The sequence below is a fragment of the Homalodisca vitripennis genome, chromosome 3 (genome assembly GCF_021130785.1).
Source record: "Homalodisca vitripennis isolate AUS2020 chromosome 3, UT_GWSS_2.1, whole genome shotgun sequence".
Taxonomy (NCBI): domain Eukaryota; kingdom Metazoa; phylum Arthropoda; class Insecta; order Hemiptera; family Cicadellidae; genus Homalodisca; species Homalodisca vitripennis.
This window is the reverse complement of record NC_060209.1, coordinates 196,014,199-196,302,556: the sequence shown is the minus strand read 5'-3', so window position 1 is coordinate 196,302,556 and position 288,358 is coordinate 196,014,199. Positions and strand designations below refer to the sequence as shown.

General features: G+C 34.9%; 6 protein-coding genes across 15 annotated transcripts in view; 3 read left to right on the top strand and 3 right to left on the bottom strand.

Moving 5' to 3' along the window:
* Positions 1-96,620, top strand: part of LOC124357984 (nose resistant to fluoxetine protein 6-like) — a 99,706-nt gene extending 3,086 nt beyond the window's left edge. Inside the window, exons 2-14 of one of the 4 annotated variants that reach the window (XM_046810163.1) lie at positions 65,439-65,632; positions 69,778-69,983; positions 70,443-70,528; positions 75,256-75,458; positions 76,528-76,688; positions 76,802-76,970; positions 78,734-78,927; positions 79,629-79,755; positions 81,559-81,748; positions 88,258-88,400; positions 89,205-89,313; positions 94,743-94,891; positions 94,924-96,619. In XM_046810163.1, coding sequence (XP_046666119.1) covers positions 65,612-65,632; positions 69,778-69,983; positions 70,443-70,528; positions 75,256-75,458; positions 76,528-76,688; positions 76,802-76,970; positions 78,734-78,927; positions 79,629-79,755; positions 81,559-81,748; positions 88,258-88,400; positions 89,205-89,313; positions 94,743-94,843 — 1,710 coding nt within the window. In that variant the 5' untranslated portion in view covers positions 65,439-65,611 and the 3' untranslated portion in view covers positions 94,844-94,891; positions 94,924-96,619. The other 3 variants (XM_046810162.1, XM_046810161.1, XM_046810160.1) reach the window with 3 other exon arrangements.
* An 885-nt stretch (positions 96,621-97,505) lies between these two features.
* Positions 97,506-115,199, bottom strand: LOC124357983 (dehydrogenase/reductase SDR family member 11-like). The gene is made up of 6 exons (XM_046810159.1): positions 115,030-115,199; positions 113,962-114,136; positions 106,909-107,038; positions 101,954-102,077; positions 100,327-100,458; positions 97,506-97,673 (listed from the first exon to the last, which is right to left on the bottom strand). Exons 1-6 carry the CDS (start codon positions 115,159-115,161, stop codon positions 97,623-97,625), a joined length of 744 nt encoding a protein of 247 aa, XP_046666115.1. The 5' UTR covers positions 115,162-115,199; the 3' UTR covers positions 97,506-97,622.
* Positions 115,200-127,409: 12,210 nt separating this feature from the next.
* LOC124357982 (transaldolase) lies at positions 127,410-190,236 on the bottom strand. Its single transcript, XM_046810158.1, has 8 exons — positions 189,977-190,236; positions 178,511-178,634; positions 155,540-155,647; positions 152,671-152,802; positions 151,480-151,605; positions 140,390-140,526; positions 132,508-132,618; positions 127,410-127,682 (listed from the first exon to the last, which is right to left on the bottom strand). Exons 1-8 carry the CDS (start codon positions 190,068-190,070, stop codon positions 127,516-127,518), a joined length of 999 nt encoding a protein of 332 aa, XP_046666114.1. The 5' UTR covers positions 190,071-190,236; the 3' UTR covers positions 127,410-127,515.
* Positions 157,893-209,581, top strand: LOC124357981 (thymidine phosphorylase-like). Of its 3 annotated transcripts, none has more exons than XM_046810155.1 (10): positions 157,893-158,012; positions 193,804-193,926; positions 195,806-195,886; positions 198,994-199,115; positions 203,726-203,795; positions 204,036-204,194; positions 205,022-205,140; positions 206,250-206,412; positions 208,509-208,715; positions 209,134-209,581. In XM_046810155.1, exons 1-10 carry the CDS (start codon positions 158,000-158,002, stop codon positions 209,406-209,408), a joined length of 1,332 nt encoding a protein of 443 aa, XP_046666111.1. In that variant the 5' UTR covers positions 157,893-157,999; the 3' UTR covers positions 209,409-209,581. The 3 variants fall into 3 exon arrangements, with proteins under 3 accessions (XP_046666111.1, XP_046666113.1, XP_046666112.1); XM_046810157.1 differs by lacking the exon at positions 157,893-158,012 and adding an exon at positions 173,034-173,056; XM_046810156.1 differs by lacking the exon at positions 157,893-158,012 and adding an exon at positions 175,475-175,541.
* A 1,879-nt stretch (positions 209,582-211,460) lies between these two features.
* LOC124357980 (THO complex subunit 2) lies at positions 211,461-263,090 on the top strand. Of its 5 annotated transcripts, XM_046810150.1 has the most exons (30): positions 211,461-211,583; positions 212,865-212,980; positions 213,846-213,979; positions 215,134-215,381; positions 216,235-216,384; positions 216,866-216,934; positions 219,771-219,874; positions 222,787-222,985; positions 224,042-224,208; positions 225,187-225,373; positions 225,503-225,774; positions 225,907-226,024; positions 226,468-226,647; positions 228,312-228,476; positions 232,491-232,775; positions 233,883-233,999; positions 234,607-234,798; positions 237,100-237,228; positions 238,208-238,336; positions 238,531-238,788; positions 240,744-240,846; positions 241,641-241,782; positions 244,204-244,381; positions 245,218-245,383; positions 247,608-247,648; positions 254,254-254,451; positions 255,273-255,336; positions 258,010-258,089; positions 259,706-259,767; positions 262,931-263,090. In XM_046810150.1, the coding sequence occupies exons 1-30, from the start codon at positions 211,470-211,472 to the stop codon at positions 262,959-262,961; spliced, it is 4,398 nt and encodes a 1,465-aa protein (XP_046666106.1). In that variant the 5' UTR covers positions 211,461-211,469; the 3' UTR covers positions 262,962-263,090. The 5 variants fall into 5 exon arrangements, with proteins under 5 accessions (XP_046666106.1, XP_046666110.1, XP_046666108.1 ...); XM_046810154.1 differs by lacking the exon at positions 216,866-216,934 and having other exon boundaries at positions 219,702-219,874; positions 254,299-254,451; XM_046810152.1 differs by lacking the exon at positions 216,866-216,934 and having other exon boundaries at positions 219,702-219,874; positions 254,296-254,451.
* A 3,098-nt stretch (positions 263,091-266,188) lies between these two features.
* LOC124358539 lies at positions 266,189-275,280 on the bottom strand. Its single transcript, XM_046810838.1, has 2 exons — positions 275,152-275,280; positions 266,189-266,932 (listed from the first exon to the last, which is right to left on the bottom strand). The coding sequence occupies exons 1-2, from the start codon at positions 275,278-275,280 to the stop codon at positions 266,189-266,191; spliced, it is 873 nt and encodes a 290-aa protein (XP_046666794.1).
* Between the last annotated feature and the right edge of the window lie 13,078 nt (positions 275,281-288,358).

The window sequence follows — 288,358 nt, the reverse complement described above, 5'->3', positions numbered from 1 at the left end:
TCTTTATGTTGCGTGGAAGATCTTGAACAAGGGTTTTGCATAACATTCCAATTAAGATAGAGTTTTTATTTTGGCCAGCTGCACCATCTGCATAGAGTTCTATTTCTTTAATATTTTCTAAGTTTGTATTAGTCAACCGATGATACAAAGCAGACGCAATTTGATTTGAGCCACGATTATCTTCGGATTCATCCCAAGTATACACAAAAGTGTTTTGCTTGTTTTGAGAATCTGTTGAGGAACCTTCGCAAATCGTGAAGGTATACTGATACAGTTGTTTCGAGTAATAGTTACTCTGATCTGGCAGTTTTGGCAAGGGTAGTTTCTTCTGACAGTCGAAGGAAAGTTTTTTCACTCCATCCTTAGTGGTTCTAAGGTTTTCATAAAAATTACTTGCTCTCAGCTTATGCACCCTAAGCTCAGTCATCAAGTTAATTTTATCGTTACCTTGTGCACTTTTTATCTGATCCTTCAACTGCAAACAAGTGGAACAGACGTCTGTAGCAGGAGTCTTAAAACTTATATTGTACTCTCCGTTAAAAATTTTCCTGAAATATTTATATTTAACCTTACGATCATCAGGTGCACTAGCATTGTAGGCTAACCATAACTTCTTCACGGTCAGGTCACTTGATAGGTAATTTCTATTACAACCTTTTTCCCTGCAGTAATGAGATTCAAGGGGTTCTAAGGACTCAATGAATGTTTTAACCGAGCCATGTCTGTCAGAATACTTAGTTGTAAATCGATCCCCACCTCGCCTTTCCCTAGGGCTTTCAGAAGTTAACAGATTGCGCCTGCTAATAAGCTGCACTCGATGTTTCGATATTCCTAGTATGTCTAAAAACTGTTTTTGGCAAACCTGCACGTCATGGTGTCCACTTTCCACTCTAAATCTAGGGACAAAATATCTGTTTGTACATACCCGTTTGACAAAATGTTCGGCAGGATCAGGATTATTGTTACCTTTACGATGACTAGGCCCAGGCCTGGTTGGCGTTTCATTGCTAATGTATTTCAACAGGAATGCATCCTGTGTTATTTTATCACAAGAAGCATAGAAGGCCTGATGAAACTTTCGTACGTCTTGCATGGTCAAAGTGTCACATTTAAACACAGATTTCTTCTTTTCATCATTATTGCACCTTTTAAGAGTAGGCAGTTTCTTAGAGACATGTCTTTGTCTCTTCTTAACATTTTTCTTCCACTTAGTATGATCTCTTACCTTTTTACGGCTTTCCTTCCCACACACACTTTTAATCACTCCATCCCTTCTTACTTCATCTTCCAAAATTATATTTGTACTCATTTTCACAAATTAAAATTAAATCAAAACTGTTACCAAGCAAGGAATAACCTACAAACCAAACTGCACACTTTTCAATGATCTCAAGCCAAGATAAATAATACAGGCACAGAGTGAAAATCAGTGTAGCCAACTGAAGAAATTAATAAACTTTTGAAAAAACATTGGTGTTACTATAAAAAGTGTAATAGATATTGTTGTATTAAGAATTTTTGAAAAGCTTACCAGATGAGTCAGTGCACATTTTCTGCTACAACTAGCTAGTTTTGTAACTGACCCTTATAAAGGTGCCATATTGAAAGCCAGGAACTAGCCAGTTTTGAAACTGCTTATGGCATTTGCTACTGGGCAGTTTTGGAAAAGTTTTCAAATGCAATTAGACCGGTTTGAATCTGTATCCAGTTTTCACATTGAATTTTAAAAGGGAATTACCTACTTTTGCCACTTGAAAACTATTTGGACATGCGCAATTTAGTCTAATGAACATGTTTCAATAACAATCAAATCTTTTTAAATTTTGTCAATTAGCCGGTTTTGGAATTGGAATCCTCATATATACATTTTACTCCAGATTGGGCTAGTGACGAATGAAAATCATCTATTGCATTAAATACTGTTATAAAACTAACCTTAATGAGCCAAGTTATGAGTATTTTCACATAAGTTACTTTAAACTGGTGGGCTTTCTTGACATTATGATATTACATTTTAACAATGGCTTATGGAAAAACAGAGAAACGAATACTAACATGCCACAACGATTCATTCTATCCCTATGATTTACAACGTAGAAAGGTCTGTCTTCTAGCCATGTTACCACTTGACTACGAAATCGCTGCCCATTTCATTCTTGCAGTTACGTGGTTTATGTTGTTAAACAAAATCCTTTATAGCTGGTGTTTTTTTTTTACAATAACTTAAATGAGAAGTTTTCAGTACAAATTTGGTTGCTTTTCTCGTATTGGAATGGTGATCCTCGTCTAGTGTCCTTATACCATATTCCTGCAAGAAACCTAAGCGCTCATTTCTGTGGGATAAGAATACTTTTTATTTTGAGCTTGGATTCCCCCCCCCATATTGCTAACCGTTATCTCAGGTGAGATTCAAATAGTTCAAAATAAGCAGTTGTTGTTTGTTTAGTTCGTCTGATGACGTAAATTTCCGAGCTGAGCATTTTACACAGCTAGTGCATATGAGGTCTTCTTGTAAGTTTCCCACCTATCACAACTCCAAAGTACTTAGTCTTGTCTTCTCTCTTCAGATGAGGTAGTCCAGCATCAATTCCTTTTTTAGGGTGCTGTTATCCACATGGAAAATTGTCTACCTCATTAAGCGCAAATGCATTTGAGTATTTCTTAGCTATATTACAGATAATATAGGCTTTGTTGTTAATAGAAGACATATTAAACTGTTGTAACTTCTAGAATTGTCCATACGTCTAAGACATTATATTTATATAAATCGGAAATAACTTATTAAATTATCATATCTTTCAGTTATAGTGAAAATGAAAATCAAGTTTAATATGATTATTATACTTCAGTAATGATATAATATCTATACCAAAACTTAGAAATAAAGAAAGCAGAAGATATACTGTTGATATACAGTGCTATCATAAAAGAATCATGCGGTTTCGAACTTGACTTAAAAAAAACCCAAATTACCTAACGTTAATATTTTTTATTCATCTAATTTGTCGTCTCAAACAGTTTTATTACATAATTGATACATTTCAATATTTGAGTCCTTAGTCGCTCGACAAATGCCCAAACGACACTCATCTACTCTACAAACTTACGGTTGTCATTGCTTTATTAATCGTGTGTTTTAAGTGGTCCAGTTCGCGACTTTTTGTAAATAAACAACGCTTTTGATGTCCCCTCCACAAGAAAAAAATGACAGGTGTCAGGTCTGAACTGCTTGGAAGCCACAGCACAGGTTCTTGCCAGCCTATCCATCGATCTCCATATCTTTCGTTCAAAGCGTCCTTGAACGAATGTGAGAAAGGACTATCTTGTTGGAAAGGAAGATGATTGTTTTCGAGTTCATTTAGCTTAGGGAAGCAATAATGGGTTAATATGTCAAAATGCACAATTACATTAATTGGTTTTTCAGTAAAGAAGAAAGGCTCTTTTGCGCAATTTTTCATCACAGGACACCAAATATTACCTTTAAGCGAGTCGCGTTGTTTCCTAACAATTAAGTGTGGGTTTGCGGAGCCCCCATATTCGTGAATTGTAACAATTACATCGTCTAAAAACTTTTTTTGTGTATATTGTTAAACACAGTCCTTTATAGCTGAGGTTTTTTTACAGAAACTTAAATAAAGAATTTTCACCACAAAATTGGTTGCTTTTCTCCTGGTGTCGTGATGGTGATCCTCGTCAAGTGTCCTGATACCACAGTCCTCCAAGGAACCTAAGCTCTTATTGTTGGGGGATAAGAACACTTCAGTTTGACCTTGGAATTTCACCCCATATTGAACAACTTTGTTCATGTCTTCTTTCTGGTGTTGTGCGGGTGTTAATCTTTGTGCCTGCCGAATTACTACGAACGCAGAATTACTTCTCTTATGAATAGTGCCACTGGTACCGTTAGCTGTTTAAGATCCTTGTCAACTGTCATGATAGTTCAGTCATCCAAGGCAACTTATTGCTCTTTTCTGTTGAATGAGAACTCTTTCCAGTGTGAGCTGGAATTTCCACCCCATATTATCACCCCTTATATCAGGTGGGATTCAAAGAGTTTGAAGTACACAGTTGTTGTTATTGTCTCCATCATTAGTCCTCGTAAGGACAAGTTTGTTCTGCTCAAATTTGAGTTTCCCAAATTTTTCAATATAAATTTCTTTATTTCCATAGTTACTACATAAAATGTTTTTGTTAATATACACACATGTTTAAACTCTTTCAAATAAAAAGCAGAATGCTATAATTTAATTAATTTACACTAAGGAATGTATATACTTACCTAATGTACTTAGAACAATCAATATCGTTGTTGTTCATTATTTGTAAATGAAAATTCATAAATGGCGTTAATACATACATATACACAGTTGCGATACATTCTAACTTAGTATACAGTTCATAAACAAAAATGTATACATACTTACCTAATGTACTTAGAACAATTTTAATATCGTTGTTGTTCATTATTTGTAAACGAAAACTCATAAATGGCGTTAATACATACATATACACAGTTGCGATACATTCTAACTTAGTATACAGTTCATAAACAAAAATGTATACATACTTACCTAATGTACTTAGAACAATTTTAATATCGTTGTTGTTCATTATTTGTAAACGAAAATTCATAAATGGCGTTAATACATACATATACACAGTTGCGATACATTCTAACTTTTATACAGTTCATAAACAAAAATGTATACATACTTACCTAATGTACTTAGAACAATTTTAATATCGTTGTTGTTCATTATTTGTAAACGAAAATTCATAAATGGCGTTAATACATACATATACACAGTTGCGATACATTCTAACTTAGTATACAGTTCATAAACAAAAATGTATACATACTTACCTAATGTACTTAGAACAATTTTAATATCGTTGTTGTTCATTATTTGTAAACGAAAATTCATAAATGGCGTTAATACATACACATACACAGTTGCGATACATTCTAACTTAGTATACAGTTCATAAACAAAAATGTATACATACTTACCTAATGTACTTAGAACAATTTTAATATCGTTGTTGTTCATTATTTGTAAACGAAAATTCATAAATGGCGTTAATACATACATATACACAGTTGCGATACATTCTAACTTAGTATACAGTTCATAAACAAAAATGTATACATACTTACCTAATGTACTTAGAACAATTTTAATATCGTTGTTGTTCATTATTATGTAAACGAAAATTCATAAATGGCGTTAATACATACATATACACAGTTGCGATACATTCTAACTTAGTATACAGTTCATAAACAAAAATGTGTTAATATAATAATAGAAATATAATAATATAAAAATAATAATTCAGATTCTTTATTATAAATATTCACTCAGAACAAAATAAAAGTCAAAATGCGTGTTTGTTACAGGAAGATCATGTATTAGTCAGTTTTTGTGAATTTTTGTTAACTTTTGTAAGTTTTGAAAGTGTTATTTCCAAAAGTTCTTTTACAATGTAGAAGGGTCTGTCTTATAGAATTGTTGCCACTTTACTACGAAAGCGCTGTCCATTTCTTTCTTGAGGCTGTTTGGTTTATTGTTGTTAAACACAATCCTTCACAGCTGGGGTTTTTTACAAAAACTTAAATTATGAGTTGGCAATAAAGAATTGTAAATTTTTCTGTTGTTATGCTGGTGTAAATCTCTGGGCCTGTTTTGTTCTTATGTATCTTGTCACTGGTACATCTATTTTTTTTTTTTTAAGATACTCGTCTACTTCTGTTAGTTCAGTTCTTAAAGTACCTAATCGCTCATTTCTCTTGGATAAGAACTTATTCCAGTTTGACCTAGAAACTCCACCACATATTGTTAACCCTTATCTCTGGTGGGATTCAAAAAGTGTAAAATACGCAGTTGTTGCTTTTTATAACAGGGTTTTTCTCAAAAACTTAAATGATGAGTTTTCAGTACAAAATTTGTAGCTTTTCTGGTGTCGTGATGGTGATCCTCGGCAAGTGTCCTGATACCACAGTCCTCCAAGGAACCTAATCGCTCATTTCTGAGCGTAAGGTAACCTATCAATTGTCAATATATTTGGTGATGTTAATGATGGTATTTTCGCATTCAAGCTTAAAGTTTCTAATGTAGTGGCAATCTTAAAAAGTGATAAGGATGGGGTCAGTAACTATAGACTTATCTCTCTGGTACCTATTTTTGCAAAAAGTCTATGAAACAGTAAATGAAATTATAGTCGAACACTTGTTTGAGCACAATAAGTTGTTTACCAATAGTCAATATGGTTTTAGATCTGGACTGTCCACGGTGGACTCAATTGAGAATTTAGTATCCCATGTGCTCTTCAGTTTTGAGAATAGATATGACACCAGTGGGGTGCTTTGCGACCTTTCTAAGGCCTTCTACTGCGTTGACGGGGATATTCTGCTGAAAACGCTTAACCACTGTGGTATAATTGTCTTTGTACATTTATTGTTTACATATACCGCAGCAATCGGCTTAAAATCGTTTCCTCAAAAGGCGCTTACTTAGATTACGCTGAGATACCCTTTAGTGTACCACAGGGGTCAGTATTGGGCCTACTATTGTTTAAGGAAACAAGATTTTTCCAGACATCTCTACTATTGACTAAATTCTGAACGAAACCTTGACTATGTAGCCAAATATGTTACTTCTACCAACCAATTTGCTGTATCCCCTTCTGTATCTTCAACTCCATATCAAAACAGATGACTGCTTTTATCATCTCTACTATTGACTAAATTCTGAATGAAACTTTGTCTATGTAGCCAAATAACCTAATAATTAGCGTGTCAGGAAAAATGAAAATTAAGTTTAATATGATTATTATACTTCAGTATTGATATAATAAACGGTTTTCCAAACCTTACGATAACTCTGTATATCAACAGTATTTCTTGTGCTTTCTTTGTTTCTAAGTTTTAGAAAAACATATATTATATGGAGGGATATTATACTGGAGTTTTGGTCCGCCAGCAATCTTGATGCCAGGTTTATGGTGATTATCACCGATTTCATTAATTCTTTAAGTATATCTTCGTTTGGAAAATACGAGACCCTCCATCAAAATTTGGAAGAATAAATAGAATAGAATCACCTAAAACCAAAAGCTGTACTCCTCCTGCATCATTAGTCTTCGTAAGGATAATTTTATTCTGCTCAAATTTTGTTTACTATAAATTTCTTTATTTTTATAGTTACTAAATAAAATGTAACTGTTAATAAAAACACATGTTTAAACTCTTTCAAATAAAAAGTAGAATGCTTTCATTTATTAAATGTACACTGAGGAATATACATACATTCCTAAAGATTGGCCAAGAAGCATTTTCGGGCTTAGCTATATATCTGACTTCTTCCAACCACTTCGCTGTATTCCCTTCCGTGTCCTCAACCCAATGTCAGTACAGGCGTTTCTTTCATCATCTCTACTATTGACTAATTTCTTAATGAAATCTTGTCTATATAGCCATATGTCTGACTTTTTCCAACCACCTTGCTGTATTCTCTTCTGTGTCTTCAACTCCATATTAATATAGATGACAGCCTACTTCATCTCAATTCTAGACCTATTTCTGAAAGAAATCTTGCCGGGTTTTGTTTCTTTAATTTATAAACATATAATAACATGCGACAATAATATTTTAGAAATAAATCGCAGGCTAAATTTACAAATATTTGTGGCCAACGTCTAATGCGTGAAGACGACTTTAAATGAAGAGATTTGATCGCAGCGACAGACAAGTCAGTGTTGTGTCGATGCCAAGTCACTAGTGACGCACAATCGTGTTGGATTCCTGTACGTCCTCATTACACCTTATATATTCCACGACGTTTCGTAACAACACGTTCTGTTGTTGTAGTTGCTGTCTTAATTGGCGTTTCAGGTATAATGAAAATAAATTTTATAATGATTACTATATTTCAGTATTGATATAATATCAGTTTTGTCAAAACTTAAAAACAAAAAAATCTCAAGAAATACTGTTGATGTATTATTTGTGACATACAAGAAGATTAGCACACTTTAGACTATTTTTTAGCTGCCGCTGTTATTTTTCCATTGTCGTTCAATGTATTGCTTTTCATTTTGGTAGAAAGCTTTTCACAGATACCACGCACACCTGTCTGAGGTCTACCAAACCTGAAGTTGTAGTTTTCTTTGTAGAAAATGTAGTATACGTAACTTTTAAGCTCTGGGTTCTTTTCACCTAAGATTTGATGCATTATTTTAATGTTTAGATCAGCAGATAGATATTCTACAGGTTTCCCAGTGTACTTTCGTTTGAATGCATTCAATGTTCTCTTTTATCTTTTGGATTATTTCTGTAGGTACAACATTTCCTCTAATAGTTTTCCCGCGAGTATTTTGGAAATGTTCCAACATTTAATAAATTAAAAATCCTTCTGGGTTGTTTACTAGTGACAGAGAACAAGTTTATGATAGCTTTTTTACAAACGGCAATTTTTAGCCCATTATATGACATGTGATAAGAAACTGTGTGCCTCTTACCTTTTGTATTTTCAGCAAATGTACTTTGTTTTGGTCGATACCTTTTAACACGTTGTACCTCTATTCCTCCTTGAATAAAAGAGTATTGTTGATTGTTTTTCTCAATTCGGTAAATATCGCAACTGTTCTTTTGCAAATACCCATGAATGTCAGTTCCTTTGTAGCTTTTATATGCCTCTCCACATAACCAAGCCTTCTTTATTACATTCCGTTGGTACTAATCTTCGTTTTGAATTCCCCATTTCCTTTTCTTGCTGAAAGGGATATTTTATGTTTCATCACTATTAGAACGGTTTGTTCTTTCGATTATTTCTCTATTAATATATTGATTCAAATCCAATAAAGTAAATGTAATCTACTCATTCGACACACAGCACCATTCTGAGAAAACAACTTCAATCGTTTTGAGGTTATGATAAACACACCAGTCAGCTGTTGCTCGCGCATGCGCAGTCGACTTTAGATTAACTAATTTACAGCAGAAAAGGCATATCTTATAAATAATTTTTTTTTTTTTTTTTTTTTACTTTAATTTATTTACAATCTGTTTATATACAACAAACAATAAGTAAATTTGATGATAAATCTTAAGGACATGGTTAATCAAAGTTCATTAACCTTAATTAACATAAACATTTAAGAGATTGTTCATCTTTAAAATCGATCAGCTAAGTTTAAGAAATCATGTCTTTTTAGCCGAAATTGATGGTCACTGTTGTCCAGCAGATTAATAGCCAAGTAGTTAGGATGAGAGTTTAATTTGTTTTGATACTTGATGCAGAACTTTGGAATTTCTTCAGTAACAAAAGGGATATTCGTGTCTCTGTGAATGACTTCATTACGAACATACCATGGGGCCTGTAATATCTTTCGGAGAACTTTAGATTGGAAACGCTGTATAATTTCAATATTTGATGTAGAAGCAACTCCCCACAGTTGAATTCCGTACGTCCAGATGGGCTTTAGAACAGTCTTGTACAACAACAGTTTGCTTTCTATTGATAAATGGGATTTGTTCCCAAAAAGCCAATTTAGTTTTGAAAATTTTGAATTTAATTGGAGCCTTTTGTTCCATATGTGTGGTTTCCAAGTCAGCTTCCTATCGAGATGTACACCCAGATACTTAGCTTCATTTCTTTGAGGAATTTGAATGTTGTTTAAAAACACTGGTGGACAGGTGTCATGTTTCAACGTAAATGTGACGTGAACAGATTTAGTTTCATTCACTTTAATTCTCCAAGTTTTAAGCCAAACTGTGATAGAATTTAAGTTAGTTTGTAGAATTTGTGATGCTACAACATGGTTGGAGTGGGATGCCAGTACGGCAGTGTCATCGGCGAATGTTGCTGTCAAAGAATTTTGATTAGTTGGAATGTCTGCAGTGAAAATTAAGTACAGCACTGGTCCTAGTACACTTCCCTGAGGTACACCAGAGTTTATTTCATTCAGATCTGAAAGACAATCATCAAACTTGATTTGAAAATACCTTCGTTCTAAATACGAGATTTATAATGTAATACCTCGTAAGATTTTATAATGTTGTAAACAGTGTGAGGTAGATGACTTTTTATTTTAAATAGAAGCCCTTCATGCCACACTTTGTCAAAGGCTTGACTCACATCGAGAAATGCTGCAGAACAAAATTTTCTTGATTCCAAATCTTGCCTTATTATATTAGCTACTCTATGGACTTGTTCGATAGTGGAGTGGTGTACTCTGAAACCAAACTGATGATTGGGAATTAAATTGCATTCAGTTATAAAAACCTGAAGTCGTTTTAAAAATAACTTTTCGAATAATTTAGAAGGTATAGGTAGTAGACTGATTGGCCTGTAGGACATTACTTCGTTTTGAGGTTTTCCTGGCTTAGGAACAACAATAACTTGAGCCACCTTCCATTGTGATGGGAAGTATTCAAGCCTCAAAATAGCATTAAATACGAAGGTAAGAAAGAGTATGGCTTTCCTAGGAAGCTCTTGTAGTATCTTACCTGTTATTAACTCATAACCAGGGGCCTTTTTGGGATTAAGATTTTTAATCTCATCATATATTTCAGATGGTTTAAAGGAGCCAATAGGTAGTGAGAGTTGGTTAGGTGAATCAAGAAACTCCTTTACAACATGTCTATTATCAAAGTTGTTATCTACAGGGTATGGTTTGAAAACATTACTAAAATATGCAGCAAACAAATCAGTTTTCTCTCTGTTACTTTTCGCCCAAGAACCATCTGGTTTAGATATTGGAGGAATGGGCACTTGCGGTTTCTTTGTGCTTTTTGTTACTTTCCATAAAGAATAGTCTGTTGCTTCAGTTGGGGAGAGATTTGAAGTGAATTCTTGAAACCATATGTTTTTTAAGTTTTTAAGCAAAATCTTTAACTGTCTTGATGCTCTGTTAAACATTGTTTTATCTCTTACATTTCTAGAATTTTGCCATATTCTTCGTAAGCGACGTTTTTGAGCAATGTGCTGCTTAATATATATTGGGTAATTGATATTGCCACACGTTGTATTATTAAGTTCAGGCGTTGCACTCCAAGCAGATTTCTGAACAGTATAATTAAAAATTTCCACAGCGTTGTCTATTTCCTCTCTTGTTTTAAGTGATATATTAAGACTTAAACTGTCATTTAACGTTTCACGAAACTTCACCCAGTTTGTGCCTTTATTCGATAAGGACGCTGCCTTTTCTTTCAATACAAATGATGAACTTATTGATAGGATGACCGGAGAGTGATCGGACGACAAATCAAGAGATGAAACAGCCTCCATATAGTTAGGAGAAATACCTCCCGTAACAAAGAAATCAAGAAGATCTGGAATTTTGTTGGGATCTGAAGGCCAATAGGTTGGTTCCCCTGTAGATACGTAACTCAAGTGATTGTCATTCATGCAATTTAACAAATTTCTACCTCTAGGGTTAATCAACCTTGAACCCCACATGACATGTTTGGCATTAAAGTCACCACCTGCTACAAAACGAGGCCCTAAAGTTTCGAAAAATTCGTTGAATTGAAGTTTGGTAATATTGTGCCTCGGGGGGCAGTAAACACCAGAAAATGTAAGTGGTCCCATCCAGTCCTCAACCACTATGCTTGTAGCTTGAATATGATCTTCTTGAAATCTAGGTAATTCATAATGTTTTATTTGTTTTCTGATTAGCACAGCGCTACCTCCATGCGCCGTATTGTCAGGGTGGTTTGTAGAATAAAAAGTAAAATTTGGGATTTTGAAAAAATTTAAGTTTGTAAAGTGGGTCTCAGAAATTAACATAATATCTATTTTGTGTATTGAAATAAAAAGTTGAATATCTTGGCCATGTCGGGCCAAGCCATTGGCATTCCAGAGTCCAATCCTATAAAATCTATTCATTTTAGTTTTGATATGACAGTTGTCAATAGGTTAATTAATGTACCTATTTGGTGGGCTTGTTGAGACATCATCATTTCGAACTTATTTAAAAATCCATCAATTATTTGATTCAGATTGTGATTTGCTTCTATATTTGATTGACCTGATGCCACTCTAGCATAAGATAAGGTTGGTGATACTGGTTGAGACTGATTACCTGTTGAATTTTGAGTACGAACAGATATAGGTCTATCTACTTCTCGATCTTGCACTGGAGGAGGAGTGTCTTTTTTTAACGCTGGTCTTAGAGGTGGAAAAGCCTTTTTCTTAATATCTTTGTAAATAGAGCAACCTTTATAGTTGGCTGGGTGCTCACCACCACATAATACACATTTGGGAGGAACATTTACAGATTTATTACAGCTGCTAGTATCATGATCTGAGCCGCATTTTACACAGCGGTTTTGGTACCAGCAGTAAGCCTTTGTGTGCCCATATCTTTGACACTTTTTGCACTGCACCACATCATTACGTTTGTAAGGGGGCTCAAGTACAATTTTGGCATTTAGTAGGAATTCAATTTTAAAAATGTCTTTGTTGTTTGATGCTGGCTCTAAGTCTACAAAAAAAATTGACAGTGGATCTTTAGATTTGCTACTTCTAAGGTTCGACACATTCCTAACTTTGTGGTTATAAGCTTCTATAGCTGTTTTAATTTCCTGGGGTTCCGTAGAGAAGTGCATATTCTTAAGCACTACTCTATGAGCTCTGTCACCCTTTATTTGGTATGTATGGAAGTTTACTTTCATGTTAGTTAAATGTTTGACTAATGCGCGGTAGGCTTCAATAGTATCAGTGTTAATTTTTACTTTATCTCTAGCTATGCATTTAAATGAATATGACTCTTTTTTAATTACTTGTTCAATGTTTACCATCATTTTACTTATGTTGACAATGTTGGGGACAAATATAGGTGGAGGCCTCACCTTCGTCCTACATTTGTCGTCATTCATCGTTTCTTCTTCAGAGCCTAGGTTGGCGTTACTCAGCATTTCAAATCTGTTGTGCAATTCAATAGGTCTAGCAGTTTTTGCAACGTACTCTGTAGGTCTACAAGGTTTCTTAACATCTGAAACGTTGGCTGTTGACAAATGTCTTTTGTTTCTAGTTGTTTCGATTTGCCACTCGTTTTGATTATTGACATCGTCATTAGAAATAGTTTTTCCTGAAATGATGTTCATTGTTTGCTTATTAGAACAATAATTGTGATCATTAGTTATGGTATCAAAATCCAAACAGTTTGAGTTGTTTGAAGGGGCAAATTTTAAGTTGTCCATTACCTTCTCACTTGAAAAACTACTAATAGTAAACAAACACTGAAAACAATTAAAGTTAACGGGTAAGGTTAGTTGTAGGAAAAGTACTGGAAAAAAAGATTACGAAAAAAATCTAAACATTTTTATGTAAATTATGAACAAAAATGTTTTAAGAACTGTTTTATATAGTTTTAACCACTAATTGGGTAAAAAAAAACTACATTTTAAATTAAAATAAAGGACACAACACTGAAACAGCACAGCTGGGGTTCACACATAATAATATTACCCTATCATTAATATTGTAGTTAAATTAATTAAACATATTATGGTTGTCATGTCATAAAAAAGTTTACACAAAACAGTTCATTATGTTTAACTGGATATTTCAATTAGTATTCCCCAACTTTAGAGACCAAGATAGAATTTTTCGCTATTTAGAGACCAGTGGGGCGTAGCCCGTAGAGGTTTCGACATAAGTCTTGGGAATATTAGGGACTCGAAGAATGTCCTTATAAAATTTCAGCACAATCTGTTGAATAATTTACGAGTAACAAAACGAACACACTACGGCATTTTCACATTTTATAATATTATTATCAGTTACCACGGCAACGCAAGCAATTTCATACACGTGTAGTGTATGAGCACTGATTTGAGTGAATTATATTTCCGATGCCATGTTGAGTTAGCCTTGTTGCCACGGTCCAGAAAACTATAAAAAATGTGTATGTATATGGTAATTATAATGGGTAAAAGCAAATAAACAAACAAAAGCACTTTCTCACTTATAATATTATTAGGAATATGATTATGATTTTAAGAGTATTAGTGTTATTATTTTTGTTTTGTAATTCTTGTGAACAAGATTTATTTTTTACTTTTTGAAATAAAACCCAACGATGCCTTGAAATATAATACAATTACATTATTCATTGTTATATATTCTAAACAAACATTAATATAATTAAATCCATCCATTAGAATCTGTTTAAGTTTTGTCCCAGTATAAAATTATACAGCAGTGTTTTTACAAAATAAATTGTTGTATAATACGATTTAGGCCTACTTTACGTTTAACAAACAAACGTTTGTATACAAACGTATATATATTTTCGTGTTTAGAAGATTTCACCAATATTACTGAGCACTGAAATGAAAAAAAGTCTTCATTAAAGAGACGGAGTTAGGGCTATCAGGCCTCTCTACCACTTAACCTTACATCATATAGGCTACTGTACTTTTACGAAAGTTACAATTATTAACCGGTAGGTAAAATTATTAACCGTCATGTTTACTCAACTTTTGGTACATCTATACTGAAGAATCAGTATATCTTATTAAAGACCCGACAGGCCTTAAAATCGTATCGTTTGTTTATCCGTCTTATTGTCTGTCAGTCTTTTCCTTCGTTGAGATTTGGTACATAGTTTTCTTTTGGTCCAAGGAAGATCTGCATCGATATGGGATCAAAATTAAAGATGAAAACATAATTTTAACATTTTTAGTTAGTATAACGATGAGTGCCTATGACGGAAATGAAAATATTACAGGGTAAACAAATTTGTAAACAAAAATTAGTACCTACATACATTTTAACATGTGATATAGATATAGCACTTTTGATGAACTTTGTTAGCTTATTTTACTAGTTACACTACTCATGTTTTATGACTTTTTATCACTTTCTTGACATTATGATATTACATTTTAACAATGGCTTATGGAAAAAACAGAGAAACGAATACTAACATGCCTCAACGATTCATTCTATCCCTATGATTTACAACGTATAAAGGTCTGTCTTCTAGCCATGTTACCACTTGACTACGAAATCGCTGCGCATTTCATTCTTGCAGTTACGTGGTTTATGTTGTTAAACAAAATCCTTTATAGCTGGTGTTTTTTTTACAATAACTTAAATGAGGAGTTTTCAGTACAAATTTGGTTGCTTTTCTCGTATTGGGATGGTGATCCTCGTCTAGTGTCCTTATACCACATTCCTGCAAGAAACTTAAGCGCTCATTTCTGTGGGATAAGAATACTTTTTATTTTGAGCTTGGATTCCTCTCCCCCCCCATATTGCTAACCGTTATCTCAGGTGAGATTCAAATAGTTCATAATAATCAGTTGTTGTTTGTTTAGTTCGTCTGATGACGTAAATTTCCGAGCTGAGCATTTTACACAGCTAGTGCATGTGAGGTCATCTTGTAAGTTTCTCACCTATCACAACTGCAAAGTACTTAGTCTTGTCTTCTTTCTTCAGATGAGGTAATCCAGCATCAATTTCCTTTTCAGGGTGCTGTTAACCGCATGGAAAGTTGTCTACCCCATTAAGCGCAAATGCATTTTAGTATTTCTTAGCTATGTTACAGATAATATAGGCTTTGTTGTTAATAGAAGGAATATTTGACTGTTGTAACTTCTGGAATTTTCCACTCGTCTTAAAACATTATATTTATATAAATCGGAAATAACCTAATAAATTATTGTTTCCCTTTAAATTTCTGCCCATTCTAATATATTTAAGTTGTAGCTGGAATATATATTTACAGCATTTCTTTCAGTTGTAGAAAAAATAAAAATCAAGTTTTACATTATTACTAGCGGACCCGGCGCGCTTCGCTGCGCATTTCAATAATATTTTTACAAAATTAATATCTTTACTGCTTGATAATTTGAAAATAGAGTTTTATCAATTTCATAATTATAATTATGTATTCTATACCTTTCATCTTTACAATGAATCAAGTCGTGGAACTATGTAACAATGACAGATTTTAATAATTTTGTGTGTGTGTGTGTGTGTGTGTGTGTGCGTGCGTGCGTGTGTAGAGGAAATGGAGCTGGCAGCAACAGTGAAGCAGCCACCTCCCTAAAAATATGCCTATGTTATTTCCAGCAAATAAGTTTATAAAATAAATATTAATTTTATTAAAACTTTTTTCTAATTAATTTATTGCTCTATTATTACATCGTAGCATATCTTGAAATCAATTGTAACAGTTTATAGTTTCTTCTCATTCATTTTAATACGTTCTGGTAAACAACATTATTAGTTGTATAATTTGGAGCATATATATGCAGATTCTAAACATTGTTGAGATAATTGACAGTCGTTCCTTCGTGAGCCTCTTGGGCGCATTATGAAGGTATGTATCATATTCCTGCCTCTATCTTTCGTGGTTTTTGCTAGGTGTTGATAAGTTATTCAGAACAGTTACTGTATACGGATGAATCTCGGTAAACTAATTAGGTTATAAAGAATCACATTCGGTCTGTCAAAATTAATTTTCTGTCTAAGATATTTCCAGTATTATTTTAGGAGGGTGCCTTCAAGAAAATGTATCAAAGAAACCAAGTTTCGATCATAAAGTGTCTTCTTTCGGCTCTTTTCATCTACCTTCGATGTAACCAAATTCGATTACCTTATGTGCAATCATTCACGGATTTGTATAATGAGGTTGTTTTCATAATAGCGTTTAATAGTATTTTCTTTGAATTAAATAGTTTATTGATCATTGATGCAATCTGAATTTAAAAACACTACTGATCAAGCACTTTACAATAAAAATGTTTTAAATTTTAAATATAAACAAATATGTTTCTGCCTCTTTGATGAACTTCAGCTGAAAGTATTATCAGCTGTTAAGTATCAGTTCGCTTTGTATTACGTATCGTAGCGCAGTCTGTCGGATCCAATATAAAACACACCAACATCAACAACAATTTATAATTAAAAAATAATGAAATAAACTATTAAAATTGGACCAAATACCTCTCTAAAAGTATGCCTATGTTACTTCCAGGAACGTGTAGAATCACTGTACAAAATGTCACGATGTTTCGTGCATTGGTTCCAGAGTTATAACGGAACATACAAACATTCGCATTTATATATATAGATTATACTTTAGTAATGATATAATGTCTGTTTTTCCAAAACTTAGAAACAAAGAAAGCACAAGAAATACTGTTGACATACAGAGTTATCATAAGAGTGGTGCGGGTTCAAACATGGTTAAAATAAAAACTGAATTACTTACAGTTAAAGTTATTATTCATTTAATTTGTCGTTTTGAACAGTTTTATTACATAATTGATACATTTCTATATCTGAGTCCTTAGTCGTTCGAAAATGTTTTTTTTCAAATGTTTATTCACAAAAAAAGTTTTTTTTGTGAATAAACAACGCTTTTGATGTACCCCACAATAAAAAAAAATACAAGGTGTGAGGTCTGAACTCCTTGGAGGCCACAGCACAGGTTCTTGCCGGCCTATCCATCGATCTTAAAATTTTTCGTTCAAAGCTTCCGTGACCAATTTACTGAAATGTGAGGAAGCACCATCTTGTTAGAAATGAAATTGATGAATCTTTTCGAGTTCATGTAGCTGAAGAAAGCAATAATGGGTTAATATGTCAAGAACTTACATAAGGAAAACCAAAGAACATGTCGTAGTTTATAGTTTAGTACCATGTTAGATCCCATTTCATGGTGATTTGTATGTCGTTGAATGAGTGCATTGATGGGATTTTCTTCTAATCTTCACCTTTTTTCATTAGCTAATTAAGAAAGATTTTGTTTGTACATTGTATATCTGAGTTGCCTTCAAAATTCAGCTATAGTCCGTCATAATGCAGAAAAAATGTATAATACATACAGTTAAAATTAGGCTCAGTGGTACTTTCTAACAATATTCCTGCAGAAACAACAAACTTACACAACGAATATATGTATAATTTCAAAACTAATTAAGTATTTAATTTAGGAATTATCGAGAAACGTGTTGAAAAGGGTTATATAAGGCTTAATTGTTTTCTGTACAGATATGTGGTGTTGTATGAGGTTTTTTAAGCCATTTAAGAGATTGAAGAAAGTAATTTACTATTTTATGCAACTCGTACACATGCATGTTAGATTTTGTGCACAGGAAAAATAAAAACTGTAATATGTTGTATAATTTTCCATAGGTTATATAGACAGTTTGGAAGATAACCTCAATACTTCATACCATCCTATCGTACTGCTTCAGGATGTTGCCTCCAAGATGTGGTCATTCAGAAACATGACTTAAAACAATATTTTTCTTTAACATTTCTTAAAAGTGATTTAAAAATTATTTCCCTCAGCCCTGGTCAATAGCAGTGCTAGTCACACGTTTTTTCCTGTCACCTCGATAGTTCACTAGGACACACAATTTTTCATTCTTCTTTAACAAGTTTAGTAATTTTGCTGTGTCTAGGTACAGATTATTTTGAATTAGGATGATATTATATTAAATTGAATGATATTATATTAAAAATATATTTACTACTATTATTTTAATTTCTTATAACACAAACATTTACGTACTAACTATACATATTCACACAATTTGCCAACTCATTCCTTAGGATTGAGTGGGAACAATCTAACAATTCTAACACACCCCTAGCGAAAAATGTTAGAAACTTAATTGCTATAAGTAAAATAACATTTGTACGATAATTAATAAAGACCTTATTACCTTAACACATTATTCACAAAATATATTTACTTGAAATGAATGGTTTGCAACTGTAGTTTACTTTCGCTAGCAATCTTGATGCCAGGATTATGTTGATTGTTATAGAATTCGTTCAATTCTTCAATTATATCTTGGTATTGGAAAATACGAGACTCCATATCAACATTAGGAAGAAAATATAGAACAGAATCACACCAAAAGCTGTACTCCTCCTTAATCATTAGTCCTCGTAAGGATAATTTTGTTCTGCTCAAATTTGAGTTTCTCTTATTTTATTGAATATACATTTCTTTATTTCCATAGTTACTAAATAAAATGTTACTGTTAGTAAAGACACATATTTAAAACTCTTTTAAATAAAAAGCAGAATGCTATAATTTAATTAATTTACACTGAGGATTATACATACTTACATAAAGGTAGGTCAAGATGCATTTTCGGGTTAAGCCATATATCTGACTTCTACCAACCAGTTCGCTGTATCCCCTTCGGTATCTTCAACTTCAAATCAATACAGATGACTGCTTTTATCATCTCTAATATTGACTAAATTCTGAACGAAATCTTGTCTATATGTAGCCAAATATCTGACTTGTACCAACCAATTCGTTGTGTTCTTTCGGTGTCTTTAACTTCATATCAATACAGATGACTGCTTTCATCATCTCTACTATTGACTAAATTCTGAATGAAATCTTGTCTATATGTAGCCAAATATCTGACTTGTACCAACCAATTCGTTGTGTTCTTTCGGTGTCTTTAACTTCATATCAATACAGATGACTGCTTTCATCATCTCTACTATTGACTAAATTCTGAACGAAATCTTGTCTATGTAGCCAAATATCTGACTTGTACCAACCAATTCGTTGTGTTCTTTCGGTTGTCTTTAACTTCATATCAATACAGATGACTGCTTTCATCATCTCTACTATTGACTAAATTCTGAACGAAATCTTGTCTATGTAGCCAAATATCTGACTTGTACCAACCAATTCGTTGTGTTCTTTCGGTGTCTTTAACTTCATATCAATACAGATGACTGCTTTCATCATCTCTACTATTGACTAAATTCTGAACGAAATCTTGTCTATGTAGCCAAATATCTGACTTGTACCAACCAAATCCAAATCGTTGTGTTCTTTCGGTTGTCTTTAACTTCATATCAATACAGATGACTGCTTTCATCATCTCTACTATTGACTAAATTCTGAACGAAATCTTGTCTATGTAGCCAAATATCTGACTTGTACCAACCAATTCGTTGTGTTCTTTCGGTGTCTTTAACTTCATATCAATACAGATGACTGCTTTCATCATCTCTACTATTGACTAAATTCTGAATGAAACTTTGTTTATGTAGCCAAATAACCTAATAGTTGGCGTGGCGTGTCAGGAAAAATGAAAATAAGTTTAATATGATTATTATACTTCAGTATTGATATAATATAAGTTTTTCCAACAAGAAACTACTGTTGATATAATATTGGTAAAATTGAAGAAGGCGTAATTAATAAAAAAAAAAGACACTTATTGATATAATTTGTATTCACTATAGGCTCTGCATGGAGATCACCAGTTGAATCGTTTATTTCAGAAAGGGCACACATCACGTTTACACCATTTTTCACTAGACATTTATTTTTTGTAAATACGTGGGTTTTGTTATAATTGTTACTCAATCTTCTCAATCTTAAAGCCTACGTTAAAATTTACATCTCAATTCTAAATTAATAATTCAATAGTGTTAGTAACTTGGCAAGGTTTGTAGTATGTACGATTTTTTGTTTGTTTGTTTGAAGAAACCATACGCCCCATACCTTTTGTATTACGTTGCCAACAACTCCAGTTCAATTTAATTAATATCGTTGTTATCACACTTTTGTTATTACACTTCATTTTGACCTTGGAATTCCACCCCATATTGACAACTCTTATGTTAGGTGGGAGTCAACAAGTTCAAAGTTGGAAAAAGTAGGAAAATGGTATTAGTCAGTATTTATACATTTTTGTGTACGTCTTCTTTAGTCAAGGGTTCTTTCCAAAAGTTCTTTTACAGTGTAGAAAGGTCTTTTCTGTAGCCGAGTTGCCATTTTACTACGAAAGCGCTATCCAATTCCTTCTTGCAGCTATTGTGGTTTATGTTGTTAAACAAAATCCTTTCTAGCTGGGGATATTTTACAGAAACTTAAATAAGGAGTGTTCAGTACAAAATTGGTTGCTTTTCTGATGTCGTGATGGTGATCTTCATCAAGTGTCCTAATATCACAGTCTTCCAAGGACCCTTATCTCTTATTGTTGTGGGATAAGAACACTTCAGTTTGACCTTGGAATTTCACCCCATATTGACAACTCTTATCGTAGGTGGGAGTCAACAAGTTCAAAGTTCGTGTTATCACCACACAGTTCCTATATATTTGAGTTTTATTTCAAATGTAGACTACATTGCCAGGCCAGCTACTCCAGTTCAATTCAATTAATATCATTGCTCTTTTTTATTTGTAAAAGAAAACTCCTAAAATGGCGTCATAACATGCTTATACACAGTCGCGATACATGTTGTACTTAAATTCTAACTTAGTATACAGTTTATAAACAAAAATGTGTTATTATAATAAGAGAAATAAAATAATATAATAATTTCAGATTCTTTATTACAAATATTTACTTAGAACCAAATAAAAGTCATAATGCGTGTTTATGTTACAGGAAAATGGTATTAGTCATTATTTGTAAATTTTTGTTCGTCTTCTTTCTGGTGTTGTGCGGGTGTTAATCTTTGTGCCTGCCGAATTACTACGAACGCAGAATTACTTCTCTTTTGTATTGTGTCTTTGGTACTGTAAGCTTTTTTAAGATCCTTGTCAACTGTCATGATAGTTCAGTCCTCCAAGGCAACTTATTGCTCTTTTCTGTTGAATGAGAACTCTTTCCAGTTTGACCTCAAATTTCCACCCCACATTATCACCCCTTATATCAGGTCGGATTCAAAAGGTTCGAAGTACACAGTTGTTGCTGATGTTTTCTCACTTATTTCTTAAGTTCGTCTGATGATATAAATTTCTGAGCTGAGCTTTTTACGCAGTACATATACAGTACTTACATAATTACACATTATCGCACTCGTCAAGTGATTACTCCTACAAGAAAAAAATCACAAGGTGTCAGGTCTGAACTCCTTGGAGGCTACAGCACAGGTTCCTGCCGGCTTATCCATCGATCCTTAACTTTTTTTCGTTCAAAGCGTCCGTGACAAATCTACTGAAGTGTGAGGAAGCACCCATCTTGTTAGAAATCAAATTGATGAATCTTTTCGAGTTCATCTAGCTTAGGAAAGCAATAATGGGTTAACATGTCAAGGTATAACTCCATTAATTGTTTTTTCAGCAAAGAAGAAAGGATCTTTTACGCAATTTTTCATTACACCACACCAAACATTAACTTTAGGCGAATCCGTTGTTTTCCAACAATTAATTGTGATTTTTCCGGAGCACCTATATTCGTGAATTGTGTCTGTTCACACACATCCATTCATATGGAATGTAGCTTCGTCTGTAAAAATTATATCATCTAAAAACTATCAGATTTGTTTATGAAGGGACGAGGTTTTCTTCCTAATTCTATTACTTACCTAAGGAAAACCAAAGAACATGTCGTAGTTTATAGTTTAGTACCATGTTAGATCCCATTTCATGGTGATTTGTATGTCGTTGAATGAGTGCATCGATGGGACTTTCTTCCAATCTCTCCATCACTTTCATGTGGCTAAGAAGGATTTTGTTTGTACATTGTTTATCTGATTTGCCTTCATTTTAAAATCAATTATAGTCCGTCATAATGCAGAAACATGTACAATTCATACAGTTAAAATTAGGCTCAGTAGTACTTTCTAACAATATACCTACAGAAACCACAACTTACACAAAGAATATATGTATAATTTCAAAAATAATTAAGTATTTAATCTAGAAATTATCGAGTAACGTGTTGATATGGATAATATAAGGCTTAATTATTTTCTGTACAGATATGTTGTGTTGTATGAGGTTTTTTAAGCCATCTGAGAAATTTAAGATTTAATTTAAATAATAAAGACTTAATTAGGTACTTTAACATTTTTTAAAATTTACAAAATATATTTACTTGAAATGCATGGTTTATAACTGGAGTTCACTTCCGCCAGCAATCTTGATGCCAGGAGTATGTTGATTATCACCGAATTCGTTAATTCTTCAATTATATTTTGGTTTAGAAAATACGAGGTACTCCATTAACATTAGGAAGAATATACAGAATAGAATCACCTAAAACCAAAGCTGTACTCCTCCTTCATCATTAGTCCTCGTAAGGATAATTTTTTTCTGTTCTAATTTGAGTTTCCCAAATTTTTCAACATAAATATCTTTGGTGAAAGTGGCTAATTTGGTCGCAGCGACAGACAAGTCAGTGTTGTGTCGATGCCAACTCACTAGTGTCTTGTTTGTGTGGTTGCTGTAATTGGCGTTCACGAAAAAACGAAAATCAAGTTTAAATGATTATTATATTTCAGTATTGATATAATATCTGTTTTTCCAAAACTTAGAAACAAAGAAAGCACAAGAAATACTATTCATAGGTATGTCGTAAAATAGTACACGGTGGAAATAGTACAAAACGACACTGATATAATTTGTATTTACTAAGGCTTTGCATTGATTTCATGAGTTTAATCGTTTACTTCAGAAAGGCCACATATTACGTTTAAAAAATCTTTTACTAGCAACAAAAAACATTACATTAAAAACTACTTGGGTATTGTTAACTTACTCTTAAAGCTTATATTAAAATACATGTTTCATACAAATTCCATATTTTTTAATTCAATAATGTCAGTAGGCATGATTTTTGTTTCTTTGTTTGAAGAAACCCGTATGCCTAATACCTTATGTATTACGTTGCCGACAACTCCAGTTCAATTGAATTAATATCGTTGATCTTCGTTATTTGTAAAAGAAACCCCCGAAAATAGCGTTAATACATGCATATACACATGCGATACATGTTATAGTTTAATTCTAACTTAGCGTACATATATTTTTTTATAAAAATGTTTTAATATAATAATATAAATAACATAATATAAACATAGTAATTCAGATTCCTTATTATAAATGAAACCTGAATATCATTGATCTTTATTATTTGTAAAAAGAAAATCCATAAAATGGCGTCATAACATACATATACACAGTCGCGATACATGTTGTACTTAAATTCTAACTTAGTATACCGTTCATAAACAAAAATGTGTTACTATAATAATAGAAATAAAATTAATATTAAAATAATATTCAGTTTCTGTATTATATATATATATTCACTCAGAACAAAATAAAAGTCAGAATGCGTGTTTATGTTACAGGAAAATGGTATTAGTCAGTATTTGTAAATATTGGTTCTCGTCTTCTTTAGTTAGGGCTCTTGTAGCTCTTTCCAAAAGTTCTTTTACAGAGTAGAAAGGTTGTCTTCTAGCCATGTTGCTACTTTATTTCAAAATCGCTGTCCATTTCGTTCTTGCCGTTATTGTGGTTTATGTTGTTAGTATTTCAGTACAAAATTTGTTCTTTTTCTGGTGTCGTGATGGTGGTCCTCGTCAAGTGTCCTGATATCAAAGTCCTCCAAGGAACCTAATTGCTTATTTCTTTGGAACAATAAAACTTCAGTTTGACCTTGGAATTCCACCCCATATTTGACAACTCTTATCTTAAATTGGAGTCAACAAGTTCAAAGTTCGCGTTGTCACCACACAGTCACTGTACCTATATACAAGTTTTTTTTTCAAATATAGGCTACATTGCCAGCTACTCCAGTTCAATACAATTAATATCGTTGCAATTATTTGTAAAATAAAACCCCTAAAAGGGCTATATTATAATAATAATATTTCAGATTATTTATTACAAATATTTACTCAGAACAAAATAAAAGTCATAATGCGTGTTATGTTACAGGAAAATGGTATTAGTCATTATTTGTAAATTTTTGTTCATGTCTTCTTTCTGGTGTTGTGCGGGTGTTAACCTATGTGCCTGCCAAATTACTACGAACGCAGAATTACTTCTCTTCTGAGTAGTGCCACGGGTTCATTTAGATTTTTTAAGATCCTTGTCAACTGTCATCATAGTTCAATCCTCCAAGGCAACTTATTGCTCTTTTCTGTTGAATGATAACGCTTTCCAGTTTGAGCTGGAATTTCCACCCTTTATATCAGGTGGGATTCAAAGAGTTTGAAGTACACAGTTGTTGTTATTGTCTCCATCATTAGTCCTCGTAAGGACAAGTTTGTTCTGCTCAAATTTGAGTTTCCCAAATTTTTCAATATAAATTTCTTTATTTCCATAGTTACAAAATAAAATGTTTTTGTTAATATACACACATGTTTAAACTCTTTCAAATAAAAAGCAGAATGCTATAATTTAATTAATTTACACTAAGGAATGTATATACTTACCTAATGTGCTTAGAACAATTAATATCGTTGTTGTTCATTATTTGTAAACGAAAATTCATAAATGGCGTTAATACATACATATACACAGTTGCGATACATGTTATAGTTTAATTCTAAAATAGATTCTAAAATAGAACTTAGTATACAGTTCATAAACAAAAATGTGTTAATATAATAATAGAAATATAATAATATAAAAATAATAATTCAGATTCTTTATTATAAATATTCACTCAGAACAAAATAAAAGTCAAAATGCGTGTTTGTTACAGGAAGTTCATGTATTAGTCAGTTTTTGTGAATTTTTTTTAACTTTTGTAAGTTTTGAAAGTGTTATTTCCAAAAGTTATTTTACAGTGTAGAAGGGTCTGTCTTATAGAATTGTTGCAACTTTACTACGAAAGCGCTGTCCATTTCTTTCTTGAGGTTTTTTGGTTTATTGTTGTTAAACACAATCCTTCACAGCTGGGGGTTTTTACAAAAACTTAAATTATGAGTTGGCAATAAAGAATTGTATATTTTTTCTGTTGTTATGCTGGTGTAAATCTCTGGGCCTGTTTTGTTCTTATGTATCGTGCCACTGTTACATGTCTTTTTTTTAAAGATACTCGTCTACTTCTGATAGTTCAGTTCTTAAAGTACCTAATCGCTCATTTCTCTTGGATAAGAACTTATTCCAGTTTGACCTCGAAACTCCACCACATATTGTTAACCCTTATCTCTGGTGGGATTCAAAAAGTGTAAAATACGCAGTTGTTGCTTTGTATAACAGGGTTTTTTTTAAAAAACTTAAATGATGAGTTTTCAGTACAAAATTGGTATCTTTTCTGGAGTCGTGATGGTGATCCTCGGCAAGTGTCCTGATACCACAGTCCTCCAAGGAACCTAATCGCTCATTTCTGAGCGTAAGGTAACCTATCAATTGTCAATATATTTGGTGATGTTAATGATGGTATTTTCGCATTCAAGCTTAAAGTTTCTAATGTAGTGTCAATCTTAATAAGGGATAAGGATGGGGTCAGTAACTATAGACCTATCTCTCTGGTACCTATTTTTGCAAAAAGTCTATTAATCAGTAAATGAAATTATAGTCGAACACTTGTTTGAGCACAATAAGTTGTTTACCAATAGTCAATATGGTTTTAGATCTGGACTGTCCACGGTGGACTCAATTGAGAATTTAGTATCCCATGTGCTCTTCAGTTTTGAGAATAGATATGACACCAGTGGGGTGCTTTGCGATCTTTCTAAGGCCTTCTACTGCGTTGACGGGGATATTCTGCTGAAAACGCTTAAACACTATGGTATAATTGTCTTTGTACATTCATTGTTTACATATACCTCAGCAATCGGCTTAAAATCGTTTCCTCAAAAGGCGCTTACTCATATTATGCTGAGATACCCTTTAGTGTACCACAGGGGTCAGTATTGGGCCTACTATTGTTTAAGGAAACAAGATTTTTCCAGACATCTCTACTATTGACTAAATTCTGAACGAAACCTTGACTATGTAGCCAAATATGTTAATTCTACCAACCAATTTGCTGTATCCCCTTCTGTATCTTCAACGCCATATCAATACAGATGACTGCTTTTATCATCTCTACTATTGACTAAATTCTGAATGAAACTTTGTCTATGTAGCCAAATAACCTAATAATTGGCGTGTCAGGAAAAATGAAAATTAAGTTTAATATGATTATTATACTTCAGTATTGATATAATATACGGTTTTCCAAACCTTACGATAAGTCTGTATATCAACAGTATTTCTTGTGCTTTCTTTGTTTCTAAGTTTTAGAAAAACAGATATTATATGGAGGGATATTATACTGGAGTTTTGGTCCGCCAGCAATCTTGATGCCAGGTTTATGGTGATTATCACCGATTTCATTAATTCTTTAATTATATCTTCGTTTGGAAAATACGAGACCCTCCATCAACATTTGGAAGAATAAATAGAATAGAATCACCTAAAACCAAAATCTGTACTCCTCCTGCATCATTAGTCTTCGTAAGGATAATTTTATTCTTGGACCGCAAGGCAGTACTCTTGGACCCTTGCTTTTCTTAATTTTTATTAACAATCTAGGAAGATTGACTTTGTTTAAAGGACAGATATTTCTTTATGCGGACGACACCGCTTTGTTATTTGAGGGTGAAAGCTGGGAGGAAGTGAGGGATGTGGCTGAGCGCGGTCTACTCACTGTCAAGCGCTGGTTTGATCAATGTCGGCTCACAGTTAATATAGCCAAAACTAAATGTATGCCAATCTCTATACGATCTGACGGCGATCCTTTTGTTTTTAAGCTACGGTTGCATACTTGTGGTGGCCAGGATGGATGCGTTTTTGTGTGAATGTATTGATAGGGTGAGTGAGTATAAATACTTGGGTGTAGTTTTTGACAATCGTTTGAAGTGGTGTAATCACGTAGCTTACATGCGGAAATAAACTTCGTAAATTTATCTTTATATTCTGTAATCTGCGTAATTATACTTACAATAGATCTTTTAAAAACTGTATACTATGCTTATGTGCAATCAATTCTTCAGTATGGTAATTTAGCATGGGGTGGCTGTTTCCAAAGTAACCTTGCTCCCTTAGAAGTCGTTCAAAAAAACTATTATAAAAGTAGCTCTGAAGCGAAATCGTACTTATCCAACCAATTTATTATTTGAAGAATTTAAAGTTTTTAACGTCTCGCAATTATATATCCGAACATTAATTTTGTACATTTTTCAACATCGAGATTCAATTTTCATTCACAGTAACCACAGCCATTTTTACGCGTTCTTCACTTCATAACAGAATTTTTGTTCCTAGACTCGTTAAAGCCTTTAATTCAAACATCATCTCACTATATTGCTCATATAATTTTCTCAAAAAATTACCATACTTTATAAAAAAACCCAAGACCTTGCACTATTAGTAGTACGTACAAAAAATTAGTCAATAAATGGTTAGTAGATGCTGGGCGAGATGGATTTCGTCAGTATTTTTCCTCAATCTACACCTAGATATGCTTTTTCTATGTATTAAATTTCTGTTATATTTTTGTATTACAATCAATGTTAGTCTGAGTGTTTGGTGAGTTTGTACAATCGTTTTGACTGCAGGCCAACGAGTACGTGTAGTGCGTGCATGTGTGCGTGTGTGCGTGATTGGTGTGTGTGTGTGTGTGTGTGTGTGTGTGTGTGTGTGTGTGTGTGTGTGTGTGTGTGTGTGTTTAGTGTGTGTGCGTGGGTGTGCAGTGTGTGGTCCAAGTCTCTCTCTACTTATATCGGCTAATTTTTAATTAAGTCTTTCTGATTGCTCTTTTTTTATGTAAGTTACAAGTTTTTATAAATTACATTTTTAAGTCTTCAAATTATATTTTCTAAATAAGTATATTCCTTTCAAATTTTAGATTATTTATTAACTGAATTTGCTTATGTATTCCATGCTCTGGCCTTGTATGGTTTATTTTAGAGGTTAAATCTTCATTCTCATTTGTGAATGAAAATGTTTTTATTAATGACAATTCATTTCCTTATTTTAATTTAAGTTTTTTGTGTGTTATTGGTAGTGCAGACTGAGGAACTCGTTTCCCCACACACAGGCTGATGCCCATGTGGGGATAATTTCCTATAAGTTTTTTGTTATGTATTATATTTAACTCTGTACATAAATTTTGGAAATAAATCAATCAATCAATCAAAGTCAATCAATTCTGCTCAAATTTTGTTTACTATAAATTTCTTTATTTTTATAGTTACTAAATAAAATGTAACTGTTAATAAAAAACACATGTTTAAACTCTTTCAAATAAAAAAGTAGAATGCTTTCATTTATTAAATGTACACTGAGGAATGTACATACGTTACTAAAGATTGGCCAAGAAGCATTTTCGGGCTTAGCTATATATCTGACTTCTTCCAACCACTGCTCAAATTTTGTTTACAATAAATTTGTTTATTTTTATAGTTACTAAATAAAATGTAACTGTTAATAAAAACACATGTTTAAACTCTTTCAAATAAAAAGTAGAATGCTTTCATTTGTAAAATGTACACTGAGGAATGTACATACTTTCCCAAAGATTGGCCAAGAAGCATTTTCGGGCTTAGCTATATATCTGACTTCTTCCAACCACTTCGCTGTATTCCCTTCCGTGTCTTCAACCCAATGTCAGTACAGGCGTTGCTTCCATCATCTCTACTATTGACTAATTTCTTAATGAAATCTTGTCTATATAGCCATATGTCTGACTTTTTCCAACCACCTTGCTGTATTCTCTTCTGTGTCTTTAACTCCATATTAATATTGATGACAGCTTACTTCATCTCAATTCTTGACCTATTTCTGAATGAAATCTTGTCGGGTTTTGTTTCTTTAATTTATAAACATATAATAACATGCGACAATAATATTTTAGAAATAAATCGCAGCCTAAATGTACAAATATTTGTGGCCAACATCTAATGCGTGAAGACGACTTTAAATGAAGAGATTTGATCGCAGCGACAGACTAGTCAGTGTTGTATTGATGCCAAGTCACTAGTGACGCACAATCGTGTTGGATTCCTGTACGTCCTCATTACACCTTATATATTCCATGATGTTACGTAACAACACGTTCTGTTGTTGTAGTTGCTGTCTTAATTGGCGTTTCAGGTATAATGAAAATAAAGTTTATAATGATTACTATATTTCAGTATTGATATAATATCAGTTTTGTCAAAACTTAAAAACAAAAAAATCTCAAGAAATACTGTTGATGTATTATTTGTGACATACAAGAAGATTAGCACACTTTAGACTATTTTTTAGCTGCCGCTGTTATTTTTCCATTGTCGTTCAATGTATTGCTTTTAATTTTGGTAGAAAGCTTTTCACAGATACCACGCACACCTGTCTGAGTTCTACCAAACCTGAAGTTGTAGTTTTCTTTGTAGAAAATGTCGTATACGTAATTTTTAAGCTCTGGATTCTTTTCACCTAAGATTTGATGCATTATTTTAATGTTTAGATCAGCAGATAGATATTCTACAGGTTTCCCAGTGTACTTTCGTTTGAATGCATTCAATGTTCTCTTTTATATTTTGGATCATTTCTGTAGGTACAACATTTCCTTTAATAGTTTTCCCGCAAGTATTTTGGAAATTTTCCAACATTTAATAAATTAGAAATCCTTCTGGGTTGTTTACTGGCGACAGAGATCAAGTTTATGATAGCTTTTTTACAAACTGCAATGTTTAGCCCATTATATGACATGTGATAAGAAACTGTGTGCCTCTTACCTTTTGTATTTTCAGCAAATGTACTTTGTTTTGGTCGATACCTTTTAACAGGTTGTACCTCTATTACTCCTTGAATAAATGAGTATTGTTGATTGTTTTTCTCAATTCGGTAAATATCCGTGAACATATCCACTTGGTCATCTTTTGATATACTATCCAAACAATCTTTGTGGCACCTATAAAAATAAAATAGTAACAAGCAAAAAAGATTTATAGTACATGGATTAGGATCACTTTATTTATAATTTAATATCTAATCTATTTAGCGTAATTATCATAAAATATTGATTTTCTTCAAATATTTCTGAAAATAATAAATAAATTAAAATTAACTTACTCGCAACTGTTCTTTCGCAAATACCCATGAATGTCAGTTCCTTTGTAGCTTTTATATGCCTCTCCACATAACCAAGCTTTCTTTATTACATTCCGTTGGTACTTATCTTCGTTTTGAATTCCCCATTTCCTTTTCTTGCTGAAAGGGATATTTTATGTTTCATCACTATTAGAACGGTTTGATCTTTCGATTATTTCTCTATTAATATATTGATTCAAATCCAATAAAGTAAATGTAATCTACTCATTCGACACACAGCACCATTCTGAGAAAACAACTTCAATCGTTTTGAGGTTATGATAAACACACCAGTCAGCTGTTGTTCGCGCATGCGCAGTCGACTTTAGATTAACTAATTTACAGCAGAAAAGGCATATCTTATAAATAAAAATTAATCGCAAAATGTGTTGATAAGCGCTAATCTCAAGAACGACTAGACCAATTCGGTAATTCTTTTTGTAAAATGTCCATTGAAATCAGAGGAAGGTTTAGAAAGTTAGAACGTTAAGAAAAGTTACCTGGAATATTTTGGAATTCAGAAAAAATTGTAGTTTTTACGTTTCATAATTCAAATTAAACTGGCACTAAACAGCTGTTGACAGCATTAGTTCGACAAACTTTCGGAAACATCTGTTTACATTTAAATTTTACCAATAATAAGTAAACAGCGTTTGATCGGTAGTGTAATGCAGATAGTAAATAAAACATTAATATATACATTTTACTCCAGATTGGGCTAGTGACGAATGAAAATCATCTATTGCATTAAATATTGTTATAAAACTAACCTTAATGAGCCAAGTTATGAATATTTTCACATAAGTTACTTTAAACTGGTGGGCTTTCTTGACATTATGATATTACATTTTAACAATGGCTTATGGAAAAACAGAGAAACGAATACTAACATGCCTCAACGATTCATTCTATCCCTACGATTTACAACGTAGAAAGGTCTGTCTTCTAGCCATGTTACCACTTGACTACGAAATCGCTGCCCATTTCATTCTTGCAGTTACGTGGTTTATGTTGTTAAACAAAATCCTTTATAGCTGGTGTTTTTTTATAATAACTTAAATGAGGAGTTTTCAGTACAAATTTGGTTGCTTTTCTCGTATTGGGATGGTGATCCTCGTCTAGTGTCCTTATACCACATTCCTGCAAGAAACCTAAGCGCTCATTTCTGTGGGATAAGAATACTTTTTATTTTGAGCTTGGATTCCCCTCCCCCCCATATTGCTAACCGTTATCTCAGGTGAGATTCAAATAGTTCATAATAATCAGTTGTTGTTTGTTTAGTTCGTCTGATGACGTAAATTTCCGAGCTGAGCATTTTACACAGCTAGTGCATATGAGGTCATCTTGTAAGTTTCTCACCTATCACAACTGCAAAGTACTTAGTCTTGTCTTCTCTCTTCAGATCAGGTAGTCCAGCATCAATTTCCTTTTCAGGGTGCTGTTAACCGCATGGAAAGTTGTCTACCCCATTAAGCGCAAATGCATTTTAGTATTTCTTAGCTATGTTACAGATAATATAGGCTTTGTTGTTAATAGAAGGAATATTTGACTGTTGTAACTTCTGGAATTTTCCACACGTCTTAAAAACATTATATTTATATAAATCGGAAATAACCTAATAAATTATCGTTTCCCTTTAAATTTCTGCCCATTCTAATATATTTAAGTTGTAGCTGGAATATATATTTACAGCATTTCTTTCAGTTGTAGAAAAAATAAAAATCAAGTTTTATATTATTACTAGCGGACCCGGCGCGCTTCGCTGCGCATTTCAATAATATTTTTACAAAATTAATATCTTTACTGCTTGATAATTTGAAAATAGAGTTTTATCAATTTCATAATTATAATTATGTATTCTATACCTTTCATCTTTACAATGAATCAAGTCGTGGAACTATGTAACAATGACAGATTTTAATAATTTTGTGTGTGTGTGTGTGTGTGTGTGTGTGTGTGTGTGTGTGCGCGCGCGCGTGCGTGTGTAGAGGAAATGGAGCTGGCAGCAACAGTGAAGCAGCCACCTCCCTAAAAATATGCCTATGTTATTTCCAGCAAATAAGTTTATAAAATAAATACTAATTTTATTAAAACTTTTTTCTAATTAATTTATTGCTCTATTATTACATCGTAGCATATCTTGAAATCAATTGTAACAGTTTATAGTTTCTTCTCATTCATTTTAATGCGTTCTGGTAAACAACATTATTAGTTGTATTATTTGGAGCATATAGGGCCTATATACAGTTTCTAAACATTGTTGAGATAATTGACAGTCGTTCCTTCGTGAGCCTCTTGGGCGCATTATGAAGGTATGTATCATATTCCTGCCTCTATCTTTCGTGGTTTTTGCTAGGTGTTGATAAGTTATTCAGAACAGTTACTGTATACGGATGAATCTCGGTAAACTAATTAGGTTATAAAGAATCACATTCGGTCTGTCAAAATTAATTTTCTGTCTAAGATATTTCCAGTATTATTTTAGGAGGGTGCCTTCAAGAAAATGTATCAAAGAAACCAAGTTTCGATCATAAAGTGTCTTCTTTCGGCTCTTTTCATTTACCTTCGATGTAACCAAATTCGATTACCTTATGTGCAAACATTCACGGATTTGTATAATGAGGTTGTTTTCATAATAGCGTTTAATAGTATTTTCTTTGAATTAAATAGTTTATTGATCATTGATGCAATCTGAATTTAAAAACACTACTGATCAAGCACTTTACAATAAAAATGTTTTAAATTTTTAATGTAAACAAATATGTTTCTGCCTCTTTGATGAACTTCAGCTGAAAGTATTATCAGCTGTTAAGTATCAGTTCGCTTTGTATTACGTGTCGTAGCGCAGTCTGTCGGATCCAATATAAAACACACCAACATCAACAACAATTTATAATTAAAAAACTAATGAAATAAACTATTAAAATTGGACCAAATACCTCTCTAAAAGTATGCCTATGTTACTTCCAGGAACGTGTAGAATCACTGTACAAAATTTCACGATGTTTCGTGCATTGGTTCCAGAGTTATAACGGAACATACAAACAAACATTCGCATTTATATATATATATAGATTATACTTTAGTAATGATATAATGTCTGTTTTTCCAAAACTTAGAAACAAAGAAAGCACAAGAAATACTGTTGACATACAGAGTTATCATAAGAGTGGTGCGGGTTCAAACATGGTTTAAATAAAAACTGAATTACTTACAGTTAAAGTTATTATTCATTTAATTTGTCGTTTTGAACAGTTTTATTACATAATTGATACATTTCTATATGTGAGTCCTTAGTCGTTCGAAAAAAATTTTTTTCAAATGTTTATTCACAAAAAAAGTTTTTTTGTGAACAAACAACGCTTTTGATGTACCCCCACAATAAAAAAATACAAGGTGTGAGGTCTGAACTCCTTGGAGGCCACAGCACAGGTTCTTGCCGGCCTATCCATCGATCTTAAAATTTTTCGTTCAAAGCTTCCGTGACCAATTTACTGAAATGTGAGGAAGCACCATCTTGTTAGAAATGAAATTGATGAATCTTTTCGAGTTCATGTAGCTGAAGAAAGCAATAATGGGTTAATATGTCAAGAACTTACATAAGGAAAACCAAAGAACATGTCGTAGTTTATAGTTTAGTACCATGTTAGATCCCATTTCATGGTGATTTGTATGTCGTTGAATGAGTGCATTGATGGGATTTTCTTCTAATCTTCACCTTTTTTCATTTAGCTAATTAAGAAAGATTTCGTTTGTACATTGTATATCTGAGTTGCCTTCAAAATTCAGCTATAGTCCGTCATAATGCAGAAAAAATGTATAATACATACAGTTAAAATTAGGCTCAGTGGTACTTTCTAACAATATTCCTGCAGAAACAACAAACTTACACAACGAATATATGTATAATTTCAAAACTAATTAAGTATTTAATTTAGGAATTATCGAGAAACGTGTTGAAAAGGGTTATATAAGGCTTAATTGTTTTCTGTACAGATATGTGGTGTTGTATGAGGTTTTTTAAGCCATTTAAGAGATTGAAGAAAGTAATTTACTATTTTATGCAACTCGTACACATGCATGTTAGATTTTGTGCACAGGAAAAATAAAAACTGTAATATGTTGTATAATTTTCCATAGGTTATATAGACAGTTTGGAAGATAACCTCAATACTTCATACCATCCTATCGTACTGCTTCAGGATGTTGCCTCCAAGATCTGGTCATTCAGAAACATGACTTAAAACAATATTTTTCTTTAACATTTCTTAAAAGTGATTTAAAAATTATTTCCCTCAGCCCTGGTCAATAGCAGTGCTAGTCACACGTTTTTCCTGTCACCTCGATAGTTCACTAGGACACACAATTTTTCATTCTTCTTTAACAAGTTTAGTAATTTTGCTGTGTCTAGGTACAGATTATTTTGAATTAGGATGATATTATATTAAATTGAATGATATTATATTTAAAAAATATATTTACTACTACTATTTCTTCTAACACGAACATTAACGTACTAACTATAAATATTTACACAATTTGCCTACTTATTGCTCAGGTTTTATTACCCCTAACGACAAATATGAGAAACTTAATTGCTATAAGTAAAATAACATTTGTACGATAATTAATAAAGACCTTATTACCTTAACACATTTTTCACAAAACATATTTACTTGAAATGAATGGTTTGCAACTGTAGTTTACTTTCGCTAGCAATCTTGATGCCAGGAGTACGTTGATTATCACCGAATTCGTTAATTCTTCAATTATATCTTGGTATTGAAAATACGAGGCACTCCATTAACAAAGGAAGAAAATATAAAATAGAATCACCTAATGCCAAAAGCTGTACTCCTCCTTAATCATTAGTCCTCGTAAGGACTTCTTCCAACCACTTCGCTGGATACCTTTCTGTATCTTCAACTTCATATCAATACAGTTGTTTGCTTTCATCATCTCTACTATTGACTAAATTCTGAACGAAATCTTGTCTATGTAGCCATGTATCTGACTTCTTCCAATCACTTCGCTGGATACCTTTCTGTATCTTCAACTTCATATCAATACAGATGACTGCTTTCATCATCTCTACCATTGACTAAATTCTGAACGAAATCTTGTCTATGTAGCCATATATCTGACTTCTTCCAACCACTTCGCTGGATACCTTTCTGTATCTTCAACTTCATATCAATACAGATGACTGCTTTCATCATCTCTACTATTGACTAAATTCTGAACGATATCTTGTCTATGTAGCCAAATATCTGACTTCTTCCAACCACTTCGCTGGATACCTTTCTGTATCTTCAACTTCATATCAATACAGATGACTGCTTTCATCATCTCTACTATTGACTAAATTCTGAACGATATCTTGTCTATGTAGCCAAATATCTGACTTCTTCCAACCACTTCGCTGGATACCTTTCTGTATCTTCAACTTCATATCAATACAGATGACTGCTTTCATCATCTCTACTATTGACTAAATTCTGAACGATATCTTGTCTATGTAGCCAAATATCTGACTTCTTCCAACCACTTCGCTGGATACCTTTCTGTATCTTCAACTTCATATCAATACAGATGACTGCTTTCATCATCTCTACTATTGACTAAATTCTGAACGATATCTTGTCTATGTAGCCAAATATCTGACTTCTTCCAACCACTTCTCTGGATACCTTTCTGTATCTTCAAATTCATATCAATACAGATGACTGCTTTCATCATCTCTACTATTGACTAAATTCTGAACGAAATCTTGTCTATGTAGCCATACATCTGACTTCTTCCAACCTGTTCGCCGGATACCTTTCTGTACCTGTAAGGCCATATCAATATGGCTGACGTAACTTTTACCTCAACTCGTTTACTAATTTCTGAATGAAGTTTTGTCTACGTAACTATACTTCTGACTTCTTTCAACCACCTTGCTGTATTCCCTTCCGTCTCCTCAACTCCATATTAATATAGATGACAGCTTTCTTTATCTCAATTCTTGACTTATTTCTGAATGAAATCTTGTCGAGTTTTTTTTATTTAATTTTTAAACATGTAGTAACATGCGACAATAACGTTTTAGAAAGAAATCTCAGGCTAAATTTAGAAATATTTGTGGCCAACGTCTAATACATGAGGATGACTTAAAATGAAGAGAGTGACTAATTTGATCGCAGGGACAGACAAGTCAGTGTTGTGTCGATGCCAAGTCAAATTTCGTGATGTTTCGTAACAATAGGTCACTTTGATGTCCTGTGTTCGGCGTTTCAGGAATAATGAAATTAAAGTTTAATATGATTATTATACTTCAGTTTGTTCCAAAACCTAAAGACAATCATAGCACAATAAAAACTGTTGATTCATTATTGGTAAAATAGAAGAAGGTAGGAATAAAAAAATCAGGATACATTGATATAATTTTTATTGACTACAGGCTCTGCATTGAGTTCACCAATTGTAGAATTAAAAAGTTGCAATCTCTATAAATAACCGGCGTAGATTTATAGTGCTCTATTTGTAACCTAGACATGGGGCCCACCTGCAAGATGTCATCCTTAATTCTGTAAACTCCAATTTCTGTAAACTCATTTATTATTTACTGTTCTTTATTAATTTATATTAAGAATTAATGAACTGTTATAAGACTTAAGATAGTACTAGTGATTAATAGTTCCCTCAAAGTTTATTAGATTGTTAATTTTTTTATTTAGTTCCATTAATCACACGTAGGATTTGAGAAGAATTTGTGCTTCCTCGTTTTATAGGACGTTTTGCAGAAGCTGATTGGTTTTTACAATGTATAATGCAGAATTCATATTCTAATTAGTTTTTCCACAAAATTATTTTCTTGTTTTACCGTACCAGTTTAAAACATTTTATTTTACAACATCACGTGTAAAGTGTCCTGTCAGCGTCATCGTGTTAAATATTTCTCTTGTAAGAAAGGCCCAGCACACTTTTCATTAGAAACCAAATTCGCGTTTAATAAATACGTTGACTAAGATTATAAGTTAGAGCCAGTAAATGAACTTGAAGCCTTGGGACTCTTTTAACAACACATTGTTTCTATTACCAATCGTTTTGCTTGGCACCGCTCCTTGTTTGTCACTTTTTTGTACGTTGGACGAGCGTACGTACGTCACTTTGTAATGATTCCACAACTCTATCCTAATAATGTTATAATAAAATAAGTGGCTTTGTGTGTTGGTTTAGATTTTACACGGAAACTATTCAACCGATTGTACTGAAAGTTTACATGGGCAATTTTTAGAGTACCTGGATATAGGCCTATATAATTATATCAACACCTTTTTGTTTAAGAACTGTATACTAAGTTAGAATGTAACTACTTGAATGTATGTGTTTGGATGTATCACAACTATGTATATGCATGTATTGACACCATTTTACGAGTTTTATTTTTTACAAATTTAATGATGCAGAAGAACGATATTAATTAAATTTAACTAGAGTGATTGGCAACGTACATTGGAATCAAAAAATTTATATAACACAAAAAACAGTGAATCTGTGGATATGATACGTGGAAAACCCTCTAGCCATCAGCTCAGGAAAAGTCGTTTGGAATAACAAATTAAACCAATTACAGTTGAGTTTTTTACGTAAAACCATGAAACATGCAACCATTTTTTGGGTAGACATGTCAGCAAGCGTGGACATGGAGCCTGCCTGCAAAATGTCATCCTTAAGAAATCGAGAGGGGTAATATCAGTGGGTGAAGTTTCCAATTCCAAATATCTTGTTTTTTGTTATATGGACGAATAGTTAAATTGGGACAATTATATCAAATTGTGGCACAGTAATTGATTGACTCAAGAATACAATACGGAATAACTTGTTGTGAGTTACTTTCAAACAACCTATACAATAATTAATGGTTGTATAAAATAATTTTTAACTAAAATAATTTAAGATTTTTAGCTCTAAGAACAAAGAGACTGAACTGTCTCTCTTTTTCTTATTTAATATTATTCTTAAAAAATTAATAAAAAACAAAAGTTGCCCTCCCCCTCCGAACAAGTTATTCTGTATTGTATTCTTGAATCAACCAATTCAAAATACATTTTTAATAAAATAAAATGTTCTTACTGAAGCCTTTTGTGATTACTGTCCGAACCTTTGATGTGATTTTCCCAATTTTCGTCCATCATAGCATCACGACATTTGAAACTGACAGCTTCATCGGTTGGCATACAACTAACTACATTCGTCCTCTCGATGTCTTAGGGATGACACCTTGCAGTTTCGCTCCATGTCCACGCACGCTGACGTTTCTACCCACAAATGGTTACATGTTTCATGGTTTTACGTAAAAACTCAAGTGTAATTGCTTTAATTTGTTATTCCAAACGTCTTTTCCTGAGTTGATGGCTAGAGGTTTCTCCACGAGTCGTATCCACAGATTCACTATTTTATGTGTTATATTAATTTATAATTCAAATGTACGTTGCCAACCACTCCAGTAAATTCAATTAATATCTTTCTTCTTCCTCTGAACGAAATCTTGTCTTTGTAGCCATATATTTGACTTCTTCCAACCACTTTGCTGGATAACTTTCTGTATCTTCAACTTCATATCAATACAGTTGTTTGCTTTCATCATCTCTACTATTGACTAAATTCTGAACGAAATCTTGTCTATGTTGCCATATATCTGACTTCTTCCAACCACTTCGCTGGATACCTTTCTGTATCTTCAACTTCATATCAATACAGATGACTGCTTTCATCATCTCTACTATTGAGTAAATTCTGAACGAAATCTTGTCTATGTAGCCATATATCTGACTTCTTTCAACCACTTCGCTGGATACCTTTCTGTATCTTTAACTTCATATCAATACAGATGACTGCTTTCATCATCTCTACTATTGACTAAATTCTGAACGAAATCTTGTCTATGTAGCCAAATATCTTACTTCTTCCAACCACTTCGCTGGATACCTTTCTGTATCTTCAACTTCATATCAATACAGTTGTTTGCTTTCATCATCTCTACTATTGACTAAATTCTGAACGAAATCTTGTCTATGTAGCCATATATCTGACCTTTCAACCACTTCGCTGGATACCTTTCTGTACCTGTAACGCCATATCAATATGGCTGGACGTAACTTTTACCTCAACTCGTTTACTAATTTCTGAATGAAGTTTTGTACGTAAACTATACTTCTGACTTCTTTCAACCATCTTGCTGTATTCCCTTCCGTCTCTTCAACTCCATATTAATATAGATGACAGCTTTCTTCATCTCAATTCTTGACTTATTTCTGAATGAAATCTTGTCGAGTTTTTTTTCTTTAATTTTTTAAACATGTAGTAACATGCGACAATAACATTTTAGAAAGAAATTTTAGGCTAAATTTAGAAATATTTGTGGCCAACGTCTAATACATGAGGATGACTTAAAATGAAGAGAGTGACTAATTTGATCGCAGAGACAGACAAGTCAGTGTTTTGTCGATGCCAAGTCAAATTTCGTGATGTTTCGTAACAATACGTCACTTTGATGTGGTTGCTGTCCTGTACGGCGTTTCAGGAATAAATAAAATTAAAGTTTAATATGATTATTATACTTCAGTATTGATATATCAGTTTGTTCCAAAACTTAAAAACAATCATAGCACAATAAAAACTTTTGATTCATTATTGGTAAAATAGAAGAAGGTAGGAATAAAAAAATCAGGATACATTGATATAATTTTTATTGACTACTGGCTCTGTATTGAGTTTCACCAATTGTAGAATAAAAAAGTTGCAATCTCTATAAATAACCGACGTAGATCTATAGTGCTCTATTTGTAACCCAGACATGGGGCCCACCTGCAAGATGGCATCCTTAATTCTGTAAACTCCAATTTCTGTAAACTCATTTATTATTTACTGTTCTTTATTAATTTATAATTAACACGTTCACTGCTAAATATTGGAAAAAAATTTTAGAATACGCTAAAATAAAATATAATTTTTTTTACTTACTATATGGTGAGGCCAGTTTTGTAGATAGGAAAGAAGCTGCCAGAAGTTAACCTTGCACCCGGAAGTGACGTCATAAAAGTTGTGGGACGCGGTCACCCATCAGCACTGCCGAAAACTCCTCCATGTGGGACACTGGTATCCCATGCGCACTGACTAAACTTTTAGGGCTGTTCGTGCTTTTTCCTTCACTACATCGTATTGTTTATGACAAAAAAGTCATCAAAATAAATAAAATTAAAAACTAAATAAAACCTATTTACATGTATTTACATCCCTCCCACCACCCTTTCTTCTAAACAGTCCTAAGCATGGTGTTTTTCAAAGCATGCCACATGACAGAGTGAAGGTTCTCCTGGGCACTGTGCACAAAAGTATGCAGTACGTTTTTCTCTTCCTTCACTGTGGCAGACTCTGCAACGTTTTTCTCTTCTGCCGATTCCTGTTGTCCTTTCCCTTCAATCAAGGAGACAACGTGGCAGTGCCTTCTCATTGCTTCGGCGAGGACGTTCTGGGGCTTGTAGCTCTTTCTCAGGGACAAGGGATTCGATGACAGCTAGCCTGAAGTCATAAAGATTCATTGTTTCTTGGGGGATTGGAAAGGTTGTACAGCTTCAAGGCGTTCACCAGTGCCATCTGCATTATGTGTACAAAGATCTTTTTGTACCACCTCAGCGTTTTTCTTTCGCATGGATAGTACGCTAGCATTTGATCTGCCCTATTCCACTCCCTTCATAAATGTGTTATATTTCACAATGGGCAGGGGTTTTACTCTAGCTACTCCATGGCGATTCCGTGATTCAACCATGTTGTTTTCAAACTCTGTAGTGATGTATGTCACTACACGCTTGTCCTTCCACTTGGCAACAGTGACTTGTTCTGCACTCCGAGCAATTGTCTCACCTTTTTTTACTTTGGCTGATTTTACCTCATCTGGCAGGTACTTTCTGTCTGCTCTAAGTGTGCCAGTACAATACGTCTTCTCTTCCTAAGCAGTTGGTAGGCCAAAGGAAAGCTATTGTAAAAAATTATCCATGTACAACGAGTGACCATGGTTGAGCTTCCCTCTCATAAGATGTAGTACTACCTTTGTGGCATGACCTTTTCCCACCTAAGTCACTGAGAGATCCTGAGTAGACAAGAAAACGAAGTATGAGACCACCAGGTTCACAAAGAGTGTACAGTTTGATGCCATACTTGTGGCGCTTTCCTTTGATGTACTGTCGGAAAATCAACCGACCGCGCCACAAAACCATAGCCTCATCCAAAGAAAGTTCTTTGCCTGGATAGTAAACATCATCCATCTTTTTGTTGAAGTGGTCAACTAGCATCCTTACTTTTGACAAAAACGGTCTTCCTGTACACCTTGAGCTACATTTTGATGATGTGAGAAAATGAATGCATCGTAATATAATCAAAAACCGATCACGGCTCATATGGTCACGGAAGCAATTCAAGTTGAACATTCGATGGGTTTTCCAGTAGTCATTGAGGCGGTTCAGTTTGAACGTACCAGTGTGAAGCAATAGGCCTATGAACTTTTTTAGTTCGTCTAAAGTTAAGTCCTTCCATCTGTGAATACGTGATCGTGGCTCAGTGGAAGGCCCAAAAAACAAGTCAAAAGCGTACCTGTTTGTATCTGCTACGATACTTTCCAGCAGCTGATCGTCAACCAAAAGCAAAAACCAATCTACCGGCTTATTTTCTCTTGGCGTAGGGACTAATAGTTCATTTTGTTTTGTGAAAGGAATAACTGTAGGGGGTTGTAGCTGTGCAGACCATGCAGGGTTTAGTGGAAAAGTTCCGTCATCATCCAAGTCACTTTCGGAAATCGGTATCACTTTCCTGCACGGAACTGTCTGATTCATTGTCAAGGTCATTGTCTATAACCTCCCGTTCAATCTGTGAGTCACTGAGTCCGGCAGCCATTGTTATAGTCACAAGTATTTGTAGGAAGTATAAAAAAACTACATAGCAAATAACAAATATAACAACAAACACACGACACACTTCACGACACTAGCAACGAACAAAGAAAGGCGCCAGCGGGACACGAACAGTGCAGTGTAAACAAACATGGCGGTTTCAACACGCGCACAAATAATCGCCTTCCTTGTACGGAGCCTGAGCAGGCACTAAACGACCAACGTAGTGATGGTGTGATGGGACGCCGGGCACCCATGCGCATGCGCAAATGGATTGGTATGGGACGCCGGCGTCCCACGCGCAGTGAACGTGTTAAGAATTAATGAACTGTTATAAGACTTAAGATAGTACGAGTGATTAATAGTTACCTCAAAGTTTATTAGATTGTTAATTTTTTTATTTAGTTACATTAATCACACGTAGGATTTGAGAAGATTTTGTGCTTCCTCGTTTTATAGGTCGTTTTGCAGAAGCTGATTGGTTTTTGCAGAATTCATATTCTAATTAGTTTTTTCCACAAAATTATTTTCGTGTTTTACCGTACCAGTTTAAAACATTTTTTTTTTACAACATAACGTGTAAAGTGTCCTGTCAGCGTCCATCGTGTTAAATATTTCTCTTGTAAGAAAGGGCCCAGCACACTTTTCATTAGAAACCAAATTCGCGTTTAATAAATTACGTTGACTAAGATTATAAGTTCGAGCCAGTAAATGAACTTGAAGCCTTGGGACTCTTTTAACAACACATTGTTTCTATTACCAATCGTTTTGCTTGCACCGCTCCTTGTTTGTCACTACTTGTATGTCATTACGAGCGTACGTACGTCACTTTGTAATGATTCCACAACTCTATCCTAATAATGTTATAATAAAATAAGTGGCTTTGTGTGTTTGTTTAGATTTTACACGGAAACTATTCAACCGATTGTACTGAAAGTTTACATGGGCAATTTTTAGGGTACCCTGGATATAGGCCTATATAATTATATCAACACCTTTTTGTTTAAGAACTGTATACTAAGTTTGAATGTAATTACTTGAATGTATGTGTTTGGATGTATCACAACTATGTATATGCATGTATTGACACCATTTTACGGGTTTTATTTTTTCAAATTTAATGATGCAGAAGAACGATATTAATTTAAATTTAACTAGAGTGAATGGCAACGTACATTGGAATTAAAAAATGTATACAACACAAAAAACAGTGAATTTGTGGATATGACACGTGGAGACCCCTCTAGCCATCAACTCAGTAAAAGTCGTTTGGAATAACAAATTAAACCAATTACAGTTGAGTTTTTACGTAAAACCATGAAACATGCAACCATTTTTGGGTAGACATGTCAGCAAGCGTGGACATGGAGCCTGCCTGCAAGATGTCATCCTTAAGAAAATCGAGAGGGGTAATATCAATGGGTGAAGTTTCCAATTCCAAATATCTTGTTTTTTGTTATATGGTCGAATAGTTAAATTGGGACAATTATATCAAAATTGTCGCACAGTAATTGATTGACTCAAGAATACAATACGGAATAACTTGTTGTGAGTTACTTTCAAACAACCTATACAATAATTAATGGTTGCATAAAATAATTTTTAACTAAAATAATTTTAAGATTTTTAGCTCTAAGAACAAAGAGACTGAACTGTCTCTCTTTTTCTTATTTAATATTATTCTTAAAAAATTAATAAAAAAACAAAAAGTTGCCCTCCCCCTCCGAACAAGTTATTCTGTAGGGTCAATCGGGGCTAATATGAAACAAAAATGTAAACTTTGCAATATAACTTTTAATCTATTTGCCCTAACCCACAAACAAAAATTCAGCAATTTGTAGCTTTGTTTCCTCTATAAGTTAATGGTATCAATAATGTTTTATGTCATAAAATAAAATCATGAAAAAAAATAAAACAGTGTTTCACTTTAGCCCCAAGAAAAGGGGCTATTATGAAACAGCCAAGGGGCTATTGTGAAACATCTCAATAATTACCATATTATGAGCATCTGATTACTTAAAACATATCAGCTTATAGAAATATATATAATCTATTATTTCCATAACCTTTAATTTGCTTAACTTTATCTTTAATGATTTTTTTTCATGTTTTAATATGGAAACTAAAATATTTCACTAATTAATACGAAAATAAGGAAGGATAAATTTTTTTGAAATGGATTTAGGTATAAATAATCTAAGGGAAATTAGTAACAACTCTCAAGCTTTAAATTTGTAAATGTTTTATTATAAATTAGGCCAAAAATAATGGTTCACAGAAATAGAAAGCTTAAAAATCAGAAATCACGATATAAAATCAACATCTTTGTTCATTCATTGTTCAAAAACATTAACACAACCAGGGAAAACATAGGTAATTTTTCTATTTTTGAATGTGGTCAAAGGGAAAGGTAACACAGCTTCTATATCCATATAATCAATATTGAATATGTCCCCTTCATTGTACACAAAATCGGTAATTTCATCATTGCAGCACCTTTAAGCCTTGTACGGTAACTTCACCATCATCCATATCGACATGTTCTATGAGGCAGACATATTTGTAATGGGTTGATTTCCTCTTACCACCTTTAAACATCAACTAAAACAAAAGTCCCTTTCTTTATATTTTCCTGAAAAACAGGTGCCTCATATGCAACAGGGTTGATTATGTCCCTTTTTGGAGTTGGAAATTAAATCACTTAACGATTCCTCGTCAGTATCACAAAGAGACGGTTCATCACTATCAGAGGTATCTTCATCTATTTCTATCTTGATATGTCCTGCCTTTCTTTGCTTCTTTTTCATGGGCCTACTACTGTTTTCCATTTTTAGATACAACTGGTTGTCAGTTTGGGTAATTACTGTTGGCCTACCACTCGATATTTCATCTAAAACTTTCTGCATTGGTTTTCTTACTTTCAGCATTTGAAGTTAGAGGATTACCATTACCCAGAGGAATAGATGATAGGAGGTTTTGTTTATTTTTAGGCCTAATCTTTTTGTTTGTGTTAGATTTCTTAGCAGTTTTTTCTCCTTTATTTAGCTTACCAAGACATTTCAGTTCTTTTGTTTTTCAATTTGTCATTTTCTTGGTCTTTTTTCAATTGCTCGGCAGCAATCCATTCATCGCTTGTAATTACTTTTGAGCTTGCGTCTACTCTTTTTCTCTTCTTTTTGGGGAGCAAGAGTTCTATTAATTTTTTGGAGCAGTAACATCTCAAAAGAACGAAGAAGACTGTGACCCATCAACCTACAGGTGATCCAATAAGAGACTCGGAATTGCTAGTACTAGGCTTAGACATTGTTTTATCAGATGTAGACAATGATACTTCTAGATCTCGTGGCTTATCTGATGTCGAAGTGCAAGGTGTTACATTGCCCAGAGACAGAGACTCAGTGACAGTATTTGGATTTTCAAAAAGATTTCAGCTGTTATGCATTCTTGGTTCCCATCACAGTTGGACCTACCAGTTTGTTTAAAAGCTCTATACCTGGCCAGCTTTTCCGCATCAAAGCGTGATACAGGATATTTAGCATGATCACATGGAAATATGCCTACATGGCTGAAAGCCTTTTCTAACGTTATCTGGTGTCAAACCATTTATGCCAAACCTGACAGAGTAAATCGACAAACTCATTCTTTTGCATCTTTCTTTGATTCAGTCTGTACCACTCGGTTACTTTTAAGTCCCATGCATATTTCAATGTTTTGAAACATGTTGTGTCCAAAAGGTTGGAGAACGTCTGTAGTGTGTGCTGGAAGTTTAATTATTGTAACCTGATTCTGTCTAGCATACATAGCAGTGTGAACATCTAGATGGGTCATATGGCCATCGTAAATCAGCAGAAGAGGTCTCTCTTTCACTTCTTGGCAGAACTTCACAAAAAAATCATTGAATATATTTGATGTCATCCATCCCTTTTCACTACAGGCATAGAAGGTGCCTGGCAAATCATATTGCCCTTTCCAAGAGGACCATAAAATTTGCTCCTTGAAAAATTATTAAAGGAGGAAGAACTACTCCTGCTGCATTACAACAGCCAAGTACAATTGTATTGTCCCTACCAGTTCCCTCTTGAGTACGGTGAGCTTTTTGGCCAATGCCTGATACAATCTTGACTCTTGAGGGATCCGAGCAGAATGATGTCTCGTCAAGATTGTACACATGTGATGGTTTATTTGCAATATCCAATTCCTCTATTTTTTTTTCAAGCAAATCGTAAAATTCATAAATTAGAAAAGGGATCACTTGTGTTTATTTTGCGTGCTTTCTCCAGAGGCTCCATTTTTTTTTAAGCTTAGTTTATGCCTTTTGCAAAAACCAATGTACCAATCATGGCCTGGACGATTGTCCTTGAATGGAACAGTTAACGAATTTTGCTCAACATATTCCTTAACAAACGTCCAAAAACTTCAGTCTTACTCAGAGCAAAACCATTTTTAGCCATGACTTTCAAGTGATCAGCTAATTTATTTTCAATCTCATTACTCAAAGCATGTTTGTGACCTGGAGGTCTTAAATCAACTGCAGTTTCACACTTTTTTAAATAACGAAACAAGAAAGTTGTTTCAATACTGAGTACTTTAGCAACACTACGCAATGATTCACCTTTAGTTACTCTTTTTCTTAGCTTCATCCAAAATGTTTTCTGGATAAACTCTTCTACTTCCTTTCTTTTTGTAAGTGCGCACCATTTTCAAAATAACAAACACAACCACTTAGTTTACACATCGGGTGTTTTGAGGTTAGCTACAAATGGTAATGAACTAGACAATATTGTGAAACAGCTGATTGGGAAACTACCAGCTGATAAAAATTCCCACCTTTAACACAGAGTAAAAAAAAAGAAGCTGCATGAAAAATCAAAAAGATATGCATTTATTTGTGTTCAAATGTGGTGGGGTGGATACAAATTTTATGTTGTAGAATAGTGTTGTTCAAGTTTTGTTTCTAAATAATCCTGGTCAGCGTTTCAAATTAGCCCCAACCACTGTTTCACATTAGCCCCAAAACACTGTTTCATTAGCCCCTCAACTTTGGTGGTTAATATTTTAGGTTATGTTAGACTTAAGACAAAACATTAATAGCTAAAAATACTCACCAACTCCTCTAGAATGCCTAACAATTTAGTTATTGGGTTTTTTGATAGTTATTTTTTATGACTGAGAAAAAGTTTTTGCATTCCGTTTAAAAGTTTTTTTACGTAAAATTCCATGACTATGATTTTTATTTTTTTCTGTATATACATAAGTGGATTCTATGTATGTTTAAAATGGGTTTAAACTAAGTAATATACAAGCTACAAAATGACATTTTTTTTAGATATCCATCTAACAAAAACTTAATAATTATTTACATGTTTCACATTAACCCCAAATTTTTGTGTGTTTCACATTAGCCCCGATTGACCCTATTGTATTCTTGAATCAACCAATTCAAAATACATTTTTTAATAAAAATTAAATGTTCTTACTGAAGCCTTTTGTGATTACTGTCCGAACCTTTGATGTGATTTTCCAAAATTTCCGTCCATCTGACAGCTTCATCGGTTGGTATACAACTACGTTCGTCCTCTCGATGTCTTAAGGATGACACCTTGCAGTTTCGCTCCATGTCCACGCACGCTGACGTTTTACCCACAAATGGTTACATGTTTCATGGTTTTACGTAAAAACTCAAGTGTAATTGCTTTAATTTGTTATTCCAAACGACTTTTCCTGAGTTGATGGCTAGAGGTTTCTCCACGAGTCGTATCCACAGATTCACTATTTTATGTGTTATATTAATTTGTAATTCAAATGTACGTTACCAACCACTCAGTAAATTCAATTAATATCTTTTTTCTTCCTTATTTGTAAAATAAAATCCCTAAAAAGGGCGTCAAAACATGCATATAGACAGTTGCGATACATGATATACTTAAATTCTAATTTAGTATACAGCTCATAAACAAAAATGTTTTAATATAATAATAGAAAATAAAATAATAATTCAGATTTTTTATTATAAATATTCACTCAGAACAAAATAAAAGTAAAAAATGCGTTTTTATGTTACATCAAAAACTGTCTTAATCAGTATTTTGAAATTTTTGTTCACGTGTTCTTCATTGAAGGGTTCCTTTCAAAAGTTCTTTTAACAGTGTAAAAAGGCCTGTCTTCTAGCCATGTTGCCGCATTATTACGAAACGCGCTGTAATTTTCTTTCTTGAGGCTGTTTAGCATTTTGTTGTAAAACAAAGTCCTTTATAGCTGGGGTTTAATTAATATTACTTGGTGTTTTTTTCTATCTGCAGATCAGGTAGTCCAGCATCAATTCCCTTTTTTCCGGGTGCTCTTAACCATATACACAGTTGTCTTCCTCATTGGCGTAGCAGTATCGTATAATTGTGTTACAGATAATATAGCCTTATAGATATTCTATAGGCCTCCTAGTATAGATACATTTTTGTTTAAAAGAATTCAATGTGATATTTGATCTTTTAGAATATTTCTGAAGGTACGACATGCTCTTTAAGATGTTTCCCCGCAAGGCTTTTGGGGATTTCCCAATACTTAATAAATCAGAAATGTGGTGACAGAAAACAAGTTTATTTTTACAAACAACAATGTTTTGCCCATTATATGACATGTGATCAGAAACTGCATGCCTCTTACCTTTTGCATTTTCAGGAAATACACCGGTTTTGGTCGATACCATTTAACTTGTTGTATTTATATTATTCCTTGAAGGAATAACTTTTGCTGATTTTTGTTCTCAGTTCTGTAAAACTCCATGAACATATCCACTTTTTCATACTAGTATCCAAACTATATTAGTGGCACCTATAAAAACAAAAAGTCGCCCTCCTCCTCCCAACAAGTTATTCCGTATTGTATTCTCGAATCAACCAATTCAAAATACAAAATAAATTCCAGAACAAAATTAAAATCAAAATACGTTTTTATGTTACAACAAAAATGGTATTAGTCAGTATTTGTAAATTTTTTTTCACGTCTTCTTTCGTCAAGGGTTATTTCTAAAAGTTCTTTTACAGTGTAGAAAGGTCTGTATTCTAGCCAAGTTGCCACTTTACTACGAAAGCGCTGTCCATTTCTTTCTTGAGGTTGTTTGGCATATTGTTGTTAAACAAAGTCGTTTATCGCTGGAGTTTTTTTTTTTTTTTTTTACAAAACCTAAAATGATGAGTTGGTTGCTTTTCCGATTGTATGCTGGTGTAAATCTCTGTGCCCGCTTTGTTTAATTCTAACTACATGTAGGATTACTTCTCTTATGTATAGTGCCACTGGTACATTTAGTTTTTTTAAAAGATCTTTGTCAAGTGAAATGAAAGTTCAGTTCTCCAAGGCACCTAATCACTCATTTCTGTTAGATAAGAACTCTTTCCAGTTTGATCTGAGACTTATTGCCATATTGCCAACCCTTATTTTAGGTGGGATTCAAATAGTTCAAAATACGCAGTTGTTGCTGTTGTTTGTTTAGTTCGTCTGATGAAGTAAATTTACGAGCTGATCTTTTTACACAGCTAGTCAATATGAGGTCACCATGTAAGGTTCTCACCTATCACAACCCCAAGGCACTTGGTGTTTTCTTTATCTGCAGGTCAGGTAGTCCAAAATCAACTTCCTTTTTCCGGGTGCTATTGTCTATATGCAGAATTGTCTCCCCCATTCAGCGCGAAGTCATTTAAATAGTATTATTTGGCCGTATTACAGATAATATAGTTACAATAATTAATTAATTACAACTTATCGCACTCATAAAATGATTAAATGGGATTACTTCTCAAATAATTTTTAATTGCTTTTTAAATATCTTCAATGTTTTTATTTATTTCATTTGAAGCGTTATTAAAAAATTAACACGATCATATGTCGGGCTTTCTTGTAAAATTTGAAATAACGTCTTGGAAATGTCAGAGCGTACTTGTTTCTGGCAAGAGATTATGGTTTTTACATCCTGGCAATATTAATACTAAATTGCAATATTTTTGTTCATAGTGCTACCAATATAATCTTCAAAATATAAATCGGTGAAAATTGCTACATTACTCATAATTATTATCTTTCACACAAAATCCAACATGTAACGATATTTAAAATTTTAATTTCATCACTCATTCTATAATTTAATCACGATGGGTCTGATTAAATGCCGCATTACAAATTTGTATTTTTATCGCAGATCCTTTTGCGAGTAACTTTTACAGTGATTTACTATTTAAAAAATGTATTATCTCCTAACCCTCGTACGGCTTTCAACCTTCACCAATATTTATCAGTCCTACGCAAAAATATAAACGTTCAGTAAGGGAAACGGTGCTCATAAAGACCTTTCCATATACACCCATTTGCAAGTTTTTATGTCTCGGTGTTATGTTAAACTAATCAGAATTAAACAATAATATGTAAAATTATATAAATATACGTAACTTATAAAGATAAGGTCGATAAAAAGCTCGATTTTATTGCTGTCTGGACGTGAATTGTCATTAGCCAAGGCGTCTTATGTTTATAGGTTTCTACAGAGTTTATTTTCAATACACCCGTTGTTGTTTATAGTGAAAACGTGTTCCGTTTATGGGTTCTACAGGGTTTATTGTTAATACACCCGTTGTTGTTAATATTCAAAACGTGTAACGTTTGTTGGGTTCTACAGAGTTTGTTGTCAATACGCCTGTTGTTGTTAATAGTCAAAACGTGTTACGTTTATGGGTTCTACAGAGTTTATTGTCAATACGCCTGTTGTTGTTAATAGTCAAAACGTGTAACGTTTGTTGGGTTCTACAGAGTTTGTTGTCATACGCCTGTTGTTTTTTAATATTCAAAACGTGTTACGTTTATTGGTTCTACAGAGTTTATTGTCAATACGCCCGTTGTAGTTAATAGTCGAAAACGTGTTACGATTATGGGTTCTTCAGAGTTTATTCTTTATACGCCCGTTGTAGTTAATAGTCGAAACGTGTTACGTTTATGGGTTCTACAGTGTTTATTGTCAATACGCCCGTTGTTGTTAATAGTCAAAAACGTTTTACGTTTATTGGTTCTACAGAGTTTATTGTCAATACACCCGTTATTGATAATAGTCAGAACGTGTTACACTTAATTGGTTCAACAGTGTTTATTGTCAATACGCCCGTTGTTGTTAATACTGAAACGTGTTCCGTTTATGGGTTCTACAGAGTTTATTGTCAATACGCCCGTTGTAGTTAATAGTCGAAACGTGTTACGATTATGGGTTCTTCAGAGTTTATTTCTTTATACGCCCGTTGTAGTTAATAGTCGAAACGTGTTACGTTTATGGGGTTCTACAGTGTTTATTGTCAATACGCCCGTTGTTGTTAATAGTCAAAACGTTTTACGTTTATTGGTTCTAACAGAGTTTATTGTCAATACACCCGTTATTGATAATAGTCAGAACGTGTTACACTTAATTGGTTCAACAGTGTTTATTGTCAATACGCCCGTTGTTGTTAATACTGAAACGTGTTCCGTTTATGGGTTCTACAGTGTTTATTGTCAATACACCCGTTGTAGTTAATAGTCAAAACGTGTTACGTTTATGGGTTCTACAGTGTTTATTGTCAATACACCCGTTGTAGTTAATAGTCAAAACGTGTTACGTTTATTGGTTCTACAGTGTTTTATTGTCAATACGCCGTTGTTGTTAATAGTCAAAACGTTTTACGTTTATTGGTTCTACAGGAGTTTATTGTCAATACACCCGTTATTGATAATAGTCAGAACGTGTTACGTTTATTGGTTCTACAGTGTTTATTGTCAATACGCCCGTTGTTGTTAATACTGAAACGTGGTCCGTTTATGGGTTCTACAGTGTTTATTGTCAATACACCCGTTGTAGTTAATAGTCAAAACGTGTTACGTTTATTGGTTTTATAGTGTTTATTGTCAATACACCCGTTGTAGTTAATAGTCAAAACGTGTTACGCTTTTTGGTTCTACAGTGTTTATTGTCAATACGCCCGTTGTTGTTAATAGTCAAAACGTGTTACGTTTATTGGTTCTACAGAGTTTATTGTCAATACACCCGTTATTGATAATAGTCAAAACGTGTTACGTTTATGGGTTCTCTAGAGTTTATTCTTAATACGCCCGTTGTTGTTAATACTGAAACGTGTTCCGTTTATGGGTTCTACAGTGTTTATTGTCAATACACCCGTTGTAGTTAATAGTCAAAACGTGTTAGTTTATTGGTTTTATAGTGTTTATTGTCAATACACCCGTTGTAGTTAATAGTCAAAAACGTGTTACGTTTATTGGTTCTACAGTGTTTATTGTCAATACGCCCGTTGTTGTTAATACTGAAAAACGTGTTCCGTTTATGGGTTCTACAGTGTTTATTGTCAATACACCCGTTGTAGTTAATAGTCAAAACGTGTTACGTTTATTGGTTTTATAGTGTTTATTGTCAATACACCCGTTGTAGTTAATAGTCAAAAACGTGTTACGTTTATTGGTTCTACAGTGTTTTATTGTCAATACGCCCGTTGTTTTTAATACTGAAACGTGTTTCCGTTTTATTGGTTCTACAGAGTTTATTGTCAATACACCCGTTATTGATAATAGTCAAAACGTGTTACGTTAATGGATTCTCCAGAGTTTATTCTTAATACGCCGTTGTTGTTAATACTGAAACGTATTCCTTTTATGGGATCTACAGTGTTTATTGTCAATACACCGTTGTAGTTAATAGTCAAAACGTGTTACGTTTTTTTGGTTCTACAGTGTTTATTGTCAATACACCCGTTGTAGTTAGTAGTCAAAACGTGTTACGTTTATGGGTTCTACAGTGTTTATTGTCAATACGCCCGTTGTAGTTAATACTGAAACGTGTTCCGTTTATGGGTTCTACAGTTTTTATTGTCAATACACCCGTTGTAGTTAATAGTCAAAACGTGTTACGTTTATTGGTTCTATAGTGTTTATTGTCAATACGCCCGTTGTTGTTAATAGTCAAACGTGTTACGTTTTTTGGTTCTACAGTGTTATTGTCAATACGCCCGTTGTTGTTAATAGTCAAAAACGTGTTACGTTTTTTGGTTCTACAGTGTTTATTGTCAATACACCCGTTGTAGTTAATAGTCAAAACGTGTTACGTTTATGGGTTCTACAGTGTTTATTGTCAATACGCCCGTTGTAGTTAATAGTCAAAACGTTTTACGTTTTTGGTTCTACAGTGTTTATTGTCAATACACCCGTTGTAGTTAGTAGTCAAAACGTGTTACGTTTATGGGTTCTACAGTGTTTATTGTCAATACGCCCGTTTGTAGTTAATACTGAAACGTGTTCCGTTTATGGGTTCTACAGTTTTTATTGTCAATACACCCGTTGTAGTTAATAGTCAAAACGTGTTACGTTTATGGGTTCTACAGTGTTTATTGTCAATACACCCGTTGTAGTTAATAGTCAAAACGTGTTACGTTTTTTGGTTCTACAGTGTTTATTGTCAATACACCCGTTGTAGTTAGTAGTCAAAACGTGTTACGTTTATGGGATTCTACAGTGTTTATTGTCAATACGCCCGTTGTAGTTAATACTGAAACGTGTTCCGTTTATGGGTTTCTACAGTTTTTATTGTCAATACACCCGTTGTAGTTAATAGTCAAAACGTGTTACGTTTATGGGTTCTACAGTGTTTATTTGTCAATACACCCGTTGTAGTTAATAGTCAAAACGTGTTACGTTTATTGGTTCTATAGTGTTTATTGTCAATACGCCCGTTGTTGTTAATAGTCAAAACGTGTTACGTTTTTTTGGTTCTACAGTGTTTATTGTCAATACACCCGTTGTAAGTTAATAGTCAAAACGTGTTACGTTTTTTGGTTCTACAGTGTTTATTGTCAATACACCCGTTGTAGTTAATAGTCAAAACGTGTTACGTTTTTTTTGGTTCTACAGTGTTTATTGTCAATACACCAGTTGTAGTTCATAGTCAAAACGTGTTACGTTTATGTGTTCTGCAGTGTTTTATTGTCAATACACCCGTTGTAGTTAATAGTCAAAACGTGTTACGTTATGGGTTCTCCAGAGTTTATTCTTAATACGCCCGTTGTTGTTAATACTGAAACGTGTTCCGTTTATGGGTTCTACAGTGTTTATTGTCAATTACGCCCTTTGTTGTTATTACTGAAACGTGTTCCGTTTATGGGTTCTACAGTGTTTTATTGTCAATACACCCGTTGTAGTTCATAGTCAAAACGTGTTACGTTTATGGGTTCTACAGTGTTTATTGTCAATACACCCGTTGTAGTTAATAGTCAAAACGTGTTACATTTATGGGTTCTCCAGAGTTTATTCTTAATACGCCCGTTGTTGTTCATACTGATAACGTGTTCCGTTTATGGGTTCTACAGTGTTTATTGTCAATACACCCGTTGTAGTTTAATAGTCAAAACGTGTTACGTTTATTGGTTCTATAGTGTTTATTGTCAATACACCCGTTGTAGTTAATAGTCAAAACGTGTTACTTTTATTGGTTATACAGTGTTTATTTGTCAATACGCCCGTTGTTGTTAATACTGAAACGTGTTCCGTTTTTGGGTTCTACAGTGTTTATTGTCAATACACCCGTTGTAGTTAATAGTCAAAACGTGTTACGTTTATGGGTTCTACAGTGTGTATTGTCAATACACCCGTTGTAGTTATTAGTCAAAACGTGTTACGTTTATTGGTTCTACAGTGTTTATTGTCAATACGCCCGTTGTTGTTAATAGTCAAAACGTGTTACGTTTATTGGTTCTACAGTGTTTATTGTCAATACGCCCGTTGTTGTTAATAGTAAAAACGTGTTACGTTTATTGGTTCTACAGAGTTTATTGTCAATACACCCGTTATTGTTAATAGTCAAAACGTGTTACGTTTATGGGTTCTCCAGAGTTTATTCTTAATACGCCCGTTGTTGTTAATACTGAAACGTGTTCCGTTTATGGGTTCTACAGTGTTTATTGTCAATACACCCGTTGTAGTTAATAGTCAAAACGTGTTACGTTTATTGGTTCTACAGAGTTTATTGTCAATACACCCGTTGTTGTTAATAGTCAAAACGTGTTACGTTTATGGGTTCTACAGTGTTTATTGTCAATACACCCGTTGTTGTTCATACTGAAAACGTGATACGTTTATTGGTTCTACAGAGTTTATTCTCTTAATACGCCCGTTGTTGTTAATACTGAAACGTGTTCCGTTTATGGGTGTTACAGAGTTTATCGATAATACGCCCGTTGTAGTTAATAGTCAAAACGTGTTACGTTTATTGGTTCTACAGTGTTTATTGTCAATACACCCGTTGTTGTTCATACTGAAACGTGTTCCGTTTATGGGTTCTACAGTGTTTATTGTCAATACGCCCGTTGTTGTTAATAGTCAAAACGTGATACGTTTATTGGTTTCTACAGAGTTTATTCTCTTAATACGCCCGTTGTTGTTAATACTGAAACGTATTCCGTTTATGGGTGTCTACAGAGTTTATCGATCAATACGCCCGTTGTAGTTAATAGTCAAAACGTGTTACGTTTATTGGTTCTACAGTGTTTATTGTCAATACACCCGTTGTAGTTAATAGTCAAATTGTGTTACGTTTATGGGTTCTACAGTGTTTATTGTCAATACACCCGTTGTAGTTAATAGTCAAAACGTGTAACGCTCAGAGTTTATTGTTAATACGCCAGATGTTGTCATAAGTCAAGACGTCTTATGTTTGTGGGTTTCTGCAGAGTTTATTGTTAATTCGCCCGTTGCTGTTAATAGTCAAATGTGTTATGTTTGTGGGTTTCTACACAGTTTATTGTTAGAATGACCGTTTTAGGTCACGATAGTAATTATTATTATCTTTGATTGTATGAGATGATTTTTTTCCTCATTGCCGTAAATTGAGACACGGCAAACCTAAGCACTCGAGTGCCATCTGTGGAGTGAGAAGTCAGGTAGCAAATATTTTAACGGTAGCAATCAAAGTTACGTGGCGCAGCCTAGCGTCAGACCTCAGCACTAACAACAGTCTCTCGGACCTCAACAACCTCATCCATATAGTGACGTCATAAATAACTAATACAATAAAACCTGTCACTGACGTTGCTTGACTTTGCATGGTCTCTGCCGCTGAAGTATCAAGATCATATTCACTGGTTAATCTTAATTAATTTAAGAATCAGTTTGGTGTCGTCCTATCACATTAAATTGACGATCACATTAGTGTTCTCTGGTGTGTTTGGAGGCTTGTTCCTACCACTCTCCTCCTCCACCCAATGTGAGTGGTAGTCGTCACTTGGCTATCAGCCAAGCACATCTGGTAAACACCGGGATGGAAATATGCCGCACGTTTTGCCAAACTGACTGAACATGATGATGCCCATCTGTTTCTATTGTTAAGGGGCGTGTCTTTGTACTTGGTACAATAGCTGTCACAACAGATCACTCTATTATTATCTGTCCAATGTTCTAATTGCGTAGATTTGTTATTCAGGTTAATCTCTATCCAAATTTTTTGGAACTGTCTATATAAAATCTTAATTTATCCTTTGAGCATTAAATTAGTACCTTTTATTTTTATCCAAGTAGGTTACTAAGTGATTTAAGCAGTAAAATATCGACATTAAAGAAAATGTATATGTCGTACATGGCTATATGTAATACTAGCGACCCGCCCGCTACTTCGTTAGCGTCTTTTATGATTTCTTACGATATTATTTTGTTTAAAACTTCTTATATCAGAAAGATAGATGCATGTCACCGCTGACTACATTGTACACGCGCTGTACCGCGCCTCCGGCCAGCCGGTACCGCCGCAACCGTGATGCCCCTACATTTTAACTTAGAACATAATTTTGATCTATCTCGCAGAGCTATTATTTGCAATATAAGTGCAAAAATGTGTTTATTTACGACTTGAAATTATCAGTGAATGAATGAATGAATGAATGAATGAAATATCGTTTTATTCCCAGCCACAAGTATATACATGGTGCATACCTAAAGAAAGAAAAGAAAAAAATAAGCATATTGTTGATTAATTTTTCAAATTAATAATCTTAAAATAAGTGTAACTAATTATAACTAAAAACACCTTGATATAATAAAAAAAAGGAAATAGTGTACATGGGCAAGAGCCTGTGCGTAGACTAAGTTGCAGTGTGAGCTAAGTTAATAATATGGGAAATGATAATGAAGAAGTTAAAAGAAAGTTTAACTAACATATTACGATTAACAAAAAAGAAAGAAACAATAAAAAATAAATAAAATAACAATAATAAACATAGTTTATTATAATTTAGAAAAAGTAAGTCTGGGTTTCAGCTTGGAACTGTCTAATATGTAATATATAACTATCTCATTCTAATTATGTCTGAAAGAACTTGTGCCTATTAATAGTAGATGATTGGTGATGGTATGTGGGGGAGGGGTACAGTAAGTGAGTCGGTGAGAGTGTATTGTCTTGTGTTATGTTATGTTGTGAGGTCAACGGTCAGGTCGGCCCAGAGAGATAACAGCCTCGGTGTCCTCCGAACTCAGCGCAATAAGCCACTCTGTCACTTGCTTTTTGAAAATAAAGAGAGAGGGTAAATTGAGCAAATCAACGTTCTGGTATTTTTGACACATATTACGATAAATAATTTGAGATAAGTAAAAGCAGTTTGTTTTGGAAAAGGTTTTAACATATTGCGGAACAACTATACCAACATTCTCAGAGAAGCGGGTGTTATGAGGATGTGATACTCTTTCGAAAATGTTTTCTGAGTGTTTATACATATGAACTAAAATAAATTTTACAAACAACTGACGAATTGTTAGGACACCAATTTCTGAGAAAAGATTATCAGTTGGATATCTCCGATGTTTTTTAAAGGCTACTTTAAGAATAGATTTTTGAATTACACAAAGCGGTTGTAAAATTGTTTTTTAAGCTCCTCCAAATGCAATAATACCAAACGATAACAAAGACTGAATATAAGCATGATAGGCCATTTTAATTTCTTTTTCTTCTAATATTTCACTAAGCTGATTAAAAGCAAAGATATATTTCCGTAATTTATTTTTTAAGACTTGTACATGATCAGTCCACTTCATATTTGAATCAAATAAAATTCCTAGGTATTTATACGAATACACTTTGTTTATTTCACTGCAAAAGCACGCGTTATTAAAGGGACTTCCACAGACATGAATTTTTAAATTATCGAGTTGGTAATCAGTTGTTTTACGTAACGAAATAGGCATGAATTTGGTTTTTGATATATTTAAGGATAAAATATTTTGGTCAAGCCAATTTTTTAGTAAGAAAAGGTCTGATTCTGCCTTGTTTTTTACCTCCTTCCACGTTGAACCAGTAATGAAAATAAGAGTGTCGTCTGCAAATAAAGTTAATTTACCATTGGTTTGAAGCTTTGAAATATTATTAATATAAATTAAGAAAAGAACAGGGCCAAGATTCGAACCCTGGACTACGCCGTAGTCCACTGGCAGAACATCGCTTGACACCTCGCCTAGCGAGACAATCTGTAGCCTATCTGTGAAATAGCTACGGAACCACGCGAGGGCGCTACCCCGCACCCCGATGAACTCAAGTTTTCGTAACAAACGGTTTCTGTCAACTGAATCAAAAGCTTTTTTAAATCTAAAAAAATTAGCATACTACGTTTATTATACGATATTGCCTCATTTATACCTTTGTTAATGTGAAATAAAGCATCAGATATGTCTTTGTCATTTCTAAACCCATATTGAGAATTGCAAATAATTTGAAACTGTTGGAGATAGAAAACAAGTTGGTCTTTGACAATTTTTTCTATGATCTTAGCTACAACACTTAACAAAGAAATTGGACGGTAATTATTCATGTCTGTGAAGTCATTGGATTTATGCAGTGGAATAATTTTTGCTAATTTTAAATTATCCGGAAAAACACCCGAAGTCAAGCTCAGGTTTACAATGTGCAAGAGAGGTGCGCAGATTAAATGTATGTTATCCTTAAGAACGAAGGCCGAGATACCATCATGACCAGGTGCCGACCCTCCGCGAAGACCCATGGCGTAACGTACTATGTCGAGTTGAGTGACAGTATTGAAAGTAAAGTTAGGGTCAAGTGAATAGTCTGCGTCATTGATGACCGGAGCCCCTCCAGAGTTGAGTGAGCCGGCTAACCTAGAGCCCACAGACGTGAAAAAGGAATTAAAATCATTAGAAATTTGCAATTTTAAATTCAAGTCATTTGAAGAGCCAGGTAGGTATTTCTCGAAAGGGAACGATTCTTTGTGGTTATGTCTACCAGACAGCTCGTTAATAATTTCCCAAAACGATTTTGGATTTCTGCTCGACTCATTTAATTTCCCCCTATAATAATCTTTTTTTGCTTTTTTGATGTCTTGGTTCAATGTATGTCGCAAGGATCGAAATGTATTTATCAGTAATAAATTGAATGGTTGTTTTTTTAGTTTTTTACTTAATGTGTCTCTCTTACGAATGAGTTTAATTAATTCCGAATTTATCCAAGGCTTTATTTTTTTTAATCTTGACGAACAATGATTGCTTGTTTTTCTAGAGGCTTCAATACAGCTGTTCAATGTAGTAGTAAAATAAGCTGAAGACTGATTAACATCATAATTATCAAGAATCGGGCTCCAGTCGGTTTGTGAGATATGTCTAGTTAAAAGTGCGTGGTCAATGTAGGTGCGACTACGGTTCTCTGTAATAGTGTCAGTATTTATGTTATCAGTAGTAGAGATAGTCAGTGCAGTACTGTAGTGGTCCGTGACATATGAATGAACAACAGCGACTTTAACACCTCTCATATCGTGAAAACGAACAAAAATGTGGTCAATGCAAGTAGACATATTATGTGTCACTCTGGTAGGTTTGTCAATGCACTGAGTAAGTCCAGCGCCCAGTAAACAATTCAGGTAAGAGTCGGTAATTGTATCAGTTTTAAGTAGGTCGATGTTAATGTCACCCAAAAATACACACGTCTTGTTTTTGCTTACGCTATTGTAAAAGTTTTCTAACCCATTTACAAAAGAAACAATATCACTGTCGAAAGTTCTGTATACAGCTAAAATGTTAAACGTTTTATTAAAAAGTTTGAATTCCAAAGATAAGCCGAAAGCTTGGTTAATGTTGATTTGTGTGACAGTAGCAGATAAACGTTTATTGATAAACACAATGACGCCGTCATTCCTGTTATTTTGTGTGTCTGTCATTGTACAGTCGAACCCGTCAATGTGAGCTATCTCCCCCCCACTCAACCAACACTCCGTTAAAACTATGATATCTAACTTAGTTGAAAGAGACTCTAAATATACTAAAAAAGTGTCAACAAATTACACCTCTTGTACATAGACATCTGTTTAAAATGTAATGAAACTAGACTGTAATGAAATTAATTCCTAAAAAATCACGTAAGGTAACAAATTATGAAAACAATAATATAAACATTTAAATGTGAGTGAGAACTATTCTGATATACATCTTAGGTGACATATATAAAACATTATTACTCATAGTAATTAATACATGTAATTAATATTAGTTGAATTTTGTAATAATATAAAGACAGATTTATAAATGTTCAACTTACTAAAGGTAAATTTTATGTGATTTTCTGTGATTCAATAGTTTCCCAAATTATACAAATTAAATTCTCTATAAAGTTACTTGAGAATATATATATATAATTTCAAAATACATCCTTAAAACTAAGAAACACACACCTCAAACAAACGTCTCTAAACAAAAACAAAAAAAAAAGATTATACATACATTTAAGATATACGGTACTGAAAATGTATTGTCATCACTTGTCAAATTGGTCCATATCCGCCATCCTCTGGACTCGGATGAGAGCTGCATCCTCGGACTGCTTAATGAGGATTTTCCCGTTGACGTATCGAGCGAAATGCAGCTTCCCGTTCCGCTGAAGGTGTCTGGCACGTCCAAGAAGGGTTTTGTTGTAGGCCGTTAGGTGTTCGTTCACGAACACTTTCCCCGGTCGTAGGGCCGCTGCTATCTCCGACGTCTCAATGGTCTTCTTCCGCTTCACCGCTGACAGCCAGGTGTCTTTTGCTGTTCTTGTAGTAAATTGCACGATGATCGGCGGATACAAGAGCTTCTTGGAATAAAGGCGAAGCCGATGGGCGATCGAGACGTCATCTCGTCTGTAGGTTACGCCAATGACTCCCAATAGCATCTCCAGACAGGTGTAGACGTCCTCCTCTGCGGTGACAGGTATGCCGATTATCTCCAGGTTGTTGGCGCGAGTGTATTGCTCAATGTCTGCGAGTTTCGCGTGGGCTGCGAGAACATCGCCTAGGAGTCGCACGTTTTCTTGCTCCAGCATGTCACAGCGTTGTACTAGGTGCTGCTGAGACGATTCCATAACGTTAGTTCGTGTCGATATGTCTTCAAGTAGTGCTTTAAATTGCGACAGCTAATTTTGTAAACCAAGTATTTTTTCATCGGTGTTAGAGTTAATTTTAATTTTCAAGTCTTCCAGGGCACTTAGAAACCATGTTCTGTCCTCACTAGAGTCTTTTGCAACAGACGAAACTGACGAAGTCTCATCACTGCACCCTTCACACTTCCACGAACGAGTTTTAGTCTTCGCGATGTTCCGCACGCACGTGTTGTGAAACGACGACTTGCACACGGTACATTTCACGGCCGCGTCACCGGCGGTGATCAAGGCGTCGCACTTCCCACACTTAACACTCATAGTGAAATTTAGAAAATAGAACAAAAATAATTAAGGACGAAATATACAAACTTAGAACAGACCAGACATGTACAATAATGTAGGCACCAGGCAGGTCAAGGCAGGCGCTCAGATAAGGCCGGAACGAGATAGGACGTCCTTTCTCATCGGCACTCGGACCGCAACGGTTCGGACCGCAGTGGTTCTCTAATGTATGAAGCATGTTATTATACATAGTGGACCCGGCAAACACTGTTTTGCCACATAAATTCTTTTTGTTTTAATTATTTCAGTAAAATAAAATGAATACATTATTATAAGTATGTGAGGATGTAGTGTATGAGTAGTAGAAGCATGGAGCGCTGTAAACGATGACGGAAGATAAACATAACAAAACACGAAACATTTATGTTTTTTTATTCATCAAAACTTATTCTGTATAGTTACTGATATCGCTAAAAGTATACGATGATATTATAAATAGCGGTCGCCCGCTGCTCCGTTGCGTGGATGTCGGTTACAGCTGCAATAAGCCTACCCAGGAAAGACACGGTCAGCAAAATGATTCCCAGGTCAATTCACAGACACCGACACTAATATCGACGACGCAGTCATTATCCGCAGCCTGCACAGATTGTCTTTCTGTGGATGTTGAAGTTGTTAATGATGAAAATATTTAAATGTAATTAATACTAAGTTTTCACTTCTACTGGCAGTCCCGGAGTGCAACCCGTTGTTTTAAGAAAGATAACTAAAGGGATTATTGTAGAGCTTCTCTATAAACAACATTTGACGTTAAATTATTTTCAGGTAACAAAATATACTGATGGTCGGGAGCCCCGACCCGTGATAGAGCAACGTACAGTTGCCCATGCGTAAAACATTCTTTTCGTAAATCAATTCTAACTAATTTGAATGTTTGGCCCTGGGATTTGTTTATCGTTAGTGCGAAAGAAAATTTTACTGGAAATTGGAGCCTTTTGAAGGGCCACACGCGCACCCCCGCCTTGGTGACGCCCACTTCACAGCGGGCTGTGCCGCAGAAATCGTAATATTTTAATTTCGCCATAACTTCAAAACAAAACGTCCAATTTTAATCATTCAAAGACCAAATATTATCTACATAAACTATATTTAGTGATGAAATAATTTATTTTGATAAGGATTAATAGCATGAGTAAAATAAACGCGTTTAAATGTAGTCCAAAAAAAAATTCAAGATTTTGAAATAAGAGAATGGGTTGTTGTGCCTTACTCGACATAGATAGATATAGTGTGTCGCGGATTTTTGTGTAGATATTTATAAGATCTACAATTAATTGGAACATGTTGTGGTTCTATCTATTATGGTTTAGGCAGCGTACGCAAAATAAGTCTCTTTTCTGGTTGATTTTTTACACCTTGTGTCCAAAAACCCAAATATCTTACGGAACCCTATTTTTTTCCAAAATAACATATAGCCTATGTTACTCGTTGAATCGTTGGTAATGTAGCTTTCGAATGGTGAAAGAAATTTTAAAATCGGTCCAGTAGTTTTTGAGCCTATTCATTACAATCAAACATACAAACAAAGTTTTCCTCTTTATAATATTAGTGTAGACAATATAAGACCTATAAAGAAAATCCAGACAGGCCTTGCAATCTATTTTAATATCAGTAACTCTGTTAAGGCAACTTGGGAGGTCATTACATGCTGCAAACCTAAAAATACGATTTCAAAAAGGGTGTTTTGAACTGGAAATCGGGAGAGAATTATTGATCCTTTCCTGCTTCATCTCTTTATAATACTTTGACCAATGTGGCCGATAGATTGGCTCAATCACCACCCCCTGCACTAAACACTCTCAACATCAACCATCTTGTCATTTTAAATACCTGCCAATCTTTCTTTTTTTAAATGTAAGCTACAATGAAATCACACAAGCATTTATTTCATTAAAAATAGAAAATCAAACGTTATTTTCAGATTTTCAAGTTCTCTTCTTAAAGATTTTGTTTCTGAACTCTCTCCTATTCTCACTCATTTTTTTAATGTGTCTTTAAGAGAAGGTATATTTCCACCTGATCTAAAAGTAACCAAAATTATACCTTTGCAAAGTGTCGGAAAAAAAGTTGGATCCTGATTTCTTTAGACCAATAGCCATAATCCCAATATTTGCAAAGGTATTTGAAAAAATCATGCATCGAACAATTTATGGTTTCCTGGATATTAATTAAATTCTAACCCAAAATCAATATGGCTTTGAACCTGGATCAAACACCGAACTTGCCATTGCTAACTTTTAAAAAGAATTATTCCATCTCTTGATTGTGGAGAGCACATCTTTGGTCTTTGTGACCTCAGCAGAGCATTTGATGTTGTATATCATTATATACTTCTTGATAAACTCGAAAGATTTGGGTTTCGAGTATTGGTACTCCAGTGGTTTAAAACTGGAGTACCAATACTCCAGTTACCAATACTCCAGTTACTCCAATACTTATTGGAGCGTTCAATGTGTTGAAATCCTCAATAATTCCCAGCATTTGTGGTGGGGGGGGGGGGGTACATATTTTTGGACTTAAAATCTGCTTCTAGTTCAACCGAAAATAGTGTCCACGCTTTGTGCAAATACCAATAAAGCCACTATTGGACATTTTGTAGTTTCCAGTAATGATTATACAATTAGAAGAAATGTGGGACCACCCCAAGAAATATTTTTCCTACTGAAATAATAAGTACAAAATATTACCTCATCCTTTACTCACTATAAATTGTAAATCACTGTTATTGTTATCAATCTTCCAATGAATTCCGGATACTGTACATGTTTTTAAGATACTCATAATTTTAAATTAAAAACTCTTTCTGCATGTTTTATGTTACAGCTAAAATGACACACCTTTAACACACATATCGTATTTTAATTTAGTGTGTAGTGTGAGTAATGTTATCGTAAAATAGTATAGGGAAGTATTTAGAGTACTAAATCTGCACTATGTCTCAGTGTTAGACTCGTGGGCCAAGGTCCCGTCTGGAGTATTGCGCGGGAACGTGAATCAGCTGGGAGACTACGACCAGTGTGTGGGTGCAGGCGGGCGCTACTGTCTAGCCACGGTGGACCTGCACTTGCCTGTCTCCCTGGCAAGTCTGGACACGCAGCTACACGCTCACTACGCCATGACCAGCACTGTGCACGATGTAGGTAATCTACCTGTCTGCCCATTGTCTCTTTTCTCTCATCTGTTGTTATTGCCACACCCCAACGGTTCAAGAATTATGTTTTTATAAAAATGACATAATTTAAAAGTAAATTGTTATTAAGCCGCGTTTACACCGGAATTGGGAGCCAAAAATTTCAAACTCCGATTGCTGACGCTAGTTGCCGATGGAAGTTTGCTTAATTTGTACTGCAACTTGCAACCAAAAAATTAGACAGTATATAGAATGTCGAGTGCGGAAGAGGTTGTACTTGTTGATGCGGCAGCGTGTGTTGTTCTAGGTAAATTGAGAAGATTCTGGGTATGACCTTCATTGCAGGCAAGAGCAAGGTATAGTGGCAGCGATCTATTGAATGACCTAAATAGAGATTATACAGATCCTTTGACGGGAGAATTGAGATGCGATGGCAGTATAACAAACTTTTTAAGAATGTCGAGCAACGATTTTGAATGTTTAATTGTTGGTATTGGACACGTAATTAGCAAAAAGGATACTAACTACAGGAAAGAAATTCCAGTGCGTGAAAGGATAGCTATAACTTTGGGATTTTTGGCAACTGGCGACTCTTATACAAGCATCAGTTATTTGTTTAAAGTTTCAAAAAGTGCGATATCTCTCTTTGTGCCAGATGTTTGTGAGGCTTTGATATGTTTCCTGAAGGATAACATACAGGTGAGTAAATGTTAAATACCTATCGACCACGTGGAGCCGATAGGTGGGAGGGGTAGCGGGGTTAGTTGCAGACTCAAGTCGCCGCTCAATTTGGCACTGCAACTCGTATTGCCGACCGAGGTTGGCATCCGCCTTTGATCTTTACCGACTTCAGTCGGAAAACCAAATTTTGGTTGCCAACTCGTAAAATCGGTCTGCAACTACAGTTGGCAATGCGAGTTGCAGTTGTTTTGAGGCGTTCGGCTAAAAATGCCGATAAAAGTCTGCAATCTGGTTGCCAACTCCGGTGTAAACGCGGCTTTACTCGCACCGATTACTAAGGACATTTTTGGAAGGACTTGTATGCGATGTTTTTTTAATATATTTTTTTTATATACACACCATACGTTTGCTATTATTTTATAGCATAATCTTTGCTGTCTAACGCATGAATATTTAAGGTGCCTTTCATTTTTAATTTCTATTATCATAGTAAATCCTTATAAATAGTAAAGTTTTTAATTTTCTCTTTTGATTAATCTCTAACCGTTTCCCTAGAAAATGCAGTTAGATTACTCTGTATTGGCGAGCTACTTTAGGGTGTTTTGCAGATTCTGTCAATCATTTTTAAAAGGTATAAAATTAAATATAACCACGGCATATTATGTATAGTTTTATTCATAAATATTTGTAGACAATGGAGATCTGCACACAAAACAATATTTTTCATAATTACCTTACACATGGTACCAAACATAAAAGTGTATAAGAAATAAAAACTTGGGACCACCCTCGATAAACAATGTTTCGTTTGTTCAATGACAAATTCAAGGTACCGTAGCCAAATTGTTAGAAATTGTATCTAGTTTATGGAAATATATATCATGATAAATTCTTGCTCGAGCTGAATGTTCACGAACATCAATGTCACTGGCTTCAGAATCCCAAGGCATCTTTTTAGTAGCTGTATCAGATCTGAGGATCTGTAAAAAAATACCTCAGTCATTGTTTATTTTATAAATTGAAGTAAGTAAGCCTAATTAGAAAAGGATTAATTTGAGTTTATATTATTAGTTTCGGCATCAATCGTGCATAGAAGTCCCATGCAACGAGCCTAGCCTAGCGGCAATCCTAAAATCCAGGAACAACAAATTTATCACTTATGAATGTACACAAAGATATCACTGATTACACGACTAACAACAATTACTTCACTTAAAGATCAACTCATTTCAGTACATTTGAAAACAATAACATACAACTGACGAACATATAAAAAACTTCGTTTGTTTAGATAGAACGTAAGCGGCTGTCATAGACCAAAGAAGATTATTATTAAAAGTCACAGATTATACGATCGGTAACGAAACCTCCACTAATGTAAAGAGCATTTCATCCTCTTTGCAATGGCGCCTAAATATAATTAGTACAAGGCGGGCATACGTTAAAAAGTGTTTTTACAAACGATGTACTGCCGGCCTGTTTTTAGGCGGCGCGGCGGTCAGTACGCGCGGCAACATACCCGCTGAAAAACGAGCGAGTGCCAGCTCAAGGGTCTAATCGCAAACTATATTAACAAAACTGTTATTTTAATATCATTTTAATTTCTTATAAAATTAGATTTTGGTATCCTAGATTATATTACAGCTTCGGTATCAAATGTCTCGATCAAACTTTTAACAACAAAATAGAACATAACAACAAAGATGTAAACAAAAAGCAACTAAGAGGGTACAGTACGCTGACCTGAAAAGGCATTATACATTATTTTCAAATACAATATTCATCATCAGTTCCATTAGCGCTATATAAAATCAATAGTTAAAACATCGAAAGTGATTGAGTTTGTGTATACTAGCAAAAGTGGTTACACGAGTTTTATTCAGGCATGTATTATACATATTATTCTGATACAGAAAAACATGTGAATGTTGAGTTTAATTCCAGTTCACTTTCTCCTTAGAGCAGCGTCTGAAATCTGACGCTGTCACAGCCTTACCTCCTGGAATCTGGAGTCATGTTCGCCTGCAGATCTCTAAAAAAATCAGCAACAAATAAGCACAAAACGAACTCCTTGCATCTTTTCTACATCAGAGAGATAAATTACAAAATTTAGTGTAATCTTGGTAAAGAGGTTTTCTTATTGTCTCGTCATATGAACAATTGAGTGTACTACAGTATTTTAGACACGTCCCCCAAGCAAGGTGGAGCAACCGAGTTTTCTACACATAATATAGCTATGGTGGGAAGGAGTGATTCAATTGGATGATTGTTGCTCCACCGAGCTTTGGATGTCTCAAACATCGTAATGCACTCAATTGTTCATCTGATTAGACAATGAGGACACATTTTCACATAGATTACACTATATTAGTAGTCTATGTGTCTCTGATGTTGAGAGGATTCATAGAGTTCGTTTTGAGCTTCTTCGTCACCGACTTTTTTTATATCTTCAGACCAAGGTAATTCCAAATTCTTGGAGTCGTCTGTGATAGCGTCAGATTCATACGCTGCAATTTGAGGAAGGTGAAATGGAGCTAAATCCAATGTTGAAATTGAATCAACTCTCCCCACCATAGCTACGTTATGTTCAGAAAAACATGTTGAAATGTTTTTAAAACATATAATTTAGATCCTTGAAGCTTATTTAATATAATTTTAGACGCCTTTATCTCGTAAACCATCATTAATTATTAATTTAACTACAAGTTTCCCAGGACGGTTATATTCTGGTTGGTGTATAGCTTCCAGTTGAACCTACTCTGGGTATATCAAAGATCGACGTGTCTGTCACATCTGGATGCTACTATGTGGATGTCCAGGAGCGGCACATCACTAACCGAGATGTTGAGATTGTGGGATTCATGGGCAATTCGATAGGTCTAGCTTCTGTGGAGGATGCCTCTTGGTTTCGTTTGGGATTCTTTAGTGTTAAAGGCTGTTGCTAACCTAAACATGAGGGAGTACTGTCCCTTACCCGCCTTGGCTGAAAGAAGCTGGAGCAAATTTAGATCTTCTTAGGTGACATGATTGAGATGTAATGCCCTTTATCCTTCCTCATGGCATCTCACCGGGTGGCGGCTCCTACTCCCAACCTTACCCATCCTGAATGTGCTGTCACTTTGAATCATTGTAGGACTAAGTGCAATGAGGGGTTAACTCGAATTCTTTTCTTGAGTGAACAACAAAGTACTCAGAGTGGCAGCCAGCTATTTCCTTCTCATGTAAAATTTGACCAGGTTAATTATTTAGCTCAATAACGTAGTTTATGTTTTGTTGATTGCACTATGATTAAGTGACGTAATAAGGCAAGAACGAACTTGTCTCCATTCAAAGTATTAAATTTATAGCTCAAGTAATATTTTTAAATACAATTGTTTTTTATTTTATTACTAGACAACTGTGACAAACCTTTTTCTTCTAAAAGCACCATGTTTAAGTTCTGCGGTGTAATGAACTTCGCCGTGTTCCAGCCTGGCCACAGACTGCCCAAGTTCTCCCTGGTTCACTGGGGTGTGTGTGTGCCTTCGGTCTGTTCCCCAGGGGACGTGCAGGAGGCGCTAAGACACGTGTTGGGCCTCAGGTCAGAGATCACAACAACGGTGGGGGTGGATCCTGACCTCTGCCACCATGATGCTGATCCACCTACTGTTCCCTCTCTGGCCACAATTAGTGCTTGGTGAGAGCATTTTTAAATATAATAGTATCTAAGTATGTACCTTGTAGGACGCCATAACTAGGCCAATATTAGAGCTGTCGTTGGGTGGTTCAGTGAGCATGGTCAGGCCGTACTATTCACGTTACTGTACTTATAAACAAAGGAAATGCCGTACAGTAAAATTATTGTTGATACGTAAAGTCTTTTTCGTGCCAATATTGAAAATAGTCATCCAAATTTGTATTAGAGAATAATCGATTTCTATAATAGATACCTCGATACTAAGCAGTATTGAGGTGTTGACAATTCTCTGTACTGCGGCTTTTTCACTATTTTGTTATTAATATTTTCTAAGTATTTTACATGCTTTAGGTTTATTGAAATTATTTGCTTATAATATCTTTAAAATAAGTGCACATCATAAAATGTCTTCATTTATTATCTGCTAAATGCATTTATTATTGCCATATCTTTTTTTAGGGGTTTCTTCATTGCTGTTGGTCTCCTTTGTTTACTTGGAACAATCACTGAATTAAGGAAGACATGTAATAAAGAGAAAAAATATGGTGAGTTTTGTTTCAGTCTAATTTCTTTTAAATATCCTTTTGTATAACTAAAAATTCCACGTGTCGCTTACTTCAATTACAAAACAAATGTTGCGTTTATTATTAATGTTTGTGTTACTGCAATAATATTAGCTCTGACTCCACAATTTTCTGGCACACGTTTATTTGAGTTTTGAAAATTGTTAACGTTATTTTTGTCATTTGACACATTTTTCACGCTCTGTTTTCAATAGCAAAACAAATACAAATACAAAACAGTAGGAGACAACACTGAGTATGCATAGATGTTTAAATATGTGTATGCAGCCACCACTAACAGTTGCATTTCCTTCTAATTGTTTATTGTAAATTAATTAATTCTATTGATGGAAAATGAAATTGCATTATGCAATTCTGCTACACACTTTCAGAGGCCCCATGACTGAATTGTGTAGCCAGGCCATAATGCTGATGTAGAAAAAATTATCTTGTACTGAAGCCAAGAACCATTATTGGCTTTTTGGAAGACTTACGAATGAATCTTGGATAACATGGATCAATATTTTAATGTTCAAACACATCATAATGTACCGAAAGTCCACATATTTTTACTCTACAACATTTCTAGGACAAATTAAACTCTTAACACGTTCACAATGATCTATACGCCAGCGGATACACGTGGAGATTTTCAGATCTGCCGTCACGTACCCGATCGGGTACACACAGGGCTTTTGTAAAGCACGTCGATGGGTACACGTTGTTATGCATTTCCATACTGCATTTTTATTGTTTACCTATCTTGGTGGTTTGTTAAATATGATCTCGTAAATAAATACCTCAGACTATACTGCCCCCATAAGAATAAAAACCCTAACTCCAAGAAACAAAACTGTTCAGGAAATGAGGATTACTAATTTTTTTACCTGCATTAACATTTTAGCACTTTAAAAAAAGGTTTATGCTAAAATGTTATTGATAGACCTACAAAATATTTATGTTGATGTGAAATTTCATTGATTAATTTTTTTTAATAGAAAAAGTGGAGTTAGGGCTTTTTATGTCACAGTTTGTTTGGCCTGAAGCGCACCCTTGTAAACCCCTAACTCCTTCTATGGGAGTTAGGGCTTTTCATCGTCAAAATGGACTTGTTTAGTTGTGACACCTAATTGGCATAATCATATTTTTAAATGTTCCTTAGTGTTAAAACTGCAGTTTAAGAAAACAAACCAACATGTAATGTTATTAGATTAGATTATTAGATATTACTCAAATAAAACAATTGAACAAGTACAAACAAAATATTTATCAAGTAAAAGTTTATTTTTAAATTTAAAAGCTTGTAAAAAACAATATATTCCTTTAATCAAGGATCAATTTTAATTTGTAAGCTTATTACTAGAAATAAGAAACCTATTTCGTTATATTTGTTGACATTCATAAATTTAAAACAGTAAAGTTAACAAGTACATACAAATATTTCAACAATTTACAAACTTGTAAAAATAAGTTACTTAAAATGAGAAAAAGTGTTAAATTGTAGGCTGCCTACTACTAGAAAAAACTAAATATACATTGTGTGTTTTAGACATGACTTAAATAAAAAGAATTAGAAGTAATCTATGCACAAACAAAGTTTGTTCTGGCACAAAGTCATTAGAATAGTTTAACTTGTAGACCTATTACACAGTTAAGAGATGCTGGTGATAAATAAGTCCCCACTTACCTTAACTTTAAACAGTAATAATAATAAGATTAGCTGAAAACAAAAACACTTCTGCCATTTATAGAATTGATCACTATCTACTTTAACTTTTGGCATTAACTTTTGGAAATTAGTTTTTACTCATCACAGTCAATCAAGTCTCGTTCTCCTGACTCTGGAAGACTTGTCCAAAACCCCCGACGGTTGGATGGCATAAGGGGACACAGTTTTTCAACAATGTTTTTCTTTTTGGTTTTATTGAAACCCCGAACTTTATTTATTTTTTCTGGCATAGGAAACTTCTTGATATACTTGGATTGAATGAAGTTCAACTCTTTTGATGGAAATTCTTCATATTTCGTAGAGTACAAAAACGTAGTTTTACCTCTGTCAGCAGTTACTTTCACAACATCTTTGATATGGTACATTTTCTTGACACTTAAGCTTTTGTTTAGAAGAACAGTCTTTTCATTCATACAAGTCACTTTCACCAAGTTCTTTGATGTCTACCTTTCCTAAATTAGCTTTTTCAACACATTTAACAAAGTCCTGGAAATCATAGACCTTTCCACTGTGTTTCATGTTCCATTTTTGCAAATCAACAATTACAACTTAAAAAATAAATTACCTGAAGTGCAGTAGAAAAAAAATCAGGCTATCTGACACAATATAATTTAAAACACTGTAACCAAATAACTAATTATAACCAAAACACACGTTCATGACACATTAACTTGATAGGTTGTTGTTACTAAGTGAGAACAGCTGCAACAACAAAAACTCTAGCCTAGTCATGCTGTTATGTTTGATGAAAGAAGGCCCTAATTCCAGGAAATCTCCTACTTAGTCTTATGAGAGAAGGCCCCAAGTTCCTTGATGCTCTTGGGTGGACTATTGAACCATAAGTCTAAAGGCCCTAATTGCAACTGCCTATGCACTTAGGGTGTTGTAAACATTTAATTGTTACATAGGGCCATCTTATGTCAAAAACCACGACATTTCGGAGTTAGGGCCAATATAAATTGTAGTAATAGTAACCATGGAGTTGAATTTAGGGCCTTTTTATGTCATAAAAAGACGTATTTTATCCCAGTAAATCGAAAACAAAAAAAAAAGTCAATTTAAAAAATTTTGGAGTTAGGGCCTTTTAACTTATGGGGGCAGTATAGTGTACCCCATTGGGCATATGATTGGTTAATTTTTTAGGTAAATTCATTTTTCAGATATCCCTTTGGGTACATGGAGAAAGATTAAAAAATAATATTGAAATAATTTTGTTGCGCAAAATTGCGAAGCGTACATTCTTTTCTCGTTATACTTAGACGTTTGATGTAAAAAGTACTATAGCTGGTTTTTGCCATTATTATTAAAAAATTCAACAGCATAGTCCGGAAATTAGCCGTCGTCGTGAATGTAAACATATTAAAACATCTAGGTGTACCCTGTGCTGTCTCCTGCTGTTTTGTATTATTGTATTTGTTTGCTATTGAAACCAGAGTGTGAAAAATGTGTCAAATTACAATAATGATAACAATTTTCAAAACTCAAAGAAACGTGTGCTAGAAAATTGTGAAGTCAGAGCTAATATTATTGCAGTCACACAAACATTAATTATGAACTGAATAGCCCAGATTTTAAAGTGAGAACACCATATACGAGTTTATATACTGTACGTACTCCAGTGTCCATATGGCTACACTGGGGTGCTACGGGTGTACACATCTGTTACACTGGCTAGTTTAAATTAAAGTTTGAAGTAGTAATAAAGAGTTCTAGGTTTCTTGTTGTGAGAATTTTGGATGTTGGCGTTTAATTGAAACAAAATCAGGTATTACTAGAGAGAAACTTTTAATAGTTACATTCAACTCTGTACGGTTTCCTTGGCTTCACAGTCCAAAGTAACTTAAGATACAATGGGTAATTAGTTGTTAATACGTTTTAGAGTTCACTTTAATTGCAATGCACTTGTGAGCTATGAATTAATTAATTTACTGTTACGATCACAAACACATATAATTAATTTTGTTGAGTAAAAACGGTAAAATTGTGTGGTGGAAAGCTCAAGGAGTATATAAAGGAATTCAAAATATCTTGCTTAAAATTAATTTTTGACGATGGCATAATTGTGACGGTAACAGGCTTAAGTGTACCAACCGTTCAGTCAACCATCGGTCAAAATTAGGCCGCTTTGGTAGACAATTCTGAAAAATTATCTAATAAAGAAACCTAAATTATTAAACAGATTAGTTGATTTCTAGTTACAACAATATGCAATCACAGTATGTATGATTTTGAGAAGATCACCTAGAATAAACCAATAATAAACAAGAAAAAGTCCAATCCCGTTAGACAATCATCATTTACTATTGGCTTCTGGTCAGTGTCCAGTGGTTGGTCGGCCATTACCAACATTGGTTTTTGTTTTTATGAAATGCATGTTTTAGAGATAATGTACATGGGTTTTAACACATAACTTGTTTGGTATGGTTCCTAACTTAGGCGTGTCACAACGCTCTGGTATGATTTGTTTATTTTAACCTAGCTTGTAGTTATGTGTTGGTTAGTTACTCACCTGAGGAACAGATGAGATTACAAATTTCGAAACTAACGTCACTGATTTCTTGTAGTATCACCGGACGAAGGCAAATGTCCAGAAAATCAGTAACAGTACATCTGTTTCCTTCACAATTCAAAATGTTGAAGAGATTTTATTATTATTGTTCAGTAAATTGAAGTGACAAAGAGAAAAGTCTGAACTAAGTTTGACTTTACTTTTACATTGTTTTAAGAATTATCAAAAAATAGGGTGAAGATACATTAAACAAAAACACAAGATGTAACAGGATGCATATATCCATGCTTCTGTACCTTTTTTATACAAATATGCAAGCAGATTATTTCTGGGAATAATATTTTAGACAACTTGAAGGTAAAATTGGTTGAAGATTTTCACAAAGAACCTATGTTACATCATTCGGTTCATTCAAGTCTTAGTTCTTCAATACATTTATAATTATAATTATAATTCTTCAATGTCCACAAGTTGGACCAAGCATGTTTCAGCAGGTGGTGGATGCGTTCTGTGTGCGTCGTAATGTGCGCAGGCTCCTGGACACGACAGGTGCACAAGGAGAAGTGAGCGCTCTTAACGGTGTCCGCGCACTCAATGCTATGGCTCTGCTCCTCTCCCACAAACAGATGGCATTGCTCTTCCTGCCCTTCGTCAATCGAACACAACTAGCTCAGGTGGGTGGAACAGAGCTTTCACAAAAGAAGTACAGTTTAAAATGTTCATATCGCTTGGATTGATGGTTAATGTTAAATTTTAGACACTATATTTTCAAATCAGATAAAAAACATGTTTATTTCCATTATGTTACAAAAATTTATAAACCGTAGGAGCACAATTTTATATTTATAATATAAAATTACTTTAGTAATTAAAACAAAAACATAACATCATAAAAAAGTTTAATACTTATATGTAGCCTACTCTAAATGTTTGTGGAAATATTTCGTGACATAGGTGCATAGCATCTGTGCGTGATAGAATGAATCCCATTAATTCTAAAATAAGTTCCTTCGGGAAATAAGGTGTTTAAAAATGTTGTTCACGTTTAAAAAAAATTGCCAGAACTGGGGAAAAATATTTAAATATAGATACAGTTCATAGTGGTCTAGAAAAGAAAACAATATAAGATTTAAAAGAGACGCAATAAGTAAAAATACTTATCAGTGGATGTAGGTATTCACTAGAAGAATAAACAAATGAACTGTCAGGCGATAAGAAATAAAACCGACAGACGAACGGACTCCTCAGTCAGGATATTGCTTGAGGTCTCTGTCCCCTCCCTCGAGTCATCCTACGCCAAAATGATCTTACCCCACACCTCTACCTGCCACGCTGGCAACCTACATCATACGTTCACACACACATATACTCTCTCTCTCCCCCCCTCTCTCTCTCTTTCTCTCACACACACACACACACACACACAAAACAGCTATACACCACGCGCACACAAATATAAAAACACGCCCCCATCCTTTAATAGTAATTTGGACGTTAAACTCTGTAATCAGGTGTTATAATCCTTTCCATATAATCATGAGCCACACTTTTTTAACTGATTTTTTACTTTTATTTTATATATTGGATCACACATCAAATACTTTTTCGTGTTCAGTTTTTATCTGTCATTTCACTTCCTTTCAATAAAGTACTTGAGAAGTTAACTCTGATCTACATAACTTATGTAATAGAACAAGTATATAATGTATGTAATAGAACAATAATTTAATGACGAATGTACAGCTCATAGGGAGATCTTGGTCCATGGTGGGACGTGCAGCTTCACTGTATACAGACTCATTCATCCTGCTCTCCGGACTTCTGACAGCCCTCTCTCTCCTGCGAGAGCTGTCCAGGAGTAACAGGATCAACCTGGTAGATTTCGTTCTTAATAGGTTAATTAGGTAAGTTTAGTTCCCTATTGTCATAAAGCAAAATTCAGTATAATCGTTTGAAGAATAAACTCAAAACTAACAAATTGTCTATGAAAGATGTTGATTTTGATGTGAATTCTAAGGTTGACCCCAAGTCTGGCAGCACTTGTGGTATTCTGTACATTTGTGTTGCCGGGTCTTGGGTCGGGTCCGTTGTGGGGTCTCCTCGTCTCCAAGTACGCCACCCTCTGCCAGCAGCACTGGTGGCGCAACCTACTCTTCATCCATAACTACTACCCCTTCGACCAGATGGTGAGTGATTGTGCTCATTTAGAATCACGCAAGTCTTAAGATTAGGAATGGTCACTGTTAATTAACCCAATATTATGGGATTTCCACTCCTCTCTCCTCTCGATTGATTCGGTAAACAATTAACTAGACAAAAAGCTCTTCTTTTTATCTGTTTGCAAAGTTTTGAATTAAGGGTAAAACCTAAAATTTAAAAACCTTAAAATGTGGAACAGGTTCCGATAAAAATATAATTTGTCACTATCACTGTAAAAATACGTATAATTTAGTGCTAAGAGTTATGCTTTGACTTGACGATTAATTATGGACCTACATGTAAATTTAAGTAAGCTATACAATGATATTTCTAAGTTATCAAAATTGTTTAAGGAGATATTGTAGTCCCTATACCCCCATGTTAAAAACACAATATCAGGTACACTTAAAGAAACAACTGGTAGCTTTACAGATATAACATTCTGTACACTGTTTATTATACCTTTTGGAGCAATGATTACTTACATTTTAAGCAAATACAATAATTATAATTATTTTTAATATATGTATATAAAACACAAAAATTTCAATTTTTTGTATACATAAATATTTTTTTTATTAATTTCTAACACTTTTACCAAAACCCAGCTAGTCAACGGTGCAGTTGTATAAATCTATACACAACAGGAAAAAGGTTCAGACCGATAGCATAAGAGGTTTAGTAGGAAAATATACCTGAGTGTTAGAAAAAAGTTATTTTCAGTAAAAGCAAAAAATTGTAAACATCTCTCGTTGCTTTACTAAAATAGTCCAGCACCATACTCAGCAGCTGTTTCTTCTTCCTTGACTTCCATTTTTCTTTTAGCATTTCTTTTAAGTCTTATTTTGTTTTTTGAACTTTTTACAGCTGCACTTTTGGCATATAAGATCCTATTTTGGTCAACTTGTTTTAGGCCAACTACACAATTACCTCCACCAGGGCTAGAAGGTCTTTTGATTTTGAACTAATATCAGTAACTACTTATACAGTAGTCAATCTTGTTTCCTTTAAACGTGTTCTTGCAAACTTGTTCCAACATTTTAAATTCTATGCATTATGTCACAGTTTTAAAAGTCACGCAAACAAAAACCACTCTTCGTAAGTTTGAGGTAAAAAAACCTTAACCAAATCCACAACAACAACAACACTACCATATGTTTTGAAAGTAGTTGTGAGTTTAACCATAGACAAAGTAGTCTAAAGTATAACTTACAGTATTATTAAATTATCATAACAAAGTGCTCATATAGTACCCTGTAGAGGTTATAGAAAAAAATTAAAAGTAAGCCAGTAAAACACTGATTTGAAAATAAAATAAATGCAATAAATATTAATGTGTTATATACCAAAATTCTTGGAAAGAGGCATAGAATTCAACAAATGACAAAACAAACATATTTTTATTTGACTACAAGGTACTAACCTACTTAAAGTACAACTTCATAATTTTTACTATAGTTTTAAATAATCCTTTATAGAGATATGGGAATTTGTTCCACTTTTTATATATTGCTAAATATAGGGCACATCAATAGTTTTAAATATAAATCCCAAATTTGTGTACTCTGTTTTGGAAATTTGGGCAAAAGAATGGCGAAGTTTAATAAAGTCATGTTTGTTAATCATGTGCAAAATGTGGTGTATTTTTAAAATTTTACTTCAAACCGTATAATTTTATTTTTCATTGATTCATAATTGAATTAAAAGTGTAATTTACATACCTTATCCTCGTTATCTCTGCTGCCCCCAGTGCCTGACCCACAGCCATCAGGTGGCTATAGACATGCAGCTGTATCTCACTGCTCCCCTGCTCGTGTTCCCCCTGTGGTGGCGACCTCGGTTGGGTCTCCCACTACTCCTGGGGGTTGCTGTCTGGTCTTCTCTGCTGCGATACTCGGTCGTACTCTCGGAGCAACTCAGCACCATTGTCTACTTTGGCATACCGTCAGTAAAAACTTTATTCTAATCAAATCAAATATTTTATCGTCAGAACATCAGAAAATGTACAGCAATTGTCAAAATACTTTTAACATTCATACCATATTGAAAGCCCAGACAAACATGCAGTACTCTCACTCTTACCACAGTCTTCTTCTTGCAAACTCACTCTTACCATCTTCTTCTTGTAAATATTCCCACTTTGAGTGTCAGATGTCAGTCTACTGATTGTGCAGTCACCACCCAGTCATATGCCATTAACTCATTAGAGCTGTAAAATGCATGGGATGTTAAAAAAAACTGTTCAAATGTAATTTTAAGCTGTTGTTGTTGGAGAAGGTTTTAATTGATTCTGCCAACATGTTGCCAACAAAACGAACTTCTTCCTAATAGGGTAAGGGTTCGTAAATCAGCGTCCTGTGTCTGACATCCTGATTATGTAAGGTATATCAGTCTCAGCCGTGCTTAGAGATATCACAGAGTTATGTGTGACTAGTACAGTCATTTTCCAACGTACTGGAGAATGTACAATAATTCAGTGAAACGTCACTTAGTTGTCAGTGGTCGGTTATGGAATGGACGAGTAAACCTGTTGTGACCTGTATGCTATGTTAGTTTTTAAGAACTATTGCATGTCTTAGAGATAGTGCGAATGGTAATTTACACACAAAACTTTAGACACCATAGTCTGTATGATGTTTGTGCAGCCTCTCCCAGCTGTTCAGGACTGCTCAGAAGACCTACATCCTGCCCAGCCACAGAGCCACAGTGTACTGTCTCGGTGTGGTCCTCGGATACATCATCCACTGCCAACACAGTGTCCCATTGTCTCGAGTAAGTGATCCACAACCACCACCACAGTTTTCCATTGTTTCGAGTAAGTGATCCACTGCCACCACAGTTTTCCATTGTCTCGAGTAAGTGATCCACCGCCACCACAGTTTTGTCTCGAGTAAGTGATCCACCGCCACCACAGTTTCCCATTGTCTAGAGTAAGTATTGCCTGTGTATATAATAAAAAATTCAGGTTTATAACCAAGTAGATTAAAATCTTAAAAAGTTTGATATATTTAGTTATTTTATTATTTGGATATATGTGACTAAATGTTCATTATATTCTGCTAATATTAATGAAATAGTATCAATTTTTGTCGTATGCAAAACCTTTGTTTTTGTTGTATATGTTCTCTACCCCAAGTCCTGGCAGGGTTATGTATACAACATTCAGGAAGCAGCTTTGTACGCTTGTTAGCTCTCATGACAATCAATGTTCCAGATGACTGCAGCTGCAGGGTGGGTGGTGGGTGTAGCTTGTGGTCTCCTTGCTATATTTGCTCCCTACCACATGTCTTGGCCGGGCTACGTTTACAACGTCCAGGAAGCAGCTTTGTACAACATGTTAGCTCTCATGACAATCTGATGTTCCAGATGACTGCAGCTGCAGGGTGGGTGGTGGGTGTAGCTTGTGGTCTCCTTGCTATATTTGCTCCCTACCACATGTCTTGGCCGGGCTACGTTTACAACGTCCAGGAAGCAGCTTTGTACAGCATGTTAGCTCTCATGACAATCAATGTTCCAGATGACTGCAGCTGCAGGGTGGGTGGTGGGTGTAGCTTGTGGTCTCCTTGCTATATTTGCTCCCTACCACATGTCCTGGCCGGGTTATGTATACAACGTCCAGGAAGCAGCTTTGTACAACATGTTAGCTCTCATGACAATCAATGTTCCAGATGACTGCAGCTGCAGGGTGGGTGGTAGGTGTAGCTTGTGGTCTCCTTGCTATATTTGCTCCCTACCACATGTCCTGGCCGGGCTACGTTTACAACGTCCAGGAAGCAGCTTTGTACAACATGTTAGCTCTCATGACAATCAATGTTCCAGGTGACTGCAGCTGCAGGGTGGGTGGTGAGTGTAGCTTGTGGTCTCCTTGCTATATTTGCTCCCTACCACATGTCTTGGCCGGGCTACGTTTACAACGTCCAGGAAGCAGCTTTGTACAGCATGTTAGCTCTCATGACAATCAATGTTCCAGATGACTGCAGCTGCAGGGTGGGTGGTGGGTGTAGCTTGTGGTCTCCTTGCTATATTTGCTCCCTACCACATGTCTTGGCCGGGCTACGTTTACAACGTCCAGGAAGCAGCTTTGTACAACATGTTAGCTCTCATGACAATCTGATGTTCCAGATGACTGCAGCTGCAGGGTGGGTGGTGGGTGTAGCTTGTGGTCTCCTTGCTATATTTGCTCCCTACCACATGTCTTGGCCGGGCTACGTTTACAACGTCCAGGAAGCAGCTTTGTACAGCATGTTAGCTCTCGTGACAATCAATGTTCCAGATGACTGCAGCTGCAGGGTGGGTGGTAGGTGTAGCTTGTGGTCTCCTTGCTATATTTGCTCCCTACCACATGTCCTGGCCGGGTTATGTATACAACGTCCAGGAAGCAGCTTTGTACAACATGTTAGCTCTCGTGACAATCAATGTTCCAGATGACTGCAGCTGCAGGGTGGGTGGTAGGTGTAGCTTGTGGTCTCCTTGCTATATTTGCTCCCTACCACATGTCCTGGCCGGGCTACGTTTACAACGTCCAGGAAGCAGCTTTGTACAACATGTTAGCTCTCATGACAATCAATGTTCCAGGTGACTGCAGCTGCAGGGTGGGTGGTGAGTGTAGCTTGTGGTCTCCTTGCTATATTTGCTCCCTACCACATGTCTTGGCCGGGTTATGTATACGACGTTCAGGAAGCAGCTTTGTACAACATGTTAGCTCCCGTATCCTGGTCTATCTTTGTTGGATGGGTTATTTTTTCTTCTCATTATGGATGTGCAGGTAAGATCAAGTGCCCCCTGTAATTTGTAACTTATCTATTAATTGCAATTTCAGCTAGAAGAGGCTAATGATATTTAATTCATAGCCATAAATGATACCTTAAGTCTTCCATTTTAACGTGTAGTTATGTAATCTGTATGTAAGATATTGTGATCATAGACAATAGACAATAGACAATTTTCTTTATTTCACGTATTCATAGAGAACAGTACAATGCGTCAATACATGAGATAGAATGTTAATAGTTGAGAGTTACAGGATTTAAAAATTCTTGAATAGAGTAGAAAGGTCGCTCCTGGAGCCAGACTGTGAGATGTTTCTTGAGGTGGCGTTCTGGTTTTTCTCTGAGGTGGACTGGTAGTTGATTGTAGAGCAAGGCTCCCTTATAGGAAGGCTTGCTTGTAAAGAGTGTTAGATGGTGAGGCGGCAGAGCAAAATCTGAAGCATGGCATGTATTTTGGTTGTGTATGTCTCTTTGTCGGGTTTGATTGGTGAGAACAGCATGCATGATTGCCTCTTGCATGTAGAGCGCTGGGACCGTCAGGATCTTGAGTTCCTTGAAGGCATCATGACAGCTTTCGAGGTAGTTTAGGCCTGCTAGACATCTTATTGCCCTTTTTTGAAGTTTTAGGATTCTTTGCAGGTTGGTAGCAGATGTTCCGCCCCAGGTCACAATTCCGTACCTGAGATGAGATTCAAATAGTGCGTAATAGGCTATCTTTGCAGTTTCCAGATTGCTTGTGTGTTTTACCCTTCTTATTACATAGGTGCTTGAAGAGAGTTTTTTTACAAAGTAATTCTATGTGTGCTTTCCATGTGAGCTTTGAATCCATTGTAATGCCCAGGTATTGACTGTATCCTGAGCTGCAGTTCCAGGGATTGGTAGAGGTAATTCTTTGTTTTTTGTGGTGAAAATTAGCTGTATTGTTTTTTTCTCATTAAGGGCAAGGTCATTTCTTCGGCAATATTGTTTTGTGTAACTAAAAGCAGTGTCAGTAGTTCTTTTCAGGGTTTGAATGGATTTATTTGCTATGATGAGGACTGTGTCATCTGCATACATTGTTGATTCACAGTATTCCTTTAGGTAGTCTGGAAGATCGTTTGTTAGGAGGAGAAACAGTATCGGCCCCAGTACTGACCCTTGTGGTACTCCTCTGGCAATGCTTTGTCATGTCCGAATAGAATTTTTTCACTTGTTTTGTTCTTCATGCTCAATTTCAACTATTTGCTTTCTGTCAGTTAGGTAACTATGGAACCATTCTCCCGTCTTCCCATTTATTAGGGACTTCATTTTGTTAAGGAGTTGGTCATGTTAAGGCAGTCGAATGCCTTACTGAAGTCAAGAAACAGGCTAGTGACTGCATGTCCGTTGTCTAGTTGGTGAATGATGTACTCCGTTAACTGTATTAGAGCAGTAGTTGTTGACCGTCCCTTTAGGAATCCATGTTGCTGGTTGGTCATTAGATTGTTTTGTTCTAGGTAGGATAATAGCCTATCTAAGACAATTTTCTCGTAGATTTTTGAAAAGGTTGATATCAGGGAGATCGGTCTGTAGTTCATTAAGTCATTCGTTGATCCACTTTTATGTTTCGGGTAGACCTTGGCTATTTTTAGCATAGTGGGAATATTCCTTGTTGAAGCGATTTATTTATTAGAGCAGTCAAGGGTTTAGTGAGTTCATGTTTGCAGGTTTTGATAAGTTTAGCCGAGATCTCGTCTATACCCGAGAATGTTTTGGGTTTTAGGGAGTTTATGGCTTTTATAACGTCAGTCTCTGTTGCTGGTCATAGATTTAGGTTGCTATTTGTCATGTTGGGTGGATTGTAGATATTAAGTAACCCATTGTTTAGGTTGTTTGGTTTTAGCGTCCTTTCTGCGACTGTGGCAAAGAAGGAGTTGAAGGTGTTTGCTACTTTTTTGGGATCTTGCAGTACTTCCCCGTCTGTGACAATTTGCCATTTACTGAGATTTGGCCTGTTGTTTTTTCTTTCATTGTTTATTATTTGCCACAGTGCTTTTGATTTATTGTCAGCCTGAGAGATGTGGTCTGATGTTTGTTGTTTTTTTAGCGTCTTGAGCTTCATGTCATATTCCTTTTTTCTCCGTGCTGATTCAGCTTTGACTTCAGGTTTTCCAGTACAAAGTTCCTTGTTTAAGGCTTCTATATACGAATTTTTTAAGGTGGTGCATTCATCGTCCCAGCAAGTTGTTTTCTTTTGGCGAGTGATTGCTACACTTTTGACTGGGCAGCTGCTGTTTAGGACGGTTTGTATGATAAGGTGGAAATTTGTATATGCTTGATTTGCATCTTCCGTATTGTATATGCTATTCCACTCGTGTGTTTTGAGCGTATCCTTTATGAGAGTCATGGTTTTCTTGTTAAAAATGCGTTTTCTCTCAGTTACAGTTCTGCTATATTTTCCTGCTGTCAGATGTAGTGTGGCCAGTTAGGATGTATGGTCCGAAAGGCCAGAGAGAACGACTGAAGCTTGAATGGCTTGGGGGTCGATATTCGTACATATCCAGTCAATAGAGGTCTCTGTGTCTTTAGTGAGTCTGGTGGGGGGCAGGCTAAGTCTTTTGAGGTCAAATGATGTTAAAAATTCGTTAAGCTTCATGTTGTTACTGTCGTTTGCTCGGTTCCCCAAATTGTCAACATTTATATCCCCGACAATGACCATTGGTTTGGTTGTTTGCATGCCGCTTTCCAGCTGGTCCATTAGAATATCAATTGATTGCTCAATGTTTGATGTCGGGGGCCTATAAGTGCCAAGTACTTGGATTACTTCTTTGTTGATTTTTATCTCGAACAAAGCTGTTTCACACACTAGCTCTGACTCTTCATTACTAGTTCTTATTAGTTTGATGGTCTTTTCTAATTCGTTCTTTACATATCCTGCGACCCCTCCTTTCTTATGTAACTTCCTGCAGAAGCCTCCTATCAGAGTATAGCCATCAATCCGTATATTTTCTAAGTTGTCTTGTGTGAGCCCATGTTCTGTTAGTATTAAAAGGTCAGGTCTGTGATTGGCGAGGAAATGTGACAGTCTGTTTGTTTTACCAGCGATCCAATTTATGTTTTAGTGGGCAATTTTTATTATATTTTGCTGAGATGGCTTGCTTTTTTTATTAGGTTTGAGTTCAGAAAAATTCTGAACCTTTTCCTCTTCCGCTGAGTCATCTCTAAAAAATGTTGAGTTTCTGGAGAAATTTGTCTAGGGAGTGGTGATTTCATGGGTTGGTCAGATTGTGAGACCAGTTCCAGATTGTCATTGAGTTGTCCAGTCAAGGTTGGGTGGACTTCCCCAGCAGTGTTTTGGTTCAGTTTTTTAGGCAGGGTTTGGCTAGCTCCCTCAGTAGTGTTTTGGTTCAGTTTTTTAGACAGGGTTTGGCTAGCTCCCTCAGTAGTGTTTTTGGTTCAGTTTTTTAGGCAGGGTTTTGACTGGCTCCCTCAGTAGTGTTTTGGTTCAGTTTTTTAGACAGGGTATGGCTGGCTCCCTCAGTAGTGTTTTGGTTCAGTTTTTTAGACAGGGTTTGGCTGGCTCCCTCAGTAGTGTTTTCGTTCAATTTTTTAGACAGGGTTTGGCTGGCTCCCTCAGTAGTGTTTTGGTTCAGTTTTTTAGGCAGGGTTTGGCTGGCTCCCTCAGTAGTGTTTTCGTTCAGTTTTTTAGACAGGGTTTGGCTGGCTCCCTCAGTAGTGTTTTGGTTCAGTTTTTTAGACAGGGTTTGGCTGGCTCCCTCAGTACAGTTAAAGTTAGTCATGCTCAAGCTATGTCCAGTGGTTAAAATATTATCCTTTTTACTATACTTGTCAAGATGTTTGGTGAGGAACTCCTCGTATGTTTCCCCCTCACTAAGTACTTGTGCAGAACATGGAGGAAACATTTTTCCCATGCCCTGAGTTTTCGTTACAAGTGAGTGAGTGAGATTGTCGTTCACAGGAGTTGGGGATGGTTCTGGGAGGTGGCTATTCTGTTTAGAAGGTTGGATGAGTGACTGCTGTTTTCCAGTATGGGGTGGCATAGTTTGCTTGCTTTTTACAACTTGTAAAGACACTTTGAAATGATTTTTTCCCTTGTGTTGTCTTCTTATCTTGCTTCTGTCCAGGTTGAAGCCATTCGATTGAGTAGGGGACTTTAATAATTGTGTTGACTTTGATTGGGGACTTTGATTATTAGCACATATTGTAGAGCTTCCTTGGGAGTCCTTTGAGCATTGTTCTAGCTTTTTTTTCAAAATGTCAAGTTCGGATTTCATGTGATCTTGTCTCATTTTTAACTCGATAAGCTCATGTGTGGGGGCTAAGTACTGTTTCACTGGCACTAGAGTCTTTTCAGCAAGCTGTTTTGTCTGAGTAATTGCATCACAAGTAGAAACTTTACAGACTGACTCCTTTTGTGTTTCTAATGTAGATTCAAATACCAAAATAATATTTTCCAATTTAGCAATTTTTTCATGTTGATCATTAATGAGGTGAGTTTGTTCACTGTCACTATCCTCATACAGTTTTTTTAACTCTAATGTCATATTTTTTTCTCCGTTCAGTTGAGCTTGCAGGTCTTCTACTTGTTGTTGGAGTTCTTCCATTCTGTTCCTAAACCTCTCTGCCTTTGCCTCCAGTTCTTCTATAACCTCCTCTCCACTTGATAACAACCCTTCAATCCTTAGGACCTTTTCTTGTAAAAAACTGAGTTCTTCTTTTAGTTTGGCATTTTCCTGTACCAATACATTACCAGCTTCAGCTGCAAGGTTTAAGGATGTTTCTAGGTCCATATCGTCAGTGTTCTCGATGTTCTGAATTTTGTCCTCAATTGTGTCCTTGTTATTGTTTAGCGGTGGATTAAGTTGGGATTGTAATTGAGATGGGCTGTCAGTTTTCAGAGCATACTGATTAGTTAGGCTGTTTTTATTGGGGCTTTTAAATGCATTAATACAGTTACTGCAGGACCAGTTGTCAACTTCTGCTTTAGTCAATTGTTTTAGGGTTTTATCAGAGATATTGGCACGTGCAGCATGTTGCCACATTCTACAAGGTCCTGTGCAGCATATAGCAGAGTATTTGACTCCAATGCTGCATACTCCACAGGGGTTTTTGGACAGGTTTTTCTTTTTTTTTAGCGGTTTTATTAAAATACTGGTAGGCTATATACGGTTGTCAAATTATAAAGATGTATAAAAGTATTCAGTTGATTACCAACTGAGTGTACAGTATAGCCAGCTGTGCTGTGCTAGATGGTGTAGTGACTGATCAGTACTTGACTAGGTCAGTGATGAGGTGCACAGTCTGCAGGTTTGAGGTCATCAATCCTCATATGAGACACATGCCAGGTCTGCTTCACAGTTGCGGGATGGATATGAGTTGGCGGCCGGTGTAGTGACGTGTAATCTATCTTTCTTGTGTGTTGGCGATATGAGTGACGTCATGAGTTCTGTCCAATTTAGAAGTAATAAATAACTCATTGAGTGTTAATTTTGCTTGGACATGTTTCAAAAGATTATTATTAAGGAATTTATTCCTCAAAAGTTAGCATGATTATCTTAAAAGTTTATATAAGTTCTAATGTGCAATTCTTTGTGATGATTCTTGGATTTCTTTTCTTGTCTTCCAGGTATGTAAGAAGTTATTATGTATGATTATAATAGACTTACAGTTGATATGTTGTAGTTCTTGTAAAGTTAAGTAAGTATTTTGTTGAGTTTACCACTTAAACTTCACTATAATATGGAGCACTTTCACACTAGATGATGGGTGTCCGCCATTTTTTTATTCTTATGTTGTTTATACATATATGTTGTGGTTACCATGTTACATATTCTTCTTATCTCCAGCGAATTTATTCTAGTATTGTAAGCTTCTTAAGTGAATTAAGAAGCCATAACCACTGATTTATTACCACTGACCACTGAGTTCTTTGCCACTGACTTTCGTAATGCATGATTTTGTTTGTCTGCAACAGGGCTGAAAACCATCTTGAAAATGTTTGTGCGTAGACTAAGACATTGTGTTTAAAGCCCTGGATAACTGCTAGTAAATGAGTAAAAAACATATGAATCCCCAAAGCTGTAAGTCATCCACGTATTCAAAATATATTACATTTTTATATTCAGCTGTTTTTATTTTGGGTTTATTACCAAATTGCCTAAATCTACTGTAAATGTCTCTAATTTCAAGTAGAGTGATACAAAATACTCTACTATTTTATTCTGAGAAGTTATTTGAAAAAGCTATTAATTTAAATTAAAAAACATTTTTTTCAAACCAAAAATCATTTCCACTCAGATATGCCAGTTTGTACTTAATGACTTCAACCAAACATTTACGTCCTTGTATTAGATTATGAATAGATTCAAATATAATCGTTTACAGCAAATTTGTTTACACAAAGCTTAAACTATTTGTTAGAAAATTATTTTGCATTTTTTTCCAGAATAGGAACCTGAAGGACAAATTGAAATGTTGAAGTAATATCAGTGATAAAAGTTACTTTTCATTTTTTTTTTAATTACAGGGTGGTTCGGGCGTCTGCTCACCTGGAGATGGTTCGTTGTGTTTACTCGTCTCTCATATGCTGTCTATCTCACGCAGTTCCCTATATTCTTCTACAACGTGGGTCAGGCCAGAGTTGCTCAGCAATACTCCATCTTCAGATTGGTACATTCCATTATTGTTGATTTATCACTAAGCTGACCCGAGCGGAGTATGTAACTCATAATACTCAGTTACATAATTCTAGAGGAACTCATAATTTTTTTGCATTTGAGACTTTTATTTTAATGTTAAGCAGTCAATATTTTGACATTCTCATTTCTAGATTAGCTTTACAAGCTCTAGCTGCTGCTGTTTGAACAAATGTAATATTCTAAAATAATTAAATTTTTATTTTTATAGAATTATCGTTATACATGGCATGCGAATATTTCAGAAATCAGTTCAGGGAGTAAAAAATGCTCTATAATTTTCAAATTAAAAACCTGAATCTGTATAAATACTATAATAATTAACATCATAATAAATATAAAAAATACAATAAAAAATAATTCAACCATTTAAAAATAGGTATTGTTGTACATCATGTAAGTATTGTTTGATTTTCTCTGTTCATGTGTGTATGAATATCCTTTCACTGATATTGCTGTTGAAATTATCACTCCAGCAAATGTTTTATTTGTAACAATTCTATAGAGCCACAATGGGAAATAATGCATCTGCTAATACTTAGAGGGATTTTCAGTCCCAAAATTGAAACAAGAACAATTTTATTAAATTGTTGTTTGTGTCAAACTGAAGCTAAAAAATGGTGGCAGATATTCATAATGTCTTCAACATTATCCTTGCTAGCTGAGTCCAAATAATAATTAGAGTTAAGACCGGAGTTGTGGATAACGTTTTAACCTTGTAAAAGTTCAAGTATGCAATTTTTAAACATGATCTAATATTTTTTATGTCATATTGCAGCTGGATTTGCCTGAGTACATCGCAGTCCTTCTAGCGTCTGCAGTGTTAACTGTGATGTTTGATCTGCCTGCACAGAACTTAAAGAAAGCCTTCCTTTCATCTTCAAAAGGTGCGAGATATTTCGTGTTGAATATTTGTACAATCTCAAGGTTATTTTGAACACTCGTCGTGCAATGCTAGCTACAGCCACAGAAAAAGAATAGTTGCGTACGCATGAGAGTTGATGTTAAACAGAAAAAATGGCAGCAGACAAAATAACACGTGCAACAAAGAAAAACCAATGACGGTTAGATTTGAACGGCAGTGGAATCTTTTATACATAATTACGAAGATAAAAGTTGTACTGGCGAGATCTGGCCAACGCTCATACGCATTGTATTCGATATTTCAATGTAGTTTACACAAAAAATTACTTTTAGATAACAGCATTTGCAGTAGGTAAATAAATACTTGTTCAAACTTGGCAATTACAGGGTGGGCAGTCAGATGAGCATGGCCTATAGAGGTTAGTTTTCTGCCGGTCAGATCTGACCTTCATGGTAGCTAACGCGGTAAGATATGCTAAAACTAAGTTTAATGAGAATAAAGTATGTAAAATTTCATTAGCAGTAATTAAAACTCGTTAAACATTTGTATTTCTGATTAGAGTAATACTGGGATTATTTTAGCAGTGTAAAAGTAAACTGAATTCTTAACTTTATATAAGCAAGGTGTAGTGAGTGTTTTGGTGAGGAATAAAACAAATTATTTACAAAAAAACAAATTGTTGAAACTATTTTCTTGTTTTATTTCCTCAGGCAAAATATTATAGAATTTATTTCCTATGTAATATGGACCTTTTTTAGCATGGTCAGACTATGACTGAAGTTTTGGTTTTTTTTTATTTTTTTTATTTCAAGTTTTGTGGGCATGATTAGGAAGAGCTTCTGAAAATAATGGAAGATTGTTCCTAACAAACTCCAAACCTAACAAGTTCCTAAAATGTGAAATTCAGGAATAGTTAAGATTTTATATCTATTAAAATTTCCCTGTACTAGTCTCTGTAATTTACTTTAAAAATTAATCTAATAACTTTTTCAATGAGGAAAAAGTGAGTCAGTCTTTGAGGTTCCTCCCCATAAGATAATACTATACCTTATTATAGAAATAAAATATCTATGATGTACAGCTAATGTGGTATATCTGTCTGGCATCTCGGATAGAAACTCTATGGCAAATATTTACTAGGTCTATTTTTTTAAACATATTTATCTGAAGTTTCCAGTTAAAGGTGTCATTCATTTGTTTTCCTACAAATGTTTTTATGTTAGAAATGTGAAAATGTCTCCAGTTGGTAATCTAATATCAAAAAAAGCATCAATTTTGAAATGGGATATGTGAAAATTTAAACATTGTGTTTAATAACTGTTAAATTTCAAACCATTGTTTTGAAACTAATTAAGTTATACATTTCTATGATAAAATTCTCAGTTGATTGTTTCCATGATCAGTTGTCAGACAATTAGTATCATCTACAAAAAGTATCAGTTTTGATTTAACATTTTGTAGGAGGTCGTTTATAAAAATAAAATAAGACCAAGTATAGAGCCCTGCTGTACGCCAGTTGTCACTGGTCTCCATTCTGAGAATAATTTGTTTCCATCTGTAATTTTTACCTTTTGAAATCTGTTTTTTAAATAGGACTGAAAAAATAAATATGATTATTTATCAATAAAGTCATTTGTTCATCATTCAACAATTTACAAAATTGTAATAGATTTTGTCAGAACAGTACATACAGTTATCACTTAGGCCTATTTAACCTATGTTAAAATTACATGAAAGGTACTCATTTAAATTATAAAGTGGGTTTTTGAGTAACAAGTGTCTTAAATTGGTAACAAATTTTGCAAACGGCATTCCTCTTAATGACACAGGTAACTTATTAAAAAGTGTAATGCCAAGTGAAGAGTGATAGCTCGCAGTTTTGGTAAGCCTACATCGAACCAGATCAAGTTTATCCACATTCCTAGTCTCATATTGGTGTATATCACCTCTTGATCTATACGAAACAATATTTTTCTTTACTAAAACTAAAACTTCAAATATGTACAAATTAATTACTGTAAAGATATCAGTTTCAACAAAAAGAGGTTTACAATGGGCTAGAGATTCAGAATAAGTAAGTATTCTCAGAGCTCTCTTCTGTAACATCAAAACCTTTTCCATACCAGTTCCATTTCCCCAGATAACAAGGCCATATCTAATAATGCTCTCAAAATAAGCAAAATATGCCATTTTCAGGTACGTTAAAGTGACATGTTTTCTTAAATTAACTAATAAATATATTACTCTGCTTAATTTTTTACAAACAACATCAATATGTACATTCCAACTTAGCCTAGAATCAATATGCAATCCAAGTAAGACCACAGAAGTATCACAGCCCTCAGGAATATTATTTACAGATTTAAGGGTAACATACAAGTGCTTGGTTTTGTCAGAATTTAAAAAGAAACCATTGGCATCAAACCAGGAGATTGCCTGTATCAATGAATTATTTACAGATGTAGCTAAGGGTGTTATGCCATTTGAGTAATTATAATTATTATATATAATGATTCCAAATGTCTTAATTTTATAAGTAAGAGATCATGGTTATTATATAATTATACTGAATTAATTTGATGTCTCTCTTAAAACCATATGTTTATATATGATGATAATATAAAAATACTCTTACACGAACTCACAGCTTATACATTTTAACTAAACGAAACACTAAAATCAATAAATAATAATATACACAATGTTTACATCAGCATTTGTTCAAACCACCTGGATTATTATTAAAACTACTGTAGTGATGAAAAGTTTACTCTGTACATGCACTAAAATTCAGACTTGGTGAAAAGAACAAACACGTTTCTTGTGGAGATTTTTTTTCAAACTTTATAGGCCAGTGGGACGGATCCCATGTAATTTTTATCATACCTGGTATTATTTGCACTGTACTTTAGCACTTAAGCTTTAAACTGAATTTTGTAAAACTTATCTTGTTTTCCTCATAGCTTTTGAAATTTCCTGCGGGCCAATTCTCTTACAGAATTAAATATACATACTGTTAAGAATGCTGCTAAAATGATTGGTCGACTCTTCTGTGTCATTCTGTGTGAGCTATATACTTTTGCTGAATTTGCTGACAAAGAGTTGCTTTCAAGTTAAGTAGGTTTCTGTTTTCATGTTGCTGCGCAGCATTTATAACCTTAACATTGAGCTTTTCCGGTTGGAGGTTTGTGGATACTTTGTCTATACATGTTCTTGATGTAGGTGTTACGGAAGCTCAAGTCTCTGGGTATTGTGACCTTTCAGAACTTCTTTCATAGAATGAAGTCAAATTCAAATTCTGTATTGCTGTTGAATAACATAAATATTACAATAGACTTTATCACACAGGTCATCCAGATATAAGTGTAGTATTACATGGCACGTTATAAGTTTATATAAATTTCCAATTTGTATCTATTTACTTCATAATAATGTTAACATTAATAATACCTTGATTTAAATAAGTAAAATAATAATAAAGTGCAAAATAATTAATAACAATTAAAAAGAAACGATAAATAACAATAATTTTATAAAAATAACAAACAATAGTTTAAGTTATTTGGTTTATTTTATTAAAAAAACAAGTTGTTATTTTTTACCTTGCCATCAGAGATAATGTCACCCATCATTACAGCCGGTTTGTTGGATGGTATACTCTCATATTACAGTATATAGGCTGGCTTCTAAATTTCTTATTGCCCTGTAAACCCCAATCTTTCCAGGTCTTTCCTACCAGTTCAATTCTGCATTCATAGGTGCTAGTTGCTTCAATACAACATTTTAGAGGTTCCTTTGTTTAAATAGCACCTCCTCAAGTATTTCCATACCCTCGACCCCGTGGTGTTATCAACACTCCCCAGAGAAGATTTCTGGGTGTGACACTGACACTTTATACTAACTTTTTTACAGTATATAATGTTTTTATCAAAATATATAAATCAGTATAAATCCTGAAGAAGTCCAGGAAACCGGTCAAATTTCATGTAGACAATGGACAGTATGCTTTATTAACAATATTATCAAGACATGTTACAGAGTCAAACAGTTTTTATAAGTGAATTCCATTACTAAATGAGAGGTCTAATTAAGATTCATCATTCCATGAGAAGAACTCTTCAAGTGTGTAGTATGCATGGTCTTGCAGCCAACACCGTAGGTTTTTCTCTTTATAGATCCTGGATTGTTTTTCAGAAGATTGTTGGTAGCTTCTTGAAGAGTTTTATTCCAGCATATGATGTTTTTGTTTCTCGAACAATGCTGTTCTACGGATTGGTAGAGTGAATACCTGTCTAGTCTAATGGCAGTATAGGTCTCTTTGTTTTTGAGGATCCTTAGTTATGCAGTAAAGTATAGTTTCTAGGATTTAAATGGATGTTATTGTCATCCACATTGATATCCCAGCCTGGGCTACCTTAAAGTCCACCATATCTTCAGATATGTTTGTACATATACAGTCAATAGATGTTCTGGATTGATAAACAGTCCTGGTTTCTGGGAGAAAAAGCCGTTTGATTCCAAAAGTTGATTTTGTTTTGAGCTTTGTTTTTATACTTCTATTTTTTTCCTAGAATAAGAACGAGGAGTGCATGAATCTAAGAACAAAACTATGTGTTTAAATATCTTTGCATTTTTGATAAATGCTTTGGAGCAGAGGAAGCTAGAACCTCAGAATCCCTACAACCACCAGGCTCACCCTAGACATGCATTGCCCAGTTTTGTCATTGAAGCAATGAATTCCAAAACTATGTACAGAAAGGTTTCTTTTTTAGTAGGCAATTTTTTAGACAATTTAGGAAATGGCAAAGTCTTTTATAAGTCAAAAGTACATATGTCTGGTGAAGCCTTCTCGGCATCACATTTAAGTTCTTCACATGCTTCTTCAGCATACCTCAAATGAACTTCTTGGTCTAACTTAGACTTTAATAAGGATAATAAATTTAATTTTCAAAAATCAGTTATCTCATTTATATTATCTCTTCTATTTATTGAAACAGGAATAATATTTCAGTTTTTATGAAACTTAGCAACTTTGCCATTTGAATCGACCCAAAGCTTAATTTTCTTTTCTTACTGTTTGAGCCGATAACTTTTTCAAATTGAAAATTTAACGTAGAATCTAAAAATGATGTAGTTTGCTCATATATATCTATACGTTGCTGAGAAATATCAGATTTACGTACAAAAACACGGGTTTTTTAGAAAAACTGAAAATAATTCATTTCAGACCTAATTTTTGGAGTTAGACTTTTTTATAACCGCCATTGTATCACATTTACATTGCATTATAACCCAAAAAATTTTGTCACACCAAGAGCCACTCACCCTGTATATAAAAAACGACTGTTGTTTGGTAAGAGATTTAACAAGAATATCTCAAGGAACTATACTTGATTTCAGATTATTCCAAATAGTTTTATTCATTGTAGTATAAAAACACTCATGTTTCAGATGCTGCCATAAATACACAAAATGAAGAAGAGAAGAAAACTATGGGGAAAATGGTCGATAGTTCTCCAGAAAAGATTGCTAAGAAGAGATTGCCTGGATAAATGTAAATACTATTCCATTTGCATTCTGTAGAATGCCTGCTGTGATAGGCTGAAATAAAGCACAATGCCTGCTGTGATAGGCTGAAATAAAGCACAATGTTCTCATTACTTGTTTGCATAGATAGGTTATGTTTGTTAGGTTAAGGAACTGTATTTATATGTACATAATATTTGTATTTACTGTCTTACAATTAATGATTTAATGTGATTACAATATTTTTACAAAAATTGCACAAGGATACTTACTCTGTTGTTTGCCCCAAAGTTGATTCACAGACCTAAGGATGCATTTCTCCATCACCTTTCTTCCCAACACCTGTGAGTGGAGTGGAAGGTTCTTGACTTGATTCACTCCTTAAAGCCAAAGACCTCGGCTGGAGTTGATAATGTTTTATAAAAATTGCTTGACCTGCGTTCTAATTTACTGATTAATCTCCTTGCTTGTTCATTTAATAAATGGATCTTTTGAAACTGGGAAATCCCTGATTATCTGAAGCTTTCAATCACGAGGCCTTTAAATTTTAAAGGAGCAGAAAACACTCTGCGGTTGATGTATTTTTTTATATTTTAAAGGCTTTTGTCCTACTTAATACAAAAACAAATGCTTCAAATTTTTTCAGATTATTATAAACCTGAAATAATACAGCTTTATGGATAGGCTTATTATTTTAGGCATATCTCATGGTTCCATCTTATACCCCTCATTATTCATTCTTTATGTAAATGACTTACACCCTTGTGCTACAAGAGCTAATATATATCTTTTTGGAAATACAATCTGTTTTTACATCACACCATTGTTCTAATGCACCAAAGATAACCTATGTTGAATCAAGCAATATTGTGTAGCGGTTCAATGATCTTTTTTGTGTAAACTATGGTAAAACAACAAATATTTGAATTTTTTATTGGTTGCAAAGTATGATAATTCCATAAAATAAAGTAGTTTTTATGACTTCAATCCAACAAAAATTTTTAATTTCTTTTTCCTATTTATAATTTTGTACCTTGCTTGTCTTCAAGAGTATTTGTAATGTGAAGCTTATCAGCATTAGCTACTATGAATATTAATCTTTCTGCATAGACTGACATGTTTTAATGTACCCATATCTCTCAAATGCAGTAATAATTTAAAGATCATAAAACGTTTACTAAAAAGCTCTTTTTTATCAAAAAAGGCTGTATGAGACATGGCTGAAATTGGAAAAACTCATTATTAGTTGGGGAGGTTAAGTGGTAGAGAGGACTTTTAAGTCCTAACTTCGCCTCTGTAAATAAAGTCATTTTTCATTTCATTTCATTTCATTATCTTATGCTCACTGTTTCAAACTTTTAAAACCGCTTAACTTCCATCAATTTTCATTTTGGAGTCAACAAAATTTGTAAAGAGAATCAGCACATTATCAGGGCTCATTATCCTTATATATCAAAACCAGAAACAAGTTGAATTGTAATATACCATCTGATAAAACTTGCTTTTTCAATAACATAGTCTCTTTAACCATTAAGCTTTTCAATGCCTTGCCCAGTTCCCTCAAAAATTAAAATGACAATAAAATGTTCCTAAGTGAAATATACATATGATTGCAATAGATAATAATTAATTGTTTTTATTGTGTTATGGATTTTCATAAAAAAAGTATGTTTGGTTTTAGATCCATTTTTTAACTATCTTTATAGTGATATATGTTAATACAACACTGTTTATTTTTGTTAACAATAAACAAATTTAATTCTTAAAAATTAACACAGAAATAGATAAACATTTAAAAATCCTTTGTTTATTCCAAAACTATGTAGATTAAACCGTAAAAATAAAAACTAATCAATCAATCAATCAATCAATATTCTTTATTACATATTCTTGGAGAATAGTACATCGTCAAAATACAAAACAAGTGCAAGCGTAATTCGAGAGTCCATGTTTCTAGATGGGTTGATCCTCCAGGAACTCCCTTTCTTTGTAGTATGGGCGATTCAGCAGCCATTTTGTGAGAGCTGTCCTGAAGGTCTTGATAGGTTCCTTCTTTAGGTGGTCTGGTAGGTGGTTGTAGAAGAGGGCCCCTTTGTAGGTTGGTTTTTTTTTCTGACAGGGTGAGGTGGTGTATCGGGAGGACAAAGTTGGCAGCGTTCCTTGTGTTGTGTTTATGCAGGTCTTGATGTCTAGTCTTCTGACTGAGGACGGCATGTATGACTACTTCTAGGATCTAGAGGGATATTACTGTAAGGATTTTCAGCTCTCTGAATGCTTCCCTACAGCTGTCTTGGAATCCGAGGTTTGCAAGACATCTCACCGCTCTTTTCTGGTGAATGAGGACTTTGAAGGTTATTGTTAGATGATCCTCCCCATACTGCTATACCGTACCTGAGGTGGGATTCAAACAATGTGTAGTATGCGGTTTTTGCTGTTGCGAAGTCTAAATTCTTAACCTTCATCTTAAAAACCCCACCTCTACATTATTAGGCGGAGGCGACTATCTTTATGATATTGATGGATAGAAAGAATTTTCCATTGACTTTTAGGATTTATTTATGTACGGCAATACACCATTTCACATCTGCATCATAAATAGTCTAACCAAGAAAAAGGCATGAGAGGATTCATATTTTCTCTATGACAATCCTGCATCATGAATTAAGGAGAACACAATTAAACAAATAATTGAAGCTTAGATCAATATGTTTATTTAAAGATAAGACAACCTTGAAAACATAAATTTTTCAAAATATCAAATGAGAATGAATGTAACTTGTTCCAGCAAAGTAAAATTGTTCATTGTTAGTAAATGTACTCAATGGTAGGAACAGGAGTCAGTACCACTTCACAGACCTGCAACATAGTAACAGTGTGTCATACAATTTGCAAGAGATAGTTTGTAACAAAGTAGAGATTTATCATAAAGATTAGAGTGTATATGTTTACGCTACTCTTAAATTATTTTTACCCATCACCGTTTCGAACAATTTTTAACAATGTCATGCCTTATTTAAAATGGTAACTACTACTGCTCGTAATTAAAATACTGATGTCACAAAGGTCTACCTACCCACCTTAACCTTTGAATGGTTGAAAATTTTCAAATTTCCTGTGGTGATATTTAATAATATATCACCTTTGGACGTTTTTGATACACATCAAAATTAATCCCATCTTCCCTCCCTCATAATGTTGGGTGGGGAGTAATTCAACATTTTAAAATAGAAACAGTACTTCAGTTTAAAGATGTTGATGAGCAAGACCTAAGAAACTAATTTCTGACTGTTCCATGCAAAAGTGGTATTGGTTGAATAAAGATAGAATTCTAACTTCTAATTCAATGCTATGTTAGGTAGAGATTGAAGACTTATAATAGGCAATAGTCTTTATTGATGTATTCATGGAGAACAGTACAGTATGCCAAGGTACAGGGATTGTGGCTAAAGTTGATGTGACATAAATTCTTTTTCTGTGTAATAGGGTCTTTCCTGTGGCCAAGTTGTCAGGGGTTTTTTCAGATTCCTAGTTGGTGTGACTTTTATGTCGACCAGGAGTTTGGAAGAAGAGTGTACCCTTGTAGGATGACTTCTTTTCATACAGAGTGAGTCTGTGTATTGGGTGAGCGAAATTGGAGGTTTTTCTTGTGTGGTGTTTGTGTGGATCTTCGTTTCTTATATGAGGGTTGGAGACTACATGGAGAATTGCCTTGCGTATACATAGTGACGTCACAGTGAGAATTTTCAATTCTCTAAAAGCTTCTCGACAGCTTTTTTTGCAGTCCAATCCCTGCCAGGAATCTCATTGCCCTTTTTTATGTACCAGCTCTCTCTCCAAGTTAGCATGGAGGTTCCTCCCTATACCACTTACCATACATAAGGTGACTTTCAAAGAGGGAGTAAAAGCGGTTTTTGCTGCATGCAGGTCACTTATATGCATTATTCTTCAGATCACATAGATTCCAGAGCAGACTTTCTTACATAGGGTTGATATGTGTTGCTGCCATAAGAGCTTTGCATCTTCATTGACACCAAAGTATTTGGTGCTGGATTCAGCTTGTATATCTGGAGGAGTTAAGTTTACATCTTTGTTCGTGATGGTGTAATTAATTTTCACAGTTTTGTTTTCATTAAGTGATAGCTCATTGCTGGTGCAATATATTTATGTTCAGGTGAGGGCTGTATAAGCATAAGCATGTAGTTTGAGTGTGTCTACTGATTTTTCAGCTATGGTGAAACTGGATCGTCTGCATATACGGTAGTTTTGTAGAAATTTCCTAGTTTGTTGTGAACAGAAGGAATAACATTGGGCGAAGCACTGACCTCTGTGGTCTTCTTCTTAATGGAACTCTTCCAGAATGTACTCTGTGTTTTGTGCCATTTCGTGTATCTACTATTTCAACTAGCTATTGTCTGTTGTTTAAGTATCTACAGATAACCATTGTGATGTTTTCCCCTTATTGCCTAGTGTTTGTGGCTTTTGGAGCTGATTGTGGTTGAGGCAGTCAACGCTTTACTGAAGTTAAGAAATAATCTAGTGACCAGTGAGTCTTCTTCTAGTAGATCAATGACGTCTTCTGTCAGTTGGATTAGGGCGGTTGATGTAGATCTACCTTTAAGAAAGCCGTGTTGTTGGCTTGTAATCACTTTATTTTGTTCTAGATGTGCAAATGAGTCTTTGAAAGTTTTTTTTTAAATTTGGGTATTGGGGTATGTAGCTGTTTGTGTCTGTCAGAAGACCTTTTTTATATTTTGGGAATACTTTTATAATTGTTCTCCATTCTTCTTTTGTAAAGCAGTTAATGGCAATGTGATGGGACATTTAAATTGAAACTTTACCTCTCTCTAGAAAATGGGGATTTGTAGTGATAAAAGTTTTTTGTAGCAATCCCTGAGGATAGCACATTTTAAAGGCTTTTCTGAAAGAAAAGATTAGGGCTTTGAGTGTTATTGCACGTGCAAGAGCGCAAGACCAAATGTCTGTGATATTTTGGAGGCCATCGTTCTCTGCACAGTCTATAGCCACCAACTTATAATGCAGTATAACCGAGCATGTTATAACCTTTACTGCTGCAGACGCTTTACAGTGCAGTATCAGATTAGCAGAAGTTGGTCTCACTCGGTATAGAGCTGCAGTAAAGTTGTTAAGGAGAATATAACTGAACCGATTAGATTTAACAGATTAGTTAAGTGTACCATGTTGTTAGTTAAGTGTACCATGTTGTTAGTTAAGTGTACTATGTTGTTAGTTAAGTGTACCATGTTGTTAGTTAAGTGTACCATGTTGTTAGTTAAGTGTACCATGTTGTTAGTTAGGTGTACCATGTTGTTAGTTAAGACTGTTTATTAAACACAGTGACATTCAGGCTGTTTCTGACTATCATTGCTTTCAAATAAAGAATCGTGAGCAATTTTTCTTGAAAAGAAAAACTTAAGACAAATTTTAAATATTAGTAATTATTTTTATGAAAGACCATTAAAAATTACTAAATATGATTGTAAAATATTACTTGAGTGACAGCAGTTGCAGACAGCACATCTACAATTGCCTGAGCCACATCAGAAGCTGCCATCATTTCCATGCCAGCATCCCCCAGATTCTTCGTGGTGGTCTCAGACCAAGTCAAACCAGGAGAGACATTCTGTACAATCAAACTTTGATTAGTACTATCAAACTGGGAAAATGCTTCTACAATTATTAGGAATTGTAATAAAACTAGCCCTAGAACTGGTTTGGCCACACATATGTGTGCAATATCAAATATGACTATCGGGGTTGAAGACTCCAGATGGAAGCAGAAAATTAAGTGACATCTGCTTGTCTTATTATTGGATGTATACTGTTACATACATCCAATAATACCAATACATCCAATGATGTTACGTACATCATTGGATATTTTGTGTTAACTAGGATTGATACAAAAATACATTTGGAGCCAAAGAGAAAAGAGGTGGAAACAATATTGTCAACAACACTGCTATGAGAGCTTTGATAGGGATGAGATTTTTTAAAGTTCTTGACATAGTGATTTATCAGCTGATCCGAAAGTCAAGGTCTGATTTCAATCAACAATGACTAAAGGATGAGGAGTCGTGATGGACAAATTTTAGCTCTTATGATGTAAACAATCAGAAATTTTTAAAAGCTATGTTTTTATCAGCTGAACGTAATAAATCCTAACCAATAAACCAGGTAATTAATCTGGGCTACAGCACTTCAATTACACATAAATCGAGGCAAAATAAAATTTGGAGTGTAAACTTTTGTGTGAAGTCTGATTATGGCCAAACTGAGGTTTAACATACAATCTGATGACAACATTCTCTTAAATACCATAATCTATTGTAAAGATTGTATGACATTGTGCAATATGCATGCCACGAAATGGCCTCAAATTCAAAATTCCTGTAAAGGTTCATAATTTTTTTCTTTGCATGATCGTTACCAAAGCTAGGGACTCACTATAAAAATTAAGTTATTATAAAATTCTATATTGTACATTTTTTTCTACTCAAGGTATAGGTGATATTCTCATAACAAAAGTACAGAGTATAAAGAATTTTATAATTCTTTGATATCTGAAATAAACCATGGAGTTCCACAAAGAGTCTATATTGGGACCTTCATTACTTTTATTTGCTTCTTAATCGATATTTACCTTTAATGGTGAAATCAGGTTATCTGTGCTTTTACCACCTTACAACCTTAAAATTCCTGTCCCTTCAGTTAAGGAGATATACAAAACCAATTTATCACTTTTTTACAGACTTTCAGCCAAATCTTTAAACAAAAGACCATCAGAACAACCCAAACATCTCATTTTAATTGCTTAGACTATCCATTGATGAAAGTCTGGATGGATGGTCCCATATGAAAAGTATCTTTTCAGAACAACTCCAGGCATTTTTAGTTATTAGATACAATGTTTAAATATTTGCAGTACAGAATTGTAAAAGCTCTTTACTTTTTTATACTTGCCAAATTATATGTTTTGAAATTTCAATATAAGGTGTCACGAGAAGAGAAATTTTAATTCAATCTTAAAACTAAAGTTTGTGCCTATTTAAAACACAAACCAGGCACCCTTAATTATATGAAATGATAAATGATATTAAATTGCACAAGATACCTACAGTAACCTTAATGGTGCTACCCTTCTGAGCCAACTCCCTCCTCAAACTCTGGCTGATGGCAGTTAGAGCAAATTTGGTTCCACTGTACACAGCAAATGTATGCGAAGGTACATGACCTGCAACACTACACAAGACTTCTAGTAAGAAACGCTCTCCTCTATTCTACAGGTAATTACATGCTGGCACATGCCATGGCAGTAAAAATAAAGAACACTTACTTTAAAATGTTGCATGTACAGTACATATGGTAACCGTTTCTAGAGTTAATTTAGTCAAGAATGTGACTAGGCTCTTTATCCCGGTCTTCAAATTCTGATATCTGTAAATAACTGGCCCAGAGCTTTCTTTATCACTGATTTATTATGCAAAGTTTTATAGTATTTGAGTCTGTTGTTTTTAAGATATGAGAACAAAGATCTAAAAAAGTGTCTTGTCCTCCTTCAAGGGCATCTTTAAGTGATTCTTTGCAATGGTATTGGTCCTGACGGTTTTGGGTGGGCAAGAGTGAAGCTTATCCTAAAATTTGAGGCTGTGACCTCTCGGATAATTCAGCCTTGTTATTAACAAACTCCAATAGCAACATTTGTAGCAACGTTGCCTCAAACTTACTCATCTGCTACTATAATTAGCAGCATTCAAATTCAAATTACAAATTCCTTCATTGTCATCAAGCACACAATGCACTAGACATTGTCACAACTAACCTAAGAATAAATTGAAATAATTATTAAACTCTCGGTTAATAATACATATTGAAAAAAAACCGTTAAAATATTTTAATATTCAAAGTTTATTCATCAAAGAAGTATTTCAAAATTCATTAAAATTATAAAAAGGGTTTTTCAAAAACCACAAGATAGGCTAAGTAAGGAAGATTATCGAAATATGCTATACTAGTTACATTACAATATGACATGGATTTACTAAGCCTGTGTTATGGTTTATGAATAAAATCATTTGATCTGGCATAGTGACTATGGAAATGACTAGATAGAGTGAGTTCACTAAAATTAGACTTAACATAACGCAAAGAGGTTAAAATCTAAAGGTTTATAACAGTAAGTATAATTCCTTTCTTGATTAACGGTTAAAGTGGCTAAATAATTTGAAGAAGTTAAAATTCTGACAACTTCTTTTGCGATAAACAAATTTTATCTATATCAACTCCACTGTCCTGTCAACACAAGGGAGTATGAGAGGCAAATTGATATCCTTTTTTTATTTGAAAACGGCTTGTGGACCAGTAAAACATAATCTTCTGCAGTGAGCTTATCATTTTTATGATATTTTCATCAACACACATAGTCTGTTGTAAATGTATTCCTATTATGGCCAACATAATTCCTTAGTCAATTCAGGTTTAGCTGAGAACAATATACTGAAATGTGAAAAATGTCTGTTTGAGGGCTGTACATTGTCTCCAGTGGTTTGGTTTTTAGACTGTCTTTGAAAAATATAGTATACATATTTTAAGACTTTGCTTATAACATACTACCTTTAATTACTCGATTACCTAAAAGTTTCTTCAGGCTTCTAAATCTTGTGCAGGTCTTCTGCGTTTGGTTAGGTCTTTCTTTTAGTTATATTTAAAGCTTTATAAATGTTACTAATTGTTATACTGTGATATTTATTTATTTATGAATACACAAAATTATTATAACTGAAATTTTACTTAGTGTACTAATGACAAAGCAAAAGCAATATTAATATATTAACTTGCACTTTTACTGAGATCAAATATATAATTTTAATTTAATTCAAACTTTAATAAGCACTCTAAATTTAAATATCCCACACTGGTTGTGCAATTTGAGGATGTGCAGTTATATAAATGTTAGTTGCTTTAGAACTCTTTTATCTTTTTATAAAGTTTAATGTTAATGGAAAATTAAATATATTTTTAGTAGCTCTTTATAAAACCTTTAAGTAATATTAACTTAATTTTATCCTTATGGTCAATACAGTTTAAAATAATTGTATATAGTACAGTTTATAACACATATTAAAATTTTTTTAATTATTATGAAATCATAATTAAGCCTTATTGTTTAAAGAGAATTGTTGATTTTAAAATAACATATTTTACAGTTTCTAAAAATGTAGATAACATAACCTGTCTATTGATTTACAAATAATTTTTCACAATGCTTCATAATATTTCTCTTAGCTGATAAAATTATAAATTTTGAAAACTTGAAATTTAGAACTTTAGTAAATTTAAACTACAAGCATAATCTCAGAAATTGTTTTTAGAAATATCACAGTATAACAAATAGAAACATGTATAAAGCTTTAAATATAACTAAAAGAAATACCTAACCAAATGCAGAAGACCTGCACAAGATTTAGAAGCCTGAAGAAACTTTTAGGTAATCGAGTAATTAAAGGTATGTTATAAGCAAAGTCTTAAAATATGTATACTATATTTTTCAAAGACAGTCTAAAAACCAAACCACTGGAGACAATGTACTGCCCTCAAGCAGACATTTTTCACATCTCAGTATATTGTTCTCAGCTAAACCTGAGTTCCTGAATTGACTAAGGAATTATGTTGGCCATAATAGGAATACATTTACAACAGACTTTGTATGTTGATGAAAATATCATAAAAATGATAAGCTCATTGTAGAAGATTATGTTTTACTGGTCCACAAGCCGTTTTCAAATAAAAAAAAGGACATCAATTTGCCTCTCATACTCCCTTGTGTTGACAGGACAGTGGTGTTGATATATATAAAATTTGTTTATTGCGAAAGAAGTTGTCAGAATTTTAACTTCTTCAAATTATTTAACCACTTTAACCATTAATCAAGAAAGGAATCATACTTACTGTTATAAACCTTTAGATTTTAACCTCTTTGCGTTATGTTAAGTCTAATTTTAGTGAACTCACTCTATCTAGTCATTTCCATAGTCACTATGCCAGATCAAATGATTTTATTCATAAACCATAATACAGGCTTAGTAAATCCATGCCATATTGTAATGTAACTAGTGTAACATATTTTGATAATCTTCCTTACTCAGCCCATCTTGTGGTTTTTGTAAAACCCTTTTTATAATGTTAATGAATTTTTAAATACTTCTTTGGTGAACAAACTTTGAATTTTAAAATATTTTAACGGTTTTTTTTTTTCAATGTGTATTATTAATTGTGAATTTAATTATTAATTTCAATTTATTCTTAAGTTAGTTGTGACACTATCTAGTGCATTGTGTGTATAATATATATATACATATTGTTTTACACTTTAAAGTTCAATTTAAGGTATAGGTAGTATATTTTTTAATATCTAACTGAGTAAAAGGTATAAAAGATTGTTCAGTGAGTGTTAGGCCACATGGGCCTTGTACCCCACATTCAAATGGCACAAGGAATTTGCATTTTTAGAAGAAGGCTGATAAGGTAACTATTGTGCATTTTTGATATTCGTTGATTGGTTAATAAAAGTGGTCTGAAGTGAATAGCTTCCGTGATAGATACAGACAATAGCTGATAAGTGATAATAAGAGTTCAAGTACGTTGCAATTTCACCATACGTCTGTCGACCTTGGGTACAAGAGCTGATGTGACCACAGATTTATAATAAACCCTGGGTTGCGAGCTCAAAGGGATAAAAACTGTCCTTTTCTATCCCAACCAGATACACCAGGTTGGCATTGTATAATAATTAATATAATTGCAACAACTTTGTGTTTTGAGGTTCCCAAAACGGATGTTTCCATTATATTGTACTATTATAATACCTTCATCTACACAGATAGACAAAGAAGTCAAGAAAAATGTAAACAAACTACTAATGGGCTTTGATAATGGAGTTGATAACCCAATGGGTCGAACTCTCAGATTACTGCTGTTAGACGGTTAAGGTCATGTGATAAATACTTAAATTTTGTTCTTCCAACAAGAAACAAATATTTTGTTTTAACAGTTAATGGTCCAAAGGATGAAAAACATGTTACATTACAATACCTCTTGAGTGTGATTGAGAAAAGTTTGAAAATGAGCAATCCAGGGTTTAACTGTTTCATCATTTATAATTTCAGAATTGTGTGGTCTGTCCACAGGATATCTGGAGGATGAAACAACCTATAAACATGAAATATTACGTGTAATTTCAGTGAAGTCTATTACAAGACATGACGTAGTGTGGTGTACTCGTACTTCGTTTATGAAGTATTCTAATACCAAGTAAAGCCTCACCTCTTTCAATTATTTTAATTAAAAATAAATACAAATCCATGGGAAGGCTCATCAGTATGAAATTAATTAATTATTAATAAGTGACTCGAATAGTAATCCGATTTTGTTGGAATTCCAGTGCCAATCATAAATCTTGCTAAGCAGAATTTATTAAAACCTTTAAAATCATCTAGTTAACAATTCATTTATTTCTGGAATTTTTCCCAAAAAAACTTAATTAAAAGTTAAGCCTATTTTTAAATCTGGTGATCATCAAAAGGTAGAAAATTATAGACCTATTTCTCTCACATGCCTTTTTTGGATGAACATTAGCAAAGCCTTATCACTTGTAGGGCTGGAAATATTTCATTTCTATCTGTTTTTCCGCATGATATCTTGAGAAAAAACTGTATAGACTTGAAATTTTACTTGAAACTTTATTTCTTTACAGTATAAACAACATCGAGTTTGGTGATGGTATATGTCACTCCATGAGATTTGGGTGAGCGTTAACAAACATTTTTACATTGGTTTTATGGGTAACTATGATGGTAACGAGAAAATCAATGAATAAATAAACTTGTTAACCCACAGTACAATCATATGACTTAGTAACACATGTAGCCTAATGAAATGAGCTATAGACTAGAAATGATACAACCTCATGTGGTGTGGCGTAGCCCTGTTTTTATTTTTCCTTGGAGGACTTGGTTGGACAATTACTGTAGCACTCTCATCAGTATAGATGATATAAGAAGAGTTTGTGGCTAACCTGCTTATATTAATGATGTGTCCGTTCTGTTTGCCTCGGTTGGTTGTGGACTTGAGGAATTCTCTCATGCAGATGCAGACAGCAAGTATATTCACGTCCAACATAGCTCTCCATTCTTCGATCACACCATCTACAATATATTGTGTATTTTATTTAGTAAAATAGCATAATTGTGGTTCAATATAGTTTGCTAAAGGAGAGAGTGAGTTTTCTACACTTCACGTGATCACTAGAACCTATTGTTCTAAATGACAGAATGAAATTTAACTAACTTTCCCGATTTCTGCATGGCATATTTTGCTATACGCAGGTATTCAATCAATAAAAATCCATTACAGTCACCTTCTGCCACCAAATCAATTACTTCAGCTTTTCAAAAAGGGATTACTCTAATACTAGAATATGGTTGTAGGAATTGAGTGGTGGAGTACATTTTGTGACTATTCTTAAAAATAAGGCATTTACCTTATTTTGGTTGCAGAAAAATATGGACAGTTGCCACAGAAAATAAACTGGTTGTGTTCAAATTAATTTTATTTATACTTGCATATAATCCTTGTACCATAGTTGTAAGGTGCAACGTAATATAAATAAACCTAAAGATAAAATATATACTTACAATACACATAATATACAACATCCTTAACAGAAATAAATTATATATTAGGATACAAAAGACTAATATTATCATTTAGTATATCACTTGTACTATAATAAGCTTTATTCAGTAAAAGCTCTTTTAAATTTACTATGTATGAGGTCTGTCTGAAAAGTATCCGATCTGTGATCATATCTTAGCACTGGTGTTATTCTTCGTCATCCATTCATGGCATCCTTTGAAGTAGACCGCATTTGATTGAACAACATGCTCCCAGCAGTGCTTCCATGTCTTAAAGCAGTCCTCGAACATACATTTTGGAATGGCCTTCAGCTTGCATGGTGCATTACTTTGTATCGTCTCGATGGTGCCAAACCACTTTCCTTTGAGTGCCATTTTCAGTTTTTAGAAAGTTGCTGGGAGCTATATCTGGACTGTACAGAGGCTAGCAAAGTAGTACAATCTTGTGTTTGGCCAGTCACTGGTTGATAAAAAATGCAGTCGTTTTCTTCTCACATTATCACGCAATGTTTTCAAAACTGCAACATAATATTCTTTATTGATCGTCTGACGTTCTGGAGTAAATTTGTAGTGCATAACATCCTCACAATCGAAAAAAATAATCATCAATGACTTGACATGATTTTTTAGGCCGTGGCTCGCCTGGACTCTTTCGCTGTGAAAATTGTTGTTTTAGTTTCAGGATTTCACAGCTAAGGTTTTTCTGCTTAGACGTGAGTAATTTCAGAATGAACTTCGAATTCAAGCAGAATAATTTCCACAAACATTACATTTTGGTATTCTGAGATAATTTTCTAGTTCATGAACGGTCAATCGATGATCACCTTCAGACGCAAGTGGCACACGCTCGATATGTTCCGGTGTTGTCAGTGAGGGTTGGCCAGAACGAGGGGCATTGTCAACAGATGTGCGGCCATTTTTAAACTACCTGTACCATTCTTTTATCTTTGTTATGCCCATTCTTTTATCCCCAAAGGTCTTCTGTATCATCTTCATCTTCGTGTAAAACTTGCTGAGATTGAAGCAAAACTTGATGCAAATTCATTAATCGGTTTTTTCTGTACCAAAATGCGATGAACAGAAAAAAAAGTGAGACAAACAGCACTGTGCGCAGCGTTAAAGTTAATGACATCTTCACCCTACAAAACAAGGCCATCGGGGTGATATCAGGAGCACAGACACTGGACCATTGTAAACCTCTTTCTATTAAACTAAAGTTACAAATTGTTATTCATTTTTATATTTTTCACTCAAAATCATTCATTTTGAAAAATGTTCCACCTCTCATTTTTAGCAGTAACATACATAGCTATAATACTATAAATAGAAATAATATTGCAGTAGAGCATTGAAGGCATAGCAAAATGCAGCACAGTCATGTGCTAACTACTCAAAAAGTTTATAACGAATTAAAACCTGTAATTCAGAAATACCTAATAAAAGATTTTACTATTAAACTGCATGACTGGTTGCTTAAAAATCCATTTTATGAACTTTCAGAATTTTTCAGTATTCCAAGTACACATTTTTAGATTGTTTGGTTTTTTAAATTATATTTATTGTTTTTAATCTGCTGTTTTATAAAACAGTACTTTTTACATTGGAGTGTGTTTTAACATTGCTTTGATTTTTGTCTTTTTTATCTATACATGACTTTGTCATTGCTTCCTGTAAAATGGCAATAAAATATTATTACTCTCCTCAAATAAGGTGAGGTTTTTATGAGGGAAATTAGGTAAATTTGTATGGCGGGTATTATGTATATTGTACATTAAAATTTTAATAATATGTCTGAATGTGTTATACATAGATTTTATATCTTATAAATTTCAAAAATATATAAGGATGCCAGGGTGAAACTTTTTAACTTCCTAAACAAGGGGTGAGAGTTTGCCTTGGTAACCAACTCCCAACATAACTTCTATAAGGAACTTTCTATAAGGCATTTTTGAGCTGCAAAATTTTTGTTTAACTCACAGGAAGTTCCCCATGCAATAATATTAATAATAATATTTTATTGCCATGTTAAGTTGTTACAGTCATTGACAAAATTAGTTTACAGTTAGTAGCGAAGGCAAAAAATAAACACCAACTTAAATACTAATACAAATATTCTTAGTTAACTGTAACTATGGTTATAAATTAATATGGGATTTAGCAAAAATACTCATCGACAGAACAAAAAGGGCAGCTCAGGAGCCAACTATAAAGTCTATTGCAAAACACTTTTTCAGGGATATATTTATTAAATGACGTAATTTATTGTAAATTTTTAGTGAGACAACCTGGTGACTATTGTTTTATCTAGTCTGCAGAAATTGATTCTAGTAAGCCTACTTGCCTTACTCGTAGTATTATAGCCATGATCATCATACTTAATATTGTTAGGATTATGAAAAGTACACAAAACTGTCATATATGTATAAATTGTAAATAGTTCGAATTTTAAAGTTTATAAATAAAGGTTTACAATGTTCCAAAAACTAACACCACATATGACCCTGCTAACTTATATCTGTAAAATTAATATTTCATTTATCCTGGTGCAGTTTCCATAAAATATCAAACCATATCTGAAATTGATTGGAGGTAAGAAAATTCAAATTTATTTGATCATTAAGCACATTCACAGGCAACAGATCACGTCAAAGACATTAAAACAACTAACAAGATAAGAAGTTACATTACAGAAGGTACAATAAATAATTAAATAATAAGTATGAACATCACAGTCATCAATAGCTAAAACTTAATGCTACCAATGTCGCTATGATAACATTCTTTCAAGTTATTGAAAGGATTATCAGTCAACCACATATAAAGTACCTTTTTGAACCTATCATAATGAATGAATGAACGTTTACTGTCATTATACATCTTACAAGTTCCAGCTATGCTGGTAAGATTGATGGCATTGTCAAAAATTTCCCTTTCTTCAGTCTCCCATCGTTACTCGTTAGTAGTAATAGATTTAACAAGAACAAGATTCCAGCTAAAAATATTTGCTAACAAATAAATAAGCTCTAATATAAATAAATAAAAACAGTATTAAACTTTTGAGCTATGAATAAATTAACTATAAACTAATTAACAGTATAAAACCTATGTCAAACATTTATTTTGTAAAACATTGCTGAGTCAGATAACGTTAAAATTGTAGTACACCATAATATAAAAGCAATCATGCATTAAACCAATTAACAGATAAAATAATTAACAAATGAAACGATAAAATTTATGATAAAACAATTAAAAAGTAAAACAATAAAATTTAAAACAATTAACAACTAAAACAATAAAATTGGTAACAATATAACATATTTAAAATAACAAAATGGAGATTAAGTATTGAGTTTCTTATTATATGAAATTAAGTTTCTTAGGAGAAAACACTTAATCTTCATAACTAGATTATTATTTTTTGTCATTTAGAAATTCGGAAATCTTGTAGTAGGCCTTTTCGACAAAGATACTTTTTATTCTATCTAAGAATTCAACCTGTGGCATTTGTTTTAAAATTGTTAGGCAATTTGTTGTAAAGTGTAATACCCATATAATAGAAACTTCTTTCAAATATGGCTGTGGTGTGTAGGGGGATATATTAACAAATTGGTATTTATAGTATTGTGGTGTTGAATAGGTTTTTCTTTAGAAAACCAGTTCAAATTTTGATGAACTTGACTCAGTACTTTATACATGTACACACAAGGGACAATAATAATTTAGACACATAGTCTACTTCATGAGCCAGTAGAGGCAATTTATTAAATAAAGTTATTCCAACGTGTTCAAAAGAGGACAGGGTTAGGCTGAGTCTACTGTGCTCTAGGTGGACTAAGTGGGAATTTCTAGTACTGTAATAATGAAAGTTGCTATTGAGTTTAAGTTTGTGTAAATAACTTTGAACACGCAGTAAAGTAACAAATATATATTGGTTTACAACAGTTAAGATTCTTAATTTTCCAAACAAAGGCTTACAATGGTCATTTAAAGCTGAGAATGATAAAATTCTAATAACTTTTGTTTGCAGTAACAAAACTCTTTCTATTCCTTGAGTGTTGCCCCAAAAAAGTAGTCCACAAGACAAGTTACTATGGAAAGAAACATATTACACATTTTTTAAGTCGTTGTCAGGGACACAATTTCTCAAATGTGTAATTAAATATACAGTACAAGCTAACATATTACAAAGGTTGTCAATATAGGATAACCATGTTAACTTACTATCCAATGTGATACCTAAAAGTTTGACATTGTCTACAGAATAATCCATATCTGTTTTGAGAGTTAAGCTAATAATTTGAGTCTTGAAAAAAACAGAATCTAATATAATTTGTTTCAAAAACATTAGTAAATATTTTTATTAGAAAAATAACTCTAGATAATCTTAAGGTAATGTAATCAATATGAGATCCCCATGTCAAATTTTTATCAACATGAACTACTAAAAACTTTACTTCATTTGAATATCTATCTAAATTAGTATCAACACCAATAGTTCTTAAAGTAAAAATTATATTTTGTGTTTGATCTCTATTTAAGAGAAAACTGTTCACTTTAAACCAACCTGAGCCTACCCAAAGCACTTTGTGCCAAGGTATTAAGCTCATCAATGTTTGAGTTAATGTTGAAAAAAGTGGTATCATCTGCATACAAGACTGATTTACAGTCAATACAAGCTGAAAGGTCATTTATATTAATTAAAAAGAGCAGAGGACCTAATCCTGATCCCTGGGGGATACCATATTTAATTGTAACCACCTGTGACCAATCACTATTCCCTAAAATCTTCTGCTTTCACTCAAAAAGATAAGATCCAAAGAATTCAAGTTGCAATTTTTAAATGCTATAGTATTCATGTTTAACAATAACTGAGTGATTTACACAATCAAAGGCTTTGCTCAGGTCACAAAGAGTAGCCTGAGGAAAACAATTATTTTTAAATGCTAGTAGCACTTTGTGAAATAAATAAATAATGTTTATTTATTGCATGAACTCTTATGAGTTATTAACAAAGTCCAGAATACAGTCAGTTGATAATAAGTAAAATAAGTTCTTAAGACTATAAAAGAGTTAAAAATTAAAATAAATATACTTTAAATTAGATTTTAACATACTTTGATGGTTTCAAATACACATACTTGACGTCATTACTTATCTTAAAGAAAATCTATATAAAGATTGTGGTTGATCCTTGTAATTAATTCTAAAATATGACTCCCACTTTTAGTTCATCACATTAATACTATATACTATAATTGTACTACAATAATTGTAATATAAACTAAAGTAAAGGGTGATGCGTTAACAGTTTTAAAATGTAAACAGAGTATGATCTAAAATTGCTAAAAATTTATGTTAGACACATTGAAAAACGAATGCAGTGAATAAAACGGCATATCTAGAAGCCAGCTGTAAAATTTATTTAAAAAAGTATTTATAGGGTATTTAACTATTCAGGTTATAAACGTATTGTAGATTTTAACTGATATGACAATATGGCTGCATATTGCAAAATCAGAATTAATCTATCCTAATGTATCCTAATCCTAATGCAATTATCATAAACGATTATACAATATCTATAGACAGACTGGAAATAAGCAAAATATACAGCTTTAATGTAATTTTGGTCAATACATTGAGTTAATCGTCTTGTAAGAAAAATTACTCTGGATAGCCTGGAAGTAATGCAATCTACTTGGACTCCCCAAGAAGGTGTCTTATCCAAATGAATTCCAAGGAATTTAACATTGTCCACATATCCCTATGAAGAATTAATTAATGCCACAAGGTCTAAGGCTGAAAACATTTTTTTAGTTTTATCTTCATTCAAAAGGAATCCATTAATTTCAAACCAGGTTGAGGCTTCGTCAAAAGTATTTTGAGCTAATAGTTGTAGTTGTTTTATTTCAGAATTAGTATTTTTTAAGTTGTGTCATCAGCATACATGTAAGATCTGCTATGCACACAGAATAGTAAATCATTTATACAAATTAAAAACAATAAAGGGCCTAGTACATAACCCTGAGCACCAGGTTATCTATTGCATCAACTGTAGATTTACCTTTTCTAAATCCGAATTGAGAAATACTTGAGAAATGTTATTTTTCTGAACTTAGGCACTTAGCTGATCAAAAATCAAAAAGCTCAAATATTTTGGATATTACAGGAATAATTGAAATAATACTGTGTTTAAAGACAGATTGAGACTAATTGAGATCGAATTTTTGAATTTGTTAGGGCCATCAGTATACCATAACAGGATTGAACAATTACGGGCCATTAATGTCCACACTGGCTATTTGTAATGGTGGCATGCACCAAAAGTGGAACGTTTAAAATAAAATATGAATGTTTAATAAACCCTTTGTACATCAAAATATCTTTTATTTTGCCTTAAATATTTGAATAATGAGTTATGTATTACACACCTTGAAAATTGCCTAGATAAGTTATTCCAGCATTGTTGACTAGAACGTCAGGACCCCCCAGCTCTTTCTCCACCCACTGGAATGCTGACAGAATGTCTCCTTCTTTCTTCAGGTCAGTTTTTATGCCTACAAGCTTTCCCTTCTCTCCAGCTTTTGACAAAGCAGCACTCATTTCCTAAAAAATCATCTTTGGTAAAACATCAAATTGTAATGGTAAAGTAATACTGATCAATATTTTTCAAAACCACCCAAGGAAAATATATAATGTAATTCACGACTAAAAAGCAATCAAGGAAATTAATTCATTCTAATTACGTAGAATACTGAATTAGAATTCTAAAAATACCTCACACATTTGTACATTGATTTTAAAAAATTTGAAAAAGTCAACATTAGTAGACTTATAATACTATGCAATAATATAGAAAGCAATTTAAAAACATATTAAAATGGATAAACAAAACATCAATTTAACCAATGCTACAACGCCAAAATGAGAAATTAACAGAAACCTAACCCAACGTTCTAGTAATTATTTTCAAGTATATTAAAACAACTATTTCTACGGATCAAATTTATTAGACTATTTTGCTGTTTAAGATTGGTATCATAATTAATGCTACTTAACAAAAAGGTTTTGTTACAAGGTTTGCTGATTAAAGTAAGTTTTACATTTTGAAAGAATTTCTTACAGACAGACAATTTACATTCGCAATTTATTTTGAAGTATACTTCTTTCCATAAAAGCCTAATATGCATGCCTTAATTTTGTAACTATTATATAAGCGTACATAAATCATTTTAAATACACAGAGCTCTGTCAATTACTTGTTTTGTGGTATGGAAAGAAATATTGATTCTATAATGTTATTTCTTCTGCTTTCATTCAGTATATACAAAATATTGATCAATGTCAATTACAAATTTCAAAACTGTTTAGTAAACAATTATACAATTAAACAATTATTGGAAATTCACTCAGTTTAGGAAATTCATTTGCTGGATGTTTTCTCTATCTTTAAATATAGTTAGCTTTTAAAATTTCTCATGTTTTCAAAACATGTATACCTCGATTTTCTCCGTTCTTCGAGCAAGTCCCACCACCACCATCCCATGATGCACCAGTGCTTGAACCACAGCGGCTCCGATACCCGCACTTGCCCCTGTGACAATAGCTACCTTTCCTCTCCACTTGTCCATGGTTGACAACCCACTGCCTTCTGTATAGCCACATAACCAGTCTAGTTATCAGCGTACAGATAGAGGCAGGCTTTATCTTGGCTTTCATCCAACTATACTCTTCTGTTTACAATACCAACAGCCAATTAACATTCCTTATCTATTAAACAGCAACTTGAGCTCCAGAAGATAACACACTTCCTCCTCACTGCATTGATTTTTGATTGATTATATTTATCTACTAACAATTGCCATTCATATGAAAAAGTAAGGTGTTGAATTTGTACTGAAAAGAGATGGATGCATTTAAATTATTTCATTAGCAGTAGAAATAATTGTTCTTTCTTAATTTTATATAAAATTTATGGTATAGACAATACATTTTTATTTCTCAACAAATACTTATATTATAAATAAAATATTGTCAAATAAAAAAATAAGTTTTATAATTGAAAAATTATAAAAACTTATACATTATTTTTCGATGCTAAAATCAGTGGCGTGCTGTGAGATGAAGCTAATGAAGCACTACTTTAAGCACTGTTTCATTAGTTGGATACAATTATTTTTTTTAATTTTGTACCTAAAACTGTTAGCAATACTACTAGAATAATAGGCCTAACATGCTCTAAAAACAGAATTCTTTGATATTGTCCCTCCTCTTGTGTTCTGTGTCTGAAGAGGAGCTGGGATGTCACAGCTTCAGTAGATAGGCTGGGTGCACATAAGAGTTCATGGTTAGGGGGCTTGGGGGGAGCGGGAGCGGTAGCCGGGATTAAGAAGCTAGCTTATCTTGACGGAGACATATGAGTGATTCCGGCTACTGCGAACGTGTTATCCAAGTTTGCCGAAGGGCCAAATGCTTACTGCGTGACTTAAAAGCTACTGTTGTATAACTTTACATAAGTTATACTATCAATTTCTCGTCATGCCTAAACAATTGGAAGACAAAATTATTTAAGTTTCTGGAGGTATTAAATGATTGTATAAATACCCCCTCCTGCTCTCAATTGACATAGACAACACCTGGCTACAAATACGTCCAGAGATGACCACCCACAAGAGATCTACTACAAGTTCTGCTGCAATTTGAATGTAACGCCTACTTGCACAGGTTTCAGACTTTACACTAAAAGATATAACCCGTTAAAAGAAACATAGACACTGTCCTAAACAAACTTTTTAAGCATCAGAAAGAGGTATCCAGAATATCAACAAACAGTATCCAAAATTTATACAGTAATTGGAGGAAACCAGTGACTTCAATTTGCTTGGGGGAGGTACAAAGCATGACAAAACGACTGCACTTCGACCAAAAGTACAACTGACACAAGCAACGTGAAACAGGCATTTGCAGAGCATGCAATGACAGAGCAGAGGGAATTGTGGCAGAAAGCTAAAATTCTTCTGCTGCAACAATTCTCTCAATTTTATAGATCTCACAGCTTAAACAAAAAAACATCTATCCAGTCAAGAGATGAAGCAAGTAATAACTTCTCCATCCAAAATCAACTATGACATAATCGATCTAAAGTCTGGAAATATCTTACTGGGAAGAAAACCCTGGCAAGCAATATAGCCATGGCTGTGATGGATCACGATTTGTTAAACTTGCATGTAAAAACTCAAAATATGTAGTTGATGCTAACATCAAACCAGCAAATGATATCTTGCTCGTCTCAGAGGAAACAGAGGTAATGAATCATCTACGACTCTACAACAGCATCAGGGGTATCGGTTAGCAGAGACACAGTGGGAACAAGGCTTAAGTTGGTCCAAGGAGTCCCCGGCAGCGGGAAAACTACTTTTATTATCAACAACCATAGGGAGGGTGACCTGTACTGTTCCCAACATGAGACGCAGCAGTTGACTTCCGCAAGCAGCTAATATTAAAACGAGAAGAAACATCTTCTAAAGAGATAAAGGACTCCTGTCGAACAGTACATTCCTTCATCATAAACTCTACAGACCACCTGAAAAATGGAGGAAAATATAAGGAGGGTAATTGTGGATGAAGCATTAATGCTACATGCAGGGGAATTTCTGTTTGCTTGCGCTCTTGCTGGAGTTTCAGAGGCTCTGCTGATTGGGGACAAAAACCAAATACCTTACATAAACAGAATCCCCCATGATCTAAAGTACTTTAACATCCTGGAAACAGCAGAATTGACTCAAGTGCTCAGTCACTCATACCGATGTACAAGTAGTGTTGCAGATCTTCTCTCAACTTTCTACGAACAAGGCATGACAACCAGCAACCCAGAAAGCAATGAGTCAATGCTGATCTGCCCTAACGGGATTACTAACCTGCAGATAAATTCTGGTCAATACAAAATCCTGTTCTTTAAACAATCTGAAAAGCTTGAATTAAGCAAGATGGGGTATAACATTTCAACCATCCATGAATACCAAGGGAGACAGGCGGAGAATATCATAGTAATACGAACATCCAAGTATAAAGATGAAATATATGACTCACTGCCCCACTGCTTAGTCCGCCATACATAACCAGACATACAGGATCTTTTAAATACATTACACCAACAGCAGATGATCTCTTGAGCAAGTGGATAAAAAAAATAAATGGGAGGAACCAAGAAGTTCAGCAGTCTACTCCCGAAACTCACCAAATCTCTCTGCAATAGTTCACACTAAGAAAATCTCACCACCAACAGGTTCAAATTTCAGTAGCAACCTTCAGTCTACTGTGTTCCCAGACATTCATCGCTATGAGGATGGCTCATATGTAGAACTACCTGCCTACCTCAAGAGACCAAGACCTATAATCTCAACCAAAAAACCTTATTCTGTTGAAGAAGAGAACGAGATAATAAGTATTGGTGAAACTGTAAGTACCTTAAACACAGACATTCTATCAATTAGAACCAAGATCAATGCTGAAAATCAGGGCAACCAGAAGAACAAAGTTGATCAGAGAGTAGATCTTGTACAAAAGGCACCAAACTCTTCACATTTTTTTTAGCACAGGCAAAAAGGAAAAAAGTGAAGGTCAAACAGACTCAGCTTTTCCCCGACCAGAACATTCATAAACTCAAAATTAACAAAACACAATCCAGACAAGGTAAATTTATAAGTCCCACACTCCACCAACAACCAACAGATTTGTCGGCCCAAATTAGAAAAGCAGATGGAAAAAACTCACCTGAGAAACCAAAATTCTCCACCACAACGTAGACCGACTTAGCAACAAACTTGATAGGCTCAACCCATTTCCTTGATCATTCTAAGCCTGACATAGTTGTGCTGACAGAACATGGACTTAGCAACAGCATTCTTCCTAACGCTAATCTGATCAATTATAACCTCATAACTTCCTATTGCAGAGTCAACCATCTCAAAGGGGGCGTGTCTATATACAAACGCAAAACTCTAGCCAACTCTGTAAAAGATCACAGCATTGCTAATCTAAGCCAAGAATTAATCTATGAAATGGCTGCCGTAAAAATGATGACAGGGAAAGGTGATCTCTTTGTCTTGGGGATGTACCGACCTCCAAATGCTCCTTTTGATGAAACACTAGCATTGATTGCCGAGGCTTTGGATACTAATCCACAAATTAACTGCGGAATCTGTTTGGTTGGAGATCTGAATGTTGACAGTCTGGAAGATACCAAAGAGATGTTCCTCCTCCGTGATCTTTTAGCTTCCTATGACATAGCTAGGCTTGATCTACCACCAACAAGAATCACCAACACATCCATCTCATCCATAGACGTTTTGTGCACTAATCTGAACAATACCATGATAGATGTAGATATTGTGGACACTGGCATATCCGACCATACAGGGCAGTTATGCACTATAAAGTTTCCTTGTAGATCTAAAAAGAACCCAACATCTTACAACAGAACCTTCACCTCTTGTAACGTGGCACTTTTTAAAAACCTAGTGTCTAACCAATCTTGGGAGAAAATCTACAAGGCATCAGAAGCAGACATGGCATATGATAACTTTATCAACATTTTGACAACCGTGTTAGACATAACTTGTCCTTACAGAAATTCAAAACGCAATAGTCAACGATCTAAGCTAACCATCTCCAGCCCAGAAGCAGATAATCTAAGAAGATTATATATTGCTGCTAATAACAGGTAAATTCTCACAGGTCAGGAAGAAGACAAAATAGCAGCCTCGAGAACAAAAAAGGAATATGACTTAAAATTAAGATCTATCAGGCGTAAGGCTAATGAAAAGTTGATAACTGACTCTGAAAATAAAAGTAGAATGATTTGGAGCATGATTAATTGTGAGAGGGCTTCGAGAATGAGTGCTGAACAAGAAAAATGGAAGCTAAGCATCGCAGGAGAGCAAACTGAGGAACCCTTAAAGATAGCAGAACATTTTAACAAGTTCTTTACAACAGTGGCAGAAAAGACTTTAAAAGCCAATAACCCCCCAAGAACTGTTGGTACAGGTGTTTTTCAGCACAACTCGAGGAGCAAACTTGTTGCTCTCAAACCTACAACGAGTGAAGAAGTCAGGATTATCATCCAAGGAATGAAATCTTCAATGTCAGCTGGTGTAGATGATATCTCCTCAAGACTTCTGAAGCTCTGCAAAGAAGAGTTGTGTGCTCCCTTGAAGGACATCATAAACAAATCGCTTTCACAAGGAGTCTTTCCAAATAAACTAAAAACTGCCAAAGTAATTCCTCTGCATAAACAAGGTCAAAGAGATGAAATAACCAATTTTAGACCCATATCACTTATCCCAACGGTATCTAAAGTCATCGAAAAAGTTGTGCTAATAAGACTAATTGAACATCTTGAGTTTAACAAGCTCCTACCAGAGAGACAACACGGCTTCATCTCTGGAAAATCCACTACAACTGGGCTTGTTGACCTGATTGAGTTTGTTATTGATAGCTTTGAGTCTGGAAACTCTGTTGTTAGTACCTTTCTAGACTTAAGCAAGGTTTTCGATTGTCTTGACCACAGCCTAATACTGAAGAAGCTTGATTCTCTGGGAATATGGGGAACACCTCTCAAATGGTTCACAAGCTATTTGTGTAACAGAAGGCAGATTGTTGAAATCAAACATGTTATTGAAGGGTCAGTGAAGAGAGTGGCTTCAGAACCTAGAGGTGTATCACGGGGCGTTCCCCAGGGATCCGTCCTGGGACCCGTTCTATTCATCTTATTTGTTTCAGACTTGCCAAAGTACTTAGAAGCTTACTGCTATCCCATCATGTATGCTGATGACACGGCCTTCCTCACTACCAGCAGGTCTGCAGAAGAACTGGAAATAAATGCATACATATCTCTAAGTATGGCACAAGACTATTGTGAAAAGAACGACCTTGTGTTCAATGAAACAAAAACAAAGCAGATGAACCTGGGACGACTAAAAGATAGGGTATCAGGACCTCCTAATATAATAATGACTGACTCACTAAAACACCTGGGAACGATTCTAGATAGCTGTCTTTCATGGACTCTGCATGTTGACTACTTGTGCCAAAAACTAAGCACGGCAACATTTGTTCTGAAAAGGGTAAAGGCCACGGCCACCAGTACAGATGAAGCTATTACCACCGCTTACCATGCTCTATTTGAGAGTCACCTACGATATGGTGTGGTACTGTGGGGCAGTACATCTAGTACAAATATTCAAAAAGTTCTTGTCCTGCAAAAGCGTGCCCTAAGGACTATGGTGGGTCTATTGCCGCATGAAAGCTGCAGACAGGTGTTCAAGGATCGCGGAATCCTGACAGTAACAGCTATCTATATTCTGGAGGTAATTCTTCACGCCACAAAGAAAAACTTGAAGAAGCTTGGAGACTTTCGAGGGCATGCAACTAGAAACGCACAGGATTACATCCTCCCACTGCACAGGATCAAACTCTTTACGAAGTAACCATCATATGCCGGTGCAAAGCTCTTCAACTTGCTTCCTTTTGAAATCAAGAGAGGAGACAACAACACTCTGAAAAGAAGACTGCGAAACTGGCTGCTTGAAGAAACCATCTATACCCTCAATGAATTTATTGACCGCTGCAGGAACTACAGGACCACCTAGGAAGAACTGCACACAATTAATAAATAAACCAATTTTTGACTTATTGTTAAATCCTTTAACTTTATTTGTAAACAAGATTGTAAATTCTGTGACTCTATTACATTTCTTGAAGAAATTGTTAATAAAGATTTTTGACTTGACTTGACTTATTACATTGAGAAGTATGCAGAAATAATAACACTTTACTGAAAAGTAATGTTATCTTAAATATAAAATTATTCATAAAAAGGTATTTTATTTCAATTCTAGCTTTTTATACAAATTTAACATAAGATGTACTAAACACGTGATATTTCTACGTTTTCTTACACTTCAATTGCATTGAAATTTGTATGGAAATGCACACTTTTAGTCTAAAAATATGAATAATTTTCTCCGGGGATGTCCCCCCCCGTATCACTCCTACGGTTCAGAGGGAAACCCCCCACACCCCCTCTGACGGTACCTCTGCTTCACCCACTTACATGACCACTGCATGCCACTGACTAAAATAAAAAAAAACTAAAAATGTGTGTAAAGCACCATGGAATACAATTAATTCTGAAGTTAACACTAACAGAGTAATAGTTTGTTAGGTAAAAACTTAGATTTGACACAACCAGACCATTTTATGAAGAACCTCACAGCAAAGTACGCAAACTATTGTCCATGCAGTATCCTATAATGAAACATCCAAGAGTTTTGAGAAATGGTCTCTACCATCTTGAAATCTTTAAAATCTCAAAGAGATGTGGTCATCAAGTACAATGTTAGAACAAGTAGATGAAACGATTAACATTCTATCTTCTACACACCAAACTTCAGAAAACGGCTCTAAACAAGAATCTAGCGTTATAAATAGAAAATGATATATTTAATGATAAGAAACAACATAAAGTAACAACTTCTAAAAGTATTAGAAAAGAGGGAAAACCAATACTAAATATAAACGCTTAAGTGGAGAAAGATGGTTTTGCATCCATTTAAACTGGAAACAATAAACATTTCATGTACCTGATCAGCGAAACCTACTAGGCTTATTAAGATGACTATTTTTTACGTGTTGAGGATACTTTAAGGTAACACTGTTAGTGCAGTAAGAGCTGAACTTGTTACTTACTATTTTAGGATTACTGCATATGTCATAATATATTTTTAAAGTTAAATTTTCATGATAGTGTTTTTCCCCAATTCCAGAATTAATTGCATTACACAATGCCTTATACACATTTTTAGCTTTTCTTATTTTAGTATCGTAAAATAATAATTAAGTTTTTATCATCTTTCACTTGTATGAATTATTTATATTCTTTTAATAATATATTTTAATTTTAAATTTGACAATTCTTTATGACGAGATTAATAATGTATTGCAATGAACACTGTCTACTAAAAAACCATGCAGCGTTTTTACCACAGGCAAATCAACAACTGCAATGATTAAACTATAATATATGACCTTGAAGACAACTTTTAAAAACTTTTAACTGCACTTTCCCTGGATTTCTCTAAGGCTTTAGACTGCCTAAGTTACAATCTCATCATCAAAAAGCTAGAGGCTCTAGACATATCTGGAAAGGCTAAAGAATGGTTCAAAACCTATTTAACTGGACGAAATCAGCTGGTAGAGCTATACCTCACAATAACAAATATTACGACAAACATACAATCTAGTACACTGCCAGTAACCCAGAAGTACCACATGGCTCTGCACTAGCACCAGTGCTCTTTACTTGTACATCAATGACATTCCCCAATAACCTTAGAACTACTGTAGCACTACCATGTATGAAAATGACATCACTTTATTGTTAAGTGAAAAACAACCAAAAGCCTAGTTGGCAACTCATAAATATCTTTCAACTCAGCCTACCAGTACTGTCACAACAATGGTCTAGTTGTCAAACTCAAAAAAACAAAGTCAAATTTCTACGCATAAGCTTGAGAGCATGGTAATCTGGAATCTATACATAGACAACCTATGTAAAAAGCTGAACTCTAGTGTCTACGCATTCAGGCAAGGCAAAGTCATAAGTGATTTAACAACAAAAACAGCTTACTTCGCACATTTCGAAACCCACACAAAATATGGCCTTGCTGTCTGAGGAACAACTTCTTCAGCAAATATTCAAAGAATCTTACTTATACAAGAGAAGGCAATTAGAATTCTGGCTGGACTCTAGAGACTAGACACCTGCAGAGACCCCTACGAGAAGTTGTGGTGCATGCTGATAAACAAAACATGGTGAGAGGCTATGATCTACACATGTAGTGCTAAACTTCTAGCACACCGCTTAACACAATATGAGAAAAAATCCAACATCTAAATGGTTTAAATTTCTTAATCACCAGCTTTGACTCAAGAACAACAAATGTGAACAAACTGAAGAGAAGGCTCCACAGCTGACTGGATGAACGACTGTTCTATTCAATAAACAAGTTCCTTCAACATGAATAGACTGAATAACATTTAAACTCTTACTTGGTACATTACTAATTACTCTCTGTACACAATCAATAATTTTATTGTAAAACTGACACAATTTCTGTTCTTGATGAACATTTAAAAAAGTATATTTTTAGTAAACAATAATGAACCTTTTAACACTTTTGTAGATTGTATTTGTTCAATGTACATTTCGAATTCAAGGAATCCATCATCACGTACTTGTAGGTTAAGGTAAATGAAGTAAATAAATAATTCAAACCAAATTGTCATTTTTTATGTTCATATGTACTACCTTGTTGCCTAAGTTATGTATTTAATTTTATTTGTGATCAATTTATATTGTTTAAAAGTCTATCAAATAATAAATGTTGGCACTTTTGTAAATTTCAAAATGTTTTAAAGTTGACTAAAACAGGCCTTATAATTAAAAAAAAAAGTAATTCAACAAATCGAAATTCCAATTTTAAAAATAGTAGAGTATACAAATTAAATTGCAATGATTGTTAAAACCACTATATTGGACAAGGTAGATCCTTCAAAATTAGATTTAATGAATATCATTGAAGCATTGAAGACATCAAATTCAAAATATGCTGACAATTTAAATAACACCTGCCACACATACACAAACATTGAAAACAGTCTTAAAATTTTATATATACGCAAAAAAGTCACATATTGTCAACTTAAGAACGTTTTGAAATTTACAAAAGTGCCATAATTAATTAATGTATTATTAAAAGACAAATATTTTCTAACAACAAATTTATTGTTTGATGGACTTTTAAACAATATAAATTGGTCACATATAAAATTAAATACAAAGTTTAGCCGCCAAGGTAGTTAAAAACATATGACACTTTGGTTTGAATGATTTAATTTACCTTAATCTACAAGTACCTGATGAGTCCTCCTCTGTAGACTAATGGTCAGTCTCGGCTCTCTAACTGAGAGATCACGGGTTCAAATCCTAGGGAGGGCCAATAATGTATAGACATGAAAAAGTGTGTGTTCTTTGAAAATAAACCATTGCACATCGAAGCCTATGTAGCTGTAGCTGAGGCTTAAAAGAAAAAAAAATACCTGATGATGGATTCCTTGAATTCGAAATGTACATTGTACAAATAAAATTTACAAAAGTGTTCAATCAATCAATAATTTTTTATTCATTAGTTGTACAATGAGGTACATCAAATAGTGTCATACATTACTTATATATATATATATAAAATTACTAAACATATTCAAGTTCCTCTATTGAATACAAAACTAAATCAATCAAATCGTTTTTTAGTTTTCTTTTAAATTTGGTAATATTATTTTCCCTCTTTATGCTTTGAAGAATATTTTTCAGAAATCTTTTCCCGATATACATATAGATTTTTTGTGTGTATATTTCAAGTCTATGATGATCACTGATGATTTCATTCTTATGGCGTGTGTTATATTTTTGTGTACATTATTTTCTAAATTAATTTGTTGGCCATGATTGTTTTTAAAAATAGGATGGTTTTATATATATAAAGTTCAAAAACTGTTATTTGTTTAATTCTTTAAAGCAATTTCTAACAGATTCTGAGAATTTAAGCTTAAGTATACTTCTAATGGCTTGTTTTTGCACCTTTAAAATGTCAGTTAGGTTTTTCTTTGTTGTGGCACCAAATATGGCTATGCCATAAGCAAAATGTGATTGTATATGAGCATAATAATTAGTCTGTTTTAACACTTCAGTAGTACATAAACAAGACATTTGCCTAATTGCATATAGGCCAGAACTCATTTTACCAAGCACAAATTTAATGTGCTCATCCCAGCTCAAGTGACAATCAATGATCAATCCGAGAGATTTAATTTTTGGTGCATTTTCAATCTCTGAATCGTCTATAAGAATATCAAAGTCATAATCATTATTATTTTGTTTTGTTTTAAAATTCATGAATTTAGTTTTCTCATAATTTAAATTAAGTTTTTTGCTGTTAAAAAACTGTTGCAAATTAGCCAATTCGATTGCTGAGATGAATTCAACTTCTTCTTTAGAAATTCCAGTAACCTTTAGATTTGTATCATCTGCAAATAAACACAACAAACTGTTTGCAATATAAGATAGTTTGCTTTCAATATTCCTCAAATAACATAAGAAGAGAAGAGGTCCAAGATTTGACCCTTGTGGGACTCCTACCACGCTTTGTTATAATTCAGATTTAAATCTTGTTAAAGTTCTATTTGTCGACTTATGAGCTATTTTAACAAACTGTTTCCTACCCGTCAAATATGATTTCAACCAATTCAGTGCAATACCTCTAACTCCAATATCATTGATAATAAAATATATGGTGATCAACACTGTCAAAGGCCTTAGAGAGGTCCATAAAAATTCCAATAACAACTTTCCCTTTGTCAGTTGAATTTATGACTGATTCTATAAAACTAACTGCTGCTGTGATGGTTGATTTATGTTTCCTAAACCCATGTTGGGTGTCATCGATAATGTTGTTTTGTTTTAAATAAGTCTTCGGTTATACTACTATACTACTTTTTCAAAAACTTTTGATATAGATGGTAACAAGGAAATAGGTCTATAGTTTGATTTAAGGAATGTATCATTTGCTTTAAACATCGGAATAATTTTAGCAATTTTGAGTAGATTAGGAAAGATTCTAACATATAAAAATTTATCAAATGTACAAGAATTTTGCTTAGCTCTTCTTTAACTTCTTTTATAATTTTTAATGGCACTTCATCATAACCACAAGTTAAGTTTATTATCAAAAGAGACATTTCTTTGGACCTCCTTTACATTTGTTGGAGTTAGACAAAAGAACTTACTGAACAAGTTTTCTACATCTCCTACGATTCCTACATCCAAGTCATTAATATTTAAACTTGTTAATGGTTGGACATTTTCGTTATTTCTGTTAGTCATATTTATTAAAAATTTTACAAACTATTTCGGGATTTTCTATGCATGCATTGTTCTCTTGAAGTACTATATTACAATTCTTATTTAGTTTACATCTTTTATTTCCTACTTCATAATTAATTATATTCCAAGTGGTTTTTATTGGAAGCCTTACTGATTTTATCACCAAAAAATTCCCTTTTGACCATTAATAGTTTTTATAATTCTTGGTTTGCAATTTGACAAAACTAGATAGCTCTTCATTTTTAGTAGATCTTTCATATTTGCCAGTGTTTATGATTTCTTGTTTCTCCATCTTAAGTTCATTGTTTATCCACTTAAATGGATTATTTTTTTATCTTAAAAGTTTTTATTGGAAAACATCAGTTAAAATAATAAGTGAAAACCTGATCAAAGATATTATATTTATCATTGCATGGAGCAAGGTATATTTTTTCCCAAGTTTCATTTTTTAGAAAATCTTTAAATAATTTTATATTGAGTGCAGAGAAATCTGTACGGTTTTCAAGATAATAATCATTGTATCTGATGCACTGTTTCAGATTATTTATTTTTAAAATTTGCCAATCATGATCAGATAGCATTGTTACTACACCACTAATTTCCAAACATTCCCTTTTAAAGTTTGTAGAAATGTTGTCAATTACTGTAATGTTGAAATTACACTTTTCAGTGTTTGGAAGCAACCAGCTGTCTCAAAGTCAATGAAATATTTGGTTTATGATGCAGTAAGCGGCAGCTATGCAGTAGGCGGGGTCGGACCTGTCCTGCGAGGCCTCGGCGAAACACTGCATCGGTGTGCCAGTCCCATCTTGCGAGTGCTATGGTTAATGTTTCTATATTTTTAATTCATTAACATATTTGGGTAATGACAAAAAACACTTACAGAAAATAAACCTCTTTATTTGACACAACCATATAAAAATTCCACCCCCAGCAGCTAGAATGTAACAAAGGAATGAAAAGATCAGTCGGCATCAATGGAATCCTACTTCTTCTGGATGAGGTCCTGCAGAAGTTTCTCAAGCTTTCGAGAGTCCTCTGCAAACTTGCGGATGCCTTCGGACAACTTGTCTGTGGCCATCTGGTCCTCGTTCAGTTGCCACCGGAACATTGCTTCATTCAGGGTTATCTTATCCTGGTCCAGCTTCTTGGCTGTAAAATACAATATACCGTATTAGTAATAGGGTAAAAGAGATCGGTGTAGGATACAGAAAACATTGGTGGCCACAGAAGTTGTACTGGTTGACTTCTTGAACATAAAAGGGTCTCTTTAGAACAATGCCACTCGATTACATTAGAACATATTTAGCGATTCATTTTTATTAATAAGATTTGTAGTAGCATAATAGGAGATGTACAGGGTGGCTTTTTATATGGGCCACCATTGTGATCTTGGAAACTATAAATTTGACAGCAAACTTTAAATGGGGGAAATTCCTTATTTCAGAAACATTCAAAAATACTTATATCGAACTTTAAAAAACTGCAATCATTTTCCAATATGACAGTTAAACTTTGTTTTTATCTTAGGGAACACCATGTATATTATTATTTTCAATAGAAAAAGTAATTAAAAAAACTTTTCTATTTTTAGCATTTGTTTTGATATTTCCCTTAATAATGAAGATATATGAGCTCAAAGTGTTAAAACTCCTTATGGAGTGTAGAAAGCCCTTATGGGTTGGTGCAATTACCCGACACATCAATAGTCAAAGTGTGGCTGAATCAAGGATTTATTCATATATGGAGTGTAACCATAACACTTTCTTTTTTTTTTCCCTTGGGGCGGCCTACTGCCATGCACTTAAGTCTCAAGGGCTTTTTGCGCACCCCAGAAACACACCAGTCTATAATTTCAGCAGTTCCACAAACCGCCGAAAACAACCTATCAGGTCCTCCTGGGGAAATTCACCACCCCTGCCCAAAATACCAAAGATGGCATACCGCTCCCTCTTGCTATTGAAAGAGCAGGTGCTCAGCAGTTTCATCCTGCTCATTAAACATTCTGCAGAGCGGATGCTCCTGAAGGATGCCGACTCTGTGAAGATGCTTCCTCAGGTGACCATGCCCCGTGATAAGACCAATAACCCGAGAAGACATTGATCTATTTAATGAGAGAAGGTCCGACGCCACCCTAGAGGAAGGCGTCTGTAATACCATTCTGCTCATTCTCAAGCCCGGATGCATCCTCCACCTTCTCCCATGCTCCAGATTTTTTCATGTTGAGAGCTTTCCCGTACGTTCAAAGTGTCTGAATTGAAAAATTACGCTTTGTTCAACTAAAGCTTCTTATCTACTACTACCAGATATTAAATGGTTGTGTTTGAATGAAACCTAAATTTTTAATGCAAATTCCAAAATATTTTCAAAACAAAGGAAAATTTCCAAATTTGAGATGTTATATTTACAGATTAGAGCATTCAAATAGACATCTATGTAAAAAGGCACTTTCTACACTCCATAAGGAGTTTTAACACTTTGAGCTCATATATCTTCATTATTAAGGGAAAATATCAAAACAAATGCTAAAAATAGAAAAGTTTTTTAATTACTTTTTCTATTGAAAATAATAATATACATGGTGTTCCCTAAGATAAAAACAAAGTTTAACTGTCATATTGGAAAATGATTGCAGTTTTTTAAAGTTCGATATAAGTATTTTTGAATGTTTCTGAAATAAGGAATTTCCCCCATTTAAAGTTTGCTGTCAAATTTATAGTTTCCAAGATCACAATGGTGGCCCATATAAAAAGCCACCCTGTACATCTCCTATTATGCTACTACAAATCTTATTAATAAAAATGAATCACTAAATATGTTGTCAACTGCTAATCTTGAGAACGGTTGGACCAAAAAAAATTTGTACAAAGAGAAATATATAAAAATATTTCTGAAATACTTTAGGATTACACAAATAATGATAAAATTAGTTTCTTAATCCAAACTAACTGACACTAAGCAGCTGTTAAAACTTTCAGGTGGAATTCGTCTTGAGGTTGAAAGAGTGGTTTACATTTAATTTTAGAAAATTTTAACTATACAGTGCTTGATCAATAGTATGATACTGATACTACTTTTCATTTGTTATCTGAAATGAATTACAAAACATGTCACTCTAAGCAAAATTTGTTTATATGCAGATGACACTAACATGATAATGATAGGAAAATCTCCACATGACATTGAGATTTCTGCTTATATCAATTTGGCAGCTATCAAAGAATTCTTAAATAATCATTATTGAATTCAAGTAAAGCAAACTTTATAACATTTTCCACAAAACAAAATAGACATAAAATTGAACCATTAATAATAGTAGGCAATGATATTATAGCAAAAGAAAACTGTACAAAATTGGTAGATAAGGGCCAGAAAATAATTGAGGCAATAGTTTGAATGCTTATAGCATCCGCCTGTTGAGGAGTGCATGGCGGATACTATACCTCTTCTTCTTCCATGGGGCGGCCTACTGCCATGCACTTAAGCCTCAAGGGCCTTTTGCTCACCCCGGAAGCACACCATGAGGCCCACCAGTCTAGGATTCACCCAGGGAAATTCACCACCCTTGTCCAAAGATGGCATACCGCTCCCTATTGTAGGACAATCAAAGAGCAAGTGTTCGGCAGTTTCATCCTGCTCATCACACATTCTACACAGCGGATCCTCCTGAGGATGCTTCCTCAGGTGACCATGTCCTTTGATCAAACCTATAACCTGAGAAGACATTGATCAACTTAGTGAGAGAAGGTCAGACGCCACTCTGGAGGAAGGCGACAGTAGTACCATTCTGCTAATTCTCATGCCTGGATGCAACCTCCACCTTCTCTCATGTTCAACACGAACCCATTACGAGACAACCCTAGAGGATTCGCACCTTGGAACACCGCAGAACGGTTGAGGACCCGTCATAGTTGTCGCTGAGCCCCGGTTGGCCAGGACATCAGCTCTTTCGTTCCGAGGGATCCCCTCATGATCAGGAACCCAACAAATAGATTGATTCTGGCAAGGGAGGAAACGGCTTGATAGCAATCCCAAACTATTTTGGATTTGATCACACGCTGCCTGACTGTCTGTGAAAATATTAATCGTCTTGCTCCTATATCGCAGACAAAGATTCTCACGAGCACATTCCATAATAGCTGCAAACTCCGCCTGAAAAACTGTCGGATACGGACCCATAGGGACCACCAGCTCCGAACATGGTCTCACTCCCAGAATTCCAGCGCTTGTGCCGCTTTTTGTTTTAGAGCCGTCTGTGAACAATTCGAGCTCTGCTGGTAAAAAAGTTTTCCTTCCCTCTGACCAATCATCCCTTGAGGGTACAACAATCCTAAAGGGTTTTTCAAAGGAAAACTTTTGTGGCATCTGATCAGAGATCATATGCAGAGCATCCTCCTATATCAAGGTGCTAATTCTACAGTGCCCACTGCTGCAGCCCGACCAAAGTCCCATCTGCTGAAGACAGTAGGCACTTCTCCTGACCATAGTCCAAATGACAATGTCCAGGGGGGCACCATAACACTTACAGGAGCAATGGTTATAGCAAGGATAACCAAGGCTCTCCTAATAGTTGTGAACCTTACCCCTCTCATGTAGAACCGGGTTGTACATGTCCTAGTTTACTTAACAGTACAGGTGTATTTGAACAGGAATACGCAGATGGTATCAAGGTCCTTGTAACTGATTAGTTTAACACCAGACTTGCAAAGTTTTAACCCTTTGACTGGTGGGTTTTTTCTCAGTAAGAGTTCCCTAAAAAGTGAGCCTTTTTTAATTTTAATTTTGTTTTTATTAAGTGATTTGGGTTTACTGTAGTAAGTGTGTTATGAAAAACACTCAATTAAACATTTTTGGAGTTTTTTTTTTATTTATACAGAAATTAATCTAATTATGTACAAAAGTGATTATATTTACAAAATATGAGAATAAGATAAAATATTCAGTGTTTTCTCACAAACATACTAAGGTACAAGTTAGTAACAGTACACAGGGTATGAAATGCGCGAAAACAGTCAAACACAAAGTGGAACATCGCAATCACGACACATCCATGTTGTGTTCCAACGCCTGTCACACAGTGTCTGCGCTCGCAGACACTGGTCTATCTGCACACATGGCATACTCTTCTCAGTTTGTCCTTCTTATATGTAGCAGTGATTGTGGTGGGAAAATGCCGAGCAGTGAGTCTCAAGGAAGCATCTTGGTAAAAATTCGTTTGCAACTCTTTCTCATGTCATTTTACGTAATCAGTAATAATTACACAACAGCCATGTTTATTTACTCACAGTAAACACAACAAGATATTTACAATCAAGGCAATTGGTAACGTAAAAGTGAGGTTACAACCTGTATTCACTTCTCAAATCAGCTGATTACTTATTCAGCTGGGAATAACTGATTGAATACCGTCATAAGGCCTGAATACCATCAACTGGGTCTGAAAGAAATAAAAGAACAACTGCAATCTAGTAGGAATTACGAAAACTACTTGAAACTGTTTATTATTTATTCCGCTAGATTGCATTCCTATTCAAGCGAGAGATTATTCATCACGAAACATTATTATGAAGACTGTTTAGCATCTTAGCACTTCCCGCACGGCTATAGGGATTACTGCAGGCGGCACATACTGCGCTTCCGAATGTGTAGTAGGATTACTAGTCAAAGGGTTAAAATGCCACTCAATGTTTAAGCCTTTGTGAACGGCTTAAAATCTGCAAAATACGTAAAGTTTCTAAGAGTAAATAGTAAATAGTTTTCTAGAAACACATTTTTCTGACAGATTTAGATTTAAAACACATAGGTAATTTTGCTTCATTAATATTTTTTTACAATTGTGTTTGTGAAAGTGAAATGGTCAAGTTTCCCTATCTGAGAAGCTACTAAGGAATTAATGATGCGCTCTCGTTAACACAGAGTTATTTGACTTCTCTTGAGTACTGTTGGCACGATAGCTAGTAACACCACGGCTACTGACCTGTCTTCTCGGAAAGCACCTCGTGGACGGGCTCACTGGAACTCTCCAGCTCTTCCAGCAGTTTGGGGCTGATGGTGAGTAGATCACATCCGCCCAGTGCTCGTATCTCCCCTGGTCAGTAAACATAATACTAAATGATGCGTGTTTTATTTTTCAATATTGAAGATTGTTATCTTTAAACATGCTACACTAACTTTAAATTTACAGAATCACTATACAATCAATGGTTAAAATTATATGATTCTATGATACCAGATATCGCAAAATTTTATACAGATAAAAAAACATAGCTCTTCCAAATCTGTAAAATAATAAATAAAATATTGAAATGCAACAAAGAATTGATGTCCAGCAAAAGGTTTTTAAAGGAAATAAAACATACTTTCTTAATGAAAGCATACTATTCAGTAAATGAACTTTTTGATGACCCTTTCATATAAAATAGGTTTTTTTTATTATTTTAAATTGTAATAGTAGTTTTAGATTATGATAGTTTATAGTCAACAATGTTTTAAACTTCTTACTAAATCTTTATATTAAGAACTGATTAACTTTATGTTTTCTAAACAAATGTTTAGTGATGACCTTATGACATTATATTAAATCTAAGACAATTCTCTATGTACACTATGTATTGATTGAGAATTAAAATTCTATTGTCTATGCAAATTTTAATCAAAATTATCTATATTGCTAATAATATTAGTGGGTAATAGGACATTGCATCTGGTCAGGAAAATTCAGGAATCATAGATTCAAACATGATAAACTACGCTTGTTTTATGTGTGCAATGACACAATTAACAACTGTAAATTTTATTATTCCTGATTTAAAACTTGAAAAAGTTTGCTGGAATACAAAAAAATACTCAAAAGCACCACTTTGGCAATCAAACTGGTATAAAATATGTTCTAAATTTCCAGAAGTACAATAAAGGAATTAACTGTGAAAGAAAATACAGTAAATGTAGAGTGCTTGCTAAAATGATGGCATTAATAACTTCATAAGTCACTAGTTTAGTACATCATGGATCTGGAAGATTGAAAATACAGCAGTAATTTTGAGCTTGTTGATTGTTTTGATATTTTCTTTTTCTTCAAATAATAATAACAGTAAAGTTTTGGAAATTATTGTAACATTTTTAAAACTAATAAGTACTTTTCTGTCTTCTATACTGTGAAGACCGTCTATTATATTAATATGGATTGTCTTCTGACATTTTATATGTAACTTATTCATACTATATTTATTATTTTAAATGTTAACTATTTTTTAAATTGCTTAAAGCTATACATTGAGTTTTAATATCTCTACTAGGTATGAATGTTTAATTTAGTAATAATAACAATATAAATTACAAAATATTCCCAAAACAATGAGCAAGTCAAGAACTGGCACGAATCCATCTCATTAAATAATTTAAAAAGGGAAAAATTGGGAAACTGGATAAAAAAAAAACAATATAGCAAAAAAACACAATGGAGTATTTTTAAACAGAAACATCTCTGACAAGTTTTCATGAGTACTGAACTGATATGATAGGTAATACAAACTGATACGGAATTTAATAGAAAATAGATAAAAACACTAATTAAAAATCAACAATGATATTACGTACATATCCCATATTCCCTACTTCGGACTGAAGTGGATCTAAAGTGGTAAAATATTAATTTGTTTTCTTCACCAATGTACTTTAACTTCAATTGAATGCTTTAATTTTAAATTTCACTATACATCTACACTATTAATAATCAAACTATTATTATTATAAATATTCAAACATAGTATTTTGTTTTTTTTTTTTTACTGAATAAGTTAAATTTTTTATTCTTTTATTTCTTATTAAGTTAATTAGATTCTTTTATATATTGCTGTATATAAGTTGTATAAGCTATCTCTAATTTATAAACTTTTTTGACTCATGAAATATTTTGTTTTAGCACTAGAAGATTACAGTAGAACTCCGATTATCCGAACCCCTATTATCCGAATCCCCAATTATCCGAATCACGATTCGGTGAAATTATGTAAAATTTGAAAGTCGTCAAATAACAGTGACGGCGCCCGCCCGACGAAACGTGCCATGACGTAGACAGGGGCAGGAGCCCGGCGCGCCAGGCGTACGTGCCGTTACCGTGGTAACGTGACTCCCGCATGCTATATTTAGAAACACCCCGCCCTTCCACCTGCACATCGACTGCAGTCTCGCCGCCCGCCGGTCAGTGCGCTTGAGCCGTATGCCAGTTCCGTTCGCGTGTGTAATTTAGCAGTCGAGTTGCGTTGTACCTTGAGAGTTGCGTTGATGTGTGTAGTGTTGCATAGCCTGATATTTATAAAATCATTAACGATGAGTGCAAAAGTAAACGAGTTGTACTTTCTCTCAGCGATAAAGTGGAAATTATTAATCAGTTAAATAAAGGCGTCGCAGGAAAGCAACTAGCAGAGCGGTTTGGCGTAGGGGTCTGCAACTATATGTGACATTAAAAACTAACAAAGCAAATATTTTAAGCTTCGTGAGTGCATTGGAAAGTGAATAATGGATGTTCTCATCTAGAAAAGTGATGAAGCACGCTAAAAGTGAACCTATTGAGAAACGCTGTTGTTTTTTACATGGTTTTCTTCAACAACGGTCAAGTGGGCAACCTATTTTCCGGACAAATTTTATGTGAAAAAGCTCGAATGTTTAGCGAAAAAATGGGTGTGACTGATTTTTAAGGCAAGCCAGGGGTGGCTTCAGAATTTTAAATCTAGGCATGGCATTTGAGAATTTGACGTAGCGGGGAGAAAAACTTTCTGCCGACCGTGAAGCTGCCATTAAGTTTGTGGAAACATTTAAACAAGAGGACTAAACACTATGATCCCGAACTTGTTTACAATGCCGACGAATCCGGGTTAAACTGGAAGGCCCTACCGAGGAAGACTTTGGCATCCAAAAGAGAACAAAGTGCTCCAGGGCATAAAGTATGCAAGGAACGAGTAACAATCCTTGTTTGTGCTAACTCTACAGGTACCCATCGGCTGCCTTTACTAATGATAGGTAAACCAAAAAAAGCCAAGAGCTTTTAAAAATGTAAACCATTTACCAGTGGCTTACACCAACCAAAAAAGTGCATGGATGGCGAGTGATATATTTTTGGAATGGTACAATAAAACTTTCATCCCTGAAGTAAAAAAATTTAAAAAAGAAACTGGGTTTTCAGATAATGACAGGGACAATAAAATAGCAGAAAGTGTAATGGACGAACAGCAAAGTGATATCATTGACAGTGATGAGAGCGGTGATGAAACTGAAAGAGGAAAATGTGCCAACACACGGAGAAGCCTTCATTTGTTTTGAAAAACGCCTTAAAGTGGATGGAGCGGCAACCAGAATGTGAAGCTGTACAACTTCTTGCCGTCAAGCGCCTGCGGGACCTTGCTGCACGGAAACGAGCTACAACCTCAAGGCAAACGTACTTTATTGGAAATGTTCAAGTGAAAAAACTACACAGGACAAATATGTACTGTATGTAGCCTATTGCACATTTCATCACTTAATTTTTTCATTTGTCATTTAGTTTATGTACTAGTACTTTTCGTTAATCTGTATTGCTGTACTGCATTTTTATTGCTCATGTTTATTACTGTACTCTATAGTATTAAAACAACAACGTTTTCAATGCACTTTTGTTTATTTAATGTAAAATACTCCTTTTTTGCATAATTTCCATGCTAAATCCAACTATCCGAATTTTTGCATATCCGAATCGGCCTGATCCCCAATTAATTTGGATAATCGGAGTTCTACTGTACTTTTTATTATATGTCTAATGTCTCTGAGAGCTTATATTTATTTTTGTTATTTCTATTTTAGCAATGGAGCCTCTAAACAGGTTTTTTACCTTAGAGGTCCTAAATTTTCACTTTCGATTTAATATAAATACTTGTATATAATATGTAATAATTTCTCTGATACTTATTAATATTATTTTTGTTGTTGTTGTTTAGTTCCTAGATTAAATGTAAATTTGACTAAGATATTTTGTACAGCAATTCCTGGCATAATGCTCTATTATTCTTAGTGTTTGCTAGTGCTCTCTTTTATTGTTTTCATTTTGTAATTTTTTTTCTAAGAATCTTTTTACTGTACAAGTATTTATTTTTGTAAAAAACTATGTAGAAAAGAAGTGAAAATAAATTATTCATATTCTATTATACAAAATCAAAAGGTGTATATTTGTGTGTGTTAGTCACTCACGTAAAAACTACTGGATCGATAGTATTAAAATTTTACATGAACATTTTTAGCGTCCCTGGTTAACATATAAGTGTTTATTTCAAAAATCCCTCCAGGCTATGCCCCATTGGTCTTGAAAACTTCCTTAACACTCCCATCCATTATATTTATGGACTTTGCTTAATCAGTAAGTTAATTAGTAAATGTTTATTGTTATTCATTTGTCAGTCAGTTACACTATATAAATGTATGTAATGTGCAGATAGTTTTCTTTGTATGAGTTTGTTTTTATTTAAATTTTAATCAGCTACAGTAAAATGGCATAATTTATTACATCATAAATGTGTTAACTGAAGGTTATTAATATTAATATTAAAAGGGGATCAGCAAGGTTAAGCTCAGGGTCATTGACTTTCGTCTTCCTTTAAACAGGATTTCTCCACACTGCCCTAAAATAGTTAAATTGTTACTGAAATTGTTGGAGATAGTCAATAAAAATATCATGAAATACTGGAGAGAAATACGATAACTTTTTTAGGTGCTTATAAAAAAGTTTCAATTTTTGACTTCAGGGCCCCATTTTTTAACAAATCTAAAATAGATCAAAAATTGGAATATCTTTCACTGACTATCATATATCTTAGAATTGTTTTGAATGCCATTTAAAGAGAAGGGTGTCCTTATTTTTCAAAATTAAATTGCATGCGAGTCATGGGTAACTGCTAGTTTTTCATAAAGCTTGTTATGAAGCTACAATCATATATTTATTTTCACTTACAATACTTTTAAAAAAATTAAAAAATAAAATTTAATTTGTTTTGAATGTTAATTTTATAAAACAAAAGTTTTCAAACTGTACTTAGAGGCAGTTGCTATATTTGTTTTAAACAGGGATAATAAAGACCCAACAGCTAGGTGAATCAATGTCAACAAATATAACTTTATTCATAATAAGAAATGTTTGAACAAACTTAGGCTACCACTGAAGAGCTTAGAGAACTTTGAATGCCACCATTCCACGGATTGCTGTTTTGATCCTGTTGTAATATAGTCTTCCCCATGTTTCATCGCCTGTGACAATTTGGCTTAAATAATTGTCACCCCATAACATTCAACACAAGTCAGAAAAGTTTCTTCTTATCTGTATCAGTCAAAGTTTTTGGTACCCATTGAGAACACAATTTTTGATCATTTAAAAGTTCAATGAGAATGTCATACATAGCACACATAATGAAGAAATTTTGAAGGGTCATTTTAACCTTTTCATACAATTTCTGTATTAAACTGTAGGTGGTCAATAAAGGGTTATCCACTCCATTCCTCATCATGAACATTCCTTTGACCATCTTTGAAAGCTCTTACCCATTTGTATACCATTCCATCACTTATGATTGTTCATACATTTCACAAATCAGACAAAAAATTAGGTAGGTAGGTAAAATACTGCAGGTCATTTCAATTTAGATGTTTTAAAGAAAAATAATAATTTTAAAAGTTTTGTCAATATTTTAACTACGAGGGGTATCCAAAAAGTAAGTTTCCCTGTTCTGTAAAAATACGCGTACGTAACACAGCGTGCAGCTGTGGGCGGGGATATGTAGCGCGGTTCGGTTGGCAACAGGTGCGCCGGTCACTGGCCCATTGTCACGCTTCTCAGTCAGTTGCTGCCCAAACATCATGGAGACTCCACTGCGTTCTGCCGCCAGTTGCGAAGTCCGTAGTGTTATTCGTTTCTTGACCGCCAAAAACGAAACTGCCGTTGAAATTCATCGTCAGTTGTGTCAAGTGTATGATGAACATGTTATGTCCGTTCAGATGGTCCGTCGTTGGCGTGCAATGTTTTTGGAAGGAAGAGAAAATGTTCATGACGATGAGCGTAGTGGCCGACCGGCCAATTCTCGGCAACCTGACGTCATTAATGCTGTACGAGCAGTTATTGACAATGATAAGCGAGTGACTCTCGATGAAATTATGGATAAACTGCCGTCAAGTGTTGAAGTTAGCCGGTCATCTGTGCACAATATCATGACAGAAGATCTTCAGCTTGCAAAAGTGTGTGCAAGATGGGTGCCTCGCTTATTGAGCAATGCCCATAAACAACAACGAATGGCTGCTGCCCAGTCTTTCTTGCGATTGTTTGACGATGAAGATGAAAACCTTTTCAGTAGAATAGTCACTGGTGATGAAACATGGATTCACCACTCAACTCCAGAGACCAAACGCCAGAGTATGGTGTGGCAAAAAAAAGGAGAGGCAGCTCCTCAAAAAGCCAAAGTTTTTGAGTCGGCAGGAAAGGTAATGGCTACAGTTTTTTGGGACTGCCGTGGAGTGTTATTGATTGACTATCTTCCTCGTGGCGAAACCATAAATACAGAAAGGTATTGTGAAGTTCTCACCAGACTTCGGCGGGCAATACAGAATAAACGGCGCGGACTTTAGTCGCGCACGGTTCTGCTTATTCAAGATAACGCCCGACCACACACGCTGCTCGTGCAACAATAGAACTTTTGAGGAAATTTAAGTGGGATGTTTTTGGTCATCCTCCATACTCAACAGATCTTGCGCCTAGCGATTTTCATCTGTTTCCGGAGCTGAAAAGACACCTTGGCGGTCGGCGATTTGCCAACTGCGATGACCTTCAAAATGAGGTGGATACTTGGCTTAAAAAATTTGGCGGGTGAATTTTGTGATGCTGGAATAAAAAAACTACTTCCTAGATACCAAGAGTGCTTAGAAAGGGATGGTAACTATGTAGAAAAATAAGGTATGATGTAAAAAGTTGAATAAATGTGTTTCAGTTATTTTTTGAGTCTTTTTAACTTTTTCATAATTAATGGAAACTTACTTTTTGGATACCCCTCGTAGGTACAACATGAAATCTATGGTGTATTTTCCAACTCAGGTGACTGGAAGGTCAGAAACCACAATTGATAATTTTATTACCAACATGAATTCTAAGAATTTAACAGTTACATGCCTCATTACTCACATTTCTGACCATGATAGCCAACTTTTGGAGAAAAAAATATTGATTGTAAGCTTAACATGGAAAAAGACAGGGAAATCCACCGAAAGTAATATAGGTACGTTTTTTGAAAAATATAGCACCAGACTACTGGTTGGAAGTTTACCAAAATGTTATTAATTGTAAGTAAGACATTTTTTATTGCATTTTTAAACACTGTTTCGATGTTAATTTTCCAAAACAGCATGAAACAGTGTTCAAAGAAAGTAAATGGATTTGTAATTAAGTGAAAACTAAGAAATTAGAAATTGTAGCATTTGAATCCGAATTCAGAATGCTAAAAAGATATAGATTAATTAGAACTAAAAAACGGAAATCAAACGACACACAGATAGCAATAAAAAGCAGTTTTTCAGTGAAATAGTAAACGACTCCAAAAATAAAGTAAAAGCAACACGGAGTGTATTAAATTTAGAGACAGGTAAACATACATTGAATAAAGAACAATTTGATTTTAATGTTGGCCAATGTTTGTGTAACATTCCCTGACCAACACAAGTGATGTTACTTGTGTTATTTGTGTACCAGTAGGACTTTCAGTAGTGTCTATATTGATTGGGAACGGTACAAGAATCTAGAACTACCATGAAAACACTGTAACCAAACATCACCACCATAAGTCTCTACTGATGCTGACCTGCATTACGGAAAGAAGCACCCATTACCACGGTCTTGTAACCGTACTTCTTGTAGTAGTTGTAGATCTTAGTGACTGACTGCACCCCAGGGTCTTCATGGGGCGCAAACATCTTCTTGTCCGTGTTGGCCACATGCCTGCAGAACATCATGGGTTAGTGAAAAAGACTAATATAAATTCTTATCATACAGTTACATCTTTATCTAAATGTAACTCGAATCCGTTACTTAATGCTTTATTTCATGAGCAAGAATTTGTGTAATTTATCCTGAATTTCTGATTGAAAACAGACACTTAAAGGAGCTGAATATCTTTATAGGAATGTATTGGGTATTAAAAGTAGCCAGCAATTACACTCAGTGAGACAGATAAGAAATACAAAACTGACTTTATTTACACTAAACAATGTACTGGATAAGTAAATGCTCTCAATCACAATTCAGTACATTAACATTTATATAAATAAAAAAGTGCTAACTATGAACAGTTATCCTGTTAGCCAATCATTTCCTGATAGTTGAATCGAAAATGCATGTCAAACATTTGACAGATATAATGTCAATCAAATTAAATGCACCACAATCGAACTCAGTGCTGTCTACATGGAAATGCAGACCTGCAATCTAGTCTATAGGTTAGTTTTTTTTTTTTTTTTTTTTTTTTTTTTTTTTTTTTTTTTTTTCAAGATATCGTGTGTACTGAAAGACAGAAAAAAACTTTTTCCAGCACGTCAAGTGATAGGCAAGAATCAACTTATTGTTCTAATTTACACACGCTTAATTGATTTCAAAAACATTGAAAAAACAAAATTTAGTAGCTATTGCAGCAGAATGAGAATTATTACTCAACAGTTAATTTAGATCAATCACTTTGCTAATTTATAAATATAAAGTTTTAAAATATACTTGAAAATAACTTTTACAATTATTATTGTTAAAAATGTTCAATTTGAACATTTGTATGTAATTTAAAATATACTTTAAAGTAGATATTAAAACAGTAGCATAAATCAATAATTAGTCTGTTTATGTAGAATAATTAAAAAGTTATTAAGCTAAAATTGTATATCAAAATTGCAATTTAAAAATGTATTTATACTATAAAAAGGAGTATGCCAATTATACATACAATGTTTAAAGGCTTCACTAATGTTATGCCAATTATAATTGTTAGTTTGGAAAAGTTTTTTTTTTTTTTTGGATCTTTAGTTATTTTACTATACTTGGGGAAATTTAAGCTGCATTTATTAATTATTATGTATTTAATGTTATAAATACATAATTGTCCTAAGGAGGACAACTCCTTAGTCAAGAACGTCCTTGTAAACAATCCGGAGGGCAGAAGACCACCAGGAAGGCCCAAGTTGAGATGGCGAGACCAGATCAGAAGAGACGTAAGAAAACTGGGAAGAAGGGAAGAAGAGGCAATGGATAGAGAGATCTGGAGGCAGTGTGTTGGCGAGGCAAAGTACCACCTTGGGTACCAGGAGCCACGGCAGTAAGTAGTAAGTAAGTAATGTTATAAATATAAATTATTTAAATAAAAACTAAGTATATTTGTCATATATTCAATATTTATAAAGCTATTTTATAAACAAACAAATACGCAATAAAGTTGCATTATTGTGGGATCGGCTTTTAACTTTCATACAATATGTAGAAAATAAAACATATTAAATTGATTTTGGCATATTTCACAATTTCAGGAATAATGATTGACAAATTTTAAATTAAATGGATTAGACAGTGAAAGAGTGTATCAATACAGGGTGTGGTAGATAAGTAATGAGACTCAGTCTAGAAAAACAAATTTATTGATCCGATTTGTACAAAACGTTAATATTCTTCTAAGTACCCGCCTTGGGCGTCGACACAACGTTGCCAGCGCGTTTTCCAAGCTTCATAGGCCCCACTGTAATCCGTTGGAGTTATCCCAGTTAGTGCCTTCGTGACAGCACGTTGGATGTTCGGAATATCATTGAAACGATGACCCTTCAGGCATCTTTTTACCTTCAGAAATAGGAAGAAATCAGGAGAACTCATGTCAGGGCTGTATGGTGGCTGTGGCAGAACTTCAACTCCTATTCGGGCCAAATAGGAGGTCACGAGGCTTTTGTTCGCGGGGGAGCACTCGGGGAACCAATTTTGCGCAAACTTTCCTCATCATCAAATCTTGCGTAACAATTTGGTGAAACCGTAAATTTATTCACGGAGACCTCATCAGCGATCATTTTGAGGCTTAAACGACGGTCGGAGTTTAGGAGTTCTTTCACTTTGGCCACCGTTTCATCCAACCGACTCGTTGAAGGGCGTCCAGATCGTTCCATGTCTTCAACGGATTCCCTCCCGTTTTTAAATTCATTAAACCACTGGAACACTTGAGATCTTGATAGGGCGTGCTCTTTGTAGGCCTCCGTAATCATAGCAAAAGTTGCCGAAGCAGTTTTACCCAAGCGAAAGCAAAATTTGATTGCATACCGCTGTTCTATCGAACGATCCATCTTCAGCGTTTTCAAAAGTGTTACGGGCACACAAACAACGTAATACGCGAAGCTCAACCCTCACTGCACCAGAGCTACGACATGACTGCAAACCGGTTCTACTGTTAGCTCAGATCCCACACCACGTGACCTGCAGGTGGAGACCGCACTACGAACGACTGGGGCGCCGTGTGGCGGCCAGTCTCATTACTTATCTACCACACCCTGTATAATAAAAAATTTGCTATTTAACTCAATTGCTGAATTTACTTAACAATTTTCACAGACATTCTTATACAACTGATAGGTTGTGGTTCTTTGGACCCACTGGGTAACATAGACAGCAGATTAGTATGCACAATTCGTCACTCTGACATCTTAACAAAACGCTCCCAACTGGCACTACTGTTACAGTTAGACGTATTAGTAGATTACAACATTCAGTGCAATCTACATGGCTTTGTCAGATGTGATATGGCTCCAATAACTGACAACAGCAATAGTACAATTATTTTCCAAAACTTAAATTTTAAAGTCATCATATATTTTATACACAAATTACATGCTGCACATAGGTATAATACAGGGATATTTGTATGGACTGGGTTGGTTCAAATCAAATTATAACCTAATAGTTTATTTGGCTCTTCAATTTATGACAATATGACAAATAATTGGTATATAGAATATTAGTTTAAATGATTTATATGTGATAAGAAAGTGAAAGAGAAGTTTTAGTCTTATGCGGACAAATAGTGTTAGTTGATTCAATATTTAACTTGTAACAAAAGAGAATTGCACTAAATATTCAAATGAAAGTTAGTTAATATTTCAAAACATTGCGTAAACATGACTGAGCAAGACTCTTGAGCTAAAAATATAAATTCAACTGTCAGTAGAGATGGAAATGATTTCATAGCATTGTAATGAGATAATGTGAGGTTTGAGAGATAAGCAAGAGAATGCTTTATTATTGAGCATAGCATATCTGGCATTTGCTTTATTTAATGGTTCACTGTTTTTGTATGGTGTGCATAATTATTCATGAAAACAAATTAAGATTTTAAAAAATTGATCATGTATTTTGTGCACTTCAACTATTATTTATTAATTGCCAAAAATGAAAAGGCATATGCATATATCTATTTATACATCATTTTGGTTTATTTAATAAATGTTTGTTAAATTGCACACACAAATAGGTGTGTATCTAAATGTGGTTTATTTCTATAAAGGAAAGCATTTTTGTGTAAAAGCATTAATTCCAACCAGGTGGTAGTTATAGGTTCAACCTATGTTTATGAAGTATATATACAGCATAATAACCGTCCATCTATGTAAAATCAATACAGGGACTTGCTAACTCCATTATTGATGTGGGAATTTCATGCCAACCATATGATTTTTTACAACTATTTGAAGTAATGATAATCCAAAATATATTTTTCATCTATTTATATAATAAAAATGTCAGAAACCCAATTCAACAGTTTACTACTTTTATAGTTTAAGTATATAATTTTATTTTACCTCAAAAATTCAAATAATAAAGACAGTAAAAAAATTATGTATACAGAAGGAGGCTCTAATTGGCTTAACAATATTCAATTAACAGTGCTAAAGTGATTATTGTATAATACTCATTATAAACTACAGTGCTGATTGCTACAATAAGGCTTAATTTAAACACAAGCAGCTGTTGGGTATTGTAATCTTCCAGAGTTGAGAAAACAGCGGGCCTATTGAGTTATGAAGGTCAGCAGAATTAGAGCTAACAAGGCGTGCAGTCCAGTCACTGTTTACCACTGTAGACACTCGAGTCATCAATAAGCTGACGAGTGAGTCACTGCCCAGTCCAGTCAGTCTTAGTGCAATGTTGGCTGCACTGCTTGTGCTGCTGGCCCTGACCCATCCCACGGTCGGACAACAGTGTGACCAACCACTCATCAACAATGTGGCCGACTTCATTATGGAGCAACTGCTCAGCAAGTACCCCGACACGGTCAGTCTGGCCAATGTCTCCTCCTCGTTCCTGTACAACAGTGGAACACTCGACGCGACGTACGGGACTCTAGCAAGCGTCTCCTCCATCAGGCGCCGAGGGGACCTCTTGCTCACGGTACATAACAACAGCGTGAATATAGTGCTGCCTATCACCTTCCAGTACCTGACCGTTACCTTTGAGACCTACAAACTGAGCATCGCCGGACTCAGCACTTCTGGCAGTCTCCAGACCTCGGTCATGGACAACCTCATCCAGATAGACGCTACGATGGGGGATAAGTCCCTGTGCTTCGTAACAATAAACAGCATCAGATTTCTGCAGCTTGGAGACTTCGAGGTGCGTCTTAGATCCAGCTGTAAGGTCTGCAGCAGTCTCACCAGCTCTGTCACTAGCTCTGCACTCAACTATTTCAAGACCAGGATCCGCAGTTTGGTGGAGGCTAAGGTTAATGAGACTCTGTACCGTATCATCAAACCCGACAATCCAGTCATTTGTAAGAAACTACACTTGTACTATACAGACGATCAGGTACAAACTAACAATTAATTATTATCATAAGTTGCTTCAGTTACATAATCAATGTTAAATTACCGTATGTGCCGATTCAGAAAATCTTTTAAGTAAAATATCTACAGACTGTTAAGTATGGACTACCCCATAGTTCAATTCTAGATCCACTTTTGTTTTTTTTTTCGTTTGTTATATTAAGGGATTTCCATCTGGCATTTTTATCTGCAATAGTAAATTAAAATGAAAAATTTTAAAAGAAATTGAAATAACCTCCATTAATTATATAGCAATTTATTTATGAATAATAAACTTCTTTTCTATTTCCTTCAATACATAATTAAACAAAAATAAAATAAATTCAAATGTAGCAGTGGTAATGATTTTCAGGAATTGTTGATAATTTAATTTTGAATAATCGTACGAAATGGATAGTGAAGAAAATACAATATGGTTTATATATACACTGATGTCAAAATTTTGCTCTGGTACCACCCATAAACTTGTTTATATTTGAAATATACATCCCCACATATCCTTTGATATTAAAAGTTTAAAAAATAATAAAATTGTTATTTAGCATTCCTATACTTATACTAACTACCTGTATAAGGCATATACGTTTTAAGAGTTAGTTGCAGTAGTCAAATATATTCTCTTATTAAGGTCCAACCACAACTATACAAGATGTACTGTAGTAATGAACCTGTTATGCTGTAACATAATGTACATTTTTATATTAAGAAAACTTATGCAGCCATAAAGTTTATAAGAAAGTCCTTCTGACATATTGGAAATTATTGCTATTAAGCGTTTTAAATGCATGTTTAAGGACTACTAATTACAAAGTTAATTTATTCGTATGAAGAGTTTTATTACATGACATACTTAGAAATATATACAGCAATGCATAACATATAGTATTATATTTTATGATGACAACAACAACAACAAACATCATTCTTACTAGTATTTCTTTTCAAATAATGAATAAAGTATGATTGAACTGAATTGAATAAAACTTATAAATATGTTATTCGGTTTCCTAAAAATATAGATCATAACACCAAGCTTGACTAAAAAGTCTCTGCAAAAATGCATTTGAAATATTAGTCATTTAATTAAATGTAACTTTTAGTCCAATTTTATTTTTTTTCTTAAAGTAATTTGAAACAGGAATAAATTAGATATAAAGAATATGACAAAATAAGACACATTATTAATAGGATTTTTCATTAAATTCTTTCAAAACCAAAGGTCTGAAAGGCTCACACATACAGTATTGTGCGAATTAATGTGAACAAGCACAATCAACTTGTAAATATGATTTATTTAGGCCAAAGGTACTTTTAGGTACTCTGTTACCATTAATTAGTATGGAAAATGTTCCTCTTTTACTTTTATAACTCTAGAATCTTTTTAGCATGGAATCTACAAGTGTGTTGCAATTGTTTGTGATTGCTTCATCTCTAAACCACACCTGAATCACTGCTTCCACCAGTTTTTTGTCAACAGTCCATTTTTTTGCAGTCTAGTCTTACATACTGTCCACAAATTCTCAATAGAATTAAGATCAGGTGAATTCCCAGGCCAATCCAGAAGGGTAATATTATTATACTTGAAGTATTTCATCATAGTCTTTTAAACGTGGCACGGAGCTGAGTCTTGTTGAAAAATTGCAGTCCCTTTGGCCTGGACTTTGTCAAGCTCTATAGCTAAGCATTGCCCCAGCAATGCTTTGTACTTTTCATTGTTCACAAGAATAAGAGTGCCAGCTCCTGAGTATGAAAAACAGTCCCAGAACGAACATTTTCCTAGTGGGATGTTTAACTGTTTGACTAAAATGACTTAGCAAAAAGTGATTTATTGACTGCCTTTCGAATGAATTTTGATCGCTGGCCCTGCACAAGGAAGTGTGTCTCATCAGTAAATGACACTTTTCTCCAATCTTCTGCGCTCAGTGAGCGTATATTTTTGCCCAATTTAGTCAATTTTTCATCATCAGAAATTGTTTCCTCTGCGGTCTCACGGCTATTCACCCTCCTTCGAAGAGTCGTTTGCGTACCGTTAAGTCGTGAATCCTTACTCCAGCCTTTTCTAAATCTTGCTGGAGGTCATAACTTGTTTTTCTGGGATGAAGTTTGTTATCACCCAAAAGAAAGGCTTAATCTCGTAGAGTAGCCTTCCGTTTTCTTCCACATTTTCCTTTCCGCTGCACTTAAACAAACCCTATTTCCTTTTTTTTTTTTTTTTTGTTTAATTATTTTGTTTAACCCTTTTAGTGCCAGTCAAAAAATCAAAAGTTGGTCTGAGAAATGCCAGTGATTTTTCACATAATACTACTGAAGGATGCCAGGCCTATTTTAGCCGTTTTGCAGTGTTTTACTACAAAAATTGTAAAAATTACAAATATTGAGATATTTTCCTAATTTTTTCATTGTTTTGCAGTAAAATAAATTCCCTTATAAAAAACTATAAAGCAAATTATATTTCTAAATGTAATTAACTTAAACCATTTTAAAAAATTAGACATTTTACTTACAGTTTTTATATTTTTCCAGTTTCACATGAAAAATAGTACTATAAAAAAATTATTTCACTATAACACATACTATCACTTGAAAGAGGAATTAAGACTGAATACACACATAAAAAGTTTTGATTAATATTTCAAAAACAAAAAAAATCATGTTAATTTTTTTAGAAAGTTACATTTTCACTTTTTTGTGTTATTTACACTATTTAGCTTCTTTATAAAGCTTATAATATTTTCCACTATGAAACCATTAAAAACTTTTGTACATAGGTATTATAGTTAGGCGGTAACACAAATATGGTGAGGCAAACATAAGGGATGCAATCCTTTTTTACAGCCAAGAACTGTATTCTCGCTAAGTGGAGATCGCGAGCGTTTCATTTTATTGAAGTTTACTTTTTATGTTAATACAGCATTGTTAGTAAACTATTTATCAACAAACAAACACTGTGGAAGCAGCAACACAAACAACCAAACACAGAGGTTAGACGTGAACTATCAGCTGACACAACTTTGTCTGATGCAACAACCATGGCCATTTCTATCATGGCTAAACACCTGACTAACCTTACGATATTACTATTATTATTTTTTTTATGTAGATTGGTTCATTCTGATTGTTTGTATACCAACAAATTTATAACAAGTTAAAAAATGATTGCGGTATGACTTTTACTCCGAACGTCCATATATACGGACGTTGGCATTTCTCGGTAGTTTTTTCAAACGTCTGTATACGTTGGCACTAAAAGGGTTAAAGCACCCAAACTTGCATAACACTCCTTTGCAATGTCCCTCTGAGTCATTGGTGCATACTCACTAAGTGTTATAATCCTTTCTCTTTTCCTATGTGTAGTACCCATATCAATAAACAGCTAAACCTGACTGCACAGTTTTCACAAGATCAATAAAAATAACGCAAACTTGCATACATAACCTAAGATATAACACAATATAACAAAATGTAATACAAAGCATGTGTTTAGAACAATATGTCAAAAAGGTTTTGAGGTTATGTTGTTTTCTTGAAACAGCTGACAGAATATGCACAGCAGGTGTACCAAAAAGTATGAAAACTGAATTTCAACCTTTGTTCACGTTAATTTACATAATACTACTGTAATTTTTGGATTTGACAATAGTTTCAACATTTAGCCTACAGCCTACACTTTCGTCAGTAATTCATCTGACTCTGGAATTCTGAAGCCAGTGGTTCAGCACTGTATGAGTTCTGAGGCTTAGATGAACAAGCTACTTCAATAGCCAAATTGGCAGGAAAATTAAATGAACCTCACAGACAGAGTCCCAGGAGGGATGATTCAACGCTGAGGGAACATTTGGTTGGCTGCCCAGATATTTACTCTAAAAGATAAGATTTTAACTCAAAATCTTTAGATTTTATATCAGATAATACATAAGAGTAAGTTTGTGATTTTTAATCTGAGAGTAATTACCATCGCTCTACTATATCTGAGAGACACCTGATACCGGTTACCGGTTTCACTATGTGGTGTGCTCTTTTAAAACCATAAAATAACCTATGGTAAGAAAAGTTCAACTAAGTATGTATCTATTTGAACAAAACCCTGAAATTAGAGCATTGTTTTTCATTAATTTACAGAATAAAACTACAGTAAAATCCTGAAATAAAGAGGAGAGGCAGCCATTTTCGATAGTCAATATTTTGGTTTACCCAATTACATCTAAAAATACTGTATTAGAATAAAGGCGTAGGAGAAATGAATTATGCAGTAAGGAGATATCGAATGGTAGCGGAGTGAGTCGACTGTTAGGGAGGGGGAGGGTGAATCATCTCAAGGACACGCTAGAGTGATGGGTCACACACACATCCACTCTTCTACCCATAGACGGATGGGTGACCCAGTGTTCTGCTGTTGAATGTAAACTATGTTGCTCGTTATTTATGTAAAAGTTATTATTCATGGAACCGTTTCAGTTGACTGTAGTTTAGTTATTCGGGGTGCTGGTCTGGTGGTGATTTGTTTGGGGGAGGGGAGGGTGAATCATCTCAAGGACACGCTACAGTGATGGGTGACGCACCCACCCACTCTTCTGTGCAGAGGCAATGGGTTGCCGCATTGTCCTATTTTGAAATAGTTTTTAGGAGCATATTAATTTGTTTAATTCTTTTAGGAAAAATACTGTAAAATTGTGTGAGACTTGGTATTAGTATGATCATTCAAACACATTTATGCAAAAACATATTAGATGCTCTGTTTGAATCTCATTAAATATGCAAGTTTACTTTGTGCTATAATCACAAAATATAAATTTTTATAATTCTAAAAAAAGAGTTTAAATGTAGTTCTTTTTGAGGTATTAGTTTTAATATATAAAGACTTTTTTTATTAACTGTGTTGAAGTTTCATTCAGTTACCATGTGGTAAAACTGAGTGAAAATTGTGTAATAAACCATGACTAGTTTTTATATCAGTTTCATTTCTCAACACTTGCACACGATAACAAGTATTTAGGTTATCACTTCAATAGGAAATATCTACGTTAAACTGAGTACTAATTATTTAATTTTTTTTTCATAAATTAAATTTCTATCAAGTTATATATCTTATGATGAAAACGATGCTATTATAAAGCGTTTTAAACAGTATAATTTGTGTTTAAGAACTATTATGTAAATTAGAGTTAGAAGGTGATCTTTAGTATTGCTTATAATACAAATAATAGTACTTGTATTGAAAAGATTATGTTTCCTTACGTCTTGTAATTATGGAATAAACAGTTTGATTATAACAACTGAATTATTGTACATATATATATTACTAAGAACCTTTATTCATATTTGTATTTCATCATAAATACTGGTTGTCTTAAAAGTCCCCCCCCCTCTGGCCCCTATTAACTTGTAGAAAAAGAGGTGGAGTGATTTACTTTGGGGGTATGTTTATATGACCAACTGAGAAATTTTTGATGTATGAAAATTTTTTACTTCCCCCCCCCCCTCCGAGGTATTTTGTAGGTAAGTCAACATTTTTAAACAGGACCCCCTAGCAAGTCAACACCTTATTTCAAAGGTATTATATATATATATATATATATATATATATATATATATATATATATAAAAAAATAAGAATGGCACAAACCAGAGGTCTCTAATGTTACTCTATCAAATTTGATGGCCAAATTTGAATTGTTTTATAAAACCCCCACAGTTTAAGTTACATTTAAAGTTATTGTAAGGCAGATAAAACATTCACTCACTAGTTATTTTGAGAACTTACCCCGACTGAAATCATAAAAAAAGTTATTACAAGAATCAACAAACATAAAAAAACCATGATTAAACATAGCATTTATTAGGTTTTGTTTTGTCTGACCGAAGCCCATTAGGAAGTCCTGGGAATACCAATAGCTAGTTTTACCATGTTATCTCTTATTGGTTACCAGTTAGTAGGTGACATACATTCAGTCCACTTTGAACCAGTAAATGGTCTAAATGTGTCAATCATAAGAAAATTAATAGGGAGGGATAACTTTTAAGATACCCGGTATAGTTGGTGATGGAGGGGGGGAAAACTCACCAGTCGAGGATGCGTCCGACGAAGGGAGAGATGAGAGTGACACCAGCTTCGGCGCACGCCACGGCCTGGCAGAATGAGAACAGCAGCGTCAGGTTACAGTGGATACCGAAGTCCTTTTCCAGGGTTCTGTGTACCAAACAAATCAAACATTGTACAATCTTAACCCTTTTGAGACTATATTTATATTAACACAAAAAGACCTACTGATGCATCACCTGATAGTATATACATATATAGTAAATTTATCAGTGATGTGACCAATAACTAAATCATTTCTAAAACCTCTGTGCAATTTTTGTGATTGCATGAGATTACATCAGATTTGAAATATTACATTAAATATATTCTCTCTACGGTTTTTATTGAATAAGCCAAAGGCAGTACAATCGTCAATACACTTTGAAATAATATGTTGATATTAAAGACTGAAAATTGGTTTTGAGTTATCAATATTCATCTAAGTTTTTGTTTTTAAAGTTCTTTTGTGGTAGACATTTTATCCTTTCTGGTAGCAGGTTGAACAGTCATACTCCAATCTGGAAGGGGTCATTTGTGTGTGTCTTGGTGAGTCTGCAATGGGTCATGTGTAATTTTTTTTTTTTGTCTAGTGTTCTAGCTATGTTTTTCACTCCTGCGTGTCAAAAATGATGTTTTCTTTTATATGGGTCATATGACATAAACCACACAAAATGCGTATTGCAGTGAAGGTCCTCAGGCCAGTATGCAGTATGACAATCTGCTAAAGAAGCTGGCAAAGTAAAACAGCATCATTGTATTGCCATACTATTCTGTAGTATTTTTTATAAAGTTATGTTACGTTATATATTTTTAGAGAAAGCAGTAAATGTTTGTTAGAGAACACAGAACAAACTGCTATTTGCTCACAAAAGCTATTTTTCCTTTTATTATTGACCTGTAAAATGAAATTTACAAAAGCAGAAGCTCAAACCCTTACCATACTTAGCTAGTCTGATTATACTGAAAAATTTAATGTCAACTCAAAAAAAGTTGGCTATTCTGAATTGTAATGATTAGTTAAGTTGTAATGATTGTAATATTGGAGAAGTCTTATTGGATCCTAATTTCAACTTATGGACAAAGATCTGTTTTATTTTATAAATCTTCCAAAAGCCGATGTCTGAATAATTTAAGTTTTTGTTTACATAAGTGATTAAGTGAACGATTACTCACTTGCCAGCCTGAATACCCTCCCAGGTAGAGGCCATCTTGATCAGAATCCTCTCCTTCTTGATCCCATGTTCCTCGTAAAGCTTGACTATCTTGCGAGCCTTGGCGATGCTAGCCTCCTTGTCAAACGAGATTCTAAACACATGTTACAAAGACATTTTACACTCGAGAGAACACATCAAAACAGTATCTGAAGAGACGGTATCCTGGATTAAAGTCACTGTAATGAGTGATTTAGAAATTAGCCTTATATTTCTTTAGTAATTTAACTTGAACATTATTACTAACGTAACAGACTGGTTACTTTCAGGTGTACTAAGGACTTAAAATTTAAATTCCTGATGCACGTTACAGAAAAACTCTGAAATTCACAATTCTTTTTACTTATATATATATTTGTTTTAGTTAAAATATAATGTGGCTAAGGTTGATTCAATGTGAATGTTGAGTTTAGCTCCAGTTCACCTTCCTCTCAGTGCAGCATCTGGAATCTGACGCTGTCACAGACTTGAATTCCTGGAGAACTGGAGCTAAATCCATCATTCACAATCAAAATATCTGAAATTTTTGAAATGATATACATACACACTGGAATTACACAAAATTTGGTATGTATATGTATTGTAAGGCGCACACATGAAAAAAAAAATTTAAAGCAAAAAACCTCGTTTTGAGTTTATATTAGGGATGGGATAAATACAACATGTTTTCATGATAACAGTTTCAATTTTCTAAAATAACTCAAAATACTAAGAAATACACGTTTCCGTATTTACTACTTTTATAAAATGGTGACCGTATTAAAACTGACAATTAAAGTCCACGCACATTTCTTACAAGAAGTGGTCTTTGGTATAATTATCTGAATATTAATATTTAACCAAGTTTGATAAGACAGGTGATTTGGTTCATCAAAAATTCAGTTTTTATCGAATAGTATACAAAATTGTCCTTTTAGCATGTGGCATGAAGTGCACCTCAATTCCAACAATTTTTTGTTTGTTTAAGATTTGTTACTGACGATGGATGATTTGATAGAATAATAGAGATTCATACTTTTGCCATCATTATAGGTTATAAAGAGTAGGACACTGTATTTCAATGATTGACATCTACTCCCTCCTTAAGGTATCAAAACCCCAAATATATAATTGGGCACAAAACAAAACGTAAAAACTAAAAAGTTAAACAATGAACTGCCACTAAAAAAAATAAGTAATATCCGACTGCATCAATAGCATCTAGTCCAGCCTGGAGAGAATGAACCCAGGCGATTTTACACATATCAAACGCAACAGCAAGTGTTAAGATTATGCTAATCAATATTCCACCTTCCCTAGTACATATGACATGTTGTTTGTGCTATTGCTTATACACAGTGACCATTGCTTGTCACATACAAGGGGTGATCAAAAAGTTCCCGGACTTTTTATATAGTATGAGAATGAAATGTCACATAACGATGTAGTTGGCAGCAGTGTATTCTCTGACTCAACAGTAACACAGCTGTCATTTCATATCACTCGTTAAGTCACTGAAACAAAAATAAGCAAAGTTTGTTTCAGGTTTTGTTTTATAAATTTTGGTTATTCCTTGTTTAATGAAAGTGAATGTGAAAGAAGAACGTGTTTGTGTAAAACTAAAAAAAAATTTCTGAAACTTTTATGATATTACAAGATGCTTTTGATAAAGAATATTTAAGCCGATCATGTTATCAGTGGTACAAGAGGTTTAAAGATGGCCGAACATCCACAGAAGATGATGCTCGTTCCAAACGCCCTTCCAACATCAATCAATGATGACAATAAGTGAACGCTCTGGTACGATCAGACCTTCCACTAACAATCTGTGTAATGGCAGAAGACTGGAACATTTCATTTGGTTCATGGCAAGAAATTTTAACTTAAAAATTTCAAATGCGTTGTGTTGCGGCAAAATCTGTTCCAAAACTGTTGACCCAAGACCACAAACAACTCCGAATTCATTTTTCTGAGACGTTCTTGAAATGGAAAATGATGAAGAGAGCTTCTTGAAACATGCCATTACGGGATACGAGACATGGGTTTTTTGGTTATGGTGTAGAAACAAAAGTCCAATCATCACAATGGACATGAAAAGGCTCTCCAAAACCCAAGAAAGCTCATCAAATCAAACTAAATGTGAAGGTTATGCTTACAGTTTTCTTTGGTTGTAAAGGGGTTGTCTACTACGAATTCCTTCCAAAAGGTCGGACAATTAATTGTTTTGTTTATCTTGAAACCCTAAAACAATTGCCAAATTCTGTGAGAAGAAAGAGACCTGAGCTGTGGCAAAGTGGTGATTGGATTCTTCTTCATGACAAGCTCCTGTTCACTTTGCATTAATCATCTGTGAGTTTTGTGCAAAATAACGCAATGACTGTCATCCCTCAGCCCCCTACTCACATGGCCTGGCTCCAGCCGACTTTTTTCTTTTCCCAAAGCTCAAGAGACCCCTGAAAGGAAGAAGATTTCAAACCGTTCAAGAAATTAAAGAAAAAACTATGGAGCTGCTAAACACCATTACAAAAAGGCACACCCTTATGTCTAGACTAGCAACAGCCCTTACCACTTAGGGAACCCTAACAAGTCCCAACAGTCAACTTCCGCAGTAGACTAGACCTATTGATTTACCCTTGCACCTCGACATTTGTGGTTAGTGATGTGCTGTTCCTGGACATACATAAGGTTACCCAGATTTAAGTGATACATCAGTTTTTGTTGTACCCAGAGTAGGTCCAACTAGCAGGTACAAACTGAACATTCTTTGGTAAAATGAGGGTCATCAGATACATAGGAATAATGAGATAGATCTTGGGACATGGAGTAATGTTGGATCTGAGTGTTAGTCTCACCTGGCGTCAACCTCTGTGGAGACACGTCCGGGGATGATATTCAGTATCTCTACACCAAACAGCACAACCATCTTATCCATGGCAGCATCCACTTGGTCCTTGAGAGTCCTGTAACACAGAGCGTATATATTAATCAGCTTACACAACACATCAGTGGTTAATGTTTTACAAAGTCAAAGACAGTAAGGCATGCAGTATTAATTTAGGTAAAGGTATTTTTTCTTAGCATCCACATCCTGTCCTAAGGTAGAGTGTGTTTCAGCTGAAATCTGCTGATTCTACACTAAACTCCTTAGCTGAAGAGACGAATTGAAGTCGAAACAGGTCAAACGACACTTTGCAGCACCAGCTGTTCAAGGCTTTCCAAGTTCCATGGCTCTCCGCCATGCTGATGAGTTCCGAAAGAACGAAAACAAGCTATCAAGGATTACCTTTGCAAACAAATCTATGCCGTAAGGTTTGTTATCTTTGCGTTTGACCTGTTTCAACTTCAATTCGTCCCTTCAGCTAAGGAGTTTTGTGTAGAATCAGCAGATTTCATCTGAAACACACTCTACCTTAGGACAGGATGTGGATGGTAAGAAAAGTGGCTAATGAATGGACATCCTAGCCTCAGGCTTATGTAGCCGGTGTCATGCTATCTTCTGTGTTAAGTAGTTCACGCTATACCAGAAAATTAACATATAAAAATACTGTGATATTTCAGACTCTCTATGGAGGTCTGTATTCATTCAAGAAACGTTTAACTTAAACTCAGCACTGTTACAGCCTTTTTATTCTACTCTTTATTTCACAATGCCAGGATTTAAAGCTTCCCAATCCGCTGAGAGAGATGCATTGGGCTAGATCAGGGGCTATTGTAAATTATATATGACTGCTATTCTGTTATCATACTACTTTACAATTATAATGACGTGAAAATAAAATATTCCAACGTGGAGTCTTCTTTAACTTCGTTTTCATTACCCATTAAAACATTTTGTATACATTGCAGGACCTTATTGATGATGTGAAATAAAAATAACTTGCATGCAAAATTAATGGAAATAAAGAACTGAGTTGAACATAGTCTTGCTTTTTTCATTTTTCGTGAAAAGTAATCCATAATCTAAATCACAATGTCCATATTTCATAAACATTAATGTTAGTAGGAGCAGGTGGAAAGCATACATGTAGCCTATATAATTTTTTTATCATTGACAATGTCACTTGTTTTCCCAGCTGTGCCGGAAATTGTGAAAATGTATATATGCAACTATAAAAATTCTTGATCACATATAAAAAAAGAAATATAGATTTTTCCACTTGTGTTAAATAAAACAACTCCTTCTGTTTATATCAAACTGAAGAATGATTAAAATATTTTAGTCTTCTAACATTGTCATAATTTTTATTTTCTTGGGGTGGAGAATTATATGTTCATAAAATTTTAATTCTATAAATCGAAGAGTAAAAATTAATAGGATTTATTTATTTCATCAGATTTGTACGTAAAAATGATTAGTGGCTTATTCTTGCACCATTTACCTCATGACTTATTTACCTTGTTTTAAGTAGGACATAATTTTTGTCAAGTATTGCACGCTTAGACTAACATGTCTCGTTAGTATTTCAAGTCCAATTGGATGTCATTGACTTATGGGAGGATCTTGTAAAAAGTAACCTCACCAAACAATTAACTATCACTAAATTGTAATAAAGCTACACTTCATTATTTATTTGAAAGACACTAATTAACTATCTTGGTAATGTTTGTGTATGTGTGTGTAAGTTTTAGTAAAAATTCATGAAAAAATTGGAAATATCGATCAGTGAAAATCATACTTATAATTATAAAATACTGGATTAACTTCTGTGTGGGATTAAAATGACTTTTTACCAACTCTAATAAACTGCGGGCATAAATTACTATTTTATACTTCAATAAAAAGTCTCCGGTTTGGAATAACTATTATTGGGTTCAAACTTACAAAATTACAAAAGCCCCAGGATGATATTTATTATTGATGTTAAAGAAACTGTTTTGACTTCTTATGATTAGGATATGACGATAAATTACATGTTAACTTAACGTTACATATAACGTTAATTACATGAAATAATTTAACTGTTACAAATATCAATTGAGGTCAGTCGTTGTGAAAACTAACAAACTCTCCATTTAAATAAACATACATAAATTCACTGAGCCAAACTTAAATAATGGATGTATATAAAGTAAACAAAATCATATACATCTTGTGTTACGATATTTGATGACACCGGGCCACACACATTATGCAGTTTACAGGACTAGAACATAAATCATCTACTAGCCTTGGCTGCGCGTGTAATAATAATAAAAACCAGTTATCGAATCTATGCACTAGTTCAGTGGTAGAGGAGCTCTGCAACTTTCACCATCTCCTCCTCCTAAGCCTTCTCCTGTGACATCCGATTACTGCTGCTACAACCATTTTAATGGCCAACTTCAGTAAGTTACAAGATTATTACTTTAAACCAGCCCCTTTGATTCCAATTGGATTTTTCTCATCCACACTATTTTCCTCACTTCTTTTTATAACACATGTGATATTGTTGATAATTTGTACATTTCAGCCGACTACCATCTAATCTAACTATTTTATTGTAATTTTGTTTTTAGTAACCACAAGTAATGAAACAGCACGACAAAGTAATAAGTTGAAATTTATTTACCAGTACTGTTTTTACTTATTTCTACTTACTTAAATCATCGATTGTACTATAAAGTTCCTGTGGGTAGGAAAAAAAAACAAACACATGACTGAATAACATATCAGCATTGTCACATCTTTGTTTAGCCTCCTATTTCTGAAAAACTTGAGCAACAACCCGCACTTAAATTTAAAAGATCCTCTGTGCCTCCTTTACTTCTATTCACCATCAAATAAGTATCCATCAAATATATATATATATATATATATATATATATATATATATATATATATATATATATATATATATATATTATATTATATTATTATTATTAATACATTACCACTAAAATATTACAATAAATTATGTATTTTTCCTTAAAATGCCTCCCAATGCTACACTGTCCTTAGGATCTCCCAATCTTTTAACACTCCCTGGAAAGTCTAAGTTGAAAAATTTGTGTCCCCATAATTTCAAATGCTTTGAAATTTCATTAAACAATTCATTGTTAACTTTGCTATATAAGAAATATACTTTCATATTTTATCGCGATGACTCCATTCCATTGTGGATGTTTTTTAACAAAATTACATTTGTGCCATTTCCATTTTGTATGTATTGTTGACAGCTCATAAGTACATAGAATAAGTTGAATTTATCATACATGTTTTAAGTACAATCTTAAAATTTTCATACATGTTACAGAAAAACAAACCAGCGATTCTTATTTATTTTTTTCCAAAAAATATTAATTTTTTTTTTATTATTTTAAAATATTAAATAAAATTGAAATGCTTATTTATTTTTATTTTCGGAGAGCCTAATCAGATATTCTACATGTAATATTTGTAATGAATATAAATAATAATACTTAGTTATGTGACAGATTACATTGTGAAATATACGTGCTTTGTCAGTTTTAGCTAACAAACAGAAATTGTGACGCCCAAACTAACAAAAAAATATGAAATTTTCATGTATTATTACTGTGCAACGTGTGTGATACGTTGAACCGTCCGTGTAATAAGCCTGATACATTGTAAGCTGAAACAACGTACACAATTGTGGGAAATAATTGAGTCAATTGTGTAGTAGAGAAGTACGAGAGCCTTGACCAATACTCATTTGCATCTCAGCAGTCAATTACTGAGCAGTATCAATCACATTTTATCTGACCAGCAGCTAATTATGATCTCTTGAGTGTAATCGGTTTGATCATTTCTATTCATGATCGTTGCAACACTTTCCTATCACTGGGATGTAAAAATATTCCTTGAATAAATTACAGCAACTAGAGTGTTCCAGCAATTAACTTAAATACATAATACTACGGCATCGAATTATTTTGAATACAGAGTATCTTCCTAGTTCACGTTTCAAGAAGTATTTTGGATTCATATTAAGATTACATCAACGATATAAAACTATTTCAATATAACTAGATAAATAATGCACTGTATTCGTATAAGCAAAACCTACACCAATCATAATAAATTATAAAATGGAGTGGTATGATAAAATAATCATAAAATTCAGAAGTTCAGAATATTCTTTATACAATTTTTTTAAGAAATGCAATGGTGTCAAAACAATACTGTATACAAACATAAGTATTTACATAAAATTGTAATACAATATAATATGTATACTTAAGTCCAGGTTGTTTGATAAAATTCGTCCATTGAGTAGATTGGATTGTCCAACAAGAAATTCTTCAGTCTGTTCTTTAGTGTTGCATCAGTTCCCTGTCTGAAGTCTTGTGGTAGGTGGTTGAGGAATCTTTATACCGGCATATATTGGTTGCTTTGCGAAAACGAGAAGTTCGATGAGCTGGGAGATTGAAGCGGTTTGCATGTCTTGTATTGTAGTTGTGAAGGTCGGTTCCTAGGGCTGGTTTTTTTATTGATGCATAGTGAGCCACCTCACAAATGTACATTGCATATACAGTCAAGATTCTGAGGTTCTTAAAATGTTCTCGGCAGCTCTCTATAGGTTGTAGGCCATTGAACGCTTCCTTGCTGAGTTACAAAACAACTCCAGTTTAATTGTCCAGGAGCCAAGAGCTAATTTGTACTATACAGGGTGTTCACTAAATTCACAACTAATAGTGTCACAAACTTCTGTGGCTGATAATATTCTTCATTTCAAGCAAAACATGTCCTATAAATATGTCGAAAAATGGGTAGTTTAGCCACTGGTTGCCGCTTTGTGTATTAAAAAAAATCATATCTTTAGAACTATTTAAGCTAAATAAACCAAATTTTGCACTAAGGTTTGAATAGATAAGAGGAAAAAGAATTGTCTCATCTTCTTTAATATTAACAAAGCCTTTAAAGTGGTTGTGTTCGCTCATGCTCATGACGGATTTCGTTGAAACAGAGTACCTTTAGAATTTTAATTCAATTGGTCAAATAGTTGGTGTCTAGTACATTTTTTATAACTATACAGGTTTTGTTACTTGTCTTTAAATATTTTCAATAGACGCCATTTTGATAATATTAAAGAAAATAAGACTTTTTTATTTTCCTCTTATTTATTCAAACCTATATGCCAAATTTGGTTTCCTTAACTTTAAATAGTTCTAGAGACATGAATTTTTTTATAAAAAATGCAAAATGGTGAACAGCAACTAAATGACACATCTTTCTAACTATATTTATAGGACCTTTTTTGCTTGAAATGAAGAATACTACACGGAAGTTTGTGACACCCTTTTGTGAACACCCTGCATGAGTACGCAACCCAGTTTTTCTCGAAATTCATTGAGGAATTTTTCTTATGAAAGAAATCGATCGTCAGCCGTGGTAGTTTGGTGTAGGTTGAATTGGAAGGGTATTAAAATGGTTAAAAATATGAATGAATAATTTTTTCTCAAATTATATCTTTCTACCTTGATATACTTTAAAACCGCCGTTAGACACATAAATAATAATTATATCACCATCAGAAAACTAGACAAAAAGACTGAACGTTGCTACTTTAAGGGTTTAGATATGGTTAGCTGACACCATTTAACATTTATGTGTGACAACAGTTTTAAGTGCCTCAGGCTGAGAAAAATATAATCTGAGGGAAAATTATTATTATTTTTAACCCTTTTGATACCTGCCGTGTCAACCTTCACCAAAACTAAGATCTATTTCTGTCTTAGGAAAAATGTCTCTATCAATTTCAAGAAAAATCAGGTTTTGTGCTTAAACAGAGCAAATTGGCTTTCGGCTCCTGGAATAAGAATTCTAGTGTATTCCGTTACACGAAATTGGGCTGTCGGCCTTGAAAGCTAAATCCAGTGAGCTCTGACTGCAGTTTGTGGTACCAGTGATTTCGTTGAGTCCAAGCAGTTGCCTTTACTTTATTCAACTAGATGGCAAGTTACATCGTGGGATGCCCAGTGATCCAGAGGAAGGATTGAAATTACCCAGTTTAACGTGACTTTATAATGAAATTACAGAGGAACTTTGTGATATCAAAGAGGAAGTGTCCATGGTTAAGAATGTGGCTAAGGTTCAGACTATGTTTAAAAAATAAAATTAGAACGTTCAAATCAGACAGAAAGTCAGTCTAGCAACTCGTCTAAAATGCCTTTATAATAAGTGCAGTATAATAAATTATTATTATTATATGCCCAGAAAGGCCAAGATTTTCTTTGCATTACAAAATTTACTTCAGTACAAAATGTTATTTACCAGTTTACTGGTTTTAAGTTAAATAAACCATTTTCAGAACGAATTAATTAATAAGACATGGGAATACCAGACTAAAACAATCTTTGTAAAAGTATTTTTTTGTGTAAGTCACCGTGATAATGAAGAAAAGGTTAAAGTTATCAGACAATGTCAAGGTCATGCAGATTAACTCAACTTTTATCACCTCATATCATGAGACATTCACAGATCAAGTGTAACTTTTACCTCTTACACTTCAGTACCTTCTAAGTTCATTTAATTTCTCAATTGTTTAATTCGACTATTTAATTAACATTTTAACAAAAAGTGCACCTATACTTCTATTCTATATAGCTCATTTCAAATGGTCAAATTACCACTAAACTCCTTCACTGCCACATGTATTGAGCATTTTAACGTGTTCTTTTTTCAATAAAATTCAAAATATATACTTATGGACGTAGTTAACTAACGTTTGCATTTTTTATATTTTCTTATAGAATGATATTATTTTTCTACAACTATGCTCACAATTAAAAAAATTTAAAACCATTTTTACAATTAAAACAATTAAATGTTCTCGTAATATTAATAAATTGATCAATAATTCTAAATTAATTCCTACATTTTTAAATATAAAAACCGAACTATATTTTAAAGTTTAAAAAATTATAAAGAGTACTATGCTATACATTTTAGAAGAATTTGTCTTATTAGAACTTAAATTTGTTAGAATGAAACAGAACAATGTTCTGAAAAAAATATTGATTTAAAATAGTGTACAAATTTTTAAACACTATGCGTATTCAACACTAAAAATGACAGTTGATGGCATTGGACCTGGTCACCTTCCTGGTTTCTAAGTGGCTACACCACAGCGTTTAACCCATTACGCTACACCACAGCGTTTAACCCATTACGCTATACCACAGTGTTTAACCCATCCATGTAACATAGCCGTTTTAGTTTTAATTATTCTAAAATAGATTGGAATATCTTCAAATGACCATAATTTATCTCAAGTGTTTGGCAAGCCATTTAAAAAGAATTGATTATGATCTACCAATTATTCAGCAGAAAATTATGTGTTACGCCTAGGGTAACTGCTAGTTATTTTATAGAGAGTAAATTACAATTTTTAATATGACAAGTGGTAATAACAGTTATATTCGGAAAGTTGGTAATAACAGTTATATCCAGAAAGTTTACACCTGCCCCTTGCAATCGCCATAGACGTGCGTTAGCATTTTACTTATGACAGAATTGATAACATTTTCAGTTGACTTCTTAAAATAGATGACTGCAATAGACGATAATATTAACTACAGTTAGATAATTCTGTCTATTAGTTACTATATCAATTGTCTTATCTTGACTTGGTACATTATTATCTATAGCAATATGAAGTACCGTTGTTTTAGCTGATGAGATATAAGCTCATATCCAGCACCGGGTATTTTTGGATATTTCGTAGGTGGAAAGATTTAGAAGAAGAAAATTGGGACGAAATTTACTATGTTACCCTTAGAAATTACCAGTATCTCCTAATGACAATTTTTAGAAATATTTATTATTTACTTCAAATGTTCATTTCCAAAAATACCTACATCCTCTAATTCAAAAATTAAGAATAAGAAATGGGTTACGGAAGAAATTAGAAATTTAAGTGTGGAGGAGCGAGAACTACTATTGTTGAAAGATGATTCTCAAAATAAAAAAAATCAGTTTCGGTACAATAATTGTAAACTGGCTCTAAGGAGCAAAATAAAATTGGTAAAATTAGAATATAATACTAATAAAATACATAGTTCTAAAAAGAAAATATATCAAAGACCACCTGGTCCGTTGTTAATCAAGAATTAGGGAAATCAGTAAACAATAATAATAACATGGAAATTATAAGTGGAGATTTGGTTTTGCAAGACAGTGAAGCAGCATTGTCAATGCTTTACAATTTTCCACTAACTATATATCCAATATAAATGAGACCATTTTCCTGACACCTGTCGCGATTGTATTCCACGGGTATTTTTGGATACAAGTTGTTGGAATAGTTTCATTTCTGTCTATTATCTGTATGTCCGCACAATATCACGAAAACGAACTGACTTTACACTTGAAAATTTACATAAAGCTTCATTTCTGTATAGGCAAAATCGAGTTGATGGTGCATGTCACTAGCTGCGCGCTAGTGAACATGTTTACATTGGTCTTATGGGTAACAATGATGGCAACATGAAAATGGTAGAATAAATTAATTTATGATAATCATATGACGTGATATATTAACACATGTATCTATAGACTTGAATGTTGCATACTATCTTGGTAGAGTCTGTTACGCAACACGTGGTGTAGTGAAACTCCTAGAGTGTGTAAACCTGTAGTGACAGACACTACCTTGCTAATTTTACACAACATTGATTGGTTAGATTGTCAATTAAATTAAATTAAAAACTATTAGTTTTTATTCAGTACGTTAAAGAACATTTGTATGTATGTATATATAGTGTTCAATTTGAGGTGGGACACAGTGGAACATATATCCGTGACTATCTCTGTTAAAAAATAAGCAATTTTGTTTGTGCTGGAAACTTTTCCTACACCTCACTTTTTTCTCTTTTTTTTCCTTCCTGAGGGAAGAGGACAGTTTGTCCCCGCACTTAGTCCTAAAAGGACCTTTGCGCCTCCCTTACTTTAATTTGTGCCCTCAAAGACCGAGGCTTTTGCAAAAACCAATCAGATTTAAGGGCTCCTGTTCTCTAATGTCCTTGGGGCTGAGGAGATATGCTCCCAAGTATATTTTCCGAGTCTCTACGATGGCAGGACAATCCAACCAAATGTGCTCCGCTGACTCCTCCTCTTCTCCACAGAGTCTACATTCGCTGCTCTGACTAAGGCCTACCTTCAAAAGGTGCTTCCTCAGAGGGCCATGTCCTGTCAACATTCCTAATATCAGTCTTATATCCTCCTTATTCTGGTCTAGGAGAGCTGTCCACCCTTTTGCGTAAGGAGAGATAAACATTTTGGATATTCTTAAACCCGAGGCTCTACTCCAATTCTTGTGTCTTGTCCTCTTTTCCCAATCTTTGACCAGAGCTTTAATGTTGGAGAAGGCTATCCCACAACCTGGCTCAGGCCCCATCTCCTACACCTCACTCAGAAGTAAATTCGCAATCAATTTTTTGAGACCTCAGCATATTTTAAAACATTTTTGAGGGATGCTTCCCGGAACCGTCTTTCTTCTGGTAGTTACTCCACATATACATTGAAAATAGTTAGTCCTGTTTTGTAAAAATGTGCAATTTTTTTTCTTTAGACCAATTCAATTGTCTCTTCAGTTATCGAATGGCTACTACAAAAACAGGACTTTTCTTATTTTCAACATAATTCCCACAAACATTAATGCACTTGTCCCACCAATGCAACTTTTCCTACAAATTGGAGAAGTATTTTAAAAATTACTAGCCACTAGTTGTTTGCCAGACTGAGGGTTAAGTCTGTATATGGTTTAGCCATAGTAATGTACACAACTGTCACATTCACGAGAGCTGTAACAGGCTTGAGGTGTATTATGGCATAAGTCTTGCCCGTATCTACAAACAATGCACATTTTATGATCTGTGATGTCACAGTTATATGGTTTAGCCATAGTAATGTACACAACTGTCACATTCACGAGAGCTGTAACAGGCTTGAGGTGTATTATGGCATAAGTCTTGCCCGTATCTACAAACAATGCACATTTTATGATCTGTGATGTCACAGTTATATGGTTTAGCCATAGTAATGTACACAACTGTCACATTCACGAGAGCTGTAACAGGCTTGAGGTGTATTATGGCATAAGTCTTGCCCGTATCTACACACAATGCACATTTTATGATCTGTGATGTCACAGTTATATGGTTTAACCATAGTAATGTACACAACTGTCACATTCATGAGAGCTGTAACAGGCTTGAGGTGTATTATGGCATAAGTCTTGCCCGTATCTACACACAATGCACATTTTATGATCTGTGATGTCACAGTTATATGGTTTAGCCATAGTAATGTACACAACTGTCACATTCACGAGAGCTGTAACAGGCTTGAGGTGTATTATGGCATAAGTCTTGCCCGTATCTACAAACAATGCACATTTTATGATCTGTGATGTCACAGTTATATGGTTTAGCCATAGTAATGTACACAACTGTCACATTCACGAGAGCTGTAACAGGCTTGAGGTGTATTATGGCATAAGTCTTGCCCATATCTACACACAATGCACATTTTATGATCTGTGATGTCACAGTTATATGGTTTAGCCATAGTAATGTACACAACTGTCACATTCATGAGAGCTGTAACAGGCTTGAGGTGTATTATGGCATAAGTCTTGCCCGTATCTACAAACAATGCACATTTTATGATCTGTGATGTCACAGTTATGTATAGTTTGTGTACTGTACAGCACACATATTACTACTGTGTTGCATTTTGATCTCATTCAAACAGAAACATTCTATAGCTTTTTTCATATGCCTTGCAGCAATATGCTATTCAAATTCACACATCTTTATTTATCACTGTAAACAAACAGAAAAATACTGATTGAATAGAATAATTGCATTTTTTTTAAAGCAATACAATTGAAACAAACATTCCAAATTTTACAGCTAACAAATATTTGTAATTAAAAAGGAATAAAACACCAAGTGACAATGAATAAATAACATTTTAATTAAAAAATGTAAATAATATTATTTGCAGTTGGGAACATAATATTACCTCATGTTTAATACTGTATTTTTGCTATTAGGTATTTTTTTAAATTTTGCTAGAAGAGATGTTTTTGCCTAATGTTTCTTAATGACAGAGGGCATACAAAATAAAAATGTCAAACCATATACATAGTTTTCTTCCTATATAACTCCAAGTTACGGTCTTCCAGGCCTAACCTGTGTCTGTATTCCAGGTTACAGAATCAGCTTTCACATTATATTTTTCATGTGTTACTGTTTTAAATGTATATTGACATTTACTCTAAATATGTCTAGCTCACAATATTAATGTTTCATAGATTCTTTCCAATTTGAATAATCATTCAGTTTGCAATAATTACATTATACTTTTTGCTAGTTTGCATTCCGTTTCACTTATTTTCAACCAGAGTCCCAATAATTTGTATTGTTATTTAATTTCAAGTCAATAACTTGCTATGTTGACTTCTTTCTAGTACCAGGACATTTCTAATTCCATCAGTTAATGGTAATGAACTTTATAGATTACTAGCAGTTGTTTGTGGATTCTCACACAATTTCATAGGATTTGCACCTGTACGAGCACTTCTGATTCGAGTGAATTATATTTCCGACACCAATGTTGAGTTTGCTTTGTTGTCACAATCAAGAAAATACATCAAAACATGTACATTTATGGCCATTGTAATTTACTTTGTATTTTTTGTTCCATAGTTGATTTTGCCTTGTTTCCCAATCAAGAAAATATACCGGGTATCTTGAAAGCCTCCATCCTCCATTAACATTCTTATGAATAGAGAGAGAGAGAGATGACATTATTTACTATGGGACATGTTTAATAACCCAACTGAGGAGTTTATTTATGTATGAAACTTTTGACTCCCGACCCCCAAAATGGAGTATTTTGGGAGTTATAAAACCCCACAATTTAAGTTACATTTTAAGTTATTGTAAGGCAGATAAAACATTCACTCACTAGTTATTTTTAGAACTTGCAACACTAAATTGTAAAAAAAGTTATTACAAGAATCAACAACCATGAATAACATACCATTTATTAGGTTTTGTTTTGTCTGACTAAAGTCCATTAGGAAGTCCTGAGAATACCAATGGCTGGTTTTGCTGTTATTTTTAAACATATGTTTGCTGTCATAAAGTGATGTTTATGAACAGTTGATTACATTTTACGGGCTCTTTCAATGATTATTTCATGATTTTAGAGACCAAGATGGGATTTTTCGCTACTCTAATGACCAGTGGGGCATAGCCCAGAGGGATTTTCAAAATAAGAATAGGTCTATATTCATCCCAGGGACTGTAAGAAAGTCCATGTAAAATTTCAGTACAATCAGTTGAATAGTTTGCGCATGAAAGCAAAACAAACAAACAAACAAAGGCACTTTCACATTTATAATATTAGGATTACCAATATCGGTATTACGTATAAAATGTCCTTCACTTCCTTAGATCCTTGAGGTCAGAGGGAGATAGCTGCTCGTTAATTACATTGTGTAATTGAAGCTTTAGTCATTTATTAAATAAGGTTTGAATTTATGGTTTCACATTTTCCAATTTATTATAGAGTAACTCTTTTGAAAAAAAAAAACAAACTTCTTTGGCAATAAAATGTTTAAAATTCTCTAAATTAACCCTAGAACTGGCAATGGTGTCACTCGGTACTGACGGCTCTATTTTAACAGCCTCGCAGACGTTTCTTATAATGTATCACATTTCATAACTGTAAGTCCAAATATAAACTATTATATGTCAATGTATTCACAACTATATGGAGGGCATTATAATAACAATACCTTATTGTTTCCATGAAAACATATTTTTTTTTTTTTTTACAAAATGTAAGAAAAATGTTTTTTGGGGCATTATTTTTGTAAATATTCCGTTGTGTAACTGCTTAGCAATAAGCTTTACATCAAAACTGTAAATGTATAACTTATTCCAAATTTTGTCCTGACTCCAAAAATATATAATTATTGTAACTTTTACCTCAAAACGTATGTGTTACAAGGCTTTGTATGAAAAAGCACGCTATTTCCTTATTTTCAAAAAATGTGTAGATTTCTAAATAAATATTATTGTTCCTGGGTAAACATAAACTCAAGACTGCATTTATACTTATATAAGTATGCCAGATAAAAACAAAAATAAAATATAATAATAAATTTTAATCTTACCTTATTTACATATAAAAAATATATACAAAGTTTCATTTTTCACTCATCGCCACTAGATCCCGCCCTGCGAGCTCTGTAAGATCATTTTATCGGTCTCTTAAAGTTTTCACCCATACTGAACTAAAACTATAACCTAAGAAAGCTTGAATCCTTTTGATCCCAACATTCCGATTTTTCAGACGAGTTGTAAGATCGTGTTCGATCCCAACGTCCGACTTTTCGGAAGTTCACAAAAATGTTTTTTTTAATACAATATAATCGTGTTGAATACTTCTTATGTATATTAAAAACATTTGCAATGAACACATTTACAAAGTTATAGTATGTAAAGGCACTTTTTAGTTCAAATTGGCAACAATGTTTTTTGTTAAAACTAGAAAGCTGTGGCTGCTCGGTGCCATGTGCTGTCTGCTCTCACTGTCATCAGTCGTGAGTGTATCGTCTGTTTGTTAAGAGCTGTAGTTAATCTTATTGTTTGGAAGTTTATTGGTTACTTTATTTACAATGAGTTTATGATTCTTTGTAGTTATTTTACAATGAAACGGGCAAATTCACCTCTTAGTGACAATACGATTAGTCGAGTGATAAATGAAGAAGAAAACTTTTCTAGTGATAAGAGTTTCTTGAATAATTTTGGCAGTGAAAGTTGACAGTAGTTCCTCTGAAGTGGATGACACGGATAATGATCCCACATATGATCCAGATCAACCAGGACCATCATCAAACATTCTTCCAATTGTAATTAGGCCTAGGATTTGATCGGAAAGTGAATCTGAGAGTAGTATTGATGGTGAAAATGTAAGGAGTAGGCTTACTACTATACATCAGCAACCTAGACAACCTTCTAGGGCCTAGGCCTAGACATACTAATGGTAATTCAACTGATGATTCCAGTGGAGAAAATGATGAAGGATGGATTGATGTTACTGCAGAAAATGATCCAGGTTATAGTCATTCATTTCATTCTTAGAGTTGCCGGCTTGAAACATTGTCCTCCCATCAATTGCTTACTTTAGGTTGTTTTTCACAGTTACATTGATGGAAATGTTTTGTAAAATATACAAATATATATGCTGAAGAAGTTGTCAGAAAGTACAATTCAAATTTTGGGACCGAATAATAGCTTGAGAAACATGGCTCAAAGTTACAACTGCGGAAATTCAGGCTTTTATTTGTATCCTAATAAATATGGGTATAAATCACAAACCTACCTATGCAAGTTACTGGTGGAAATCTAAACAGTCAGAATTGTAGTTGGTTCGGGAGAATGATGAGCAGGAATAGATTTTAAAGATATTTTTGGCATATTTCCATATGGTTGATACACGGAACCTTCCTAAACCTAAGGAGCTAAATTATGAGACCCTTGTGCCCATGTGCAACCCCTAATAGATCACATGAATAGGATATCTAAGCACCATTTTAGTCCCAATATGTGCCTTTCTATTGATGAGAGTATTTATACAGACTAAATGAAATGAAATATGCCTTTATTCAAGAGGCGGAGTTAGGGCTATTTAGCCCTCTCTACTACTCAACCTCACGCAGCCAGCCTAAATGCCAAAACCCCTTGATGCAGTATCTCCCTAAAAAGCACCATAGATTTGGTATCAAGTTGTGGGTACTGTGTGATGCAGTAACCCACTACTGTGTGCATTTTTTTTGTCTATAAAGGAGCCAAAAATACCGATAGACAACATGTAAGGGGAAACAGGCCTGGCCTACAATGTAGTTATGAAACTTCTTGATGTAGCTGGATGTTATACAAAGGGTTTTTCATATATTTGTTGATAATTTTTTTACTTCTGTTAGATTGGCCAAAGCTTTTGTACACTAAGTGTACCCATTTGACTGGAACAATTAGAATGAGCAGGGAAGGGTGTGCCTCAAGAAATAAAAACAAATTACACAATTGGGGAAAGAAAAATACTAAAGGAAAAATTAAATGCTGTTACTTGGTTTTAGACAAAGGAAAACACACAAAAAACATGTAATGTTGTTATCAACTGTGTATAAAGCTGGGGAACAACAAAAATAAAATAAAAACAAGGAAATAAAATATACATTACTACCAAACCTAAAATAATAAGAGAGTACAATAACTTTATGGGCGGTGTGGATGGCCATGACCAAATGTTACACCAATACATGGGTGATCGCAGGTCGGACCAAATTTTGGAAAAAATTTTAGTTTCAATTTGTTATCCAGGATGATTTTGAATTCATATATTTTGTATAAACAAAATACCACCAATCCTATGACTAGACTAGACTAAAATTTTTAGTGACTCTAGTTGACAGTTTATCTGCTGAATGGTTTTGATTTAAAAGAACAGAGACACCCGATTCCAGACACCGATGTCAGTGATGATGAAAATCAAGGTAGAGGCAATGCTGGAATACTACCCCATTTTTTTTTTAACTTCCTAATAAAAGGAAAGAAATTGCTGTTTGCAGTGCAGCCAGCACCAGACTGGGTGACAAGAGGAAGAAATCAAGCTATATTTGTAAAAAATGTAAAAAAGGACTACACAGAAAGTGTTTTTCTACTGCACAAGTGTTAGTGAACACACCAGAAAAAACATTTTTTTGTAACAATAAGATCATCATAAAAGCAATTGATGAAAGCTAAAATATAACTATTCATGTTCTTTTGTTATAATTGTTTACTTAGCAAGTGACAATACATAATTTTATCTGTACACACATTTTTTCATGTGTTTTTTGTAATGTTGTGGCTGTGGAACTAAATGTGCATTATTTAGTTGTAAACCTGTATCTGTTATTTGTGAATATAACTAAGTCAAAATTTGGAATACAACTCATGTTTATATGTACAAGGACATAATGCTTTCATTTTTGACCAGAAATATCATTTTATGCCTTCTATTATCAAATGGAAACAGAAAATTTTGAAAAAATATTTTTTTGTAAGTATCATTTTTTTTTTTTAAGAAATGTTGTGTGCATTTTTATTATAATTCTAGGTGGGTTTATGTTGTAGTAGAGTCTTAGAGAAGTATATTAAAAAAAGAATCAAAAAAATCCATTGATTAGTAAAAAGTTTGTGTAACTTTTACCAAAGCACTACATTTTCAATAAATCTTGGCCGGGACGGGGCAGATACCCGAGCGCCAGACGCCGGGACTTGGGCAGACGCCCATGCGAAAACTCCCGGGATCAAAAGGGATAATAACAACACTAAAACACTATAAAATACAATCTCCACAAATACTATTGGATTCGTAAACCCCAAACACAACAGTTTCACAACAATGTGGTTGACCCGTACTACGTTCACGTCAGCTGTCCATAGAGAAACGATGTTTTATGGTAAACAAAGAAGACAATAATCAAAGTAAGAACAGTAAATCAGTACTATAGTTAATGCTCTTTCCAGAATATACCAAATAAAAATCATTTATATGACCTTAATTGCCTAAAATTTCAATAACTGTACATGTCTACTTTGGCGACAAAAATTCATTTCATACCAGCTGGAGGGTTAAAAAGACAAATTGTGAAGAAAAATGTGAGAGTGAGCTACAACCTTTTTTTTAATAAAAACTGTTTTTACAGTGTAGAAGTTTTTTTAACTATAGGGGTTTTTTTTAACCTTCATCCTACTGAGGGATTTACCATCAGAAGCCCATTGTCCGGCATATTTCCTTTGGAACTTTAAGTATCAAATAAGTAAGTATTAGAGGTAAAATGCTTGACTGCTTTTAATTTAACTTAATCTTTATAGATTTAGAAATAATTTATTAGTATGAAAATAAACAAATTCATTAATAATTGCAGTTTTATTTTGTTACATAAAGCGGCAAATTTATTCCTTCCTTTATCACTTCTGTTTCTAAATCTGATATGTAAGGGACTCATTTTGATTTCATGTTTTATCATCAAACCAATTTTTCTGTATTTTTGAAATTTTTTTTTTGGCTGATAAAAAGTTTATTGACACAAGTTCTCTAGTAACTTCTTATTGTAATGAAAATTAGAATTATGTTACCGGACAAACAGGCCTAACACACTATCCGGGTACGTGTCCGTATAAAGCTGATCAGAATAGAGAGCTGCAATTACTGCAATTGGCAGAGCTGAGTCATGCGTAATACATGTAACCTAGCAGTCCTCCGTTACAGTACCTTAATATTCTGATTATCATAACAGTGTTCTAAAGTGCATCATTGAATTTTGTTTCTGTGAAAATTAAGATTTAAATACTTTTAACTGGTGAGTTATGTTGTTTTATAAACCAGAGGCTTGTTTTATATTCAACTTTGGAATGGGACCCAAAAACATCTCTCCTTATATTTTGTGAGATTGTAGATGAGAAAGTAGTTATTTAGCTATTAGATCAAAAGTTAATACGGACTCCGCACAATGACCACCTCACCACTAGGCTATCTAGAACAGTCTTTCTTTCATCTTGGCTTACTCACTTACTGCCTTTAGCATATGTAAGGTCCGCTTCACTGTTTCAGTCTGTGGTATTGTACAGTATGATTTACTGGGGTTGTTCTTCTAAAATTAGCGAAGTACTACTAATACAGAAGAAAGTAGTTAGGCCAGTCTCAAAACTCGATAGGTTAGGCTCACTGTAGGCCAATTTTTGTAGAATTAGAAATTATGACTGTTGTTAACTGATATATCTTTCAACTGTTAGTATTTACTTTTAAGAATGTGAATGATTATATCCATAGAAGTGATGTGCATAGTTTTAATACTCAGAATGAGGGCAAAATAAACCTTAAAAAAAGTAAGATAAGATAAAAGGTCAGGATACATAATTATGGACATAAGACTTAACAAAAAAATTTCAAAACATGTTGGTAATCTTAATTTAAGTAATTTTAAAATGAAAATTTACAATTTAAATGTTTCTTAGCGTGAATTCATTTATCATGTGGATGAATTCTTTTGCATGTCAAAGTCATAGTTGAATACTTTTTTAAGTACTTACTCATAAGAAATTAAAATTAAAATCAAATAAAAAGATTCCTTATCTAGTTATACTGTACTTGTCTGTTACTCAATTGTTTATTTTGTATTTATACCTTAAACATTATTTATTATTCTAGTCACTAATGCCTGTAATTTCACCTTTGATCACTGCATTACTTATAATACTTAGGCCTAGTCTCAAATTGTCTGGAGCACTATTAATGAACAATATAGAACTACGTATGAATTTAATTGTCTTTTCAATGCATTTATGAGTAAAAAAGACCAATAAATATCTTATCTTATTTTCTTTGTTGCATATTGTGTATTAAAGACAGACGCTTTGGATAAATATAAAAAACTTCAAGAAACAGTCAAATTGGTTAAATCAAACAATATTTCTTTTATATTATATGTTCTATCTTGCTATGTCAGCGCGTGTCCCTATCCACCATGGTACAGTAGCTTATCCTGAATAATACAGTGAATAGTTTCCTTAACTTTCCACCACGGTGTAGTAACTTATCCAGAACAATACAGTGAATAGTTTCCTTAACTTTCCACCACAGTGTAGTAATTTATCCTGAACAATACAGTGAATAGTTTCCTTAACTTTCCACCACGGTGTAGTAACTTATCCAGAACAATACAGTGAATAGTTTTCTTAACTTTCCACCACGGTGTAGTAACTTATCAAGAACAATACAGTGAATAGTTTTCTTAACTTTCCACCACGGTGTAGTAACTTATCCAGAACAATACAGTGAATAGTTTCCTTAACTTTCCACCAGTGTAGCAATTTATCCTGAACAATACAGTTACCTTAACTTTCCACCACGGAGCATGTACACACAGGGGTTATGTACGAATACTTAAACTTAGAGCCTTATCACTGATACATGTATTATGACTTGAAACAAACACGCCCACCACTGAATGTCAGTACTTCCTTGGTCCTCTGTCATGAGTGTTTGCACCTTGATAAATTCACTGTAGTCGCACAGTGCAGACAGCTACCAAGTGTTGATGCATGTCATCCGTCCTGGAGTATTTATGGTTTTATTTCTAGTGCTTATTGTGTCATGGAAATATACGATAGCTTCGTTTGCGTGATGATGACACAAACACGGATAGAGAAAATGACAGTGGACAATACATAAATAAGAAAACAATTTGAAAAAGAAAGTAAAACAACTTCTTTGCATAAAAATTTATATATCTCAACACTAAAAACCTGTCTCAGTAAAAAACAGAACAAATTCAGCAAACCAACATAGTTTAAGGTACAAAAATAAAACTGTTGAGGAGTTAATACTACAAAAATAAAAGATAATTTTATGATTTGTAAATTACTTCTTTACCCCTAAAAGTGTTCACCCCTACACAAACCTTCCACATAATATACTATGGAATAAAGTTGTAAATTAAACAAAGGGTAATAAACACTGACCCTCACCTCTAAATGCAATCTGCTGCTATTATGCAATGCAAAATGCTGTTATTAGACAATGACTAGTATGTTGACTTTATAGTTCAACATATTTCTTTAGCAATTAAACAACCTATCGGAATGTTTAATGATGTTCAATTAAACAACGGAAAACAGATCAGCTATGCGATTACTTGTTATCATATTGAAGAGAACTTAAATTGCACATTCTTATCTCATAACCTTACCATTATCTAATCATAACAATATAAGTTAATAACTAAACTGTGCAGTAACATTTCTACTTATTGTTTATTAGTTACTTGATCACCCAACACATCACAGGTATGTTAACCCATCGACTAACACAGCTTCCTGTAGTAGACTTTCACACAACTTCCAATGCACTGCATTGGTATTATAATGTAATTAACATTGATCTAGAAAATTATACAAGGTGGCTTTCATAATGGGCCACCATTGTGATCTTCGAAACAATAAACCTGACAACAAACTTCAAATGAAGAACCTTTCCTTGATTTAAGAGGCATGATGGTGTTATGGAACACCCTGTAATTTTAAAACTTTTTTATTCTTGGTTCTTTTTTTATATTCCCCTTAATAACGAACATATAAGAGCTCAAAGTCTTGACATTTCTTTTGGAGTTTAACATGGAGACAACACCTTTATAGCAGGCATCTGTTTAAATATTCTTAACTGTACATTTAAACATCTAACATCTGTTATTTGGGAATTTTTGCTTGTTTTTAAGATATTTATGCATGTTTATGGTGTATATATGGTGCAACGTCAAAACAAAATTTAGATAAAATATTAAAAAAGCAAAATAAAGGAATTAGAGTTATACTAAATCTACAGAGACATGATTCAGTAAAACATTTATTCTGTGAGCTTAAAATCCCTAGCATATATAGCTTGTATCTGACAGAAGTAATAAAATTCGTAAAAATAAATTTTGCTCAATCTCAAATAGCTCGGCATGACAATAATACACGTAACAAAATCATCACTGACAAACACAATTTGACATTTTATGAAATGAAAACATTATATGAGGAAAAGATTTCTAAACTATTTACCTGAGGAAATAAAAAAAGAAACTAATTATAACAAATTTGAAATACAAATTAAGGAGTATCTTACAAAAAAAGCACTTTACTCTATTAATGAATTGGTAGATAAGGCCAGAAAATAATTGAGGCAATAGTTTGAATGCTTATAGTATCCGCCTGTTGAGGAGTGCATGGCGGATACTATACCTCTTCTTCTTCCATGGGGCGGTCTACTGCCATGCACTTAAGCCTCAAGGGCCTTTTGCTCACCCCGGAAGCACACCATGAGGCCCACCAGTCTATGATTCACCCAGGGAAATTCACCACCCTTGTCCAAAGATGGCATACCGCTCCCTTGCTATTGTAGGACAATCAAAGAGCAAGTGTTCGGCAGTTTCATCCTGCTCATCACACATTCTACACAGCGGATCCTCCTGAGAATGCTTCCTCAGGTGACCATGTCCTGTGATCAAACCTATAACCTGAGAAGACATTGATCAACTTAGTGAGAAAAGGTCAGACGCCAATCTGGAGGAAGGCGACTGTAGTACCATTCTGGTCATTCTCATGCCCGGATGCAACCTCCACCTTCTCTCATGCTCCGCACGAACCCATTTCGAGAAAGGATTCACACCTTGGAATACCGCAGAACGGTTGAGGGCCCGTCATAATTGACGCTGAGCCCCGTTTGGCCAGGGCATCAGCTCTTTCATTCCCAGGGATCCCCTTATGACCAGGAACCCAACAGTCATATTGTTGATTCTGACAAGGGAAGAAACGACTTGATAGCAATCCCAGACAATTGGATTTAAAGACACAAGAGTCCAGCACCGTCAGTGCTGCCTGACTATCTGTGAAAATATTGATCGTCTTACTCTTCAGTCATGGTACCTTGGAAGAACGGGAGGCAGCAATGCCGAAGGAAAGTTGGGTATCTTGGTTTGCATTTCCAGTCAAAGCGGTCAGAGGTAGCATACCCTTATAACACTTAGGGAGGCTCATCAACTCCAAAAGTCATCCTCTACAGTAGACTCAACCTATCGATCTACTCTTGCACCCCAATATCTTGGCACATCGGTTTTTTCTATACTCAGTGTAGGTTCAACTGGAAGTTACAAATCAGCTAGAAGTTAACCCTCCTGGGGACTGGAAATATCTTAGATCAGTAAATTATAAGAGCTAGAAAAAGATGCTTTTTGACAGATGTAGGTTTCGAAGACCTACATGTGTATAATAATATTATCTTGCCATTGATCGTGGCAATAACGCAAACTCAAATGTTACAACATACTCTTACATTACACCAGAAGTAAACGCTTTATGATCAAAGTAGACTTCTAAATCCCATTCGTTTAAACTCTATAATGACACTGAAAATACCTTATAACAGAATTTGGTATTTTAGACTGAAATAGGTTTCGATACTACATGTTTTGATTGGGACAATAAGGCAAACTTAATTGTGGCACCATTAATACATTAGATCAGAAGTAATTTTAGTCAGCTGGAAATACACACTTTTTTAATGAAGTAGGCTTCTTAGTCCTATGTAGGTATATATATTTTCTTAATTGGGGCAAAAAGGCAACCTCACCTCTATCATAGAGAAATATAACTCATTCAAAACAGAAATGCTCTTCCACAAGCAAAACCTGATGAGAAGAATCAATTGTAATTACCTTAACCTCTGATAATATTGACTATGCACACTGAAATAATATGTACCTGATGTATACCACTTGCAACTGAAAATTATCATACAACTCCATCATATTACATTATATGTGCTTTTACTAAATAGACTAATGATCTCGATTCTAAAAATTGCGTGCAAAGGCACGGGTTAAATATGCATAAAAATATCACAATTTTAAATTAGCAGTAGTCAGTTACTTTCATATGAAATTTTCTCTCCTCTCTCAGGTATAAATTAAAATTCTAAAATCCATCGTAGAAAATCTACAAGGGTTAAACTAAATAAATTTATCTAAAGTGATATTAAATCAAATTAGCTAGAAGTTAATGATTTTTTTTAACTTAGAATTTTCAGATTTGCGTCTCACAATAAAAATTGTTTATCCTTGCCAGTGGAAACGCAGCTGTAGACGGAGAAATTAGGCTATACCTTCTATAAAACAAATTAATTTAATTTATTATGCTATAAGAAAATTTAAAATTTTTGAAAATGTGGGAAACAAATTTTTTTTAGCTTACATAGTCTAACTTACTATACCACTTACTTTCCATTTTTCTTTCCATAGTCCACAGCCTTCTCAATTAGATGTTTGTATTGAGGCAGAGATGCCGCTGCCAACATGAGAGATGGGTTTGTTGTGGCATCTGTCGGTTTGTACTTCTTCATGGCTGAAACAAAAACGAAAATTGTTGTAGCCTATCAATTAATCAACCAACATTTTTTATTGCCATAAAATAAAGTCTCATTACAGCTTTCATTAAAAACATAGCCAAGTCAGTTATAAATCTTAGATTGTCTATATCTTATGTTATGCAAACATATAAACTACAATACTCAAATACAGCCAGTGGCATTAGGGAATTTAAAATAAAATTTTTTTTTATCGGAAGAACTCGTCCAGTGCATAAAATGGGTTATATAATGGCCATAAGTAATATTTACTCAAAAATATTTTTGTATTGTACAATAACAGAATGGCTTTCAAGAGTTTTGCTCAATCTATTAAAATTAATAGATGCAGCATTTTTATTCCTGGTATTGAGGAATTGTGGATTTTGAACGATATATTTCATATGATCAAAGAGATACAGATTTATTATGGTCTGAATTTTACAAATAGTAAAAAGAGGTTTACAATGTTCAAGTGGCTGTGAGTTAGTAATAATTCTTATAGACTTTTTTAAAGGATAAGAATGTTATTAGTCTCACTTACATTGCCCCACACTACTAGTCCATATCTTACGATGGATTGCAAAAAGGCAAAATAATTCGTATTAACACAGAATGTAAGGATAAATTTTTTTTTCCCCTTGGGGCGGCCTACTGCCATGCACTTAAGCCTCAAGGGCTTTTTGAGCACCCCAGAAACACACCATGAGGCCCACCAGTCTACAACTTCAGCAGTTCCACAAACCGCCAAAAACAACCTATCAAGTCCTCCTGGGAAAATTCACCACCCCTGTCCAAACTACCAAAGATGGCATACCGCTCTCTCTTGCTATTGCAGAGCAATCAAAGAGCAGGTGCTCAGCAGTCTCCTCCTGCTCATTACACCTTCCACAGAGCGGATCCTCCTGAAGGATGCCGACTCTGTGAAGATGCTTCCTCAGGTGACCATGCCCCGTAATGAGACCAATAACCTTAGAAGACATTGATCTGTTTAATGAGAGAAGGTCCGAAGCCACCCTGGAGGAAGGTGACTGTAATACCATTCTACTCATTCTCAAACCCGGATGCAACCTCCACCTTCTCTCATGCTCCGCGCGAATCCATTTCGAGACAACCCTAGAGAATTCAAACCCTGGAACACCACAGAACGGTTGAGGGCCCGTCATAATTGTCGCTACTCTAGACAACTTAGTTGAAAAATAATTAATATGGGCATCCCAATTCAAATTTCTGTCAATAAAGAATCCCAACAATTTAGCATGATTAGATAGATTGATTTGAGAGTTTACAGATTTTCTTAAACTGAACAGGATATTTTGAGTTTTATATACATTTTTATGGAAACCATTGTTTTTAAACCAGCTTGAAGCTACTAATTAAATATTTTGCGTTTGTTAGTAACTTACTACCAACGAAGTAATATGTAATTTGATCACTGGAAATCAGTCTATTTCATAATTAATTACAAACGTGTGCAATATGTATATCTTACCTCTAAACCCTTACAATATCAGTTAGCTTTTGGCTCCACAAGCACAGAACTCATATTTGGACTGTTTATTTTCCAACAGTTATTAGTTGAATTGTTGCATGGACTAGACAGTTGTACAACTGTACAGACACCAAACTCGAGGAAGTCTTTCACATGTCTCTCATTACCATAATTACCTATTTTTCTGATATGATCAATGATTTGAGATCCACAAAGTGCAAGTTGAAAGAGTTAAGGATTTGTTAGGTGTTGTAATTCTACAGTGAAATTAAAGCAGCACAGAGTGAAGTACAACCTTGTTTGTCCGGATTAATTGGGACCGGAATAAACAGAAATCATGATAAATTGGGAATACAGCAAAAATACGATACAATACAACAATACAGAATTCATTTCTTACAACTATAACATTAACACTACAAGTACCAAACATAAGCTTACTGTAGTGGCACAGTGTTTCGGGGTACCCAGTAATGTACTTTTATAAAGCTTAATTTAAATACCTCAGCTCCAAACAGACCATACTATACATCATTTTCTATTCCATCAAAATGAGGGGATAGCAATGGGTTCTCCAGTGTCTCCATTTTCGCAAATGTATTTATTAGAGGAATTTGAGCAGGAACCCTTGGCTTTAGCTTGATTCAACGTGAAGATCTGATGGACATATTTGGATGATACCTTTGTTGTTTTTTCTCATGGAGACACTAACTAAATGTGTTTTTGAATCACGTTAATAGTATTCCTCCTTTCATCTGCCTCACAATGAAAGTGGAAGTCCAAAATAAGCTTCCTTTCCTGGATGTGTGTGTGTGTATCAAGAGATAGGGATGTCTTTAAGACTAGGATTTTACAAAATAAAACACACACAAGAAAATATTTAAACATTAATTGAACCAAAAATACTTAAATATCAATTGAACCATCAAAAATCTGTCAAAGAAGGAGTAGACTACTTGTACATCTGGATCTTAAGCTAAGATAAAGATGAATTAAAAGAGGAATTTAAGAAAGTTTAATCGGATCATAGACCCGACTTGATACCCTCAACGAGTGTACAAGTGTAAACGAACCAGAAGAACAATTCCTAAGTCAGTAAATCAAAATCGAGATATATTTGTATTTATGTCAATCCCTTATGTGCTGGGATTTTTTTTTTTTAATCAGAGAATTGAAGTAGGTAGTCTTATAAAAAAACCAAAAAAAGGCAAACAGGATTCCAAAAACTGTGTTTACTGTATACAATGTAATTGCATTAGGAAACACATAGACGAGACAAAAAAAACCATTAAACATAATAATAAAATTAAAAAAAGAAAACATGAGGGGCTGACAGAAAAGTCAAAATTTGCACATTGTTGGTCTGAATACCTTTAAATGAATTGGGATGAGGCCAACATACATCGGCAACATAATTTTCTTTTAGCAGGGAAAATCTATATATTATATTGGCAGACTATCCAGTCAACCAAAATTATGCCACTTTGGTTGCCAATTCTGAAAAATGAACTAACAAGGAAACCTAATGTATCAACAGTTTAGAGATTTATAATAAACCAATGAGGAGTCATAGTACCTCTAGAATGAACCAATAATAAGAAAAAGGCTCACTACTGTTTCCTCCTTTTTAGTCACTATCTTGTTTCTGCAGTAACAATCGCTATATACTATGGTCCTCTGGTCAGTTCTATGTGGTTGGTTGGTGAGTGTATAGTAAACATGTATGTATAATCTGTAGTTATAATAATTAGTGTTTTATTTTTGTTAAGTGCACGTTGTAGAGTTAGTGTACATGGAATTATGTTATGAAATGAGTAACTGAGAAACTCTTACCAAATTTAGAATCTAGAAGTGTGATTGTAATAGGCAATGCCCCATATCATAATTTTCAATTGGAAAAAGCACCAACTTCAAAAAGCAGAAACAACCAAACAAACCTTACAGATTGGCTTGGAAAAAATAATACATCCCTTATAATGATGACATGTTTGACCCAGAAATTTATAGATTAGTGTCCTTACATAAACTAGATTCTACCATTACCTATTGGATGAGACTGTACAAAAGATGGTCAAACTATTTTAAGTCTATTCCCGACCTTAATCCTGTCGAGATGATAAGGACTGACATTAACGGTCATGTCGCCTCCAGTAACATGAACTGCAGTTTTTCATAAGTCGATAAAATTTTAGATGAGAAAGAATCCAACATGGGGATTCTTGATTGGGTAAACAAATTAGCAAATGTTAAGAAAGTCAAGGACACATATCTTACCAAAGAAGGTAACATCTACGATCTTGTGGGATCCTTTGTCATATCCCTGGAGGACATACCATGAGTAGGATCAAGGAACTTCAATAATGAATCAAAATTGGAATATAACAAGTGTTTGTGTTTTTTCTTATTAGTTTTAACTGAATAAACTTTTATTTGAATTTTTTTGTGATTCTGCAGTTTATAACAATTTCCGATTATAATTAATTAATTTGTTTATTATTATGCATAATTTATAGCACATGTATATACCGTTAGGAAAAAAATACTGGCACAAAAACAATATTAATAATAATAGTTTGTTTTGATCACAAGTGAATTTATAAACAAAATAGAAGAGTTCAGGTAATTTGTTTCTTTTAAATCAATCACAGAATGTCAGCGCTTAGGGGGGGGTGAACGTTATGTGGCTGGATAGTATAGCCTTGGCCATGCGTGCAGATCGCTTGGCCCATCTCTGTACTTCAGTCTTGTTTGCTATTGTGCACTTCCTTCGGCATTTCTGTGTTGCGTTTCCTGATTGGTTAGATATACGAGGGCTGTTCAGAAAGTAACCTCCGGTTGGTCACAGTGCGGGTAGTGGAGGGGAGTAGCGCGCCATCTGTGCATTCACGCACTAAGCAGGTCAGTCGGCATCAAGCTGTAGTCGAGTGAACATCGTACCTGCGCTAGTTTAGTTTTTGTGGCAGTTTGAAATGTGTGCTGCAATAGAAAATACCGCCAAATGTGAAGTGCGTGCTGTTATACGGTTTTTTTACAGCCAAAGGATACTCTGCAGCAGCTATTCATCGTGAGCTTTGTGCCGTGTACGGACCACAAGTTATGAGTGAAGGAGTTGTCCGTGAATGGGTACGTTTATTTAAAAGTGGACGAGAAAACGTTCATGATGAAGAGAGGAGTGGTAGACCATCCTTGGTGACTGACGAACTCGTTCAGACAGTTGATGCAAAAGTTCGTGAAAATCGACGTTTCACAATGGCGGAGTTGTCTACTGATTTTCCACAGATTTCTAAGACTCTTTTGTACGAGATAGTGACAGCAAGATTGGGTTACCGTAAGTTATGTGCACGATGGGTGCCCAAAATTCTTACCGACCACCACCACAAAACTCAAAGAATGGCCTCTGCATTAGACTTTCTGTCACGTTATGCGGACGAAGGAGAACCATTGTTAAACAGAATCGTGACCGGTGACGAAACCTGGATTAAGTACGTAAACCCTGAGACAAAAGAACAATCAAAGATGTGGGCACATTCAGATTCGCCTACCAAACCAAAAAAAGCCCGGCAAGATTTTTCTGCCAGAAAACTGATGGCAACGGTGTTTTGGGATGCCAAAGGGGTGTTGTTGGTTGAATTCATGGAACGTGGGACGACCATTAATCAAGACGTGTACTGTGAAACACTAAAAACATTACGACGGGCTATACAGAACAAACGCCGTGGTATGCTGACTTCCGGTATCGTTTTTTTGCACGATAACGCCCGTCCTCACTCTGCTTGCAGAACAACAGCCCTTCTTAAGTCCTTCAAGTGGGACGTTTACAACCATCCACCTTACAGCCCAGATCTGGCGCCAAGCGACTATCACCTCTTCATGCATATGAAGAAATGGCTCGGGTCCCAGCGGTTTGATGACGACGAAGAGCTCAAAGATGCGGTCACAGGCTGGCTCAAGGCACAGCCGGGTGATTTTTATGCAGAAGGAATTTCAAAGCTTGTGAAGAGATACGATAAGTGCCTCAATCGTGATGGAGACTATGTCGAAAAATAGTGCAAAGATGTAGTTGTAAGATGTATATATTAAAATATTTTTACTTAACTTGGTGTATTTTTTTTCAATCGACCGGAGGTTACTTTCTGAACAGCCCTCGTAATTGTGTACTTCATTTAAAGAAACAGTCATTGTTCTTTCCCTATTGTAGTATTGGTGAGTGATATTTTTCTACATATTCAGTTTAAAAGTTAGTGTCATAATTGTACTTCAAAGCAGACTACTATTACCGTAAAACCGTCTTGACCCGGGCAGGGGTGGTTGACCCGGACGGCCCTGCTGCGATCGTTAAAAACAATTCTTGTGAAATCACTAGTCAACATAACCGTTTACAACATATCATATTTGAATTGTTATTAAATGTACAAAAGAACTGTATAATCACTGTAACTGTCATTGGTTTAGTTATTATTCTCTACCAGTATGACCAACATAATGTTTTGACAGCAAAAAAAAATTTTGTCTGGCTAAGACATATAACATCGAAAGTAAGATATTTAATCGAAACTGAATGATGTTATTCGATTCCCTACTTTATCGCAGCCAACATATCGATGGTTTTATGATTTAATTCATTACAAAAAAAAAATATTGGACTTAAACTAATTCCATTCTTGACTCGGACACATCGACTTTGCCGATATTCTTAGCGCCAATTTCACTGTCTCGACTTTACCCGCCAATTCTCCACTTCAGTACTTCATTGTGTTAACCTAACATTTTCGTTTGCACAGTATATGCTTCCCGTACTGCTGTTTATCCTATTTATTTTTAGTTTTCAGTTATTATTATTATCCTATATAAGTTAACTTAATTTAGTTTTAAAGTGAATTAGTGAATATGAGTGCCGCTAAAGAAAGACTAGAACTAATTAACAAAGCCGTACAGGAAATAAAAGACAAAAAACTTTCAGTGAGAGCTGCTGCTAAAAAGTACAATCTCCCTAAATCCACATTAAGTGACCACTCATCCGGGAAATATACTGGATATCACGGTAAAAAACCAGTGTTCAATACTGGTACAGTACCAATGGTACTGAGGAGGATGTAATATGTGCTCACATCGAAAAGGTTGCGGAATGGGGATTTCCGTTCTCTAGGTTAGATTTAAGATTAGTTGTTAGGTTATATTTAGAAAAAGAAGGACGTATTATCCCATTGTTCAAAATCAACATTCCTGGCGAAGAGTGGGTAAATGGGTTTTTGAGCAAACATCCAGAACTAAGACTCCGGATGAGCCGGAATATCACATTCAGGAGGGCGAAAGTGAACCATGACATATCAACATTTTTTGATAACTTAAAATCCACTACTGATGGGATACCTGCCTCTCATATCCTGAACTATGATGGTCATGTTAGGTGACAACTTGTCAACCCACTTTTCATGTGAAGTGTTGAGATTGTGTGCAAAACACAACATAAAATTCACCTGCTTGCCTCCAAATGCAACGCATTTGTTGCAGCCACTTGATGTAGCCTTTTTTAGGCCTTTAAAAGGTGCTTGAAGACACACCTTACTTAAGTGGAAGTTAGGAGCTGACCGGAGGTGAACATCTGTTCCAAAGCATGTATTTCCTCTACTTTTAAGTAAGCTTTGTGAGGCAATCTCCAACAACCAGTCAAAGAACTTGCAATCTGGTTTCCGGACTTGTGGTATAATTCCACATGATCCTCAGCAAGTTCTGAAGAAGCTCCCTAAAGATCCAAAAAACCATACTGAAGAATCTCTAACAAAAAAATGTAAAAGTTTAGTTGGTGAAACTGTGCTTGAATTCCTTTCCAAGAAACAACATGGGACATTGTCTCAGAAAGTGCTTAGGAAGAAAAAAATCAACGTTTCGCCAGGCCTGAGTATTTCCGTTCAGGACATTGATGGAGAAGGAAATATAGCAGGCCCTTCTACCAGCTGCCAAGACAAGTGTCCACCACGAAAGAGGATAAGGTACAACTCTAGTTCAAGTGAAGAGGGACATTTTTCATTAAAAGATTCGTCCGATGAGTTTCACTTGTCAGAACCTGAAGGCCTGGTTGAAAATGACACAGAATTAGTTTTTAAAGACCCTTGTGTCGGTTGGCTTCTAATTAAATTCCCGGGGAAGAAAACTATTAAACATTATGTTGGTGTGGTTGAAGATGTTGCTCCTGGCCAAGGACTTCACATTAAGTTTGTCAGAAATGTGGGAAACTTCATTTTGAAGTGGCCTGAACCAGAGGACAAATCTATTGTCGACTACGACCAAGTCGAGAGAAACGTTGGACTGCCAACTTTCAATTATAAAAATGATAGATTAGTATCTATTAAGTTCAAATGTAGTTTTGATGCATATAATGTCCAGTAATAAAAATGTAAAACTCCTTTGTTGTTTACCTATATGTATTAACGTGTTCATTTTAAACAATAAATTTTATACTCTTTGTATCAGACCTCAATTTTTTTTATTCTCCTTGTCATCAGACCAAATGTTTTCAGATCGTTTTCTAACCAATTAGTAATGTTGTAAACAAGCTGATATCTTCATTTATGTGTCTGGGATCGGACGTAGGAGGTTAGTTCACATTTTATAATGCATTTATACATAGTGTCCGGGTCAACAACGTTTTGCCTGGTTGACCCGGATACTATTCAATTATTTTTTACTAATTATTTTGCATGCTGGATAATGTAAATAACACATCAATACAATAATAAAAAACTAATTAATAATATCTTAAACGTTTCATAGTAATATATAGAAAATTAAACACGTAATGCTGTAAAAACAATAAAAAGTGTCCTGGTCAAGACGGTTTTACGTTACTGTGTCAGAATGGACAAAAAAAACAATACAAGCAAATAACACAAAGTGGCTATTTAAGTAAATATTTATCGAGATAATAAGCAATTATTATATCACGTACTTCTGTTTTTTATATTATTTTGTGCTTTGAGTGGGATACGATAAGCGGATCCGGTTTATATTGAAACTGGCAAACGATATTAGCCTACTTAATCATAACCATCGATTTATAATCAATCGATACTAATTAATTATTTTGAACAATAATTAACGTAAATAATCTATATCAACAGCTGTAAACACTTTCAAATAATACACGTAAGGTAATATTTCAATTTTACACAAGTAACATTCTGATTATTAAAATGGCAGTCAATTTTAGAAAACTACACGACATTGCTTTGAAAGATTAGAAGACAAGTTTTTTGCGGTTTCAACATGTAGGACTCGTACCGAAAGACCCATTATGTGAAACTTGTGGGAAAGAAACAATTGTAACTGTGAGAGGAGCAAATATGGTCGTCTTCGGACAGTTTTCCTAATTTTGGTTATAATAATTTGTTTGATCACTGTTAAAATTAAATTCACATTTTAATTTAAAACATATGTTTGTTATTGAGGATTATAGATACTTTTATATCGATTGATAGTCTAGGAATTGAGATGCGAATATTATGTATTGATGATTAGGCCTACATATTCCGATATAAAAAAAACCAGGTCCGCTTACTTATCGTACCCTACCCTGTGCTTTTTCCACACCCATAAATCAATTCAGATCGTCACTTAATATAAATTGTCAGTGCTATGGTAGACGAAATCTGGCAATAATTTATCATAAATAGGCCTAACAATAACATAGCTTAGAAATGCAATTTATTTATTTATTTATTTATTTCAACGGTTCCACCATTTTTACAAAAGTAATTCAACAAATCAAGTACTTAGCAATCAAGATGACAAATCATAATCAATATACACAGTCTTATGTAAGCTCTAACTTGAACAACATAGGCAATAACAGAGTGATATACTATAAATATAAATAACAAAAACAACAATAAATAACAAGGAATAATAACAATACAGTAACAGCAACAATAAATAAATAGTTGACCAATGCTATAACATTAATAAAATTTAGAAACTCAACAATATACTATCAATAATTAATACAATCGTAGCTGTTAGTTACTATAAGTGGATCTGTTTAAGCATGTGTTAGGTGTTTACATTTAATAATTTGTTTTTCAGGGTGTATTTTGAATCGTGAAAAAAGTCGATGTGCGCTGCCTCGCTACCCAGTTTTAGAAGTCTGCATATTCCATGGTTTGATGCATAATATGTGGGCCTAAATCTTCTGCAGAAAAGTGTCTTAGAGCGGGTACCTCTTGGTATAGAGAAGTCTATATCCGACACTAGATGAGGGCAGTCGAGGAAGCCGTTCACCAGCCTGTACAGGAATAAAATATCAATATATTTTCTTCTTTCCTGGAGAGGTTGCAGTCCATATAGCATCTCAATCTCAGCGACGGGGGTTGCAAGATAATTATATCCCAGTTTGACTCCAAGAAGTCTTAAGCAACGCACCTGTACTCTGTTCAGCAGCACAATGTGGCCTGCTTGATATGGAGACCAAACAACGGAACAGTACTCCAACAAAGGACGCACAAGAGTCTTATAGAGGATAGCCAATGTAGAGGGGGATCTGAAGTCTTTGCAAGTTCGGGCAATAAACCCAAGCATAGAAGAGGCCTTATTTGTAACATGCATTATGTGTTCGTAAGGGCTTAGGGAGGGTGTCATAATAACTCCGAGGTCCCTGACTCTGTCTACTATCTTAAGAGGGGATCCATTTAGAGAATAGTCAAAGGGCCTGGCTGTGTTGCTTCGAGTGTAGCTGATGACAAGACACTTGGCTATATTAAGCTCCATAGCATTTACTCTGCACCAGTTACTTATCCTGTCAAGGGAATGTTGGAGTTCCTCTTGGTCATGAGGAGATGTAACCCTGCTGAAAACCTTAATATCATCAGCAAACAGAAGAAACTTCGATGATATTGCACTAGAAATATCATTGATAAACAGGTTAAAAAGCAGTGGGCCCAGATGAGATCCCTGTGGTACACCTGAGGGGACAGAGAATGGCAAGGACGTACCTCCATCGTACTTGACTATAAGAGTACGTTCCCGCAAATAGCTACTCATCCAACGAAGCAGAGGTCCCCAAATGCCATAGCCTTCAAGCTTTGATATAAGTAGACTGTGATTAATCGAATGTATAAAATATTTAATTATATGTTTAAACTATATATATTTACTTTGTTAAACAGGTTGTTTGTGCAGTGTGAAGATGGCATAATGCAATGTGTTTGTATTCACTGGTTCAGGTATTTTAATGTATAATATGGTTCAATAGGCCTAATTGTGGTAACTTATTATACTACAACCATCATTCTCTTTAATTAATTGTTCCTATTTCAAGATTTTTTTACTTTGAGAGCTTTGCATAGTTTATTTTTTCCTCTTACTTTCCTTTAATTCACTTTATGCACATTTGCTATATAAAAAATGAACATAGGGCCTAATATGTATGGGTAACGTATCAATTTATCCAATTTATCATTGAAATGTATGTTATTGTTATTTAGCCTACTTACATGTACCCTACTTTTATTTCTTATACGCTATAAAAATGACAATCATAACATCGTATAGGCTATTTGAGACAAATAAATTTCCTGATTCAAAGAACTCTAGAATAGAGGCCTTATGCAACTATGTAATGAAATCGTCAGTGAACAAGGGCAAGTTACTATTACAACACTAACCTAAAAAGACATCATTATCCACATATTTAGGTTAACTTTCACTTCTGCAGTTTGATCAAAATGATAAGTTTTACAGCTGCTAAAGTCGGGGAATATGCATTTGATTTATCTAAGCAGACAAGTTAATTTTAGTGGATGGCAGTTAATATTAATAATTCTAGTAATAATAAATAGTTTATTTAGTAAAATTTACCTTCAAAATCCCCAGTATCCGCCACAACAGTGGTAAATGATTTTAGCTGCGTCAAGCTCGACATTTTCTGTTTCTTTACTTCTGGTTCACTCATGTATGGGCCTTTTAATTGATCAGATACGGTTTAAATAGCGATTCTAATCAATTCGTGATAACGCTCATAACCACCACAACAACCTCGCTGCTCACGGCGACGACCAACGACTCTTTCACAACACAACCACAGCCTCACTCACGTAGTGGACTAGTGGAGTGTGGTGTGGGTAGTGACATAGAGAATGTTTTTTTCCGGTTTAATTATAAAAGGAGGGCTTGATGACGTCGTGAAGCCCCGAGGTGCCCTGCCATGTGGTTGCTTCTATAGAAATATTGTTGGATACGGGATACGATAGGGAGTTACGTACGGTACATTCAATACAACAAACAACATTATTAATAGGCCTCATCTGTGGTAAACATTTATAAATTATGTTCTGTTGAGTGCAACAGATACTATGTGCCAAATACTCATCCGCCCCAAGAGTACCTGTTACCTCAAACCGAAAATACCCGTTACAGATACTTCTTCAATACATATACTTCACACGGCCACCTCGCGCCATTCCTGGTACCCTTGATTATATACGAATAATAATTGTATATTACGTTATAATCAAGGGTTCTATATTTTGTTATATCACTGTGCACTGACTGTACTTCTGAGCAGGAAGTACTCGGGAATACTGTAACTGGTATTGATAGCTGTTACTGAAGAGTACTGTTATAACAGTTACTTGCTGTAACAGGTACAGAAAAGTATCATTTAGCACAGCACTACCAGTGTGGTTGACGATTCAATAATATTAGTTACTCGTTATTGGGGCCAGTGTAAACTCGTTGGCCTTGCTCGTTATCCACTGAGTTGGTTAATCGTCATTTTGGTTGTTCACTGATTTTGTTATTTTATCTTTTTAAAGGAGTTAAGTATATTAAAAAAAAATTCACAATGTACACTTGTATAATTTTGATGGATTAAATCTATATATATAAAAATGAAACTGTTCGTGTGTAACAGCATCACTCACAAACGGCTGGACGGATTCGCCTAATTTTTTTTTTAATTTGTTCGTCTTGATCTGTAGAAGGTTATAGGATACTTTTTATCCCTTTCCCGATTCAGGATTCCGCCCCACTGGTTACAGAAATACCCGTAAGAAATGCATTGCAGCAAACATATGTTATTAAGTGCAAACATATGTTATTAAGTGAAAGAGTCTTTTCAAATTTTTAATCAGCTGTTCTTTGTAAACATATATAATGCGACAAAAAATATATTTATATATAATTTAATTACTACACTTATAGTTTTAAAGCATAGAGTAAGCTTAAGAGAAACGACAAATTTTGTTTAAACTGTTTCTGCAATCACTGTTAAACATAGACTTTACTATCCAGATAATACAATTCAAATTTGACGTAAAAATTCACCTTTAACTGCAATATTTATTTAATATAAACCATGCTCATGCTTGATCAGAAGAGCAATGCAGATATCATAATTACTATCTTACGTTGGCTACAAATATAAAGAATGTTATAAAATCAACCTTAGTTGTTTTTTTTTTGACAGAAGTATGGTTCTCAAAACTCCGTGTGTACATATTCTCTCGATCGAGACAACAAAGCAAGCTCAATCGTGGCATCGGAGATATAACTAATTTAATCTAAAATTTATTATAGTAAAAAAAAAAATTTACTAAGTAATATAAGGACTTCGGTTCTTAAGATTTGCGTGCGAAGCCGTGGGTAACTTATTGAAATGCGCAGCGAAGCGCGCCGGGTCCGCTAGTTTTAAATATTTTAAACTGGTTACGTACATGTTTTATCAAGTAGGGCATATATAGTGTACGACATCGATAATTTATTGATTGATCTTTATTAGGTTTTTAAAATATATCGTAAAAAATTAAATAAAATTAAAAATATTTAACAATAAATAAAGAGTTTATGTTGGATAGTGATGTCGGTCGGGTAAATACCTGGTGCGAAGGTAAATATAAACTGAGTACCCAAAGGTACTTTAAATATACCAATCGAAGATATTTTTATTATTTGAGCATTATACAATACGTTTTAAAAAGTACATATATATGATACTCTAAATTAAAATTTGCATTAATGTGTTTGCTTCGAAACTGAAAACAATAAAAAGTATGTCCGGGTATTTTCGGGCAGCATTTTCCACTAAGACAAATGTCGGAAAAACCTTTTTATTGTTTTAATACATGCTGATATATTGCATAAGGGATAGTAACAAATTAAAACGTATTATGTTTGTACACAGTAAAATACTAGAACGGTTAAACTAGAGCATAATTTGTTATTTGGTTACTACTTGCGATTTTTTTATATAACAACTTCCAAGTATTAAAAAAACTATTACTTGAAAATAGCCATACATGTGTGAACATAAGGCGTAATTAAATTAAATGTGTAAGTAAAAGCTTTTACACGTTTGTAAAAAGTTTCTCTTAAGTTACTAAAATATCTACATATTCTTTACTAAATATTTTCTAATCATACACATAAGTGGATAATTAATTACTTTTTGTAATAAGTTACTATTTGTTATGTAGTAATTACTGGATTTTTAACTGTTGTTGTCCTTATCTCAGGTCTTTCCTAAACAAATTAAATAAATTGAAAATGCATTATTGAAACAGGCAAATTATAAGTATTACTTCAATCCACTGGGTGTAATATTCAAGTCTTCACCAAATTCGTCTTCTTTGAATAACATAAAAATATTTATTATATCTATTTATAGATTAAAATATTACACCCTCAGTGGCATTTTTGCCAGTCACATATACCAAACAATTATAAGTCAGCTTTCCATTTATAAATTGTTATACAGCTATTTTAACAGTCAAAATCCTCTATAAGGCTAATATTGAGCTATTTCTTATTTATTTAACTCGTAAACTATTCGCTTTACGCCGTAAATTAATTACTAATTATTTTCAAAACATAATTATTTTCTCCATTCTTATTCATCGATTCAACAACAAATCTTAATTCAGAACTAATGTTTAAAGTTTACACATCTGTAATCATTACTACGAGTATCATCCAAGTTTTCTTGCTCATATCGTGCCGAAACATTGCATTTCGAGATCAGATATAGCTTTACTACTGGATACACTATTTAAAAAGAGGAAGTCAACAAATCCACCCTCAAAATACGAGATGATGCTATAATGCATTTGGACTCCAAAACTGAAAATTGAAAATCCTGGATAGGCTGTATTAATAGTTTCATAGCGATAAAGCTCTATGCTCACAAGACAAGGCCAATCTTAACCACCATTGTGGTAGTACAGATTAATGATTTCCGGTTAATTGAGGTTACAAAATTGATACAAAAAGCTCACTAAGCTTGACTATTAAAACAAACCAACTGAATTACACCACTCACAACGAGTTAAACGTCCAGTTATTAAAATGGACTCGTAAATATATAGTGTTTGGTGACACCAAATGTCTAGCGCGGTAGAAGTTTGTACATAAGAAACAATTCTATGAAAAACATGTGTTATGTTTATCATATGATTGTCATAGATGATGTGTTTGTAAACATTCCACAATAAGAGGGTTACGGTTTATGTTAAACGTATGCATTATATTTCTTGATAATATTAATAATTTATCGTGAATGGACACAACAGTATCGTTACTCTGATTGGACGAAATCGGGATATGATTATTCTAAAAGCCATCTAATATTCCTCTGCAAATCAGTTACAATTTTCTTACTACAATTTCTGATTTTCATTGTGTGATTTCAGGTTTAAAGATGAATGTGGGACAACTACTGAGGAAAAAGCGAGACGGAGAGGAGATGACAAAAGATGAAATAGAAAGTTTCATACAGAACACTGTCTCTGGAAATAATACCGAGTCTCAGATAGGTACACTAACTTTTATTATTTTCTTATTTTTAACATAAAGGAGATTGTTGTGTTTTTAGCTTTGCTCTGCATATTCCGGGAAGACTTCAGATCTGAAACCTAAGCACAGTAAAAGGGAGTCATTATATTACAAGGTCAAAATTCTTACTTTAGCAAGCTCAGTTTTTGACATATATCAAGACTATTAGTTCCTTGACAGTTGTAAGTTATGGGGCAACTGTATATCATGGAAGTAGCGAATATTATGGTAGCCAATATGAATATGATAATATTGATACGTGAACAGACGTCCAACCCAGGATTTCCCAGGAAGCGGATCAGTTTTGAGGTGGTAAACATTTGGACTCGGCCTGAGGTTGACACTGAACGTCAAACAGTGAAGTGCTGAACGCCATCCTGTAACTTCTCCTGTAAGGTCAAAAAAGGTAAAGTAACGAATATTTTATTTACCAGACGAAGTTGAGATTAAGAATCCCTCTTTAACACTTAATTTGGGGACAACGGCTTAAAAGTGACTTCCGAATAAATACAAATGGTTGGGCAAGCGGGCTGCTTGCAAGGACAGCAATGCTCAGCAATCACGCACCCAAGCAGCAGCCATGTTCAAAGTTGCTTCATTCGATCTCGCTATAACCGCCGTACCCGCTGCACGGTGAATTTTGGTAATAGTGACAGAATAAGCGATACGCCATTTTACCTATAGTGGACAACGTTTAATTATATTATTTAAACATTAGGATGTAACTGGTCGTCGAGAAAAATCTTGATACCAACCAATCAGCGGAGGACACGTAGTAACTGACCAAGAATGATCTCAGTTGGTTCGGTCCTAATGGTTGGCTGGATTATATCCTTTGTTACTGTAAAGTATTGGAAGAATAAGCGATACGGTATATCATCCTTCATTGGAAAAGAGCTGGTAGTTGAATAAAACTATCCTGTTTCGACAACGTTTGATTATAAATAAACATTGTGTTGAAATTGGAAGTTGAGAGAGATTTCTACACTAACGAATGAGCGTAGTGCATTTGTCGACCGGTTCGATTTTTGTGGTTCCTCAGATTTTGTTTATGGCGCTTGATACTACAAAATATTGACAGAATACGCGATACGGTATAGTTTCCCCTGCTTCAGTTCGCCTGTGGGCACTTTGTGAACTAGTTATCCTCCACAGTCACAATAGTAAGGCATTTTAAAGCTTAAGTACGAATTTCTTACTTAATCCTCTGAAAACGAGACAGTGCCATAGAGACCAGAGAAAATTGCTTATAAAATCGTTGCATCTTCCCAACCTTTAAACGAAGGACAGTGAAAGCCTAAGAGAAAATACCGGACCGTCTTGTAGCAGGGATAACGTTCTTACGACATCATTGGGCTACTGCAACCACCACCGACGCCTAGTCCATACAAAGCGACGAAGCAATTTAATTTTTTCCAAATATTACACTTACAATCATATCAACAGTTTTGACAGTATGTCTCTTCTATTTATACTATTTTTTAATTTTATATATCGCAACATTTTTGTATGTTCCACAAAAATGAGAACAATTATTATAATCTTACATTACTAGCTGAAGAATTGATCTGTTACAAATGATTGAAATACATGTATTAAAACAGTTCATGTAGGCTAGATTTGTTGATTTAAAATGCTACATATTCTGAACGTACCTTAAAATTACGTACTGATACCTGCTTTGTAGAATATTATACATTTGTCCTGAATAAACAGCAGTGCTTTTCAGTTGAACTACTTTTTATTCTTACAATCTTAGGACCTAATTTTATAAGGAACGTTTACGGTTTAAAGTGTAATTTTTCAACAATTGTAAACTTATGCTGTATTGGTGTAAGGTTTTTAATTAATTTGTTTCAGGGGCAATGTTGATGGCGATGTACATCCGAGGCATCACAGACACAGAAGCTACCAATCTCACTCAGTCAATATTGTTGTCAGGTAAAAATACAACCTTTATTATTGAATAGTGTTGTTGAGTAAAACAATACTTCATGCGTTAAATGTTTATTTACGCCTTCCAGAAATATGTGCATAGTGAGTGTTATGAATAAAGAACAGACCTGGTAAAAATGGCTAGATTTTATTATTGGCATTTTAAAAAGTTACGTTGTACTTAACTTAAATTAAGATTGTAATAATAATATTATTACATATTATATTATAGTATATTATACTAGGCACTGGCTTTCTTAAATTTATAATAAAGCTGTTGGTAATAAATCTACTCAAATATTGGCTGTGCTTAAAGATCAGACACCTTAATTGGTATCATGAAATAAATGGTACATATTGTACTAGAATTTGGAATTGACATTTTTCAGGATGCGGTTATTCAGACAAATTCGATTTAAGTGTGACTTTCTCGCTTTGTTTACACTAATAGCTATGTTTACACTTGTGAGTTTTTCGATTCAACTTTCTTTTCAATTTTTGTTTCGTCTTGCGTCAAGCGCATGTTTTTCCAAGCATTCTTTTGACGCATGCTTCATTGCTGTTTACATTTTAGCGTTATTTGTATGCTTGACGCAGTGTCTTTAATAATTATTTAGTGTTAAAATGGACAGTGACGCTGTGTTAGCTGGTATTAGTGTAGCGTGTTTATTATTGTCAAAAGTGCGTAAAACGTAAAAGGAAAGTTAGGTCTATGTGGATGTGTGATTATTTTAAAAGGAGGAATAATGGTATTTTGAACGGTTTGGAACTGAATGAAAGTTTTCTATTCAAAAATTTTACCAGAATGAGTAGAGAAAAACTTTTATAACCTTTTAGAATTAGTCAGAGCAAAAATAGAGAAGAAAAATACTACCTTCAGAGAAGCTGTTCCTCCTGAGATCAGACTAGCGATATGTCTAAGATATTTAGCAACAGGTGACTCATTTGCATCTTTAATGTACCTGTTCAAAGTATCTAAGCCATTGATTTCGTCGATGATGCTAGGGGTCTTAAAGGCAATAATTGAAGCACTCCAAGATTTTGTCAAGTAATAATGTTTTATTTACATACATTATTACCCTACTATAACACTTATTTCTCAGTATTATCAAGGTTAAAACACAAAAACTGCTGTACTTCCCCAAGCACATTACTTGGATGCTGGGGTTTCTCTGTGGAAATTTGTAAGTTGGGAACTAATGGTAGGTTCGTAGTGGGTACCCTAAGAAGAATCTGAAGAGGGGCCGAGGAGCTACTGTGTTATTTTGTAAAGAATTATTCATTTCCTGCATTTCAAAATCGAAAATCAAATTTTGTATTCTATTTCTGGCAATTGCCTGGTTACGCGGAGTCAACTTCCTTAGCTGGGTTGCTATCATCTCCCCAAATATAGAACAGTCATCCTTTTCAGATGATTTAGCTGCTACTTCAAAAAATCCGAAGGCAGCCTCTTCTTTTTTTCCCATCATCATCTATTTTTCTTTTAATTCCTCTGCAGGTCTGTGGTGTTGGGAGAAATTTTTGCTGTCGACAAGAAGACGATGCTGTATCTTGATTTTCAGGTGCTTCTTTTTCTGGTGGTTGGTCTTCATCCTGAAAGAAAAAAACATACATAGTTTTTGTTTACACCTTTATGAAGCGTTCGAAAATTTAACTTAGACCTTCTTTTACAGCTCCCTGCGAACGAGGACGAATGGAAATTAGTTTCCCATGATTTTAATGAGGTTTGGAATTATCCACATTGCATTGGGGCCTTGGATGGCAAACATGTCCAAATACAACGTCCGGAAAATACTGTTGCTGAGTATTACAATTCAACAATTGTCTTCCCCAATTTCAACTTCTTCGGTGATCGTATCCTCTAAGGAGTCCTTCGTCGTTCTTGGAGTGATTGAGTCTCCGAGAAATAACAAGTGTTTGTAGGCAAACCAGGAACTTTGATATACGTCATCAAGCACTGGCACCTTTGCGACATTTTCTGTTGTTCTTTTGAAAAATATGAACAAAGGTTTTTAATTTTGGATTTAACACCTTTTTTCACTCATTTTGTACTTCTCACCTAGTGCATGGTAAGCGTCATTACGTTTGTTTTTATGGTATAACACTTGTCCTTTTATGTCCCACAATACACTATAGTGTCTGTAGTCTTCTATAAAATCACAGTTTGTTTATCTGAAGACATCCTGTAATATATAAACAAAACTAACAAATAACAACTGTAATAATAAATATATGCAGCACGGTTTGACGCACGAATATCCAAAATTATGGAACTGCTTGCTTTGCAGCATGCGATTCAGAAAGAAGACTGTTTTCCCGGAAAACAAGCACTCTTCTCCGCATGCGTCACGTGCGCTAGCGCATGCGCTGTGCAGCATGCCTCAAACGCACGCAAAATCGCACAAGTGTAAACATAGCTAATAAGAGTTATGTTTACGTTAAATCCAATAATGCACGAGCCAGTGTGTAAGAAACATCTGTACTGGACTAAAGCAACCCGGAATATAGACACTCAAAGAGTTAACAATAAAGCTGTTGTCTAAACCTTTTCTAAAAATGAAGAAAATCGTAAAATCAAATTTAATTGTTTATTTAGAACATAATATATTTTAACCTCATCACATTAACGAAGGATGCTTAAAAGTTATAATAATCGGGTAATGTATTAATGAAAATGAAAAAAATTTACAGTAAAAAGTCAAATATGTATCTGATACTCAGTAAAAAAGTCAGGAAAAACAAAAGAACTACCATTACACAATACAGGTGCACTGCTGCAACACACGCTGCACAATCGCAGGAGCTAAATTCCACATATTATGAATTTTTTCCAAAAAAACAAATCTTGCGCCTCTTTTCGAAAGATAATTAATTGCCGAATTTTACCCTCTTGAGTCTTTTGCATACCAATACCACTAGTATAATAAATTAACGAGGTTACAATAACTCAAATTAACAAAAAATAAACACACTAAAAACAGTTAAAACCTATGTACCAAAATAAATTTGAATTGTATGTATATTCACTAATTTAACAAACTTTTAGCTGAGCTCAGCTTTCTGAAAACGTTCCTTTAAACTGAGATCAACTACATGTTGGTTACCTCTTCCAGGAGAACGGCTCCAATGGCGGCCTGAGTGGGAAAGTAAGCTGGTGGAAAAACACAGCACAGGAGGAGTAGGTGATAAAATATCATTGATTCTGACTCCTATCCTAGCAGCTTGTGGACTCAAGGTAACATTCTCACTAGTTTCAAAATAACCTTCTAAACAATTAACTGAATACATATCTAATTAAAACGAACGGAAACTTCCGTTGAATAATTATTGGACTAACACGTAAAGTGAACTTCACATAAGGAGATATACTATATATATATACATATATATGTGGACATATTAATGGTATGCATGTTTAAATTTACAAATATTTTTATAAAGTTATAAATATTGCACGTGTAAGTTTTATATAAACTATAAAATTCATAAAAGAATAAAGTACATGGGATAAAAATAAAATGAATAACAATTGCTTGGAAAAAATAATAACAAAAAAGTCAAGTTACAGTGGACTCTTTTCAAAAACTCATCAAAAGAGTATATTGGCTTAATTACCAGGTACTCTTTCAATTAATTCTTAAAAATATTAAAATCACATTCTATTTTATAGATTTTGGAAGACAGTTAAAAATCTTTATTCCTGCGTATCATGGTCTCTTGGTATACAGCTGTAACCTATGAGAGGGAAAGGCAAGATCATTTCGACCATAAATCGTGTGTGTGTATGTAAGGACATATGAACTATTCATTGTAGTCTTTGTATTTTTAAAATTAAGGCCAACTCATTTAGGATTAACTTTTGATGAGCCCAGGACAATACAAAATGACGTAACTAAATATCACCTAGGAACAAAAGTCTTGGATTAACCCTCAACGTTTCAACAGATACCAGTTTTAGAAGATGACCGATGTTTAACAAGTGACTGGGACTAGAGTTAACAGCGTTTATAGTGAAAATGATAATTTACTTATTCAGAGGCAGTAAAAAAAATAGTTCCTTCAGTCATAGGCCTAACGACAGTTCCGGTCAAGGTTCAAACCAGACCATTGAGATGGTCTCTAAGGGTGGTATGGACACCAACGACAACTATCAGGCAGATTTACCCAAAAAGTCTAAGTCAGCTCCCAACAACTCTCTTAAACCTGTCAGACCTAGCCCACCTGTGGCTAAAAAGAAGATTGTTTTGGGTACTAAATCCACTCAGACAGAAAACTAACTGTAGCCAGTGTTAAGAGGAAGTCGTGGGTATTTGTGTCTAGATTGAATACTACTGTGACATGTGAGGTTATGGTGCAGTATCTTAGAGATTCTGATCTATCCGATTTTTGTTTGTGTGGAACTCAAACCAAAGTTTGGCGACTACAAGTCCTTCAGAATAGGGCGTAAGTGAAGACATTGCTACTGTCATCTTGAATCCAGAGTTTTTTGGGAGGAGGGAATTCTAGTCAAGGAGTTTGTTTTCCCTCGGCGTTACCAAAACGATTTTTTAGGCCAATAACGGGGTTAGGTTTGGCTTCACCCAACCTATCAGTATGTTCGAGTGATGTCTCTTGCATTACATCTGTAGACACCTTCAATGCTAAAATACTTTATTTTAAATGCTCAGTCATTGATGGACAAACGTGAACAATTGCTTGAGATTGTTTTGGCGGAATCTTGCTTTATTGGACTCTGTGTCAGTGAACACTGGTGCTCGGAGCTAACTTCTTATATGGTTAACATCCAAGACTTTGTGCCAGCTAGCATGTACTGCCGATCAATTAGTTCAACGGGGGTGGCTCGGGTGTACTTCTGAGGCAGGGAATCAAGTTCACTGTTGTAGATGTTGATGAATTTTGCAGTGAGATGAACATTGAAGTGGCAGCAGTTATGTTAACGGAGTATAAAATTATCTTACTTGCACTCTATAGACCTCCTGGGGGGGGAATATGGACACTTTTATGAGTCTCTTTGAACGATTGTTTGACCACCTGATTAAGTTTAAATGTTTTATTATATGTTGTGGTGATTTCAATATTGATTTTTTGAATGTAAACTCTTCCAATGTTCGTGGTTTGAAAGACATTCTAAGATCAGTGGACTGTAAATTGACTATAAATACTCCCACAATAGGCAATGCTTGCCTAGACAATATTGTGACTAATCGGGATGATAATTACTTTCAAGTTAAGGTCTTAAATGAGTGTCTGTCCGACCACAACATGATTGAAATTTCTTTCGTTCTGAACCCCAGACTAAGAAGAATTGTCAGGAGAAGCAAATCGAGGTGAGATGTTTAGCTCCTAGCAATATTGAAAACTTAATCTCTCATCTGACATTGATTGATTGGCCAACCATTCTTGCAGTAAATAACAAGGAAACAATATTATTTGACATTTTTTTGGACAGATTTTTAACTATTTTTGATCTATGTTGCCCTGTTAAAACAAAAAATCTTAAAATCGTTAGCAACTCTAAGTGAAAAAGCGTTAAACTCTACTGGTATACCGACCATTTAAGGGGATCTTAAGAAACATCTAATGGCAATTTATACAATCTACTGTCATACCAAGTCTGAACCTTCACGAAGGGCCTACGTCGGTGAAAGAAACAAGTATAAAATGAACTGAAAGAAGGCAAAGCTTTAAAGCAAATGAGAGGTTAATCAGCTCTGCGTCTAATCCTTGTAAAACTGCATGGTCCATTATTGCTGCAGTAAGGAGCCCTACCCCTCCATTCCAGTCCAGATATTTCGCCGGAGGCTTTCTCCGACTTCTTCGTTGAGACAGTGAAAGAGGTACGACAAAGCATATCTCCCCCAGTAACGTGTCTGCTGAGGATCTCCTGGGTCAAGCTCCACGTACTCCTAAACACCTTTAAATGGAAGCCAGTGTCTTGTGATGAGGTTTTGCAAGTGGTGAAAGATATGAAATCTTCAAATAGTAAAGATATCTATGGCCTGTCTAGTGTTCTTTTAAAGAGAATCTGTTTCTCTATTATATTGCCTCTCACCTGGTGTATAAATCAGTGCCTGTGTATTGGTGTTTTCCCAAATCTTTAAAAAACATCTAAAACTGTGCCTATCTATAAGAAGGGTCCCCAAAGATTTACCCGGTTCCTATTAAACCGATCTCTGTGGTACCCGTTTTTTTTTCAAAACTTTTGGAATTCATCATGAATGATCAACTCGGTAAATACTTTGAATGTTTCAACCTTTTTCAAAACTCTCAATTCGGCTTTCGAGCAGGAAGAAGTACTTTGGATGCGGTCGGAGCTCTGGTGAGATCGATTTTCGATGGTTTTGAATCTAAAGCTGCCACCTTGGCGACTCTTTTCGATCTTACCAGGGCTTTTGATTGTGTCCCGAGAGAAATCCTGCTCTCTAAATTATCTTTTTATGGCATAAAACAACCTGAATTGGCGCTTTTAAAATCATACCTGGCTGAGCGTGGGCAGAGAGTTTGTGTTGGTGGTGTTCTTTCTGCCTATCGCTCGGTCGAGTTTGGCGTGCCGCAGGGATCGGTTACTCGGACCCTTGTTATTCTTAATTGTTATTAATGATCTCCCTTGTAAATGTTAAGGCCAACGCCATTCTGTATGCTGATGATTCTACTCTGTTTTAGCTCTGACAAAAATACCATTAACTTATGTAAGTTTATTGACGAGGCTTGCCTCGAGGCTAAGACATGGTTTCAGGCTAATGAACTTGCTCTGAATGAATGTAAGACACAACAAATATTATTTGCACTACAAACCCGATCAGTGCACTTTTTTTTACCTAATGTCAAACTGTTGGGAATTGTCTTAGATAGTAAACTAACATGGTCAGATCACATTAGCCAAGTTTGTTCTAGATTATCTAGAGTTGTATTTTTGTTAAGACAGCTGAAAACACTTTGTACCTAAAGAATACTTAAAAAACTCTTATTTTGCCTTTTTTAACAGCATACTCTTATACGGCTTACTTTTTTGGGGAAACGGAGTTGGAATTGATAGAGTGTTCTTCTAATACAAAAGAAAGCAATTAGGATTTTAACAAACTCAGACAGAAGTGCTAGTTGGTAGACCTTTATTTATACAAGAATCCATTCTTACAGTAATAAATCTTTATATATACACCTGTCTTGTTTATGTTAAGAAGAATTCAAATGATCTTGTCCATAGGAGTGATGTGCACTCTCACAATACTAGAAATAGGGCATTTACTAGACAAAGATTACTGTAGATTAAGCAAAACTCAAAAGAACTTTGGTTATTTATCCATTACCTTTTTTAATAAACTCGGTCGTATGGCAAATTCTGTAGACTTAAAGAAATTCAAACAGGTTATTTTCATTTGGCTTGTAAAAAACCCTTTCTATTCAATCAATGTGTACCTGACTTGTAAAAATGTAGATTGTAGTTTTTAACTTAAGAAAGTCCACATTTTTATTTATCTACTAAATTTTATCTCGTTTTGATCTATCTTGTTGATTTTGTCTTGTTAAATTTTATATTTTTGGATTTTATCTTGTTATCAATTTTATAGATTTTTTATATTTTTTGTTATTGACTTGTTGATTATTTGTTTTCGTGTTGACTCAACATTGTTGGTGTTTAGTTTATAAGTTACTGCTAGTATATAATATTATGCTGACTGATTAATTGTAAGATGACTGTGTCCATTGCTCACAAGGCCTAAAGACATGAAATAAATTCAATTCAATTCAATTTAAGTTAAGTTTTTTGCTACAAAATTGTACAATTTGAGATATGACATAGAAGACGTGAAGCAAATTTGAAGGATAATTCTGATGTCTTAACAGGTTCCTATGATATCAGGACGCAGTCTGGAACACACTGGAGGCACTCTGGACAAACTGGAGAGTATTCCAGGTCAGTGGACAAGGAATGCTCCTAACAACGTATGTTGTTATCACGCTGCATGAGTGACAGCTGTGTTTGATACTTAAGTTGGTCCATAAAGTGATTATTTTTCGTTACTTTATAACAGAGATCTAAAAAATTCACCTGGCATGGCGTACAATTCAAGTTCTTTCAGTTATAGCTCAAGCGTTGTTTTTGTTTTTTATTACAACAGAACTTAGTAAATATTTTCATAAACGATTGACGCAGGATTCAGAGTGGACATCGATTATAAGACGATGGAGGAAGCTCTGGAACAGGCAGGATGCTTCATCGCTGCCGCCAACGCCCAGCTGTGCCCTGCCGATCGGATTCTGTACGGCGTGCGAGACATCACCTGTACTGTGGACTGTGTCGGACTTATTGTCTGTGAGTTAATAATTACCACTCTCAAACCACAAAGAGGAAGCAATCTATCATTTTAAAACCTCATATTTGTAGTAAAAATAACAAATACACATTTTCATACATCACCCCTTTTTGGGCAATGCATGTTCAAGATTTTTCAGTTTCGTAAGGTTATTATCTCGACATAAGTAGTGTATGACCTAGTATAAAAAAGGTACCTAATAAAGGACCTAGTTTAAAGTACGTGTTGAGGTAGTGATAACTTTTGTTGCATACTACATCAATCGTATTCTAACTACACATGATTAAAAAGAAGGCTGGTCTAAGGTTGTGTAATGAGTTATCTCATAAAAATTAAACCTTGCTCATCAACAGGGGAAGATGGAGTTTGGGTGCAAATATTGAAAAGAAGCCAAAATCATGTTGAATACATTCCGTAGGTCTAAATATAATGAATATAACAACATGAAAAATAATAGTTTACAGATTTAAATGAAGACTCACTTTTATAACTTAAACCATTCAAAGTAATACAGTCCTCCAGAGGCTTTTTAAGAACCTTTGTGCAGAATCGATTTGTATTATAGGTAGTGTTGGGACTCAAATCTTCGTTGCATACGGAAGTCTAGGATTCAAATTCACTCGAATGAACTACATCAACTAGAAGAAGAAACGCATTACAGCTGCAGAGGGCAGGATACACATTCGTGTATTCACCTGCCTGGAAGGTGCATACATTTTGTAATTCTTCCTGCTCAATTCTATTTATCCTCTCCCCACTGCGCCTTCTATATTTTCTTCTGAAGTTGCTAAAATAATTATAATACCTGTACATAATGCTTGTCCAGCTTCTATAATCTCCAAGAAGGTAGCGTCCGGTGCAAAGTTCTTAGTTATGGACGTAAAGGTTGGAAAAGCAGCTTTCTGCAAAACTGTTGAAAAAGCTCGAGCCTTGGCAAAGCAGTTGGTAAGTCCACTTCCAGAGAATAATTATGATTGTACTTTAATGTCTCATGAATTTAAAATTAAGTTTGTTTATAAATGTGTTTAAGTATTTCCCAATACAGTAGCACATTTGATGCATCTGAAACCTTTTACGTGTTAAGTAAGAGACTATTTTGAATTTTAATCTTCATAGTCCATTGTAAAATGAATGATGATCGAACAATAATAAAAAAGAATATTATAAAAGTCACAAATCACATCGGTTACCACCAAAGACAATGAAAACTGGACGTCTCAGTGAAGTTAGTCACTAGAAGTTGTCAACAGAATTCGGTAGTGGTGCGCTTATGTGCCGCCTATGACAATTCCTAGGTCTTGTAATAGGATTGAGCTTGAAACAGAGTTCCAGAACAACTTCTGCGTTTTATATATTTCCTGTGGTTAGCAATCTGAATATTCCTTAACAGTTGTCAAAAGTCTTGAGGACCATGCTACTATTGCAAAAGTCCATCATTAGTAGAAGTACAAAACTCTTTAAAATTTTCAAACAACGGTAATACATGGAATTTGGTAACTTGTAAAAGAATTGCTCACTTGTGCAATTTTTATTTCGTGTGAAGGAAACAGGATTTTTCCGGACATTTGCCATCGTTCAGTGAAACAAGAAAACAGTAACACTACGTTTCGAGATCTGCAATCTGATCTCTTCTAGAAGAGATCTGATCTCTTCTAGAAGATAGAATTCTAGAAGAGATCAGATTGCAGATCTCGAAACGTAGAGTTACTGTTTTCTTGTTTCACTGAACGATGGCAAATGTCCGGAAAAATCCTGTTTCCTTCACAATCCTTCCATCGTCAAAAATAACCTTCAAACAAAGAATTTTATTTCGTGTCTACAAACGTATAAAATGGAACATACTCGACTTAGGTTTATATCTGACCTGTTTAATTAAAAAAGTTTTTTTGGAAAGAAGTATTTGTCAAGGTATATGATTTTGTTTGGTACTTTTTTTTCTTTTTTCTGTAATGATTTTGAAAATTAAACTTTACTTGTGAAACTATATGCATTGTGTATTCTTAAGACAAACTAATTAACACAGGTAATGAAATAATATGTTACAATATTGTCAGATCAGCGTGTCAGCCCAGCTTGGTGTACGCTCGCGAGTTGTCCTCTCGCGTATGGACGAGCCACTTGGCATAACAGCTGGCAATGCCCTGGAAGTGGCCGAGGCAGTAAAGAGTCTGGCCGGGAACATGTCTTCAGATGTGGCTCGGCTGGTCACCGTGTTAGGTTTGTCACCCAAACACTGTTTAGTTATTTTTAATTCCAGTTACTTTAAAACATATTTATGTGGTGATCACTGTTACGCTTCGATTCAGAATTAGGTCAAAATTAGCGTTTTAAAATTTTCCTCTTGTTTCATTTCGACCTTTAATCACTTAATGTTTTTTTGAGTTATTTCCTACCCTTTTGCTATTTTTAAATGTAACTGATTATTTAATCTGATAAAAAAATAACCCCAATTTATAATATTATAAATCTGTTAAAGAAATGTTGAAACCTTTATTTATACATACAGGGTGACAATTAAGTCTGGACCTCTTTTTTAATTTTTGAACCACAATAGAAAGAAATACCAAAGTTCACACGTGATTACTGGTGATAGTAACGCACACATCTGCCCAATTACCGACCAGATAATCCCTTTGGGGGACGGTCCACAAGGAGTCAGACAAAATTCTTAAATAGCAGCATAGGTCAAGTTTGATATCAAATTAAAGGTCTTACTTAGCAGAGTACAATGCCGCAAACCGGACTTCAAAAGGTGGATTCATTCAGTAGATATAGCTATTTGAATTTTAAACCAATTGAACAATGTAAATTATTAAGTATTACAAGTAAACACACCAATTTTTAAGTACCTGTGATGAAAGTAAGTGTTCTAAATGTTCCCCTCCCATCGTCTGGCAATGTCCTAGGTGGTTTTAAAAGCCATCCACTGCATTTTGAAGGTAGTCACGAGGTATATCTTGAGCTTCTTGGACTATGAGATTTCTTAGGTGCGCCAAATCTCGAGGCTTTAGTACGATAAACTTTATCTTTGAGGTATCCCCAAAGAAAAAAATCCAGCTGAGATAAATTAGGGGAACGAGCAGGCCACTCTACTGCACCACGTCTTCCAATCCATCTGTGAAGGAATATTGTATCCAAGTATTCTCTAACAAGGAGAGCAAAGTGTGGTGGCGCGCCATCTTATTGGAAATAAATTCTTTGAAATTGTCGACCAAGAGCAGCTTGTAGTGCAGGAATTATCTCATTTTGGAGCATTGCTAAATACGAGTCGCCATTTAAATTACCATTGATAAATAATGAGCTCATAATTTGATTTCCTATAATACCTTCCCAAACGTTAAGTTTCTGTGGATGCTGTGTATGACTCAATCTGCCACTTTCACATTCTAACAGTAGTTGTGTTATTGGTAATAATTATTGATTCCTGGCTTCGATTACTACATTGTCAGATGATGGGAGGGGAACATTTTGAACACTTACTTTCATCACAGGTACTTAAAAATTGGTGTTTACTTGTAATACTTAATAATTTACATTGTTCAATTGGTTTAAAATTCAAATAGCTATATCTACTGAATGAATCCACCTTTTGAAGTCCGGTTTGCGGCATTGTACTTTGCTAAGTAAGACCTTTAATTTGATACCAAACTTGACCTATGCTGCTATTTAAGAATTTTGTCTGACTCCTTGTGGACCATCCCCCAAAGGGATTATCCGGTCGGTAATTGGGCAGATGTGTGCGTTACTATCACCAGTAAGCACGTGTGAACTTTGGTATTTCCTTCTATTGTGGTTAAAAAATTAAAAAAGAGGTTCCAGACTTAATTGTCACCCTGTATGCTGATCGCGTATGAATATTATGGATAAGATTTTAGTTACTTGGTTCAATCAATCGTATTATACACGATGAGTGTTACATGATTCCTTCATCTTTCTTGTCTCAGCTCTATTTATATATTGATACCGAACCACATCTAGCATTTTTGACTATGTAAATACTTTGTTTTGTTATAATTTATTTTTTATGTCTTGCATTATACATGCTGGAACTATGTAATAACTTATTTTGTCAAACGTAAATATAGTGCTGTGATACATAATTTGGTCTACTTTTATGTTGAATACTGCTACAAGTGGTTTTCATTATACTATTTCATTTTCAAAATATTATGAATAAAACGAATCAATAACCAACTTTTCCTGTATTAATACTTACGAGTAAACTTTATTTTAACAAATTTTGTTTCAGAAACAAAGTACGCAAGAGGAAATGTTTCTATTTTGATTTGTAATCTTGATTATCCAACTTTCAGGAGCCAACCTGCTAGAAATGACAGGCTATGCTGGGAATGGAGAAGACCTGATACGTCAAGTGATAAAGGATGGCTCAGCAATGGAACGGTTTCGTAGAATGTTGGTGCAGCAAGGTGTGGAGGACAGTGTGGCCAATAGACTAGTTCAGGGACAGCCAGTGTTACCAACAGCTCTGTACACCACACAGCTCAGAGCTCAGTCGTCAGGTGTGAACCTTTTGAAACTTTCATATATTGTATACTTCCAGAGCCATAAAGTTACTGTTTGCTGTTCTTTCCCATTAATTTCAAAATTACTTACAAGGAGACTTTGTTTTACTGTGTGATGAAATAACTTGTTTCTTGGTCCGCATTAGTTGTTATTTTGTTATTTATTTAATGTCGGTTGTTGGAATGTTTTCGATAAACTTTATTTTTCTGGAGTCTAAGTGCTATGATTAAAGGGAAAAAATTAGAATAAATAGCAAGAGAAAATCAATGGATATTAAAAAAAGTTAAGGAAGTGCAATGAATGATATTTATATAATTTTATAGTACACTGTAGACATTATTTTGATAACCAATAATGTTTAAACCACTGACTTCAAGTGGGTATAACTGAACTAAGGCACTACCCATGTTACAGGGTGGGTGGAGGAGGTGAATGCTTGGATCATAGGTCAGGTATGTCTAGAGCTCGGAGCAGGACGACGGAAGACAGGAGACACTATAGACCTCACAGTGGGGGTGGAGGTCTGGAAGCACCAGGGGGACAGAGTGGTGGAGGGCGAACCTTGGGTGACAGTCCACCATTCTACCCCCTCACTGCCCACCCCACTGGTGAGCTACCTACAGCAAGCTCTCGAAGTGGAGCCCGCCCTCCTCGACAGACCCGACATTATCATTGAAATTCTCCACTGAACATCCTACAATAGACGTGGCAACACATCATATCTAGACCTTGTTAATAAAAATTGACGGTGTATAGCAATAGTGATTCAAGCACCAGAAACAACTAATGACATAAGAGTAACTAAAGAATTCAAACAGTGGAAATTTGAGTAAATTTATAAAAAAATAAAATTGATGTGATACTAATTTTACCTCATTCACCCCTCCTGCATGACAAAATGGCAATTTTGACTGGCTAAAGTGCTAAGTATACAACTCAATGAATGATTATGGCGTTATATTACGTGCGAGCTATACCTTATTTTAAATTATACAATAAAAATTACGTTTGGTAATAAAACACACACTTGATATTGTTTATTTTATTAATAAACTTTTCACACAGTCGTCCATTTACTAAAATATATTTAGAGTGTTTCTAATTTGGCACTTAACAATTTAATGTTGGAAACAATGCAAATCAACAACACTATAACAATCTTGACTAGGCAACATACAACACTAACGTTCCATCACAGTGCCTTCACATCTAGTGCCATTATATAGCTTCTTTCTATATGTATGTAAATATGTGTAAATAAGTCTTCAGTGATTTTGGAAGCATCTTTTATAAATAATAGAGTTGGCTTTATCCTTGAATGTACATTTCTTCGAAAATACTGAAAATTAATTGATAAAAAATACATGTATGTATCAACAACGATAACAACAAATAAACGTTAGCATCTGGGCTAAGTTACAAAACCATTACAAAAGCTACTAAAATGTTCAAAACATCAGCAACGCTTTGGTAAATATATTACTATATGTATATGAAAGAACAGAAATACAGTTAATAGTAACCAACACATGAACTGCCCTAACTGTGCTACTTTAATGAAAATTGAGTGTTACTTTCGTAGTATGCAAAATAATTAAGTAGATCTTTCAAAGCATTTTCTACTGAAAATAACTCTAGCGTAAGAAATTGTAACTGAGGAACTTGGATATCTTAAATTTTGTCCTCTCTTAACCCTTTGACTGCTGTAGATTGTGCAGCCGGTCGAGCCACCAGTTGCGCTGTTTTTCTTAGCCGAACTTACTTGGATGGCGCGATGCCGGTCGCAAGATTGGCTAAGGTGCGGCGATCGTTTCATTCAACTTTGGTAACCATAAATGTTGTACAACTAATTTGGGGGGGGGGGGTGGGGGGGGGGGGGGGTGGGGGGGGGGGGGGGTGGGGGGGGGGGGGGGTGGGGGGGGGGGGGGGTGGGGGGGGGGGGGGGTGGGGGGGTAAGAAAGCAGTGTATTTGATGAAGTAATAACTGTACCATTGTTGAATCGTATGCCTTATGCTTATCTCTCCATCATAACAACCTATTGTCTATGTGTAATGGGCTTGTTGAAGGTCATCTACATTCAGTGACGAAAGATTTTCTTTTACCTATTAATTATCTTTCTATTTTTGTTACTATCCACTCATCTGTCAGGTCAATTGCTAAACCAAACAATTGACTGCTGCTAAATTTTGCTATTCTCAGACAATGGGGGAATAGCAGATTTCGAAGGTCAAGTGGTCAAGAGGATGTACTTTATCTTGAAAATGTGGACTTAGGATAATTGGTGATGTCCAGTGATGTAGGTTACCATAGGGTTCTCATGGCATGGCGGTATGCAAAGAAAAATATATAGCATTCTGGCAACCAAAAATTGAAGTTCTGGTGTAAAAGCTAATAATGTTAATTGTAAAATTAACACCTTTTAAACACTTTCTTGTATTGTGTAACTGGGAGAAAAATGACCGCCAATTCCAGGGTTACCAATAAGAAATTTTAAAATGCACACTATTTGAGTTCCACAATTTTTTAATATTATTTGATGACTGCTGTCTCTATGTGACCAATAAATATTTACTATTGTGTAGATTCCAACATTTAGGTGGCTATTTTATCACTTTTACCTGCTTAACTTATAAGATTTATTGGCAATATTTTGTGATTCAATGGTCACATATTTAAAACTTAAATTTTTTTCTTAAATGTAGCTTAAAATGAGATTTTGTTGTTGTTGTTCCAGACATACCACAAGGATATGGTATCCATAGTCCTGGATACAGTTAATGTGATAGATGCCGAGTCAAGCAGCTTGGAATCTATGACTGACGCCAGGGCTGTACTCGGCTACATCGTCAAGTCCTCAGAGAAGGTAAACATGTGTTTTTGTTTTGTTTTATTCAATCACACACACAAATAATACCTCTCTACTGTGACATGTATGGCGCTTCACGTTTGTGCAAGCGTATCTTTAAAGTGGTTGTGCTCACTTATGCATTGACGGATTTTGTTGAAACAAGTACCGTTGGAATTGTAATAAAATCGTTCAAATGCTTGGAGTCTAGTGTAAACTTTTTATAACGGTTTTTTATTTTTTTTTTACTTGGTTTAAAACATTTTCACCATCTTTTTTATATTAAAGAAAATTGCCACTTTTTAAATGTTTCTCTTATCTATTTTGACCTATGTACCAAAATTAGTCTCTTTTTCTTACCTTGTTTTAGAGATTATAACTTTTTTTTAAAAATTACATAATGGCTAAGTGGCTAAATTAGACATTTCTCAACCTATGTTTATATGACATTTTTTGTTTCAAACGATGATGATCGGTTTGTGTCCTGGTGGAGCAATTTTATTTTTATTCAATCTTTATTGAGATTTCATTAGGCTGTCGCTGTTTGTACAAATTAAATGAATAATATATTTTTAATGTATTGTTTTAGTTAAAATTTCGCCTTGTTCTCTCTTCACGTATTTTATCAATTTTTATTTTTTATTTTAGTGTCCATTTCTGTAATACAGTTATAAACTTTATAGTTATGAAATTAATTTATATGTGCTGTAATTACTGATTACAATCTAACCTAACCTTTTATAAATAATATCAAGTTAAAAATTTAATTAAAAAATTATTTCTAATTGGTTTGATAGAACGTTTCGCCAAGATTACAAAGTAAAGATGGTTAGAGGAGAGCGTTAGTGTGTGATCGGTGATGTAACACAGATTTTATTTGCAGTCTTATTTTTGGTTAGGTGTTTGATTAGAAGTCTATAAATGTTGTTGGGATATTCTTATGTTCTACTGTCCGACATGAAAATAAAGCTTTGTAAAATTGCGTTGTTTGTTTCATGTTGTCAGTATATCAGATCACTGTGTTGAGCACATAATAGAAATATTATGATAGTTAAATTTTCTGTTAAAAATTACAATGTGTCAAATTTAGATTTATTACAAATGCTGCATTCAACTTTTAGACCTTACTGTATAGTTTTGGCTCAGTTTGTTTTTGTTATGTCCACTACCAAAGGGCACATTAGCGGTTTGTAATGACTCTCTTATTACCAGACACCGAGTCACTTGGTTGCTTAAGTGTTAAAACGATTGCTGCCTTTGTTGAGTTAATTGCATTTAACAATTTTCATCTTGTTTCAGATTTTTACAGACAAACTTCTAAAGGAACGACTAGAAATTGACACACTCCAAGAGTTCAAAATTTTGAGTAATCGTAACTTCTACACGAAGTTTATAAAAGTGAAAACCAAACTATAGTAAGTATGATATTATTGATTTATACTTATTATACTTTTCTTGTTTGTAATCTCAGTAATTAGTTTAAGGTAGCCTACGTAAAAACAACTCTTTATCTGTTTAATATTGGCTGAAGGTACAAACATTGCATAATGCAGATTACAACACATCATTAACTATAAATTACAAAAGATGCTCAATACTTCAATGAATGCAAGCTTGCAAAAGATACCCAGCAGGGATCACTTCTGGCTGGTTTATACCTACCAGTTGAACCCACCACTGGGCACAGCAAAAACCGATGTGCCACTTCAATCTGGGCAACCTTATGGATGTCCAGTAGTGGCACATCACTAACCGCAAATGTTGAGATTCTGGAGTTCATGGGTAATTCAATAGGTCTAGTCTACTGTGGAAGATGGCTGTTGGAGTTGGTGGGGTTTGTTCCCTTACCTCAGAGGCTCTTGTTAACCTCAACAAGGGTGTGTCACCCCCTGCCTACTTTGACTGGAGAGGCTGGTTCAGAGCTGGCCTCCCTTCTTCCGGGATGACTTTGAGATGTAGTGCCCTAATTCTTCCTCATGGATCTCGATAGGAGGCAGCCCCTACTCCCTAACCTTACCCATCCTGAATATCCTATCACTCCGGAAGCAGCGCAAAGGTCCTTACAGGACTAAGTGCAATTTATAAGCTTCTTGTCCTAAAAAAAAAAAAAAACTTGCAAAAGACAAAAATTTGCTTTGAAAGGACATCCTTTGGACACAATTCACCATGTGATGTAGCAGTTTCATTTTTACATCATGTAAGTTATGGTCAATCACAATTCAAGTTATGTTGTCCTCATGAAGTGATAGTTTTTTTTTAATATTACCATTCTAATTGCAGTTACAAACAGAGAAAGTTCAATCTCTTCAGAGAAGAAAGTGAGGGTTACGCCAAACTGATCACGGAGCTGAACCAGGACATCTCCGGAAATGTGACTCCAAGCAATATTTTGGAAATAATCAAGTCTCTAATCGGTAAGTCAAATCTCTATCTGTTCAGAGAAAAAAGTGAGGGTTATGCCAAACTGATTATAGAACTAAGTCAGGATGTTGACGAAATTGGATTATAGAACCAATTTTGATGACGGGATGTTTGAGTTAGAGATAGCGCAGATTCGTATCTTGTCTGTGACTGAAGCACGTTTATCAGTACCATTTACCTTGTACTTTATTGATACTGCCCTTTATTCTGTTTCATAAGATCCTTGCACAGGCCAGTGGCCCACGAGGACGGACAGAATAGGGCTTAAAAAGGGATCAGCCTCTCCTTAAAAACATTTTATAATAATATCTATTTTTATTGGTATAGATATAAATGTATTATTAAGCTGTGTAACTAATGTTATACAGCAAACATTTTTTAATTTACAGGAGTTTCGATAATTTACAACTTAAAAATAAATAAAACTGTACCCAGATATCGGACAGTAATAGGCCTTAATGTGAATGGGTTTCAGACAATCACATTAGAAGTGAACTAGTCAATCTTTTCTTCATACAGCAGTGCAGTGAACTCCTCTCTGGTTTTCTAGAATGTTGTATCTTTAGTTTTAGAACACTACTTATACTAAATGTCCTTCATTATTAAAATAGAGCTGTGGTAATCAGTATTGTGTACAGACCAAACAAGCTAGACAATTAACAAGCGTACATACATCTATTGTCAAGAGCACTAAAGCATTTTTTTATAAATACGATCTTAATGAAACCGTCATCTAGCAAATTAATTCTTGGAAAATTAATGGAAGGGCATATGTTAAGTAAAGCTTCAGTGAATTATTCATTCACCCAAATAACTCCAGAAGACTTAAATAAAAAAAAATCCTGTTTTAATTATTTTTAACATCTGTCTTGGTTTCAACTCGGATCCAAACCAGATACTGTGTTACACTATTAAACTCATTAGAGCAGAGTGTGTGGATCAAGTGGAGTTTTTATGTCTTATGGTAAGAATGATACATGTTGGAGTTTAACTTAATATGTGCTTCAGGTTGCTTCAACTTGGATCCAAACCAGATACTGTGTTACACTATTAAACTCATTAGAGCAGAGTGTGTGGATCAAGTGGAGTTTTTATGTCTTATGGTAAGAATGATACATGTTGGAGTTTAACTTAATATGTGCTTCAGGTTGCTTCAACTTGGATCCAAACCGAGTCTTGGATGTAATGTTGGATTCTTTCGAGCAGAGGCCGGAACAGGTGGAGTTCTTCATCCCACTAATACAGCAGTACATGCCTGACCCGAAGATCCTGAGTGAAGTTCTTGCGTTCAAGTTCTCGTTCTACCAGAGTGACCCGATACCACACTCACTGTACATCGTCACAGCACTCATGCTTCAATACAGGGTCATCGCGCTCGATGACATTTACACCTGGGTGAGTAACTACATTATTTACTCTGGCATCTACACTGTACGTAATAATTACAGCAAAATTATAATTTAAATTTAATTGTAAGCAATTGATTTTTAAACTTTATTTTGGGTTTTAACTGATTTAAGGTGTGAATCCTCTAGGGTTGTCTCGAAATGGATTCGCGCGGAGCATGAGAGAAGGTGGAGGTTGCATCCGGGTTTGAGAATGAGTAGAATGGTATTACAGTCACCTTCCTCCAGGGTGGCTTCGGACCTTCTCTCATTAAACAGATCAATGTCTTCTAAGGTTATTGGTCTCATTACGGAGCATGGTCACCTGAGGAAGCATCTTCACAGAGTCGGCATCCTTCAGAAGGATCCACTCTGCAGAAGGTGTAATGAGCAGGAGGAAACTGCTGAGCACCTGCTCTTTGATTGCCCCGCAATAGCAAGAGAGCGGTATGCCATCTTTGGTAGTTTGGACAGGGGTGGTGAATTTTCCCAGGAGGACTTGATAGGTTGTTTTCGGCGGTTTTTGGAACTGCTGAAATTGTAGACTGGTGGGCCTCATGGTGTGTTTCCGGGGTGCGCAAAAAACCCTCAAGGCTTAAGTGCATGGCAGTAGGCCGCCCCAAGGGAAAAAAAACTTTATTTTTGTGTGTGTACTGGAAAACGGAGATAAGTGGTAAAATATTTACAAATGTTACAACTGAAATGCGTATCATTTTAATTGAATATATTGTTTTTATTTTCTTTATAATACACCAAGCCACAGTGTTGTTACCGTTCTTCTTCTATGGAGAGTTGTTACCATTACGCAAGTTATTATTTTTTATTTAAAAATTCCAGAGTTAATACGGTTTAGTTATTCACAGTTGAGTCCAGACGACAAAGTGATCACCAGAGATTGGGAGAAGGAGATGAAGGACGCCAAAGAGTATGTGAGAAAGCTGAATGTCGTGTCGACCAAAACCGACAAGGAGAAGGAGGAGCAACCTGAAGAAAAGGAGGACGATAGTTATAAGGTAAGAGAATTTATTAATTGCATAGATTGGGTACTGGAGTTAGTTTTGTTTCCAATTCTATTGCAGAATTATAGGCAATAATAAGTAGGCCTACTTCCACATGCTACTGTTAAAGGAGATAATATTAGAACGAAATATTCCTGATAAACTCAGTTGCCTTAATAGCAGAACAAATGTTGAGTTAGTAGATTAACATTTTTTCAGCCCAGTTGACTCTGATGTTGAAATGATGCAGAGTTTGTTTATAACATCTTTGTTACCCATTTTTTTGTTAATCTGTTCAGATAGACATGGTATATTCCAGAAATCAATCTGTACCAATGTCAGATTTCAGATGCTGCACTAAGCGGATGGTGAAATGGAGCTTAACTCGATATTTGCATTGAATTAATTCTTATCCATAGCTGCGTTATAATAGCAGTGTCCCTTTCTCATTTAGTTAAACAAAATTGCGTACCAAGCCAATTGTAGTAGCCCACAGTACAAGAGGAACCAGAAGTTCGGCCTGTGCGAAGCGCTGTTGGAGGTGGGAGACTGGCACACCTGTCAGGAGCTCAGTCGTCGCCTGCCAGACTTCTGTGTCATGGACCAGCCACCATGTATGTTAGATTTTTCCTCACAATTTGTTATTGCCCACAGTACGAGAGGAACCAGAAGTTCGGCTGTGCGAAGCGCTGTTGGAGGTGGGAGACTGGCACAACTGTCAGGAGCTCAGCTTTGCCTGCCAGACTTCTGTGTCATGGACCAGCCACCATGTATGTTAGATTTTTCCTCACAATTTGTTATTGCCCACAGTACGAGAGGAACCAGAAGTTCGGCCTGTGCGAAGCGCTGTTGGAGGTGGGAGACTGGCACAACTGTCAGGTGCTCAGCTTTGCCTGCCAGACTTCTATGTCATCATGGACTAGCCACCATGTATGTTAGATTTTTCCTCACAATTTGTTATTGCCCACAGTACGAGAGGAACCAGAAGTTTGGCCTGTGCGAAGCGCTTTTGGAGGTGGGAGGGAGACTGGCACAACTGTCAGGTGCTCAGCTTTGCCTGCCAGACTTCTGTGTCATGGACCAGCCACCATGTATGTTAGATTTTTCCTCACAATTTGTTATTGCCCACAGTACGAGAGGAACCAGAAGTTCGGCCTGTGCGAAGCGCTGTTGGAGGTGGGAGACTGGCACAACTGTCAGGTGCTCAGCTTTGCCTGCCAGACTTCTGTGTCATGGACCAGCCACCATGTGTGTTAGATTTTTCCTCACAATTTGTTATTGCCCACAGTACGAGAGGAACCAGAAGTTTGGCCTGTGCGAAGCGCTGTTGGTGGTGGGAGACTGGCACAACTGTCAGGTGCTCAGCTTTGCCTGCCAGACTTCTGTGTCATGGACCAGCCACCATGTATGTTAGATTTGTCCTCACAATTTGTTATTGCCCACAGTACGAGAGGAACCAGAAGTTCGGCCTGTGCGAAGCGCTGTTGGAGGTGGGAGACTGGCCCAACTGTCAGGTGCTCAGCTTTGCCTGCCAGACTTCTGTGTCATGGACCAGCCACCATGTATGTTAGATTTTTCCTCACAATTTGTTATTGCCCACAGTACGAGAGGAACCAGAAGTTCGGCCTGTGCGAAGCGCTGTTGGAGGTGGGAGACTGGCACAACTGTCAGGTGCTCAGTCTTTGCCTGCCAGACTTCTGTGTCATGGACCAGCCACCATGTATGTTAGATTTTTCCTCACAATTTGTTATTGCCCACAGTACGAGAGAGGAACCAGAAGTTCGGCCTGTGCGAAGCGCTGTTGGAGGTGGGAGACTGGCACAACTGTCAGGTGCTCAGCTTTGCCTGCCAGACTTCTGTGTCATGGACTAGCCACCATGTATGTTAGATTTTTCCTCACAATTTGTTATTGCCCACAGTACGAGAGGAACCAGAAGTTTGGCCTGTGCGAAGCGCTGTTGGAGGTGGGAGACTGGCACAACTGTCAGGTGCTCAGCTTTGCCTGCCAGACTTCTGTGTCATGGACCAGCCACCATGTATGTTAGATTTTTCCTCACAATTTGTTATTGCCCACAGTACGAGAGGAACCAGAAGTTCGGCCTGTGCGAAGCGCTGTTGGAGGTGGGAGACTGGCACAACTGTCAGGTGCTCAGCTTTGCCTGCCAGACTTCTGTGTCATGGACTAGCCACCATGTATGTTAGATTTTTCCTCACAATTTGTTATTGCCCACAGTACGAGAGGAACCAGAAGTTTGGCCTGTGCGAAGCGCTGTTGGAGGTGGGAGACTGGCACAACTGTCAGGTGCTCAGCTTTGCCTGCCAGACTTCTGTGTCATGGACTAGCCACCATGTATGTTAGATTTTTCCTCACAATTTGTTATTGCCCACAGTACGAGAGGAACCAGAAGTTTGGCCTGTGCGAAGCGCTGTTGGAGGTGGGAGACTGGCACAACTGTCAGGTGCTCAGCTTTGCCTGCCAGACTTCTGTGTCATGGACTAGCCACCATGTATGTTAGATTTTTCCTCACAATTTGTTATTGCCCACAGTACGAGAGGAACCAGAAGTTCGGCCTGTGCGAAGCGCTGTTGGAGGTGGGAGACTGGCACAACTGTCAGGTGCTCAGCTTTGCCTGCCAGACTTCTGTGTCATGGACTAGCCACCATGCATGTTAGATTTTTCCTCACAATTTGTTATTGCCCACAGTACGAGAGGAACCAGAAGTTCGGCCTGTGCGAAGCGCTGTTGGAGGTGGGAGACTGGCACAACTGTCAGGTGCTCAGCTTTGCCTGCCAGACTTCTGTGTCATGGACTAGCCACCATGTATGTTAGATTTTTCCTCACAATTTGTTATTGCCCACAGTACGAGAGGAACCAGAAGTTTGGCCTGTGCGAAGCGCTGTTGGAGGTGGGAGACTGGCACAACTGTCAGGTGCTCAGCTTTGCCTGCCAGACTTCTGTGTCATGGACTAGCCACCATATATGTTAGATTTTTCCTCACAATTTGTTATTGCCCACAGTACGAGAGGAACCAGAAGTTTGGCCTGTGCGAAGCGCTGTTGGAGGTGGGAGACTGGCACAACTGTCAGGTGCTCAGCTTTGCCTGCCAGACTTCTGTGTCATGGACTAGCCACCATGTATGTTAGATTTTTCCTCACAATTTGTTATTGCCCACAGTACGAGAGGAACCAGAAGTTTGGCCTGTGCGAAGCGCTGTTGGAGGTGGGAGACTGGCACAACTGTCAGGTGCTCAGCTTTGCCTGCCAGACTTCTGTGTCATGGACTAGCCACCATGCATGTTAGATTTTTCCTCACAATTTGTTGTTGCCCACAGTACGAGAGGAACCAGAAGTTCGGCCTGTGCGAAGCGCTGTTGGAGGTGGGAGACTGGCACACCTGTCAGGTGCTCAGTCGTCGCCTGCCAGACTTCTGTGTCATGGACCAACCACCGATAGCCCTGGCCATGTGTCGCTTATTGCACTCTCTCATCGAGCCTGTCTACAGGAAGTGAGTACATTTTGTATAGTTAAAATCTCAACTGTAACATTTTAAGATTGAACCCAAGCTTACTGTAACTGTACATGAATGAAAATAGTTTTCTTGCAGGGAGTAAAGTTTGGAATCTCATATTTTTGTTCGAACAATACGAGGGTCATTCAGTAGTAACGAGACAAATTATTTCTGCTCAAAAACTGCTAAATTGATCAGAATGAAAATTTCAAGGCACAAAGTTGGCAACCTTACAATGACATCTGATCAGTTAGCCTCAAATTTACTCAGTTAACAGTGACGAGTTCGCTTGAGAATCGCACTGTGGAAGAGCAACGAGCTGTGATCAGATTTTTAATCATGGAAGGTGAGATAGGTTGTAAAATGCACAAAGAATTTGTAGTGTACAGAGACAATTGTTTGAATTGATCAAACGTTTACAAACGGGCATATAGTTTCAAAGTAGCCGTTCCCTGACGAGCAATGCAATGGAAAACCGGTCGAAATTGGGACTTCTTCTCTTGAATTTTGGATGAACGCGTTGATTCGGAACAATAGGCGTATCACTGTTGAACTGATAAGCTTAGAAATAAACGCGAGTGTTGGAACTGTCCATAAAGTTATTCACAGCAAGTTGCAGTACAAGGAAACCTGTGCGAGATGGGTGCCCAGACTACTCATGGATGCTCACAAAGAAACCCGGCTTCAAATTAGAAATACATCTGAAACTGGGGTGGGATATCCTCTCACATCCCTCAACAGCCCTCACCTTAGTTCATCAGACTTCCATCTGTTTGGACTCCTTAAAGAGGGTCTGCGAGGGAAACCTTTTCAATTCAATGAAGAGGTCAAAAATCAGAGGCTATAAATTTTGCCTGTCGGAAGTTATTATTTGACTTTGCCAGATTTTCTAGGGGTTTTAGTGGATGCTTATGCATTTTTATAAAACGTAATTGCCCAAGTTGTATATATTATTATATTAACCCTTTGGACGCCAACGCCCAAGGCTGCCGCCCTACCCGTCACGCTAGCGCCCGAACCAACTGCACTAGCCAAAACCGCCAGCCCTGTTTGACGTTTTTGTAACCTATTACGCTTTGCTCTGTATTATCCTTAGTTTTTATGTTAATTGAATGTTTATTTTTTTATTTGTAGGAAATTATATGCGCTATCGAATAGTGTTATTAGGTACTTTGGGATTATACCGACCACACCAGTATGAAGAACACAAAAATAGAAATTTATAGAAACAAACATGATAGAACGAAAAAACAACTCTTCAATTACAAAATTACAAACTTACAAGCATTTCCAGGTATTGTGATCGGTATTGTTGTCGCTGTTATCTTATCTTTCTCGAGAATCCTGATTACGGCAGGCCGCGCGGCATCACGTGATTTGCACGGTACATTTGCCTTCGGTGCTGCCCCGCGCTGATGGCCGGAGGCACTCGCATTTTGGGTGGCGGAATGTGATCAAGAATAAAAACAAGTTTTGAGTGTTTTTTTTAATAAAAAGTTTAGTTTGGTAAATGTTTGTTTTTGTTGAATTTTTGTGTTTGGAGAAATGTAGAGGTAAAACACGGAAGTACAACAAAGCGATGCACCAGCTGAACGGGCGGCGAGACTCTGCAATCACGTTATCTACTAGACGCTCGACTTTGACCTCTGTCTGAGGATGGGGAGGTGTTTGCGATAAGACAATTCCTGTTTTATATTGACGAAATATTGTTCTACGCTAATCTAGTAATCAGTAGAAACGAAATGTGAAATAACGATTCATGTCTGGGTGTGGTCGGTATAATCCCAAAGTACCGTTATTATAAATAGCATTTAGAATGGAACTACATTGTTTATGATGTGGTAATGCCTAACCAAAACATTTGTTTACATAAAAATTTCACTTCAGGCCAAAATATCGGTACGAAAAAAAAAAATCTTTTTACCTATCGGTGATATTTTTATTCGTTACAGATATTATATCTAAGACTGCTCACAAAAATTCAGAATTGAAAGTTGAAAAATAGTTTCACAAAAAATACTTTTAATTAGTGTTGATGTTAGAAAAAATATACTATAACTAGAATTAATTTTACAGTAGGAAATACGTTTGCACATACTTACATAGTATTAAAATGAGAGCATCTTCTCACTACTATAAGTCTATATCATAGATTTTCTTCAAAGAAAATCTTTGTCAACAAAATAATTATTTACAAATATATATACATTTGTCCCCATCACTTCTAACATGTGTGTTTAGGGAAACACAATGGGTGGATACTAAATTGAACAAAATTGATTACAGATAGTCTTATTTACTTCTAAAATAGTCCTACAAAGTTTAAACAGACTTTTCAAGTTAAAAAATAACTATTAAAAGATGTTTTTCTCGAACGGCTGATCAATCAGACGTTGGTGCTTTTCGCCCGTACTTCGACGGTCCGATCAACCGGACGTTGGCGTCCAAAGGGTTAATAGATTTGAGTTCATTACATGTTTTTTATTCCAGTGATTTTTTTAGTCAAGTGCTATTCCATATTAAATGTAAAAAATCAGACAGTAAATTTGTTCTAAAATCAATATGTTTTTAACACACACGCATTGGTAAGTAATTTTAATTATTATTGTTCTGTAGAAAAAGATGCATAATACGTAGTACCGTTTTAGTAATTTTTATGTAATTACTTACTTTCAACATATACTTGCAAAAATCATATAAGTGTGTAGCACTAAAAGTGAATAGTCAGCTCTTGAAGGGGTTCAATGATTAAAACAGTTGATAATCCTATCGACTGTGAAGTTCAGTTTGTTATTCGCCTTTTTAATGCAAGGAATGACAAGGCAGTCCAAAATGCAATTAATGAATAAGATTTCTGATACTTTCAGATTTTGATATATCTGATACTGAGTGTTTGATGTGTGTGACAGGAATAGCGGATTGGGTCCCAAGGTTACGGGTAGGGTGTGTCCCCCGCCAGCCAGCCGCCAAGCTCCGAAACCTGCCAACACATTCTTGGAGCTGCGGTCTGTCGTCATACCAATGCTGTACGCCCTGGGACCATCACTACACCACGACCTTGTCCTCGTCTACAAGGTCATCCGGGTTCTCAAAGCGTCTCTTGAGCAGGTATACTACTTTTATGAGCTAAGTACGACCACAGTAGGGTTGAATAACTGAATAGAGCTAGAAGAGACAAGATATAATTATTGTTTCAAAATTTTGTTGGCTTATAAAATTACTTGCCTCAGTACGATATATTGAACCACGGTAGACTGTTGAAAATGGCAGTGGCCTTATATGTATATTCATTTTTTCAATTTTGACTATCCAAATGCTTTGAAATTATATGAGCCAGCCCAATTGATGCAGTAACCACCACAGCTTACATTAGAGAAATGGGCCATTGGAAATGTCTTGGAAAACTTAAATGTAAGCATATATACAGTATATCATTTTAAAGGTGTTTATTATTAGATCATAATCTCACAAATCACACTTCATAAGCTTTATTCATTACAAAATGGTATATTTAAACGGCTGCCATTTTGTATAGGATGTTTTAAGAATTACTTTAAGAAAAAATAAAACATTTTGAGTACAAACAGTATTGAATTTAATAAAATTATTGAAATTTATTTATTGAATTTCAGTTATTCCCAAAATTTTCGGGTGTTTTTCCTAAATATTTTATTTTTAATAGATAAAGTTAGGGTTTAGGTTATTTAAGGTACAGAATTAGTGCATGCTGAATCTGATAACAATAGCTACCATAGATAAAAAATAATCACTGAATATTTAATACTTTCTGGATAACCCTCGTAAATGTGATAGCATTTTAAAGCTACACTGAATTTTCTGAGTAGAATTCTATTTTATGTAAGAGGGGAAGTCAAGTATGATCTTCATGTCAGCATGGAAGAACTTCTTTCTGGATGAGGAATGTAACATTTTTCTATACATAAAAACTACTAATTTTATTTGAAAGAACACAATTTTATTATTAAACACAATAAAATAAAAGCAAAAATTAATTCATACTTGTGCAGATTTGGTGTTGTAGAAAATTAACTAAATGGAGGGCTAGGAAATCTTTCATGTTCTGTATAAAAATCAGCTGTTTTCCGCAGATAAGATAACAGTGGGTTGTAGATATTTTCACTAAGTTTATGTTTATATTTACAGGACAATGTGGATGCACACCTGCCACCACCGACGAAAGACTCATTGTACCATGATACCATCTCCCTGCTGGACACAGTGATCCTGCCCACACTGTCCCACCTGGACTCCAACTGCTGTGTGGCCGACCAGATATGGGTTCTGCTCAAACTGTTCCCCTACCAGATCAGGTTAGTAGCCAGGAGTGCTTTGATGCCTCACCCCTACCAGATCAGGTCAGTAGCCAGGAGTGCTTTGATGCCTCACCCCTACCAGATCAGGTCAGTAGCCAGGAGTGCTTTGATGCCTCACCCCTACCAGATCAGGTTAGTAGCCAGGAGTGCTTTGTGGTCTCATTGTACCATGATCAGGTCAGTAGCCAGGAGTGCTTTGAGGACTCACCCCTACCAGATCAGGTCAGTAGCCAGGAGTGCTTTGAGGAATCACCCCTACCAGATCAGGTCAGTAGCCAGGAGTGCTTTGATGCCTCACCCCATACCAGATCAGGTCAGTAGCCAGGAGTGCTTTGAGGACTCACCCCTACCAGATCAGGTCAGTAGCCAGGAGTGCTTTGAGGACTCACCCCTACCAGATCAGATCAGTAGCCAGGAGTGCTTTGATGCCTTACCCCTACCAGATCAGGCCAGTAGCCAGGAGTGCTTTGATGCCTCACCCCTACCAGATCAGGTTAGTAGCCAGGAGTGCTTTGAGGACTCACCCCTACCAGATCAGGGTAGTAGCCAGGAGTGCTTTGAGGAATCGCCCCTACCAGATCAGGTCAGTAGCCAGGAGTGCTTTGAGGACTCACCCCTACCAGATCAGGGTAGTAGCCAGGAGTGCTTTGAGGATTCATTGTACCCATGATACCATCACCGCTGTTGCCCCAGTGAGTCTGTTGTTTGATTTGATAAAGAATACTTTAATTAAATATCAAACTAAAAAAAGAAACAAAACAAGAATACACAATCTCTAACATCGTTGGATGCTTCACTATGAAGTTTCTAAGGATCAAAACTGATAGTTACTTGATTCGTGATCCTGATATACATGACATTCAGAAATGTTCCTAATACATAAGAAAATAGGTTTTCTTCAGAAAATAAACATGTTCCTGTTCTGATTTATTTCCTACTCAACAATGTTGACACTCGGTTCTCCATTTTTTGTAGGTATTGCCTGTATGGGAGGTGGAAGAACGAGACTCACCTGCAACATGCCAAGCTGCTCAGACGCAGGGGCGAGACACTCAAGAAGATCAAGTTCATCATGAAGAGAGTCACCAAGGAGACCATCAAACCCATGGGTCGGCACATCGGCAAACTGACCCATTACTCTCCGGGCTCCTTGTTTGATTATGTGAGTTATAGTCTTTCAGTCAAGGCTAAGTTATGTTAAATTTAACTAGGTAAGTTCACAATATACTTGTCGGAATTGTGACTTTTGACCGAATTTGTGGCCGTTACCAAAATGCTCTATTGTGTACAGATGCTGATACAGATCCAGACATACGACAACCTCATCGTGCCGGTGGTGGATGCTCTTAAATATCTGACCAGCATGTCGTACGACGTGCTGGGCTACTGTGTCGTTGAGGCTCTAGTCGCTGCCGAGAGGGACAGGTTCAAACATGACGGTACCTCCCTGTCTCTGTGGCTTCAGAGCCTGGCCACGTTCTGCGGTTACATATTCAAGAAGTACACCATCGAACTGACAGGTCTGCTGCAGTACCTGGCCAACCAGCTCAAGCTACAGAAAAGGTAAGTTACATAACGAGTTTTCGTCAAAATACATTTATGTGGATTCTTTATAACCTGCTGTGGTCCTCGAAGAGACAAACGCAGTCATTGATATCTTAATGACTTAACATTAAACAAAGTGAAATGTTTCAGTTTGGACTTGCTGGTACTGAAGGAAGTAGTACAGAAGATGGCTGGGATCGAGGCTGCAGAAGAGATGACCAAGGAGCAGCTGGACGCTATGGCAGGTGGAGAATTGCTCAAGGGCGAGGTCAGTATTGTTCAAACTTTTGGTGTGTTGTGCTTTTAATAACGGAAATATCTGCCTGAATCTGTCAAGACATTACAGTCGGAATTCAAAGCTTGTACAAGATTTTTTAGGTGATTATGGGGTCTGGCACAACCTTTAAATTATTAGGGCAGACATATAAATTATTCCATCAAAATAACTCAAAACCGACTAACGTCTGCCGTTTTGAAACGGGTAAAAGGATTTCATTTATTTTTTTTTTCAAAAAGGTCTACCAAAGGTTAGTACCAAAGGATTTGTCTTAGGACCATTGATGTTTATTCTTATATAAACAGTATACATTCTTTACAGAATATGATTATTAATATTATACATCTAAAAACTGATTTAAACAGCCAGGTTGTAAATTATTCTTTTATAATTTTGCTATTTAACATAACTAAGATAATAGTTGTTCTGTGTAGGCCGGGTACTTCAGCCAAGTGCGCAACACCAAACGGTCGTCCCAGCGGCTCAAAGATGCTCTGACAGTGGACAACCTGGCCGTAACTCTTTGTCTGCTGATGGCTCAACAGCGCTACTGTGTCATCTACCGTGAGACCGAGAAGAGCCATCTGAAACTAGTGGGCAAACTTTACGATCAGGTCAGTCCATAAATATGTGTTATTAGCTTTGTACTGTTCTTGAATTTTGTGGTTTGAAAACAAAACTTGAAATTACACTAACTGTTTTTCATTCTATTTTTATATTTACTAGATGCAGCAAGAGTCAGTTAACGCCAACATCCGGGTAACCATATGTTTGAAGAACATACTTAGAAGTGCTTATGTCTGGATGATTAGACGTTTTATCAAATTAAAGCCCATGACACCCTCTTTAAAATGAGCCATCTCTCAGCTATCTTGCACTAATAGAACTATAGTTAGCAGATTTTAATTAAGGCGCACATTAAAAACGCTGCATTTTGTGATTTAAAAATAAATGTTTAATGAAAAAACTATTAGGGATAAAATTATCCCTAAAATATGTATAAAGTGCGGACTATTTTTTGCATATTTGTTTGTTAGTTTTTGGTATTAAAGTTGTAAAATAACTATCCAACAGATTTTCATCATTTTGTTATTGTTTTTTTTTCTAATTAAATGCAGAGTATGAGAAATATTGTCACAAACAAAATTGCTCTACAAAAATATAAAAAGTTAAGTTTCAACGTATTTTGAGTGTATACAGTAGTTTTAAGATTTTATTTCTTTATACCATAATAAAGGTTATAAAATTTAAATAAAACCCATGTATAATATATGAATCTACAATAAAAAAACAAACGTGTTATTAGTATGTATTAACAAAATGCTGCCCGGTACAGACATTTTATAAATTAATTGTGCTTAATTTGTTAGGGTTTAGAAATTACATAGTAATAGTGTACTTTTCACAATATATCAAATAAAACATCAAGATAACACAAATAAATATGATTAGTAAATGTAGAGACGACTATTTGCTTACATTTCTTTTGTATGGGTGTCAGCAACTTTGAAAAAACAAAATAACCCTATTGATTACACTGAAAACTCACGTTTTTTTCTTGGAAACAACTCAAACAACTACATTATTTTTATAAAGAAATACGGTAAAACACTGTATTAGTTTCTAATTTAGTTTGTATTTATTCAAATGCTTAGTTATCGGCACATAAAAAACAAGAATGGCCGTTAGACAACATAGTACTCGTCCGCTACATTGTGACTGGAAGACAAAATCATCACATAGGTACCTCAGTATTATTGCAATACTCGCTGAGTCATAATTCCTTTCGCCTGCATATAGGCCTAGACGCACGAAGCACCTGTGACTTTCGAAAGATAAAATTTTGTTCTTTTAGTTTTTGTTTTCGTTGATTGTTGTAATAACTTGTAAATTTCAAAATAGGTTAAAAAAGTTGGTTCTTTTTAATACTGTAATTTCTTTTGTCCCCGATAAGAAAAACTCGTCCAAAAATAGTTGCCTCCTGATAAGTACCCAATAGTTTCCCAGTTCAAAGAGTAGGGAAACAACACAAAACTCGTATTTATCAATAGTTTAGAACCTTTGGAATATAGATATCTGGTTATTTGGCCAAAATAACCTTGTACTATATAAAATATTATCGAAATATGAAGTGTCAAAATTAGCAATGCTGGCACTTTACGCACTTTTCGTACCGTCAAAATTAGTGACGTTGCAGCACTCAAAGGGTTAAACTATACCTAGTAATATACTACATGGGTCCGTAGTTGATTTTGTCTGTTGAACATAATGTTTCCAGTGTCAAGACACCCTAGTCCAGTTCGGCACATTCCTGGGCTCGACCTTGTCTGTGGAGGAGTACGTCAACAAGCTGCCCTCCATACACTCCCAACTGGCAGAGTACCACATACACATGGACGTGGCTTTCTTCCTGGCTAGACCCATGTTCTCCCACGCCATCAATGTGAGTGTTTCCTACTTCTTAACATCATTAAATATGTCTTGCTCAAGGTGCTTCTATAGATAATGTAAACTTTAAAACTTTTCAAAATAGTAATTATCCATCCTGTTGGTGTTTTTCGTGGCTGTTTTGCAACTCATGATTCTGTGATCTTCAATTATTATCTTGATTTATCTGGAAATATCAGTTAGTTTTAGTCTAAATGAGTCTTTTTGTAATAGTATACATAAAGAGAAGCAAGTGGCTGGCTGCTGAAAACTCTATTTTATTTTATTAATGAATTCTTGGGCAATAAGAATATTTTGTGAATTTTAATTTGTCTAATGTATTAATATATAGGGTGTCCTGTAACTCTCTGGACAAAGGTATACCACGTTATTGCTTAGGTCAAGACAAACATATTTCACCATATGAACATGGGTCTCTGATGCTTGGTTTCCCTTTGTCTGTCTTTATGTGTTTTTTAGAAAAAATTAACATCTTAAAAATAAGTTTAACCCTTTCAGTGCCAGACATTCTCCCTAGTGCGCGTGCAAGAAATGCCAGGCATAGTGCCATATTATGCTCATGCAAGAAGAGCCAGGCTATAATTGCCAATTTTTCAGCAGTTTGCAAAAACTGTCATAGTTTTGTTATTTATGGATGAAAATTGTTACTTTTTGTTTTGTTTTGCTCTAAACAATGTGCTTTAAATTAATACTGAAAAATAAATTTACTACAACATGCATTAAAAATATAAAACCAGAAAAACTTTTACTTACATAAAATTTTATGATACATTTTTCAGTTTGGTGTAAATATAAGGCCAGTAAAAAAATCCTTGTTCCATAAATTGAGTATGTGTTTGAACCTCCACATACTTTTGAACACATACACAACAAATTTTACATCTATCTTCAAAAATAAAGGTTTTATCATTGTTTTTCAAAAATAACGCGTATTTGGATTTTTCGCACATCTTGCTAAACACTGTTTTTCACTTTAGAAAATTATGTATTAGGCAAATATTGGGAAAAATAGCCTATTTCAAGTTTAAAATTACACAATTAATAAACACTTATAGCCTACTTAAAAGTTTTTTTTATTTGAATGAGATAAAAATTAACACTTATGAAATGGTAAACAATATGGGTGGCCCTTTTGCATGTTTTGCAAGCAAATGTGGCCTTTTTCCTTTTTCCTCCAGCCTGAGTACTTTTCTTACTACAGACAGAGCAATTAAGTTCTTTTTTATTTGCCAATTTGTTCAAGAACATTATCCAATCGGGATCACCACTGCCGTTATTAGCCGCATTACCCTCCCTGCTGTTTCCAGGTGAAGTATACAACATAGGCCTCCTTTCTTGGAGGGCCAGCCATTCAGTGGAAAGTTCTTCTACTAGTGCCACAGTGTACTCTAGCCTAGGAAGGGGTTTGTCAGTATTTTTCTTATAAATTATATAAGAATTGAGTACCATGCGCCCAAAGATATTAAAAGTAACTTTCCTCCAAAACCGGAGTGCTTTCCTCTCATCGAGGTATGAATTTAACATTTGGTCCCCTCCATCAACCCCTCCCATAAAATCATTATATCTCCTTATGACTTTTGGCTTATTAGTAATTTTGATGTGATTTCCAAATTTTTTGCTCCTTTTTTCATCTTCAACTGTGCCATCTGTAGTTAAAACTAATACTTGTTTTGTCTGGGACTGCTTTTCTTTGAATGCTAATAAAGTCATCTCTTTTTTTTTGAAGTACTTCTTTTCTCCCATTTTGAACTTAGGTTTTACTGAATCAGGAAGTCCTTTGCGGTTTATACGCATGGTACCCGTCAAAAATGTACATTTACTGTAAAGATATTTAGCAAGCTTTAGAGAAGTAAAGAAATTATCACAGAAAATGTGATAGCCTTTATTTAATAGGCCAGCCATCTCCAAAAGCCTTTTCACAACAAAATAGCCCAATCCATTAGATTTAATTTCATCTTTGTCACTGCCATTCGCCCCTTTATAGACAAAGAAATTCAAGCAGTAGTGGGTGACCGAGTCACATAGCATCCAAAGCTTTATTCCCCACCGATGTCGCTTCTTTGGTAAGTACTGCCTCAGCTGACTGTGCGATTTGGAACTTATAATACTCTCGTCAATCGCACGGTTCTGACCGGGGGAAAAATGAAATTTAAAAACCCTATTTACATGGTCAATCAGTGGTTTGAACCGAGCGCATGCATCATAATCTGGCTCACCTGGTTTTGCAAGCGGAACTGTGTCGACCATATGCAAAAATCTCAATATTGCTTGAAATCTATTCCTGGTAAACATTCTTGGGAACCAGGGAATAAATTGACTAGAACTGGTCCACCAGTAGCTGTAAATAGTTGGCTGTTTTTTTATACCCATATTTATTAGCACTGCTAAAAAGGCCTGCATCTCTAAGAGAGACACAGGTTTCCAGGAGTTTGCCCGGCTGTGTGGTTTCAATTGACTTTTATTTATATATTCTGTGGCATACTTATTGGTATATTTTACAAATATTTCTAGGAGGGCTGTTGTAAAAAAAAGTTTGAAATAATTTGACGGGAAGGAGTTACGAGGAGGAGCATGTTTTGGACCCGTTAGCTCATCAAATGAAAACTGATGGCAAAAACCAATATTCCCATCCATTTCCACCTCATCCCATCCCATACCATCCTCAGAATCTGAAGAGGATGTTTCAGACAATTGATATAGGCCTACATTACTTGGCCGACCTCTTGGCCTTGTTTGTAGGTTAGGCCTAGGTCTAGGGGGACTTTCAAAGTCAAGTCCTATGTCTGGGGCATCATCCTCAGATGACGAAAGATCATTATGAACATTTGCTCTAAATAACAAGTTATCTAGTCTAGGCCTACTAGTATTTGAAGTTGAAGGCAACTCAGGGTGATAATCCGGGTCACTGTCTGTGTTCTCATAACCTAAACTAGAAGACTCTTCACTCTCTGTTTCACTATCACTCACAACAACATCACTATCGTCTTCTAACACTCTCTGTAAAGTGTTTTCACTAAGAGGTGATGCACTATGCTTCATTTTGTAAACATTTTACAACAATAAACGAAACAACAACAAGTTAGCTCGGCGCAATCGGTGAAACTACGTAGTTGGTTAGTAAACAACAGACAACAGCTCACTCAGACTAGCGACGTCCACAGCCACTTGTATTTTGTTTGATTTATAACACTAATGTAATGGAAATACATTCAACTGAATGTTTTTTATTAGTTTATATCTTTATAAATACAATTATAACAAAATTAGGATTGTTTAGATATTTTTTGTATTTTTTACGAATATTTTAAAACACATCCGTGTAGTCGGACGCTGGCTCTTCTTGCACATTTTATGTACGTCCATGTAGTCGGACGCTGGCTCTTCATGCACGTTTTATGTACGTCCGTGTAGTCGGACGTTGGCACTGAAAGGGTTAACTATACCAAATTTTGTTCAAATGTTTATGATAACAAGGCCAGTTACCAAAAAGATTATCATGAAATTATCTTTAGTATTTTCAAAATGACGGCCATTAAAACTTTTAAACTTAGTATATTTAAAAAAACCATCAGTTTTTCTCAAGACTTACATGAATAACAGTTTTTAGAGGATATTATCACAAAATATAATGACACCAACATTATTTAAATCGAATAATAAATAACTGATTTCGAGCAGTTTTACTGTGACAAGACATGGCCCATATTGAGGTTCTCAGCGAATAGCCAGCAATACAAAAACTGAATAAATGCTACTTGTTATAGATTTGATGGAGTGTTGCATTAAGGGCAGTTCAGTGAGTGGTTAATTTGCGGCACAGATTGTAATAAATATTTAGTCATATGATAAAAAGTTACTTACCATGAACCGATTATGTAATGTGAATTTTTCGGTATGTCATTATACTAGTATTTCTTTAGTGGGTGGATTGAGTTCCTTTGCTCAGTTGGTAGAGTTGTTTGCAAACAGTTTATGTCGATGATAGATTATGATGTACTGTTGTTTGCAGCAAAAGTACGATGCGCTGCGCAAGGCTGAGCCCAACAGCAAGAAGTTGTCTACAGCGACGAAGACGGCCAAGTACTGTGAGGCGGTGGCTGAAGTGATGGGTCCCGTAGCGCTGAGTGTGCGGCCCCTACACCCACCCAAGGTGTGGGAGGACATCTCTCCACAGTTCCTCACCACCTTCTGGTCCCTGACCATGTACGACCTGTTCACCCCCACCCAGGCGTACGATCGGGAGGTGGCGAAGATTCGGCAGATCCAGGCTACTGCCTCCATCTCTAAGGAGCTGGTACGTGACACTTTACGTTTTGTCGTGCATTGCTGATGGCAGATTAGTAGCTAGAGTATGTAAACTGAAAATATCTGCTGTGGTTAGTACAATACGTAAGCAACTCTGTAAGGAATTAATAGTACCAAAATATATAATAGTTTAACCTATTTGGTACTCAAAAAATTATCCTCTTCGTTGGACCCCTGGACTGAATATCTTCTTTGAATGTCAAGTAGGAAACGATTGAACAATATGTGAATAATATAAACTGATCTTTAGTAAATGTTTTTGTTCAGTAAAGATAAATTATTCTTTAAAAAATGTATATAAAATTACACTATTTACTCTTTAGCAATCATTAATTTGTGTAATGCCGATCAGCTGTCATGACTGAATAGACATGGACGAAATCACGAACATAGAATATATGAATTCTAAGCCTAATATTGTATATGAAATCATATTTTGCTATTGTGGAAATATCTCCAGTGTTGTATCATTACTAGCTAAGCGAAAATAACATTCCTACAACAAAGAACACTCCTTGGTTTGGACACCTCAATTCCTTCGTGACTCTTTACTAGAATTGATCAACCATCACAACAGACAGACAAAGTAACATGCAGGAATATTTTCTAGTCCAACTAACTCATTACTTAGTTTGGCATAAGGAAGATGTCACCTACTACTATGTTGCTGGACTAGGTGGTTCAACATGATTGTGTCTTACAATCAATGAAATGGGAAATCACAGCAGATTTGAGATATTTTGATTTTTCAATTGATTTTGAGTCTGAATCTTTTTTAGGAAAAAATCAACCATGTTGTGGTTGTATTTTCAAGACAATACAATAGTACCTTTAATATTTGCTCTATGTTAACTGTAGGAAGGGGGGCTCTTATTTCTCCAACCGTAACTTTGTCATTTTCCTACTCTCTCTTCCTCTTCTTTGTCCAATCGTTTGATAATTTTAACTTTATCGCCCAACGATAACACTACTCTTAGAACTCATCATAGTACTGCACACATTAATCAAAACACTAAGGAACTTGATTACTTTTGCACATATTCATTTCTGATGCCTCAGACTGTAAGTTATATCATATTTATATTGTGTTTCGCAGCCTGCCAGTAAGCAGAAGAAAGAAGTGGAGAGGTACACTGCCCTCATAGAGAAGCTGCAGGACGAGAAGAAGAAGCAACAGGAGCATGTGGACAGGGTTATGGCACGTCTGAAACAGGTACAAATTGTGCTGGGTTTACTTAGAACTGATTAACAGTGATTATAAAATCCATGGGTACAGTAAACAAATGGGTTCTAAATTTCTGCCTTATTATAATGAGAGTGCAGTGACGATATTCTATGTTCTGTCAACGTAAATCTATGCTGTTTGTGTCTTGTAAAGCAGCACATCCGTGTTGTGTTGTGATTTGTGCTTCTCCTCGTTTTGTGCATTTCAGGCATATTGCTAATGGTTTTGATGCACTACTTTGTTTTCAACTTTAACTTTGGTGTGTTCTTCGCCTTGTTTGTGTGTTACAATTAATAATTTTTTTGCATTCTTAATATTATGTTTCAATATTTCACACCTGAAATAGAGAGCATTAAATGAGCGCTAAAGGGAAATTAGCCAATTTTAGCACGCGCTCTAAGGGTTAATTTGTTTTTAAATTTAAAATATAACAATTGTTTTAATAACAAAATTAAAATTTATACACATTTAGACAAAACACACATTAAACTGAATTTATTATAGCATCCGAGATTGGGTTGGATGTAGACTAGATCCTTGTTAGAACTAACTGTGTCTCAGAGCAGACTTGTATGCCACTGATGGGGTGTTGCAGGAGAAGGACAGCTGGTTCCTGTCGCGCAGCGCGAAGGCAGCCAAGAATGAGACCATCACACAGCTGCTCCAGCTCTGCCTGTTCCCCCGCTGTGTGTTCACCACTGTGGACGCCCTCTACTGTGCAAAGTTTGTGCACATCTTGCACAGTCTCCAGACTGCCAACTTCTCCACACTTCTCTGCTACGACAGAGTCAGTATTCCTTTATAGGCTCTTGAGTGTTGAACTGAAGAATTTTGTTTTTTATGTACTTGTTTTTGTAACAAGACTTAATAGTTGCTGTTTTGGTCTAGTTTAACCCTGGAAGCATCAACCAACCCGTTTGGTGTTGATCGCGTAACTTCCAAAGTGCGATGGGCCCCGAAAGGGTCAATTCGTATGTTACCGCTAAAAGTATTAGTACCCGTCAAAGACCTTAAATTATACATTAATTGAAAGCCTATGAGTTTATTTTAATGTTTAGAGGTCTTTGATTTTATTTTATCTTATTTCTAGTTTAACCCTTTGAGTGCCACGGGTATTTTCCGAATTTTTATGCATAAAGTGCCACGCTGTTTTTCACATATTTGTAAGCTTTTGGGAAAAAAGCTGTTGTAAAATAACTACCAAACAGATTTCCATCATTTTGTTGTTGTTTTTTTTTCTTATTAAATGCAGAATATGATACATATCGTTACAAATAAAATTTGATTTATAAAAATGTAAAAATTTCAGTATTTATAAAAAAAGTTTTTTACTTGTATACAAAGTTAAATTTCAACCTAATTTGTGTGTATAGGGTATTTTTAAGATTTGTTTTCTTTATACCATGATAAATGCCATATGATTCTAAATAAAACCCGTGTGTAATATCTTGTTCTAGAATTTTAAAAACATGGCATTATATGTATTAACTAAATGCTGCCCGGTACCGACATTTTATAAACTGTACTTCATTTGTCAGAGTTTAGAAATTACTTAGTAATGATGTAGTTTTCCCAATAAATCTAATAAAACATTAATACAACACAAATAAATATGATTAGTAAATTTAGAAACAAATACTTGCTAACATATTTACATAAAAGTTTACATTTACTAAATAATAACCCTAATAATATTTACACTGAAAATTCACGTTTTTCGCTTGAACACAACTCAAATCATACATTACTTTTGTAAAGAAATACAGTAAAATACTGTATAAGTTACTATTTTATTTTGTATTTACTCAAATGCTTGGTTATCGGCACATAAACAACAAGAAAGGCCGTTACGCAACACGGTAGGCCTACTCGTCCGCTACGTCGCGTGACTGGAAGACAAAATTATCTTACAGGTACTTATCACAGCCCACTATTTTTGGACGAGTTTTCCTTATCAGAGATCAAAATAAACTTCATTATACGTTCCTTCTTCCATAATGAATCGAAAAATACTCGATGAGTCATACTTCCTATCTCTAAATCGTCTCCAAATAAACACACGAATGACCTGACATTTTCGAATAATGAAACGTTGTTCTTATAGTTTTTTATTTAATTGATTGTCGTAATAACTTGTAAATTCCAAAATAGGTTAAATAAAGTCAGTTGTTTTTAATCCTGTAATTTATTTTGTCCCCGATAAGGAAAACTCGTCCAAAAATAGTGGCTTCTTGATAAGTACCCAAACAACATAAGTTTCACGGATAAAATAGTAGAGAAACAACATAAAACTCGTATATATTGATAGTTTGGAACCTATTGAATACAGCCGTCTGATTATTTGGCCAAAATAATCTTGTACTATAAAATATTATCGAAATACGAAACGTCAAAATTGGCGACGCTGGCACTTTATGCACTTTTCGTACCGTCAAAATTAGCGACGCTGTGGCACTCAAAGGGTTAAAATCTTTGTGTTTTTTCCAGATGTGATTTTGTTGTTAACCTCTGTACAGCGGAGATTGTTCTTTGTAAACAAATCATTGTGTTGTTCTTTGTTCAGTAGATTATACAGTGTTGATTATATAATACTTCAGAATGGGTTATCCTTGTAGTGATATTCATGACATTAAGTAGAATCTGACTTGGATGAGTCTGAAGTAGAAGTGTTGGATCTTGTTTTTCTTTTTTGTTATTTTTGAAATAAAAAGCTGATTTATACTCTTGTTTTATATCAACTAACTTCATAAAAAGGTAGAAAAACCATATTAATTTGTACAAGGATCAATGTTATTGTTATTTCATTGTATTGCTTATTTTGAATATTTACCTGAAATTAATTCATGTTTGTAGGCACCTGTAAGTTGCTGCATAAATAATCATTATTGGCCCCTTGAAAATCCCTTATTATTAAAGACCTTACAGGAGTCTGTAGCAATCATGTAATTGTCTGTCCTAGAGACTAGAAACGTAGTAGATGGGTTCCTCATGGTCGAAGGACACTGATTACAATGTCAAAGGATAGTCTGCCTGTGTGTCTGATACTCCATCTGCCCGTCTTTGTTATAACACTGTGTTTGTGTTGCAGCTATTCTGTGATATCACATACTCCGTGACCTCATGCACCGAGAACGAAGCCAACCGTTACGGCCGTTTCCTCTGCAACATGCTCGAGACAGTCATGCGATGGCACTCCAAGAAAGAAATCTTCGATGAGGTAATATACATTTTTACACCAGAGCATTAAACAATATTTTACAGTTTTTCATTTTCAACATGAGTCCAACAGTCATTTTGTGGTGTCCATAAAATAATCGTATGAATCTGATTATTGCAAAATATACAAGGACCCTGCTCAGTAAAATGTTTATTATTATTCAGTAGGTGGATCAGCCATTTTGTTTTTTATTAGTACAGTAGAGTCACACATATCTTACGCACTAAAGTGAAAACATTCTAATAAAACAAAACAAAATCAGAATTGTAAGCAAAGTATTATTTACAAACTGGGATAATTTGTTAATTAGGCTACCTATCTATGGTTTTTAAAACTCACAGTACTGCAAAAACATGTTTAAGCGAGTGGTAATTTGTGTACTGCCTATCAGCTGATAATATTTTGTAGCTGATTATTTTTGCAGATTCAGTTCTTGAATCCTGTTAAGCGTTTCTCGAATCCCCTTGATCGGTTCTTGAATCCGAATCTGTGTTGAGGATTTTGTGCATTCGGGATTTGACACATCACTTACTTCTATATACTGTACTATATATATATATATCGTATGGGGGACAAAGGCAGCTATCCATAAATAAATAAATTAAAAATTACAATTATACTGTACTAGCCTATTTTCCATTAAGAATTTGTTACATTCTAAGGCTATAAATATCAAATGCTGGAAGTGTGAGCTGCTCGGATTTTCAATATCAAAACTAATCAGAAGGAAGTTTCAATGGTGGTCCATTTTATCTGAAATTTTGATTATCCATAAATTATCCCATCTACCGGATAATCGCGTCCCTAATGTAAGAAAGTGTGTGTTGCTAAAATAATATTGAAATAATATAAGAGAACCGTGTTGTTTTGACCTTAGGTTAGTTTCGTTTAGTTTGATTTTTCATTATTAATCAATTTCACTTAAAATAATGGTTTATCCAAAATGGGCACAATTATGATTTCTTGTGATGTGACGTAGGAGTGTGCCAGCTACCCAGGGTTTGTGACCAAGTTCCGTGTCAGTAACCAGTTCTCGGAAGCCAATGATCACGTCGGCTACGAGAACTACCGTCACGTATGTCACAAGTGGCACTACAAAATCACCAAGGTCAGTTACTAATGTTACCAATGTTAGTTACCAAAATCATTGATCATACAGATTGAATATATTTATAGTTTGTCTAATGATAAAGTTGCAACAATTAAAGCAACTCAAGATTTGATTTTATAAAAATAATATAAATATTTAAAGGATTGCATTACTCAGACACATCTAAAAATTGTGTTCTTCTCTGTGAACAGGCTATACTGGTATGCTTGGAGTCCAAGGACTACGTGCAGATCAGAAACTCTCTGATCGTCCTGATCAAGATCCTGCCACACTACCCGGTGCTGGCAAAGCTGTCGCAATGCATCGAGAAAAAGATAGAAAGGATCAAAGAGGATGAGAAGAACAAACGACAGGACCTGTTCATCCTGGCTACCAGCTACAGTGGACAGCTCAAGGCCAGGGCCTCCTTCCTCATACGGGAGGCTGACTTCCATCTGGTCAATGTTCAGGTGAGTTACTGTTACAGTGTTAAGTATGTGAGATTATACATTATAGCAATCAGAACGACACTGCTGTGAACTTCTAAATATGAATTTCTCTTTTCAACTCCTCAATATATTAACTTGACTACTGACAGGCGTTACATTGTGGTAACATATCTAACCTTTGTGTATCTGACATAATGTTAATTTGTAAAAAAAATTAATTCCCTCTTAAGTAATCACTGTAGGCCAAAATTGGGCAACTTAATACCTGTTGCGATTAGAAAGTTAATGCATAGTTGCAGAGCAAGTTCTGAGTTTTTTAGATTTGTGGTTCTATTTACATGTCGCAATCTGTACTATTATCCGGTGTGTATGAAAGGTTCCAACACCCCCCCCCCCACCTATTGACTTTCTTATGAATAGAGATAAAGTAATTTACTTTAGGGCATATCTATAGAACCAACTTAAGAAAATTTTTCACCCCCCCACCTCCCACCAAATGGAGTAGTTTGGGGGTAAGTAAAAATATTGTTAAATAGTAACCCCTTGCAAGTGACATATAATTTTAGAGGTATTATAAAAAGAAGAATAATGTTAAAAAATGTATGTCTGTAATGTTACTCTAACAAATTTGGTAGCTAATTAAAAGTTAAAGTTAAGATTTCAGGTGTGATGAAGTGGCAGGCGTCTTCACAAGCAATGGGGTTTTATAAAACAATTAAAACTTTAATTAGCAACCAAATTTGTTAGAGTAATATTAGATACCTTTAGTTTTTGCCATTATTCTTCCTTGTCTTAATACTTTTAAAATTATGTGTCACTAGTTAGGGGTTTCTGTTTAAAAATGTTGAGTTATCCCCAAACTAACCCATTTGGAAGGGGAGGGGTAAAAAATTATCATACATAAAAAATTCCTCATTTGGTCATATAAGCATACCCTAAAGTAAATAACTTCATCTCTATTCATAGAATTCATAGAAGAAAGTAAAAAAAGCGTGGGACTTTCAAGACACCCGGTATAAAAATCTAATATTGTCTCCATATGGAGTGTTTTATTCAATCATGCAAAAACTATTTGATAGGTTATCCTGAGATTTTATTTGCACATTTTAAGGTCTCTGGTTAACTTATAGGCCTATTCCTAATTCAAAAATCCCTCCAGGCTACGCCCTACTGCTCTTGATAACTCCCTTTTATCTATTATATTTGTGGACTTTCACCAGTCAAAGTCAGGAATAATAAGTATAATAATTTATACACATTTAATCAAGAGACAGTAGTTAAGTTTGTTGTATTCATCTGTCAGTCAGTTACACTTCACAAATGTCATGTTATGTGCACAAGCTTTTCTCTGTCCTGGTTTGTTTTTATTGGGATTTTAATCAAGTACAGTAAAATGTCATAATTTATTACATCATAAGTGTGATAACTGAAAAGCTAAGGGCTGGGACTTCAGTCTCCCTTTATACTTGGATTTCTCCACACTGACCTAAAATAGTTCAATTGTTACTGAAATTGTTGGAGTTACTATAAAAGATATTATGAAATATTGGAGAGAAACTCGAGGAATTTCAGAATTACTTATAAAAAACATTTCTCTTGACTTTAGTGCCCAAATCTGTTTAAACTTTAATCTAAAATGAATCAAGAGACTGTAATTTCTTGACCCATTTTAAATTTAAGTTTAAAGATTGGGCCCTGAGTTCAGGGAGTGAAATGTTTTATATAAATATAAAACACTGAAATTTCTAAAAAAATTACCTAAAATGTTCTTTAAATAAAAGTAATAATTTAAGTATACATTTAGTTTTCTAGAAGTCTTAGGCACAAGATGTTTACTCATTATCACAGATTTATATTTATTCATTGCAAGATGTCCAATAAGTTAGAAATCATCTCCATTACGTACATGATCTTTACTACTTACTTTCCTAGCAAACGTAACAATCTAACGTAATGAATCGTAATGTATTCCGCAGCCAGTGAAGACTGCCGAAGCCAAGGCAGAAGCGAATTCCCAGAACATCACAGCCAATGTGACCACAACTTCAGCTAAACAGGTCAATGGAGAGCTGAAACAGGGTGAGTACCAATCTCAATATTACGTGTTTGTATAATGGACCAAATGTTAGAAATAGAAATGGTTGCATTCTTAAAGACCTTGGAATGTGTGACATTTTTTTCAAACGTAACTAATTATGAGTAGCCATTATTAATCAGTCGAGGATGGTAAATGAAATTAACTAATAAAAATTAATATATTTTCTAGAGTTAAGTATAATCTTGATGCCTCTATTTCTTTATTTGTAAAAGTCAATCACAGAAATATGTTCTTTGACTCTTTTACTGCCAACTCCTCTTCACACCTCCATTGAACATAGACAGCTATGTAATGCCACTCACTTCACCTATGAAGTCTAGAAAGGAAAATTCCGTTTAATATGTGACTCACCCTCAATTTTAATTTATTAACCTAAATTATTTCAATTAATCTTGATCTACTGCAATCAAATATTAAACGATAAGGTGAAAGAAATTTACTCCATCATCACTGTAAATGTAACAATTAACGTTGCAGCAACACTTTCTCTAATCGTAAATGTGGTGAATGCTGTGTTCAACGCAGGGGTTCAAATTTCTGTTAAATTAACAAGGAAACCAAAATTCAGCTCAAATGTGTTAATGCAAATTTTAAATTAAAATGTGATTAAAAACAATTCAAAATGCAAAAAATTACTGTGTAGAAGTTTTGTGACTAATTTCTTCATTTAATTTTTAGAAAATTGTTCTCAAAACTTTATGATTGGTAGTGTGTTCTGTTTTAATTACTGTAAAGTAAGCCTTAGCTACAGTGAGGTGTCCTTTGTGTGTTACAGTTGCAGAGAAGGAAAAGCCGTCCACCACCGTTCCTGACGCCAAGAAAGACACCAGCAAGGAGAGGAGACTGAACCGGACCGCACCAGAGTCCCAGTCACCCGTCAAGTCCTCGGAAACTGTTAAGAAAGACGCCTCTGTTGTGTGAGTACCGTGTCTTCCAGTCACATTCTCCTAGAAGGCGTATTGTATAGGGAGCTTTGAAAGTTTTAGGACAGCGGTAATTTGTTAATGGCTTCACTAGTAAAAGTTAAATTCTGCACATTAACATTAGGCACAAAACTTCTTTTTTGTATGACTGATTCTTTGTATCCTCGTAGGTCAACCCACTGAGTTGGTTGGAGATTTGAGTCAGAGGCAGATTGCATGCCTTTGTGCAGGTCTCTGCACTGTGTCATTGGTAATCACTGTAATCAATTTAAGAGCCAACTTTAGTGTAATGACCTTGAGATCCCATAAGAGCAATTTTATACCTCCTACACTTGTGCACCCTTAATTTTTATCGTAGAATTATGGGAAGTGTTTAATTTTAAATATGTGATTCAACACCTCCATAAGCTTTATAGTTCATTATTTTAAAGTGCTTACTTTTTAAAGTACACAACAATGGAGCTCAAAAATGTTTTAGATTTTTTTCTGAGTAGCCAATAAAAAATAATAAAATATTGTGCTGGATGTGTATTAATTATATGTTTGAAGTGATACATCTCTTTTAATATTATACAACTGAAAGTAAGGGGGTAAAATTGTTTAACACTATTTCTAAAACATGTGAAAAATTATCATAAAAAGATTGCTGGTGCCAAAAGTTACCTGGTTTAATATGGCTAGTATGATTTTACTACTAGCAAATAAACAACTACAGCAATGATCGAGCTAACTGAAACCATTATTGACAACTTGGAAACAGGTTATGTATCATCGGCAACTCTGCTTGACCTCAGTTAGGTTTTTGATTGTTTAGGTCATAAACTTATCCTTGATAAGTCGGCACATATGGGAGTACATAAAACTGCAAAAAATGGTTTGAAAGCTATATGGAGGGCCGACAACAACTAGTGGTACTGAAGCACACCCATAATGATATCACTGAAGAAATACAATCAAAACTCCTCCCAGTCCATAGGGAATGCCCCAAGGATCGGTGCTAGGACCAGCACTCTTCATTTTATTTGTTAACGACATGCCTCAGTATCTGGGAGAATTCTGCACGCCCATAATGTATGCCGATGATACAATTCTGCTACTGAAAGGACAATCATTAGACAACTTAGCTGTGTCATCCTATGTTGCCCTAAATATTGTATACCAATACTGCAGTGGAATGTCCTGGTTACAGACCTAACCAGTCAGATAGCATTTGGAAGACAAGGATCTGAAGTTCAAATCATTCCTGATGTACAAATGAAGCCACAAGTCAATTTCCTGGGTCTGACTACAGAAGTAATATGACGTGGTTACCACATATAGACACCCTTAATAAAAAACTAAATACTGGCCTGTGTATGATAAAATAAATAAAATCCCCAGCAACATTGTCATGGTTAGATTAGCCTATTTCTCCATTTTGAAACCCATCTAATATATGGCCTTGCTGTGTGGAGTGGTACAACAGCAAGAAATCTAAAAAGAGTCCTGATCATCCAGAAAAAATCTATCAAGAGTCCTAGCAGGTCTACATAACCTAAAAAGCTGTAGAGATGCTTTAAAATCTTTAAAGATTATGACAATAGTTACTTTGTACATACTAGAAGAGGTAATGTATGCTGATGGAGAAGGTCTGCTAAGAGGTAGAAATATTTACCTCTATAATACCAGAAATAGTGAATTATACAACCTTCTACTACACCATCTAAAGCTATATGAAGCAAAAGCATTGTACATGGGCATGAAACTTCACAACGAACTACCCCAAGAACTGCAATACAAGAAAGGACACTCACTAAAAGCAGCCCTGACAGAATGGCTCATGGACCAACCCTTTTACTCTCTTGAAGAATTTCTCCAAGGAACCTTCAAGAACTGACTGAATCTACCAATAAAAATAAAATATTGACACAATTTGTAATCTTGAAGATTATGATTTAATTTAATTTAATATTGTTCTTATAAGTTTATAATCAGAATGGCTTTTACAGCTGATTACAAACAGCTGATTTATGGCTTGTACAGAATGGGTACAGACAGCTTTTAAGTTTTTAAATATTATGGATGCTAAATAACTAGCTCAAGTTCGAACTAGTGACTTATTTAAAAATAAATAGGCTTTTAAACTTTATCAGTTTGAGTGAACTTGAATGGCACCATTGCATTTACTGTTGTTTCCCTTCTGTGTTGGTATATGATACTGTGTTTTAACAATGTGTGAAAACAAATTATCCCTAAATATTGGTTAGTCAATAGTCAATAGGTGGTGCAATATACTGTGTTCAGAACTGTCGATATTTCAGTATAAGACGACAGTCTTTCCTCTATGAATACCTATTCCTGATATTCAAAAATGTGTGTTATTGGGACGGTTACACGACTATCAAAAACTTATTAATTTTATTTGATCCTTTTTAGGAAACCCAGTAAAGATAAGCAAGAGAAAATGAGGGAGAAAGAACTGCAAGAGAAAGAAAAGCAGCTGAAGAAAGAAGAACGGCGTGAAGAAGCGAAAAAGAGAGCAGAAGAGAAGATGTTGGAAGAGAAGGCCTCGCCGAGAGACAGGGAGAGAGAGAGATCTTCAGACAAGTTCAGAGTGAGTTTTATTGAACTCTAATTTTCTTGCATCTTTTACCGTATTAAAAAAAAAAATACAATTTGTCTTAAAAGTCCCCTCTCTCCCATTAACTTTCTTATAAATAGAGAGGAAGTGATTTACTTTTGGGCATGTTTATATTACCATCTTAGAGTTTTTTATGTATGAATATTTTTGACCCCTCCCCTCCAAAAATGGGCTAGTTTGGGAGTAAGACGACATTTTTAAATAGAAACCTCTGGCAAGTGACACCTCATCATAAGGTATTATAAAAAGAAGAAGAATGGCATAAGCTAGAAGTCTCTAATGTCATTCTACCAAATTTGGTGGCTAATTAAAAGTTCAAATTGTTCTATAAAACTTCATCACGTCTTGTGAATAATTTTGTTATGAAAAAATTGTTAAAATCTTGAAATTTCACCTCAATTTTACTCAGATGAGATGCTCGAAATGGCTACCTTGTACTTCTTAAAACCTGTATTCAAAACAGCATCTCACGTTTTGTAAGATTTCAGGTGTGATGAGGTGGCAGGCGTCTCAGATCCTTGTTCATAATTCATTGACGTTTGCAGGCTGCAGACACAAATCATAAACTGTAATTTTGAGAAAACTTCAAAGAAAAAAAATCGAGAGGTGAAAGGTCAGATGAATGTGTTCCCCACTCTCCCATAGCACCATGTCGATCTATCAGGAAACTGACTATGGATGAGCCTTTTCTTGTCCACTTCGTTCATTATAAATAAATTTCACTTTCAGATTTTCCTTGTTACTCACACTGCCCAAATAATATTTTCTTGTTAGTTAATCACATTTACAAGGATTAGTATTTTTCTCAGGAGGAACGCTACACAGAGATGCCACTGAGCAAGGACGGAGAGATGGTGATCCGCGGAACCTACTACAGCGCCGGCACCAGCTACTACCCCTCGCAGGACAGTCAGCTCAGCTCTGTGTCCAACAGCAGTTCTGGCTCTCTGCGACACACCCCCGACATTGACAGAGGTCAGTACCATTATTCATGAGGAGATTTCTGGTCTTGCACTGTTCTTTTGCGGCTTTTCTTCAGCTAGTTATTTTTCTTCTGTTATGTACCAATCTATATTTCAAATTTTAAGTTTAGAGTCTTCTTAATGAAAAAATACTTGTGAACAATACCAAGTACATAATATTTCAGTGTTCATGCTCAAGAAGTTCAAAGAGATTAAACAAAATTGGGGTTGGCTCTTACATCAGGTTTTGTACTGTAGCTGCATTTTTGGTTCAGGTAAATTATATTTCAAACACCACAGTTGAATTTGCTTTGTTTCCTCGGTCAAGGAAATAAGTATATACGTAGGTCTCATAAACCTATTTTGGCCAAAAAGCGTATACTTCCAGATCTACTTTCAGTCTAAGATAATTTCAGTGTCATAGTTTAGTTTACTTTGTTACCCCGATGAAAAAAATATCTACATTTGTGAGTCTTGGAAACCAAATTCGATCAAAAAGGTCTACTTCGGCATATTTAACCTGCTTTCGATCTAAAACATTTCTAGTGTTATATGGTTGATTTCGTTGACCTAAAAAAATATATACATACGTAGGCTTAAGAAAACTACTTAAGGTTAAACGCATATACTTCCAATTTACTTCCGTTATTCTGGAAGGAAAGTCCTTACTAAGTTATAAGTAACATTTAAAAATAATCGTTTCTAATAGGTTTTACATGATATAAGTTGTGATGTTTTTCGAGCTGTATTCTGGAAAAGTGTCAATGTCAAGGAAGCCAACCATTTTTAAGTACTTTAAGTGCAAACATTTACAGTTATGTTCATTAAGGTTGGACTTTAATAAGTTTTGTAAGAATATTTCCAATACATTAAATGGTTTTAAATCGCTATTGGCACAATTTTGAGTAAGAGTTAGAGAGTAATATTTTGTCTTTGTAGTGTGAATTACAATTCCGATCAAGCACTGTATACTTAACCCTGGAACTGGCGGTCATATTTCTCTCAGTGGCAGAGTGTTTTTAGTACTTCATACATTGCCTTATATTTATTTTATTATTACATGTTTACTTTAAAGTACCTATGTCATATTATATATATTTTTTTTATTCAGCATTGTTCAAGGAACATTTTTCACATAATATAATTAAAACAAAAAAAATATCCTTACTCTACCTCTTCATGAAAAAAAATTTTTTTATAAAAAAGAAAAGTTAGTTCAAAGTTTTTGATTTGTAAAATTGTTGTTGTTAGTGATATGCAAAATCCAAAATATAAAAAAGAAAGAGCATTTAATTCTGAGTAAAAATAAAACAACACATAGTTTATAAGGTATATATTTCTACATGTGGTAAACGATACAAAAATCATACACAGAAATTTGAAAGTGCTACTTACCAACAAAAGTAAGAACTTCAAAGCTCACTTGGATTTGTACAATCTTGTAACTATTAGTTCATATTAATTTTCTATTTTTTTATTATATATTTTTTTTAATTATGTTCTGATTGAGTGTCTAAATCGGAATCCTCATCGTTGCTTATTTCATGTTCAACTAGTCATGTCGAATTTCACTTGAACGATCGCGGAAATTATGATCCATTACGTAAACACGCACAAAAACTTACTATTTTTGTGTCATATACACAGCCATCATTACAACGAACTCAAACAAACAATAAACCAGACAGAACACCATGCAGCTGACGAAATAACAATAGCCGAATGAACCAGTTGACTCATCGCTGCGCGCGCAACTAGCGCGGTACGCGGAAGAATGTAAACAAAAAGTTCAGAGATTATAAAACGTATGGACGTGTAACGAAACAATAAAATTATTTATTAGTGTATTATTTATTTACATAAATTGAACCTTCCTCTTTCGATTGGTATCAATACAGATACTCTTTGATCGTGTTTTAAGTACGTAATAATGAGAAATAAAAGACATGTTAAAACGCCCGATATCAGGCGCTGCCATCTAGGATGCGACTAAAACACCCGATAGCGGGCGTTTGCCAGTTCCAGGGTTAATTAACTTTAAAAACTTTTTCAAATAAAATAATATTCTAGAACATTTCCAATTGTTCTTGTTAAAAAACCTTCCTCGGACTTCAATAATTATTTCAGTAATGGGAATTGGTCCAGTGGTTTCAGCCATTTAGTGATTCATTTTTATTTCATTGGATTTAATTAAACTTTTACTTATCTTAAATATTAAAATGTACCTTTTTTTGCAGAGACCAAACGGAGAAAGCTAGAAGCCAGCAATTCCTCGAAGGTAAGCATCGACGTCTTCTAAACAAGAGTGGACGTCATCCGTCCTTTTCTGTCGTCGGAAGTGTCGGGTTGTGTTTGGTGGCATGTGCTGGGACACTCAGAGACTTCCCCTCTCCCTTGCTAATGCTGTTTAGCGTTGTTCAGTTCGAGTAATGTTAGTTTAAATTAGCGTCAAATGCTTTCTTACCTCATGTGAATCGGAATCTCCCGTTAAAGTCAAATTTTCCTCTGTGGTTTCTGTTAATTTTTAAAGTATTATCATTAGTTTAGAATTCACTTTTTAAAATTGTTAACGAAAATCATTTTTAACCCTGGGAGGAAATTCGATACTCCTTCACCCAAACAAGATTGGCACGAAGATTGAAGAAATTAATTTAACCAGAGATTAAGAGTAAAGAAGTATATGAAAGGAATAAATCCATGGTTTACAAATAAATCTCTTTAATGATAGAATTGAACATTGATGCAAAATATGCAGATAATTACAAAATAAATATGATTAATTCAAAGAACAGTATAAATTAATGAAGGAAATGTCAGTATTATGTGTATTTACAACTGAGTAGAGAAGGCTGAAATAGAACCAAGAATGTAACATCTTGTCAAAGCTGAACAAATGCAGAGTACAGTTGAAATCTCTTTATCCTGAGAATGAAGAAATACTAATTGTAAATTAAAAACACAAGATTTTAACAATGAAAAAGTAAAAATTAATTAATTAAGTAGTGGTTGAAAGAATAGTCAAAACTACGAGCTAAAAATAAAAATATATATTTTTAATTACTGAGAAAAATCATATCAGTTAAATCAAATAAGAGTGAATGAAACAAAAATTAAAATGTAGAAAATAATAAGTAAAGGATCAACATAAATTAAGAAAGAATAAATAAATTTAATAACAAAAGCGATTTATAAATGAATTTTGATGATACAAGAAGAATAGATGATGGAGTAATAAAGCTAAGAAGATCTAAAGATTACAAATACCTTGGAACGCATTCAAATAAACTAAAAGAAATAATAAATTGAGCTGAAGGAATTATATCAGGAATTTTCCAAGCCAGCCAAAGAAATGGCTAGATCTGTATGTAAAGTAATTCTACAATTTATCACAATCAACCAACAGAACAAATGAATGTTATGAAATGAATATGGAGAAGAATAAACCTGAAGATTCCTGCAAAACTCTTCAAATTGCACACCAACAAATCTGTGAAGATTTTGTCTGAGGATTGGTTCCTGAAGAAGAAGTCCACTCGGCTGAAGAAGTCACCACATCTTATATTCTTCAACCGTTTGTACGAGAAGAAATGTTGGGGAGCCATTATATCTGCGTGTCGAGCCGGCTCCGTACTTACCTCATGCGTACTTCCCTAACCATCTTTGCCCCTCCTTGCACCTACGAAAGAGGGGTGAGTACTGAACAATCATAGAAGAATAAGTTTTTACTTTCATTGCTCAGAGAACTTATTAAAACAAAATTTTATTCCCAGGCATAAACACTTGTAAAACTCGATTGCGCATCAATAATAATACTGTAGATACTCTTAAGAGTTGTCTTAGACAATTGTTTGGACACAAATTTTGTGATTTAGTTTATCTAATAGAGTTAGGGATGTAAATGTTCAAATTATTTTTCAATTAGAGTCTGAACTGAATTACTACAACTGCACTTTATCAGAGATGTTATAATATAAAATTAAAACTCATAAAGCATTACTTAAATTTTGGAGATATGCCAATCTTGGAATCACTCAGTTTTTATTAAAATCAATTTTTTGATTTCGCTGAAATGTCAGGTTCTTCCATTATAACACCTTTCGCAGCTCAATGCAATCTGGGAAATTTAGACCTTTTGGTCTCTTCAGTGTCAAAGGTTAGTCAAATTTTCTCAAGTCGAGGGCAGTCACAATGATGTTTGGAAGTCATACGTTCATGTTTTTGCTGACTGTCATGTGGAAACTGATCCACCCTGAGGCAGAGTAGTGCAGCTCAATGTCTTCCTTCTGTTGGTAGTCTCTGATCTTCCTGCAGGGTTTAATTGATTGAGTTTTTTATTGAGCTTTTTGCTGCTAGAAAATTTACTGACGCAATTGGTGTGTCGATTTAGGAGCCTTCCACTGGTCATTAGCTTACTCATTCTCCCAGATTCACAGTGAAGAAATACAATGTAATCCACAGTAAGTCCACATTCAAGAAGCCCCTGTACATGTAGTATCAGTAGATACTATAGTTGAATCAAGTAAATAAACAATTCTGTTGATGTTTTTTCACTAATTCTATTTGATTTCTGTCACAATGTTTCCATTTTTTAAGTTCAGTGATAGGCTTCTTTGTACTAAGGACGGAGGCCATATCAATAAAAAAATAAAAAAAAGAAATAACCCCTTGTCAGAGATATTGAGATTTGGCAATTAAAAAAAAATTTAGACTGTAGTGAATGATCCCTTCTGATTGCATTACAGAACAGAAAGATTTAATGCAGTATAACTGAGGCACCCACCAGACATGACACAGTGTGGGTCTGTAGCACAAATATTCAAATATACAATGAGACGAGTTTTCCTCTCGAATGGTTACAAAATACTGTCTGCCTGTACAATGTTCAATATCTCAAAAAAAAAAAAAAAAAAAAAAAAAATGGCTGTAGTATATTTAGTATCAAATTGGTAAAATGTTTTACATGTGCTTAAACAAGTTTTTATACTATTCAAGTCATATAAAAATACTCAACTGTGTACTTGTCTCAAAAATTATACTAATTTTACAATATATGTATACTACATTTCAGAAGAAATTATTAATTTTTTTTGTCAATTTTAAATGTTATAATTTATGTAACCCTTTTAGTGTCAGGGATCTCGCTACGAGACGATTTAAAAAAACACGCTTGAGTGCCGAGAGTCTTGCTCTGAGACTAGATGTTTCTACGCGAAAAGTGCCGGAGTCTCGGAACGAGACGATTTCTATTTCATTTTTAGTCCCTCTATAACTTATCCAATACTGGCTTATATTATACTAAAGGCCAATACATGAACTAAACTAACCTTTTCAACTATTATTTCTACTTTGTACTGCTGTTAGGTGACGTAAACAACTAACTAAGATACAAAAATTTCTCTGTTTGATCGCGATCGTGATCGCAGAGTCGTTACGAGTAGTTACGTATTTTAAGTTATATCATTGTGCGTTTTTATTAATTTAAAGGCTTTCTAATTATATTAAAATTAATAAAACAAGTGATGACAGTCACATAAGAAAACTTTAGATGTTTGTGCCAGTTATACATTCGAGTGTCCATGAAGACAGTGTTGTAGTTTGTTTGAAAATTGCCTGAGTAAGGTTACGTTTATGTTTTGTTTTAATAAGTAATGTTATATTACACATGATTTTGCATTGTTTGTAAATGTTTTTTATTGTTAAATTATTGAAATTTCGAAAAGAATTAAAAGAGTTTTTTAATGGTGAAAAATAAACTTTTACTGAATGTTTTCCAAAACCCTTTGCTTTTTTAGCAAAACAAACCTCTAGTGCTTGAATAATTTTTATAACTGTGTGTATTGTATAATATTAGATTACTACAAATGATTTTAAATATTCTTTATCATAAAAGTATTAAAATTTAAAAATAAATTATTCTTATAATAATTATTTTACCTTAAACTGGATTTTTATTTTGTTTCCATAAAAAAGTCACTCTCTTAAATGATTTTTAATTTTTTTTAACTGTATAAATATCTTATTGTTATACTGTATATTTTGTGATGGACAATTTATTTACCTTTCAAACGAATAAAATAGGAGCTTTTAATGATAAAAAATACATTTTAGGTAATTTTTTTCTGAAACCTTGCGTTTTAGTAAAAATAATCTCTAGCAATTAACTATTTTTACAAATATTTTTGTGATACAATATTAGGTTATTACACATGATTTTGGGTTGTTTTTAAATGCTCTTTATCATGGAAGTATTGAAATTTCAAAATAAAATTTGTTTATAATAGTTATATTACCTCAAACTTGATTTTTATTTTGTTTCCATGGAAATGTTGCTGTATAAAGTGATTTTTTAATTTAAAAAATTATATACAAATTTGAATGTTGGTTTTCTTATACATAATTCATTTACTTTTAAAAGATTAAAAAAGAGCTTTTTATGATAAAAAATAAAGTTTTGGTAAAATCTTTCCTAAAACCCTGCATTTTCGTCCAAAACCCTCTAGCACTTTTCGCATAGTCACAAAAAATAATTCGGCACTTTTAAACATGGATTTGTTTTTATCTCTGGCACTAAAAGGGTTAAAATACTTTTTGTTAAATTTTTGTTTAAGAATTTAATTTACTAGAAAAGAAATCGAAATTATATCTCTATAAATAAATGTACTATGAGTTTCTAAAGAAAGTATGAGGGTTTACCGGAAAGTAGATTATGTTTTGATATAAACAAGAAATAAAGTAAAAGAAAAAAAAATATGTACATTTGATAGTGACACAAAAACACTATTATTCAACATAGTCGCCATACAAAATTTGGTACTTATCATAGCGTTGAATTAGTTTTGAAATTCCAGCATTATAAAATTCTGCCGCCAGGAAGGTGGTCACACCCTCCTACAGTTCCATGTCGTCATCAAAGTGCTGCGTCGCAAGTCAGGTCTTCATTGTTGGAAACAGGGGTTAGTCGCTGGGTGCAAGGTTCGGACTGTAAGGCAGATGTGGAAACGCCTCCCACCTAAATGCATCCAGGACTTCTCAAGTCCAATTTGCTGTGTGTGGTCGGGCGTTGTCATGCAAAAACAAAATTTTCAAACTTAACTTTGATCTGTACTTGTTTTGGATTGCTCTCCTTAACTTTTTCAAGGTTTCACAATACCTTGCAGGATTAATGGCTGTGCCACATTTTAAGAAATCAACAAGAATTCCTTTCCTGTCCCAAGAAACAGTTGCCATAATCTTCCGTGATGACAATGTTTGCATGCATTTCCTTGGTTTTTGATCGGTTTGATTGAGCACTGAGTCATCTGATTTTTATGGGTTTCTGTTAAGATTTTCGATACCCATCTTGCACAAAATTTATAACCTAACTTCCATGTAAATTTTTGTGTAAAAAACACCTTGAAATTTGAGGAAAACTAAGTGAGAGTCCTGTTATTGTGCATTGGCAGTCTTCTTTAATCTTCTCATTGACTTTAGAGACATTTCATCAGTCACAATGCTTGGCCGTCCACTTCGATCCTCATCATGCACATTCGTTCGGCCATTTTTAAACCTAAAGCACCACTGACGCACTCGACCTTCAGTAATCATATCGTTCCCATAAATTTCTCGGAGTTGGCAATAAATCTTAATTGGTTAGCCAACAAAAAGCGTATTACCGACCGCACTTCACAACTCGCTGGATTTTAAATTGCATCACACATTTTAAACATCTATTGTAAAACAACAAGGAGTGACAGTAACCCCTCACTAGCACGGCTGGATAGCCACTGAACGGAGAAATGCCCTGACATCAAAATGGCTGTGATAATCCTGCCCCTGGCGGCTACAGAGCAAAACGTAATCTACTTTCTGGATAGCCCTTGTGATTCAAACTGGTCAGTTTCATTGTGGTGTTTCCCAGCAGGCCTCAGTAAGGGGCTGGTACTTAAGGGTTGATAAACTGAACTAATCTTGTATTGTCAAATACATTCCTATAAAACATTGGAAGTTAAATGGAACATAAAGTGTTAATGATTTGAAAGCCAACAATTGTCATCTCAAACTGTCTGGAATATGGTTTTAAGTTTTATTATATTTTCCTGCTGTTTGTGACTCTGAGTCACTAATTTTGTGGAATCTTGATACACTGTGGGAATCGTATCCAATATCTGGGTACACAGTTATCCAATGTCAGTAAAATTAAACTTGGATTACTGAAATCTCTGCATGAGAAAACCAATGTAACTGGGCTATTATTGTGTTTTCTCGCAGCAGATTCCAAGCTACAGACGTTGCTGATATATTACTTAGAAACAGGCTTACACTCACTTGGCGTCCTTAAGGCATAGGTTTAGAAGGGATAGGTTTCAGGTTATGGTTAAACTGAAAATGATATAAAATCATAATTATTTTCTGTTCTGTCAAATTTGAACTTTATTTGTTCGTTTCATTACACAAATGTTTCATTGTAATTTTCTGAGTATTTTTCAAATTAATTGAAATTTAAAATAGTTTGGATGATCATATTCCTTACTTTACTATTTACTGACTAAGAAAAAATGTTAATTCACGTTTAATTTTCACCAGAAAATATATTGGTGAGTTTTAAATGTTTGTAACCAAGGCTCGTAAAATGTTTCATAAACTAAAGCTTTACCACCTGTATTTGAGATATACTGGAGCAAACAAACAAACAAAAATTTTTAAAAAATTGCAAAAGCAAAATTGTCTTGCTGTCACAAATGCTTTAATAACACAAATATGTGTATTGACGTTTAGACCTTTAAGTCCCAAAGTACCTTTCTTGTGTATTAGCTTAAAGAAACCAAACGTAGAAAGGTGTTAGGCCAAGTCCCAGACAGTGGTCAGTGTTAGTCACATGTATGAGTGGTACCAAGTTTGTTGTAGAGGCCACGGCCTGGACCCAGTCTACCATGTTCTGTGTACCAGAAGCTGGAGGAACGGAAGGTGACGACCAGCGAACAGCCGTCCAGCACCACCTCTCTGGAGAAAAGGGAGCGCAAGGAGAAACTGAAGAAAAGTGTCCGGAATCCCATGGATGAAGAGAAAGAATTAAAAAAGGAAAGGAAATTGAGTAGAAAGAGAGTGAGTATGCCCTAGTTGCTACAGACTGTGGTGTTTCCTGTATCTAGTAATAGAGGCTAGTTGGATATTTAAGGAGTTTCCAGGTTTTTTTCTATTGTAGTAAGGCATTTCTCAACGTTCTGATACTTGGAAAAGATTATGTTGGATACGGAACTACAGTACAACCTCATTTATCCGGATTAACTAGAACCAGAAGTGATCCAGATAATAGAGAGCCATTTTATTATTTTGTTTTACAGAGATTAACTTTGGAGAAAACGAATAAAATAACAAAATGGAATGTAAAATTCTCAATCACCCTCTTTTGTTTGTATCTGGTACACTCTGGAAAGAATGATCAAGCAGACATTACAGGTTAATCGTACTTTTGCTGAAAATAACTTTGAGGCATTCGTGATCAGAAATGAGACATGACATTTATCATTATCAAAGTTGTCTAATTATGATCTGCAGAATCCTGTTCCTTTTCAATCACACCTGACGCTACCACTGAACCACAGTTAATCATCCTTGCCACAATATTTACAATTAATTTTGAGGCTGAAATTCACTATACCTATAACCTGCTTTTTCTCCAAACCTCAACTAGAGATGACTGATTTCTAAAAACGTCCATACATTCCTGTTACGGATCTTGAGTCGGGTTGTTATTGGTCAGGTTAAAGCTGTTTTACAGGTTTTCACTGTAATATTTAGAAATATCTTGTAGATGTTTTATTTTATATAATCAGTAGAGGGTTTAGTTCAGTAATGTACAGATTATAGTTTGGTAACATTAATTTAGTTATGTACTTTTTGTTTGATATTTCACTCTTTTGTAGGATCGACTAGAAGAAGGTTCATTGACAACTGAACAAAAAAGAAGAAAAGATGAGGAAAAAGGTGGTACGTAAATACATTTCAATAAAAATGTTCCAGTTTATTTTTTGAGTAAATGCATTGGTGCGTAGTGAATGTCTTATCTGTGTGTGCAAGCTACATTTGTCTATCTGTGTGTGCTAGCTACATTTGTCTATCTGTGTGTGCTAGCTACATTTGTCTGTCTGTGTGTGCTAGCTACATTTGTCTGTCTGTGTGTGCAGGCTACATTTGTCTGTCTGTGTGTGCTAGCTACATTTGTCTGTCTGTGTGTGCTAGCTACATTTGTCTGTCTGTGTGTGCTAGCTACATTTGTCTGTCTGTGTGTGCAGGCTACATTTGTCTGTCTGTGTGTGCTAGCTACATTTGTCTATCTGTGTGTGCTAGCTACATTTGTCTGTCTGTGTGTGCAGGCTACATTTGTCTGTCTGTGTATGCAGGCTACATTTGTCTGTCTGTGTGTGCAGGCTACATTTGTCTGTCTGTGTGCATGCTGTGAGGCTACATTTGTCTATCTGTGTGTGCTAGCTACGTTTGTCTGTCTGTATGTGCAGGCTACATTTGTCTGTCTGTGCGTGCAGGCTACATTTGTCTGTCTGTGTGCGCAGGCTACATTTGTCTGTCTGTCTGTGCGTGCAGGCTACATTTGTCTGTCTGTGTGTGCAGGCTACATTTGTCTGTCTGTGTGCGCAGGCTACATTTGTCTGTCTGTGCGTGCAGGCTACATTTGTCTGTCTGTGCGTGCAGGCTACATTTGTCTGTCTGTGTGCGCAGGCTACATTTGTCTGTCTGTGCGTGCAGGCTACATTTGTCTGTCTGTGCACGCAGGCTACATTTGTCTGTCTGTGTGTGCAGGCTACATTTGTCTGTCTGTGTGCGCAGGCTACATTTGTCTGTCTGTGTGTGCAGGCTACATTTGTCTGTCTGTGTGCGCAGGCTACATTTGTCTGTCTGTGTGCGCAGGCTACATTTGTCTGTCTGTGTGCGCAGGCTACATTTGTCTGTCTGTGTGCGCAGGCTACATTTGTCTGTCTGTGTGTTGTCATTACGTCTGCCCTTTTCCACTCACTATACTCTCATATCCGCCACCTGTTATTTTTTAAACATTATCTCATCCTCACCTATATTTTGATGTTTTCAAAGATCTTTATCATAGTTTATGTCATTTCTATGAATAAAAAAAACAAGTATACTTTGTTAGGTCATGAATTTGTTTATGTATGTACTCCCTTTTGTATACTGTTTTTAATATTTTCAATACAGAATATTTCATTAGAATGAATTAACTCTTTGCGCTCGAAAGACCAGCAACACTGGCCACACCAAGATTGCTGATAGGCCACGATAGTGTTGCCGTAGTTTGTCCTCGCAACTCGTATGGCGAGTACAGATGGCCACGTTACTTTCATTGACAGCTTGGCAGCCATATTTATTGTTTGCCTCCTCAGATCGAAATTATTTTTCAATTTCCTCTGTGTATTTGCATATTAATTTAAAATGTTTAAAGAAGAAATGAAAAATAATTTAAAATTTATTTTTACTGTCTTTCTAATACAGAGATAATAAGATAAACACAAATTTGAGAAATTTAATTCTTATACATATATTGTTATAAAAAATATGTAAATAAAATGTTATAAAGTAGGCTTTTACACAAATTTGAGAAATGTAATTCTTATACATATATTGTTATAAAAAATATATGTAAATAAAATGTTATAAAGTAGGCTTTTACACTGGTGTTATGTTATACTCAGACATGAAATATTTTACTTTTTTCTCAGTCTTTACATTTTTTTACAGAATAAAACTTTTTAAAAATAAATACCTATGTGTAGTCAAGAATAGTTAGCACACGTATTCTTGTAACATTTTCTAGGTTTTTATCCCTTCTATCACTTCAGTGTATAGGCCTATTAGAGAAGAATTATGGGCTAGTTTAAAATTTACTGCTTTACATTAAATTAATTTACAATAAAGCTGCTCGATAGGTTTCAGCACTCATTATTATAAAACAAAGAGAATATTAGAAATTAACTGCTATGTTTAGTGGCCAGTGGTGCTGGCCTTACGAGCTATGGACGTAGTATATCTTGGCCAGTACAGCTGGACATACAAGCTGAGAGAACATTACGTTAAAAATTAATCTGTGCTTCCAACAAAATGGTGGCGGCTAGTAGAGCTGGCCATATGAGTTCCAAAGACAAATTTTAAATACTGCCTTCGAGTGTAAAGGGTTAATACTTACATGATTTTATTTAACAGTAGAAGTGTAGCAACAAGTTGATCTATACATAATGTTGCTATGGTGGGCAGGGTTGATACAATGTGAAAGTTGAGTTTAGCTCCAGTTCTCCTTCCTCTTAGTGCAGCTTGGAATTGTCTCAGACTTGACTCCTGGAATCTGGAGTCATGTTCGTCTGAAGAGGTCCAAAAAAGTCGGTGACGAAGGAGCTATTAATATCGTTTTGATATCAGAGACTAAAAATATAGTGTAATCAAGGTGAAGATGTGTTCTCATTGTCTTATCAGGTGCACTAAGAGGAAGGTGAACCGGAGCTAAACATTCACAACTAGTTGACTGGCACTAATTAGGGCAATGTAGTCGTTCTTTGAACACCAAAAGTGTTTATCAGTACAGTTTTTGCGTGTTCATAATAGAAAAAAAATACATCTTTAGAATTTAACACAATGTTCCAGGTTCATCCAAGATCTCATCAACCCACCAGAATGGAGACCACAGCGATCCTCACATGAGAGACAAACGTCAATTCCAGAAGGTAGAACAACCTGTCACAGCCAGTTTTTGTTTTAATTCATAGCATAAGAGTTGTGTGTCACAAGTAATACAGAGTGTTTTAAAAGGCACTTTACAACTTTGAAAATTCATAAACATTTTTTTCAAATAAGGTACATTGCTGGTTTTAATGTTGTAATAAAGGATAACACATCAAGTTTTTTTACCGTAAACTAAAGAAGTTCTATGTGGCTTCCATTGGTCATCCTGCAAACATCCCATCAGTAGTCAAGTTCTTTCCAAATTCGCACTAGCATTGCAGGTGTAACTTGCTCAGCAGGGGCGTAGATTCTTGCTGTAAGTTCTGGTAGAGTGGCGGGCAAAGAAGGTACATATTCCATATCCTTGATGAAACCCCAGAAGAAAGTCTTAACGGTGTCAGGTCTGGGGAGCGCAGGACGGCTAATCCATTGACCTGGAAAGCGGTCATTGAGAAATTCCCGTACGTCAGTCAGATAGTGTGGTGGTGCGCCATCTTGCATGAGGTAAACATTTCATTATTGGTTATCCACATTGAACAGTGGTATAAAAATTTGTTGCAACATATCCAGGTACACTATCCCATTGATGGTTCTCTCTTGGAAAAAAAGGAACCGTATATTTTCTTCTTGCCCAATGCACAAAATAAGTTCAACTTAGTGCTATCACAAGCTTGTTGCAATGTTTCATGTGGATTTTTTCTGCTCCAAATCCTACAGTTATGTTTGTTAACGTTGCCACTTAAGTAAAAAGTTGACTCTTCAGAAAAGATTATGTTGTCCAAGAAATGTTCATCATCAATCGATTTAATATAACAGCACATAAGTTCTTCCGGGCAAACTTATCAGTGTCTTTAATTGCTTGTAAGTGACAATCTGTACAATTTAAAATGCAAATGTTCTCTCGACATACGCCAAACCGTCGTATTCAGCACTTGCAACTCAAAATATGCATATTGGGTCAATTTCGTAGGGCTGTTGACAAAACTTTGACTTGTTCAACGACTTCATCAGATGTGCTTGGACGATGATTTCTTTTGTTTTACTGATCACCCCGTTTTCTACAAAATATTTATGCCGCTCATAAATTATAGACCTATTAGGAGGATCTTTAACGTACTTGGTATGAAATTACACTGAACTGTCGCCAACTTTGATTCTTCAAACCAAAACACACAGCTAGCACGCTCCAGTCCAGTGAAGGCAGCCATCTTTAACGTAACTGCTCCTATGCTTGTTGCAGCACGATTCTGCACTAGTGAACTACTTGAGTCAAAACTAGATGTCTTTCCCTTTAAAACAACACACAAGTTGTAAAGTCCTTTTATAAACACCCTGTATACTAAAAATTCTCATGATCAATTCGTTGATAAAATAACATTTTCCAAGGAAAACAGTTCTGAAATGGAATCTTTTTTCATTAAAACTCGTTAAAAACCAACAGATGTTCTAGTATAGAACACTCATAGGTCTAGTGCTCCAAAAATTATTTAAAATTTTGTTTTAAATCTAATTTTGACAAAGACAATTCTTTGTTATAAGACAATCTTTGTAGATTTATCTGAAACTATATTCCATGCTGTTTTACTCTTAGTTTACAACTGACTGTTTCGTGTTCCAGGAAAAGTCACCATACATAAGAGAGCGCGAGAGATCCCACGACAGAGAAGGCAGAGATAAACAATATCCTTTTTTCTACTAATGTCAACTTGTAATCTTAAACAGTTTCTCCTTTTTTTTTATTCAAATGTCTATTTTCATATAGGATGAGTACAGAACTTAAATTATAGGATGTTAAATTCCTTTAAATTTTAAATAAGGTCTTCTAATAATGAGAATAATGATATAATTTCTATTATAAAATAAGACCTTGATAAGTAAATCATAGCAGTCCTTTTCCGGTAAAACATTTTTTACAATCTAATTAGACAGGAACCTTTAAAGAGTTTAAATAAACAACACAAACCACTCATTACTGAATTTTCAAGAGCTGGGCTGCCAGTTTCTGGAGTTTCAAATTTATGGATTTAACTTTTTTTAAGTCCCATAAATAAGTCCATTTATCATTTAACTGCCATATAAAGAGGTTTTTGGTTTATTAAATACATACATCTTAAATTAAATTTATTTGATTAATAAAGAGGGTTGTAAGTTAGGCTGTGATAGAATGAAGTTTTGTTTAGACAAGAAGGGCAGGTTTACCTTTACTGTTCTTAACATGGACATTAACCCTTTAAGTGCCAAGAGCCGATAAGATCGGCCATCAGGTATTTCCAAAAAGTGCCGAGGGTCAACTAGATCGGCTTTTCGAATATACAGGGTGTCCAAAAAATCCCGGGTCGGTTAAATATTTTTCAAAATATTTAAAATAAAGCTACAAAACCTTACACAAAGTTACTGGACATAAAAATCTATTTTATCACATATTCAGTGATCCGCTACTTCCTCAGGGGGGCGGCCCGCTAGGAGTCAGAAGAAAATCTTAAATGTAAGCATAGGTTGATATGCATATCAAATAAAAGGTCTTTATTAGTAGAGTACAGAGCCGCAAACCCGACCTCAAACGGATAACCGAGTAAAAAATGACAGCCGTTCCAAAGATGGCTTGAGTTTGCAACTTAGGTTAATGTAAAAAATACACTGATGAGCTTTTTGATTTTAACTTTACTAACGCAAAACTGTTTACAATTAATTGTTGTTGTAGAATAATAAGTTTCATTAATTCTGAGAGGGATCGGAAATAAAACAAACAAGGAAAATGAATGAGCCATGATAAACCTAAAAGAGAAAGTTATTTGTGGCTGATAGTGGGTATTCCCGCAGGCAGTAACTATTCTTGCTTTAGTTAGATGTTATTAGCGGCATTCTACTCGTTAGTAAAGACAGACCATAACAGTTTTTTACTCTTAATTTGTTTCAACTTAGTTTTATCTTGTCTTTTTTATGGCACTTAGTGAACGTGAGAGAGTTACCATATTAATGATGCGTGGTTGAGGGGATTTAACACGGTCTCACAGTGAAGTTCAACAACATTCAATGACTCATTTCAAAACCAAAACCCAATATCAAAATCAACAGTTACGAGAACAATAGACCGTTAATTAATTGTAAACAGTTTTTTGTTAGTAAAGTTAAAATAAAAAAAGCTCATCAGTGTATTTTTTACATTAACCTAAGTTGCAAACTCAAGCCATCTTTGAACGGCTGTCATTTTCGACTCTGTTATCCGTTTGAGGTCGGGTTTGCGGCTCTGTACTCTACTAATAAAGACCTTTTATTTGATATGCATATCAACCTATGCTTGCATTTAAGATTTTCTTCTGACTCCTAGCGGGCCGCCCCCCTGAGGAAGTAGCGGATCACTGAATATGTGATAAAATAGATGTTTATGTCCAGTAACTTTGTGTAAGGTTTTGTAGCTCTATTTTAAATATTTTGAAAAATATTTAACCGACCCGGGACTTTTTGGACACCCTGTATATTATTCTGTTACTAAATGTTGACATATGGCTTAGTTTCATTTTATACATAATAAATCAAATAAATATAGGTTATCCATATTGATTTGATTTTTTACACTTAGTAAAAGCTATTTGCCAAATAGATGAACCACCTTTTTATGTAAGTGCAGAGTTTTACTTTTTTGAAACTAGGTAAAGTATACTTGTTCCTACTTACATAGGCAGCAATAAAAAATTGGATACGATCGTATTAAGATCAGAAAAATAAATTTTTTTTATCAACACGTAAAAATTAAAGAATAAACATAGTTTCTTTAATTTTTAATTTACATGAATTTCAACAGATTGTATCATCCAAGTACTTACATTTTGTAAGACGTCCTAATTTTCCCCCCAACACAATAAAACAAAAATCATTCCATTATGTTTATTTTTGAAAAAGCTATGAATTATTTTGTGGAACACTACACAAATTACCAAATATAAAACAAATCTAAACTCAGTTATAAAAAAAACTCAGTTATGCAGATACTTTCTTTTTGAAAATGTTGTATATTTACTCCTACGTACATGAGCAACAATAAAAATATGCATACAAATAAATTAAGATCATAAAATAACATTATTGTACTCCAAAGTTTTAATTCTTAACCTAAGGAAACAGTTATAAGCCTGCTTTATTTACAAGTTGAATAACATAAATTTTGGTAAGAACGGTCATTTTTCCTTTTTGCTATTTCTGTACAAGTTAATTTAACACGAGTTTTGAAATTCGAATACTTAACATAAAACCAAAGTTATTTTATAAAATAATTAAAAGTTTGTAGCATATATTAAAAAAAAACTGTTTAAATTCAATATTTACATCAGTAGAAAATATTTCCAGTAATGTCAAGATAGCTAGCACTCAAATTGTCTTCACTGCCCACATCCACGCCACTTTCAATTAAGTTACTAATTGGTGTATTTTCGTTTACGGGAGACTGAATGGTTCCTTTTACTCATATTCTAATCAAATAAATAACAAACTAAAATTTAACTACTGTACGTTTTACCGTTCAAACCTAAACACATGCAGCAAGGTGGAATATTCACAACGTAGTTAAATACGGCTGTCTGCGATAATCAGTGCAATGTCTCAGTCACAGACTGGCAAAATACAAAGTCAAAGCTTTACGAACTAATAAATTTCAATGCAATACATCTTTGTACACAAGTCTGTGGAATTTCAAAACGTTTGGTAAAATAATAAAAAGTGCATGGACGTCAGGAGTTGACGCCATTTTTACTACGTCCGATCCATGAAAAATAAAGTACAAAAAAATTTGTGTTGGTTCAAGCAACATTTATCTGTAAAAACTGTTTTTTTCCTTAACACAGAGCACCAGGAGGTCTGGAGATGCTAAACGCAGGTGATGATGATGATCTCAGTCAGCAAGTGCGCACGCCGCATTACGCAGTTCTGTATTGTTTTGTTTATTTTATGGATAAACCTCTTTTGACATACCAATTTTTATAAATAAAAACTATTATGTGTAAAAAGAATACTTGTGTTGTAATTATTTCCTCTGTTGATGTTCTACCTGTGTTGACAACGCATATCAATGTCTCTAACTGGCAGAGGCAACTGTCATGTATACAATAACAATAGTTCAATACTGACAAAGCCGTACTCAAGTCTCAAATGTTGTAATGAGTGCAGCTTGTGTTGTAAGTCTATATTTCTTTTTGCATCTTCTGACTGGTATTGGGTCTTGTGCATTTGTTTGTTGTTTTACACACAACTTTATGATTAGTGCGTTCATCAGCAAGTTTTTCATGCTTACAGAATGTTTGCATTCAAACATTCTGTAAGCAAAAAATCCTGTAATAAAAACATTCTGTAATAAAAAGAATTCCTTTATCATTATAAAGGAATTCTTTTTATTCATTTCTTAAGTTTTGCTCTCAGTGAAAACTTATTTAATTCAAATTTTCCAGAGCATCTGGTTAAAATAATTAAGTTCTTACAAAACATTAATGAATTTTACAAATCAGTTTTTACAATCAACAGTTTTTGTAACACTTTAAATTTAAAAAATTGAGTTTATTTTAAAACTTTCTAAAATAAATGAAAAGATTAAAATATCAATGTAAATTTTGTAAAATTATCTTACTTTACTAACAATTAAAATTATTAAAATAAACTTTCCTGACACTTTGGCTATAAAAAGTCAAAGTTTTATAATAAGTCAAACATTTTATGGATATCTAAAATAATGAATAAACATGCAGGATGAAACGTGTTCAAACACTACTAGACAGGTTTGTACAGTAAGTTTTCTTGTCAGTGCTAGTCTCAACATGTACAGCTTTCTGCATCATTTTAAGGCTCTTGTAGAAGTAGAACAATGCCGCAAACCAGAGGACTGTTTCAACCCAGTACAAAATGGCAGGCTGTCAAAGTTAAAATTTTAAACCTACACCAAAATTCAATAATTTTGAATGGGATTGAGACAGAGGGAGACCTTTGGTTTGTGGCTTTGATCTTATTTTACAAGGGCTTTTAACATTTTAACATGAGATGCATTAGAGTGCTGCCAAAGTGATCGGTGAGAGCTATCTGCACATCCAAGAATCAAATCAGGATGGCTGTGTGGTCTAAGGCACTGTTCCAGGACGTGGGCGTTAGTCTTGAGTCGCGGGTTCAATTCCCTGACATGTACATATACAGGGCGTTCACAAAAGTGTGTCACAAACTTCTGGGGGTAGTAATATTTTTCATTTCAAGCAAAAGAGTCCTATAAATATAGGTCGGAAAATGTGTCATCAACAAGCAACTGATAACTCTCAACTTTGACATGTTTGGCACTCCTGGTTTGTGTAAGAGTATCTTTAAAGTGTTAATGCTTGCTTATGTGTTGAAAGAGAAATGGTACCGTACCGTTGGAATTGTTATAAAATTGGTCAAATAGTTTGGTGTCTAGTACATTTTTTATAACTATACGGGTTTTTTGTTGTTTGTCTTTAAATATTTTCAACCATTTTGTTAATATTAAAGAAAATAAAACAATTTTTTCTTTTTCTTTTATCTATTCAAACCTACGTGCCAAATTTGGTTTCCTTGGCTTAAATAGTTCTAGAGATATTCATATTTTTATAAAAACTACAAAATGGTGGCCAGCGGCTACATGACACATTTTCCTACCTAAATTTATAGGACATTTTTTGCTTAAAATAAAGAAAACTATCACCCACAGAAGTTTGTGATACCTTTTTGTGAACACCCTGTATAATAGGAAATTTTTTTAACACAATTTGTGTTATTTTACGTTTTTAAAGATATTGAAATTAAATCAACCATAATAACGCCATAAGACATTGTTTATTTGAACATAATCGTCAAGATCAGTACAATTGTCATTTTTGTGTGTGTATGTGTTACAAAAGGTGTATTTGTGTGTGTGTGTAGCATTTTCAGAGCGATTGGTATCTTCGTCCTCCAGTTTAGGGGTTGTAGTCCTCCTTCCACCTCAGGAACTCCTGCACCGAATAGAATGGGCGGTCCATCAGCCAGTTCATAAGTCCTCTTCGGAAGGATTTGATGTCTAGTTGGGCGACATGTGCTGGCAGCAAATTCCAGAACTTTGCACCAATATATGATGGTTTTTTCTTGAAGATGTTAAGGCGGTGGGCAGGTAGGTCATAAGTGCCAGCGTTCCTGGTTCCATATTGGTGAATATTGCCTCGTCTTTCAAGGTTGCTTGTTCTTGCATAGATCGTGGTTTCAAGAATATATAGTCCCACAACTGTCAATATGCGTAGTTCCTTGAAAGCATTTCTGCACGAGTCTCTAAAGCCCAGTCTTGCCATCACTCTTATTGCTTTCTTCTGATGGATGAGCACTCTCTGTAGATTGCCTCCTGACGAGTTGCCCCAGGCTGCAAGGCCATACCTCAAATGCGTCTCAAAAAGTGCGAAATAAGTTGTCCTTACAGTTTTGTCATCTGAGATCAGGCTCATTCTTTTAAGGACATAGAGCCCAGAGCTTAACTTACTACATACAGTGTCAACATGCCTATCCCAGCTAAGGTTTTCATCAAGTGTGACACCAAGGTACTTTACTTTGTAGCATACTGCAAGCTCTGGCACTCCACTTACACCCTCTTTTTCCTTGCCAATCACCATCTGTTGAGATTTTCCTTTGTTGATGACTAAGTCGTTCTGTTGACAGTATTGTACGGCCATATTGTATGCTATGAAGGATTGTATGTCAAGGTTGTCCGGTGTCCGCCACAAGAGTGAGGATGGTATCGTCTGCGTACATGTGAACTTTGCTGAATTCTTCAAGTTGGGAGGGCATGTCGTTCACGAAGAGTATAAAGAGTACTGGCCCCAGTACTGAGCCCTGCGGTACTCCACTTTTGATAGGCAGAGGCTTGGACCTGACTGTTGTGATCTTGTTGTTTAGTTTGTGTTGGACTTCTACCATTTGGGACCTGTCACTGAGATAGCTGGAGAACCAGTCGGCAGCAGTTCCCCTAACACCTATTGACTTTAGCTTTTCTAGGTATGAGGCTATGGCTTAGGCAATCGAAGGCTTTGCTTAGATCTAAAAATATTCCTGTGGCAGTGTTTCCTTCCTCGATGTGATCAATCATTGTCTACACAAGGTCTATGATTGCTGTATTAGTGGATCGACATTTGGTGAACCCATGCTGCGCTGTAATTAGTAGCCCATACCTCTCGACATGCTTTATTAGTCTGGCTAAGGCTACTCTTTCCAGAACTTTGGAAAAGGTAGGCACGAGAGAGATGGGTCGATAATTGTTTAGTTGAGTGGTGTCTCCTTTCTTTAGTTTCGGGTACACTTTGCTGATCTTCAGCCTTTTTGGGAATGTGCTTTCTCTGAATGACCCATTTACAATATGTACAAGCGGGGGTATAAGTTCTTCCATGCAGTGACGAAGTAATTTATTGGAGACCTCGTCATATCCATATGATGACTTTGGCTTCATGGACAGGATGATATTCCTGATTTCCTCTTCGTTTGTTGGGTAGAGTACCAGGTCGCCTACGTCGTGTATATGGTTGACAGTTCTCCTTTCAGTGTCCGTTTGCCCTGCTTTGGCCAAGGTTGTGGCAGCTATATTAACAAAGAATGTGTTGAACTCATGAGCAATGATGTTGGGGTCACGAATAATCTTTCCATTAGTATTGAGTGTTGAAATTGCTGGGGTTCTGTGATTTCCGGTGCATCTTTCGCTGTTGACTATCCTCCATAGTTCCTTGCTCTTGTTGTCAGCGTTTTCTACTCTGTATGCTGTTGCTTCCTTTCTAAGTTGTTTTATCTTCAGATCGTAATCTCTTTTCTTCTCAACCAATTCGTTGTTTGTGCATTTCTTGGCCTGATGTAAGATAGTTTTCCTGCTCTGCTATGAAACTTCTTTTGAGGGCATTGACTTCATTGTCCCACTTGTACTTATGCTTCTTCATTCCATTATTTTTTCTTTTCGTGACAGGACATGCAGTGTTCATGTTTGTGGTGAGAATGTTAAGAAAGGTATTGTAGGATGTGTTTATACTGCTTGCCGAGTATGTCTCATACCACCTCTGTTCCTTAAGTAGCAATTTTAGGTCTTCCAGTTTTCGGTCTGTAAAAAGTCTTTTGTACACCATAGTTGGCTTTGGTTTTTCAAGAGCGATGGTGGCAACACATAATTGGGCTTTGTGATCGGATATTCCTGTATTTAGGATATTGACCTGGATGTCTTTTTGGTCAATATTTGTGCAAACACAGTCGATAGAGGTTTCGGATGTTGAAGTTTTCCTTGTGGTTCCTATATCTAGTTTTTGTATGTTGTAGTTTGCCAGGTATTCGTTTAGCTTAGTTTTATTGGGGTTTGATGCTTTTTCAAGGTTGTCAACGTTGATATCCCCAACAATAATGATCTCGCTGTTCAAGAGTGTAATCTCGTCTAGGCCTTCTGATAGTATTTTAAGAGAATCTTCAAGGTTGGCTTTAGGGGGTCTGTAGATTCCCAAGATACAGACATCTTTGTGTTTGGTCTCTATCTTGACCATTGAGAGCTCACATATTAGTTCTGTGCTGTGCTGTGTAAGTGTGTACTCGTTCTCTCAGTATGGGGTTCAACATTGTTTTGGGCATAAATTGTGACTCCACCTTTTAAGTGGTTTCTTCTGCAGAAGCTGGTTATCAGTTTGTATCCGTCTAATACTGTGTTTTTTAGTTCATCGTCTTTCAGTCCATGCTCTGTTAAAACAACTACATCTGGAGCCTCTTCACTTAATAAATGGTTTACTTTATCAATTTTATTAGCTAATCTATCCACATTTTGGTGCAGTATTTTTATACAGCTCGGCCTTTGAGTTTTGTGTTTCGATAAATTAGCGTCTTTTGGGTGCTTTTTAGTTTCCTCTCCCTTTTTTGGCGAAACTCTAAAAAATGCTCTTGAGTTTTAAGGTGCCCATGGTCAATAAGGCCTACTGTTTCTGACATTGGCTTTGTGTTTGAGGTTACATTGCCAATCTCAATAGCTTGCAGTGGAGCTGAGTTCTCTTTTCTTTTCATTGAGGATTCTATGTAGGAGCAGCAGGGTATTCTCTTATTGTTGGTGTTCTTTAAGTATTCGTTGAGGATATCCTCGTAGCTTTGGTGCAGAGTTTCTCTTGCTGAAGAAGGAGGATTTGCTGTAGTTTTTATTTTCTTTGGTGTAGGGTGTAAAAATATTGAAGATTCCTGAGCTGGAGGTTCATTACTAATGTCTTGACTTTGTGCTGTTGGCAATTTTGTAATCTCTATAGTTTGGTTTTGTAAGATTTCTTTGGTTTTTAACCCTCCATCAGGCGCTTAAAATTAGAAACACCATCAGGCGCTCACGGAGGTTTCCTCCAGGTTAGCGAATAATGGATATCATAGTCGTTTAAAAAACTGTTTTTATTTGCTTAAATATTCATACGGAATTTAATTACAATGTAATATATTCATTTTTAGAAGTTAAATAAAAATTACTCTCTTATGTAATGAAATTTTCCAAATAAGAAATTCAAAAATCTTAAAAAATGTTATTGTATAGTAACAAAAAATGATTTATTTTAAGGATAATGCAATTAATTGTAAAAATGTTTAAGCTACTGTTATAATATATGGAAATTAACTTAGTTTTTAACTTCTTACAAAAACAACTTACTTCAATTCTTGAGTTATTATACAATGTAATGTCAATTATTACTCTGAAATAAAAATTTATTCTTTACTAAAATTTTTTTTAATACTACACAAAGTTTCAAAACATTTTTCCTTCTGGTTATTATAACGACAATGTTCACTCCATAAAGAGTACTGAAATGTTCCCTAGCACACGGGTACTATACTGACAAGTCTCTCGTCTTCTTTCTCCATTTCACAAAATTCAAATAAAATATGCTGTAAAACTTAAAAAGAAACCATCACAGGTTTCACACATTTAGGCGCACACGGATTATTACTCCATAAAAAACTAAACACAATAAGGCGCTCACGGAGATTTCGTCCAAGCACTACAAACCCAACATCGGGCGCTCACGGAGGAATCGTCCAGTCTCGCACGGAAGTAGACGTCATACTGACAGATTTTGACAAAGATAAGCGGGAGGCTATTGTTTTGATTTCTCCGAAAGATGTTTCGTGAAGTACACTGCGGGAAACGACTGCCAACATCAGAAAAGTAGTACTATTTTTAATAATAAAAAATACACGGAGGAAAACTTCGTTTAGCGCCCGATGTAGGGTTAATGAGTTGGCTTGCAGGTTTTCATGTTTTTCTGTGTATTGCTGCTTTCCTGGTATAATCAGTTATTCCCGTGGTTTATCTGGTGGAATCTGTGTTAAATAAGCCTGAGTTGTACTTAAGAGGGATTTTAAGAAGGCTTTAGTTTTATTTTCTTGCTCAGTTAGTTCTTTCAGCCTGACTTCAGAACTAACTCTCAACTGAGATTATTGTTTCCTCTCTTTCTTCCAATGTTATTTTAAGCTCTTCAACAGCACTCACCAACCTGATGTTTTCATTTGTGAGTGAGTCAACATTAATAGATTTGTCACCCAAGTTGGACTCCAAAACGTTCAATTTGACTTTGAAGACTGCAGTTGACTGATTGCTGGTTTTTGAATGTTAGCTAATAAGTCAAAGTCTGTCATTGTCAGCCTGAGAGATTAATTCATTTTTCAACTTTCTCTGCTCTTCAAGTTTTTTGTTTAAGCACAACAGTTCTTTTTTGAGGCAAACTATTTTCATTTAAAATTTGTTGTATATTTTCTTTTGATGTCATTAGTTCATCCTCCAGCTCTCCAACAGCTTTGTCTGGGAATGTGCTAGTTTTATGGCATGTAATTCCTCCCCTAAAGAACTTCGTTCTTAATGGAAAAAATTATTTAGCTCTCGTTTTAACTCATTATTTTCAGTTGCTAATACTCCACCAGCTTCAATAGCCAGGTTAAAAGATGTTTCCATATCATTTTCTGAGTTTTCTAAATTTAGAATTGTTTCTTGAATAGCTTCCTTTTTTGACTTTAGACTATCTGGTGGATGGGAAGAGATAGTGTTATTACATTTGCAATTTTACACACAGCCAAGTTTCTATTTCTATTTTACTAAGTTTTTTTATTTTGCTATCTGACCAATTCAGACATTTAGAGTGGAACCAGCGTTTACAATTGCTTGTACACAATATGCCTTTATATCTCACTCCGATAGAGCACTGCCCTACTAAGCAAAAAAAGCCTTAATTAACTCCAATTTTTTTTTATTTTTGAGTTTTTAATTATTTCTGATAGTATGCATTAAAACACATGTTCTGAAAAATAGGGAAAAAGCATTAAACATTTTTTTTACCCTTAAAATCATCAACAAACTTTACCTTAACTCCAAATAGTGGCTCTATGTTAAGTAAAAAGGCCTTATCTGACACATTTTAGTGAAGAAAGCCTTATGTCCACTTGTTCCTATACATAAGGTCTTCTATCTTCAAACAGCAAGGCAGTTCATCACACCATAAGAAGGAAGAAAGCATTATCTCCCGTGTACAGTTGGAGTTAAGGTTTTCTTCTCTCTGAATGGTTGACTTTTTTGGTCTAATAAATAACACATGATTTCACAAATTAGTTGGTCAGCTTTCAGTCAGCTGTTTCCCTCCAAACTGAGTTTGTTTATGTTTGGCATAACCTCTCAGTGCATTCATAGAATTGTGGAAAGGTGTGTTGTGGATCTGTGAAGTGTGTTAGTGTACTTCATGTAACATATTTGTAGATTTAACACATAAAATGTTGTTTAACTGGACAAAATGAGTTATAGTAGTTTGAGGGATAATTATATTGCAAACTTGCTGAATGATGATGTAAGTGATGAAGACGATTCTGAGCTTTCTCTTTGTCATTTGGCACCCGAAACCACCACCAATTCCAGACTTTGTACTCCTGTTAAAAATCCTGATTGTATACCGGATTACACTGACCATGATTCTAGCTACTGTATGTTTTGACTGAAATTTCGCCTATGAAGTCTTGTTCTATGGTTCAAAATCATAGTAATGCTGTGAAGCCTGTTGAAGAGGACCGAAACATTTGTGGTAACACTTCCATCACTGATCCAAATTTATCATTTGCTTATCAAATTGACTGTGAAAGCTCACCTACATCAGTAAATGTACCTAGCAACAGTAGTTCCTATAGTAATATAATTACTTGTAATAATGAGATTGTAATTGAAGATCATGTATCGGATATGGATTCTTCCCCAACTGCAGATGGCAATGGACAAGACCTAGGTCTGATAAAAAAAGGGACTCCACGGATTCGGAAAAAATCAATTATGACCAAAAAGGATAAAGAATTTAAAAGATTTGAGAATTTTATAGTGAACCACCCAGTACGGCCCCCTTGTCAAAATTGTCGTTTAAAATGTTCCACAATTATAACAGAAAGCAGAAGAAAAGCCATTAAAGAATTGTATTGCAAAAAAAGCTGGCATGACCAGACATTTTTTATTGATTTCTTCATGTAGGCAAGGTGTGAAAAGGCGACGAGGTAGTGAGACTTCAAACAGGAAATTTTCATTAAAATACTTTTTGACTAATGAGAACGAAGAAAAGATCCAAGTGTCTAAGACGTTCCTTTTAACAACTTTAGGTTACACAAAAAAACAATAATACAGTTCTCCATAATGTTTTATCTGTTGATAAAGAGCCAACTAACATCAAACCCGATGGTCAAGGTAAAAGTACCCCTCCAACCAAAGTGGACAGAGATATAATAAAAGAACATGTGGAATCATTTAACCCAGCAATTGCTCATTACAGAAGAGAGCATGCTCCGCTGAGGCGTTATTTGCCCAGTGACATAACCATACATGACATGCATATGAATTTCAGGTCTCAACACCCTAGTGTTACTGTTGGCGAGAGAAAAGAAGAGACCTGGCCCGTACCGGCGCACAGCTGTGTACTAGTGTTTTGCCGCGCGGTAATTTCAGGCGCTTCGCCCCACAGCCAACCCTGCGAATTGTTTATCCTAGCAATGGAACAGTGAAACAATAATGGAATTACGAAACAAGGCGCGGCAACATACTAGTAGTAACGCCTGCAAATTTCAGATAGGCCAGAATCCAGGTCTCTTCTTTTCTCTCGCCATCAGTAAGTGCTCCTATGATTTGTACAGAGCTGTTCTCAAGGAAATGAAGATATCATCTTCAAAAGTAGCTAAATGAATATTTTAGAAGTGGTAAGCATTGCTATGTCAGAACAAACCAATATATTTATTTTTTATTAACCAACGAAAAACAATCTACAGCAAATTTACTTTCAACTGGTTGAACAATTTAGAAGTCAAAAATAGTGAAATTTGTAAAAACATGTTGAGATTTAAGTAATTCTACAAGGAGTCTTTCGTTAAAGCAAACAACTGTATTTCAACATGCCAATAAAACGAGGAGACAAGGCTTTCTCAATACTAATGAAATTAAGGAGTTTGAGGCAAAAAGGCCTTAAGTCCATTTTTTCATAGAAAAATATAATAATACATTTTTTTAACTGCATTAAAAAATTTTATATTTTGTAGATAACTTTAATAGTTATTTACTTTTTTGTGTTAAAAAAATACTTATAGAAATGTTAATTTTTACGTTTTGTTAAATAGCTCAGTTTCAGCCGAAGTGGAGTTAAGGTTTTCTTCCATAGTAGGGCAGAGCAGATTCCACAAGGAAAAGATGACATAATGCCTTCACTTTTCTGGGATCCGCCTGTAGTACACTAGTGCTTCTAAGTTGTGATAAAAAATGGTAAACAGTTTTTTTATTCTAGCTTTGGCTGACTGCTGTTGTCCTCATGAATAAAGTGGTATACAGATTTTTATTCTAGCTTTGACTGATTGCTGTTGTCCTGATGAATAAAATGGTAAACAGTTTTTTATTCTAGCTTTGACTGATTGCACAAGGATACTTAGACATTGTTTGAGTATAATATAAAATAAAAAGTAAATTGTGAATCAATTAAAAATATTAAAGTACAAAAGTTGTAAGCTAGACAAGTTTAAAAGCATAAAAGGTGACAATAACAATTACAACAATAATAATTACAATGCATACATACAAAACATTTAATATTAAATTAATAAAAATACACAAATATAACAATTAGTTAATTAAATAAATAGCAGTCAGATAAAAGATTAAAATAAAAATTATTATTACGTTCAGACAAGATTACTAATAAATATAAGAATTGAGGTTGCAAAAAGTATATGCCACTAGTGGGATTTGAACCCAGATCAGTCACATTAGTAGCCTTAACAAATGAGCTACTTGATATTGATAATCAGGTTTCAGAACTAAACACTGATAGTTCAGATTATACAACTGGCAAGAGAAAACGAGTTTTCTTGTCTTAAAACAGTCACTGGGCTTTCCAAAATGGTATTGTTAGTTAATATCTGTCAAACTTCAAATGCCACTGTTAATGTTCAAACTATTGAGATTTTTTGATAAATTCAATACAATTAAGTTTTTTAATAATAAGAGTGAGGTTATGTTATGAGAAGATAATAAAATTGTAAAACTTCAATTAAAAATAGTCTTACAGTCCAAGTCCATGTCTTCAAGAATGTCACCACAGTAAAATATGCATAAAACCACAGAATTGTAAACCAATGAAAAACTAAAATTTTATATAAATACTTAAAATTAGACACCACATTGCTGTTGTTGCCAAACCTACTGTTTTAGAAAAAAATTACAAGCAGTTAAGATGTAACATGTCATTTTTTACAGGGGCTTAAATAAGGATGTTTTTTTTTATTTTGAAAGGAAAATAATCTTTAGTTTAATGACATGTTAAGATCTTTATTTCTTCCACCTAGAATTATACTCCAGTACACAATATCAACACAGGAGACGTCAGCTGGTGGGGTCCGGTGGACCAGGTAACAAACAACATGGAGTTTCAAAATAAGTCCGCTGGAGTTCGCTTCAAGGGCTGAAGCCCCTTACAGCGGACGGCTCAGGTATTGCAGTCTGTAAGTATGCTGTGCCTGGCTGACTCGCTCTCAGTCGGAACCGGAGTCACCGCCCCTCGATACGACGCGATAAGGTGCAAGTCCTTGCGGTAGTAGGTATTCATTTTGCTTGCACTTGCCTAGTCACTAATGATACGATCAGTAAAGGAGGTTACCTTCTTAAACTGCTAATAGAATATTACTTTAGATATAAAATATAGCAATAAAATAAATCATTACTAAGAGGACTAAATTTTATTACTAGTAACAAGGAGCTTGAATTTAGTTTTATCTAGTTTAACGTTTCTTTTCGAGGCCACTGGATCGTTTGACGTACGTTGGCACCAGCGTTCCTTAGCTTCTGGCTAGACGTACCGTAGGACGGGGTAACTTTGGGACACTTTTCAAATGTTCCAACAGCTCCTGTCCTTACTTTTACAGTTAAAATACTGAAAAAATCATTAACATGTACGGTCATCATTCCTCTTTCAAAATGTTGAAAGATAAAAAGTATGGAACCTACGGTATTTCATAAAAAAAATTAAGTTGTCCCAATTTTACCCCTTTGATTGGGGTAAAATTGGGACAACCTGACACTGTTTCTATGTTCGTGGACAGCACTTTTTATCCATTAGAAACAGCAGGAAACAAGTCATTGTACTAATGTTACCCCACAATATCGTATAGCAGTACTGTTTACATAAGAAATGACTGAGAAAATGAGCGTGTGCCAATTTTACCCATCTCTATTATATTTAAGAGGTCATAAACACACAACTTTGTATGACAAAAAGAAGCAATAATATTCTACAACGTAACATTGTCCAAACACATGTTGGCTATATAATAGCCGAAGAAAGAAGGTCACTGTACAGTTCTAGCTCTTTAACTCTAAATTTCTCGCCGGCCAATTCGTTCTGGTTTATCAATTTTTTTCACAATTTCGTCTTTTGAATAGTGGATCTCGTCAGGAAGGTTAGGCCACTTCCAATTTGAAGCTGACCTCTTCATTGCGGATATAAGAATATCGCCATCTTCGTCGAACTCTATTATTCTTCCTGGATACAGTTCACATTGGTATCTTACAAGGACGAAGTCCCCGACTTCTAGATGTACGACATCAGCTGATGTTTGTTCGAGTGGAATGGATGGGGTCACATCTTGATTCTCAAACTCACTAAATGTCTTCAGAGTCTTGAACAGAAAACCTGTCATCCTCTTCCTCAGTACTACTGTCTACGACTCTCTTTTTCCGTTTATTTTTTCAAGTTTCTTCAAATCTGGCCGTACTCTCTTGTTGCATGATTGTACTCCAGTTGAAGTGGATGGCTGATCCATTGGTAGTGCAGCTGCTTGGAATTCTTCTGAGGATATACTTTTTCCAGGAGGTACATTTAACTTTTTCTCTCTCTGTACTCTTCGACCTTGAGTAGAAACTCTCGCCAACAATAGAAGAAATTGATGTGTCCAAACTTCCTGATGGTAACCTCTTGAGAACTGGCTCTCTGTTTATAGGGTATATCCCTGACTTGTGAAACCCGGCAATAAGGTTGTCTGGGCCTTTAATCATAGCACCCCATAGACTGTTTAAGAGGTTAGGGAACTGATCTTTTGTTACTGACGTACAACGACTTCCTTCTCCTTCTCTTTCTCCATGCAACCTTCATGGGGCGGAAGAACACAACATCTAAAGGTTGTAAAAGATGAATTGCGTTGGGCGGAAACGCGATAATCTTGATGTTATTCATCTCACATTGTTTGATAACTTCTATGTTTATGTGAGAACTAAGGTCACCAATGATGACCTTTGGTCCTTTCTGTTTCTTGAGAATCGGAAGCATCAATGACACAAACCAATCTTCAAAAGAATTGCTATCAAACCAACCTGATTTGGTTCGATTATAACGACTATCAGGAGGCCCATTCTCGGTCCAAGTTGACCATATTTTTTCAGCTTTGTAGTTCACGTAAGGTGGCGCTACTACTCCGGCGGCATTACCACATACCATGATAGAAGTACATGCTTTTGAAGAATTCTGTATCCTCTCTGGGTATTTAGTTCCTCGTTTAGTTATTATTTTACCAGAACCAGGCTCACCAACAAGGTTTGTTTCATCGTAATTCCAAATGTTTTCCTTTGGAATGCTATCAAGCTCTTTTTCTAAGTTGTCAAAAAACTGTTAACAACTTGTTCGTCAGTGGCTGCTCTAGAATAAGATATATTTTTCACAGTTCTTTGTGTTAGTACTGCTTTGTGGCGCTTTAAGAAGGAATCTGCCCAATCATTTCCTGGTAAGTTCTTTTTGAAGCGCTGTGTTTCCTGAACTGGAATACCTATCCGAGTCATCACCAGAACGATTTCACTACATAGCAACGTAAGGCATATCAATACTGTCATGGAAAACGACTTAGTTGTAAACGCTGAAAAAAACCAACAATTAGCTTTTGGGAGAAGACAGGAGGAACTGTCCCAGAACTACCAGAAGTATCAATAGAAAGCCAGACCAAATTCCTAGGAATGACTATCGACAATGCACTATCCTGGAACAATCATGTTGACGCACTCTCCATTGAACTCCTGCTTGTACATTTTAAAAAGAGTAAAGTCAGTGACGATGCCACAACAAAAACTGCCTACCATGCATTGTTCGAGTCTCACTTACGATATGGCCTTGCAGTTTGGGGAGGCACAACAGCAGGAAACCTTAATCGAAACTTTACTTCTCCAGTAAGAGAGCAATCAGGATATGGCCTTTGGCCAAGGGAGTTCTTTTTAGAATTTCAAAACTACATGTTTTTTTTTTTTTTGTATGTAACAGAGGGCCAGGTTTCAACTAGGCCTTGGTAGTTGCCTCTCACAACACTCGTCATGCATCAAACTTTCACCTCTCTACCCAGGTTTACACTGTATCAAATCCCAGGCCTTTACAAAATCCATATGGGGAGATCTTCTGAACAATGCTTTAACCTCCTACCAGAAGATCTAAAGATGCTGAACGTATGCAGTAAGAACACCTAGGGATCTTGAGACCATTTTGCTCTGTAATGAGTTCCTGGACTGGAGGAAGAATGAAGAACACATTGACTGAAGGAAAATACCTATATAAAATTGACGCCATTGCATTTCTCGATGTTTCCTGAATAAAGAATACCTATTGTCTATTGTTCAGGTGACTTCGGAATATCCAATGACCTGTAATAAAACCAGTCACCTTTCGGATCTCCGTTCTACTCATTCTAAGGGCATCTGCTGCAATGTTCCTTGATGGTCCCTTGAGCATCCGCTTTGATTGTACATTCCCCTCAGTATTTCTCCAATGTTGTAGGTGTTTGTTGACCATCCACTTGGTAACTGATCTACGTGCTAAGTTATATGAGACCTCACACGTTGGTTCAGGACCGGTAAGAGGACAGTTGGCTCCCAAGTTAGCGCAACTGTCTGCCCCTTCATTACCTGTGATTCCTCTATGTCCAGGCACCCAAGTTAGAATAACTTTATTGGTTTTCGCCAGCAATTTCATGACCTTATGGCATTCCCAGACTGTCTTCGAATTACAGTCATGGTTGGCCAAGGCCTGCATAGCAGCCCTGCTGTCTGAGTTAATGTAGATGGTTTTGCCTTTGTAGCCCCTTTCCACATTAACTCTTGCACATTCTGCAAGGGCTGTAACTTCAGCCTGAAAGACAGTTGCCAGTTTACCTAGGCTAAAGCTTAAGTTAACCCTAGGTCTGGCTCCCTGGTCTCATTGGTCTGATGACTCTGGTGTACAGCCAATGTGACATGTCGGGCCTAAGCCCCCATGTGCATCCTACCGCACGTCTCACCATCATCAATGTAGTCTGAGATCGGCTGATTATGTATTCCAGATGACTATTCCAAGTGAGTTTATCATCTAGTTTGGCTCCTAGATATTTGAACTCCCTGCTTATCTGTATCTGGCCCCCACATAGGACTGGCTGTGTGATTTCCAGTTTCCTCCTACTTGTAAATGGTATCATGACGGTCTTCGAAGGATTCACTGCAAGTCCTTCTTCGTCACACCATCGCTCCACAATGGCCAGTGCTCTCTGCATCATTTCCAGACACGTAACCATATGCTTGCCTCTTATGAGTATGACAATATCATCTGCATAGCCTTGAGCATACATACCCTGTTCATTCAGAGTCCAGAGTAAGTCATCCACAACTATGTTCCACAGGCTTGGTGATAATACACCTCCTTGTGGACATCCTCGCTGCGTTTTGACCTCTCTTGTGACTCCGCACAGAGATCCCTGTGCTCTTCTGCTCTTAAGCATGTTATTTATCCATCTAACAACAGTTTTCTCCGTACCCCTGGATGTAAGCTTAGACACTATAGAGTGAGTACTCTTATTATCAAAGCTCCTTCTATATCCAGGAATACTGCTAAAGCTATTTCCTTTTGTTCAATAGCTTGCTCAATCTTGCCAACCAGACAGTGTAGGGCTGTTTCACAAGATTTACCTTTCTGATAGGCATGTTGATTTGGATGTAAGGGACGGTTGATGAGGACTGTGTCCCTTAAATGCCTATCCAGAACCTTCTCCATGGTCTTGACGAAGAAGGATGTTAGGCTTATTGGTCTATAAGCCTTTGCAACCTCATAGGAGGGTTTACCTGGCTTAAATATAACCCTAGAGGTCCTCCAGGATGAGGGTATGACTCCTGTCGCTAGACTAGTTCTAAACAGTCGTAGAAGCAGAGGTATCACCAAGTCCCCACTTTCCTGCAGTAAAGCAGGAAAAATGCCATCGGTACCTGGTGATTTGAATGGCTTAAAAGACTCCAGGGCCCGTTTTATCCCTAAGTAGTTGATAACAGTCTTTGCACAGTTCCAGTCCTCCTTAGACGAGCTATCTCTAGGTTCTCGCCGCCATTCACTAACAACTGTTTCACTGGTTTGAAAAGATCCTGGGAAGAGTGTATTCAGTAAACACTGAAGAGTCTCCTCAGGATCCTTGGTGTGAGTCCCATCTTCCCTAAGTATAGTACTCACCACATTTATGGGGCTTTGAGCTAGGACTTTTTGGAGTTTTGCACAGTCAGGTACCTTATCAATACTCTGACAGAATTCTCTCTACGAGTTTCTCTTAGCTCTTCTCACCTCTTTATTGTACTCTGTTAGGGCAGCAGAGTACCTATCCCAGTTCCCGGCACGTTTGCATGTATTATATGCTCTGCGATGGTTTTTCCTCAAGGTTTCCAGCCCCTGGTTCCACCAACATGCTTTTTTCCTTAGTTTTTTCTATCACGGGGCAGGCTTTGTGGTACGATTCTTTCATGGCGTTTTGCAAAGAGTTCGCCATGTCCTCGACCCCTTGCCCCTGATACCCATTTTCCCTTACTAGATTGCTTTTTAGCTCTGCATTGAAAGCTACCCAATCTGTTTTCTTTGGGTTTCTATAGGTCTCATTTATTTTGTACGACCTCATGTCAAAGGAGATATACCTATGATCTGAAGCAGATGCTTCATCTAGCACACTCCAGTTTAAAACTTTAGTTGCAATATAGTTGTTAGCCAGAGTTATATCTAAGACCTCTTCTCTTACCCCTGTACCTCTTCTTTGTACAAAAGTTGGTTTACGGCCTTGATTCATAATAACTATGTTAGATTCTACTATAAAATTCAAGAGGCACTCACCCCGATTGTTGATGTTGCTGCTCCCCCTAGCGGTGTGGTGGGCATTCGCATCACAACCGACAATCAGGTGCCTCCGCGTAAGGGTTCCGAACTCCACAATCTGCCTCATCTCCGCAGTTGGCGGTGGTTCTGGAGAATCGTATACGAGGTAAACCGCTGCAAACAGGATTCTGATGTTGCCATCACCTGTCTGCAAGTGAACCTCTGTCACGGCTGTGTCTCTAAAACACATTTGTGCCATTTTTAGTGATTTGATTTTGTTACTGACATATATACATGCTCTAGGGTTGTTACTGCCAGAATCGTATATCAAATTACCTTTAGCGGTGCTCATCCCCATCACACGACTGCCAACGGTCCATGGTTCTTGGATCAGGACCACGCCTATGTCGTCAGCCAGGATCTTCTGACAGAGTTGCCGTAGCTGCTCTGCTGTGGTGTAGGTTTATCTGGAGCACCGCTGTCATCCTCTATTGGTCGTTACTTCCCTGCAGCTTGAAGGTGATCCTGTCCCTGCCCAAAAATGGGCGCATCGCCAGAGTCTTCAGCTTCTTCATGGAGTCTTCGTCCACATGGAAGGACCAGGAATTCGCCGTTGGTGCTAGATTTCCCTCCAACAGCAGTCCATTGGTCCGTGTCAAGGTCATTTTGGTTTTTGAGGGCTTCGAACAGCTTTTGCTTGCTGTCCACCTCGATGTCATTAGGGATGAAAGTTGACACTTTAAAAATCTTTACCAGGCTTTTAGCTGGGCCCATTTTCAGCTGAACTCCTTCAAAAGGACTTAGCTCCTGGACCCTGCTTCTAAAGCAGTCCTAAAGTAGTTGAGTTTCTAAAGCAGTCAACTCATATTGAATGTAGCAATAGATTCTCTGGTTTATGTTCAGAGCCTCAGGATTCACAGGTTTCCTATATGAGAAATGTATCTGGGTTGTGGAAACAAAGAAATCAGTATGTTAGTACAGGTAAACAAAGTGTCTCTAGAGCTGAAAATGTAAGTGTAAGGACAAAACTCAAAGTGGGGTCTGAGAAAAATGGTTCAATTGCTCTTGAAGAAACTGTTGACTTACCTTGTAATAATTGTTATCAAACTGGCAGTTCTGACAGTGACACTATAAATAGTGAAAGAGTGGTTGTTCTAATTTAAACAATATGTTATTGATAGGTGACTCTATGATCCGATATGCTAGTATCTCAAGTTGTAAGAGAGGTGCTATGGTGGAATGTTGCCCTGGTGGTAAAATAAAAGATATAAAGGAGAAACTATTGAAGTATACCAACTTTAATCTTTCAGTAATATATTTCCATGTTGGAACGAATAATCTCAAAATGTGGTATAGGGGACGGGCGGGTTACAACGGCGGCCATGGTAAGAGGGAGGTTCTCCACGACCTGGCTGACCTGTTGTTCACCCACAAAAACTCATTTCCCCAATACCATGGTTTTTGTTAACAGCTTATTAATACGATCTGATTTAACATACAGAGCTCTCTTTGACTTTAATGAACAAGTGAAACTGATATGCAATAATTTTGATGTTGTTTTTGTTGAGGCTAATTGTTGGGTGAAGAGGCATCATCTAGCAAAGGATGGAAGACATCTTAAAAAAAACAGGAACTACCAGCTGGGAAAGTTGTTTTTGAGTGTTTTTACTGCAATTGGTGACCGGATTAAGGGGTTTCTCACTGTTGATGCAAACTTGGACATTAATGAAAGTATTTTGGTCAGTGATAAAACTATTTTATCTAAGACGGCCCAATCTAAACCCTCTGTTGTGCCTCCCACTGCCAATAGTTTCTTTTTTAGAGGCGATGTCTCGGGAAACTGTGTAGATAATAATCAATCAACTCGCAAATCTTAAGATAATTTATCACAACTGCAGGGTCTCTCTGGAAAAATAGACAGTTTTCAAATATTTATTGATTCCGAAGATCCAGATATTGTTTGTTTATCTGAACACCATTTAAGAGATTATCATTTTGAAGTAACATCTTTGCAGGGTTTTAATGGCATCACAGCTTTCTGTCGTAAATCTCTTCAAAAAGGAGGGTTTTGTATATTTAGTCAACCTTCTATAAAATCTGAGGTCATAGATGTCTCACGTTACTGTCTAGATGGTAAGTGTGAATTTGCTGCAGCAAAGGTTTTAGTTTGGTAACAATCAAACCCTCCTTATTGTCGCTGCTTATAAACCACAGCCATTTTCTTCCTCAATGCAGGGAGCACGACATTTTTTATGCACGTCTATCGGATTGTCTTGCAAAAGTGATGAGTTCAGAGGGTTAAAACAATTGTTGATGTCGATTTATCTGTTTCTGATATTAAAGCTGACAACTTGTTGTATATGAATGACCTCTCATGGGTTGGGAAATAAAATCACATCATACACTAGAGAATTTAAAAACTCAAAGTCTTTGATAGACCATGTCTACACTGATCTTCCTGATGCCACTTGTAATGCCTCTGTTTTAATCACGGCATTGTCTGATCACCATGCTCAGGTGGTAATTGTTAAAGTTATCACTTCCTGAGAACACTAACCACCCCAGGTTTTTTACTTAGGCGATCATTTTCGGAGGATAAATATCTGTATTTTCAGGTATTTACTCATGAGAGAAAACTTGGTCCACGGTCTATGAGGCAGATAAAATGGACGATAAAATACGTATTTTTTGATCATCCATATCGTATTATTTTTGATCAAGTATTTCCTGAGAAGAAAATTAGAATTCGTAAGAATGTCTCTAAAGGTAAAGTGTCTCTAAGTGTTGATCAACTGAAACTTCGTGATGAGGTCATCCTGTGGTATCACTTGATTAAAGATTTGGATTCTTCTGATGTGAGAAGACAGCATTATTTATCATTAAAAACGGCAATACAAGTCTAAAATTAGAATTGCAGGCGTTTGATGTGAGTGATCCAAAGCTGGTCTCAAATATTATTAATAATTTCTTTATAAATGTTTCCCATAATGGTTTCACTTCTACTGGGGGAGTTTTTTCAGATTATCTTCCCTGCTATAACACCTATTCTTTATTTTTTACTCCTGTTTTTAGGAAGAAAATGTCAGACATTATAAAATCTTTAAAAGCAAAGCCATCCTCAGGCTATGACAACATGTCATCTAAACTGCTTAAGTCATGTTGGGAATCCCTTGCTGAACCACTTGTGCATCTCGTTAACTGTTCTTTTGAAAGTGGAATCTTTCCAGATGTGTTAAAACTAGCTATCGTAAAGCCATTGCACAAAAGAGGAAAAGTTGATGATCTCGATAACTTTAGACCGATCTCCATTGTTTCAACGTTTCTCTAAGGTTTTTGAAAAGGCAGCTTTAAGTAGATTATGGTCTTTTCTGATTCAAAATAACATTTTGTTCAGCAATCAGTTTGGATTTGTCAAAGGGGGGTCAACTGTCAATTGCTATGTTTACTTTCATTGATAAAGTCATCAAGGCTCTGGATAAAGGCAAGTCTGCTTCTGGTGTATTTTTCGATTTGCGAAAGGCATTCGACATGGTTCCTCATGAGCATCTACTAAAGAAGCTTGAGAGCATTGGTATACGTGGTGTCGCAAAGCAGTGGTTTTCTTCTTACTTGAAAGAACGTCGACAAGTTGTAGAATTGCCTTTTGTGGATGGAAACACTTTAAAGCATTGGCATTCTGATGTGCAGACTGTTAAGGCGGGTGTAACCCCAGGGTTCCATTCTGGGTCCTTTTTTGTTTATTTTATATATTAATGATCTTAGAAGATGTATCTCAGATGCCCACTTGTGCTTGTTTGCGGACGACACATCAATTGTGATAGAGAGCCAATGTCGTGAAATCATGGAGGTCAAAACCTTTGTAGAATCTAACTGGATAGTCCAATGGTTCCAAGAAAATGGATTAGTTATCAATATTAATAAAACCACATTACTTGAATTTGCTATCACAAGAAAGCATAATGATGATCTTAGTGTTTGGGTTGATGATGTAGAAGTCTTTTCTGAACAAAGCGTTAAGTTTTTAGGCTTATCTATTGACAGAAATTTAAGTTTTTCCTGTCATATAAGCGACGTGGCGCAGAGGATAAGTTCTGGAATATTTGTACTGCGTAGGCTTTCTCATTTTGTAAACACTGATGTTCTCTACTTACAACATATTATGCACTTATTTTTCCTTTTCCTTTCTTATGCGGTAACCATCTGGGGTTTCCGAGAGATGCAATACACATTGTATCTTTGTCTTGCATAAGAGGGCAATGTGAATTGTTTCTGGCATTCGTCAAAGAGAGTCTTGTAAATCTGTTTTTAAAAAGCTTGAAGTTCTGACATTTCCTTGTGTTTACATTTTTTACACTTTGATGTTTTTTTAAGCAGAACCATGGTATTTTTCAATCTCTTGTCCCTCAATCTGGATATAACCTGCGAAACAAACAAAAACTGAATATTCCTTATCATACCACTTCCTTCTTTAAGCATCACACCTATTACAGTGCCATATCATTGTTTAAACGCTCTCCCTGATCACCTTAAAATCTAACTTGGATCTAAACTATTTTAAAAGAAAGCTCAAGTCATTTCTAATTGAAAATTGTTTTTATTCTATAGAAGAGTATATTAAAGGTAGATAGAGTACCATACATAGAATTGCTAGTAGTTTTTTAGTTATATTTACTTTTGACGCAAGCCAATGCATGTACTTATGTTATTATGGCAATAAAGAAATTTTGACTTTGACTTTGGCTTCTCCAGCCACTCCTTAGTTTCTGTGTTTACACAGCCGACCACTATCGCTCCACCTTCAACATGACAGCTGGACATCCTAACGTTTTTGCCCTTAAGGCCTTAAAGGCGCGTTTGCCCAGCACTTTCTTCAGGTTGTTGGCTTCTTCCATCGATAGTTTTACTTCTGGGTGTTCGAGCCAGACAATAGCCAGCTTCTCCACAGAGATCTTTTCTCTCTTCCGACAACAACCAAGTTCCCTTTAGAGGAACCGGCTTCGTTGTGTGGTTTTATCAGAGCTCGGTTTTTCTCTTCCCACCTCTTCTGCCTTTCTTTCCGGGGGATTATCGGCTCACCTCTAGCGACAGCCTCTTCAATCCTCCGCTTTCGTAGTTCGCCTCTCGAGAGCTGCTTCTTTTTTGGCTCTTCCGGCCGAACTTCGCCTTCTGACAAGAGAAGTCTGTCTTCCTCCATTGGGGTCATCTCAGACACTCTTAATTGCTCAATCGGTAGCTCTTCTGGTTAAGTTTCGCTTACCTCTTGAGTTTCAGTTTTGTTTTTATTTTCTTTTTCATTCTCCATTCTGTTCCCACGAGAACCAGGTGTTTGCAGTCCATCTTCCCAGTGACCCGATTAGGAAGATAAGGGTAATTACGACTGGGTGTTCCCTGGTTCCCAGAAGGCTCCGTTGAAGACACTGAATATACCCCCAGTGCCACGACTCTCAGCACGGGTCGCATAACACCTTAGTCTGGGGTTGTTGGTAAAGTAGGGGAGGGAACATCAGGAAAGGAAGGGATAGGTAACTGCTCTCAATTTCAGGGCCAAACCAAGAGGGGGGAAAGGTTTTCTACCCTTGTCACTGGAATAGTGATAAGGGAAGGTGGCTTCCTCCCCTTGCCCTGCCACTCCCTTAGAAGTTGCAGCACACGACGAGGATGGTACATCACCCACGATCCCATCTGGGACAGTGGCTGATGCCGATGAGGATGCCAGTCCCCCACGGTTAATTTCTAGGCATTGTTGTCTAATCAAATCCTGAAAAAAAAAACAAACCAATGTAAAAATACGTCAAAATGCAGTCTTATAGGGTAACATTGGGACAGTCCCAAAGTTACCCCGTCGAAAGCTGAAAAAATGATGAGGGGAAATATAACCTTGCTGTCACACAGGTGCCGTTAGCAAAGGTGCTGTAAAGTGCCATCAGGTAACAGCACTGTACAGGCCAACATAAAGAACGAGTTTGCAGCCTAAACTATTGTAGTGTATCCACCAGGGAAGCCTGCAAACTAAAATTTACCCGCTGTCTAAAAATTACCCCCCCCCCCCCAGTCCAAAAGTTACCCCGTCCTGCGGTAATAAAGTTTAGCTTTTATTTAGTTTATCGTTTCTTTTCGAGGCCACTGGGTTGCTTGACGTACGTTGGCACCAGCGTTCCTTAGTTTGAGCTCTATTCGAGTTACGCGCGATTTCGAGCGAACTAGTGTTCGCATTTAGTTTTTATTAAGTTTATCGTTTCTTTTCGAGGCCGCTGGGTCGCTTCACGTACGTTGGCACCAACGTTCCTTAGTTACGAGCTCAAGTCGAGCTAGGCGCGATTTCGAGCAAACTAGTGTTCTCATGTTCTCATTTAGCTTATCGTTTCTTTTCGAGGCCGCTGGGTCGCTTGACGTACATTGGCACCAGCGTTCTTTATTTTCGAGCTTGAGTTGAACTAGCAACTACCGTGTTAGGGAATGTTTAGGTAGGAGAACAGTCATCCTAACGCAAATGCTGACGCCTTGCCTTTATTTCCTCTCATTTCCGAGTCGGCGATGATGAAAGCCTGTTGATCCGTTGATCATCCGTGCTGTATTTGCTTCGGCTTTTGATTTTACATTAATTCGGGTCTGAACTGAACTTGGAAACTACCTCTCCCTTAGTCAGTAATGAGGAAAAACGAAATAACAAGTACTGGAAAGTATCCCCATTTCTCAATGCAGTTAGGGATGCATGTCTTGAAAACCCAAGATCAGTTGATACAGCAATTGATGAGCAAATGGTCCCTTTTTGGGGCAGCATAAAAATGAGGCATCACATCAAAGGAAAACCAAACCCGTGTTGCCTCAAGAACTTTGTGGCATGTGCTCCTGATGGGTTGCCCTTGGATTTTTTTTATATGAGGGCAAAGGTGATACAATTTTATCTCCTGATGACTTGTACAATCCAGATTTGGATATAGGTGGAAAAGTAATAGTAATACTATCTATGAACTTACGGCAAGGAACATACATTTACATGGATCAATTCAATTCCATTACTAGATGAACTTCACTTGTTAGGTTTTCAGGCCACTGGCACCCTGCAATTCAATCGTATTCCTTGTGAAACTCCTCTTTACACTGGTGCAGAGGTACGTCGAGGTGGCAGAGGTTTCATCAGTCAAGTTGTGCAAGATGATGGTCAAGTTACAATCATGAAGTGGTTTGATAACAAACCAGTCGTCTTAGCATCAACTATTCATGGAGCTGAGCCAAAGGATATGTGTAAGCGATGGAGTAAATCTGAGGGTCGATACATTCAAATAGATAGGCCTAGCGCTGTAAACATTACAACGACAAAATGGGCGGTGTGGACTTGCTCGATCGAATCATATCATATTACCGTATCTGTGCAAGGACGAAGAAGTGGACGGTAAGACTGGTGTTCACATGATTGATTTTGTAATAGCAGTTGGCTGGATCCAAAACAGGAGGTCTGAAGCTGGAGGAGAAACTCCAAAAAAGATCAAATGGATCAACTAATGTACAAAACAGACCTAGCAGATCACCTGCTCCTTGCAACTAAGGAAAATGAGGAAGATGGTGTCGAAGAGCTTCCCATTCCAGCAACCAAAAGAAAGAAGAAGACTCGACTTCCTTCAGATGTCAGAAGGACTACTGGTGTCAAACACATGCCAGAGTTGGTTCATAGAAGCACTACAAGACACCGATGCAGACTTCAGGGCTGTAAATCCACGAATACCCGTTTTTATACTACTTGTAAAGTACATTTGTGTATTACATTGTCAAGAAACTGCTACAAACTATTCCATGAGCAGTAAGATGAGAACAATCCATTATGTGTTGCATTTTATTGTGTTTTGTAATAGGTTAGTAAACATTTCAAGAATTTCAATGTTAAATTTTGCATAAGGCTAAGGCTCATTGTATCAATATTGACACAACTTTAATTTCTTATTTATAATCAAAAATAAAATTTGAAAAAAATGCAGTGGTTTTTAAATTTATTTTATGCACAAAAAACCATACAGGGTATACTGTCAACAAATATTTTAGTATAGTAATTGGTATGAGGAGGCTAACAAATTAAATGAATCGTAAGCTCATACAAAGAAATTCTGCGGTATCCGGAGAAGATTATGGATAAGGTAACTTTTGTAAAATTTAATTTAATTTTTCTTAAATATTCTCTGTACTGAAGACTTTGGAACACCAGTTTCCTTTCCAGTTCAACCTTCCTTAGTGGTTTCGGTTTACCTGGAGAGCGGAGCGATGCGCAGACTAGTACTTCTCTTTCCTCATTTGATCCTCTAGAGTGTTTGTTTACGAAACTTCCAGTTTCTAACAAAATATTTTTCAACTTAGTTATTATTGGATTGCTAGGTGGTTGAACTCCTGGGTAGGCAACCTGAAATTATCTAATTACTTCTGTAATGTTGCCAAAAGCAATAGCCCACGCACAGCACCTCACTTTTGTTCAACATTAAAAGCCATTTCTCGAACTTTAATATTAGTAAAACTGTAATGAAGGAGGTTAGATTATGTTTTTATAGCACAAGCAATATTCTTCAATAAAACAGCTGTTTTCAACAATGAGCGTTATTAAACGGCTGTTCTTTAAAACTGCAACGCAGTAATCAAATCAGGTAATTCAAGAAATGAACTTT

What these genes read in the sequence shown, in the direction of transcription:
- LOC124357982 (XM_046810158.1), bottom strand. Translation starts at nt 190,070, where the DNA reads ATGAGTGAACCAGAAGTAAAGAAACAGAAAATGTCGAGCTTGACGCAG. An exon ending in GGATACTGGGGATTTTGAAG is followed by an intron (nt 178,635 to 189,976) that starts GTAAATTTTACT and finishes TTTTTGTTTCAG; the next exon opens with CCATGAAGAAGTACAAACCG. An exon ending in TATGGAAAGAAAAATGGAAA is followed by an intron (nt 155,648 to 178,510) that starts GTAAGTGGTATA and finishes TCTGTGTTACAG; the next exon opens with GACTCTCAAGGACCAAGTGG.
- LOC124357981 (XM_046810155.1), top strand. An exon ending in CAAACTGGAGAGTATTCCAG is followed by an intron (nt 203,796 to 204,035) that starts GTCAGTGGACAA and finishes CGATTGACGCAG; the next exon opens with GATTCAGAGTGGACATCGAT. An exon ending in CTGTGTCGGACTTATTGTCT is followed by an intron (nt 204,195 to 205,021) that starts GTGAGTTAATAA and finishes ATGCTTGTCCAG; the next exon opens with CTTCTATAATCTCCAAGAAG.
- LOC124357983 (XM_046810159.1), bottom strand. Translation starts at nt 115,161, where the DNA reads ATGGACAAGTGGAGAGGAAAGGTAGCTATTGTCACAGGGGCAAGTGCG. An exon ending in GAAGAACGGAGAAAATCGAG is followed by an intron (nt 114,137 to 115,029) that starts GTATACATGTTT and finishes ATGATTTTTTAG; the next exon opens with GAAATGAGTGCTGCTTTGTC. An exon ending in CTGCAACTGCTGTCACTCAA is followed by an intron (nt 97,674 to 100,326) that starts GTAATATTTTAC and finishes ACTATGTTGCAG; the next exon opens with GTCTGTGAAGTGGTACTGAC.
- LOC124357980 (XM_046810149.1), top strand. Translation starts at nt 211,470, where the DNA reads ATGGTATCCATAGTCCTGGATACAGTTAATGTGATAGATGCCGAGTCA. An exon ending in CCTCCATCTCTAAGGAGCTG is followed by an intron (nt 232,776 to 233,882) that starts GTACGTGACACT and finishes TGTGTTTCGCAG; the next exon opens with CCTGCCAGTAAGCAGAAGAA. An exon ending in CAATGGAGAGCTGAAACAGG is followed by an intron (nt 240,847 to 241,640) that starts GTGAGTACCAAT and finishes TGTGTGTTACAG; the next exon opens with TTGCAGAGAAGGAAAAGCCG.
- LOC124358539 (XM_046810838.1), bottom strand. Translation starts at nt 275,280, where the DNA reads ATGACAGGTTTTCTGTTCAAGACTCTGAAGACATTTAGTGAGTTTGAG. An exon ending in AAGTCGGGGACTTCGTCCTT is followed by an intron (nt 266,933 to 275,151) that starts GTAAGATACCAA and finishes ATCTTACATCAG; the next exon opens with GCCAAGAAATGCACAAACAA.